The sequence below is a fragment of the Acipenser ruthenus genome, chromosome 5 (assembly GCF_902713425.1).
Source record: "Acipenser ruthenus chromosome 5, fAciRut3.2 maternal haplotype, whole genome shotgun sequence".
Taxonomy (NCBI): Eukaryota; Metazoa; Chordata; class Actinopteri; order Acipenseriformes; family Acipenseridae; genus Acipenser; species Acipenser ruthenus.
In genome coordinates this window covers 60,983,562-61,271,919 of record NC_081193.1, presented here as the reverse complement: position 1 = coordinate 61,271,919, position 288,358 = coordinate 60,983,562, and the positions used below count along the sequence as shown (strand labels likewise).

The 288,358-nt window shown below is 39.4% G+C and overlaps 1 protein-coding gene and 1 long non-coding RNA gene across 5 annotated transcripts in view; both read left to right on the top strand.

The window, feature by feature from the left end:
* The first annotated feature begins 152,769 nt into the window (after positions 1-152,769).
* Positions 152,770-268,492, top strand: rgs17 (regulator of G protein signaling 17). Of its 3 annotated transcripts, XM_059024353.1 has the most exons (7): positions 152,770-152,832; positions 153,002-153,170; positions 159,829-159,916; positions 201,043-201,170; positions 237,421-237,492; positions 264,763-264,997; positions 265,738-268,492. In XM_059024353.1, the coding sequence occupies exons 3-7, from the start codon at positions 159,899-159,901 to the stop codon at positions 265,924-265,926; spliced, it is 642 nt and encodes a 213-aa protein (XP_058880336.1). In that variant the 5' UTR covers positions 152,770-152,832; positions 153,002-153,170; positions 159,829-159,898; the 3' UTR covers positions 265,927-268,492. The 3 variants fall into 3 exon arrangements, with proteins under 3 accessions (XP_058880336.1, XP_058880335.1, XP_058880337.1); XM_059024352.1 differs by lacking the exon at positions 159,829-159,916; XM_059024354.1 differs by lacking the exons at positions 159,829-159,916; positions 237,421-237,492.
* Positions 268,493-285,073: 16,581 nt separating this feature from the next.
* LOC131737151 (uncharacterized) overlaps positions 285,074-288,358 on the top strand; it is a 4,430-nt gene continuing 1,145 nt past the window's right edge. The window contains exons 1-2 of one of the 2 annotated variants that reach the window (XR_009328722.1): positions 285,074-286,047; positions 286,955-288,358. The exon at positions 286,955-288,358 is cut by the window's right edge and continues 199 nt beyond it. This is a non-coding gene — a long non-coding RNA (uncharacterized LOC131737151). Of the gene's footprint in view, positions 286,048-286,786 lie in introns of both variants that reach the window. The other variant, XR_009328723.1, reaches the window with a different exon arrangement.

Here is a 288,358-nt window from a genome sequence, read left to right as displayed (position 1 = left end):
TTTTTACAGTACTTATCTACTAACATGCCATCTGGTGCTTTGAAATTATTAAACACAGTGGACTGTGTCAAAATGTAATAGTCATGACAGGAGCCAGGGAAATTTGCACATATGTTCCAAATCATCTGCACATTTAGTGAATAGATTAACTTGATTAAGTGGCATACAGATATGGTCATCAACCCTCTATCAATACAGCCGTGACCTGATTGATGGCTGTAGAGATGGTAGATTGACAGGGTCCCATCAAGTCATCTGTGACCCTTTGAAATGAACCAGAGGCATAGAAAGACAATGCTGCCAACACCTTCATATGCAGTGTCACAGCAAGGCCCCTATTAGTAGGCGATTCAAGGTCATCCCACAGGGCCTGCCAGAGGTCAACAATAGCTGCCCTATGTAGTCGCAATCAAGTTTTTATATTGTCTGATAAATCCAGGAAACTTACTCTGTTCCTGTACACCCTCTCTCCATAACATTGGTGTCGCAGCCGGGATCTGTCAATCTCAGGCTCAAACTCAAGCTCTAATATTGCATTTGCTGGTGCAGCTGCTACTCCTAACAAAGTCTTGTTTGTTAAAAACCTGCAGTACTGTTTCAAGGTGAGCTATATTCATATTATGTAAATTAAAACCCTCCTTTTCCACGTGCAAATTAACTCCTGATAAATTATGCCAATTATCACTGATTTGCTTTTAAATTCCCATGCAACCAAAATAAATAAATCGCAGGAAGTGCTTCTCATTAATATATTAAAAGTATTTCTTAAATCAACAATGCAGAATGGTACAAAGGATGCAGTTTTCCTAAAAACATGATTTATGTCTATTAAATAGTTCAATGCAGGAACTAGTTACTAGTTCATGCAGGAACCTTTCAGAGTCTTCAATTTAAAGTTTGACATATCAAGACATTTATTTTTGTGAAAACCACTGCTTTTGTTTTTTGGGAGTTTTAGTAAGGATCAAGACCACCTGGACCTGCAGATTAATTTATCTCCAGACCTGCAGACTCAAAAGCTGTAAAATAAAATGTTTGAGTGTTAACACAAAATAAATCTAATGAGATAGAATTATTGTAACCTTCGGTGTGATTTGGGGGGGAGCTCCTCCTCTGTTCTATCCTGCCAATAATATCTGCCTATCAAGTCATGCCCTTGTTTTCTGTCTTGCGTTTTTCGTTTGTGTATCGCTATGTTTGTGTTTCGCTACACACCTGACAAACAGCACTAACCAATCACCCTAGACACCACTGGACCTGCCGCCTTAATCCTTGCTGGTCCCGCTGTGTCCGCAGCCCTGTAGACTCATTTAAATCTCAAATTATCAATTGAGATATAAAATATACTCGCTCGCCACACTTTTCTTTCTCTTCGGAATCCAAATTCTCGAATGCTGAATCTGAATTCTCGAAGAATTTCTCCTTCTGGACATCCTTTAACCCAAAGAATCCATTTGAGCTGTTCAGCAAACCAGGCTTTCAGCAGCAATCTCTGTGCGCTGCCGTGCATGCTCCCGGTCCTGCTCTTTCTACTTAGATCTTCAACCTGCCGTGTTACCTGATCCTTGTTTCTTCTCATTTGCTTTTCCGACCTACCATGATATCAAGCATCTTATTCAGCTTCCTGTTGTCACGAATTAATCTAAAACCTGTCTTCCCTTGTAAAAGGTGCGATCACCTTTTTTGAGTGAAAGGTGTATGCAACAGAGATAGATGTCTCTTTGATAGAAACTGTTTACTTTATTTGAAGTCTTCCCACTGATGATGGGAATGGGAATGTAGAGACGGAAGCCCTGCTAACAAGATTTAAGTTTTTGCAGGTATCAGGCTTTTAAAGACACACCTGTGGTGGCTTTGATAGACTCATTGAGAGCAGAAACTGATCATACTGTAAGATGGGCACATTTGGGTAAACTGGAATATGAAGAAGGTATTCCTGCTAGACGTGTCCAGATATTTTGCAGGTATCAAGTGAAGGCTGATGTCCTTCATACCTGTGATATGAAAAGATGGCTACCTTATCCTGTCATGGCCTTCACAGAACCACTCAGAGCTGAACCAGAGAGAGAAGTTGAATCCTGCTGGAGCAGGGCTGACTTGCTTGACATCAATGGGAGAATCTAAGATGTTGAGGTACCCTACTTATAAATGTATTATGCTATATTCCTGGTGTTAGTTTGCAATAATATACTATAATGTACCTTGTTATTAATCCACTGTATTATTGTTTAAGAATATTTCTTTGTAACCAATAACAATGTTATTAGTGGAATTGGATGGAGTCTGTGTAAAGTGGTTCTTTGATAGAAACTCCTGCTAGCATGTTGAAGTTTGGTGCCTCTCTCTTATCGAAAGGTAGGATCTCTAAAATATACATGGAGACTTCTTAGCATTCCAATCCAGTAAAGTAAAGGCAAGTAAAATGAAAATAACCCAAATAGTGTAAGGACAGTTAGAACTGAATTAAAAGAAATAATGGTTTGTGATTTTACTGTAAGGTAGAACAATATGAAGTGTATTAGCAGAAAGTTTATAAGAATTTGGAACTAAGAGAATATAGTGCAGAAATTAACTTAAAGTAAGAATTGTAGTCAAAATAGAGTGCTACCAGTCTGTGTCAGGCATACCGCAAGCTTGCAAAAGAGAAGGTAATTAATCTTGGTAACCCTTACTTGTTTATAGTACCAGGCGGAAAATGAAGTTTGGGGGTTTGGAATCCAAGGTTTATATAATGAGTGATCTATTACATATAAGAAATATCTCTGTAAGATATATCGGGCGGCTGATGTTTGGGAGCAGAAAGGCTTCAGGAGACAAGGTTAAAGTGCAAACGTGAGAAGTTTATTAAAGTGCTGAGTGCCACACGAACGTTGCTTTTTGTCCACAACAGTTTTCAAGTATAATAAATAAATACAGCACTGCATTGAAAAAAACAAAACATTTAACCAAACCAGGATACTCAGCTATTCTATAGTTTCATTTTAAAAGCATTGGTTACTACACAGCATCCTGCTGTTACCTTCTGGAGAGCCTCCCTGTAAATGAGCCCACCTCTCCTATATGTAGAGGCTGGCTATATAACCACACCCCTGGACTGGTCCATTATAAAATACAAGCAAAACATTATCATCATGTGCCAATTACTTTCATTATGCTTAAACTACCTACAGTTCTCTAGTATCATTAACATTACAATAGTTAACATTTTTCCCAATTGCATAACCCACTCTACACCATTAGTTACTCATTTTAAGCTATAATCAGCTCGCCCCATTCACTAACATTGGGCGCGTGCCCGTGTATTTGAGCGCGGCCGTCAGTGGATATGTTGCCGTCACTGGATATGTTGCAAGCCCAGTGCACCAACAATCCACTTACAGGAGTCCGAAACATCTTAATGTCCTCCCGAACGTCTTCCCTGAGTTTAAGAGTGTGCTTAGAGTACATATATATATATATATATATATATATATATATATATATATATATATATATACTGTATATATATATATATATATATATATATATATATATATAAAATAAAAAGAGTATGTGCAAACCTGACACTGTGACATGATCCAGTAGCCTGAAATTGCAAGCAAGAATAATAAAACAGCTCCTTCAAAAGCTGCTTGCTGAGCTGTAAACAAAAATAATACTTTTGGATAAACTGTTTCCATTGTTGCAGGACACAGATAAACATAGTCATAGATACTGGACATGTCTTAATGTTATTAAGGCTTGACATACCGTTATGGCTGTATTTTTTCCATGGTAAATATTACTTATTCACAGTATTTCCTGGTCCAAAAAATAGGTATTTCAACATTTTTCACGATTATACCTAAAGAAAAAGATTCTACAAGCATCAGTCAGTTTCGTCCTATTTCCCTATTAAACGGAGAAGGCAAGATTTTCTTCAGCATTATTGCTCAGAGATTGTCAACTTACCTATTAAAGAACTGCTTCATTGACACTTCAATACAAAAAGCGGGCATTCCAGGTTTCCCAGGATGCTTAGAACACATCAATGTGATCTGGCAACAAATTCAATCAGCTAAAAAGGAAAGGAAGGAGCTCCATATGACATTCCTGGATTTGGCTAATGCATATGGTTCAGTGCCACATGAACTTCTTTGGGCAGCATTTGATTTTTTCAGTGTACCAATGACAATAACAAATTTAGTGAAAGCCTACTTTGGAGAATTCAGCACTACATGGCAATGCCTAGAGGTTGGAATAATGGCAGGATGCACCATTTCTCCACTGGCTTTTACCATGGCAATGGAAGTAATCATTAGGGCATCAAAATGGGTAGTAGGAGGAGAGCGCTTGGCTTCTGGAATGCGACTACCACCAATTCGAGCATACATGGATGACATGACAACCATGACTACAACAGTAGCCTGCACTAATCGGTTATTGGGCAAATTAACCAATAACATTGAATGGGCACGAATGCAATTCAAGCCCACTAAATCAAGGAGCATCTCTATAATTAAAGGTAAAGTAGTAGATAAAACGTTCATCATTAATGGTGAGGCAATACCAGTGTCTGAGAAGCCAGTGAAAAGTCTTGGGAGATGGTACGACGGGGATCTAAAGGACACAGTTCGTGTGGGAGAAGTTAGACAACAAGCAGTGGAAGGGTTGAAGAGCATAGACAGCTGCGCTCTACCAGGCAAACTAAAACTCTGGTGCTTTCAGTTTGGTCTACTGCCGATGTTGCTGTGGTCACTGACTGTGTACGAGGTTTCTTTGACAACAGTAGAGAAGTTGGAAGCTTTAATCAGTTCATACATCAGGAAATGGTTGGGAGTTCCACTCTGCCTCAGCAGAGTGGGACTGTATGGTAAAGGAATACTGCAGCTACCAGTCTCCGCTCTAACCGAGGAGTTTAAGTGCGCCAAGGTCAGACTGGAAATGACATTAGTAGAGTCACGCGACAAATGCGTAAGGGAGGCAGCACCTGTGTTGAAAACTGGAAGAAAGTGGGCGGCAAAGAAAGCTGTGGAAGATGCAAAGGCTGCCCTTCGAATTAGTGATATCATGGGGCAAGTTCAGCATGGAAGAGGGGGTCTTGGTCTCAGTTCAGCTCCTACACGACACAAGGCAGCCCCAGCTCAAAGGAGGAAGCTGGTAGTCAACGAGGTGCAAAAGCAGGAGGAGGGGATGAGGTGTATAAAGGCCGTTTCCCAGGCCAAGCAGGGAGAATGGATGAGATGGGATAGTGTGGAACAACACAAGATTGGCTGGCAAGACCTATGGTCAATGGAACAGAGTAGGATCAGTTTCCTCATCAGGTCAACATATGATGTTCTCCCATCACCACAGAACCTAAACCTCTGGGTAGGAGAGGATCCCTCATGTCCTTTGTGTTCATCACCTGCAACATTAAGGCACATTTTGACAGGATGTAAGGTGGCTCTTAGCCAAGGACGGTTTACTTGGCGCCATGACCAGGTGCTGCAATGTTTGGCCTTAGCATTGGAAGACAAGCGTAACATGACCAATAAGTTGCCAACTGTTCCATCAAAACATTACACACAAAAGACAACATTCCTCCGCCCAGGAGAGCAACCACCAAGAAAAGGTGTTAAAACCAATCCTCGCCCAGGACAACTGGAAGCTGCTAGAGACTGGAAAATGCTGGCAGATGTTGGTCAACGGCTTATTTTTCCACCTGAGATTGCCACCACTAACCTTCGACCAGATATTGTCTTGTGGTCTGGATCAGCACGCCTTGTTCACCTGGTAGAGTTAACAGTGCCATGGGAGGATGCTGTAGATGAGGCATATGAGAGGAAGAAACTGCGGCATGCTCAACTAGCCACTGAAGCGAAACAGCGAGGATGGAGAGTCCGGGTTTACCCAGTGGAAGTGGGTTGTCGAGGATTTGTGGCACACTCTACAACCCGGTTTCTCAGAGACGTCGGATTCAGTGACCAAGAGTTGCGTCGCACAGTGAAGAACTTATCTGAAGCAGCAGAGAGGAGCAGCAACTGGCTGTGGTTGAGACGGAAAGATTCTGGCTGGGGATCTCAAGCACAATAGAAAGAAAGAAACGCTGATGTACAGGTATGTAAGCTGGGCTGAGTTGAGTGGGGGACGGAGGGGGGTGATGCTGGGACGCCAAAATCACCGTCGAGCCCTCTTGAGGTGTCGTGGGCTAGTCGACGAAACACTGAGGATGGAAGGTGCCCACTTGAAGACCCCAGAGATGTACCCTACTTAGCTCAATCCAGACGGTTGTCATGCTGATGCACTGGGGAGGCCGCACTGTGGTTGATCCCCGGAGCCAACATCGCAGCCGTTGTGTGTGCTGATGCGCCAGGGAGGCAAAATAAGCTGATCCCTGGAGCCAGCATTACACTTCAGCCATTAACACCAGACAGAAGGATATCTACATCATCATATGGATGGAGACACATATGGATCACATTAGTTTACTGTAAAGCTACGTCTTAGTTGGTGCTTATCTTGGCGAGAGCAGAGTTCAAATCAGTGAAGGAATAAATATATTAAGTTGTATGCAAACTATAACTTCATGCAGTTGGCTAAGTTTTGAGTGCCTCATATAGATAATGGTTGGGGTAAAGTGGTGTAAGGATGGGTGGGGAATGGAATGTAGGCTAGCGGGACCAGTTTTAACTGCTTCAGTAGACACCATTTGGTGGTATGACCATATATGGTTGTTTTTCTCGATATAGGGTTGAAAAGAGAAGATAAGAGTTACAGACGTGGGCTGCAAGGTGATTGGTACAAGACTGAATTAACTGCTGTGTGTTAGAATATTACTGGTGCAAAGTTTAGAATAGAGAATGCTATATACTGATGTAAAAGTGAATTCAGGCAGATCACATTTTTCTGTGTACTGATAAAGTGCCGGTTGAGTGGGTCTCCGGAGCGCTCTGTAACATCTGTGTGTTAACCGTCAAATAAATAGACGTGATCTAACTCAACGCGCCTCGGATTGAATTGTTTGGGGTTAGGTGAACCTCCAGAATTCGTCCCTACATCAGCATGAAGTCTTAACATCTACTCTCGTGTAATGGAAATCATTTATTCCTTCCGTATAGGTGCAGCAGCCAATGTCAAAAGGTATTCCACTGCAGTGGAGCCTCGTGTCCATTCCTATTCATGATATATCTTTGGGGCCATCTCTCCCACTGCAAGGGGGGGGGGGGGGTTTGTTCCTCTCCACTGAGCGGTGAGATTAGTCTTTAATCCTCCCATCATAGTTAAAAAAAACCATACATATAATATTTAACCTCTATTTCTTTGCATTGGGGGCAAGTGATACTCACTTCTCAACCTTAGAGGCCCAGCCGCGCTGGCCTCATCCTCCGCCAGGAAGGTTCTCCGCCAGCCAGAAGGAACCTCTGGCCAAATCTATCCTCTCTCTTCCATTTTCCCATTCTCTACCCTCTATGTTCCCCTAGGGGGAAGTAACAGTTGATTCCCAGCCTTGGAGGCTGATCGGTTTGGTCTCACCTCCATGAGGGCGTCTCTCCACGAGCCAAGGGGAAACCCTGTACTCTTTACTAAGTATTTGCTTTTATCTGTCCCAGTCTCCCTCTCTGGAGACCCACTTTTTGCATGTTTATTTCTTTCTCTTATTTCAGGTTCCCCAATGGATTGAGCCCTGGAGGGCCTCAATCCATCAGGGAACCTGTCCCTCTCACTCCTTGTAGGAGCCACTGCAGTGATCCATCTGGATAATGAAGTGGTGGCCATACAAGTATCATCATCATCATCATCATTTATTTCTTAGCAGACGCCCTTATCCAGGGCGACTTACAATTGTTACAAGACATCACATTATTTTTACAAACAATTACCCATTTATACAGTTGGGTTTTTACTGGAGCAATCTAGGTAAAGTATCTTGCTCAAGGGTACAGCAGCAGTGTGCCCCATTGGGGATTGAACCCACGACCCTCCGGTCAAGAGTCCAGAGCCCTAGATGGCCAGGACGGCAGTCAGCAGCTCCCTCTGAGTGACACAGTAATTCTGCTCTGCCTTGCTGACAGCCTTGCTGAAATATGCGACCACTCGCTCCCCGTCAGCTCCTACCTGCGACAGGACTCCCCCCAGTCCTACATCGCTGGTGTTGGTGTCGAGGAGGAAAGGCAGGGCTGGATCAGGGTAAGCCAGTACAGGAGCCTGGGCCAGCCCGGGGGTGGCTGTGCTGGCTGGTGAGTGCTGGCACCTGAGTGTGGTGGCTGTGCTGGCTGGCGAGCATTTTGGCCTGGGGCTGGTGGTGCTGGCTGGTGAGCATTGCAGCCCGGTGGTGGTTGTGTTGCAGCCCAGTGATGGCTGTGGTGGCTGGTGAGCACTGGCACCTGAGGGTGGCTGTGCTGGCTGGTGAGCGCTGGCACCTGAGGGCAGTGGCTGCGCTGGCTGGCGAGCGTTGCAGCCCGGGGGTGGTTGTGCTGGCTGGCGAGCGTTGCAGCCCGGGGGTGGCTGTACTGGCTGACGAGCGTTGCAGCCTGGGGCTGTCTGGCGAGCGTTGGTGGCCGGGGGCGTTGGTGCTGGCTGGGGAGCGTTGCAGCCCGGGGGTGGCCATGCTTGCGTTAGAATGCAGTTACTGGCCTCCCCCTCGAGTGCTGCTATCAGCTGCCCCCCTTCTCCAGCTCTGCCCAGTTGTTTACTTGCGCAACGGCTGCAAAATGAAAAGCCTCCCAGCTGCCCCGCCCATCGAACCTCCCCAGCTTGACACGTGACCACAGGACCTCCTTTTTGTACTCCGTGGGGGTGGGGCCTCAGGTTGTACACCCCGTGTTGACATCCCCAAAGTCGGCTCCCCTCGCTGCCAGCGCCCGCTGGGTGGCTTCACTGTCAGGCTTCATGGAGACAGTGCGTGTGTTTTCCCCATGTTCCGTCCCACATCCCGCGCTGGATTTTCGCCCGCATTGGTAACCCTCAAGCCGGCTTCTGTTACTGCCAGCTCCTGCAGTGGCCCCTCAATGCATTTCTGGGTTTCAGCCCATTTGTTGCGCACAATGCGCTGTAGGCTGTGTGGTCCAGTGGTTAAAGTAAAGGGCTTATAACCAGGAGGTTCCCGGTTCAAATCCCACCTCAACCACGGACTCATTGTGTGACCCTGAGCAAGTCACTTAACCTCCTTGTGCTCCGTCTTTCGGGTGAGACGTAATTGTAAGTGACTCTGCAGCTGATGCATAGTTCACACACCCTAGTCTCTGTAAGTCGCCTTGGATAAAGGCATCTGCTAAATAAACTAATAGCTGTAGCTCACCCATCTCTCTCTTCTTGTTGCGTGTGCACCACAGGGCTATAGTCTCCCTGTGAGGCGTGTGAGTAATAATGGAATGTCCAGACAGTACTTTACGTGTAACCAAATATTTTGTTTTATTAATATTATTAGTTACACGATAAAATAAAAAATGAAAAAAGAATGGCGTGAGGGAGGGGGTGCTGGAATAGATAATAACAAAAAGAAGGGTTCGTAATCTCCTCTGTCCTCTTCACAATATCCCCGAACATAAAAGGGATAAAAACAGAACAGAAGACGTTAGTGCATATTCCAACACCGTGCCAACAAATAAAAACAAACCAAGCCAATGCTTAGTGCCTCCCTCAGGCCCAGTAACCCCGCCTATCTTTTCTAGGACCAACCCCGAACACAGTAGCACGTTCCCTTTAGTATGCAAAGCCCCGCCCATGTAGTCATTGGAACACCAATCCCCAACTGACAAGTGTCCTTACAACTCACTTGACTCCAGTGGCTGGAATTTACATACTCGTACTTCCGCCCCTCACCAAGGTGCCGCACCTCATAAAAATGACTTTCGTCATGGTCACGAGACCTTGGTAAGGAAAGTCCCGAGTTGGTTTGATGCCTTCTACTGTCGGGAGGCTGAATTACAGACCGAAACCCCTTTGACTCATCACACTCCCTCTAACGTGATTGGTTCACATCACTGTCAATCCCGCCCCTTTTCAAAGGAATGTACCACCCTTCACCTGCATTCCTCACAACAAGAGAAAATGGCTGAAAGTGAAAGAACTGCTGAACAGCGATTCTGTGAGTTGACAGAAAATTAATTACAAAACATACTACAAAAGAAAGATGCTCCAAACACTAAAAGGGTGATTAAAACACCACTGTCACTGTTTTCTGACTTGAAATTCAAATAAATTCAACTGAACGACGTAAACAAATATGAAGGCCAGGATCTAAGAGCACTACTAAGAGAGTATTATGCAGTGGTCAGGAAGCCAGACGGAGAGCTGTACGCCAAAAAAGACTTTGATAACTATGCGATATGAACTGCAAAGACATTTTCTGTTATTTATTTCTGTTATTTATACATTAACTTATGCTGTATCAGCTATATTTAAACAAAATATATAAAGTCATATTTACTATCCAACCTTGCCTCACTTATTTTCTTAACTGATTAATATATTAAATATCAGCTCATAGTGGAAAATTAAATTCCCCTCGGGAAGACTATTGTTACCTGCGGCTTCAGGCATTATGGACCTGTGGCGGAGTGTCCCGTCCCTATTTATTATTATTTGTATTTGTTTGCGGTGCGGATAAAAGCGCCGCGTCTTTTGTTATTGTTTTTTATATTTATATTTAAAAACCCTGTGAGGATGCATGACTGATCAGCTACTGATTATTTAACTAGCTGACAGTCATGCATCCTTACCAAACACGTGCAGACTGTGGCCAAGGGGTAATAAGATAATTAACAGCTAGTTAACCCCTCGGCCAGAGTATAAGAACCTGCAGCTGTCCGTGCTGCGGGGTTGGGTGTACAGAGAGGAGGTACGGGGAGATAGAGAGGACATAATTTAACAATTGCTAAAATGTGCTGGATTAGCCAGCACGACACTTACTTGTTTGTCTGTCTGATTCGTTTGGCCCTCGTGCCCTTTGGTTTTGTTGTTTTGTTTAAATCTTTTGTTTTGTTTATTTATTTATTAAACACGCTGAGTGCCGTAGCATTCAGCTTCACCCGCCCATCCATTGTTGTGATTCAATTACTTCCTGGTCCGTGACGTCACCACACCTCACCACTGCGAGCCATCCTGCCACATATGGTGTCAGCAGTGGGATTTGAACCCACGCCTCCACTCGGAGACCAGAAGCATCGATTTGCCAACTGTCCCTTCCGCTATTATGAAGAGGAGGAACTAGCGCTCAGAGGGGGGGAGCTCAAGCATCCAGCGCCCAGAAGGGGGGAGCCCGTGCATCCAGCGCCCAGAGGGGGGGAGCCCGTGCATCCAGCGCCCAGAGGGGGGGAGCCTGTGCATCCAGCGCCCAGAGGGGGGGAGCCCGTGCATCCAGCGCCCAGGCCTCCAGCAGCAGAGGAAGAATACCTGCTGCCTCTGCCTCCGCCACCTCCACCACCAGGAGCAGAGCAGCAGGAGCTGCCTCTGCCTCCACCACCTCCACCGCCAGGAGCAGAGCAGCAGGAGCTGCCACTGCCTCCGCCACCTCCACCAGCAGAGGGTGAATGCCTGCTGGTTCCGTCTCAAGCGCCGTGGGAGGACTGCTTGCCGCTCCCAGCTCCACCAGCAGAGGGTGAATACCTGCTGGTTCTGCCTCAACCGCCATGGGAGGACTGCTTGCCGCTCCCAGCTCCACCAGCAGAGGGTGAATGCCTGCTGGTTCCACCTCAGCCGCTGTGGGAGGACTGCTTGCCCCTCCCACCTCCACCTGCAGAGCATGAATACCTGCTGGTTCCACATCCACCATCATGGGAAGGACTGCTCCTGCCCTGCTTCGCACCGCCCAAGGATGCCTGCTACGCACTGCCCAAGGATGCCTGCTTTGCATCGCCTGGGGCTGCCTGTTGCTCCGCATCGCCTGGAGAGCCACCAGTTACAGGGTACGAGGGAGAAGTGGCACTCCCGCTGCCGCCTCCATGGCCAGGTGCTCCCCCCCCGACTTCGCCTCCCAAGGGTCCGCTGCTGCTGCCGTCGGCTCCCGAGGGTCCGCTGCTGCTGCCGTCGGCTGCTGAGGGTCTGCAGCTGCTGCTGTCGCCTCTCGAGGGTCCTGTTTTGCCTGGGGTCGCTACCAGTCCTGCCATGCGGCAGGAAATACTATGGCTGGAACCCCATGAAGGGGAGCTGCCGGCCACGAAGAAGGGGGGGGGAGGTCAGGAGACCAGCTCCCCCCGCAGCAATTTCGCTGCAGGAGAACGGGTGGCCGGAGCCCCACGGAGGGGAGCTGCCGGCCATGAAGAAGGGTGGGCAGGTCTGGAGACCACCCCCAAACTTTTTCTGGCCAGAGTGCAGACGCGTGCAGACTGTGGCCGAGGGGTAATAAGATAATTAACAGCTAGTTAACCCCTCGGCCAGAGTATAAGAACCTGCAGCTGTCCGTGCTGCGGGGTTGGGTGTACAGAGAGGAGGTACGGGGAGATAGAGAGGACATAATTTAACAATTGCTAAAACGTGCTGGATTAGCCAGCACGACACTTACTTGTTTGTCTGTCTGATTCGTTTGGCCCTTGTGCCCTTTGGTTTTGTTGTTTTGTTTAAATCTTTTGTTTTGTTTATTTATTTATTAAACACGCTGAGTGCCGTAGCATTCAGCTTCACCCGCCCATCCATTGTTGTGATTCAGTTACTTGATGGTCCGTGACGTCACCACACCTCACCACTGCGAGCCATCCTGCCACAGGACCCTGTCGGAAACAACTGTGTTCCCTCGGGGCAATCATTTTCCACTATGACCCTCCTCTCCAGTCTAAAGTTTAAAATTGAGAAAGCCAGTCTGTTCTGCACTGCTGAGTAGAAAGAATCAGGAAGGTGCTGCCGAGCAATCAAACAGAAGGGACTGTGTGTTGTCGTGCTACAGTGTGTAAAACAGTGTGTTTGTTTGTTAACGGGTAAACAGCTTAGCTGTCCTGTTTATAGATAGATAGTGTGTTCCTGTATGTTTAGTTAGTGCTTGAGTAGAGCTAGGTGTTTATTTTGTTTTTGTTTATTTTTGTATTTTGTATTTAAAAGTGTGCGTAAAAAGCATTAAAACCTCAAGTTTGTGTCGGGTCCACGTTTTTATTGGGGCAAACGAACGTGAGTGAGAGTGGCTGTGTTACTATATATATATATATATAGTAGCCCCACGGCTACTATATAGGGCAGCAGTGTGGAGTAGTGGTTAGGGCTCTGGACTCTTGACCGGAGGGTCGTGGGTTCAATCCCCAGTGAGGGACACTGCTGTTGTACCCTTGAGCAAGGTACTTTACCTAGATTGCTCCAGTAAAAACCCAACTGTATAAATGGGTAATTGTATGTAAAAAATAATGTGATATGTGAAATAATGTATAATGTGATATCTTGTAACAGTTGTAAGTCGCCCTGGATAAGGGCGTCTGCTAAGAAATAAATAATAATAATAATAATAATATATATATATATATATATATATATATATATAGTAACAGAACTGGTAGTGTGACGCGACTCGTCAGTGATTTTTCGCTCCCACCGATTGGCACGGGCTCAATGAGTTTTCAGGTAAGTGTAGTTTATTTACAATATTTACACAATAAAATAGTTTCTTCCATAGACTATTGCCCTGTACGGGCCACTGACTGACTCACTTCTTCAACCCTCTCTAAGCTACTTCAAGACTACCACAATACTACAGGCTTTGGCCTGTGCAGAAGCAGGGTACCCGCACTTCCCGTGTAAACTATATGCAATATGACTCATGTCCATCCCACAATAAACAGTGTCTTGAAATAAGGTCTGGTGATTCAGTTATTTCTGAGTACAGTTAGCTGTCCCTGCAGCGCGTGAATAATCAATACACATCCAGGTCCCGTGTCATAAAACACAACACTGAAAAAGAACTGCTGCTGTGACAGCGCACAACCAAACACCGCGGCACACCGGGGGACCCTTTTAAATTAAATACTGTGTAACTAATACGAACTCCAGCTAGAAACACTTCAGAAAATAAATAAACTTAACAAAACAAAAGACTACCTCACCAAGAGGAAAAACGCACTAGGTTTTAAACTGAATACTGAACTATTATCGAAATGCAAGCGTTCACTTTACCTTACGATATTTTCTGATACCAAACAGAGTTTGCAGGCTTCTCTGAGCAGGACAATCAGGCGGTGTTCCCCACGACCACACATCGCCCCGATTGTTCTGCCCTGCTTCCTTATAAACCCAGTAACCCCTCCCTACCAATTGGTGCTCAGGTTTCTGGGTTGTGTAGTTTCACCAATGGCGCTGCCATTTCTTAAAGGTGACGCCGCCCTTTCCTCACAATATATATATATATATATATATATATATATATATATATATATATTAGCGTTCTTTATTGCTGGTCCAGTTTAAAGTTTACACCACCTTCTCTCTTTTAATCAAATAATAAATAGTGCTTCAGAAATATAAAAAGGCAACATAAACGTCATTATTTAACAGTGGTCAAATCTTTACACTGGGTCAGATGTTTTGTACACCTAACATACTGTATCCAGGTGATTACACAATTATAGAAATGATTGGTTTAAAACGCCTATTTGGCAGTATACATCAGCATGCCCCTCAAATTACTTTGAGGACTACTAATTTTGTGCTATTTTATAGAAAATTATGGTAATGAACACTTCATTACATGTATTTGTTAGCTAGTTAAGAAAAGACAAGTATCTGGCAAAAATACAAAAAAGTGTTATAATTTGGCTACACATACTTCCAGTTACCTACTGAGAGGAATACCAATTTGAGATTATACAACCACATTTTCCATTAGACCTTCTGAGAATCTTGCCCCATTTTTCCTTGAGGTATGTTATGTAAACTGGCACAAGCTTAGTTTCTTTCAATTGAGAGGCTTCTGTACGAATAGTGTGGCTATATTAAAAATTATAAGAAAGTTGCATGAAAAGGGAATATAAAGGTCGGGTAAAGGGTGGGTTTTGAAGATTAATGGACACTCTGGTTATTAAAATGCTCCCTGAAGCTCATATAAATTGAATTCAGTTGAATAAATATCAAATGAGTATGTTATTAAAAAAAGGACTGAGTGACCCCTTCTTAAATTACTTCTGTGAATACCTACAGGATTCATATCTGATCCCACATGATATTTCAGATAATACATTTAAAGCAACAATGTCACACAATCATGTTCAATCTTACAACTTTAAAGTTGGGGTTGGGGGTTGGGGTTGGAGTTGGGGGTTGGGGGTTGGGGGTTGGGGTGGTACAGCTAATCTGCCAGTGGTGGAGGAGTGGAGGGAGCAAGATAGGGTGTAGGGAGAAATGATAGTCTGCAGATAGGAGGGAGCAGAAAGGTGAAAAGAATACAAGTACAAAACCACAAGGGAAATAATGTTTTATTGCCTGGGAAAGGGACTATAAAATGAACAAAATTGACCTCACCTGACCTGGTACAAGTAAGAGTTTTCTGGACAAAATATTGTTGACACACAGAGGTAAGCCAGCAACAAAGTGGTGTAGAGATTGTATAAAATAGAAGGCACTTGGAGAGGCATCCAAGAAGTATACTTTGAGTCCTCTCCTGATGACTGACCATCCCGTGCTTCTTCCAGAGGATTAGGTAATTGATCACTGCTTCTTTTTTGTTGATAAATATGGCTACATTATTATGCCTAAATGATCATTTTAAGCAATGTGTGTAACTTTTGATTATTGGAATCAATAAAAGGAAACATGTTAAATTTTGCTTAAATCCTTGTCGTATGCACTCCTTAACACAGAGAAATACCAATACATAAATACATAAAAAAAAATACATATAGAATTTAGTTACCTTACAGGCATGTTAGTTTGCACTTTATACAGTATATGTATACTTAATAGTCATGGATCAACTTACTTAACACTAGAACCACCGGATTTTCGAACTACCTACAACCGCCACGTGGGTCATTTTGACCCATACATTTTTAAACTGCTTCGTTATGAAAATGAAAGACATACTGTCAGATACAACTCAAAAGTTTTATTCATGAACATCCTATCTAACATTTGCATTACAGAAACACTGTATTTAAATGGAAAATTAAACATAAAAGGCTTGATAAAGTATACATTTCAAAAGAAACGGGTATGTATATTTACCTGTTTACAGGTGATAATATATTTTGGAAAAGTTAAAAATGGACATACACATACGATTTACAACGGAAGAGTAATTAACATTTTAAATCCAAAATGGGTCAAATTGACCCACGGTGGTTCTAGTGTTAAAAGTTGATTTTAATTTTTTTTATATACATTAAATGTCCTTTGTAGTGTTATATTTTTATATATTTTTTTATAAATCTACAGCTGAACTATGTTTTTGTTTGTTAGTTTTTCCATATACAGACCCATTGTTGTTAAGATTCAACACAAGCTTTCAGACACATTAGGTAGCAAAATATATTTAAAAAAAAAACATCCAAGTAAATGTATTTCCAGGTTCATTTTAGTTTCCATTAGTGTTTGAATAATAAATAATACGTTAACTATCACAGTGGTCTGAAAAATGGCAAGCAAAAGCTATGTTAGAGTACAGAACTGTGCAGGAGTCTTTCATTAATATAAAATACATGAAAAAAGGCTACACCCTTGTTGTAACAGTGGAGATGACATTCAGAACTGGAACATACATGCCTGTAAAGTTTACACAGCTGAAACTACTTTTAGTGGATGGAAATATTCAGGTAAACAGTCACCAAGGAATAGAATTTTAGAATACATTTAACAATGTGTGTTAGGTTTTGTCAAGGTGAGGTGTCTCCTGTGGCATTGTTTTTTTTGGCAGGATATGGTTTAAATGTCCTTACCCTACATGAAATTTGTTCTATAGCTCACTCTATTCTTGCTATGTGAGATTGTGGCTAGAATGGGAAAACTGGGGTCTTGATTGGTTGGCCAATTTGCCAATCACTTATTCAGTTTAATGAATTGAGGTCACCTGCATTGACAGGTGGATATAAAGAAAGCTGCACCCATCATTATCAGAGTTGTAGGTTGTTGCTGTAGAAGGTTGTGGCATGAGCTGTTTCAGCATAGATATAAAGTGATCCATTAAAGTGCCGTGTGTCGAAAATAATAGGCATGTTCTGCAACTAGAGCTTGTCTGTATCAGGGGATGCTGTATCTTCCCTTTAATTTATTTTGTGTCAACCAACAATAAAAGTGAGCAAAAGCACATCTCTTCTTGTTTGTGTGATACTTGTTTTATTGCCTGAGCATTAACTGCCCTGTCACAGGGGTATTTTACACTACTTAGATCAAACTTTAGAAAATAAAGAGATGCTTGACAGGGCTATTTACACTTAGATGTGGCATACATTTAATCTTTAGTCTGTGAAAAAAATAATAAAAAAACACTGAAAAAATCATGAGAATATGACGTTTGTAATGATGTAAAACCTAAATGTACACATGAATAATTTGAAGTAATGTAAATAATAGATACATCAAATTGTTACTGTAAAATACCTTTTGGAGTGGGTGGTCTTTTAGATATTGGAGAGTGAATATCTTTTCTTTGAGGACATGTATACATGTGTATATATATGTATTGGCTGCATAAATAAAAAGCATGTAGGCCTATGATCATTTTAAATATATATTTCTTTTCTTGTCTCAATACAGTATTTTCAGTATTTATTTTCTAGTTAAACATGCAATAAAGTTATATGTAAGGGTGAAATTCTCAACAAAAAAAAGTGCAGGCACTCATGTGCAGCTGGGTGTAAACAGAAAAAAATTGAGCCAATTTGAGTGCCAATGAGTAAATAATTTTAAAAGGTGCAGATATCGGTAGATAATTTTTTAATACAAAATAAGCCTTAAATAACTGATACAACATAGCCAATTAAACAAAGAAGCAGAAAATACTAAAAGTTTTGTACCCTCTGCATGTATCACTCAGTCATGTACTGTAATATAACACTCAAGTTAAACCGTAAATGGTAAGTATTAATAATTATTAAATAGGTAGAAACAATTCTGATTGGCTGAGACCTTCTCCCTAGCCATTAGATATCTGGTGATAACGCAACAGTGCAGAACTTCGTTCTCCAAAGAGGCCTTATCACAGTAAACAAAATCAATACACCAACTGTAACTGTAAGCCTGGGTAAACAAAACCACTCGCTGCTGAAAACATTGAAAAAGAAAAGAAAATGTCAGCATCTCACCATACTGAGATAAATGAAGCAGATTAAGACAACCTAGAAATTAATACAACTGAGGAAAACACCAAGCGCCAAACAAAATGGGCTATGAAAGTTTTCCATGACTGGCTAACTAAAAAGAACATTGACACTGATTTAAAAACAATATCGCCAGATAATTTAAACACAGCCCTAAGAGAATTTTACGGAATTGTTCGTAATAGCATTGGGCAAGAACACAGCATAACAAGTTACATTTGCCTCAGCGCTGGTATAAACCGTTACTTAAACCAACCACCACTCAGCCACTGTATAAATATAATGGCCGATACAACATTCAACAATGTATTAATTGGAAACAAAAAAACTATGGAGAGCTGGGAAAGAAAACAAAAAACACAATGCTATTCCTCCTGAGCATATGGAAATGTTACGAAAGTCCACCACTCTTTCACCTGACACTGCTTCTGGAACAGAAAGTCTGGTTGTATATCCAGTTGCACTTTGCACATCGAGGCAACAAAGGTCTTTGTAGTTTAAAACCTGACTCCCTGGTTATTAACACAACTCCAGACGGCATGCGCTATATCTTTCAGTGAGGCATCTAAAAACCACTCAGACCACCAGGAAAGGTTTTATGTTTGAAAACTGGCCCACTCTGCCTAATAAAGTCGCTTACAAAGTACTTGACTAAACTGCTGTCTGATACCCCAGCCCTGTACATTCACTCACGCCATGTGCCACAACAACACCTTGACAAGAAAGACATCTGGTATACCAAAGAGCCACTTGCTGTTAACTATCTGGCTTCAATGCTCTCACTCATTTCCAAAGAGGCTAATTTACCCAAAATTTACACCAATCACTGCCTCAGAAGCACTTCGGTTCAAATGCTGTTGGAAGCTTTTCTCGAAGCTAAAGAAATCATGGCCGTGACTGGGCATAAGTTGGAGTCTTCTATCAAAAGCTACTGGCACCCAACTCTCAAGCAGCGAAAAGTCTGGAGCAGCCTACTCACTGCAACAGATGATAAAGAAAATTCACTTCAACCTCCTCCTGTCAAACGAGCAACCACAAATGAAAATGTCACAACAGCTGCAGCAGCAGCAGCTCCGTCTACTGGACAGAACCCATATATACATGTTGAAACAAAGCCTAAACAAGAAACTATCGAAGCCCCAAAAAAGAAAATATTATACACAACTGTTTAAAATCAAATGTTTTATTGTTAAGCTAACAATTTTAATTACTGTGGAACTACGTTTTCTTTCCATGGAAAGTTACACAAATAAAAACAACAACACACTCTAGACCCATTCAATAATAGCAATAATACTGTCGCAAGTGATGCTGAACTGTTCAGTAAAACATTGAATCCCTTTGCATGGAAGATGCAAATGTGGGGATATGCTGGATATGGACTAGGCAATTTCAAGTATGGAATGTACTTTCATATAAAAATGATGTATTAGAGGCTTTTTGGAAGGGGGGATAAAGAGAGAGTATCCTTGTACCACCAGTAGATGGCTCTCTTGCTCCATGAAATAGGTCAGTCTACACATGTTTTTAATTAAGTACTTAGTAATCTGGGAATTTCTACGAAGATATATAATGAACGATTTACTGCTTGTATATCTTATCTTCTGAAAGCATGACGCTTCATAAAAAGCACCATTCCGGCTAAAAAGTGAACATTAATCATACCTACTAATTTATGTTCCAAACAAAAACAGGATAAGAACGAGATTCTTTACCACATATAAATTAACATTAATCCTTAAACAGCCAAGGTCTTAAGAAAAAACCTGTCTCGGCTGGATTTTGTATGAACAAAGAACAGGGTCAAGCCTAGTTCAGTCATTATAAAAAATATAAGAGTCGAATGCAGTTATACTGGCTTGTATTTGGATTTAAATCTTAGAGGGAATCACCAAAGAAATAAAGTGATATTATAAATTCTAGGAGTAACTGGTAATTCATAGTTAGAAAGGTTCAGTGATAATTGACACTGTTTATAGTTCATAATAGTTAAAGAATAGAAATTAGACACAAAGGTATTATAAATTAATAAAATAAATGATCAACCCCTTTTTTAGACAGCATGATATTTGAAACTAAAAATAATTATTTGATTTCATAAGATTAATAATATGTTTTAAGTATTTGCTATAATAAGAAAACATATTATTTAAAAAACTGACAAGTATTATTGCTTGTTCATGACTTTACTGTATTCATAAGAAGATTAAAAGCTGGAGGCAGTATTCGATTTAATTAAATGGGAAAGTGGTACAGTTTATTTCTCTTTCTATTGAACAACAAGACCTCTAGACATTATGATATCCATTGAAGTATAGAAGTTAAAAGGTGTTGTGTTATGTTTTTGTGTTAAGTTTGTAATAATATACTATAATGTACCTTGTTGTTAATCCACTATACTATTGTCTAATGATGGTAGATAGTCCTTATAATGTGGTTCTTTGAAACTGCTGCATTGAAAAAGGGGGCCTCTTATCAAATGTACGGGCTATAGAGAAAGGAGGGGGTCTTATTGCATTCCACGCTAGCAAAGCTGCAAGTCTTATAGATTTGGAACTTAAGGTTTATGGAGTTAGTGGTATAGCACAAATAAGAATTTATCTTGAAAAAATATGCAAAAATTATAGCTTAACAGACATTGATAGGTCATATATCTAAAAAAAGTGTTTGCACAGACTTTGGCCTTGAAAAAACAAGAGACTGTGGAAAAAGCTTGCAATAAGCATATTCAGAAATCAGATACAGGTAATAATTCTAATGAAAACTATTACCACTTAAACAGTGAAACTAATTGACTTAAATACTGCATGAGACAATCTTTTGTCAAATACTCTGTTAGACAATGGTATATGGAATTAAAACTGACTCATTAACAAAATGATGAAACAATATGAGGTTAAAAGAAACACATATCTTTAATTTAGCAAAATATAATCAATTAGAAGATGATGTCACATATTAAGGACATCTCCCATATATAACATATATAAAAATAGTGTTTTGCATGCACATATAACAATAGTGTTTTTATATTATATTATAAACCAAGATCCTGTGAACTTTGGTTCACTAAACTTTTCAGATAAAGGAGGGGCTCAGAGGAAAACAAGGAGTGAGATCATAAAGTTAGAGTTGGACAAATATGAAGTCTTGAATTTATTTGGTACATGACACCAATTAATTCTGAAAAGTTGGTCCGGATCTTTTGAAAACTATTATTTGTAAAAGGGATAAGAGCTGTCTCACTAGATTAATGATTGGAGTTAATTAAGGCGTCCCATGTATTCCAATAAGACGAAAAAACGATATAACTCCTAAGTAATTACAAACGAGTACCACACTCATCCCAGACAGGGTAAGGTGGTCCATCTTCTGCCAACCAACACAATTGAGCTGATTGAACTCAGTTTCATTTGCCTGGTGAAGACAGTCATATTCCTTTACGATTTATATTAAAGGGTAAGCATTAATCAATTATTATTTTATCTCACATGTATTGCATGTATTGCTATAAGGGACTCACACTATGTTTAGAAAATAAGAGAGTATTTTGTTGAATATGCTGAAATAGACCATTGGGTACTTTAAGTGACGTGCTCTTGGCCTGCTTGTCGGCCTTGAATACATATATATACATGTATTAAAGTGTTAACGTTGATATCTGTTAAGACACTGGACTGCCCAGTGTGTGTCAGCTGGGGATATGAAGTAGCCTGTAGCTACTCTATCCAATATTTAACCATTAATAAACCGAACGAGTACTAGTACTGTCAATTTCTTGGGTGCTATATTAGTCATCTGGATATATTGCGGGTCAAGAAGCGTAAAAAAATACCCCACAAGGAGTAGTACCATCTCTGTCCTCCTAACGTCTCCTCTGAAATAAGAGTGTATACTGAGCTAAATGGAAAGAGTACGTAAAGAAAACTGAACCTTCGGATTTCGTGACAATACACTACAGGGTTTGTGTTATCATGAGATATCATCACTTCTTGCACCCAAGGCAATTTAAACAAATATTTCACACTCATAAAGAAAATGTTCCAGCTATACTTGTATCGTATAATTAATTACTATAAGTGTCATTTTTCTCTAGCGGAATGGTCAATCAACTTCTGAATCATTAACCAACTGGATTTATGAAGAGTTTAATTTAACATGACAAACCTTTATGTAGCTAGCAAGAACATATATTGACCTTTATTTGTATCCTCATGAGAGAAATAACATTAAAAAACTCAGTCACTTAGTTTCATCATGTACATTAAGAAAATAATGCTATATTTGTTTTCTTTGTAGAGTGGTTCCCACAGTGCATTGATACACATATTTTACTTTTAAATGGATTTTATTTCACAAGCCACAGAAAATGGCCATATTTTACAAATTCCATCATTGCTAGGAGGCTGTGTGGTCCAGTGGAGAAAAGGGATTGTAACCAGGAGGTCCCCGGTTCAAATCCCACCTCAGCCATTGACTCATTGTGTGACCCTGAGCAAGTCACTTAACCTCCTTGTGCTCCGTCTTTCGGGTGAGACGTAGTTGTAAGTGATTCTGCAGCTGATGCATAGTTCACACACCCTAGTCTCTGTAAGTCGCCTTGGATAAAGGCGTCTGCTAAATAAACAAATAATAATAATCATTGTTTTGCAGGTTTAAAAGAAAAAAACTTAAATATTAATCAGGAGACTAAATTAAACATTTCATAATACTAAACTTCAGATGTCATTCATTCTATGAACAACCGTCTTTTACTTTTCATTTCTTAAAGAATTACTCGTCGATATCAGAGGAGTACCAACATATTATTTTGACAACGTTATTGACCAATCATATAAATCCAGAGGCAGATGAGATTGACCGATTGGTTTAATAATGATTGTCACCAAAGCTGCCAAATAACTTCTCATGTTGCTGCCAAGAATAAAGGTAAATAGATCATCGATTGCTATTAGTTGATTTCGAGAATATGTTGTTGATTGTTTAGTTTCTGTGACAAGATTGCTTTCTGACAGAATGCTAGTGGACTGAGTGGATGGAATGTATATGCACGTTGCATGAAAATTAGATAAAATAAGTCCTGGTACTGTAGTGATGGCTTTCTGCATGAGGTATTTATGATGTTATTCATTATAAGTTTTACTAATTCAGTTGCTTTAATATGCTTTTATATTAAGTTTCTATACAGTATTGTGTAAGTTTCGAGTTCTTTCATTTCCCATCAGCAAAACCAGCTACGTGCAGTTTTGCATAGCCTAACACGACTGGAAGTCACAGATAGGTGTCTGAACTAAATGCCAAAAGGCAGGATATTACCAGAGATAGGGTGAGATGGAGGGAGGGGAACTGAAAGACAAGATGGATGCGCCTTGTTAGGTACCATGTGGTATGCAACTCCCCCTTTCCCCTCGCAGTGGGAATGTGCAGTGATAGAGTGGAAACCCCTATCATTGGACAGAAGTAAGACAAATGGGAGTGGAGTCAACAATTGCTTACAAAGGTATAAATGCCAAACATTGTAAAGTTTTGTCAGTTTTTTCATCTCTTTCGAATTGACTCCATGGCTATCCGTGCTTTCTAATACAAACAAATGCACTGAGCTGTACTGAGACCTTGTCCAAAGTCAGTTTAAATCTTGTGCTTATATGATTGTATTAGAGGTATATCTTTCTTGTAAAGTGTTTTTGAATCAAAAACCATTTGTCAGCTTAATTTCTTCACTTAAGATTGGTGCCGAAAACCCAGGATTCCTGAAAAGCAACCCTTAACGATGGTGTGCGGTTTCAGATTCGTCAGCGGTATTATATCATCCGGTGAGTCCGTTTTTGAATAAATCACACATAGTGAAGGGAAAGAGAAAGGCAAAGAATTAGTGAGTCGAGATACTCAGGATAGAATCTCTCAGCGGAGAGATCCCATGGTAGAGAGAGAATCAAATAGTGATTTTCGAAGTGTAAGGTACTTACAGGAATTCACTGACAAAATAAAAATAAGTGAAGAAAAATAGTAGCAAATTGCAAATCCTGGTGAAGAGCCAGGTGACATCAAAATCTAGACCGTAAGACCCACTGAGGCAAACTGAGTTACGTAATTAAATATCTTGGTGAAGAGCCAGAGTGGCGTCAAAATCTCGACTGTAAGTCCCGCTGAGGCAGCAGAGTCACGTGAATTAAAATCCTTGGTGAAGAGCCAAGGTAACGTTAAAAATCTCTTATAATAAGTCTCGCTGTGGCAAACAAGTTACATAAATTTAAAATCCTGGTGAGTGAGACCTACGGGCAGGTAGGCCTTGCAATCACCTCCACAGCCTATATTTACCAGATTGATATATAAGATTCAGTCGCTGAGAGAGGCCCTATTGTGGCACTTCCAAGTATTATATAAGACTGGGAAAATTATCAAATTAAAATGGCCAAGGATATATCATATGTAGAACAAGCGCTAATCAAAGTGAATCAAATACTAGAAGAAAAAAAGATTGTATCCATTCAAGTGTAAAAAGGAATCTGGCAGTAAAAAGAATGACAAAACATAGAATAGATAAGAGCTACAATATGTAGTTTCCAAAGTAGAGTAATGGTAATTAAGTTGTTTATTAATGATTGTTTGGGTTAGACTGGTTTTGCTTAAGTGAGGAGATAAAGCAACATCTTAGGAAGAAAAAAAATTGAGAATTTGTTTATTAATGATTGTTTAGTTCATGCCTGAGCTGAGCAGGGAGAGATAATATTTTCTTTGAATGGAAAACAAATAATAAAAAAAATAATAATGAAACAGAAACTCAGTAATATAAAGTACCGAGTTATGTTACTAGCATCGAACTGCCTTTATGTTGAAGTACGTCGTTTTGTTTGTTTGTCTTTGTGTGTTTAACTGTGTGTGAATCTTGAGTAGGCCTATGTGTGTGCGTGAATGCGTAAACTGTGTTTACGAATTAGCAGAGCGTTTGGCAGCAATTAGACTGAGATAGAGACAGACTACAGTTTGAGAATGGAAGCCAGTTTCTGTTTAGGAATAAAAAAAAAAAAACATTTAACAATACTGAGCTTATCAGCCAATTTATTATTGATGTCGCAAAGATGGCACTAAAATATATTGCAAATAACAGAGTTAAATTTGAGTACTGTCTGGTTTCACAAACGGTAATTTAAAAGGCTTTGAAAAACATGTTTAATATATGTTATAAGCTTCCACAAAATACGAAGAAAAAAAAAACAGCTATTGTCTGTGTACATGCAATTCTTAGCTGAATACTGTTTTACAGATAGAGGTGGGTGGAGCCAGCAGCAAACGCGGGCTACATGAAAAATAAAAAATGAGTGAGAGCGCGTGGTTTTAAAACTGCTTGTGGATAACTTAGAGGGGGGAAAACAGCTCTTGGAGATTGTTAAATCTGTCACAAACTAAGTTACTGGGAGTATTTTTATTTAAAAAAATACTCTCGTGATTACACGTAGTTGTTAAACTCTACGTACAAGTATTATTTTGTTGTGGCAATATTGTAAACCAGACGTGGTTTAATGTATTGCAAATAGCATAAATAAGACTTTATATTCAAGTGTTATTGTGTTGTTGCTATGGTGCAAACCAGACGTGGTTTGGATTATGGCAAGTAACATTAATAAGACTTTGGAGTACTGTTCATAAATTTAATTGAATTTGATTATTTTGACGGTTAAATTCCACCGTGGTTAAAGTAAAATTTAAATTTAAACCCAAAACTATCTTCCTTTTATTTGTATGAAATAAACGGAGCAGTCAAGTTTTAGAAACTGTCTATTTTTCACCAATTAACAAATTAATTTGTTAACTTTTCAAAATGCAGTAGTATTTAATCATACCAACATGTTTTTAAAAAGGTTTTAGAACTTGATTTAAAAACAGACAACATATTTGCTATAGGCGGATAAACTGTAACATAGAGAGAGAGAGAGAGAGAGAGAGAAAGAGAGAGAGAGAGAGAAAGCAAGCTGCGGAATGATATTTTATATCAGTTTCACAATTAAAGGGGCATATACATATCGAATGTAAAATAAAATGAAATTGATTCAAATGGGCAGTGATAGGGTAATTACTGTAACAATGACTAAGTACATAAATTAACCACTATCCTGTGAAACAAAACTAAATTGTGAGTGGTCTGTTTTGCAGACTGCCTCTGGGTTAATGTAGATTAATTATGCAAGGTTCTTGCCAGTATGCTCAAGGAAAGTGATGGGTGTGTGTTGATGATGCTGGATGTTGTGTTTTTGCTGATTTAGAACTGAGGATTTTGAAAATCCTTTTTCAACAGACTATAGGTGGAAAGCATCACACCCCAATACGAGGACGTGGGGGAAGGAACCCCTCCCCCCAGCTAAGAACAAGCGACGAGATCCAGAGAGACTCGCTGCCAATAAAATGTCGGCGGAAATCCGATTGCAAAAAGCATGTAGTGAAGCGCAACCCAATGGAGCAGTAGCCCACTTTCAAGGAAAGGATTAATGGAGCTCAGATTGCATAGCAAGTGAGAATCCTGATCCTGATTTTCAAGGGTGACCAATGGTGAGAGGCTGCAACAGGGGAACAAAATCCTGCAAGAATTATGTTATTAAGAATGCCATAGCGACCTCATTAATTCTACAACAGTTTCTGACTCATTACAAAGCATAATTTTGCTCAATAGCTTTATTAAGCTAAGGAATAACTAAAAAAATACATAATAATTTGGTTGTACTTGATTGTAGTTGTACAATTCAGTACAAAAAGGGTGGACTGTAGTGATGGCTTTCTGAGATATTAATTATGTTATTAAATTATAAGTTTTACTAATTCAGTTGCTTTAATATGCTTTTATATTAAGTTTCTATACAGTATTGTGTAAGTTTCGAGTTCTTTCATTTCCCATCGGCAAAACCAGCAGTGCAGTTTTGCATAGCCTAACACGACTGGAAGTCACAGATAGGTGTTGGAGCTAAACGCCAAAAGGCAGGATATTAGCAGAGATAGGGTGAGACAAGATGGACGTGCCCTGCTAGGTACCACGTGGTATGCAACCCCCATTTTCCCCCGCAGCGGGAATGTGCAATGATAGAGTGGAAACCCCTATCATTGGACAGAAGTAAGACAAATGAGAGTGGAGTCAACAATTGCTTACAAAGGTATAAATGCCAAAATTGTAAAGTCTTTTCATCTCTTTCGATTTGACTCCATGGATATCCGTGCTTTCTAATACAAACATATGCAGCAGTGTGGAGTAGTGGTTATGGCTCTCGATTCTTGACCGGAAGGTTGTGGGTTCAGTCCCAGGTGGGGGACACTGCTGCTGTACCCTTGAGCAAGGTACTTTACCTAGATTGCTCCAGTAAAAACCCAACTGTATAAATGGGTAATTGTATGTAAAAATAACGTTCAATATAAGTCCCGGTGTAGTATTATAAAGTGGTACATTGTCACAATGTGGGGTTGGTGGAAAGGTTGCCACACCCATTATTCTGGGCCAAGACTAGCCAAAATTCAAAGAATTAATGCAAATAATGGCAGTCTCAGCTGAACACATAAAACATAGCAGAAGAAAAAGTTAACAAATTGGTGATGTGTTTCCTTTTCAAGCTGAAATGTTTTCTATTTTCCATCCTAGAAAAATGAATAAAGAGAGAATGACCGCAAATGGGAGGGAGCATCATTGAGACAAGGCTGGGGTCTGGTGGGAGAGTGCTCGGGTGGTAACAAACGCCAGTCAAAGGGAGTTGGAACGCAGTGTGACCGAGAGGGCAAGGTTTCTGGGCCATCTAGGACAGATGCTACTCCAGCCCCTCTCAATATACCGGACATTTGGCACTCAAGCGCGGACATAGTGTGGGGCCACCATAAAGACCCGTCACTAGTGCACGCTTGGGGGCAGGTCCGGTCTATTAAAGGTAAGGATGTTGATGGCGCTGGGGCGCTAGTATATCCACACTTCAGTATCAAGGGGCAATTACTGTATAGGGTAAATCTAGCAGTGGGCACAGGACAGCCTGTAACACAATTATTGATTCTCCCGTCTTGTTGGACCGAGGTCATGAGGCTGGCGCATGATATCCCTTTTGCGGGGCACCTCAGAGCTGACAAGACAAGATAGCGGATATTGGCTCGATTCTATTGGGTAGGTCTTCATACTGATGTGTCTAAATATGTAGCCACATGCCCAGACTGCCAGCGAGTAGCGCCGGGTCGAGTGCGCTCCGCCCCTTTGGTTCCACTGCCGATTATTTCCACTCCTTTTGAACGCATTGCAATGCACATAGTTGGCCCTTTGCTACCTTCTGACTCATATATTAGTAGTCGTAGATTGTGCAACGCGATACCCGGAGGCAGTTCCATTGAGGTCCACTAGTGCCAATAGCCACAGAGTTAGTACAGATTATGGCTAGAGTAGGGATCCCCAAGGAGATTTTGACTGATCATGGAACCAACTTTTATGTTATGGAACGATTTAATCAGACCTTGAAGCAGATGCTGAGACGTTTTGTAACACAAGAGCAAAAACACTGGGCATTGCTTCTTCCCTAACTCCTTTTCCAGTGAGAGAGGTGTCGCAGTGCTCCCAATGAGTGGGCTCCCGAGTGGTGCATCCGGTAAAGGCACTCCACGTGGAGTGCAGGATGCGCCCTAAACGTTGGACGTCGCCGGTTTGAGTCCAGGCTATTCCACTGCCGACCGTGGACGGGAACTCCCAGGGGGCGGCGCACAATTGGCCGAGCGCTGCCCGGGTGGGGAGGGCTTACGTCGGCCAGGGTGTCCTCGGCTCGCTGCGCACCAGCGACCCCTGTAGACTGGTCGGGTGCCTACGGGCTTGTCTGTAAGCTGCCTGGCTGCATGGTGGGCCTGCAGAGTGAAAAGAAGTGGTCGGCTGACGGCACACGTTTCGGAGGTCAGCGTGTTCATCTTCGCCCCTCCCGAGTCAGCGCAGGGGTGGTAGTGGTCAGCTGAACCTAAATACAATTGGACATTCCAAATTGGGAGAAAAACAGTAAAATTAATTGGCGACTACTAAATTTAAAAAAAAGAGCAATGACTTAAAATTCAGTATAAATAGTACATTCAATATTCACAACAGTAAGATCAGTAAAATCAACTGAAACAAATAATTAAATAATATTAAGACAATAGACACAGGTTATCTTCAATTGCACTGGAGATAGCAAGTAAAAGCATCAAGGACCAGGTCTTAAGTCTCCACTTCCAGGGGCCGGTTGTACTAAAGGGATCCGATCCTGGATCCAGGCTCCAATCCTGCCCCTGTGACGTATTGTGTTGTATTAAAGGGGTCAGCGTGGATCCTGAGCTCAGATTTGGCTCAAAATCTGATCCTATTTCGATCTTGCTTCAGAGCAGGATAAGAGTCGGATCAGAGCTTGATCTAATGTTTTAAAATGAAGGAATTATTTGTAGACTGTAACACAAAAGTGTGTTTTTCGTGATCGTCAAAATTAGGTTTACTGCTTATGTTTGCATCATGTCTGTTGAAGATTAGGCCTATTGTAATATAAATTTTCATTAAAAATAAAAAAGGAAAAAAAATCTGTTTGGTACAATTTAAACACACATTGCTAAATGAGCCAAATAGCTAAGTGTCAAAATACATAACCAATTCTAAATAAATAATTGAGTCCATATTTTCTATTTTCTGATTTGTTTTTTTGGTCTGTGAAAATATATACTGGAATTACTTAATTCAGTTGCCTGTAATACACAAATAAATCCCACACATGTGCATAACAATTACTAACTGCTAATTAGTACAGTGCCTATAGAAAGTCTACACCCCCTTGAATGTTTTACACATTTTGTTGTGTCAGTGCCTCAGAGTTTCATGCATTTAAATGCAGATTTTTTCCACTTATCTACACACTATACTCCACTGTTAAGGGGAAAAAAGTTTTTATTGAGGAAAAAAATTATATATTAAAAATACAAAACTGAAAGATCATAATTGGATTAATCTCCACCCCCCAACATTAATGGAACATAAATAAACTTTCAATAATGAAATACGACTAGAGATGCGAGAATCTGTGCGATGTATTAAAACACCCAACATAATTTTAAATATACAATATTCGTGATTCATTGTTGTCATGTTATTTTTCCCATCCAATAATTTATTTTATTAGTACCGAGTCAAAACAAAGAAAACGTGCCTATTCGGGTCTAAAATTCTAATTGCGTTTAAAAAGTAAGCAGCAGGTTGTTTGAAGCAAGGTGGCTGTGTTAGATCGTACCTGTAGTACTAATTTAACTTGGCTACAACCGACAGGAATACTTTTTGTCTGCACTGATTTTCCATTTTGTTTTCTGAAAGCTGTTTATTTTACGTTCTGTTCAGCAGCCTCTGTAGTAGCCTTTCGTTTAATGTGTGATTCTGAAGCTAAATAGCAATCGATCGTATTTTCTCCAAAGACACATTACAAGATGTGCAAAACAATTACCTCCATCTGCATGTACAGTTTCTCTGGGAAATATCTTGACATGATCATCAGCAATATCTTGACACGATCATCAGCCAAAATATACTTTGCTTTTTTTGCTTTGTCGTCCATTTCTGGTATTTTCCCTCCAATGCTGAAAACTAGATTTTAGCAACCTAAATCAAAACAATGCAGCACTGACTTTGTCCCACCCCCTACTGTACAGGTCACAGAAAAGCCAGTACCAATGCCCTGATAGGCATTGTTGTCATTTGAACAGTAATCAAGAATGTTAACCGCTTTGGTGTATTTTTTGGTAAATGTTATTTGTCTAAGGACGTTTTTTTTTGCCTAAGTGCAATGTACACAGGATGGCGATAGAATAATAAAGAATAAAAAAGCCTATCTACAGAAGGAAGATACATAGTTTGCTTCACTTGTGTTGTGCAGTAGTTCATTTAAACAAGGTTTCTTTTTTTTCTCTCTGTACTTGTCCGGTATGCATTGGCCCCTAAAAGAGGTGAATTTCGCGGAGGCGCCTCAATTTCCAGATTTCCACGAAATCGTGATTTAAGTAGACCCCTAATCATTTGTAAATGTTCAAATCGCGAAGTGGTTATTTTTGTCTGTGACTGACTGAATCCTGACTCAGGAGCTCCACATTATGGCAAAGTGGTTTGCAGTGTGCAGGTGTAGAGGCAATGCAGTGATAAGACAATGACAAACAACAAATTACTGGTGAAATGGTGGTTTATTTGTAAAACCGACGTCACTTGACAACAGTAAAATAAGGGAGGACTGGCAATGCACAACGATGTGTATTGCACAGTTAAATAAACACAGGGTTCAGTCCTGAAATAATAGACACGGTATTTAAACACACACAGAACACAAACACGATCACAAGTCCAGATTGAGTGCTGAAGTGCAAGTGGTGAAATACAATTTATTTAGTGAGTACTAGTGCAGTGAAGTCCGGATTGGGTGCTGGCCTTAAGCGACAGCTCCGGATGTGTTAGCCGTCTATAAAAGACACAATTAACACGGCAAACATGAAACAATCACTGTACATACACGTCCTTCAGCAGTTCGTCCGTAACCATAACAAAGGAACTGTTCACATCATCACATCCCCTTTTATACTGTCAGCCATGTCCCCTTGGTTAGCGATTGCAATCGTTTTCCTCCAATGCGCGATAACTAAATCGCTTCCAGACTTCCAGGTAATTGAAAAAAAATCACAAAATAAAAGCTGCAATGTGACCTGTCTCTCTTTCTCATACTCCTTACTCTTAACTCCAAATGCTGGCATCATAGCGCCCATTTTTCACTTGCTGACGGGGGAGGTGTGTGAGGAGCGGCGTGTGTGGAGCAAGCTGCTGCATTGGGACCGTGCTAAGAAGTGACTGGAATAAAATATGGAGTGCTATTTGTGCCAAAACAAGTCATCAATTAATTTATTAATTACTCAGTTAATTCCTCAATTCATCAATTCATCAATTAAAAAAAAAAAAATGTAATTGTATGTAAAAATAACACTATGTAACACAATTTTTGTTCCTGGGTAGTAAGTGTTATTTCCTATTTGCTTATGCCTCAAAAGTATAGAAAATGGCTATTATTCCCCACAAACTTTGCTTTTGTGACCAGGACAGTGATATTTTGAAATTTACCTATTTCCAATGAGAAAACAGGCGAATTTGTGTCTTTTCGTTCACATAAAGCCAGAAAAAAACAACATATGAATCCAAATTAACATGTATTTATACTAAAGTAATACAAAAATGACTACAAAAGATTTAGAAGTGAGTAGTTTTTCGAGATTTACGATTATACTGTAAATCACTTTCACGAATCAGCCCCCAAATGTAGTCTCCCATCATGTTCTCGTTATACTGTCCTTGGTAGCGGCGTTCAAAGTCCAGTATATCCTGGTGGAAGCGCTTGCTCCCCCGAGTACGCTCCCATGTTCTCCTTGAATTTATCAAGATGAGCATCAAGGATATGGACTTTGAGGGACATCCTACAGCCCATTGTGCCGTCGTTCTTCACCAGAGTCTCAACCAGCTCCACATAGTTTTCGGCCTTGTGATTGCCCGGGAAGCCCCGAACCACTGCGACAAAGCTGTTCCAAGCCGCTTTCTCCTTACTAGTGAGCTTCTTGGGGAATTCATTGCACTCCAGGATCTTCTTTATCTGTGGTTCGACGAAGACATCGGCTTTGACCTTGACAGCTTAGGGAAAAAGTCTTGAAGGTACTTGAAGGCTGCCGACTCCTTATCTAGAGCTCTGACAAATTGTTTCATAAGGCCCAATTTGATGTGCAGTGGTGGCATCAGCACCTTCTGGGGGTCCACCAGTGGCTCCCACTTGACGTTGTTCCTCCCCACAGAGAACTCGGTCCGCTGTGGCCAGTCCCGCCTGTGGTAGTGCGCCTTGGTGTCCCTGCTGTCCCAAAGGCAAAGATAGCAGGGAAACTTGGTAACACCGCCTTGGAGACCCATCAGGAATGCCACCATTTTGAAGTCTCCTATGACCTCCCAGCCCTACTCATCATACTTCAAGACTTCCAGCAAGGTCTTGATGCTGTTGTAATCCTCTTTGAGGTGCACCGAGTGAGCCAGGGGAAGAGACGGGTACTTGTTACCATTATGGAGCAGCACGGCTTTGAGGCTCCTGGATGAGCTGTCAATGAAGTGGCGCCACTCATTCTGGTTACAGGCGATTCCGATTGCCTAGATAGGACTGGTCACATTGTGGCAGAAGCAGAGCCCATCTTGACGGGTGAAGAAGCTGGAAAAAGCAGCTGGAACTAAACTGAACTGGTGGGCTTAAGGCCCCTGTATTTATACTACTATTTATATTACTGGAAAGTTCTAGAAGTTACTCCAAGTTTACTCAGCACTGAATCTATCTGGAATGTTCTGGAAAATAGGTAAATTTCAAAATATCACTGTCCTGGTCACAAAAGCAAAGTTTGTGGGGAATAATAGCCATTTTCTATACTTTTGAGGCATAAGCAATTAGGAAATAACACTTACTACCCAGGAACAAAAAAAACAAAAAAAATTGTTACACAGTGTTTTATTTATTTTTATTATTATTATTTATTCCTTAGCACTCACCCTTATCCAGGGCGACTTACAATTGTTACAAGATATCACATTACTTTTACATACAATTACATTTTTTATACATTATTTTTTACATACAATTACCCATTTATACAGTTGGGTTTTTACTGGAGCAATCTAGGTCAAGTACCTTGCTCAAGGGTACAACAGCAGTGTCACCCACCAGGGATTGAACCCACAACCCTCCGGTCAAGAGTCCAAAGCCCTAACCACTACTCCACACTTTTTATAAGCGGATTGCCTGATTCTTACAAGCAGATTATTTTACATTAGTTAGTATAGGAATGATTTTGTCCCAGTGGTTTTGATCACAATATGCGGTTGATTCTTATATCAGTGATTCTTCTAAGCGGAGTGCACTGTACCATGGTCATCTAGACACCCCTATAACAAGGACTGGAAATTAACAAAAACAAATATTTACATTTGAATTAACCATGGGAAACCTTCTTCTGTCTGCTACCTGCCGGACTTGCAGCATCAAAACTTGGATGTTTTTGTGGTGTTGGAAATATTTCTTCTGCTCATTGCTATTGTCACATAGCAAAGTGTTGGTGAACAATGGTGGTAACTACTGGATTAAAATCGGAACATAAAATACATCTCTCTAAGGCTTCCTATGTAAGGCATTTGTGAAATCAGAAAACAGAAAGCACAGTTAATTAATCTGCTGTTATGTGGCAGATTTGAAATGAAAACACAAAATATACATGAGGGTAATAGAGGCATGTGACATTCTAGTGCCACTGGGTTGCCTAGCAACAGACAGAGGCTCCCTGCTTTCACCACTCTAATCAGGCGTAATCTTTCATGATTTGGAACAGGGGGCTAAAGCTGGATGTAAGCCTTGGCAGGCATTCAAGCTGCGGTAAATAAACGTTGTACTAGCCTTTATTTTCTGAATATTACTTTAGGCATGCCAATTTGTATTATATAATGTCTTTTACTGTGCATTTTTTGTCAAGATTTGCTTATGTTTTTGTTAAATGATATGTTGGTAAAAAAAATATTGATATCCATATTTTTATTCATACAAAATTAAATGAAAATATGGCTAATATTAAACCTTCTTAACCCCTGTACAGCTATACAAGTGTTTTTTGTAATAGATGTCACCTCACATCCAAACATTTTATGATCATTTTTACCACACTGTCTTTAAAGTGCTATAAGAGTGCTTTTTTGAGACAGTAGAATAAAAAATAATAAAAAGCCACATATAGGGGAGGAAAGCATGGTTTGGAATAGAACATAGATGATGGCAGCTACCCAGAGATCACTATGTATAGATTTGAAAGCAGGTATAACTACAGTGTACAAAAATAAAAAAAAATAAAAAGAATGAAAAGGTTATTTTGCATGTACACAAAAGTTTTAAATGATTTTCCAGGACGTTTCGTGGAACTCCTGACTCGGACTCAACTTGACTCGTGGAGCTCCTGACTCGGACTAGACTTGACTCGTTGACCCTGTGACTTGGACTCGACTCGAGACTTTTAAGAAAATATTAAATGGCAAAAAATATCATATCAGCTGGCGTTCCCAACAATGGCTGTTCCTCTTGCTAATCCAGGTCCGTAGCAAGACTGTGTCCACCAATCCTGAGCATGCTTGCAGTAGCTAGGGTACCCAGAATGGAGAGGGTGTAGAGTGTGCATGCTCAGCATTGGTGGGTGGTGTGCAGAATGCCGTCTCTGGCACAAATCAGAACCAATACTAGTATGAGTATGTGACAGAGATCGAATGATTCTTTTTGTTAGATCTCCCTCCCGACCTGTGAGGGCGCTGTGTAAAGGGAACAGAGTACCCTGGACTAAATGGAATGACAATTTATTCCATGGGTTAGGTGGAAGTCGGCCATCTAGAAAAGGGGTGGAGCTACTGTACCAGAACTCAATGACCCGGAAGGGAAACAGAATGGCATCCACGGATTGGAGGAGCGGATGCGCTTGTTAACCTAGGGGTCATGGGGGAGGGTATAAAAGGAGTTGTAGTGAAAGTAATCTGTTCCATTGTAAATGGTTAGATCGACCTAAAAGGAGACCCAGTGATTCCAGAAACCATGAGTGTTGTGTTTTGTTTGTCCGTGTTAGTAAAACTGTTTGTCTGTTGTAGACAACTAACGCGATCCGGAGCTGTAGCAACAGCCAGCACCAACCCGGACACCAGCACTTTCACCTTTTGTTTCATGGAGGACTGTCTTTCACCACAAGTACTAATTTTACTCACTAAAAACTGTGTTTGAGTTTTGTTTTTCTTGTGGGTGTGATAAAGACTGGACTTTTAGTTACGGGTCAAACCCGGGGATTTACAAACGAAGTGATACACACCACTGTATCACCTTTTCATTTATTATTTACAGGTGTTCGCTCTGGACATTGTAGTATTATTTATTTATTTATTTATTTATTTATTTATTTATTTATTTATTTCTTAGCAGACACCCTTATCCAGGGCGACTTACAGTCGTAAACAAACAATAAACACCCTTTTATCTTTGTTTTGAAATTTTTTTTTATTTATTGATTGCTTTTATTTAAAAAATCTGACAGTTGACTGTATTTGAAAGTAACTCAACAAAACACCTTTGTGAATGCACAAATGTAGGACAATTTTGAATGAAAATACAAACAAACTTTTCATAAGGTAAAATATATAACTAGAACATAAGAACATAAGAAAGTTTACAAACGATAGGAGGCCATTCAGCCCATCTTGCTCGTTTGGTTGTTAGTAGCTTATTGATCCCAGAATCTCATCAAGCAGCTTCTTGAAGGATCCCAGGGTGTCAGCTTCAACAACATTACTAGGGAGTTGGTTCCAGACCCTCACAATTCTCTGTGTAAATAAGTGCCTCCTATTTTCTGTTCTGAATGCCCCTTTATCTAATCTCCATTTATGACCCCTGGTCCTTGTTTCTTTTTTCAGGTCAAAAAAGTCACCTGGGTCGACATTGTCAATACCTTTTAGGATTTTGAATGCTTGAATCAGATCACCGTGTAGTCTTCTTTGTTCAAGACTGAATAAATTCAATTCTTTTAGCCTGTCTGCATACGACATGCCTTTTAAACCCGGGATAATTCTTTGCACTCTTTCTAGAGCAGCAATATCCTTTTTGTAACGAGGTGACCAGAACCGAACACAATATTCTAGATGAGGTCTTACTAATGCATTGTAAAGTTTTAACATTAGTTCCCTTGATTTAAATACAACACGTCTCACAATATATCCGAGCATCTTGTTGGCCTTTTTTATAGCTTCCCCACATTGTCTAGAAGAAGACATTTCTGAGTCAACATAAACTCCTAGGTCTTTTTCATAGATTCCTTCTTCAATTTCAGTATCTCCCATATGATATTTATAATGCACATTTTTATTGCCTGCGTGCAATACTTTAAACTTTTCTCTATTAAATGTCATTTGCCATGTGACTGCCCAGTTCTGAATGCTGTCTAGATCATTTTGAATGACCTTTGCTGCTGCAACAGTGTGTGCCACTCCTCCTATTTTTGTGTCATCTGCAAATTTAACAAGTTTGCTTACTATACCAGAATCTAAATCATTAATGTAGATTAGGAATAGCAGAGGACCTAATACTGATCCCTGTGGTACACCACTGGTTACCTCGCTCCATTTTGAGGTTTCTTCTCTCATCAGTACTTTCTGTTTTCTACATGTTAACCACTCCCTAATCCATGTGCATGCATTTCCTTGAATCCCTAGTGCGTTCAGTTTGAGAATTAATCTTTTATTCGGGACTTTGTCAAAAGCGTTCTGGAAATCTAAATAAACCATGTTGTATGCTTTGCAATTATCCATTGTCAATGTTGCATCCTCAGAAAAATCAAGCAGGTTAGTTAGACACAATCTCCCTTTCCTAAAACAGTGCTGACTGTCTCCCAGGATATTGTTACCATATAGGTAATTTTCCATTTTGGATCTTATTAGAGTTTCCATAAGTTTGCATATAATAGAAGTCAGGCTTATTGGTCTGTAGTTACCTGGTTCAGTTTCCCTTTTTGTGGCTCGGTATTACATTTGCAATTTTCCAGTCTGTCGGTACAACCCATGTGTCAAGAGACTGCTGCATGATCTTGGTTAGCAGTTTGTAAATAACTTCTTTCATTTCTTTGAGTACTATTGGGAGGATCTCATCCAGCCCAGGGGATTTGTTTATTTTAAGAGCTCCTAGTCCCTTTAGGAACAGGTTGACATGTGGGGCATACAGTCTGTGTCCTCCTTTGTAAAAACCTATGAAAAGTAATCATTTAATATATTTGCTATTTTTTTTTTCTTCGTCTATGATTTTGCCATTTGTGTCTGTGGCAATGTGGTCCGCCCCTGTGTGCATTTCTGTGTTGTATGTTGCGTGTGGTGTGTTAATGTTGGTGTATAGTCATTGGTACACAGGATATAAACGGGTCTGTGTTTCACGTGTATTTAAAAATGTATAATTGTATTTAGGCACGGGATTGCACATCACTGCACGTGCATTTAAAGTAAGTAATATGCGTGCACGAGGTTGCACATAATTAATTCACGTGCTGGGATTCAAGTGAATAATTAATTAGTAATTGAATCCCAGCACAACAGTATAAATAGATGCACATTTCATTCACTCGGGGTTGTGTGTTCAGGGCGAAAGAATGGGAGAGAGTGAGGAGAAAGAGAACGAGAACGAGAAAGAGAAAGTGAGCAATTGCTACGTGGTGCTGGAGGACCAGCACAGTACGTGTTTGTTTAGTGTTCGTCCCTGTTTTTTGTGTTCTCTTGTTTTGTTTATTAAATGCTGAGCACAACCAAGTCCTCAGCTTCACCAACCTCGCTGTCTCTGTCTGTCTGTTTCTTCCGGGTCTGACGGCACCACTCAGCCAGCCGTGTGACAGTGTCTCTTAGACATTTAACCTCCTCTTTGAATGTTCTCTTGCTGTTATAATATTGGAAAAACATTTTGGAATTGGTTTTAGCCCCCTTAGCAATATTGATTTCTATCTCTCTCTTGGTCTTTCTAACTTCTTTTTTGACTTGTGTTTGCAGTTCCAAGTACTCTTTCTGTGTACTTTGTTTTTGGTCCCTTTTAAACGCTCTGTAAAGTGCCTTTTTTCGCGGAATATTTTTTAAAATTGATCTATTAACCCTCTGCAGTTCTTTTATTAAGTGCGTGTCATGCGCGTCAGGTCCAATTTATTTTCACACGGGCAGTTAATTTTAGACGCGCTGTTTTAAAAGTATTTTTTTTCCACAGTCAGATGGGTTTCAAAGGCCCTGCATATTAACAAAGCACTCACTAGGCATCTCCAGCCCTGTCCCACCCTTTCGTTCGCTATAGCTTTCACAGGGGCAAGTATGACTATTCATGAGATAGGCCCTTTTTTTTCGGCTTGTCTCGGCTCCTGTTGCTCCCACTCGGCCATTGAATGGTTTTCTCTGCTTTTTCCGGAGAAAAAACAACTAGAAACCCGTTTTTTGCGTCTTTTTGATGATGTCGGACAGGGTCCGACATTGGACTGGATAGGAATAATTGCAGTGTCGGACCAGGTCCGACATTGGACCGCAAAGGGTTAAACCATTTTGGCCATTTTGTTTTAGATTTAGATTTGTCTACTTTTGGGATGTAATTGTTTTGCGCCTCTAGTACTACATTTTTAAAAAACAGCCATTCTTTTTCTGTGGATGTTTTCTCTATTTTACTCCAATCTACTTCTGTTAGTCTCTGTTTCATACCTTCATAGTTTGCTTTTCTAAAATTGTAAACCTTAGCTTTAGTCATTACTTTTGGGGTTTTAAAAAACACTTCAAATGAGACCATGTTGTGGTCTGAGTTTGCCAATGGCTCTCTGACCTCTGTTTGAGTTATTCTGTATTCGTTATTTGAAAAGACTAAATCAAGGCATGCCTCCCCTCTAGACGGTGCCTTGAGAAATTGCGTTAGGAAGCAGTCATTTGTCATTTCTACCATTTCAATTTCATCCGTCGTGCTCCCCACCGGGTTTTCCTAGAAAAACTAGAAAAAATAACTTCCACAATTTTCTTTAACATATGAATTATAACATGTATTTTTCACAATTAATAACACAATTATTCAAAAATTTTAAACAGGTGAAAGAAACCTTAGACTAATTAAACAATTACCTGAAAAAATAAACAATTACAGTTACATTCAGATCTAACCTGCTGTCTTTATTTCAACAGCACCAAAGATGTCCCTCAACATTTTTGCTCTGAGAACATAGATAGACATCTTTCTGCACACCCCTATGAGCCATATTCTTCACTAGTTGTAATACTGTACTGGCAAGACACATTAATCCTTTGTGTAGAGCACACCGTGAGGTCATACCTGGACTTCTGAGTTTAATGATATGACTGCCTTTGACAAGTCATCATACTTCTCCTGTGAAATCATGCCTTTTGCAATACGCAATGTAGTGACCAAGTAAGTATTTGCTAGCAGGTTGGCAAAAGCACAGACACCTCTGAATGTGAATTTCTCCCCATTTAATTCTGAAAGTCGACTTTCAAAGACATTTTTAATAGGGTCAGAGTCTTTCTTTTCATTACTCGAGCAATATCCCACGACAGTATCAGTACAAAGATGCTGTCCAGTTGTCAAGGTGTGGGTTACAGTCTCATTACACAGCATGTTCTCTGAAACAGAGTGGTCAAATAATTGCATTTCCACAGGGGTATTCTCAACATGCTGAACTTTTGCAAGACATCTGGATTGGCCTGGTTTAATTCCTCTGCTAGCCCTGTCACTTCTTTTGCCTTCAGTGTATCTACATTTATGGACACTAACATGACATTACGTGAAGCTCCATCATGCCGAGGGCAATGTGTTGACGAGCATTGACTCTTTGCTACCACACTAGGTACTGTTATGAATTAATTATGAAATGAGAGTTACTTAAACAACAAAGGGTAACACTTTAATACACATGAAATAATCATGAAGAGACATTTATGTTAAAGTGTTACCAACAAAAGTGCTATTCATCTGCCACTAAATAACAACTTTTCATGTAGCCTTTTTTTCTCTGTGTTGCTTAAAGCAGTGATGCAAGTAGGACTGTTACCTTGACAGTCCTGCTTGCATTACTGCTTCAAGCAACAGAGTATGTTGTGTTTTTCTTTAAAGAAAATACTAAATATTAAACAGACCTTTTCCATTATTGTTATGTTCATGTCTTTTTTATTTTTTTTTATTTGAAGTAGGTGGTGGTAGCGGAGCATTTGTTGTGTAAAACAGTTGTTTATCGGAACACAGGAGTTATGCATAATAACTACATATATAATATATTCATCTCTCTTTGTTACCTTGATAGTCCTACAGTACTTGCATCATTTATGCTTTCATCTGAGAGTGCCTGGCAGCAGAGCACAAATGTTAGTGTTATCCAGCGCCTACCCTCTTAACAATGCTTGTAGATCACTGGGCACTGAATGAAAGAAAATTATGTGGAGTGAGGGTACATAACTTATCAAAGAAATATTTAAAGAAAGCTACACTAATGATGATTTTGCAGCTGTTACCTTTCTGTCCTATACCTTGAAAGATTTAGGGACCTAATCCACTCATTCCCTGTTCCAGGGAGGCATAAATAAATATACTGCTCTGTGACACACATCATGTGAAATAACCACAACACACAAATATTGAGTAAATATTAAGTAAAACACATGAGGTTTCAAGACAACATCAAATGGGGTTTATTGTGTTTCTTTAAGTGAACAGAAAGAAAAAGGTGAATGCAGTGCACCAGCTGTATATTAAATCTGGCTTCATCCTAACTGAAAGAATATATTCAGATCAAGTTTACCCCTAAAAAATTAAAATAAATCACAGCTCCCCAAAGTGGTGCTTATAATTCTTCAACACTTTTACTAACCATTGCAACACTAAAATAGTGTTAGAAGGTACTAACTTACTGTGAGTAAACAGATGTAGGTCTTAGCAACCTGACCTATTGTTGTTTACAACCCCTGTCCCAACATGCACTGCCGTAAAGGCATACCCTGGTAACACAGCACCAGCTAACCTACAGTCGCACTAACATATGGTTAAATTACATATACAGGGAATTTTCAAATAACTATGTCATTTTGTATTTATACAAAAGAAAAGTAAACACAGTGCAGTAAACTTTATTTTATTTCTTATTAACAGTATACAAAACAATAAATTATCTTATAGCAGTAGTATTACAGTGTATTCAAGGGTCTAGGAATGTGTGTGTGTGTGTGTGTGTGTATATATATATATATATATATATATATATATATATATATATATATATATATATATATATATATATATATATATTGTGTATATATATATATAACAAATCAGTTGAAATAACATTGTAGAAATGAAAAAGTATTGAGGTGTCGTGGGCTAGTTGACGAAACACTGAGGATGGAAGGTGCCCACTTGAAAACCCAGAGATGTACCCTACTTAGCTCAATCCAGACAGTTGTCATGCTGATGCGCTGGGGAGGCCGCACTATGGTTGATCCCCGGAGCCAGCATCGCAGCCGTTGTGTGTGCTGATGCGCCAGGGAGGCAAAATAAGCTGATCCCTGGAGCCAGCATTACACTTCAGCCATTAACACCAGACAGAAGGATATCTACATCATCATATGGAAGGAAATGTAAATGGATGGAGACACATATGGATCACATTAGTTTACTGTAAAGCTACGTCTTAGTTGGAGCTTATCTTGGCGAGAGCCGAGTTCAAATCAGCATGAAGTTTTAACTTCTACTCTCGTGTAATGGAAATCATAAGTTTTTCAGCACAAATTGATTTACATATTTTCAATGAGCTGATATATAGAGATGGTAAACATTCCGTTTATTTGCAAGGGGCTAATAAAAGGAATTGTTAATATCTTAAAAACCATAACGGTACAAATGTTAGTTTCAAACCGCCATAAATTAGCCTAAACGAATGAGACAAGTTTGGTTCAATTTTGTTATTGTAGGGGGGCTGAGTGACATCACTCCCGTAAAAAATGAATCGTTAATATCTGTAGCAAAGTGGTTAACAGTGTGCAGGTGCAAGTGATCAATGAACAGACAGACAATTATAATCCAGGTGCAAAGTTGTTTAATGGGTTTATCTCCAGTGCCTGACGGCAAAACAAACAGTAAACAATAATGATGGTAAGTAACACAGCAGCGTGTATTACTTAGTTTGTAATCCCCGGGTTTGTCCCGAAATAATAGTCCTGTTTATTGTACACACACATGAAACACAAAACACATACACAAGTCTGTTAGTGCGTGAATTAGTGCTCGTGTTGCAAATACAGGTATTTGTGATACAAGTGCAGTGCTGTTCCGGGTTTGTGCTGGCCTCTGGCAACAGCTCCGGAATGTGTTAGCTGTCTAATAATAACAAGTAACAATTATACAAAACAAACAAACACTCACGATAAAGATACACAAAACACAGGTCCTTCTGGGTTCTTTTTCATTAACCAAAACAAAGGAGGAGATTACATCGCTTTGACCCCTACTTATACTGTCACTCATGACCCCTTGTTAAACGATTGCAGTCACTCCTCCAATCCGCGACTGCCACATCATTTCCTTTCTGGGTTAATGTACCGAAGCTCCACCCCTTTTCTAAATGACCGACTTCTTTTTAACCCTATGAACGAAGTGTCAGGCCAAACAGTCCAGGGTACTCTGTTCCTGTTACTTAGTGCCCTCACAGGTCGGGAGGGATTTTTACCACGAAGAATCATTGTCTTTCTGTCACATATCTTAAAAACCATAGCGGTACAAACGTTTGTTTCAATGGCATAAACTGGCACAAATGTAGCACAAACGAATGATATATGACTTAGCGTTTGTGCTGTTTGTAGGGGGGCCAACTTCACGGAGCTTTCAAATCAGCATCATTGAGGATGAACATTTTCATAATGTTGACAGTAAGTATCTTCCAATGGCAAGATCTACATGTGCTGGGTTTAGGCTTCACAAAGTTGGAAGTTTTAGTTCTGTAGTTTCTTTGATTACATGATGCTAGATAAAACATCTAAATTATGTTAATCTAGGTGTGTTTTTTTTTTAATTGTCTCAATCCAAAAAAAATATATAGGTGATGCAAATGTTGTTGCCATAGCTTTACGTACCATCTCAAAACGTAACAGTTGATAGTTTTCAAGCGAGGACGTTTAATTGTACCATAACCATTAAAATATTTAATATGTAAAATGTAATATACTGTTAGCATTTTGGATGTTCGTACTCATGAACAAAAACTAATAAGTGATCTTAGTATAAAAGTAAAAATAATATATATAAAAAAAGTTTTCACCAGTTTTCGGTGTGCTAGGCAAATGTGCTAACCATGACAGTATAGTGACGTAATCCCCTCACACACAGAACTGACAGGCAGGCAGGGAGAATGAGCCGGTGTAGGTGAGATACAGATCAAGCAGTAACAGACAAGCACAACCACACACATTCAACAAAAAACTAAATAATGGGTTCCTAGGTTCTCCCACCTCCCCTTCCATATTCTTTCTAACTTGAACATAGGCTGAGATATCAGCAATTAAAATGTAAGGGAGGTACCTCACACTGCTGCCTGGCGAAGTGCTGTCTGTCTTGGGCAAACCTCTCCCGAGGACTCGGCGATGACTGTCCACATTCTTTTTTCACCAGAATACTTATTTTTTTGCGAGAACAAAAGAACCTCATGAAAGAAGATCCCCCTCATGACAAAAGAAATGACATTCAAAATTTATTTTTCACCAGACTACTTCTATTTTTGCCAGAACAGCTGCTTTTTTGTGGGAATGTGGCAAAGTGGTTGCTGATTATGTACAGGTGCAGAGGTGATGCAGTGCAGGAATAAACAGACAGAGATTTGTAATCCAGTCCTGGGTGCGTGCTGTAGTGCTCGTGGTGTAACAATTGCAGACAAGAAAAACAAAACAAAACAAAAACAAAACAAAACAAACACTCACAATACTCTTAATACACAGTGCACGGGTCCTTTCGGGTCTATTTCGAAACCAAAACCAAAGGAAAAGATTTACAATTCTCCGGCCCCTTTTATGCGATTATGCATGACCCCTTGGTAAATGATTGCAGCTGACTCTATTGCCTGCAGCTGCTACCTCGTTTACCTTCCAGGTCAATACGTTCCTGCACCGGAGTCTTCCTTTTTTCCAGGCTGACTGACCTCCCGACCCAGGGAATGAACTGTCAGGCCAACCTGTTCAAAGCCTTTCCCTTTCGCTACTTAGTGCCCTCACAGGTCGAGAGGGAGATTTACAACCAGAACTCATTATATTTCTGTCACAGGGAAGAATTCCTTTTTCATGAGATGTGGCAAAAAAATATTTTAAAGATTAAAAAAACACATTTCCCACTCACAAAATAAAAAGACAATGTTACAGTCAATCTTATGGAGACCCAATTATATACAGACATGTCATGGTTTACTAAAGGTATTTCAGCAAGTTTCAGTTTTTTTTTTTTTTAAACTGAAAACAAAATATCCGCCTCATGAACAAAGATTTTTTTCTGACGACAGAAGATCAGACCCTCATGAAGAAGCTATTTTGCTGTGAGGCCAATTCCTTTTTCGGATCAAACATCCAACTGCAAGAGCTGTACTGAGAATGCACAGAACCAAAATTTCAAATCCCTATAACTCAGGAACAGATTCATATTTTTTTCACCAAAACAGAAAAAGACACTATTCTGGGCCAGTCCCCTTGTACCCTGAAACTGTCAAACAAAAAATTCCAAACCGTTTGGAGCTGGAGACTGAAAATAAAACAAATTTTTTATTTTTTATTTTTTTCCCAGTCTGGATCTCCGAGAACGAAATGGCCCACATCAAGAGATCTGACCAAAGGGACCACACATCCACATTTCTATGCAAATCCATGGAAGGGGGTCAAAGTTATTAAAGTACAGAAACGGGTTTAACATTAAACTACCTACTCAACCCTAACTGGTTACAACTGCTACAATTATGACATTTGAGTGACTTGTGACTGGGGTGGGTAGAAAAAAAAAACATCTGTTACTTCTCACAATTCTCAGATTCAAAATGCCTGAATCCTAAATGTGTCACCCTCACTTCAACACAGTAAGTTAACCTTACCAGGCTGAAGTTGCTTTGATATTGGACATTCGCAGTGATTCTTAACTGCCAGACACTAGGGAATAATACAAATATAGTACCAGCTTTAACCCCTCCTACTAAAGAAACTATAATTTGTCTATAATTTAAAAGGTATGCTCTTTGTACCTTGCTCAACAAAAGAAAAGAAAAAATGGTAGGGTACAATTATCAGTAGCAGCCTTGATCTTTGTCCATGTAGCTAAATGCAGAAAGGAACACAGGATTACTGTGCATAGATCAGGTGTAACTGTACTTCTGTTAAATTTCAAACTTTAAAATAAAAAGTTAAATGTAACAAATATACAAATAGAACCCACTGATATAAATAGTCTTGATTGATAAAGACACTGTTTGATGTTCCACAGAGATCCCTTTATAGTGATGAAGGTGTAATTGTGTACATAATATAATTAACAAAAAATGTTTGTGGTGTCACAGAGATATCTGCATTTTCCCACATGTGGTTTGGCTTTTCTTTCCCATCATACCAGTCCTATTTAAGGCCTAATGGCTGGACTACACCGACTGCCCAATGGCAGCCGGTGCACCGGACGGCCAAAGGCGGCCGGAGAAAAAATTCAATTTAGCACCCCTAAAATAGGAGTGCCAACAAGGACTAGGCCTTAACTAATAAACAGAAAAACCGGTTCAAAAAGGACTGCAAATTAAATGTGTAGAACCAAAGGGGAGGTGGTACAGAGCACGCCCCTTAGAGCCCACTGGTCGACAAATGATGGCATGTCGCCAGCGGACTCCGCGTGGGCGTGCTCTAAATTAACCCTGGATCGGACCAGGGCCCTGAATATGGCCCCACAGTCAAAGAAACCCTCCCCGATCATCTTACGCTTCCTGGTTTTGTAAATGGAGAGTTCAGCAAGAGCCAGGAGCAGATTCACGAGGAGGTCCCTCTTCCTGGTGGAGCCACGAACAGGGTGCCCGAAAATGAGGAGGGTGGGTGAAAAGTGCAGCCAGAAATGCAGCAGCATGTTCTTCAACAACAAAAAGAACGGCTGTAGCCTGGCACACAAAAAATAAATGTGACTTACCGACTCGGACTGACCGCAGAAAGGGCATGCGGCGTCCGAGTCGGTAAAGTGACGCAGGATCTCTCCTGACGCGAGCGCTCCGTGCAGGACCCTCCATCCCAAGTCCCCAGCTCCTCTGGAGACCAACGGGGAGTACAGGGCCTCCCACTGGGGACCAACGCCCTCTGGGGGTCGGAGGGTCTCCCGCCAAGCGGTGTCTCGGCGGGAGACGAGGGCCGGGAAGTGGAGGGTGTGGAGCGTCATCGCGTACAGGGTCCTCCTCGACGCCGATCTGAGGGGGGTCGAGGAGAACCGCGAGATCCTGCTCAGGTTGTTCTTGAGGGGAGGCCGAGGGGGGGCTCGGGCCTTGGGTTCGATCAGCAGGACCGGAGAACCAGGGGTAGGGGGGGGGGATGGAAGATGGCTCCCCGGTCCTGAGAACTCCCTCGAGATACCTGACAGAGTCTGGGTGCAACGCTGCTTTGCACTCCCGGATCGCGCGGCTGGTCGTCCTGACGGTCGCCCGAGCCGCCCTGGCGACCAACGACTCGGGAGTCAGCCACTCCGACCGCTCGCGATCCAGGAGATCCTAGACTCTGGTCACCTTGGCCGAGATCAGCGCGCGTCGCACCGAGGGGGACTCCAATGCCTGCGCACCCAGGTGGGGGTTGTGCAGCAGGGGCTCCAGCAGGAGTCCTTCGCCCTCGGTCGGAACGGTGTCAGGAGGTTGAATGCAGTCCCTTGCATTGGGATCTTCTGTATACCTTCATGAGGTTGAACGCAGTCCCTTGCATTGGGATCTTCTTTAAACCTTCATGAGGTTGAACGCAGTCCCTTGAGTTGGGATCTTCTGTAAACCTGCATGAGGTTGAACACAGTCCCTTGCGTTGGGATCTTAACTGGCATGAGTACAGTTTAAGCAAGTCATAACAGAGATCCAGACAGATATATAAACAGCTTATTTTTCAGTAACCTAAGCTCTTTTTGATGCGATACAACAAATACACTATTTAGATTTATAAACAAAACATTTAAAATAGTTTGACAATGTACGCTCTGAAGAACTCAAATTGCATGCATATGAAAAATTCTACAGTATAATTGATGCATAGTATGTATCTACAAAATGTATGCATATGTATCTATTACGTGAAGTAACACAATGTTTTATATCAATCAATCAACAAATCTTTATTTTATATAGCGCCTTTCATAGTGGACCACCATCACAAAGTGCTTTACAAGATACAGTAAAAAACAATGCATAACACATTAAGTACAAAAAGAAAAAGAAACGCATAATGCATTAAATACAGTGAAAAACAATGCATAATACATTAAATATAAGACTAGTATGTGAAAATTCTAAAACATTGTGGATGCGTATGTCATATAGAATCATGAGTATTAAAAAAAGTTAGAAGTAGCAAAGACACAACAGCTAATAACAGATATCAGGCTTAAAGAGCATGGAAAGCACAATTTTAAAGAACAAGTGGGTCTTGAGAGTTGATTTAAAGCGAGCGACATTGCCTTTATGTAACTTAAAGGGCAAATAAGGACATTTTTTATTTTAATTATGTTACATGTTCCCATGTGTTGCTACAACTGTTTACGTAAGGTGTGTGTATTCTTTTAATTTTTTTTTTTTTTTACATTTTGACCACTTTTTAAAACTTTTAAATTGCATTTCCTGCCTCAAGATGGACCTCTCAGAACTACATTTCCCATCATCCTCCTGCTCACTGGTAAATCCATCTCAGTTACTTATGTGAGTAATAGGTAAGGCCATTATATTTGTTTTTTCTGAGGAAACGAGTAACAAGTAATATGTTACTTTTTTCAGTAACATGGCCAACACTGACAGCGATACTTTAGTTATACTTTATAACTCTCAATCTTTCTGCAGTTATACATTTATTACATTATGTGATCAGGATGTGAGTGGTGCAATAACAAGGGAATGTCCAGGCAGAAGTACTCTCCCAAAAATGTCAGTGTTTTATTTAACAAAACAATAATAAGCCACCCCTTTACCAGCAATGGTATCAGGGGAAACAGGGCAGGTTTCCAGTCCTGATTAAACAAAAGAAACATACTCCTAAACCACGATCCTGTGCTCCTTTCCTCCGGGATCGTGGTGAGTGTTGGTGCTGTGCTGTGCTGTGAGGGACGTGCTCCGGGTTTGGTGCTGGCTCCGTGGCTGCAGCTCCCGACTCTTACTCCTCCTCTTTAAAACAACACAAAACAATAACAAACACAGGCTCCAGCTGTAGTATGTTGTCAGCGCAAGGGGGCTGTACTGATATAGCTGCTTCCCCTTTGTACCTAAAACTCCTCCCTGCAATCAACCCGTCGCCATAGTTTCTCCAATAGAGGGTCGTTCCGCAGCTGATTGCAATGGAGTCCTTCCAGGTACGTGCAACTACGCGCTCCCCCTAATATGGTCACCTTCCGGTTTCTGCCTACCGTCAAGGCTGCCCATCTAGGACGAAGCAAACCACCAACCTTACACAGCGGTCGGGAGGGAGATTTACAGTTCAAATTCTTCCTCTCTGTCACACATTACCACATAGAGCTTCTGTCAAAATCTCTTTTGGTTGAACTGGGAATACTCCATTTTTGTCTTGCAGGGTATGATTAAGTTGTCGTCTGTGGTTCCAGTTCCGTCAGAGGGCTGACTTGCAGTAGAATCAGTTTGTCTGTATTCCTGGTTAGTCAAACCCAGTCTTGCTCAGTGTCTGGTGGGAATCTCTTGCTGTAAATCAGTTCATTAATGTATTAGTTCAACATTCGTTGACCTTTCCTCTTTCTTCAATGTTGATCCAGTTGGTCAAGTTTTTCTTTACATCCTTTTCTATTATTTAAGTTTCTCACAATTTTAACCAGATTCTGGGGTGTTACGGCTGAATGTTGCAACGGTTTTCATGAATAGATGAAAATATAATTTTCAGAATGCACCTTTATTTGGAACACGAAGTAAACGTATACGCAGAGTACAACCGCAACTAAACATTGTGTGCTACACATGCGCCTTTTTTCCTCAGTGCACATGTTTCTTTTGTGATAAAGCGAGACAGCATGCCTCCCCCACTCGCGATATCATTTTGTAGTTTATTTGAATACATGATGTTAAAATTATTTTTATGCAAAAAATGTGGCCATATTAGTGAAATGTACATGCAATTTATTATAGAAACGGAAATGGATGAGTTTGAGTGGTGTTTATTTTTAATAACCGAAAATAACCGATTTTGTCAAATAATAATAACCCTCCCCCTGAACTAAAGTAAAATTCAAGCCCTAAGAATAGTTAACAAGTTTTTTGTGCTGTATTTTCTGGTATCTTTATCAAATGAGTGCGTTTGCTGAACCAAATTATTTTCTGTTTCTTTGATTACTTACGTAATCTGGTATATTTATGTTGGCCTAATTTAATAAAACAAATGTAAACTCATTTTGAGGTAAACTTGTGCTTATATGCATTATTTCTAGTAGTAGGTTACACACTTTTACGCCATTCGGCTACAGCAACTACGTTGTATTTCTTGTTTGCAATTTTAGATTAAAGTGTCATATTAAAACTGAAATACAGGTAGTTAATCAGATTTTAAGTTTGAAAAGCTATACATTGTATGTGTTTACAGTGGTAGTCAAAACAAGCTATTTACCTGTCCCAATACTGCCGCAGTGCGATAATGTAAAGATGTTGCAGCTTTGCAATCCTGTTTTTTCTGACTACCATTGAATCAACTGCACTTCATTAGTCCTGCCACCTGGTGGTAAAAGAGGGCAGATAATGCATCAAACAAACCAGCAAGAAGTGCTGGTAACACTTTAGTTTAGGTAGCCGTTATAAGTGGTTATAAACAATCTATAAACACGTTATTAGCTATGTCACTAACCATTATAATGTATGATTAGAAATAACAAGACTGTTACAATACACGTTTCATGTTATGAAAAGGTTATAATATAGATTATAACAGTATTTATAATGTAATATATAACATGTCATTTGCCCACTAATAACAATATCTTGTGAAAATGTCAAGTTCAATTTATAAAGCTATTATAAAGAATCTTATAAGACGTGTTAATTACATACATTATAAGTATCCTATTATGAAGCTTATTGTATGTTTTATAAGATTACTTTATTATTTAAGGGATAAACTTTGAAGTAAAGTTCTAGTACTTAAGACTCCCGAAAGCTCTACAATAGTTAGAAAAGATAGCTTCTGATTGCACTTTGTTGTTAAACCGCTAGACAGCTGCAATGACTAAGGAGTGTCATGGTTTGATCTAAGGCTATTTGCAAGTTTGACATAAGGTATAACGTTTCATTTTTATTGATTTAGAATTGTTGTTAAATCACAAGGGACACAAGAGACAGTGAATTACAGTATTTCGGTGCCTTCTTGTGGTGAATTTTAGTGCTGCAAGAGATGCATCAGTGTTGTCTTTTTAGAAACTAACATTTGATTCTGAGGAAATGTTGTAAACTGGCTTTTATGTTTTACAGACAACCAATCCGTAAAGAAATTCCAGAAGGTTATTAAACTAACTTCGTGCTTTAGATTTAACAACTTAAAATGATTTAAAAAAAGGTTTTCCATGTTACCAATTCATAAGGGACAGGGACAAACCTGCATTAAATTTGATTAAATTTGGCAGTGCTAAAAATGGGTTTATTAATCTTTGAATATAGTTTGCAGTACAGTACATTGATTTACAAGCATTATACTATGCATTGTTTCAAACATACGGTACAATTAATAGTAAGTGATCTTTATAAGTAAAACAAAAACATAATTGAAAAAATTAAATCACAATTTTTAAAAAATTGAATGTAATTCTTGAGTTTTAATTTGGTTTGCTCTCATTTTCGACTTATTTTTCAGGGGCTCGCCACAAACCATATGAAATCACTCCTCATTTAGGTACACATTTAACTGGGGTTCTTCATAGGAACACCAAGATGCGTTTCTGACCTGCTGAGCTGACAATACGCCATGATTGAGTGAGGCGGAGTCTTTGGTATCCAAAGTCAAGAATGGGAAAGCATGTGGTATGACTGACACCTGTTTAATTTGCTATGATTTTCCTTAGTTTGAATATCTCCGCCTCAGTCACATTTGGTAAGATGCTGGTGAAGAAGCAAAGAATACATTTAAAGTTATCGCATTATGTAGCAAAGACCCTGCAACCCTTTTCCCTATAAAAAAGGGGAGTGATTTATTACACTCTTCTTTGAGCTTTTGAAACATAAATGTCAAAAAGGAGCAAGCCTAGCTATAGCAGAGTATGATATATAGGGCCCAATTCAAATACCAGTGGTAAAATTGGAGTTAGGACTGGAGGTGTGCTATTATCAGTCTTCCAAACTCCTTGCTTGTGTATGTATTTCATGAATGCCCAAATACATTTGTTCATGGCGTTTGATCAGATCTCATTAATAATTAATTTGAGTTAATACCACTCTTTTTACTATGATAGTGGAACTCTTATCGTATTATTATCTTCTTCAAATAAATTGCCATGCATAATACCTCCAGTACAGCTGGCTGTAGGCACATTTAATTAATGGTTCAACAAGGGAGCACATTTTGACATGTATGTTCTAATATAGGTTTGCTTCATGAGTTACTTATATATTTTTTTCCTTTGCCTTGTATTTCTGTTACTTTCAAGCAATAATAATGTGATATGTATTATTTAGGGCTGTCAATTAATCGCAGTTAACTTTGATTAACATGTGAATTTTATGGGAGATTCTTTTTTTTAACGCACATTAATCGCAGTCCTCGGTCTTGTCCCTCTTAGCATACCATAATTAATTATTTTCTGCGGGACCATTGTAATACACGTGAGTGCATGCCAGGATTGAATGAGTGTAGTCATCGTTTGCATATAAAATTAATCACGGAACCGTATTCTGTAGCAAAACACTCAAACTGAAGGACTTGTGAATGTAAAGTTTATTTTAAAAAAAACTTTCTGACGGTTCATTGATAGAAAGAGGATTATTTGTATCTACTGTCAAAGTGAGTTCCAGTATCACAAACGCCCTTATGAAAAGAATTCTATAGTATTACTATATGAATCTTATGGTAAAATTCTATAGTTAATAGGGACATACTATAGAAAAATACTATAGAATTCTTATAGGATTACTACAATATTGTTATAGTTTTTGAACAACAATACTATAACTATGAATTATTATAATAACCATAGCTTATACATATGTAACTTATATAAATTAACTTATACAGCACACTAACAAAATATTACTCTATTTTAACAAATGATTGTATTTTAATGAAATATTTTTTTGCTTGCAAACAGTAGAGCTGCTCGGTAGAACAATACACTTGACGGTGTACTCATTTCCGCTCTCTGTGAGCAGCTCTGAGCACTGCAGAGCAGATTTCATCAGTGATCAGAGTGAGAGGAATAATTTGGTGACCTTAGAAAGGTAACACCAAATGTTCCCATCAGGACACTGCACTCTGATTGGTTATCATATTATTGTTAATAAAACAATGAATAATCCTCTCCCAACACCGAAACCCTAAACCTAAGGTCAGTATCCTATACTGCAGCCATTACACATCTAAAGTAGTTCATGTTTGACAGTGAATAAGCGTCTTTGTTACTTTAAAAAATAAAAAGTAACCGGAGGTGCTGACTTCCTCAGTTCTATCTGCTTTCAAAGTATAAAACATTATTGTCTGGGTTGTTAATACAATATTTATTTTCATAACTCACAAATCATTTTTTTTTTGTATGATTGTGTCAAGCGGAGGAGGCAATTTACTGTAGCCTAATTGTAATTTACTGTAATTGTATTGACTAACAATATTATTGTTGTTTTTTATTAGTATTATTATAGAAATTAATACATCCCTTAGAGGAAAGTTTGAGTTTTATTAGTTTAAACAAACTTACCATCTATTGCAAGAATCCGAGCCGGACAGCGGACATTTCTTTCCCCTTCTTCCAGTTAACCAAGACTTCTGTATCAGGATCAAATTGATCAATGTCCAGATCTTCCACCCATTCAGCTAGACAAATTTCAATGGTGTTTTCATTGAAAAAATCATACAGCGCAAACATGACATATTTTTATGGCAACTGAAAAAAGTCTAACAGTCAGAGAAGAGAACGCGAAAGACCACCAAAGTTTTTCGTGCATGGTGGTCTTGTGCGGTATCTAGGTAACTGTTGTTTTGAGAAATATTTTATACACCTCCCCTGGCAATAATTTGATTACATTTTCTAAATGATGCAACCTGTTCAATAGCTTTGCGGACCTTATAAGAAATGGCTTCATGAAGGTCACACAGTGCCAAGGCAAACACTGTCAAACAGAAGGCAGGACAGAAATATTATTATTATTATTATTATTATTATTATTTTTATTATTATTATTATTATTATTATTATTATTATTATTATTATTATTATTTATTTCTTAGCAGACGCCCTTATCCAGGGCGACTTACAATTGTTACAAGGTATCACATTATTTCACATTATACATTTTTTTTTTACATACAATTACCCATTTATACAGTTGGGTTTTTACTGGAGCAATCTAGGTAAAGTACCTTGCTCAAGGGTACAGCGGCAGTGTCCCACACCTGGGATTGAACCCACGACCCTCCGGTCAAGATTCCAGAGCCCTAACCACTACTCCACACTGCTGCCCTATGTAGTGACAACAACAATGTTGTACAAATGGGGTTGGAAGGAAATGCTAACTACGATCTGGTACTTATCATTAATGTTTTTATGCGCTTTATATTTCTGATTACTGATTACATGTGATTTGTACTTATTTACTCAGTTGTAACTATATTCTTATTTTAATTTTACTTTAGGAGACAGAAAACTACAATTCTGATGAAGATATGTGGTGACAACCATTTATGTGATGCAGAGCATAGCTGTGAATATATTTTCCATTATGCAGTTGAATTTCAACCTCCTAATGAAGTAAGTTTTTGTGTGTCTGGGTGTATGTGTGTTTATTCAGGATAAGTTGTAAAAGTCCACTTTTAGTCAGAAACTCCAAACCTTTCATAAAAACTGAACACAACCGTGTAGCTTGCATAACAACAATAATAATTATAGTACTTTTTATATTATTTATTTAATAAAAATGCTATCTTGCCAGACAGGATACAAATATAGCCCACATTTTCATCGGCATGTGGTTCTGAAAGAACTGCTTTCCCCAATATCCAGCAAGTCTGTTAATTCAGAACGGTTCCAAAGGATATAGGAAGTAAATTGCACTTTGCACTTTCTAACTCGCACTGTAAGTATTGGAGTTAAATGCTGGGAAAACTTGAAACAATTCACTTTGTTTCTGTAATTCAGATGAGTTATGGGCAGACCTGAAACAATGTATCATGTAGATTGCCTGAGCACTTAGTTAAAGTGTTTGAAACATTGTAACTATTTGAAGTATTAAACTGAATAGCTTGTGAAACTAGCTAAAGGACAACAGTCTTGTTCTGGATGATTTTTATTAATTAATAATAATAAAAAAAGATTAAAGAATATGCAAGGTGCTATAATGATGCTGATATGCTGTGGGAGGGAGTAATAATTGATATAAGATTTGAAACAAGTTGAAAGTTTTATCCATACCTTATATGCAGGACCAGATATGTAAAAATGCAAATGCTCAATGCCAGCTGGGCACTCATTTCAGCAAAAAACAAACAAAAAAAAAAAAACTATTAGTACGCAACTTTACGCTTCTCTGTAATTTCTACTGGACTATATGTAATGTTTCAGGTTTATTATGTCCCTAACGGTGACTTATAGAGAACAGTTTACTTGTCAGTGCAAAGACCATTTTGGAGTTACCATCATAATGAAGCAGTTCTGTTTCATCTTAGTGAGAAGGCACTCTAATATGTTGTTTCACCTTTACATTATTTTGCTTATTTAGTTTGATTTAGTTGAATGTGTAATGATATTTGTGTCCTTGTTTTTAACAGAATGATGAACCAATTTACCCTGGGGTATCCATCACAAAAGGCCAGAGTCTGCTGGCAGTAATGCTGTATGTGCTACATCATCATTTAACAGGGGCTGGTTTAGAAGACTTATTGTCTCTACTAAATTTACATGTTCCTCATCTAGCTCCAACATCTAAATACCTCTTCCGAAAGTTCTTTGGAAATCCAGCTTTGTCATGTGTTGCACATTACTACTGTCCAGAGTGTTTGCATTACAAGGGACAAGAACCTGCAGATGTTGCTTGTGAACACTGTGGAAACCCTTTCAATAAAGAAGCAAGTGTTATATTTGGAAACTTCTTTTTAATAATTGGGGTCAAAGATCTACTGTTAGATACATTAGAAAATCATGGTGTCACCTAGTCAGTTAAAAGTGCAAGACGGCCAGTTGGTTATATTCACGATATTGTAGATGGTAAAATATATAAAAAATGAGTGAAAGAACAAAATTTGGGTAAAGAAGACTTAACTTTAATGTGGAACTGTGATGGTGTTTCTATTTTTATGGCCTCTTCAGTTTACAGTGAACACACTGCCACCAAAACAAAACAAAGAAAAGAAAATGTAATGATTGCAGCTTTGTGGTTTGGTTTACAAAAGCTATGTATGGACACGTTTTTGAAGCAGTTTGTTGAGGAGTGCTGTGATCTTCCCCATACAATGGCAAGATAATTTTGTAACTTCCATCAATCCAAGGTTTTTTTGTCTTGTGTGTTCCTCTGATGCTGTTGCCAGGCCACTACTGCATAACACAAAACCATGTAATGGAGAACGTGGATGTGATTGGTGCTTGCATCCAGGTGAAGTAGTAGAAAAGGGAAGGGGTTATGGATGCATATACCCTTATAAAGAGGTATTACAAGTTCCAAGAACAGCAGAACAGTTCAAGAACAATGCTGTTGAGGCTCTCCAATCAGATTCCCCAGTAAAAGGTGTGAAAGGAGTAAGCATACTTCTTTTAATGCCAAATGTTGAATATAATATCTGGATTTGTCCCAGATTATATGCATTCAGTTCTGTTAGGTGTCACCAGGGTGTTTGTCAGTTTGTGTTTAGACCCACAAAATTGCATGCAGACATGGTACATCAGAGAACAGATCAGGAAATCAGATTCCAAATTATTGCAAATAAAGCCCCCACACAAATTACTAGAACACCACGTTCACGTTCACCACGCGGAAATATTGGAAAGCTTCGGAATGGAGATAATTTCTTTTATTTTATGCATTAGTTATTCTTCCTGGCATTCTTCCACCACTTTTTCTTGACCACTTCTTCATGTTGGTATATAGCCTGTATATTCTTCTTCAAGAACGAATTTCACAGCAAGAGATCAAGTCAGCACACATATCACTGTGTACCTTTGTACAAAAAATGGATGTGTTGTATGGCAAAGAAAATATCACCTTTAATGTACATCAGCTGGTGCACATTAATGAGAGTGTTGAGAATTGGGGACCTCTGTGGGCAACATCTTCCCTTAATTTCGAAAATAACAATGACACAATTTCTTATCTAAACTCACCGACAAGAGACTGATGAGAGAAAAAAGTTAAGACGGCCTTTTGACGTTAGGCAAAGCAACATCGCTCTATATGACTGCTTCTGTTCAAGTGGCCATAGAAGAACTTCTGCAACGAACAGTTGCTAACAAGAATGCAGAATCATTTGACAGATTTATTTACAACAATGCTGTATACAACACCACACAATACAAAAACCAGAGAAAAGATGCAATTCTAATGTGCTATTAATTAGTGGAGAATTTTGTGAAATACATTTGCTTTTGCTGTGCAAACCAAATTGTGTGCGTGATAGTGACTGTGAATGCAAGCTCATGCCTTTTGTCATTGTAAAGCCCTACAAAGTACTTTCTGATGTACCTTATGTTAATAGAAGGCTAGGATTGACATCAAAAAAATTCTTAAACAAAGTTGAAAAAACAGGAAGAACATCAGCACACTTCTTGTCTTAAATAAAAATTAAATGTGTACAGGCAGATGTTTGGTTGCAGCCACTTCCAAATATATGTGAACGGGATTCATTTTGGGTATTCAGGCCTTTTTGGACCTTTACAAATACACATTTTTTAAAAATAATTTTTGGCATTATTATATTATTTGGCAGAGGTAGACGTCTCCATGTTATAGAAAAACCCTCTCCACATGTGGTAAAATCTGGATCAGACTGACTGATGTCGATTTTGATGCCTTCATTGGTTCAAGCATGATGTCAAACGACATGTTATTAAATATTAATATTGTAAATATAGTATATTTGGTTATAATTGTATAACAGACTGTTAAAGTAAAGGTTAATCAAAATCCGAGGTTCATTTTATTGATCATTGCTCTGTGTATACTTTATAATAACAGTTTCAAGCCCGAAATGCTTACAATTTGACTGGTAATTCATTATGTTTACAAGAAACTATGATTCCATATATTCGGAATGTCACGTATTCTGAATACGTGATACTGAATACCTTCCTCCTATACTGAATACTATGTGAATACTCTACCTTACGAATGCGAATACTCTACCTTACCGCTACTCTTACAAAAAAAAAAAAACAATAGTAATCCTATAAGATCCTATAAGACTTCTACAGTGCCCTATAGTATTACTATAATATCATATAGCAGTGGTTCTCTATCCTGGTCCTGGGGTACCACTGCCCTGCTGATTTTTGTTCCAGTCGAGCTCTCAATTACTTAATTTAACCCTCAATTGAACTAATAATTTGCTTATTTTGACTTTTTAAATTGTGTAGCTTATAAAAAGTTGGAGAATTTAAGTTCCTTTATGCAATTTTATACCTGAGTAGTGCACTGAATAACATTACAGGAGGAAACATTTAGCCTATTGTTTAGAAGCTGAAAAAAACATGACATGTCCTTGCGTGAGTTACAGAGTGACAGACTGAATCTTATTTCTGATTGGTCCATTGTGACGCGAACAGCACGTACAGTGTAGGCTACACTGAAAAACATGGATTTGTAAATTCACTTGCTCTGAAGTTGCACATTTTAGTTCTTCACAACAGATTGTTTTTGTAGGCTATATTTTTTATTGCGGTGGGCGCATGTTAAGTTTTCCACTGTGAAAGAAACATCGTGTAAACGCGGGATACATTATGAATAGCTATTCTTACACCCATGTGAACATTTTGTTTTTATGAATACCGTATTGTCAGACTTGCACGTACTCTTTTCATTTATATATATGCTCTGAACACACTCTTAAACCCAGGGGAGACGTTTAAGGGGGACAGAGATGTTCAAAACTCCTATAAGTGCTATATGTCCAGACAACTTTTTAATCATCAAGAAAATCACGTAGACTCATTTAATTTGAAGTCTTAACGAATTAAAGCAGTCGTAGTGCTCCTCTTGGTTTATTAAATGCTTTAAAAATTGGATTGGTTGGTTGCGCAGACCACCGTAAATCCCAAGTAAAAACCAGTCTGGGCGATCCAGTGCTTTACAGGTTTAACAGCATTAGTACTTCAATACAGTAATACAGATATGGTTATTATATATTTAGCCCTTAGGGAAGCCATTCAAAAAGCTAAAACACCCAGAGTTACATTCTAAAATGAATACATAATTTCTATAGCAATGCATCCAATATAAAAGAGATTGAATTCAAATATATGCTTACCTTCCAGTTTATGGAAGAATAATGTAGGATATATTGAAAAATAAGAACTGTCTTCAAAAGGCAGAGACTTCTGAATTTGATCAAAACAGCAATCCGTTTTTCAGAGACCCTCAGAGCATGGAACACGTCAGCTTGCAAGATCAAGTTCAATGGTATCAAATGGGGTCTTGCTCTGGCTTATATAGGATTTTCCCTCCATTGAATACATCAGAAGTCCGAAGTAAATCTAATCATCACTCAGCCTTGACATTTCTTAACTTTAAGTTAATTTTACTTTACATTCTAGAAGGATCTGGTCAACTCCTTTTTCAAAACTGATTGGATATAACCTCTTGCCAAAAAATATTGGAACATGATTTCATCGCTCTCTTTTTCCAGCTCCTCCTTTTTCTAAAAAGTCAGGTTGACCAAAGTTCACAGAATCCTTGCTATAATATAATACAAGTATATGTGTATATGTGAGAGATATTTTTAATATGTAACACCAGCTCTATTTGATTATATTAAGCTGGGTCAAAAATATATGTCCTTCTTAGCCGCATATTATGTTATCTTTTCAGTGTGTTGTCAACGGGCCAGTTTAACTTCATATACAAATGTGTGTTAACAAAGTATTTGACAAAGACTGCCTTTGAATAAGCATACAGTGGTCAGTTCAGTTAGTTTAATTTAAATTTAAGTTATAATAAACATGTTAAGTATAACAGCGTTATTTGTTTACAGTTTACACTTTATTTGTCTAATATTCCAACCTAACAGTTCCTGTTTTTTATTGCAGTAAAACCTTTATATAAACTAAACATTTATATTCTTTAATTTAATGGATATTGTAATGTCTAAAATATTTTTTGTTTATTTGGAGAAAGAAAATGAACTAATTCTTAAATTGATTAAATTAAATGCTCGCTCCTGCTTTTACAGTCTATTTTTATTACAGTAGAGCCTTAACTAAACAAAAACGCTTGTTAGTTTAAATATTCTGTTTCTTATTAGATCAAAATGCTTAAAACATATTATTTCTCTTCAGAGAGTTTTCTCACTCTATTATTAGATCAGCATACTTTTTTATTTAAAACCTCTATGCTTAGTAACAACACTATCAAATAAAATCAAATAAAGTGTATGTGCACGAATAACAAAGGCATACAGACAAGTTTTTTTTCTTACATTAACACTTATTCAGTTTTCTTAGTTCAAATCATTGTAACCTGTTCATAATTTGCTGCAATATTATTTATGCTGGTTTTATATTCTTTAAAACACTGTACAATTATTACAATATTCTGACAATGCAATTTTAGTGTCAGTTAGTACTGAACTTTTCGTTTTTAACTGTAATAATGTTATTTGTATAACAGTTTAACTTTAAATGATTTTATAACATGTATTTCTAATTCAGTTACTTCAGTATAACAGTTAATATTATTTTACTGAATTAAGACTGACCCCTTTCTCTGTTCATACCTGCTTCAACTGGATTTTGTGTTTAGACATCCTAGCCTTTTGCCAATTTTTTGTGTTGATTAGTATGAGACACTACCGTAAGCATTTTCTAAGACTCCTACCTTTTGTTATCCGAATGTAATGAAAGTAAAGTAACGAAAGAAATTGGCTACTTTTTCTCATAAAAGTGGAATATGCTAACAAGCCCTTATGATAAGAGCCTGCCAAGTTTGATTCCTTCCAGCAGGTGCTTTCAAGACGGCACACAACAGCTATCCATTGTTTTCTACTGAGTATACAGATATTTTTTAAAGGAACATACAGTATTACTATAATTATTGACAAAGCGTATATAATATTACTTCGATCAATACAGGCCAGTTTAAATCATCCAATCCATGTCTAATAACTCAGCACGTTCCCAACAGGATTCGAACTCTGCGCCAGGCTCAGCTCGGACTGGTTCTACGAACACCACAACATGCCTGTGCATCCAGCGTTTTACATCGCAGGTGTGGGCAACCAGGGTCTTCACTTGATACCTGCAAGACACTTGTACACGTTTGGCAGTAACATCCTCCTCACATTCTGCCTTACCTAAATGAGCCATTGTCACTGGATGACCACTGTCACAACCCACGCATTCAATTCTCTTTACATCCCGTGGGTCGACATTCAAGTGTAAAAATGACATCCCTTCAGGACTATTACATTCAAGCAGAATTCGGCAGTGTCTGACTAAGTGACTACAGGCTGGGCAGGGTTTGGACCTGGTCAGTGGTGATTCACCTTTGCACTTATCACACCCACACATTAGAAAAGGATTGTTTTGAACTGCTCTGTTCAGAGTCAGTTCTGTACCATGAACAATAGTCCTGGCTCTATAACTATTTCCTTGATACATTTCATGTTGCTCACAAAGGGTAATTCTAGGGGGAACGCCCTCCATCCAGAATACAGGGGTCCTGTCAGGATGTGGAGAGTGATGTGGTGCAGGTGCAGTCCAAACAAAACAAAAGTCTCAAATTACGTTTTTAACCCGCAAGGCTTTTAACCCGCAAGGCTTTTAACCCTTTGCGGTCCTATGTCGGACCTGGTCCGACATTGCAATTTTCCATTTCCGGTCCAATGTCGGACCCTGTCTGACATCATCAAAAAGACGTAAAAAACAGATCTCTAGTCATTTTTTTCTCTGGAAAAAGCTGAGAAAACCATTCAATGGCTGAGTGAGACCGATAGGAGCCGAGAGAAGCCGGAAAAAAAAGGGGGCGTATCTGAGGAATACAGATAGCCCCGGCACCACAGAGATAACACGGACATAAACAAACAAGATAGCTGCTTCTGCATCCAGCGCTCAAAGGATACCACAGACATTTGCAGAGCTTTTTTTAGATGTTATAGTAATAAAATAATGACTTGGATCGCATTATTGAGGAGTTTGGTGATAAAACAAGTGATCAGGAGATGATTTATCGGTATGCATGACTATGAAGAGGTATGTGAAAAATACAGTGAACAAGGGGTGGGGTGGTACTGGAGATGCAGTCTCCTGTTGATATTCAGTGCCTTTTAAACCTGTTTTACTGTGAAAAAAAAAATACTTTTAAACAGCACGTCTAAAATAAACTGCGCGTGTGAAAATAAGTTGGACCTGATGCGCCTGAGATGTGCTGAATAAATGGACTGCTAAGGGTTATTATTTGAGGCAAGTTATTTTACAGTGCTATAAAACAAAGTGTCCATACCAACAGGTACACAAAACAAATAATAAGTGCGGGTCAGATGTGCGTGATGGGGTGGTGAGGTAGGGTTGGGTGACGTGCCTCTTTGTTCCAGCTGCAGTGGTTGTCCGTGAGTTTCAGCTCCAGCTCCAAGGGCTCCCGCTGCTGTTTGTGTATAAGAGATAAGCAAAACTGTTTCAGGCTCATTACGCACCAACCTCCAAAGACAAGGGAAGTATTCAGCAAAACTGTGTTCCCTAAATACTACTAGACTCCTCCCTGTGATCATCGTGTCACAGCCGCCAGTCCAATCGCTGCAAACAACACTGCCGATCACAGTAAAGAAATCTGGGTTCTCCACAGATTTGCCCCACAGAAAAATGGCCGACTTCTGGTCTAACTTCCGCCCCTACAATGACCTTTGGACCGGTGCATCTCCTGTTGGGGATACTTCTAGCCTTGCATAGCGTCCCTCTCAGGTCGGGAAGGAGATTTGCAGCTTATATTCATTTTCTCCCTGTCACAGTCCCCAACATTTTCTCTCTTGCACATCATAAGTGGGCAGACTCATTGTAACTGAATCTGGGTCCACTAAAGAACCGCTCACCCTATCAACTGAGATCTGCCATGCAAAGGGTTCCAGTGATTTATAGCACACAAGGTCTATGCCAAGGCTACCTGTGACAGTATTCCGAATACTAGTCTGTCTGCATGTAAAAGTAGTGATTATTTTGCTGCATTTAATTTAACTATTTTCATTGGGTGACTATTCTATTTGAGCCTTCCAGTCTCCTCATGGTTTAAATCGTCTGCCTCCCATTTACAAATGTAACTATATGAAGGTAACAATGTTTCATTAAAGAAATGTGGGCTGAAATTATTGCTTTTTTAACGTAAAGCATTTGGTAAGAATCTATCGTATAGAAAAACAGTGTCTAGTGCTTGAAGTATGAGAGAATGTATAGATTACCAAAGCACTTATTAATTATCTATTGTAGCTTCTCATGCATTGTGTGTTTTGTTTGTGCTTTGTCTTGTACTTTTTTACTACTGATGGATGAAATTTAAAGAAACTTCTATAACCTGTAAAAATCAATATTGTAACAGTAACAGAACAGTTTTTCTTAGTATTGAGACAGTAGACATTGTGATTAGAGAGACATTTCTATCAGTTTGCAGTTTTTAGAACAGAACATGGAACAACAAAAGAGACCATACGCACATCCTGAAGTTGTTATTGTATAACACATAATACAGTCAAACCCATTTACAACATATCTGGGATATAACATACACACTGATATAAGTAACCAGTATCATGGAACTGAATAAAATCGTATTAAATCCTGTTTAAATCCTCCTTTTATATGCTACACAGAGAAAATGTACAGCTAAGATATCAGCATTTAAACACTTCCTCATTTAGTTGAAATGATTACAATTTTACATTGCAATTAATAATTTTTTAGTAATACCACCTGTATATTAACACAGAGAGAGCGTGAAAACCAGACTCAGACAAAATTGCCTGGAAGTGGCATGAATCATCTTGAAAACTGTACCATATTGTCGTGTCGGGCGATTCGAGTGATTTGAGCTAAAGAAGAATGCTGTGTATGTATGTGTGCTTACTGTCACTTCCCTATCTGTTGCAGATGCTATCTTTCTGCTATACAGTGCCTGCTCTTTCCACCCTCTCCCCCCTCCCATCTGTGAGTGTGTGTGATGTCAGTGTCCAGTTCTGATTGACTCCCGAATATGCTAATGACAGCTCTGGACATTGATCAATCAGGGACCAAAGGGCACACTATAAAAGAGTGCACATTCCCCATAGAGTGTGGTGCATTGCAGAAGTAATAGAAGAGCCGAGCATGTGAAAGAAAAGGGAAGCCGGGTGGCATGTGATCAGACGCTGGAGAGAAGCAGCGTGAAGACGGCGAGGGAGATGCTAAAGCAGGGTGAGCAGACCATGGAGCGAAGCAGTGTGAAGCTGGGAGAGAGCGTGCCAGAGTAGCATGCAAGCTGAGTGGCATGTAAGCAAACCAGGACCAAGCAAACAGCCAAGCTGACAGCGGGCCGTCCAGATCGGGCATGTGAGCAGATCGTGAGTGGCGTGTAAGCAGACCAGGAGCAGGCAAGCAGCCAAGCCAATAGCATGCAGTCCAGATCGGGAACGTGAGGACAGCACAGAAGATGGCAGAGCAGACACTGGAGAGAAGCAGCGTGAAGCCGGACAGAGCGAGCCAGAGTAGTGTGAAAGCAGAGGACGTGTACGAGACCAGGACCGAGTGAGCAGCCAAGCCGACAGTAGACAGTCCAGGACATGCGCGTATCCAGATCGAGAGCAGGCTTGCAGGTGAGGGCGGAATGGAACCAAGCAGACTACAGAGCTATCCATTGTGGGGAGCCTATCCATTGACCAAACGGTGCTTGTAAGCGTCAGAAGACCAAACGGCGCTCGTCAGTGCCAAAGCAATTGAGCAAAGAAAAGAAAAATAAATGGTACCCCCTGGTGCCATTAGAAAGACACATTGCCTCGTCTCCTTCCTTACCGCACACATAAGCCTTTCGCAGTGAGAAAAGATAACTGGTGTTCAATATTGGGCTCATGGACCAACTACCGGCAAGCGGGAAGCGAGAGCCGAGTTACTGATGCTACCGGGGCCAGGACGTGAAGTTGGAGACAGCAGCCTAGAAGCATGGATACGAGAGCAATTTGGGTCACATGATTAGTCAGCCTCTGTATATTAAAATGCATTTTTATTATATTAGTTTATACTACTTTAATTGTGTAGTATAATTAGATATTTCTCATTGATTTAGTGCCCCATCTGGACAGATTTGCCTTGGTAGCATTTTAATGTATTAGAAAATATGAAAACCCATATAATGATAATTATTTTTAATATGTAGACTATAGTGACAGAGTAATCACGTGGTATAGTTTTTGAAATGTACGCAAATAGAGTTGCAATTAATTTCCTGTTTAGATTCATTTAAATGTATTCGTTTCTGCAGCCTTGTGATTTGATTTTGAATTTCACAGACTTGTGGATATATGCAAGATATTTGGGCACCTATCCTGCTATTGAAACTTTGGCAGTGGTGTGCCCTGAGACATCAATCCTGATTGGGACAAACACTAACATGTTTACAGTTCTTGGGATGTAGGATGTGCAAAAGGAGTGGCACATAATATTCGCATAAGCGACACAGGCCCTTTTTGCGAGAGGTCACACCGTCTTCTCCTGCAGATGTGGAGGATGTGAGACGCCACCTACAGAAGTTGCTGGCAGCTGGGATTATAGCTGAATCCCGAAGTCCTTATGCCTCCCCAATTGTGGTTGTAAGGAAGGGGAATGGCAAGTCCATTTGTGCATCGATTACCATACTCTGAACAAACGTACAATTCCCGAGCAGTACACTGTTCCCCGAGTAGATGATGCCCTGGACTGTTTGAATGGTAGCAAATGGTTCTCAGTTTTTGATCTTCAGAGTGGTTATTATCAGATCCTGATGGGGGAGACTGATAAAGAGAAGACAGCTTTTATATGTCCATTAGGTTTCTACCAGTTTGAGAGGATGTCCCAAGGAGTAACTGGCGCTCCTGCCACATTCCAGAGGCTCATGGAGAAGGCAGTAGGAGACATGAACCTGATGGAAGTGTTAGTCTACCTCGATGACCTCATTGTTTTTGGAAAGACCTTGGAGGATCACAAGGAGCATTTGTTGAAGGTTTTAGATCATCTTGAGGCCTGCGGTCTGAAGCTTTGGATAAGTGCCAGTTCTGTCAGACATCAGTCAAGTACATTGGACACATCGTCTCAGAACAGGGCATTGCAACAGATCCAGACAAAGTCAGGGCCCTCGTCACCTGGCCAAGACCTACCAACCTGAAGACCCTTCAGTCTTTCCTCTGGTTTTGTGGCTACTACCGGAGGTTTGTGGAAGGTTACTCTGCAGTGGTGCGACATCTCCACAAGCTGACTCGGGGGTATGCCCCAAAGAAGAAACGAGGAAAACGTCCTTCAAAAGAAGTGTCCTATTATCGTGACAATGAGTCTTTTGGAGATTGAGCAACTGACCAGTGCACCAGTCCTTGCTTTCACTGATCCCCAGAAACCATACGTCCTTCATGTGGATGCCAGCTTGGATGGGTTAAGTGCGGTGATGTACCAGGAGTTTTCTGAGGGCTGGAGACCAGTGGCCTATTCCTTATTTCTGCCTGTTTTTCATTGTTTTAATTTATGTATGTGTAACTACTGGATAGTTTGAGCTGTATGCATGTAATTTCCTGTCATATTATATAAGTTGCAACAGGATCAGGCATACTATATGTGGTATGACAGCAAAACAAACAGTAAATAATAATGCTGGTAAGTAATACAGTGGTATGTATTACTTACGTTATAATGCCCTGGTTTGTCCCGAAATAATAGTCCCGTTATTGTATCCCCACATAAAATACAAAACACATACACAAATCTGTTTAGTGCATGAATTAGTGATTGTGGTACAAATACAGTTTATTGTGATACAAGTGAAGTGCTGTTCTGGGTTTGTGCTGGCCTCTTGCTCCGGAATGTGTTAGCTGTCTAGTGATTACAAACAACAAACAGACAAAACAAAACAAACACTCACAATACTGATTCACAAAAACACAGGTCCTTCCAGGTCACTCTTCATTAACCAAAATGATGGAACAGATTACGTCGCTTTGACCCCTATTTATACCGCCACTCATGACCCCTTGGTAAACGATTGCAGCCGCTCCTCCAATCCACGGCTGCCACATCATTTCCCTTCCGGGTCGATGAGTTAGTGTACCGAAGCACCGCCTGTTTTGACTGACTTCCTTTTAACCCTCGGAACAAAGTGTCAGGCCAAGTAGTCCAGGGTACTCTGTTCCCGTTACTTAGCGCCCTCACAGGTCGGGAGGGAGATTTACTACCAAGAATCATTGTCTTTCTGTCACATACGTTAATAAGAAAAATGTTTCCAGAAACAAACGCAGTAGTCAATATGTGGTACATGTACTTAGTAATTAGTGCTGTGTGGGTGTTTCAAAGTATCACGCAGAGGTATTTTATTTATTTATTTATTTGGTTGGTTGGTTTGTTTGTGCTCATAGTGAAGTTTAACTTGTAATAGTGCTGAATGGTTGGTTTGCGTGACCTTTTCCATAACGTGCCACCCCAAAATAACTTGGTGCCCCTCCCCCCCAAAGAAAATGATACAGATTTGTATTTAGTATATATTCAGACAACGTGTAAAGAAAATATAAACACTTTCTCCTAAAAAAAGAGTTTTTCTATGCCAGATGTAGCAATAGTTTGCTCTGCTTCGGACACCAATCTTGTTGGAACAGAAACCTTCTTACATTTAAATTCCTAGCTGACATCTTCAGATTTCCCTGTAGAATATCCCTGCAAATTTCTATATTCATGTTGCCTTCTATTAGTACAAGTACACTTCACACTTTAATGTTGCCTGCTCCATGTTTCATGGTGGGTTGCAGATACTCCTGTAAATTCTATCTTTCTCCACACCATCACTCTCATCTGAGCCAAACAAATTACATTTGGATTCATCTGACAAATTACTTTTCTGAAAAAAGCTACTGGCTTCTGAAAGTACTTTTGGCAAAAGCTAATCTTTTCTTCTTGTTGATTGCACTGCTGAAGGGTTTCTTTCTAGCAACCCAATACATCCCTTCTCTTTTACTCTAGTCTTACTGTTTGTGCTGACACCTTAACACTAGCTCCTGCACAATATTTTATTATTATTATTTTTATTATTTAGTTATTTGACAGATACCTTTATCCAAGGCGACTTACAGTGTTTTTCAAACATTAAAATACAATATACTAATACACAATATTACACAGTGTAACAGCAAATGCAGTCACATTATTGAAGTTACAATGGATTAGACAAAAAAAGTGCAGTAAATGGAAAATTAAAAATATGCACAATATTTCAAAACTAATTTTAATTGAAAATTGCAAAATATAAGGTGATCAGACGAATCCAAAATATAACTTTTTTCACCAAGAAAGCAGCAATATGTTTGGAGGAAGAGTTCATCAAAAGTTAATCTAGCCCAGTATTAAACATGGTTGAGGTAGTTTGATGGCATGGGCTTGGTTGAGGTAGTTTGATGGCATGGGCTTGCTTTTCTTCCTCAGGCACTGGCGACCTTTGTATTGTAGAAGGATCAATGAATGCTGCAAAATATCAATCGTCCAGAGGTACAGCCTCTGAATGGTTTTACAGTATGTGGCCAGAGCTAATCCACAATCAAACAATTAACTCTGGTCACATTACACACGTTTGGCAGGGACAGATTTTAACCCTATTTTTGCCAAACAAAGTCAAAACCAACACCATTCACATACATTATTAAATTAATATACAAATATTATTTACAAAAACCTTATATTACATTTTATATTATTTACAGTGGCAGGGCGTCATCCCTGCCACAGCATATTATTTTGGTTTTATTATAAATCTGAATCTTTGCTTTAATTTATATATTTCAATAGAACAATTACTTTCTTTGTGGCTTTTCTTTTACACTCGGTGAGTCAACATTTAGCTGACATGTTAAATCTAGGAATCTAATAAATAAATGTGAAAAAATACATTAAACTTAAATCTGATTTATATTAAACTTAAATGTGGCCAGTCAACATTTAGCTGACAGATAAATCCGAAATAAGTCTGAGGTTAGCAATTAAATCTGAAAAAATGAATCTGGGAAAATAAAACTGTTTCAAAAATGTCCTTCTTGTTGCTGACACTTCTAGCTGCACCATACATCAAAATGGAATTTATGAGTTTCAAGAGCAAAAATGGTACTGCAGAAAGTGAGCTGCAGTGCACAGATACCAACAGACTGACTGAGATAGTGACAACGCTAGTTGCTAGAGTATTTAAGGGACACTGACTGAAGAGTATAAGAATATCTCAAACACCTCATGTGTGACTGTGTTTTTTCTGGCATCTCACTGATTTGTCAAAAATGTCATGCAAAATATTCTGCTTAAGAAAAAATCCAGAAATTCTTATCTTTTAGTCCAATAGTTTGAAATGTGTGCATTAAACCTGTGAATGAAATATTAGGAATTATTTTTACCTCTGTTTTATTGTTTTACAGTCAAAAAATACTTCAGAGATAGTTGTTCAACTGCAAAAAAAGGAAGACTTATGGGTAATTTACAAAACAATAAACCAAATACATGACTATAGTCATTGTGATTTGTCTTAATGCTTTAATGTATTCATTTAGAGGTACTTGCCCGCTCCAGGGGATAGACTGGCTTTTGTCTTCTGACAGGTCTTTGGGTTCTGGTTTTCAAATTCCCCCTCTTTTTATTTACAAAAGAGCACCTAACCTATGTTGGTGAAAGCAGATGTACATAAATCAAAAAGTGAAAGGGCATTTATAATGGGATGCTTTCCATGTTGCAACTGTGTCTTGTAATTATCTTATGAAGTCTTTTAATTTTTTTTTTAAATTGTCCTACAAGTGTTAAAAAATGAAAGATTAAATCTTGTATAACATGTAATACCACACATGTAGTGTATCTACTGACTTGTCCATGTGGAAAGGGGTATGTGGGTAAAACCACTCGTCAGTTAAAAACTAGACGAAGTGAACATAGAACATTCGGTGACAAGATATAACTTCACCAGTTGCAAAACATTTTTTGGAAGAAAACAATGACATTGATACTTTAAGGTGTATTGGAATAGAAAACGTAAGTCAAAATAGTAGGGGTGGTAATCTTAATAATAAATTGTTACAGAGAGAATCGCTTTGGATTTTTAATTTAAATACTGTGGTACCCAATGAATTAAATAAAGAATTAGACTTGGTACCTTTTTTATGAACTATACCTTTTTTTGTTTTAAGAATGACAGCTTTTATTTTAGTACAGCTGACAAGAAAAGTATTGTGCATTTTATGATAAAGGCATGACATTTTCTGCAGTGTTTCTACATACCCTAAGGTTCAGATGTGGAGCCATCTCAGATTTGACCTCTGATGACCTTGAGAGGTCAATGACCTCGGACAACAATTATTTACTATTTTAGCACCGTGTGTCATAAAACATGATCATCTCCCTAAATTACACACATTTTATGTGAGTTTCTGTGTGCTGCAGGCATCTACAGATTGTTTTCAAAGGTGATGTTTCACCTGTATTTAACTTGAGAGGTAGGGTTGCCACAATTAACAAGCGTGAATGTCCGGTTTTAAGTGAAATGCATGCATAAGCAACACCAACAGCCTTTCTGCTTAAACGATTTCCAATATCATTAAAAAATATATTGTTTAGTCTGATCTGTACATTGTACTTTTGTGTTATTTTATGTTAAGTATGTGAAAATATGTGCTGTCCAATAATTGAACTTCAAATGTCACGTAGCTAAGCGTTGCACTTCTGTGTCGCGTTTTGAATAACGTACATATCCACCTGATGTAAGAATCCAATAGCACTAAGCTGGTATGTGATTCCACTCGTGGGACTAAGGAGTGAGCATGAGCCGAGGACACAGTGGATTCATAATGGTGGTGGCAAACAAAAAATCACCTTCAACCAAGTTAAAAGATTCTGTTCTTTTCGGGACGACTGGCTTGAAATGGATGACTTTAAAGCCTGGATTCCAAAAGACCACAGTGATGCAACTTCATCAAGATGCAGTGTGTGCCACACTTCATTTACAGTTAAACATGATGGCGTACCGGCTGTAAAAACTCACCAAACGTCTGTCCGCCATAAACTGGCCTTTAAGGCTCAGAAATCCAGTGACACACTATCAAATTTTTTCGTGAAGAAAAACACAGAGGAAGAGGACAGCGTCATCGCATCAAAAATTTCTTTGGTTTTCCACGGTGTTACACATCATCATAGCTATTTGTCTCAGGTAAGATTAATTTATCATATAGGTACTATAACAGCATCATAGGCCTACCAGAGTTTAGTAAATAATAATAAAATCCTAAAACCTACTAGCCATGGAAATTAATGCATTTATTGGACATTTATTTAGCATTTGTTTAAGAAAGTGTTAAACCTGGAATAAATTAAATATCCAATTGATATTAGTGTAAGGGTATAGTTACTTAAAAAGTTAAACAGGTCTGGACTCCTGAAGACTGTTTTACATAAAGAAGCCATCTCTTGGTAAGAATCAAAGTGAATTTATCATTTATATTGTTGTTTTTCCCCTGCGCAATGTGATGTTTAGCTGCAATACGTTTTGATAAATCCTTTTTTTTTTTTCCCATGTAGAATGTTTAACGCCAGCACAGCAAAAATCAAATTCCCTTTTTTTATGATGACATTAAATGTGTAGCTAAACCGGGATAGCTGTCTGTATGGTGTTTTTTTTTGTTTGTTTTTTCTCGTCACTTTAACTGGACAGTCAGCTCATCCAAGTATCACCATAGCATAGTGTTTTAAAGCATAGTGGCTGTGTATTTGCATCTATAATGACCTGGCCTGTACACTAGGCAGCACCTGGACCTCTGCGACTGGTTTCCCCCGCCTGAAGTACTGTACTACTTCCTATCGTCGATTTATATTGACAAAAGAATATTGGAATTGAGTGAGAAACTGTGTTAACGTTCAAAGGAGATCTAGCGTTCAGAGGTGGGAACATTATTATTATTATTATTATCATTATTATTATTATTATTATTATTATTATTTTGGCGAATACCTTGTCAAAGTAATATAGTCATACAAATATTGTACACGAACAGCACCAGTCCCAGCAGTGTCAGTACTAGTCCCAGCAGTGTCGGCACCAGTCCCAGCAGTGTCAGCACCAGTCCCAGCAGTGCAAGCACCAGTCCCAGTGTCAGCACCAGTCCCAGCAGTGTAAGCACCAGTCCCAGTGTCAGCACCAGTCCCAGCAGTGTCAGCACCAGTCCCAGTGTCAGCACCAGTCCCAGTGTCAGCACCAGTCCCAGCAGTGTCGGCACCAGTCCCAGTGTCAGCACCAGTCCCAGTGTCAGCACCAGTCCCAGCAGTGTCAGCACCAGTCCCAGTGTCAGCACCAGTCCCAGTGTCAGCACCAGTCCCAGCAGTGTCGGCACCAGTCCCAGTGTCAGCACCAGTCCCAGCAGTGTCAGCACCAGTAGCAGTGTCAGCACCAGTCCCAGTGTCAGCACCAGTCCCAGCAGTGCAAGCACCAGTCCCAGTGTCAGCACCAGTCCCAGCAGTGTAAGCACCAGTCCCAGTGTCAGCACCAGTCCCAGCAGTGTAAGCACCAGTCCCAGTGTCACCAGCAGTGTCAGCACCAGTCCCAGCAGTGTCAGCACCAGTCCCAGCAGTGTCAGCACCAGTCCCAGTGTCAGCACCAGTGCCAGTGTCACCAGCAGTGTCAGCACCAGTCACAGTGTCAGCACCAGTCACAGCAGTATCAGCACCAGTCTTACCAGTCAGCAGCAGTTACCAGTCCCAGCGGTGTAAGGCAACTTAAGTAGCAGTGAACCAAATGCAAGTCAATACAGGTATGAACCCATCTACTTATTAATATTGATGTTATATTCTTGTCCTTTTAAAATCACATATCTCTGACAGTGTGAATATGGTCATTTTAGGTTGCTGTGGTTTTGCTGGGAGACAATTCGTTTTAATCTTTGAAATAATATGGGTCATCAAATTTTAACATTAACATCATCATCCAAGGGACTTAATATTGCTTTGCAGTTTGCAAAAAGTCTCCAGGCTTTATAAGATGATAACTTTTACCGTTGTAACATGAACAGGATCTGCAAGAGGTTTGTTCATCTTTTTTATTTATTTTTTTATTTTATTTATTTATTTATTTGCCTCTAATCTAATCCTAGCTACGCCCCTGGGTTAAGAAAGGTGTGATCGACTTTTATGAAGACTCAAATGAAACGTCGGATGCTATTGCTGCTCACATATGCGAGATGTTTACCACGTGTGGTCTAATCTCAAGAATGTAGTTTCATACGGTGCAGACAATGCTGCTGTAAACTACGGTGCTCATCAATTGGTATATATACCAACTTGAAGAATGAAAATGGGAATCTCCTCGCTGCTGGTTGCAATTGTCATCTGCTGCACAATTCCGCAAAACACGGCTGTAAAAGGTTGGCACATGATGTGGAATCGTTTGTCATCAAAGTGTACAACGAATTTTCCTGCAGTGCAAAGCATGTGAGTGAGCTGAAATCGTGCTTTGAATTGCTGCATATGGGATATCATAAGCTTCTGCGCCACATACCTACTAGATGGTTATCGTTGTTCACAGCTGTAGATAGGCTTCTAAAGAATTGGCCTGCAGTGAAGTTGTACTTCATTCAACAGGGGGAAGAAAGCTGTCCAGCACTGATCTGGGATTAAATCCCAACAGAGATCTCTCTGTCCATGAGTGCTATCTTTTTTTTGTGCATAGCTACATGAATGCATTTCAACCAGCAATCCTGAAACTGGAGAGTGACAATACACAGTCCACCGAGGTCTTCGGCGTACTAAACGAAATGCTGCACAACCTGAAGTCTCTCATTTCAGAACGTCTTTTTGGCTTCAAAGTTAACCAAGCGCTGAAGTATCTACCACCAAGCAAACAAGAGGCCTTCACAAAAAATGCTTTAGATGTCTAGCAAAGAAGCGCAGAGTACCTGGAGAAGCGGTTTAATTTCGGGCTAGATTCATACCTACAGAAAATTGCCATTCTCAGTTTGAAGCCTGAAGCTACATTCACCTTTGAAGATCTATGTGAGATTCCAAGCATTTTTGACGTACATATAGATGGTGAGCAACTCTTCAACGAATACTGCATCTTGAAAGCAGCACTACCAAAACTGGATCCTGATAACGAACTCTCAGTGGAACAGAAATGGGGGAAGTTTTTTGACAAATGTGATGCACCAAACCTCTTGAAAATTATAGAATGTGTTTTTGCAATCCCAGTCAGCAATGCGTTTGTGGAACGAGTGTTCAGTGTTATGCAAAATCTTTGGAGCGACGAAAGAAATCGAATGTCTTCAAATTTGGTCAAATCGGAAATTGCATCAGGTTTAACTTCAATGTGTCTTGTGGGGACTTTTATGACTTTGTACTGAAAAACTAAAAACTCCTGAAAGCTGCAAAATCAAATGCAAAGTACACATGGAAGTAGTGGATAAGTTTAATCTTTTTCCTTGTCTATGTTTTAAGTAAGAAACTATAGTAGGCTAATTATTTTATTTTTCAAAAAATACAAAACACAATTATTTATATCTGTATGAGAGGTGTTCTGTCTATTAAAAGTAATGTACTGTATAATACACTGTAGATAGACAGTATGAGTGTGGTGGTGTACCTGCCCCTTGTTTGTGTGTGTATATATATGTTTATTATTATCGTTATTATTATTATGACAGCGAAAAGCCATCTCGTTATTTTATTATTATTTGCAGCGCTGACGAGCAAGATGCCGTCCGCCATTATGTGTTATTGTTTTGTTTTGTTTATTTTAATTTAAAACCTTGTGCAGAAGGTGACCAGGCGGAGGGGTAGCGCTATACATAAGAAATAGCCTTGAAGCCCAGGTGTTAAATCAGGACAAAGAAAACAATGCAGAATCAATATGGGTCAGAATAATGGACACAAATTCAAAGGGCATAATAATAGAAGCATGCTATAGACCGCCAAATTCAGACGCTGAGCAAAATAATCTGTTGTACAATGGCATTCGAAATGCGTGTAGAAAAGGAGAAGCCATACTAATGGGGGATTTCAACTTCCCCTGTATAAAATGGGAAAACCCGATGGGGGGCACGACGGACGAAATTGAAATGGTGAAAATGACAAATGACTGCTTCCTAACGCAATTTGTCAAGGCACCGACTAGAGGGGAGGCATGCCTTGATTTAGTCTTTTCAAATAATGAAGACAGAATAACTAAAACAGAGGTCAGAGAGCCATTGGCAAACTTAGACCACAACATGGTCTCATTTGAAATATTTTTTAAAACCCCAAAAGTAATGACTAAAGCTAAGGTTTACAATTTTAAAAAAGCAAACTACGAAGGTATGAAACAGAGACTAATAGAAGTAGATTGGAGTAAAATAGAGAAAACATCCACAGAAAAAGGGTGGCTGTTTTTTAAAAATGTAGTACTAGAGGCACAAAACAATTACATCCCAAAGGTAGACAAATCTAAATCTAAAACAAAATGGCCAAAATGGTTTAATAGATCAATTAAAAAAAATATTCAGCGAAAAAAGGCACTTTACAGAGCGTTTAAAAGGGACCAAAAACAAAGCACACAGAAAGAGTACTTGGAACTGCAAACACAAGTCAAAAAGGAAGTTAGAAAGGCCAAGAGAGAGATAGAAATCAATATTGCTAAGGGGGCTAAAACCAATTCCAAAATGTTTTTCCAATATTATAACAGCAAGAGAACATTCAAAGAGGAGGTTAAATGTCTAAGAGACACAAATGGCAAAATCATAGATGAAGAAAAAAAAATAGCAAATATATTAAATGATTACTTTTCACAGGTTTTTACAAAGGAGGACACGGACAACATGCCCCACATGTCGACCTGTTCCTATCCAATTTTAAATAACTTTAGCATAACAGAGGCAGAAGTGTTAAAGGGACTAGGAGCTCTTAAAATAAACAAATCCCCTGGGCCAGATGAGATCCTCCCAATAGTACTCAAAGAAATGAAAGAAGTTATTTACAAACCGCTAACCAAGATCATGCAACAGTCTCTTGACACAGGGGTTGTACAAACAGACTGGAAAATAGCAAACGTAATACCAATCCACAAAAAGGGAGACAAAACCGAACCAGGTAACTACAGCCCAATAAGCCTGACTTCTATTATATGTAAACTTATGGAAACTATAATAAGATCCAAAATGGAAAATTACCTATATGGTAACAATATCCTGGGAGACAGCCAGCATGGTTTTAGGAAAGGGAGATCATGTCTAACTAACCTACTTGACTTTTTTGAGGATGCAACATTGAAAATGGATAACTGCAAAGCATACGATATGGTTTATTTAGATTTCCAGAAAGCTTTTGACAAAGTCCCGCATAAAAGATTAATTCTCAAACTGAACGAGTAGGGATTCAAGGAAATGCACATGGATTAGGGAGTGGTTAACAGGTAGAAAACAGAAAGTACTGATTAGAGGAGAAACCTCGAAATGGAGTGAGGTAACCAGTGGTGTACCACAGTATTAGGTCCTCTGCTATTCCTAATCTACATTAATGATTTAGACTCTGATATAGTAAGCAAACTCGTTAAATTTGCAGACGACACAAAAATAGGAGGAGTGGCAGACACTGTTGAAGCAGCAAAGGTCATTCAAAATGATCTAGACAGCATTCAAAATTGGGCAGACACATGGCAAATGAAAATTAATAGAGAAAAGTGTAAAGTATTGCATGCGGGCAATAAAAATGTGCATTATAAATATCATATGGGAGATAGTGAAATTGAAGAAGGAATCTATGAAAAAGACCTAGGAGTTTATGTTGACTCAGAAATGTCTTCATCTAGACAATGTGGGGAAGCTATAAAAAAGGCTAACAAGATGCTTGGATATATTGTGAGAAGTGTTGAATTTAAATCAAGGGAAGTAATGTTAAAACTCTACAATGCATTAGTAAGACCTCACCTAGAATATTGTGTTCAGTTCTGGTCACCTTGTTACAAAAAGGATATTGCTGCTCTAGAAAGAGTGCAAAGAAGAGCAACCAGAATTATCCCGGGTTTAAAAGGCATGTTGTATGCAGACAGGCTAAAAGAATTGAATCTATTCAGTCTTGAACAAAGAAGACTACGCGGCGATCTGATTCAAACATTCAAAATCCTAAAAGGTATAGACAATGTCAACCCGGGGGACTTCTTTGACTTGAAAAAAGAAAAAAGGACCAGGGGTCATAAATGGAGATTAGATAAAGGGGCATTCAGAACTGAAAATAGGAGGCACTTTTTTACACAGAGAATTGTGAGGGTCTGGAACCAACTAACCAGTAATGTTGTTGAAGCTGACACCCTGGGATCCTTCAAGAAGCTGCTTGATGAGATTCTGGGATCAATAAGCTACTAACAACCAAACGAGCAAGATGGGCTGAATGGCCTCCTCTCGTTTGTAAACTTTCTTATGTTCTTATGTTCTTATCTCCCGAGTTAATTCATTGATTAATTGGTGCTAATCGGGAGATGGTCACCTGTATATAAACCCTGCCGTTTCCTTGCTCGGGGAGATAGAGAGCATGGAGCGAGAGCGAGGAGTGGTAATAAAAACGAAACCAAAACTTAGTCTAAGAACAGTGAAGGCATAGCCTGTCAGTCTGACCTGTATTATTATAATTTGTGTTCGTTATTGTTTTGTTTAAACCCTTTTTCTTTTGGTGTCAGTAGTTAGTGTTGTTAAACCCTTTGATTTATCTTTGTATTTAATAAACGGTGCAGCCGCACCATTTTTCACTAAACCTGCGGTATTTGTTTGTGTTTCTGCTTCTGGCCTGATGTCACCCCACTCCAGCAGTCCTTGTGACAATGAGTGATTGAGTTTTCAGTGGTGTGACACAATAGTGAAATGTGCAGCCAGGCAGGAATTACTTTACTGTATCCACTAACAGTATGGCTGCAAGTTCGATTGGCAAAAATACCAACAGTATGATTTTATTGATTTTTTTAAATTTATTTATTTATTTTTATACCAAGATCTGGTATTATGGTGCTTGACCGAGGCTAATTGAGAAATTTGTCCGGTTTTGTTCTGTGGAAAAGGTGGCAACCCTATTGATAGGTCAATGACTTTGGACAATGCTGATTTTCAGTTGTCTGAATTCTGCATCATAATACATTGTGACGGAAATTTAATGAGTTCTGGTTGTAAATCTCCCTCTTGACCTGTGAGGATACTAAGTAGCGAAAGGGAAAGGCTTTGGACAGGTTGGTCTGACAGTTTATTCCCTGGGTCGGGAGGTCAGTGAGCCTGGAAAAAGACGAGACTCCGATGCAGGTACGTATTGACCTGGAAGGTAAATGAGGTAGCAGCTGCAAGCACTAGAGTCAGCTGTAATCGTTTACCAAGGGGTTATGCATAAACGCATAAAAGGGGCCGGAGAATTGTAAATCTTTTCCTTCGCTTGGGTTTCAGTGTTACGAGGAGACTGGAAGGACCAGGAGATATCCCCAAACTGAAATAAAGAGTTTGTGAGTGTTTTGTTGGTGTTTTCTGTTTAGTAACTGTCTGTGTTTGTTTTGTTAAATAGTACTAGACGGCTAAACAAATCCGGAGCTGTCGCCAGGGGCCAGCACAAAGCCGGACCACCACAGCACTTGTTTTCACCAATAGCACGTAATATATTGTACTTCACCACAAGCACTGAGAGCACTCACTTTGGACCCGTGTGTCTAATTGTGTGTGTTTTGTACCATGTTTATTGTTTGCAGGACTGCAACCTTTTTTCATTACTGTGCAATACAAATTGCTGTGTATTGCCAGCTCATTACTGTTTTCTGGCTGGTCATCAGACAATTGGATTTCTAATCATTAAAATCCTCATTTCACCTGTACTTTGTTGTCTGTTTTATTATTTGGAATTACTGCATCCGCACTGCACCTGCTATACACCTGCTACTGATTACCACTTTGCCACATACATGTGTTTAAATAAAAAGATAAACTACTTTTATGAGAGTTATGGTTTTGTTCTGTCCCACAGAGTTTATATTTACATAATAACGTAGAAGCCGCCATACATTTATTATAATAATGGCCATTGAGAGGTCAATCAGTATTGACGTCTTGTGGCCATTATTGACCACACGTGCAGTAAGGTGCCCTAGACGTGCAGGATATAAAAAAAATACACCAAAAATATTTTTTTAAAATTCCAAAAATATTTTGAAGCACACAAAAAGTATTTTTTGAGTCCTCAAAATATTTTTGGAATATTTTTAAAAAAACAAAAAATATTTTAATGATACAAAAAATATTTTGAGAAAACACAAAATATTTTAAGAACATAAAAAATCTTTGTGTTCTCAAAGTATTTATTTTATATTTTTTTTATAATTGTGTTTTTATAATTGTGCAGTACAATACTACACCATTATGATATGCTTGTATGCTGCAGGTGAATTTCTTTTGCATGATCAGCACCTCAGTCTTTAGTGCTGGCAGCCTGTGTAGTAAATATCAGCACTCTAACTTATTTTTCTTTGGTTCTTATTCACAAGTGGATTCAGTAAAATCAAGCTTCATTGAAGTAAGTAAAAAGTCCATATTATATACAATGCACATACATTTTTGTCTTTATCAGGGAGAAAAAACGGAAAATTCAGATCTGCACAACAGGTGTCCCTAAGACAAAAATCATCCTCAATAAAAAGTTTCAATCAAGTTCACCTGGGTAATTAATTATATCTAATCCAAGTTCAAAACAACAGGTTGTTGTAAAATACTCTGAATATAATAATAATAATAATAATAATAATAATAATAATAATAATAATAATAATAATTAAGCTACCTTCTTTTAAGTACATCTTTGCTTACAAATTATTTTCTTTGTTTATATAGACCACGTTTCAGTTAATTATAAGGTATACTTTTTTTAATTCTGGGTCAAGGATTCAGTAGGTTGTTTGTACAACACACATATTTTGTGTTTTAAGGATGACATTTGTGATTTAAGTCATCTAGATTTGTGTTGTCATTCTGGGTCCTGTTCACATGGATTAAAAGAACAGTAGGCAGTAAAACATTTATTTGTCAAACATTTCACTATATTTTCCTTTTTTTAAGGAATGTAGAATTAAACCAACATCTTGAAAATTGTCAATGTTTAATGAATCACATTAATAGGGTACAGCTGTGGCAATGCCTTATTGTGTCCCTTAGGATGCTTTTATTTGTATTTATTTTTTAATAAATGTTTAAATTATTATAGGAACTTTATAAAAACGTTTTTAGAATATTCAAAGGTAATAACATAATTATCATTCATGTTCTCTGCCATAAGCATTTAGTAGCTTGACAGCTAGTTGGTTGTAATTTTTATTTTGAAACCCCCTTGGAATCTACATGTTTTGCAGTCCTTGCTAGGATACTGGTTTATGTCAGAGAGTCCCTCAGGCCAGTGTAAACTACTTAAAATAAGAATATAAATATAAATATAAATATATACATTTTTACATTATATATATAATTCAGTATTTTTGTAAATAAATAAATAAAAAATCACAAGCAACTGACAAGCCCCCCACCCCCACTTCTCTAGATTTGCTTATTTCGAGCTCTACGTCCTCCCTCTCAGTCTGCTGCCAGTTGGAACCATCTTTTAATAATAGCTTCAATTTCGCCTTCTGATGCTTTTGAGTTAAAGAGTTTTGTCTGACAGCACCTGCAAAATTGTTGAAAAAACAGAATTTAAAAATGAAATTCATGTGTATAATACATAGCTAGTGATATGTTCCTCTAGAGCAGGTTCTCAAGCCTGGTCCTGGATGGCTGCATTCCAGCAGATTTTGCAGCTCTCTTTAAATTACTAGTTCCTCAGAACTGGGAAGAGTATTTAAAATGGTCAAATTAACACAATTAGCTGTCCAGACTATGCATTTAAACCACATTAGTTGCCTTTAAGATGGTTTAAAGTGCTAAATACAGTTCGCATCCACACTACAGAATGTTTAATACCGTACTCGAGAACCAGACTCGAGACTACCTTAGGGGGTAGTCCACAGTCCGGTTCTAATTAGGTCGCATCAAGTAGTGCGGTTTGTCAGAAGTGTGGACGCTGTAATACCAATCCCATTGTCCATTGCCCTGCTAGAAACTGTAACCTAACTATTTTGGACACATTAGTCCTGACTAAAGAAGAAAAGGTATTATAGTGTGGACGCACTGTGCTGGACTAATTAGAACGTTTTTGAGTATGTTTCTCAAGATCGGTTATGTAGTCTGGGCAATTACACATAGTTTAGTGATCAGATTGAATGAAAATCTGAAAGCCCTGTGGCCAGGAGTGGGGACCCCTGGTCTGCAGGACTGCATTTGATCATTGAACCCTAAATAAAAACTAAAAACACATGCAAAAATGTTCTTACTGTTCATTACATTAAGTTAGTCACTCGATTTAAATATTAACTCACATTTACTGTCTTTATTTTCCAAATGCTAATATCCATGTATTAAAAATCATAGTAATTCAATTATAAGAAAATATTCCCATCTCAGGATTCTGTGACGTTTTATGAACAACTAACCCTATCTACTGTGTACTAGCTGTTATTCTCACTTTCAGCATTCAGTACAACTGAGACAATACTTAAAAATTGGCCAAAGGTTAAGTCATGTCACATCAGCATTAGTTCAATGTTTCCTCTAACTTGGGAGCGATAACTGTGTCTCCGTATTTCGTAAATAAATTAAAATATATATAAATTAAAACTGACTTACCAAAAACCACTTCTTTTAAAATACTGTCTAAAGGGCCTTTTGCCATTGGCACCTGTCCAGTTAATTTTTTTTTGCTAGGTTGTTTTTTAATACCTTAGCTAGCACTCTCCACACCGTTTCGTTTATTTGTACACCGCCCAACATGCCCAGAGAAATCTAAACAGAATGGTTTAATTATCACAGATGTACTGGAAAACAGACACCAGTCCCAAATCTGCAAAGTCTGATTTGTTTTGTAAGTCATTATTATCATTTTTTAAACAATAATAACATTCATAACAAAGTCACACAGAAACAGTATTTTATTGTGTTTTGAAATTAAAAAAGGGTGAATTACCAAGCTGTTTTTCAGGACACTATCTGCCCTGAGCTGCTCTTCCCGCTCTAAAAGGGAAGCAATGTCTGCAATTGGGAGCTCAAATTCAGGTGACTCAATTGTATTTGATTTTGAAAATAAGTGGTTTACAATCTGATTCAGAATTAAAGAATGCTGCCGTTGCTGTTCCCTAATTGTCCCCAGCATCACCAGAATCTCTTTTTCTACCTCTGAAAATTTAATTTAAAAAATGTATTTTACTGTAATTGATATGCGGCTGCTAAAAATGTGGTGTATGTCGAGAATGGTGTTAACCTGGCATTCTGCAGCCGCAATCAAATTTGCACTCTGCTAACTATTTAAATCATATTTATCTATATACACCGTCAGTCTTAGCTGTCATTCACCTCAGTATGTCACTTCCTGATGCGGCAACACTTGGCTCATGTTGGGACAGACGGGATAACGTTCGGAGGGTCACTTTGTTGGGGATGCCAGAAGATGCAGTGGTAAAGTGTTATCATCTCACTTCTCAGATTATTATTATTATTATTATTATTTATTTCTTAGCAGACGCCCTTATCCAGGGCGACTTACAATTGTTACAAGAATCACATTATACATTATTTCACATTATACAGATATCACATTATTTTTACATACAATTACCTATTTATACAGCTGGGTTTTTACTGGAGCAATCTAGGTAAAGTACCTTGCTCAAGTGTACAACAGCAGTGTCCGCCACTGGGGATTGAACCCACAACCCTCTGGTCAAGAGTCCAGAGCCCTAACCACTACTCCACACTGCAGATCCCCCTAGACCCAATAGCTGAATTGACCCAATAGCTAGACCCATGTATCTCTCCATCAATCTATAGGGACAGCTATCCCTTCACTTTGTATCAGACCACAGAATGTCTCCTCCTGTTCCTGATGATGCTTGTGCTGCTTTAGTTTACCTTTAGTTGGATGCCGAAGATCCTGCCAACTTTTCATCACCTATTTGACCTATTGGTAATAGCCTCTTTGGTAGCTAAATTTATTCTTATTATTATTATTATTCTTATTATTATTATTATTATTATTATTATTATTATTATATTTAGATGACACCTTTATCCAAAGCGTAAGTAATACCAGTTTACAGTGAAAGAATTAATTACCAAAAGTGCAATTTATGTTGGCAGATTTACTTTACTTTTTTTCCCGTGTTCAAAGGACTTTGCTGCTTCTCCTCTGTCATATGTTTTATTTGTTTTGATCTCCATGCTCCACATGTTTTCATACCTCGCCTACTGGTTTCTGCTCTTCTAACTCACCTCTGGACTGTAAATGCGGCCGCTAAAGAACCTGATGCACAGGCAGCATTAATCCTCATTATAATTGCTTTTTATAAAATGTGCACATTGATTAATTTGCATTGATTTCAAGCTGGCATAGGGTGCAGTGCAACATAATTGCATTTGGAGTTTGCAGCCGCATTGTTTTGCACTGCACCTATCCTGCAACACCCACGATGTCTCATGTCAAAGCACTATACAGAATATGCTACAGGTGGAGATGACGATATTTTTTTCTATCTTGTTTGAAAATCAAGGATATTTACATACTAGTTTCTCAAGAGGACTTATCAAGTACAAATACATACTTACAGGAACATGGCAATGTTTTATTTGTTCTGGCATCAACATTAGTTCTTTGATTTGTTTGCCATCCAGACAAACTGCTCCCAGGAAGTGGCTCCATTCTGACAGGTGGAGGTGGTGGTTTGGGATCTGATGGAAGTTGTGCCCATGTGAGCTCATCTCCTCAGTAGTTTAAATCAAGTAGATGCTCGAGTCAATTCGCAGATGTTGGCGACAGTTTGAGAGAGGCGGATAGATAGATAGATAGATAGATAGATAGATAGATAGATACTTTTACTTTTATAAAAAAAACATTTATTGCGTAGAAAAAACAGTCAAAAACAAACTGTGAACATTTACATTATTTTGTGAGAAAATACATAAAACAAACAGTCATTTAAATATTTATACAGAGTTCCTCTGAATCATCCTGTACCTCACAGAGCGCCCCATTCACACACCACAACATTTCAAAACTGAGCAAGTCATGCATCATCTTATAAAACTTGAATTCAAAAGTTATGCGAGTAACCACCAATATCCTACACAATTTTACCAGGTCCTGATGAACATTTTTGATTTGGCTTTTTCTACTTTTTAGGATGGCTAATTTTGCCTGCCCTAAAATGAAATTTGCCAGTTGAATCAAATGCTTTCGGTTTCTTGTAAATTTGACACCAAAAATAAAAACAGTCTTTGTAAAAGTTAAGTTCAAATTTGAAAAAATGGTGTTTAAAAAGTTGAACAAAGGGTCCAGTCTTTTACAGTCCATGTAGCAGTGGAAGACAGTCTCTCTCTCCTTGCAGAAGGGACAATGATCAGTCACCTCGGGATTTATAATGCTTACAAATGCATTAACAGCCAAGATTGTATGCAGGAGTCGCCATTGCAAATCCCCTGATCTTTTATTAAGAGGGGGTTTATATAAAGTCCTCCAGGCTGGCTTATCCTCCTCTCCTGCTCCCAGCCGTTCCCTCCAATGGGTATCTGGAAGTACTTCAAGTAGTTTCTGCTGTTTAACTTTTACACAAATTTCATAGACTTTTTTCCCCTCTAATAAATTAAACTGAAGTTTACACAAATCCTTCACTTTTAACATCTTGCCATTCTCTTCACCAAAATGACTTATCGCAGGGGAGATTAGCAAAGAAGGAAATGGAGTTTGCTGAGGCATTCGACATTCATCAAAAACACTCCCCAGTGCCTCTCCACCAGAGACAGAGCTTCACGCAGCTGTGCCAGATACAGACCTGCCACACGCACAGACCGCATGGCCAGAGCACCGGCTACACATTCAGGGCTTTTCCAGACACACTGCTCTGTGTTTGTCAGATCACAAATCTTTACTATTTTAGCCCTTATGAGAGAATCGTTAAAAGATTCTGAACTATTAAAAGAAGTATTAAGGCGTGGATTAAACACCAAAGGCTGCTCCAGAACCCAAAAAGGATCCAGTGGGTCAACATATTCAGCCTTTAGTAACATCCAAGCCCTCAGCACACTCCTATAAAAGAGGGGAAGACATGAAAACTGCATTTTGTCAAAATCTAAAAACAACAAATTAAAACCAAACCCTCCAACCTGATGAAGAAAAGAAAATGCCAGTTCCCTCCATGGGAGCTTTACTGAAGAGAAAAACTATTTCCTCAAAGCCTGAATCCTAAAGGCAGCCAGCCTACACTCAATATTCATAAGACCTTGTCCACCCTCTTCTAGTGGTAGATACAACACACACTGCTTTAACTAATAACACCCATTCCAAAAAAACTCTAAGAGCAGAGACTGAATCTGTTTAATCAAAAATTGCGGGGGCTCCACACAGATCAATTTATGCCAGAGACTGGAGGCAACCAAATTATTTAAAACCAAAACTCTTCCTCTGAAAGACATTTGTGGAAGAAGCCACCGCCACCTCTGTAAGCGACCTTTTCCTTTTTCTAGAACCCCATCCCAGTTTAACTGTTCTACTTTCTCATTGCCTAAAAAGACCCCCAGGTATTTAAACCCATTCTGGCTCCATTCTAGTCCGTCTGGTAAAACCAGGGATCTACACCCTTGTCCCTCCCCAATGAGCACAGCACTACTTTTACTCCAGTTAACACGCGCTGATGAGACTTTTTCAAATACTTTTTGCTTCTCAATTAAGGCCTTTACATCTTCTTGATTGCAAACGAACACAACTATATCATCTGCATAGGCTGAGAGCTTTATTGACTGGGCATTACAACCTGGAATAGACAAACCTGTTAAAACATTTCTTAGTTTACATAGTAGTGGTTCAATTGATAAAGCATATAACATTCCAGACAAAGGGCAGCCCTGCCTGATTCCTCTCTGTACAGCAAAAGGTGCACTCAAGCGCCCATTTATTTTCAATAAACTGAACACGTTACAATAGAGCGCTTTTATTTTACTAATAAAATCAGAACCAAGACCAAATGCGTCTAGGACTTCCCATAAATAACGGTGGTCTACTCGATCAAAGGCCTTTTCCTGATCTAAAGAAACAAGACCAGTACTAAAGCCAAACAATTTAGAGGCCGCTAAAATGTCTCAAACTAAAATTTTTTTATCAAAAATGGATCTATTTGGGATGCAGTAAGTTTGATCAGGGTGTACAACATTATCAATCACTGTGCTCAGTCTATTGGACAAAGCCCTGGAAAGGACCTTATATTCAGAGCACAACAACGACACAGGTCTCCAATTTTTGACGTTTTTGAGATCACCTTTCTTTGGGAGGAGCGTAATGACAGCTCTTCTGCAGCTCAGAGGTAACTCCCCTTTCTTAAAGCTCTCCTCAAACACTGTGAAAAGGTCATGTTGAAACAGGTCCCAGAAACTTTAAAAAAAACTATTGGTAACCCATCGATTCCGGGAGCTTTACCTTGTTTTAACCCCTGTAGGGCCTCAGTAAGCTCTTCCATCGATAGAGCTTTTCCCAGCTCCTTTTTTGCCTCTTCAGGCAAACATGTCAAGTCCTGCAGGAAACTGCACCTCTTCAGGCTCAGCCTCAACCTCTGCTGCGAACAGACCAGAGTAGAACTCCACCACATACCTTTGGATCTCCTCCGGCTCCCTCAGCTCTACACCATCTGGTCTTGTCAGACAGTGAATGGTCTTTCTCTGGCCACTTTTTTTCTCCAACCCCCAAAAAAACTGTGGGTGCATCCATTTTGGTCAATCCTTGTATTCTGGACCTCACCAGAGCTCACTGTACTTTTGCATCCAAAAGATCTGCTATTAACTGTTTCTTAAGCCTTAATTTTTCAATTAAACTATCGTTTGGATTGGAGTCCAGAGTTTCTTGAAGCTCTAAGACCTCCCGCTCCAGTTCTTGCAGAGACTCATTAGCCCTCTTTGTAACATTTTCAGTATATTGTTGACAAAAAGTTTTTATTTGGGCCTTTCCTACATCCCACCATTGTCTAAGGTTGGAAAATAAATTTTTACCAGCTCTCCATTTTTTCCCAAAAAAACTAAAACATTTCCTGAAATTTAAATCATTCAACAAACTTACATTAAATTTCCAATAAGAGCGACTGTGCTTAAAGGAGGGCAATAAAACAGAAAGAGAGACTATGTTATGATCTGAGAAAATAGTAGGGGAAATTTGACATTGCTTTATCAGATTTAAATGCTCTTTAAAAACATAAATTCGATCAAGTCTAGCCATTGAGACATTATTATTACTGTGCTTAACCCAAGTGTATTGTCTTTTATCACAGTGTTTATTTTTCCATACATCAACTAAACCATGCTTTTTAATCAAGACAGCTAGTTCCTTGGCAGATTGAGGGTGTGGCTCAGGGTGATTCCTGTCCTCTTTAAAATTCACAGTACAGTTAAAATCCCCTGCTAAAAACAATCTCTCGTCAGAGGCACAGTTTACTAAAACCTGATCTAAGATCTTAAAAAACTCCAACCTCTCTTTTCCTTCATTAGGAGCATAAACATTGATAAAACAGAAAGACTGACCTTCTATTACAGTTTTTACCTTAATCAAACGACCTTTGACTTCTTCTGTAATAGTTATTGATTCAGGTTTAAAATTCTCTTTAAATAAAACTGCCACCCCAGCACTGACATTAGAGCCATGGCTAAAAGCTATTTCCCCTTTCCATTCTCTTTCCCAATCGGACTGAGTTTTCAGATCGCAATGTGTTTCCTGCAGGAATGTTACATCAATCTTTTTTTGCAACGAGTATTCTAAAACCGAGGCTCTCTTAAGATCATCTCTACACCCATTTACATTTAGATTCCCTAGTAAAAGATTTTTCATTGGGATAAATAGAGAAAACAAAAACCAAACAACAAACAATATAAGAAAGTAATATAAAGAGTTTGCTCTCATTTTATTTACTTTTGGTTAAGACTACTACGAGTTTTAACAACAAAGTTCTTTAGACGCCAGCGTTCCTGCTCCGTCAAATTAGACCCTGACACCTTCTTTACTAAGAGAGCCGCAGAATTTAGAAACATTTTTATATCAGGAAAAAAATCCTCTACATCAATTTTTCTTCTTCCTTTTGTGACTTCTAAAAACTCTTTTATATTTTGTTCACTATACCCACTTTTTATGATAGCGAACTCTGAAGTCTGAGATGAGTCAGTGAGATCTCCAGCACTTCGCCCCATCAGCTACTTCACTCTTACAGGCTTTCTTTGCTACACCTACAGCTGCAGCAACTCCTTTCTTTTGCACTCGTTTTTTTTTCTTTTTTGGGGGGGGTTTAAAACCATCATTTTCATTTACAGGCTCACTCATCTCTACTTCTCCCACTACATTAGTATCAGAAACTTGCACCAACGCAGTCTCTTTCCTCAAATTCTCGTCTTTATTAGAGGTACACTGAGAAGGACTCTCGCCCTCTGTTTTACCAGCCTCGGTCTCCTTTACTTTACTCGTGCCAGCAACAACGTTTTTTATACTTTCTACTTCAAGCTGCACAGCTTTAGTACTCTTTTGGTTCTCCCCTGCAGCAGCACCATCACTCGACCCCGCTGCTTTCCTCTCTTTAAGTTCACCCCTCGCATTCTCCCTATCAGCATTCTGATGTCCCCCTCCACCAACAACACTACTCGGCTCCTTACTTTTGGTTTCGGGCACCACAGAAGTAACATTATTTTGGATCACTCCTGCACCAACAGCCTCACTCGGCTCCGCCACCCCTCTGTCATTAATCTCAACATTCTTCTTTTCTGTTTCACCGCCAGCACTACTCGGCACTGTAGCTTCCAGAGTCACGGACACATCTCTCTCTGCTCTTTCACCATCTCCCTCCTGCTCTTTAGTTTTAGGACAGTTTTTAACTAAATGCCCATCAACACCACAATTAAAACAGTAAAACATCATCTCATGATCCGGCTCCAGTGATCCCGGATCCAGATCCGGATCCTATACCATTTTATTTCCCATTGACTTATATACTGACTAGTGAATAAATTATCGTGAAATAAGTTTTAGTACTCCTGCAATGTGAGGGGGACATTTCCTTATCATTGAAAAAGTGAGGGGGGCATGCCCCCCCTGTAAATTACATCTTTGCATGTAATACAGTGTAACAGGGGGAGACCTGTACTGACTCTTCTGATGTGTTCGAAGTGCTGTAGGAAGAGGGCAGCAGCCCATCAATATTCGCCTGTCAGTCATGGCAGTGACACGGAGAGGTGGGAGAGTGGGTGTGCGGGCTTTCCTTCTCTCTGAATGACTGAGAGGCGGGTCTTGGGGGAGTTGCTGGCCCTATAAGTTAACATTCTGCTGTTCCCTCAGGTCTGCCCTCTGAGACGTACTGGCGTACGGAAGCACTGGAGCGAGAACTGCGGGGACGGAAATCCCAACGAGAAGAAAAGAAAAAGAAAAAGAAAAAGAATTAACGGTAGCGGGGAAAACCTTGGGCAGCCCCGATAAACATTTGTATAGCAGGCTGAGGGAGCCGTGAGTGTAGGACGTAGACCCGGGCCATACGGGTAGCGATGGTTGGGGAAAGCTGCCAAGCACAGCACCTTTCATTTTGTAGTTTGGTTTATTGTGCTTTATTTTCCCTGTTCCTTTTGCCTTTTGATTATTCTTGTGTTAGAGCACCTGTACTGTGTACCGCTCCCGGTATAGTTGTGGTTCTGTCTGTACCATCGCTGGTAAGGCAGACCACAGACAACAGCGCCCTCTGCGGGCTGAAAAAGAAATTACCCTCCCATAATAAAACTGGGCACCTGTGCGGTGTTCCCAATTACCTTTGTATCTCCTGTGTGTCAGTGAACTACCCACCACCCTTCCACATACAGTATTAGGTCTGATTTTAAAATTGATTAACAACAATTTATCACAAAATCTAATTTTATTTGTGATTTAAAATCTTAACTGCAGTTTCCTATTTTAGGCCTGATCCATGAAACCTTTGTAAAGTGATTTCTTTTCTTTCATTGCTTCACAATAATTTTTTTCTCAACAAAGATTGTGAAAGCTGGTTTTACAAATATATATATACATATATATATATATATATATATTGTAACGACCCTGGCGATGGCAGCATCCTGGACATTGTGTTTGTCTTGTTTGTTATGTCCTGTTTAAGGTTCTGTGTATTGTGAGGGTACGGGGCACGCCGTTGGTGTGTGTCTGCGTGAGTGCATGTGTGTGTGTGCAGTGGGCGGTTCCCCCGGAGTAAAGTGATTTCTTTTTCTTTCATTGCTTCACAATAATTTTTTTCTCAACAAAGATTGTGAAAGCTGGTTTTACAAAAAAAAAAATATATATATATATATATATATATATATATATATATATATATATATATATATATATATATATATATATTACTGTATGTGGATTATAGTAGTTTCACTTTAAAGGGGTATACAATTTGATTGTAGCTGGTGCCAGATGTAGAGAATCCTTTGTGTGTACTGTGAAAGCCATGATCCAGTCCTGGTTGAATGGAGTTGGATGGATCCTGCTTTGGGAACAGAAAGTTAGATAAGTAACCCAGCCTGTAGAGTACGAAGATCTGGTAGAGGGAGCGAGTGCTGAAGCCATGTAAGCTTGCACTGAATTAAGTAGTTTGCTGATAGCTGGTTTAGTTGAAGATCAGCTGATTGAACTGGGGTGTCGCTGCTGGAGTTGGCTGTAGGAACCAGACAGTGGAATTTGGAAACCTGTAAATGAGAAAAAGCATCAGCTGTATTATTATAAATGCCTGGTAGATGGCGAGCTTGTATTAGAAAATTATTAGATACGGAAATCCATATTAGTCGCCGTAATACTTGCATGATAAGAGGGGAACTGGAACAGCCTTTATTGATAATATGCACTATAGATATGTTATCACAGTAGAATAATATTGATTTCTTAGACCAAAGATGACCCCATATCTGAGCTGCTGCGACTATTGGGTAAATTTCAAGAAGAGCTGTGGATTTTGATGTAGTAATAGGTTTTCGATTTCCGTAGGCCATACACTGGAAAACCACTGATTGTTTAACCCTTTGCGGTCCAAAGCAGAGAAAACCATTCAATGGCCGAGTGAGACCGATAGGAGTCAAGAGAAGCCGAAAATAAAGGGGCGTATCTCATGAATACAGATAGCCTCGGCACCACATAAATAACACGGACATAAACAAACAAGATAGCTGCTTCTGCATCCAGCACTCAAAGAATATCACAGACATTTGCAGAGCTTTTTTTAGATGTTATAGTAATAAAATAATGACTTGGATCGCATTATTGAGGAGTTTGGTGATAAAACGAGTGATCAGGAGATGATTTATCGGTATGCACTACTATGAAGAGGTATGTGAAAAATACAGCGAACAAGGGGTGGGGCAGGGCTGGAGATGCAGTACTGAGTGTCCTGTTGATATGCAGTGCCTTTTAAACCTGTTTTACTGTGAAAAAAGATACTTTTAAACAGCACGTCTAAAATAAAGTGCGCGTGTGAAAATAAGTTGGACCTGACGTGCCTGAGAAGCGCTGAATCCCAAAAAGGAGGCGTCCGTAATAGCATTCTATAGCATTTACGATAAAGTAGAAAAAAAGTTTTGGAGAACGGCATCGGTAGTAATACAAGATTAGTGGTGACTTGCACATAATAATAATAATAATAATAATAATAATAATAATAATAATAATAATAATAATAATAAATTATTTCCATTACATGAGAGTAGATAAAACTTCATGCTGATATGAAATCGGCTCTCGCCAAGATAAGCACCAACTAAGACGTAGCTTTACAGTAAACTAATGTGATCCATCTGCATCTCCATCCATTTGTGTTTCATTCCATCTGATGATGTAGATATCCTTCTGCCTGGTGTTGATGGCTGAAGTGTAATGCTGGCTCCGGGGATCAACCACAGTGCGGTCTCCACAGCGCATCAGCATGACAACCGTCTGGATTGAGCTAATTAGGCTACATCTCTGGGGTCTTCAAGTGGGCACCTTCCATCCTCTGTGTTTCGTCGACTAGCCTACGACACCTCAAGAGGGCTTGATGGTGATTCTGGCGTCCCAACATCACCCCCCCTCCGACCCCCACTCAACTCATCCCAGCTTACTTACCCGTAAATCAGCGTTTCTTTCTATTGTGCTTGAGATCCCCAACCAGAATCTTTCCGTCTCAACCACAGCCAGTTGCTGCTCCTCTCTGCTGCTTCAGATAAGTTCTTCACTGTGTGACGCAACTCTTGGCCACTGAATCCGATGTCTCTGAGAAACCAGGTTGTAGAGTGTGCCACAAATCCTCGACAACCCCACCTCCACTGGGTAAACCCGGACTCTCCATCCTCGAAGACAATATCTGGTCGAAGGTTAGTGGTGGCAATCTCAGGTGGAAAAATAAGCCGTTGACCAACATCTGCCGGCATTTTCCAGTCTCTAGTAGCTTCCAGTTGTCCTGGGCGAGGCTTGGTTTTAACACCTTTTCTTTGTGGTTGCTCTCCTGGGCAGAGGAATGTTGTCTTTTGTGTGTAATGTTTTGATGGAACTGGTGGCAACTTATTGGTCATGTTACGCTTGTCTTCCATGCTAAGGCCAAACATCGTCCTTGGCTAAGACCCACCTTACATTCTGTCAAAATGTGCCTTAAAGTTGCAGGTGATGAACACAAAGGACATGAGGGATCCTCTCCTACCCAGAGGTTTAGGTTCTGTGGTGATGGGAGAACATCATATGTTGACCTGATGAGGAAACTGATCCTGCTCTGTTCAATTGTCCATAGGTCTTGCCAGCTGATCTTGCATTGTTCCACACTCTCCCATCGTATCCATTCTCCCTGCTTGGCCTGGGAAACAGCCTTTACACACCTCATCCTCTCCTCCTGCTTTTGCACCTTTTTACGTGTACAGCTGGGACAAGCAGAGTAAGCGCTATACACAGCAGGTAGGTGAACAGGGGAATAAAAACAGTCCCAATAATACCGTGGCTTTCTTTGTAAAAACAGGTGCACACAGAAGGTTGTTTTAAAAACCAAGCACATCTCGAGTGGCGCATCCAGTAAAGGCGCTCCACGCGGAGTGCAGGATGTGCCCTATAGCCTGGAGATCGCAAGTTCGAATCCAGACTATGTCACAGCCGACCGTGACCGGGAGTTCCTAGGGGGCGGCGCACAATTGGCTGAGCGCTGCCTGGGTAGGGAGGGCTTAGGTCGGCAGGGGAATCCACAGCTCACCACGCATCAGCGACCCCTGTGGCCGATAGGGCGTCTGTGGTTCTGCAGTGGAGCTGCCAGATCTGTGTTGTCCTCCGGCACTATATGTCTGGTGGCATCGCTGTGGATCTGCAATGCGAAAAATGACGGCTTGGCAGGAGTACTTTTCGAAGGATGCGTGTTCCAGCCGCTGTTTCCCGAGTCAGCGGGGGGGTTGCGAGTGGTGAGCCGAGGATACAGATAATGATTGGGCATACTAAATTGGGGAGAAAACCGGGGTAAAAAAATTGGCGACGACTAAATTAAAAAAAAAACAAAAAAAAACCAAGCACAATTGAATACTGCCAGCTCGCGGTTTGTTTTACTCACTTTAGAGATCTCTGTTTTGCAAGTGTTCCAGTTTAGCTTCAGACTGCAGACATGTTGCAGCTTTGTAGTTTTGTAGTCCATCCACACAGGTACCTTTGGCTCTGGAGTTCTGAAGTCTTTTCTGGTCACAATCACTGTCCTTTTGATCTCTTTGCCTCTGTCATTGTTTTATGTTGAACCCGACAACACCGCTCGGTAGCTCAATACTCGCTGTTATAACAAAGAGTACTTCTACCATTATTCTCTCTTCTCTTCTCTCTCGTGCAGGCTGAGCAAACGCCTTCACTGCACTCTACGTATGATGCTAGCAACACCACCCAGCACCTTCCGTCCCCTCGCTCTCCTCTCTATTGCTGTGCCTGCTTTTAAAAAACCCTGAATTCCCATGGGCAGGTCACCTGACTTTTGACCATTGGTATCATGGGAAATGAAGTTTCTTTAACACACAGTATTCATACAGAGCACACAGCCCTATAACAGGAACAAACATCTTTCTTGTTTTGAGCACAGGGGCAAGACATCAGAATCCCCACATTTCCAATACCTTCCTTGTGTGCTCATCACTGACAGTTTGTTACTATATATATATATATATATATATATATATATATATATATATATATATATATATATATATATATATTGTAACGACCCTGGCGATGGCAGCATCCTGGACATTGTGTTTGTCTTGTTTGTTATGTCCTGTTTAAGGTTCAGAGTATTGTGAGGGTACGGGGCACGCCGTTGGTGTGTGTCTGCGTGAGTGCATGTGTGTGTGTGCAGTGGGCGGTTCCCCCGGAGGCTATAAGTAGGAGGGGGTGGGGAGCCACGAGCGGGAGAACGCGTGTGAATGTCTGACTGGAGAGAGACTGCGAGAGACAGAGTACCGGCTGAGAGAGTGCTTGTCGGTGAAGCAGTGTGTGAACCCCCAGTGAGTCTGCGGTGTAAAAGAGAGAGAGACAGTTATTTGTTATTTTGGCATGAACCCCGGCCCAAACAGTGTTTTGTTGTGTTATTATAAAAATTTAAAAAATAAAGGTACGTGGAACCTCATCTGGTCTCCCCGAGTCTGTCTCACCCCCATAGCACAGAACACTACAATATATATATATATATATATATATATATATATATATATATAGAGAGAGAGAGAGAGAGAGAGAGAGAGAGAGAGAATACATATAGAGAGATGTTTTCCAATATACCACACCCACTCTGTTTAATCATTCCAACCTGGGTTTAAAATATATTTCCTTCATTTATAGATGAGTCTGCAATTCTAGATCCAATTATTTTCATTTAAATTCAGGCTATATAATGTTAAATATAATATATAAGTCTCATATTAACTGTACCATTCTTGGACTAAGCCTGACCTCTCTCTGTTTCTAAAAAAAACCCCTGTGCAAGCAGATTTCAGACACCCTGTTTACCTGCCAAGGCTAGTTTTTTTTAATTAATATGAAACTCTGCTGTAATCGCTTTTCCAAATTCACTGCATGAAGTCATTTTTTGGCCGAATTCAAGAGACGCCTCGGATTGGTATCTTTTCGGATAAGAAAAAAGCTTACATCCTAATTTTTATAACTAAGCTCTCATTATTTTCTTAATGTAATGAGGTACATACTCATGTTTTTCTTAAAGCACCTTCCGTTGGTTATCATTCAAGGTTGATACACAGCAATCCGCTTTTAAGAGGCAACAACGAATCCTGTTTTGAGGTGCCAAAAACAAATCCTTATCTCTTGAAAGTCTAATGCCCTTCCAGAATTCTACTGTTTGTCTGAGATTGACTTCTAATTCTTTTAAAAAGATTGCTCATTTGTAGAAAGACCTTGAATTCAAAAATGCTGATGACCAGTGAGTCTCGCTTCGACTGCCAAAAAGCACTTTCTATGCCCATCACCACTCAGCTACAAGCAGGTAAAGGCAAGGCCACCAATTTAATTACATTTCTTTAGTAGGTCCACGGTATACTAGTTATTAAATACAGTTTACACTTTATTGTCCTATATTCAAACTTAACAGTTCCTCTGTTATAATAAAACATTTACAATTTTACTAGATTAAATACCTCTGTTTATCTTAGAGGCTACTTTCAGATCAAGCTTACTTCTTTTCTAAATAAGAAACTAGACTATGAATACACTCTCAAGCAAAGTACATACTCGGTTCATTTCTTTACAGTTTTTACTGGTTACAATACAATTCAAATAGATACAATACTGTTATTTTTTAGTTTCAAATATAATACTGTCAAAATGGTTGCTTTTTTTGTTTTACTATACTAAAAGGGTCTGTGTTTAGTTCTTTAAAAACTATGATTTAATCTTCAAGTTAATTAAATGAGATACCTGCTTTGACCAAGGTTACAGGCTTCCACTCGCAATAGTCTTCATTAATTTAGGGTTCATATGCACTCTAATAACAAAGGCACACATTCAAGCTTTTTTTTCTAACATTAACATTTGTTCAGTTTTCTTAATTAAAATGGTTGTATATTCCTTAAATTCCTTAAAACATAGTACAGTTATTACAATATGTTCACATTGTCAGTTAGTACTGAACTCTCTTATTTTTAACTGTAATATATTCTTTCAACAATAATAATTTTATTTGTATAACAGTTTAACTTTAAATGATTGTATAACATGTATTTCTAATTCAGATGCTTCAATATAGCCGTCTCTTTTATAATTTGTAATTTTATTTTACTCCATTGATATACACAGAAGACAAGAGGTTAATTTTTAATTAGGCAGCTTCCTGGCAGCAAATGCAACCTTGAATATTACAACTTAGGACTGCTATACTTTGATACAGACTAACATCCTTATGCATTTACTTAAGGTTATTATATTAGGTTTCTTATTTTTTAAATCTCACAGTTTTCTTATTTATTCTTTTTTTTCTTACTATAGTAGAACCACAAACCTATTTTAGTTCAATTGCTTCTGCCATATTAACTGTGCTCCATAGAGTTTGCCATTCTGTTCTCACTGGATTAAAATGTTTGAGGCTCTTTGTCAAATTAAAATAGATGTTTTTGCCTGATAAGGGAGATTTGGAACTTTCAGCAGGTTGGCCTGACCTTCTGATACAAGGAGCTCTCTTTTCAGACCTTACACATTCACTAATAATATTTTTCTATTGTTATACTAGAATAAACAGGAATATAGAATCCTACAATATTCTCATAGACTAATACAAAGTACATTATACATTTTTTTCTGAATAGTGTGTTTTAAATATTTGTTTAATATTTCTGCTAACTTTATATTATTTAAAATGCATTACAGTCATTACAATATTTGTTGCAGTTTCACAAGTGTTCAGTTTGTATCCCAAAGATCAGCCTTCTTCCAGTAGCTGTGACAATCTTGGGTCAGTTTCTGCTCTCAGTGAGTCTGCCAAAGCCACCACAGGTGTGGGTGACAGTCTTTAAAAGCCTGGTACCTGCAAAAAATCTTGTTAGCTGGGTTCCCATCTCTACACTCTCATTTCCATCATCAGTGGAAAGACTTCAGATAAATTAAGCTGTTTCTATCAAAGAGACATCCATCTCTGCTGCATACACCTTTCACTCAAAAAAGGTGCTCACACTTTGTATAAGGGAAGATGGGTTTTCTGGTACTTGACCCCCACGGTGCTGATAAATCGATGATGAATCGCTTTTTTCCTGACATTTTCCGAGTGGCAATGCCAATACAATTAATCTTGTAGATTGGAAACGGGGAAGCTGAAAATGGGATGACTATAAATCCTTTTTTGATTTCTTTTTCAATGAGAGATTGAACTGACTCTGGTTCTTGATTAACACAATGGAGGTTTTTGCTTTGAAAGGAAGAAGGAATTTTAACGAGTCCGGCTGAAAAACCGTTTTCCAGTCCTTTGACTGAAAATCTTGTCAGGATGATGCAGAAGTTTTTGTGATAGTACTGAAATGTTTATGGGAGTGGAGACTGTGAGCATTGAAGAAAGTCACTTGGGAGCTACTGGGCAGATTGCTTTCGAGTGAGCATCCCCGCAAGTACTGCACTTGTGAATGAAATTGCATTGCCTGTTTGAACAGAAACTGGTATTGAAACTATTGCAGATTTGTCTTGTCCTCCTGCAAATCTGATTCTGTGCCCATATTTGTCTTGCCTTGTGGATTACTCAGGAGGGGCTGAAGAATGTATGGAGTTGGGGGTGGAGATTCTGTTTGAATAGTGAGGAGGAGTGATGCCAACTGCTGATCTGGAGGAGGTTGATGCTGTGGCCGCCTTTGGGCAGAGATATGTTGAGTGACCATTGGAACCACAGACCCTGCATGCATTAGCTCTGAGATCGCCGAAAATCCTGTTGAACAGCTCCGAATCAGGTTGTGCCCAGTCAGTGATGTGGTTATCTGATGCCAATATAGCTGCTGCTTTTGCTGAAAATGCTTTGTGATAATCAAAAAACATGGTCCCTCCATGTCTGACAGACAGCTCCAGAATGTTCAGCTCTGCGGTTTGGGTATACTGAACATAGCACATCTCTGAATATGGCGAAGGCATGGACGAATTCCCCCAAAGTTTTTTGAGTAAACTGGGGTCCTATCCTTCCAGTACAGTCGCTCCGGAGATGCATCCTGAGCATGGAGTCTCATTGGATTGGCGGAGATTAGCGCCTTGGGTGGCAGGTAGAAATAAGTATCCTGATCTTACAGAGATGCCAGATGGAGAGAAGTATGGTGGGTTGATCGGACCCTGGTTTGAAGCTGCTCTGCTACAGACAAGAAATCCTGAAAATTCTCTGAATCCAAAGAAAGGTGCTATGAGTATCCCATATTAATGCTTCTTTTGCTGAATGAGAGTAATCAGATGTGAGTCTTGCAATCATTAAATTCTTCAAGATACACAAATGGTTCCCTGTGACCCCACCTCACCTCAACAAATGTATAACATACTTTAAGGAAATTGTTCCTTTCAGTGCAGTTTGGAACACATTTGCTAGTAAATTTAAGTAACATACTAAGAGTACAACTATAATATGCAATACTTGGTAGTTATTCAAATATAAAAATAGCTTCTGCCTGTTTTTTTTCCACTCTTTCTCTATAAACTGAATCCAACTCCTGATGTACAGTTGTTTTAGTTTGTTGCATCACAGATACAAAATCATTGCCAAGTATCAATTTTAATTTTTTGTTAATTATATGTATTTATTTACTTTTGCCATGGGGAGGTGAGATTTTTTGGGGTAGGGGGTGGGGGGGGGGGGGTCAGGATAGCAGTGATCCCACTGGCTGGATATCCCTGTCTCAGCCAGGGAAACCGTACACTCTAAAATACAGTTCCTTAAAAATAGTTCCACCCTCTTGCCTATTATAGTGACTGCTTATCTGATTGGCTGGATATATTATTATTATTATTTATTTCTTAGCAGACACCCTTATCCAGGGCGACTTACAATATACGTGGGATATACATTCACTGCAGACTCCACACAGTTTTTCAAATACACAAAGTACGGTATGGATGAGGTTAAATGTGCATGTTTAGAATTTTTTGATCCAGTGCCAAAAAAATCGCCTCATTTGAGAGCGTTATAAACATGGACCCATTGAGAGAGTTGACCAGAAAAGCAATACTGGTGAGCATGGCTTTCAGAGTTCCTATAACTTATTTTACGATAACTCAGAACTACTGTACATCACAAGGAAAGACGCACAGGTTTCAACTCATGAAACTTTGTTCTTGTAAATTGTAAGGTGTTGTCACGGAGTGACCCTAAAACCCGTCTTCCCTTACGTACAAGTGTGAGCACCTTCTTTGAGTGAAAGGTGTATGCGGCAGAGATGGATGGCTCTTTGATAGAAACAGTTTACATTTATTTGAAGTTTGCCCACTGATGATGGGAATGATAATGTAGAAATGGGAGCCCAGCTAACAAGATTTAAGTTTTTGCAGGTATCAAGTAAAGACCCTGGTCGCCCACACCTGTGATGTAAAACGCTGGATGCACAGGCCTGCTGTGGTGTTCGCAGAGCCACTTCGATCTGAGCGAGGAGGAAAATTCTAATCTTGCTGGGAACAAGCTTACTTATTAGATGCTATACTATAGCATGGATTGGATGCTATAGAATGAAGTACATTGCTAATAGTAATGTTGTAGGATTCTGTATGTTGTATCCTTTTGAATAAGTCTGTGTAAGGCCTGTGTGAAGAAGTTCATTGCACTGAAGGTCAGGCCGGCCTGCTGAAAGTTCCAAACCTCCCTGTGAACAGGCTGGCTGTAGGGGTGACGTCAGGCCAGAAAGAAACACACAGACAGGCAGTACTGGCAGGTGAAACTGAGACGCTGCGGCACTCAGTGCGTTTAGTAAACAAACAAAAGAGTTAAACAAAAATAGCACACGGCACTTGAGGCCAAAATAAATAGACAAATAAAACAGACAGTAGACGAACACTAAACAAGTATTGTGCGAATAGCATTTGTTATTTGATCTTACTTTTTATTTTCTCCTTCTCTCTCCACACCCGTTCTCCACTTATCGAACACACAACTGAGTAAAACGTGCATCTATATATACTGTTGTGCTGGGATTCAATTACCAATTAATTATTCGCTTGAATCCCAGCACGTGATCTAATTTGTGCAATCCCGTGCTCACATACCTGCATGTGAAGTGATTATGCATCCCTGTGTCTAAATACAACTATATATTTTAAATCACTCGTGCTACACAGACCCATTTATATCCCATGCACCAATACCTATACACACTACACGCAACACATAACACATAATCCACACGTGGACGGAGCACACTACCACACTACCTTATCAGGCAAAAGCATCTTTTTTAATTCGACTCAGAGCCTTAGAAAATTTTGATTTAGCGAGAGCATAATGGCAAACTCTATGGAACAGAGTTAATATGCCAGAAGCAATCGAACTAGGATAGGTATGTGGTTCGATTATAGTAAGAAAAAACGAAAGTATTTAAATAAATAAGAAACCTAATATAATAACTTTAAGTAAATGTATGAGCAGTCCTAAGTTTTAATATTCAAGGTTGCATTTGCTGCCAAGCAGGTACCTAATTAAAATTAACCTCTTGCCTTCTGACTGCTATATTGAAGTATCTGAATTAGAAATACATGTTATAAAATCATTTAAAGTTAAACTGTTGGAAGAACATATTAAAAGTTTATTATAACAGAAGAGTTGATCTGCTCGACATTGACAATGTTGTAAACAAATCATTAAGACACATTTAAGATAATGTTAAATATACTTTGTATTGGTTTTATAGAGTATTATAGAGTCTGTGTAATTCTGTGTAAAGAGAGCACACTGGCTTGAGATCATGCTGACCAAAAAATACATGTGAAATGAGCTTTCCCTTATTTAAGAGCAGCAGAAGTAGGCATCTAATTTAGTTAGCTTGAAAATGAAGCCATCATTTTTAAAGAAATAAACAAAGAGGCTAGGTATTGAAACAAATGTTTAAAACTAAAAAAGCTATGCTATACCTATATGATTGTATTTGATTGTGTTGTTACTAAGCATAGAGGTTTTAAATAAAAAAAGTACTCTGATCTAATAATAGAGTGACAAAACTCTCTGAAGAGAAAAAATATGTTTTAAGTATTTTGATCTAATAAGAAACATAATATTTAAACTAACAAGTGTTTTTGTTTGGTTAAGGCTCTACTGTAATACAAATAGACTGTGAAAGCAGGAGCAAGCATTTAATTTAATCAATTTAAGAATTAGTTCAGTTTCTTTCTCCAACTAAACAAAAAATCTTTTAGACATTACAATATCAATTAAACTAAAGAATATAAATGTTTAGTTTATATAAAGGTTTTGCTGCAATAAAAACAGAGGAACTGTTAAGTTTGAATATAAGACAATAAAGTGTAAACTGTATTTAACTGTATTTACTATAGGAAAATAATTAATTTGGTGACCTCCCCTTTACCTGCTTGTAGCAGAGCAATGCTGGGCATGAAAAAATAAGTTTTGGCAGATGAAGCTGGATTTTTTTGGTGATCAGCGATTTAAAAGCCAAGGTCCTTTCTATAATGAGCGATCTCGTTAATATTAACGAACGAAATACCTTTCAGATAACAGAAGGTAGGAGTTTATATTAAAATAAACATTTTTCTATATATCACAGAAATTAATTAGAACCTGGCAAGAAGAGATGAGAGCATAAAGCGTAGGACGGTTTACTGAGTTAAGCTAAAATGTGGTTCAAAATAATTAGAAAATGCTTACGGTAGTGTTTCATATTTATCAACACTAAAATTGACAAGAGGGTAGGATGTCTTAAAACCTGCTTCAACTGGATTTGTATGAACAGAGAAAGAGGTCAGACTTAGTTCAGTCACTGTAAGACTATTACATTCCAATATGTTAACAGTAGCCTGAATTTAATTGGACATAACTGGACTGGCCACTGTATGCTTAGTGGTTTTATTCAAAGGCTTAAGATAAACCCTTACAGTCCTTGTCCAATATTTTGTTAACACACATTTGTATATGAAGTTAAACTGGCCCATTGATAACATAATATAATCAAACAAAAAGTTGATCTTTTATTTATATATATATATATATATATATATATATATATATATATATATATATATATATATATATATATATATATATATAAACAGCATCTCTTTTAATACACGTAAACTTGTATTGTACTTGATAGCAAGGATCCTGTGAACTTTAGTTCATCTGACTTTTTAGAGAAAGGAGCGGTTGAAAATGAGAACCATGAGATTATGTTCCAAGTTCCATGTTGACCGGATTCTTCTGGAATATATAATTTACTCAAAAGATAAGAACTGTCAAGGTAGATTGATGATCAGATTTAATTGGAACTTCTGATGTATTCAATGGAGGGAAAATCCTATATAAGCCCAGAGCAAGACCCCATTCGATACCATTGAACTTGATCTTGCAAGCTGACGTGGTCCATGCTCTGAGGATCTTTGAAAAACTGATTGCTGTTCAGTCAAACTCAGAAGTCTCTGCCTTTTGAAGACAGTTCTTATTTTTTCATATATTGTGGCTCTCAAAAGTATTCACCCCCCTTGGACTTTTCCACATTTTATTGTGGAATCAAAATTGATTTAATTTGGAGTTTTTGCCACTGATCAACACAAAAAAAGTCCATAATGTCAAAGTGAAAAATAAAATCTACAAATTGTTCTAAATCAATTACAAATACAAAACAGAAAATAATTGATTGCATAGTATTCACCCTTGAGTCAATATTTGGTAGAGGCACCTTTGGCAGCAATTACAGCCATGACTCTATTTGGATAAGTCTCTACCAGCTTTGCACATCTGGACACTGCAATTTTTGCCCATTCTTCTTTGCAAAATTGCTCAAGCTCCGTCAAGTTGGATGGGACCCTTTGGTGAACAAAAATTTTCAACTCTTTCCACATATTCTCAATTGGATTGAGGTCCGGGCTTTGGCTGGGCCACTCCAGGACATTTACCTTTTTGTTTTTAAGCCACTCCAGTGTGGCTTTGGCTGTATGTTTGGTGTCATTGTCCTGCTGAAAGATGAATCTTCTCCCAAGTCTCAGGTCTCTTGCAGACTTCAGCAGGTTTTCCTCCAGGATTTCTCTGTACTTTGCTGCATCCATTTTGCCCTCTATCTTCACAAGCTTTCCAGGCCCTGATGCAGAGAAGCATCCTCATAGCATGATGCTGCCACCACCATGCTTCACGGTAGGGATGGTGTTCTCAGGATGATGTGCAATGTTAGGCTTGCGCCAAACATAGCGCTTAGCGTTGAGGCCAAAAAGCTCTATTTTGGTCTCATCAGACCATAGAATCTTCTTCCACTTAGTCTCAGAGTCTCCCACATGCCTTCTGGCAAACTCTAGCCAAGATTTGATGTGAGTTTTTTTCAACAATGGCTTTCTTTTTGCCACTCTCCCATAAAGGCCAGTTTTGTGAAGCACCCGGGCTATTGTTGCCGTATGCACAGTGTCTCCCAGCTGAGCTGTGGAAGACTGTAACTCCTTTAGAGTTGCCATAGACCTCTTGGTGGCCTCCCTGACTAGTGCCCTTCTCACCCGGATTCTCAGTTTTTGAGGACGGCCTGTTCTAGACAGATTCACAGTTGTGCCATATTCTCTCAATTTCTTAATAATGGACTTTACTGTGTTCCGGGGGATATTCAATGCCTTGGAATGTTCTTATATCCTAACCCTGATTGGTGCTTTTGAAGAACCTTATTCCGGATTTGCTTTGAATGTTCCTTTGTTTTCATGATGTAGTTTTTGTTAGGAAATGTACTAACCAACTGTGGGACCTCCCAGAGACAGGTGTATTTAACCTGAAATCATGTGAAACACCTTAATTGCACACAGGTGGACTCCATTCAACTAATTATGTGACTTCTAAAGACAATTGGTTGCACCAGAGCTTATTTAGGTGTGTCATAGCAAAGGGGGTGAATACTTATGCAATCAATTATTTTCTGTTTTATATTTGTAATTAATTTTGAACAATTTGTAGATTTTATTTTTCACTTTGACATTATGGACTTTTTTGTGTTGATCAGTGGCAAAAACTCCTGATTAAATCAATTTTGATTCCATGTTGTAACACAATAAAATGTGGAAAAGTCCAAGGGGGGTGAATACTTTTGAGAGCCACTGTATCCTACACTAAACTTCCATATACTGGAAGGTAAGCATATATTTGAATTTATATCTTGTTTATATTGATACATTGCTATAAGGTATAGAAATTATGTTTTAGTCTTAAGAGAGTGATATATTAAATGTTTTAGAACTTAGCTGAGGGTGCTCTAGCTGTTTGCATGGCTAGCCTAAAGGCTAAGCATATAATAACCATATTTATAATACTGTATTGAAGTACTAAGGCCCAGATTGCTTATTACTTGGGATTTACGGTGGTCTGCGCAACCAACCAATCCACTTTTTAAAGCATTTAATAAACCGAAAGAGCACTACTACTGCTCTGATTCGTTCAAACTTCAAATTCAATGAGTCTGTGTTATTTTCTTGATTAGTAAAAAGTTGTCTGGACATATAGCATGCCCAGGGCACAAACAAAACCACTTACAGGAGTTTAAAACATCTGTGACCCCCTTAAATGTCTCCTGTGAGTTTAAGAGTGTCCTCAGACACTATATAAATAAAAAGAAGAACGTGCCATTCTGACAGTATGAATAGTTGACAGGTAGTGTTATTCGACATTGCCACCCTCTAATAAATAAAACTGTTAAGCTTTATTTAAACCAATGATTATAGTTTTCAATCTGGATGTTTTCAGGAAAAAAAGAAAGAAAGAATACAACTTGGTTAATGAATATGAATCTATATTCATGTAAGATATGAAAACATATTTTAATATTAGCTATTTAATAAGCTAATATGGGAACATGCATTTTGGTTACGTTTTATGAACGTTTAAACCTTAGGCATTGACATACAGCTATGGCCAAAAGTTTTGTATCACCCTATAGAATTAACACATTGTGCTTCTGTGGCGGAGTGTCCCGGCCCTATTTATTATTATTTGTATTTTTGTTTGCGGCGCGGGTAAAAGCGCCGCGTCTTTTATTATTATTTAAAAACCCCGTGAGGATGCATGGCTGATCAGCTACTGATTATTTAAATAGCTGACAGTCATGCATCCTTACCAAACGCGTGCAGACTCTGGCCGGGGGATAATAAGATAATTAACAACTAGTTAATCCCTCGGCCAGAGTATATAAACCAGCAGCTCTCTGCACTCAGGGTTGGGGTGTTGGAGTAGAGAGTACGGGGAGCGGAGAGAAGGAATAACATTTAAAAAAACAATTGCTAATACGTGCTGGATTATCCAGCACGGCACTTACTTGTTTGTTTATTTATTCGTTTGGCCCTCGTGCCCTTTTGTTTGTATTTTGTATAAATCTTTTGTTTGTTTATTATTAAATACGCTGAGTGCTTTTGCACTCGGTTTCACCCGCCCATCCACTGTTTTGGAGTCAGTTACTTCCTGGTCCGTGACGTCATCCACCACACCACTGCGAGCCAGACTGCCACAGCTTCATAAAGTCGAATGAAACCTTTTTGTGCACCATCTTCCAGCAGTGCTTCACCATGCACTTCATCTGCTCAGCCCCCCAAGAAGAGACAGAGAAAAGGCAAACACACCCCTGTAGCAGTCTCCATGGAGGCTCCCGAAGATAGCCATGGACTCAATCTGGACTGTCCACCCTGATTCTAGCTCCAAGAAGTCACAGTCTAGGCACAGAATGTGGAAGAAAGCTGACATCCCCATGTTCCAGGTTCCTGACCCAGTTTTTGATGTCCCAGACTCTGTCAAGTCTCCATAACAGTATTTCAAGATGTTCTTTACTGATCAGGTGACTGAGTATATCATCGAGCAGACCAACCTGTACTCTGCTTGAGAGCGGGCATCCTCAATGAACACAAACCCTGGTGAGAGTCAAGATTTTTTGTCATTGTTGCTTTATATGGGTGTCTTTCAGATTCCATCCTTGGAAGACTACTGGCAAGTTGACTCATGTTTCTCATTAGTAGCTGGTGTTATGCCAGTAAAAAGGTTCAGTTTGTTACGTAGGCACATTCATTTCAATGACAATATACAGTTTAACAACAGTCCTGACCGTTTCTTCATGATCCGACCCATTTTTGACTAGGGATGTAATAGGTTAAACGGTTAAATGGTTAACCGATAAATAAATGCATACCGTTTTTATATAACAGTTAACGTGTAATACAAATTTATAAAATGTGTCCGGCGTTTTGTGCTTTAAAAGTAAATATCCAACAAAACATGTGCTCTTTACACAAGTCCTCTGCCTGTAACTTTTTTTATTTGTCAACACATGACGTCGGGTTAGGTATGATTAGTCGACTGAAAACTCATCTATCAATTTCGATTTCCAGTGTTCGTACTCGGAGCACAGCAGCTGGCATCAAAATAGGAAAGGGAGGTCAAAACAAAGTTATGTGTTGAATACCTGTGAAATAAAAAACATTTTAGTTTAAGAAGCAGGTACGTTAATGTATTATTATTATTGCCACTTTTTACTTTGTAAAGTGAGTTAAAAAAGTTGCTTTATAAATATCAAAAAATGTAGAGTTTTCTGAAGAAAAGTGTTGAAATAGGGAGTAATTAAAGGGAATCGAGTCCCACAACAAGGAAAAAAAAAAAAGAACCCGAAAAGCTTGTGCTAAATGGCTTGCTTTGTTTACCTGGCAGATATTTTTGATCGCATCAATATTCTTAACACACTCCAGGGACGAGATATATTTATCTTTTCTCTCACTGACAAAATTGAAAGCTGGATCAAGAAGCTGTCCTTGTGGTTTGATCGCGTAAACCATGGCAGCCTAGAAGTATTTGTGTTATTTTTTTTTACTGTTGTCTGTAAAATATTGCTACAACTAGGGGGTCACAGTGCAGCGAAGTCTGAGAACCGCTGCTGGGTGATAACAGATGACATTTTCGTTCATCTTTGGTGAGTACAGTGGTTCAATTTTTTATTTTTTTTAAAACTAAGATGTTTTAGTTCAGTAGTTGTGGACACAGTTTGTTAAAGTTTAACTGTGGTCATTTCAAGCAACAAAAAAAAATCTTGTCTTTTACGTACTTGCTTTTAAAAATGGATTCATAGCAATCTTGAAAAATGAATTGTTGGTTGCTATGCAAAGTTTATGGGATGGTGTGGGATGGTGTGGGAATTCACTGGACACAAGACATAACTGTAGTTGAAGACGCCGCTTGGCACACAGATTTATTTTCGCCACAAGGTGGCACTGTAGCACTGTCTCCAGAGCATTTATCTCCTTACTACCTGCATTCCACATGTGAAGGCAGGGAGAGGAAGTTAACCCTCTCCTGGCTGAATCAACACAATAGAGTATTAAATAGCAGATGGTTTTTGTCCGCCCGCATACATTTAAACAAAAGGGCTTTTCGCCGTTCTATGTACATAAATCATAATCATACTAATAAATCATAACAAAATATACAAAGGGGCAGGACACTCTGGGTACACGCTGTTCTGCCAGACCAGTTCATCTGGTATAATTTATGACTTTTTGCTGTATCAAGGAAGCTCCACCTTTTTCAACACTGCATTGACTGAGACTGAGCAGGACCTACCGATTGGAGCCAAAGCAATGACCATCCTTTGCAAGACAATTGCACAGACAGAATCCACTGTCGTCTACTGTGACAATTATTTTACCAGCTTTATCCTGATCCAGACACTGCAAATAACCGGCCCTGTGAGATAAAACCGTACTGGTGGAGCCATCTTGTTGGACGACAAAGGTTTGACACGGCAAAAACGTGGAGCATACGACTACCGCTCTCCTGAAGGGGGGATTGCAGTGAAGTGGCTTGACAACAAGTATGTCAGTTTGCTCAGCAATGTCTGTGGTATTGAGCCTCTTGAGCCTCATTCTGGCTGGGAAGCCTAATAGTCAATTTCCTAGATAAAGAGTTCAATCTTTGCATGTCATTGTAATTACGCAGTTAAATTACCTAATTAAGTGCATGGATTCATGTGATATCAAGTGAGATGGTATCATCCTTGAAGCACATGATATGAATACATTTTTATGTTACAGGAGAAGAAAGGTAACATCTGTTATTTTTGCTATTTGATTAGTGTAATTCATGCAGTAATTTAGCAACATGTGAACAATGTATTATTTTTAACAGAATCACCTGCTTAGTTTATCTTTTGATGTTAAATAAAAATATGATTGCACTTCCTGCATTTAAAAAAAAAAAATGTTGTTCTCTTTTCTAGGAAGAATTAAATGAGATTAGGAATATGTGGAATGCCCACCAAATCCTTCCTTCAGGAAATGTGAATGTACCCAATGGAATACCAGATGTTATGTACTCGGTCCCACAGCTTTGGCGTTCAGAAGACTACATTGACCCATTCAATTTGTGGGAGATGATCACATGTAAGGAACAGTGCGAGTTTCGCAGCCCCATTCCTTGTGATGAGGTTGTTTTTTGATCTTTGCATGATCATCATGGATGAATTCGGTCTTAGTTTTCCTCATCACGAGCCATTGGATTTGTATATGCACCTGAGAAATATTCTTCATAATCATCTGTAAGAGATCTACAACAAAAAAGGCTAAGGACAGAACTAATTGTTTTTAAAAAATAATAATAATAATAATAATAATAATAATAATAAAATAATAACAGTATAAGGAGGACATCTTTGCTGAACTTCAAACTTTTAAAGTGTATAGCAACATGTGGGGACTGAAAACTCATTTTTAAACACAGCAATAGTTGCTCTTTAAAACTATTTCAATAGCACCCTAGGTATGTTCAAATATACATCATCTTTAGAGCGTAAAGCATGTCCAGGTGTATAGAGGTTAAAAGCTTCAAAAAGTTTGAAAAGTTTAAAACTTTATATGTGCAGATGAACCTTTATAATTCAAACTTAATAAAATGTTGGGAAGTAGAATCGTAAACTTATTTTACCTTACAATTAAAAAAGTTCCCATGTCTTGAATATGTAACATGGCATGCAGACTCTTGTAGTACCTTCCAATAACTGTCAATTCTGACAAGAGCTGTGTTTGGATGGTATTTCTGGGAGGTTATAGAACAACACTGACTACAGTGATGAAATGGGGGAAACTGATTCTCCTGGCGAGAGAGAAGGAATTCTTAACATGACCATGATTTCAGGGTCTATCTCTCTAGCCTCTTGAGTCAATTTCCCTAACTTCTTCCCACTTTGTTGATTTAATCAACACAAACTCTTGCAGCTGTTCTAGACAATTGCAAGTGTCAATCACTGTAGTCAATTTCATTCTATACCCCTTCCAGAAACACCATCTAAATACTTTATTAATAGTGTGGCACTGCTCTATCCATCCATCCATTATCTGTAACTGCTTAATCCTGTAGAGGGTTGCGGCAAGCCGGAGCCTAACCTGGCAGACGTAGGTCGCAAGGCGGGACGACACCCTGGATGGGACGCCAGTCCATCGCAAGGCAACTAAAGGGCAATTTAGAGAGACCAATCTACCTAGTCAGCATGTCTTTGGACTATGGAAGGAAACTGGAATACCCAGAGAAAACCCACAAGAACACGGGGAGAACATGCAAACTCCACACAGACAGATCCCTGAGGCCGGAATCAAACCCAGGACCCTGGAGCTGTGAGGCAGCAGTGCTAACCACTATGCCACCATGCTGCCCTGGCACTGCTCTAGTTTTGACCAAATTCTTAGTTATAACCTTAGTATTCAAAAGTTAGAAATTCCAAGTGTTTTCCCCCCAAGCACTATGTAAATTTAATTCAAATAGAACATGATTGATACAGATACAGCATTAAAATAGAAGTTAAATTTTTTAAGAATGTAAATTACTTTTTGAAAAGAACAATTCCAAATTCTAAAATGAAGTGCACTGATGAACACAAACAAAAATACCTGCAATATTTAACATAATATAGAGTGAAAGGTTTTACCTCTTGTAGTGTGCTAGTGTCACCTAGCGGAGGTTTATACAAAGGACTAATATTAGTAGGAAGCAGATGTGGGGGTGGAGGAAGTTAGCATGGGGCGAATAGCTAGGAAAAAACTGTGTAAAGTAAGTGCGTTAAATAAAACCCGTCTGAAAAGTTTTCCCCCAGTTTGAAATACATTACATTGCCAACAAGGATTTGCGGATTTCATTCCTTTCATGTGAAGGGTGAGTGTGACAAACAATACCTTTGGAGATTTAAAAAAAAAAAAGACAAAGACAGGAGAAACAGAGTCGAATGCAGTGTTAACATGGCGAAAGCACTGAGCCTACCTCCTCTCGCTCCGTTCGATGTTTCAGTAGAGCCCACTAGCGTCGGTTTGAGATGGGATAAGTGGTTGAACAGTTTTAAACTATTTCTAATTGCAATTATGGAATTATGGACGCGTCTCAGAAACACGCATTGCTGTTGTATATGGGAGGGGCGGACCTCCAGGATGTTTTCGCAACGTTAGATGCCATGGGGGAAGACGAAGATTATGATTTAGCAGTGCAAAAGCTAACAGAGTATTTTACGCCGCGGAAGAATATTCCCTATGAGAGATGTGTTTAGGCAAGTAGAGCAAAGTCCAAGGTGGAGGCCGTGAGGAACACATGCAGACCAGAAACAGCAGCAGAGGTCCGGAGGTTTCTGGGTCTTGTGAACTACTGTGGCTGTTTCATTCCCAAGTTGGCAACAATATCAGAACCTTTGAGATGGCTCACGAAAACTTTGAGCAGCTGGATCTGGGGTGAACAGCAGGAGACAGCATTTGAGGCACTGAAGAACGCATTGGCAAGCGCTAGTACAATGGCGTATTTCAGGCAGGATGCGGGAACACATGTGATCGTGGATGCCAGTCCTGTGGGACTCGGGGCCATCATGAGCCAACAACAGGCGGATAGTTCATTCAAGCCAGTGTACTATGCCAGTCGGCCATTAACAGACGTTGAGCGGCGTTATTCTCAGACCGAGAGAGAGGTGCTGGCCATAGTCTGGGCATGCGAAAAGTTCCATGTGTTCCTGTATGGGAAGGATTTTGTGATGATAATGGATCACAAGCCGTTAGAGACCATTTACTCTCTGAAGTCAAAACCCCCTGCTAGACTAATATTAGTAGGAAGCGGATGTGGGGGTGGAGGAAGTTAGCGTGGGGCGAATAGCTAGGAAAAAACTGTGTAAAGCAAGTAAGTTAAATAAAACCTGTTTGAACAGTTTTCCCTGAGTTTGAAATACATTACACCTCTTTGATCTTTTGACACAAAATTGGTGATTATTCATTTTGATCCAGAGGGAAGCATTTCAGAAAAGGTATTCAAAGACAACAGAAAAATCAAAAATAACTATTTTTTTTTTTCAATTATGATTTATATTTAAACAGACTTTTGAAAGAGTATACAATGGATGCTACAAACTGTGACACATAAATTGTATTTAAACACGTACAATATGGAGGTGTTGTCTAGTACACTCCCATTTGATGCTAGCTGAGTATAAGCTAGATTAACACTTGCTAAATAGCCTAACAATAATAAAGGAGAGATATATTTGGTTCTAAGACTAAGGCCTGGACAAAATCAAAACTTTGACCCACCCGCTAATCGCAAATTACAAACCTGGTTCTAATGGCATCTTTTTTGTTTGTCTGAAAGTTATTATTTCTACCCCAGAAGGAACCCACCATTAACACTGGGTTTGTAATTTGCGATTAGCGGGTCTGTCAAAGTTTTGATTTGGCCCAGGCCTAAATAATTTGGGCACAACTTTATCAAAATATCTAGCTCATTTTATGAAATACGATTGGGTCATTCCGTGTCAATTCAACCAGTCAATGTCACCATACGTCTCAGATTTGGATAAAAATCGGCACAAAGTTAGTAAAAGCGTAGCTATGCCACGTCTTTTTTTTTTTTTTTAACTGATTTGTGGACCTTGCGACCGGTTAAACAAGATTTCCATTACACGAGAGCTGATTTGAACTCGGCTCTCGCCAAGATAAGCACCAACTAAGACGTAGCTTTACAGTAAACTAATGTGATCCATATGTGTCTCCATCCATTTACATTTCCTTCCATATGATGATGTAGATATCCTTCTGTCTGGTGTTAATGGCTGAAGTGTAATGCTGGCTCCAGGGATCAGCTTATTTTGCCTCCCTGGCACATCAGCACACACAACGGCTATGATGCTGGCTCTGGGGATCAACCACAGTGCGGCCTCCCCAGCGCATCAGCATGACAACCGTCTGGATTGAGCTAAGTAGGGTACATCTCTGGGGTCTTCAAGTGGGCACCTTCCATCCTCAGTGTTTCGTCAACTAGCCCACGACACCTCAAGAGGGCTCGACGGTGATTCTGGCGTCCCAGCATCACCCCCCCTCCGTCCCCCACTCAACTCAGCCCAGCTTACTTACCTGTACATCAGCGTTTCTTTCTTTCTATTATGCTTGAGATCCCCAGCCAGAATCTTTCAAAAATCCTTTGATGACCCATTGAGCCTCCATTTAGCCATGAAAGGTATATTTTTGATGTGATATTTGGATTATATGACTAACAATCTACCTGGGTGTGAATTTTGGCATCTCTAGCATACTTATTTCAAAAGTTATTAGCTTTTAAAAAGCAGTGTGTGTGTTTTTTCATTTCATTGGCTGACCGATAAAGGTACTGGTACTCCCCTAGGTGTAAACAGACATATCTCAGGAACTATTAGGAGTTGACCACTCAGATTTCAGATTTTTTCATGAAATCGCTTTTACTAACTCCAAATCTGACATTTTCACAAAATTTGACACGGAATGACCCGATTAGAAAATGTGTCAGTACTCTGAACTATATATAAGATCTGCACAGTCTAGTTTTACTAGAATGTTTTTTTTCCAGTCCAATCACAATCCTTTACCCTGCTTTACCGTGCCAAGAATTACAAAAATAAAGAAATGGTTGTTAAAAAAAAGACTGATGACAACTGTATAGCCTATATAAAAATGTTTAATGAAAGAACTGAATACTAATTCAGTTTCTAAACTATTGCTTTTTGTGTATCAAAAATAAAGCAGGTTCACTGTAAGTGGTTTTGTGCACGTACTGTCCACACTATATCCATCACCCACACAGAGCTGTTGAGAACAGCAGTGAAGTCACTGCGGAAGTCTGGGTAATTTAGATAAATCAAGGGAATCTTCAGATAGCACCCACATGTGTGTGCTTGTGGCCTACGCTCAAATTCTCTAATTTCCACAAACTGCACAGTGATAGGGCTTCCAAGCAAAAGATCTGCTCCAGTGCAAAAATGCAAGAAATGCCTTAGAGTGTGTGGCAAAGTGGTAAGTGGTACGTGCAGGTGCAGTGCAGTAATCCAACAAGAAACGACAGACAAACAAAGTATGGGTGAAAAGGTTTCTGTTTATTTTAATCCAGGGGTCCGATGACCAAACAGAGACAAACAATGATGGCTGGCAATACACAACGTATTGTGTATTGTGATGTGTATTGCACAGTAAATGATGATGGGTTGCAGTCCCGTTTACAATAAACAATTATCCCCCAAGAACAATAATCCCAATGCAAATACCCAAACACAAACACGGTCAACTCTCCCAGTGAATGCTGTAGTGCTGATCGTGAATTTACAGTGTTATTTTAGTGAACAGTCAGTGAGTTGTTGTCCGGGTTTTGTGCTGGCCATGGGCGACAGTGTCGGATCGTGTTTAGCCGTCTAGTCTAATACTACACAAAACAAAACAAGACAATATAGACAGACTGACAAAAACAAACGAAACACTCACGTTCTCTTTAAACACAGAAATACCGGTCCTTTCGGTTCAGTTTCAAAACCACAACAAAGGAAAAGATTACGATTCTCCGTCCCTCTTATATGCTGTCACACAACACCTTGGTAAACGCAGCTGCCTTTACAATCTGCGGCTGCAACACTGTTTCCCTTCCGGGTCACTACGTTCTTGCAACAGAGTCTCGCCTTTTTCCAGACTGACCGACTTCCCGAACCGAGGAAAGAACTGTCAGGCCAGCCCGTCCAAAGAACTCTGTCCTCGCTGCTTAGCGCCCTCACAGGTTGATAGGGAGATTTACAACCAAGATTCAGTATATTTCTTTCACAAGTGACATCATCTATTTTCCCCTTCTTCAGATAACGAGCTACAGAATTTTCTGCCACATTCATTTCATAGGGAAACTGCAGCTGATTTTTCTCACGCTCTTTGCAGTAGGCATTCGTTCATTAATTTCTGCAACATCTCAGGTGTTAAACTGTCCACAAGACAGGTCTCCAGCACTTGATAACAAACACTGGTGCCTGAATTAGTTCTTTATGTCCTAATTGGGATATCAGTGGCAGGATGTTGTCCTGTGTTGGTGCCTGATGACATTCATGGGAGTCAAGCAAATCCCACAGTGCATCCTTGTCCACAGACTCAAAGTCATTCAAAGCCTGCTGTAAAATGTCTCTTTCTGACTTTGAAACATACAAAAGAAATGCATCTCTGAGGCTGCTCACACTATTACCACACAAAACCTCTTCCAAGAAAGGTACAGCCAACTGGATGGGAAAATAACCAACTGTCAATCAGCCATTCAAAAGGATTCGACCAACTGCTTGCCACTCCTGCTCTTGATAGTCATGCCTGATAAACCTTAACCTAAGGTGCATCTACTATAGAATTAATTCCAAAATTCTGTTAAGCAATCCCGAAAAACACTTCAACCCTCTCCTTCTTCCATGTTACCATTAGGCAGTCTCATTTCTATGAACACCAGCACTTATGATCTCTGGATCAATAAATGCTTTCATCAGATCATTTTGGCATTGACCCATGTGTCCTGTGACAGTTACAGGACTTACAGGAGGCGCACTATCCACAGGAGGAATCCAAGTAGCAGTGTCATCTAGATCTTCCCCAATGTCACTCAATGCAGGTCCGAATGTAACCTCATTATCAGTACCGTCTTCCAGGAATGCTTCTTTCACAGTGGAAGTTTTCACAGCCTCTTCCTGATTGTCCCTCAAATCTACAGTTGCTACACTCTTGTCCACATTCACCTGTGTCTCTACCCTTGTCTAAAACAACAGTAAAGCATAAAACAGCATTGTATGAGTATGAAAACTCAAAGCTGACATATGTGTCATTCCATACAAAAATTACCCTAAAACAGCTGGACTGATCAGTCTTAAAACCTATTTTTTTTTCTGGTACAAGCCTCAGAACTGAGCTTTGTCTAAATAATATTATTATTTATTTCTTAGCAGACACCCTTATCCAGGATGACTTACAATTGTTACAATTTGAAATTACTTTATTTTTACATACATTTACCCATTTATGCAGTTGGGTTTTTACTGGAGTAATCTAGGTAAAGTACCTTGCTCAAGGGTAAAGCAGCAGTATCCCCCACCTGGGATTGAACCCACGACACACTGTTCAAGAGTCCAGGGTTGGGTTGCACCAGCTGTGCATAAGTTCTTACTTAGCTTAGTTATAGCGTAACTCTTTACTAACTTTGATTTAATACATTACTAAATGTACACGGGTTGCACCAGGTAAGATAGTTATAATGTAAGACTTAGTTGTTACTTAAGATTTACGCATAGCTTTAGGTGTTCGTAGAATAACAGTCTAAGATGGTGCAGCAACTTTTTCTCCATTAACTTCTTTTTGAAGATGATGTCAATCAAAGTTTTCGGCGTCAGCGTGTCCTGCGTGACCACATACATCCTTTCGACAATTACGATGATGTTGACCTTTATTCACGGTTCAGATTTAGAAGAGGGGATATTCTAAAAATCACAGATGAACTTGAAGGTGACCTGCAACATGCATCTTTAAGGAATGGAGCACTTAGTCCCTCTCTACAAGTGTGCCTTGCTTTAAGGTATTTCGCACCTGGGTCGTTTCAGAACCTAGTAGGCGATTCCATTCAAGTGCATAAATCCACAGTGTGCAGAACAATACGATCCGTTGCACTGACTCTGTGTAAATTAATGTATGTGTACTTTCCCAAGGAAGGCAAAAGAGTTGACGTTGTGGGTTGTATAGATGGGACTCATATCAAAATAAAGACGCCTACAAAACTTGAACCAGAATATGTCAACTGAAAGGGGTTTTGCTCGCTCAAAACACAAATTGTTTGTGATTCCGATCTTTTGATCACAAACTGTGTAATTAAGTGGCTTTTTTCTCAAGCACTGCAGTCTGTGGGAAGATTTTGAAGTCAGTCGCATCACTGGAAAGTTGCTTGGAGATTCAGGTTACCCGTTAAGAACATGGTTGATGGTCCCCTTTCTTAACCCCAGAAACAAAAACAAAGAGCGGTATAATGAAGCCCACACAAAAACACGTAATGCCGTGGAGAGTTCTAAAGAAAAGATGGGCATATCTCCAAATTGGTGTGTCTTTTACTTGCCCCACCTAATGTTTAATACAATTAATATAATTATGTTACTTTTTAAAACTTCAAATAAATACAATATTTACTTTGCTAATTGCCTTAGGCAATCAATAAATAAAACACAATATATTTAACTTTGGTGACTGTTATTCCAATGATTCATGTACCCTATTAAACGCAGGGCCTACAATGTTCAGAAACATACATACGGTATTTACGATGTAATGCAACATCAATTAATACTTAAGCATTACATCATACTTTTGGGAGGCGCAAAACAATTACATCCCAAAAGTAGGCAAATCTAAATCTAAAACAAAATGGCCAAAATGGTTTAATAGATCAGTTAAAAAAAATATTCAGCGAAAAAAGGCACTTTACAAAGCGTTTAAAAAGGATCAAAAACAAAGTACACAGAAAGAGTACTTGGAACTGCAAACACAAGTCAAAAAGGAAGTTAGAAAGGCAAAGAGAGAGATCAAAATCAATATTGCCAAGGGGGCTAAAACCAATTCCAAAATGTTTTTCCAATATTATAACAGCAAGAGAACATTCAAAGAGGAGGTTAAATGTCTAAGAGACACAAATGGCAAAATCATAGATGAAGAAAAAAAAATAGCAAATATATTAAATGATTACTTTTCACAGGTTTTTACAAAGGAGGACACGGACAGCATGCCCCACATGTCGACCTGTTCCTAAAGGGACTAGGAGCTCTTAAAATAAACAAATCCCCTGGGCCGGATGAGATCCTCCCAATAGTACTCAAAGAAATGAGAGAAGTTATTTACAAACCACTAACTAAGATCATGCAACAGTCTCTTGAGACAGGGGTTGTACCGACAGACTGGAGAACTGCAAACATAATACCGATCCACAAAAAGGGAGACAAAACCGAACCAGGTAACTACAGACCAATAAACCTGACTTCTATTATATGTAAACTATGGAAACTATAATAAGACCTATATGGTAACAGTATCTAGGAGACAGTCAGCATGGTTTTAGGAAAGGGAGATCTTGTCTAACTAACCTGCTTGATTTTTTTGAGGATGCAACATCGACAATGGATAATTGCAAAGCATATGACATGGTATGACAGAGACAGAATGATTCTTGGTGATAAATCTCTCTCCTGACCTGTGAGGTTGTTGTATAAAGGAACAGAGTGCCCTGGACTGGATGGCCTGACAATTCATTCCCCTGGTTAGGTGGAAGTCAGCCATCTAGAAAGGGGGCACAGCTGCGGTACACTAAGTCATCACCCCAGAGGGAAAGCAATGTGGCAACCACGGATTGGAGGAGAAACGGCTGCACTCGCTAACCAAGGGGGCATGGCTAGGTGATCTGTACCATTGTTTATGGTTAAGAGAACGCTAAAGGACGAGCGAAATACAACAGTGAGTATTTAGTGTTTGTTTGTTTGTTTTGTTGAGTCTAATTGTACTGTTTGTTATTTATGAGACGGATGATCCGGAGCTGTCGCTTAAGGCCAGCACAAACCCGGACAACACTGCACCATTGTTCACGGATTCATTGTATATTCACCACTTGCACGTTAGTACTCACTGTGGACTTGTGATCGTGTGTGTGTCTTGTGTGTGTTTAATAACTGTGTTTATTATTTCGGGACTGTAACCCATAATTAAACAGTACAATACACAGTGCTGTGTATTGTCTGGGATTATTATTTGCGGAAACAAAAGACCTGGAATTACAAAATCTCCATTACAAATAAAACATTGTTGGACATTGAAATCACTTGTTTGTTGTTACTTGAGCACCACATCACCTCTACACCTGCGCACTGCAAACCACTTTGCCACAAATGGTTTATTTAGATTTCCAGAAAGCTTTTGACAGTCTTGCATAAAAGATTAATTCTCAAACTGAACACAATAGGGATTCAAAGAAATGCATGCACATGGATTAGGGAGTAGTTAACATGTAGAAAACATAAAGTACTGATTAGAGAAACCTAAAAATCAGAGAACAGTAATACAGCAATACGTTTTTTGGCTTTAAAAATAATTCCTGAAAGTAAAGAGCTACTCCATGGATAAATGTGTAAACAGTTTGTCAATGTGGGACATTAAAAGACATTATAAAGGCAGTGGGTTCATCCCCTATTAGGAGGGCAGTGTGTGAGTATCATCAATGCAGCAGTTTTAAAATCGATGTAAGATTAATCCCCCGGAAATCATCAATCGCAAAACATACATATATTTTAAAATAACTTTTTGTCTGCTAAACGTCTGTCCTAAAATATTTAAGTACGTAAAAAATAAATGTATTTAAGTCTAACTCATATTTTTGGGGAATTTGACGTTTAACAAGCTTTACCGATTAATATCGAAAAAGTAGCAAGCCTAATTATAACTAGAGTTGCGAGCAACTTTACGGCTTCCAAGCAGTTATCGTGAAATTTAAGCACATTGGTTATAAATGAACTGTGGTCGGTAAATAGCACAGCTGTGAAAAATTGTGTACATAGTGCGCTCATGTCCACGATTGATTCAGTTTTAAAAAAAAAATTTTTTTAGTTTACAGTATGTATCTTTGTATAATGTACTGTGTGTATGTCTAAATTAACATAATCCTTTCCACTGTAATTACTGTAATCTGTTAGACACCAGGAAAAAATGGCTGCTTTAAAAAAAATAACCGTATTGACCATAATTTATATATTGATATGTGAAGACTGTCAGCCTACCTCCGAGTAGATCCTGTAGCTGCCACAGCGCTTTAAAAAAAAAAATACATGTCCGCTTTTTATTCTCCATGAATAACTATGCGATCTTTACAGTTACAATGCTATTTCATAGAGCAAGCGATTCTGAACAGTTCTGTGTATACATTTCATTACCAAAAATAAACTATTTCAATGAAAGATACGGCCCCAAAATTGCCCCCCCACCGTCCCTTCTCACATACCTCTTTGGATTACACACGCAGTTTCATTTCAACAGATTCAGTATTTGTGACTGTGTTTGACCACAGTTCAGTTGGAAAAATACTGATATAACGATTTTGAAGCAAACTATATTCGTGTGAATTGTAAAGCTGATGTATTATGCATTTGATTGTTTCGATAGTGTTAGTAAAAAGATTAGTGCAGTTTTTTATTTGCGTGGATGCAACTGCAACAGATAAAAAAAAATGTTTTCTTAGTTTACAGTATGTATCTGTATAATGTACTGTGTGTACGTCTAAATTAATATAATCATTTCCACTGTAATTACTGTGTTTTAAGTTACACCAGTGAGTGAAACTGATCGGCTAGACACCAGGGAAAAATGGCTGCTTTGAAAAATATTTTTTCCAAGACTGTACTCACGTTTCCATGTTAACATCTGCCCCTAGTGGTGGGAATGTGTCATTTTAGGGTAAAAAATTGGTGAAACTGGCATGTCACCCATATTGATTGGCTCATGGCGGTCATGTTTGTTGATGTAGGAACTTTTCCTGAATAATTTTTTTAGAGGACAGTACAAAGATAACGTATAACCAAGATTCACATCAGTCGGCCAAAGGGCTCACGAGTTGTTGTTTAAGTGTTTTACGCAAAGTCCAACATAGCTGCCACACCATGTGACCGATCCATTTTTCCTTAATTAGAATCAATCGTGGACATGAGCACACAAATGTACAAAATTTACTCTTCATCTAATTTACATTGTGTTTGGGCTACATCGATGACCTCCTGGTCAATGACAAGAACTGTTTCCTGAGAAGGGCGGTTGCCTTCCTAGGTCATCACTTCGCGGTGAAGGGATCAGTAGGATGGCAACCAAAATCGGTGCAGTACGGGACTGGCCTGTCCCCACCAACCAACACCAGCTCAGGGGGTTCCTGGGGCTGGTATCTTACTACCGCTGCTTTGTGGCATACTTTGGGGAAAGGGGAGCTCTTCCTCTGGACTGAAGACTGCCAATCCACCTTCGACAGCCTGTGGAGTGCCCTGATCCAGTCTCCAGTACTCTAACCTCCTGATCCCAGCCTCCTGTTCCTGCTCGACACCAACGTCAGCAATGAAGGGGTTGGGGCTGTCCTCTCCCAGATGGATCCCGACAGGGAGAATGTGGTCACCTACTTTAGGAGGTCCCTAAACAAGGCAGAACAGCGCTACTATGTTACCTGTCAGGAGCTACTCGCAGTGGCCACTACCTCTGCGGGCTACCCTTCATTGTCCAGAATGGCCACACCACTCTGCAGTGGTTATTGACGTTCCGGGAACCAAAGGGACAGATCGGCATGTGGATGGAGCTGCTGAAGTCCTTCAACTTCACCGTCGAACACTGCGCCGGAGCACGCCATGCCAACGCAGGTGCCCCGACATGTCGCCCTGCGCCAAAGATGACTGCAGCCACTGTCTGAAGCGCGAGATCAAGTAACAGGAGCTGACGGCGAGCAGGAAGGAGACCAAGACCAGGAGGAGGAGTTTGAGCTCGTGAGTGAGCCCACCACTCTCAGTTCCAGGCGGCTGACCACTATCGATGCGGCTGAGTGACGGCAGCATCAGGACCAATACCCGGACCAGCAACCCGTCCTGCAGTGGCTGGAGCAGCAGAAGCAGCAGGCATGGGAGGACATCGCTCTCCAGTCTGCAGCTACCAATAGGCTCTTGTCCCAGTTGGCCAGCATCGCGATCCAGGATGGCATACCCAAGCGGCAGTGGCAGGAGGTCTGTTGGCAGGTGGTCGTCCCCAGTGCGTTGCAACTAACAGTCCTCCAGACCCACCACGGCGCCCATGGTATGGGGCACTTCAGGGTCGCCAAAACACTCCGCCAGCTCCAGCAGGGCTTCTACTGGGGGTGCTGCCGCCGTGATATGGAGGACTACTGTCGGGGGTCCCATGGAAAGGGTGGGGGTCGATGTCCTAAGCCCCTTCCCTCGTTCTGACAAGGGGAACCGCTTTGTCTTAGTTACCATGGACTGTTTTACCAAGTGGCCTGAAGCTTATGCCTTGCCTGACTAGAAGGTGGAAACAGTTGCTGAAGCACTGCTGTTCTTCTGCCGGTTCGGGTACCCCAGGAGCTCCACTCTGACCTAGGTTGCAATTTTGAGTCCTGGGTCGTTGCCGGTGTCTGGGGATCCATAAGACCTGGACCACCCCACTCCACCTCCAGAGTGATGGTTTGGTGGAGTGGTTCAATTGGACCCTGGATGTGCAGCTGGCCATCACCACCGTTGCCCAGCAGCGCGACTGGAACTCACAACTGCCCCTGGTCGTCCTTGCCTGCCACTCTGCCGTCAAGAGCTCCGCACCCCAGTCGCTATCATGTTCTGCGGCCCCCCGGATGCAGAGGGTAAACCACCAGTGCCAGAGTACACCAGGCAGCTACAGGACTGGCTTGACTTAGCATACAGTTTTGGTTGGGACCACCAGAAGTGGCACTATGACACTCGGGTGAGGGGGAGGCACTTCAGTACTGGGGAGTTAGTTTGGGTTTACAATCCACGGTGGAAACGTGCTCGCTGCCCCAAACTGGACAGTGCTTGGCTGGGGCCCTGTTGGGTTTTGCAACGGCTCAGGGAGGTGATTTCAAGTGTGCAGCTGCCTTCCCAAGGACCGCAAGGTGGTACTCCATTGCGACCGTCTTGCCCCTTACAACGGCAGGGGCAGTGGCCGCCAGTGCACTGGAGCCCCTAACCCCTCCTCACCTGGGGAGACACCATCAGCCCGGACCCTGGGGCCTGCAGCAGGCAGGACTATCCCCAACCACTGGTTCGCCCAAGATACTTTCCCCAGCTGGGCCTCACAGCCTCCATTCAGATGGGACAGACAATGCCACACCCCAGTCACAGTATCGCTGTAGACAACCCCGCCGTTTTCGGGACTTTGTTACCCCCTCGGGGACGAGGCGGACTAAGGGGTGGGGGGGGGCTGTGTAATGAAACAAGAAATATAACAGGACAGTAATTAAGATTTAATTAGGGGGGCCAAGCAACAACAAAAATATTTTTTGATTTGTTTTGAATTTTTTTTTTTTTTCTTGGATTTTAACATGGGCAACATCCAGTCAACAATCACATTGAACAAAAACAAAAATATGATAGTCACCCATCATATTACCCACCCACCTGCCAGAATGCTATTAAATCAGACAAAAATAAATAAAAATGTAAATAGAGAGATATGTTATTATATAATACTAACAATAAATACAATTAACTAATTGAAAACAATAAAATGTAGAAAAGAGAGAAAAGAAAAAAGGAAAATAAATAAAAATAAAAGATATTACAACAAAGCTAAGGCAGAAGTTGCAATTGCAGACTATTGAAGTAGGAAAGAAAAGGGTCTCAGGCCGCATGAAATAAAAAAAAGATATCTATTCTTTGAAACCGAGAGATGTGAACCTTGGGGCACAGACTACCGTTATGGCTTATAACTAGGGGTTCTGCTTTTCAGGTGTATTTTTTATTTATTTATTTTTTAAATTGGGTAGAATTATTTAATGCCACGTTTCCCGTTACCCACATATCCTGTGGCAAAATTCTTGTAGCGGTACCCACGGTTTAAATTCTGAAAACTGTACGATATTCTGCCTTGTACTCCGCTGTCCAATTTATGACGGCTGTTCAGAATAGAAAAATATATATAAGGAGATCTGTAATGTAGTTCCATGATACATTGTGGCAGTGTGCCCCGCCCATGTGTGTATTATGTGTTATCTGTTGCGCGTGATGTTAATGTTGGTGTATATATATATTGGTATTGATATAATGTGGAATATTTAGCACAAGTGTTGTTGAAATATATAGTTGCACAATCACTTCACATGCATGCAGATAAAATGTGTATTAATAAGTGAGCACTTGGAATGCACAAATTAGTTCACATGCTAGGGTTCAAGTGAATAATTAAATTAGTAACTGAATCCTAGCACAGCTGTATAGTTGCACAATTCACTCACTCGGGGTTGTGTGTTTGGGAGTGGAGAACAGTAGAGAGAAGGAGAAATAATTTAAAAAAAAACAACAAACAACAACTAAAAGCAAAACAAATGCTACTTGTGCGAGAGAACTCACACGATACTTGTTTTGGGGTTCATCCACCGTTTGTTAGTCTGTCTGTTTGTTTTGGCCACCGCACCCGTTTGTTTTGTTCAGTGTTTGTGTTTTGTTAAACCTTTTTATTTTACAATAAACTGGCGCATCAGCGCAATTTCATCACTCACCAGTCCTGTCTGTGTCTATTACTTCCTGGTTGGACGTCACCACTCCAGCCTGCTTGTCACATAGATACAGTATTAAACAATATTACACAAAACAGTCATTTCACAACCCTTCTTTGTCACAAGTAGCCTAGCTACTGATGACCAAACCCTGTTAAATACTGATCACACCAAAAGCCACAGCTGTAAGAAATATCTAATTTCTATAGTGTTCAGAGCTGTGGTAGATTGAAGTGAATTTCAGCCGTTCTAAGCGCCAGCCAGTCTAAGGGCCACACATCCAAGGGCAGTCTAAGGGCCACACATCCAAGGGTAGTCTGAGCTGTGGCAGTCTAAGGGCCACACATCCAAGGGCAGTCTGAGCTGTGGCAGTCTAAGGGCCACACATCCAAGGGCAGTCTGAGCTGTGGTAGTCACAGCGAGTACAGGTGGAGTGAGGACCTTATCCAAATCTCTCCTAATAGCTACTAGTGGCCTCATTCCCACTCTGACACCTAGAAGTAAATTTTCAAAGGCGACTAAGGGCTTTAGACGGTTGTAACTCTGCTTTTCAGACGTTTGGACTAGCGTCTAGTGCATCTAATATTCCCACCTAAAGCATCTAATATTCCCACCTGATGTCCTTAGATGTCTGTTACCGTCTATTGCCGTTTATTCTTTTTTTACCTCATTAACATTTTTACGTGTGATTGTCAGACTATGTAGACGTCTAGAAACAGTAGATTAGACATCGAAAGTTTCACCTGCTGCAACGCAGTGTAAAGCACGTCTATAAAAGGGGAAAGTTGCATGTGAGTTTAAAGGTGCAATGGCAGATCTATTATTAGAACTGGTTTCTGTACGAGCTGCTCAGAGAAGAACAAGAAGACGAATTAGGGCATATAGTGAACGGGTCTACCGCCCCCGACTTACTTATTTAGAATTACCAGAGGATGAAGTTATCGGACGTTTCCGCCTCAATACACATAGATTTTAAGTCTGTTTGAAGAATTAGCATTAGCAGGAATTGAAGGACTTGTTGCAGTAGTACCGTCTGAAAATGTTAATTGTCCCATAACAACACGTTAACAATTGTATTTAATATGCAATATATTACTCAAGATTTATATACTATAATATGAACCATTATAGCAATATTAAAATCAGTGGGCATTGGAAGTATTTCTAAACTATCACACAGATATATTTGTGCAAACAGTAATTCCTTACATATATATGTGACAGGGTGGCTTAGTGGTGATGTCAGGCCAAAAGCAGGAAAAAGACCAAGGCAGTACTACAGGTGCAAAGGCGCTTGCGCTGTTTTATTTTAACACAAAAATAAAATAAAAGATTCAACAAAAACACTTTGCTCACAGAGCGAAATAAAAGGTTCAAACAAAAACAAGTCACAAACACAAAATACAATATGATACGATCCTAGAATGGTTGATTTTTCTTTTGATTTCCTTTCTCCTCTCGCTCTCCCGTACTCTCCTCTGTACTCCCACCCCGAGTGCAGAGAGCTGCAAGCTTTTATGCAGGTGACCATCTCTCGATTAGCAACAAATGAATCACTTAATTAATTCGGGAGATGGCCACCAACTACACAAGGTTTTTAAATTGTATATATATATCTTACATACAGTAGAATTAATCTTACAAACATCCATCCACTCGGTCCAACCCGGCAGGCACAGGGCGCAAGGTGGGACTACATCCTGGACAGGACGCCAGTCCATCGCAGGGCAGCACACACACACACACACACACACACACACACACCCACACACACACACACCCTGACACACACACACACCCTCACACCCACACACACCCACACCCCCCCCCCACACACACACACCCTGACACACACCCTGACACACACACACACCCTCACACCCACACACACCCACACACACACACACACACACACACACACACACACACACACACACACACACACACACACCCTCACACCCACACACACACACACCCACACACACCCACACACGGCAATTTAGTAAGTACACATGCATTTAATTACTTACAGAGGAAAGAGTGAAACAGAGTCAAAATTTCAGATTGCGGGGTCTGCTTCTGAAGAAAGGACTCTCCTTTGGAACTCCCAGACAAAAAGGCCTCATTGCCCCTCAACCCAAAGCAGGCAAACTCAACCCCACACTTGGACAGCTCTGCAAACTAAACAAAAAAGCAACAAAGTGAATAAAATAATGAACAAAATACACCAATACATAGATACCATTTAAATAAACAAAACCAACCAATAATAATAATTGCATGCGCTGATGCACTGGGGAGTTTTAAATTACAATGTTCAGTTATTTCACCAAAACCTTGCACAGTACATATACCTCCACTGTGATTCAAAAAGGCTCCCTTGAGAAAGATGAGTAAAACCATATTGAAATGCTGGTAAATATATAGTATAAAATAAATCAAATTAGCACATGAAATCATGGCCCATATTTCAGTAAGTTAATATTACAACTTTCAATTCATATTTGCAATATCCTGATTCAAAGTAATAAAACAGAAAACAAAAGAAAACTCACAGAAGTACGAAGTGAAGCCATATGACGCTTAAACAATTTCTTCTTTTTGTCCTCGGGTACTGACTCCAGCGATATTTGTTTTTTGGCTTCATGCACCAAATGGTCTTTTTCTAGCTGAGGCAGTCTCCATTTTTCTTCCCAGGTTTAAAATTTTTCATTTAAACATAGTACCTAAATCAGAATGTTATGCATCACATTTTCTTTCATTTTATTTATTGTTTAAAAATGTGGAATTCCCAATTCTTTTTTAACCGCGTTTTCTCCCATTTTGGAATTTCCAATTGTTTTTAAGACCTTGTCAGCACTGCAACTCCTGTATGACTCGGGAGAGGCGAAGACAAGCAAACTCAAACGTGCTCCGAAACGCGCTTCAAGCTGTCAAGCCGACCTCTTTTTTCACCCACAGCTAAGCCACCAGACCTATCGTGATGGAGGACAACACAGATCAGATGACATTTCTGCGGGCCTGCAGGCACCCAGCCAACCACAGGAGTCACTCGGCCAATTGTGCACCGCCCCCTGGGAGCTCCTAGCCAGGCCCACCGAGAGGGCGGGGAGGACGGGGAAATTTCCCTGGGGAGACTTGAAGGGGGCCCAACGCCCCGAAGGGAGGCCCTGATGAAGGGGAAACTTTTTTTTTTTTTTTAATATATATATATATATAAAATATTTTAAAACAACTAGCCCTGCACAAGACCCTTTGCGTTCCCACCACCACTTTAAAAAGAAAAACTCCAGCACTGCACACCGAGCCGATGTGCTTCTGTTGTGTAATGATTGTGTATCCAGGCGCTGTCAAACACTTCCTTTCACACAATGATTTGAACTTTCGCATTTCATATTTTACTACACCAAAAAGATGAAAAAAAGGCATAGCAATTTTATGTATTTTTTAAAGACTTTTAAAAACTTTAAAAGAACACTAAAGTTGCACAATATATACCACAGTATGAATTATTCTATTATTAAAATCTATAATTTGCTCAAAACAACATGGTGCAGCAGTTTGTTAGAAAAATTGTATCGTGTAAACTTTCTTCAGCTGGTGGTAAACACAATTAGAGAATGATCGGTTATATTGCTTAAAATACAAATATATTTACAAATACAGGCTATTAGTTAAGAGCAGAGATGAGTGGTTTATTTTTGGCATGGGATAAATAAAATAGTGTATAGCAACACCATTAAAATGTAGTTTATGCTGAAAACGTATGTTATTTGATGTTAAGCTTCCGATTAATGACTACACGTGGAGTTTGTACAAAAAAAATATTTATTCACTTACCTAAAAAAAAAGTTTGAATACTGTAAATAACTTAAACATAACAGTACTTCATTTCACCTTTATGATTCTGTCCTCCAGGCCAGTGCTGACTGCACATTGGCTGACCAGCTCAACGCAGTCAGCTGACATTGACGTCATACCTTTCCCCCAATACTCCTACATTGTCTGCATCTGACCAGATGTGAAGGAGGTTTTCTTTCTTGACTATAAAGCATGTGGATAAAGTTATTTGTTTACATTAAATAACAATATGACGCTGAAAGTTCCAAAAGAAAAATAATATACAATTGAAAGTATATAAAAATAACGTACCTCTTCCATGATAAAACCTTCTACTGTGTTCACAGTAATAAATAGAACTAGAAGAAAATAATAGTGTTGGAATGTTTGTGAAAAGTTATTCATAAGAAACAACTGTTTAGTTGTCATTCTTTCTGATGGTAATGTTTGGATAACTTATTGTATATCAAATAACATTATGATAAAAAGAGGAGTTCATCACAGGTGCATAACATAACTACACAGAAGAGCCAGCTCGTAATAAAGATGCACACATAACTCATTAGGCCTGCTCTTTCACTTTAATTTCTAAATTTAAAATATGTAGCTACTGTATTATTAATGGTATGATAAAACGTATACAGTAGTGTTGGAAGACGTGGTAGTGAGACACTCAGCAGTTTTCGTCCCTGTTTTTGTTAGCAAAGTGCAATGAAACTAAATTTCAAAATGTCTTTATTTTTTGCTCTATGAGTTACCGCCTTTCTAGGCCGAGGTCTTATGCAACAACATTTTACAACATTTTTACAATGTCCAATGTGTACGGGGAATGACCATATTTGGGTGTGAGTATATGACAACTTTGTGTTAGCGCTTGTAGTTTGGTAACCGTAAATCAGAAATTAAAACCCAATATATCAACAGAAAGGCATTACATAGACCTTTCCAATGATATAATATGTTTGGTTGTGGGATGTGTTATATTTTTTCACATATAAGCCACGCCTCCCAAAAATTATCAAACATTGTATAATAATAAATAATATTTGTAAAACATACAAATGTACTATTTTTTCTAAACGATATAGAAAAAAAATTAGAGTATATAGGAGCAGTGCAATTTTACAAATCATGTCCTTTCTTTTGTTTTCATTTTCGTAGCAGAACCTGCACCTTTTTTGCGGTCTCTGCTTCCTTTGTGTTAGTCACAAATAGGGATAGTCACAAATACGTGTACAGGGTTACTTTGCGCAGGCATTGTGATGGATCTGGCTGCTGCAGACGCCAGCTTCATTGCCTTGTTCCCAGTCCTGTGTTTTGATAGTATTTCGTAACAGCACTCTAAAATGTAATCCAGGAACAGAATCTTACCCTCCCCCACTGAAAGCTGATACAGCACTTTACTGTTCAGCATCATCCGGGACATGAAGTGGATGCCTAGTTTTTTTAACCAGGCAAGACTTTTTTCTGCAAGGATCATATGGCTCTAAGTCCTGATCGCAGGCATCCACGGCTTCCATCAGTTCGTTGTACTTTTCAACACAGGTCTTTTCTACAAAGTCAGCTGTGTACTTTGTAGTCAGTACATTCACGTGCCTTTTGTCGTGCCACCTCACCAACAATAAATCAAGTGTTTCTAAGAAAACATGCCTGTCCAGTTTTTTCTTGAGTTACTTCCTTTGGTATTCCTCTGTTGGTTCGAATAGTCCCAGTGATGTGCGTATTTTGTGTAAGCAAAAATGATGCTACTTTTGTAGATGAACCAGATCAACAATAATATGACACCCTTGGTTCAGTACGTGATCAGCCAAATAAACCACAATCCTTTCAGATAAACTGAGTTCACTTGCTTCTAGATAATGTGAGGCATCATATTTATACTTGCCGATAAAAATTCCAGGTGTAACCCCTCAGCCTTTTCTCACTGGGACACAGGCAGAAAAGTTTGATTCCAAATCAAGCTCTTTTTGTTTTTATGTACTGCCGAAAGTGAAGTCTTCCTTTCCACAAAACAAGTGCCTCATCAATGGCTATATTCTGTCCTGGGTCAACTAAATCCATTGAGGTCTCTCTGAGCATGGAAAGAAATGGCTCCAGTCTTGTAAGAGGGTGGTCTGTGCATACATTGCCTATATTAGAAAATCGTAAAAAACTTCATGATGATGAGAAAGCGGTTTCTGCTCATCACCTCTTTGCAAAAGACAGGGGTGCCCTGTTGTGACCAGTATGCAGACATCCGTGGCAGCTTGTTTATGCCCATCAGAAACACAAGCACAAAAAAGATGTACATCACCATGGGTTCCACGTCCTGCCATTTCAAACCAAACACCTTCCCGTTTGCAGCTGGCTTACCTGTAAAGTAGCTGCGTGCTCTTTTGTTTGTACAGTCACAAAGGTAAGCGATTAGCTTTTTGGGAACAAAAGCCAAAAAGCACTCCAATGGAGAACGCAAACTCTTAAGTTCCACGGCGTGGTGCACATCTGTGTAAACAGGTGCAAAATCAAATGATGGAGGACTGGCATCATGGTAGGGATCAGTAATAAACACCCAGTCCCCTGCTGTTCTTGGCTCCACATCCTCTTCATCATCATCGCTGAGTGATAAGTCAGCATCACTGTCGCTGGTATAGAAATCCTCCGAACCAACTTCGAAATCTTCATTACTCCCGCTGTCGCTCTCTACGTACGTTGCCATGTTTAACTTTCGCTAAAAACTATATAAACTACAACTAAACAAGTAAAACTAATAACAAAAAATAATAATTTAAAACACTATATATATATATATATATATATATATATACAGACGTGCTCAAATTTGTTGGTACCCCTCCACAAAAAACGAAGAATGCACAATTTTCTCTGAAATAACTTGAAACTGACAAAAGTAATTGGCATCCACCATTGTTTATTCCATATTTAATAGAAATCAGACTTTGCTTTTGATTTTTTATTCAGCATAATATTGTAAATAATAAAACAAATGAAAATGGCATGGACAAAAATGATGGGACCGCTAACCTAATATTTTGTTGCACAACCTTTAGAGGCAATCACTGCAATCAAACATTTTCTGTAGCTCTCAATGAGACTTCTGCACCTGTTAACAGGTAGTTTGGCCCACTCTTCCTGAGCAAACTGCTCCAGCTGTCTCAGGTTTGATGGGTGCCTTCTCCAGACTGCAAGTTTCAGCTCTTTCCATAGATGTTCGGTAGGATTCAGATCAGGACTCATAGAAGGCCACTTCAGAATAGTCCAATGTTTTGTTCTTATCCATTCTTGGGTGCTTTTAGCTGTGTGTTTTGGGTCATTATCCTGTTGGAGGACCCATGTCCTGCGACTGAGACAGAGCTTTCTGACACTGGGCAGTACGTTTCGCTCCAGAATGCCTTGATAGTCTTGAGATTTCATTGTGCCCTGCACAGATTCAAGGCACCCTATGCCAGGCGCAGCAAAGCAGCCCCAAAACATAACCGAGCCTCCTCCATGATTCAATGTATGTATGGTGTTCTTTTCTTTGAAAGCTTCATTTTTTCATCTGTGAACATCGAGCTGATGTGACTTGCCGAAAAGCTCCAGTTTTGACTCATCTGTCCAAAGGACATTCTCCCAGAAGGATTGTGGCTTGTCAATATGCATTTTAGTAAATTCCAGTCTGGCTTTTTTATGTTTATCTTTCAAAAGTGGAGTCCTCCGGGGTCTCTTCCATGGAGCCCACTTTCGCTCAAAAAGCGACGGATGGTGCGATCAGAAACTGACGTACCTTCACCTTGGAGTTCAGCTTGTATCTCTTTGGCAGTTATCCTTGGTTCTTTTTCTACCATTCGCACTATCCTTCTGTTCACTCTGGGATCGATTTTCCTCTTGCGGCCGCGCCCAGGGAGGTTGGCTACAGTTCCATGGACCTTAAACTTCTTAATGATATTTGCAACTGTTGTCACAGGAACATCAAGCTGCTTGGAGATGGTCTTGTAGCCTTTACCTTTACCATGCTTGTCTATTATTTTCGTTCTGATCTCCTCAGACAACTCTCTCCTTTGCTTTCTCTGGTCCATGTTCAGTGTGGTGCACACAATGATACCAAACAGCACAGTGACTACTTTTCTCCATTTAAATAGGCTGAATGACTGATTAGAGACATGTGTGATACTAATCAAAGAAACTAATTAGTTTGAAATATCATTATAATCCAATTATTTATTACCTTTTCTAAGGGGTACCAACAAATGTGTCCAGGCCATTTTAGAATATCTTTTATTTCAATGAGCTGTAAGGGCACCAACAAATTTGAGCACGTCTGTATATATATATATATATATATATATATATATATATATATATATATAGTACTGTGCAAAAGTTTTAGGCAGGTGTGAAAAAATGCTGTAAAGTAAGAATGCTTTCAAAAATAGACATGTTAATAGATTATATTTATCAATTAACTAAATACAAAGTGAGTGAACAGAAGAAAAATCTACATCAAATCCATATTTGGTGTGACCACCCTTTGCCTTCAAAACAGCATCAATTCTTCTAGGTACACTTGCACACAGTTTTTGAAGGAACTCGGCAGGTAGGTTGGCCCAAACATCTTGGAGAACTAACCACAGTTCTTCTGTGGATTTAGGCAGCCTCAGTTGCTTCTCTCTCTTCATGTAATCCCAGACAGACTTGATGATGTTGAGATCAGGACGGACAAACAAGGTTGAACACGGTTTATTATATGTTTGAATGCCTTATTGAATTAAAATGGCCAGATATTGCTGTTTTGTCAAACCCAGATTTGACCAAAAAGTCTGACGCAGCTAGTTTAGATCTCACGACTGAGCAGTGGAAGCTAATGGCTGAGATACTACCTCTACTACTACTGTCATTTCTTGACCCCACAATTTCGCCATCTGGGTTTCCTATCTGAACAGGCTAAAGCCCACGTGTCTGAAGCACTGTCTTCCAAACTAGTGAGGCTGGTGGAGGACAACCTGGAAAATGACGGAAATCGTGCCTGTACAAGTGAGTGCAGCAGAGTACTTACCTGTTAAAAAGAAAACGAAGACCAAACAAGCAATGGAATTGTTACTTTGTGGACGGCAACAAACACACACTACTTCCAAGGAAACCATAATCTGATTAATGCTTCTGAAACTCCATAAAACATCAGCGAAGATCCCGATTTGGTGGAATAATAACAAGACACGCTTTCCCAACCTAGCAACCTTAGCAAAGAGCATGTTAGGTATCCCTGCAACATCGGTCCCGAGCGACCGTGTGTTCAGCAAAGCAGGGATGCTTGTGAACAAACTGTGTTCTTTGAAACTCACACCTGTGGACACACCCCGGATCTGCTCATCATCAGGGGTCTTGATATCTCCAGTCTCTCAGTCTCAGATATCTCTCTCTCTGACCATTTCTTAATCACTGCCAATATTAATCTTCCAGTACCTTCAGCTACTACTGATACTGTTATTTCCTTGCGTCCCAAAAATCAGCTAAATCCTATAATACTCTCGGAATGCGTCTCTTCTTCCCCTCTAACTGGCACTCTTCCGTCTTTGGTCGATGATGTGGTGACCCTCTACAACGCCACCCTTACTCAGATCATCGACACAGCTGCCCCGCTTAAAACCAGAATAGTGAAGAAACATTGCAACTGTCCATAGTATACCCTCGAACTTCGACTGCTTAAGTCTGCCTGTCACAAGTCTGAGCGCAAATGGAGGTCGTCTGGACTAACAGTTCAGAGAGATTTGGACCGATCACCTCAGTAGCTACAGGCGCAAGTGCGCGCGCTACTGCCAGGGTGAAGTACTTCTCTGAAATCATATTCATGGGACACGGTAAACCAAATATTCTCTTCAAAACCACTGATCAAATCCTGCATCCAGCCATCGATAACTCCATCTCCCATTCATCCTCCTCTCTTACCTGCCATGATTTCTCCACTTTCTTTCGGAACAAAATCAGCACCATTTATTCTACGCTCTCCTGTCATAATCCCAGTATAGTACTTGACCACCTTGACTCCCCTCCGATTGCCCCTCCTGCTCTCTCTTCCTTCTCCCTATTCTCTATTACTGATGTCTCCAGCCTATTGTTGAAATCAACTACTGCCATGTGCCCCTGGATGTCCCTCTGCTATGGTCTGGCTCTCAGCTTGCATCCAAGACATCGAGGCCTGGATGTCTGCCAATTTTCTTCAGCTCAACACTAACAAATCTGAACTTCTTCTAGTAGGATCAAAAACTCAACTCAAGAATCTCAATATTGCTTCTTTGAACCTTGGAAACTGTCGCTGTTGCCTTCCCGCACTGTACGAAGCCTTGGTGTACTTCTCGATAGTAACCTCTCCTTTGATGCCCAAATCTCCTCTGTAGTCAAATCTTCCTTCTACCACCTTTGAAACATCTCCAAAGTCCGTCCCTAACTTTCCCTCCCGGATGCAGAGATACTCTGTCATGCATTCATCTCCTCTCAACTCTACTACTGCAACTCTCTATGGTGGTCTTCCGTCACGCGCCATAAACCGATTGTAGCTGGTTCAAAATACCGCTGGTAGGATCCTTACCAGATGTAAAAAACATGATCACATTACCCCGTCTTCCACAATGTTTAGAATTCACATCCTAGCCCTGTATTTAATGTAATATGACTGTAGTTAATGTATTTGCATTGTAATATGCCTGTATTTAATGTATTTGCATTGTTTTTTACTGTTTGTATTTAATGTACTATGCCCTGTATTTCACTCTATTTTTAATCTATTATGCATTGTTCCTCACTATCTTATAAAAGTGCTTTGTGATGATGGTCCACTATGAAAGGTGCTATATAAAATAATCTGCATTGCTACAAATATAAGGTGGAAATTAATTTTATTAAAAAATCATTTAGAATCAACTTTATGAGTAGGGTATTTTAAAGTAGATCTTTTACTTATTTTTCAATTGTTGATTTGCTACCATCCCCCATCCCTCATCTAAGCATGTTAGCTTTAACTTTCTACTCCCCTCCCGAAACCTCTCCCCTTGCAACTTGATTGAATCTAAGGCCCTGTCCACACTATGCCTTTAAACCGCATTAGTTGCATTTAAGCCGGCTTAAAAGTGCTAAATACGGTTTGCATCCACACTACGCAGCATTTAATACCGTACTCGAGAACCGGACTCGAGACCACCTCAGGAGGTAGTCTCGAGTCCGGTTCTAATTAGATCGCATCAGGTAGTGCGGTTTATCAGAAGTGTGGACGCTGTAATACCAAACTACATTTTTTGTGTATCCTCCAATATCCCCAAATGCTTTGTGGTATGTTTGAAGAAATACGCAGAGTATGAAGGACTTGCTATCAGTGTACACTCCGCACTAGGTATTCATGTTTATGCTTCAAACAAATCTGTCAGGACATCTGTTAAACTAGTGGGGAAAATAACAAAAACACAACGTTAAATTAGGCGACTGCAAAAATGAAATGCGAGTTAAAAGTAGGATCGGGGATGAGCAAACTACGTAATTTGTCAGCTCTGTTTGAAATAAAATTAAGAGGACCAGAATTAGGCTCAGGCAAGATATGAAGGTAAAAACAAAGATTGTTTTATAATTAACAGGTTTTTCTGAGTTTAATTATAAAACAGAATCAGCTCAATTTGTTTAAAGGAACTTCACCTGATTAAAAATAAAACCTGAAAACTTCAAGCCCTACGTGTGTGTGTGTGTGTGTGTGTGTTCGGATTTACTTTTTCCGCAATACTTGTTATATTTCATTTATGCAATATGGACCTCTGTTAATATGGGGTACAACACATTATTTTAAAATATAATACAGTGCATGGTGGGATACTATCGTATTAATTTCCACGGTTCGTTGCGCTGCTGGGAATTGTAACTGCACTATTTTAATGGTGTGTGGACGCAATAAGCCTGACTAAACATGAAACGGTACTTCAGTGTGGACTCTTTGAGCTATATTAATTAGAGCGGTTTCGAGTACGGTTCTCGAGATCGGTTATGTAGTGTGGACAGGGCCTAAATGTAAATCACAGCAGATACCTGCTGCTCAAAAGGGAGAGACAGTATGACACCAAAGTTAGAATAGGCTGTTAGAGTTACAATAGACAGCTCATATTACAAGACAACATTCACTGGGCTCACTGATCTCTGATTTCCATTACACGAGAGTAGATGTTAAAACTTCATGCTGATTTGAACTCGGCTCTCGCCAAGATAAGCACCAACTAAGACGTAGCTTTACAGTAAACTAATGTGATCCATATGTGTCTCCCTCCATTTACATTTCCTTCCATATGATGATGTAGATATCCTTCTGTCTGGTGTTAATGGCTGAAGTGTAATGCTGGCTCCAGGGATCAGCTTATTTTGCCTCCCTGGCGCATCAGCACACACAACGGCTGCGATGCTGGCTCCGGAGATCAACCAAAGTGCGGCCTCCCCAGCGCATCAGCATGACAACCGTCTGGATTGAGCTAAGTAGGGTACATCTCTGGGGTTTTCAAGTGGGCACCTTCCATCCTCAGTGTTTCGTCGACTAGCCCACGACACCTCAAGAGGGCTCGACGGTGATTCTGGCGTCCCAGCATCACCCCCCTCCGTCCCCCACTCAACTCAGCCCAGTTTACTTACCTGTCCCCAGCCAGAATCTTTCCGTCTCAACCACAGCCAGTTGCTGCTCCTCTCTGCTGCTTCAGATAAGTTCTTCACTGTGCGACGCAACTCTTGGCCACTGAATCTGACGTCTCTGAGAAACCGGGTTGTAGAGTGTGCCACAAATCCTCGACAACCCACTTCCACTGGGTAAACCCGAACTCTCCATCCTCGCTGTTCCGCTTCAGTGGCTAGTTGAGCATACCGCAGTTTCTTCCTCTCATACGCCTCATCTACAGCATCCTCCCATGGCACTGTTAACTCTACCAGGTGAACAAGGCGTGCTGATCCAGACCACAAGACAATATCTGGTCGAAGGTTAGTGGTGGCAATCTCAGGTGGAAAAATAAGCCGTTGACCAACATCTGCCAGCATATTCCAGTCTCTAGCAGCTTCCAGTTGTCCTGGGCGAGGATTGGTTTTAACACCTTTTCTTGGTGGTTGCTCTCCTGGGCGGAGGAATGTTGTCTTTTGTGTGTAATGTTTTGATGGAACAGGTGGCAACTTATTGGTCATGTTACGCTTGTCTTCCAATGCTAAGGCCAAACATCGCAGCACCTGGTCATGGCGCCAAGTAAACCGTCCTTGGCTAAGAGCCACCTTACATCCTGTCAAAATGTGCCTTAATGTTGCAGGTGATGAACACAAAGGACATGAGGGATCCTCTCCTACCCAGAGGTTTAGGTTCTGTGGTGATGGGAGAACATCATATGTTGACCTGATGAGGAAACTGATCCTGCTCTGTTCCATTGACCATAGGTCTTGCCAGCCAATCTTGCGTTGTTCCACACTCTCCCATCTCATCCATTCTCCCTGTTTGGCCTGGGAAATGGCCTTTATACACCTCATCCTCTCCTCCTGCTTTTGCACCTCGTTGACTACCAGCTTCCTCCTTTGAGCTGGGGCCGCCTTGTGCCATGTAGGAGGAGTTGAACTGAAACCAAGACCCCCTCTTCCATGCTGAACTTGCCCCATGATATCACCAATTCGAAGGGCAGCCTTTGCATCTTCCACAGCTTTCTTTGCCGCCCACTTTCTTCCAGTTTTCAACACAGGTGCTGCCTCCCTTACGCATTTATCGCGTGACTCTACTAATGTCATTTCCAGTCTGACCTTGGCGCACTTAAACTCCTCAGTTAGAGCAGAGACTGGTAGCTGCAGTATTCCTTTACCATAAAGTCCCACTCTGCTGAGGCAGCGTGGAACTCCCAACCATTTCCTGATGTATGAACTGATTAAAGCTTCCAGCTTCTCTACTGTTGTCAAAGAAACCTCGTACACAGTCAGTGGCCACAGCAACCTCGGCAGTAGACCAAACTGAAAGCACCAGAGTTTTAGTTTACCTGGTAGAGCGCAGCTGTCTATGCTCTTCAACCCTTCCACTGCTTGTTGTCTAACTTCTCCCACACGAACTGTGTCCTTTAGATCCCCGTCGTACCATCTCCCAAGACTCTTCACTGGCTTCTCAGACACTGTTGGTATTGCCTCACCATTAATGAAGAATGTTTTATCTACTACTTTGCCTTTAATTATAGAGATGCTCCTTGATTTAGTGGGCTTGAATTGCATTCGTGCCCATTCAATGTTATTGGTTATTTTGCCCAATAATCGATTAGTGCAGGCTACTGTTGTAGTCATGGTTGTCATGTCATCCATGTATGCTCGAATTGGTGGTAGTCGCATCCCAGAAGCCAAGCGCTCTCCTCCTACTACCCATTTTGATGCCCTAATGATTACTTCCATTGCCATGGTAAAAGCCAGTGGAGAAATGGTGCATCCTGCCATTATTCCGACCTCTAGGCATTGCCATGTAGTGCTGAATTCTGAAGTTGAAAAACTGAATTGCAAATCTCCAAAATAGGCTTTCACTAAATTTGTTATTGTCATCGGTACACTGAAAAAATCAAATGCTGCCCAAAGTAGTTCATGTGGCACTGAACCATATGCATTAGCCAAATCCAGGAATGTCACATGGAGCTCCTTCCTCTCCTTTTTAGCTGATTGAATTTGTTGCCAGATCACATTGATGTGTTCTAAGCAACCTGGGAAACCTGGAATGCCCGCTTTTTGAATTGAAGTGTCAATGAAGCAGTTCTTTAATAGGTAAGCTGACAATCTCTGAGCAATAATGCTGAAGAAAATCTTGCCTTCTACGTTTAATAGGGAAATGGGACGAAACTGACTGATGCTTGTAGAATCTTTTTCTTCAGGTATAAAGACTCCACCTGCTCGGCGCCATGCTCTTGGTACAACCTGTTTTTCCCATGCCACTTTCATCAATTTCCACAGAATTCGTAGGACTCCTGAAGCACTCTTGTACACTCTGTACGGAACTCCATTAGGCCCTGGAGATGATGAAGCCCTTGCTTTTTTCACAGCTTGCTCTATTTCTTTCCACTTAGGTGCACAGTCCTCCATTTGGTATTCTGGTGGATTGATAGGTGGGATGTCTGACGGAACTGACATAGGCTCCTGCCTTTTTGAATCTGTATGTGTTTCCTCCAAATATCTCTCCAGCTCAACCTTAGATGCTTTTAGTGTGCCATTCTTCTCACTGGTGAATAACTTCTTTACAAATTTGAATGGGTCTTTATAAAAGTTCGCTCTCGCACGCTCCTTCTTTTTGTAGTGTTTCCGTAGGCGATCAGCTCTGCGCAATGTTGCAAGCTTATCTTTTATGACCCTTTGTAAGAGATTGAGTCCCTCCTTCTGACTTTGTTCTGCTCTTCTCCATTGGTTCCTCAGCTGTCTCCTTTCTCTAACTAAGCATTCAATCTCCTGCTGCCGTCTAGACTTTCCAGGAATAGTTTGTACTTTTTCCTTCCTTTTTTCAACTCCAAACCTCTCACTTCCATATGCGTAGATGATGTCCCCAAATTTATCCAGCTTCTTTTCAACTGTTCCACTTAATCTTTCCAATGCAAAGCAGAGATCTGTGTTTACTGTGTCCCATGCAGTTTTCTCACAAGCTCTTGGCCATTTAACTCCAGGCTTGTGCCCGTTGAGGTTCTTTTCTCTCTTATGCTGGTTTGTCTGACCGGGTTCACAAGGATCATTAGGTTCATCACTAACTGTGTCCATGCAAGTCCTCCTCACATCTATGACAGGGGTGCTGATATCCTGCGAACTGTGGTTTGCTTCCTGTCGCTGGATTTCATTCGACTGACTTGACTGACTTCGTAAGAAGTACTGATCAATGCGAGGCCCTTGTCCCTTCTCCCTCAAGCATTTCATTCTCCCTTGATGAATCTTCAAACCCCTGACCGTTGTCGCCTTGCTCCAGCCGCAGACACAAACCTGGAGTTCCATGTCTTTGTTAACTGCAGATCTTGAACTAGTCTTTTGTGAAGTACTCTCCATACTCATATCCGTTTCCGTTCCTAAGTCGTTAACCGTGTAGTTATTACAGTTCAATACAATGCCTGCACATTCATGATTGATAAATAAAAATAAATTAAATGGAATACTGCACATTAAAGGGTTATTACTACAGATAACTAGAAAAAGTCCTACTACATATGTGGTGTAAAGTAATCGTGCTTGTGAGCGATATATTTGTCGTCAAAGGTTTACATACCGCAATGTATGGAAATGTGCATATATTTATTGTAGTCTTAAGCATTTACACCCTCTATTTGTAGCAATGTAATTTACAAATGTATTAAGCGTTATAAATATTGTTTAACTTTACACATCAAATACCTCTTGTAAGGGTAATGAACACTCATGCATTTAGCAAATGGTAGTTAAGAATCTGGTGAATTAATTTAAGCAGACACAGAGAATATATACTACAGCATATATATATATATATATATATATATATATATATATATATATATATATATATATATATGATCAAAAGTATTGGCACACGCATACATAGCTATGACCAGGGCCGCAAAAAAACTGTACACCCCCGCAAAAGATGTACCAATGGCAAATTTTCTTATTTTTTTTTTTATTACTTCAATATAAGTTGTACAAATATATCCCTACCTTGCTAAATAGATCAAAAAGCATGGTAACCCTAGAAACGGTCACTGCCTAGCAACAGTTTTTTGTCCAGCAATATTACGACAACACGTGTGAAGAATTCACTGTAAGTACCTGTGGTATTTTTTTTTTTACATTATATAAATTAATTTCAAGTACTATATGCTACTACATGTAGTTTTATTCTGAATTGTTTTACTTTTTAGGTAGTTCCAGTAAAATGTCTTTATCAAAACGTCTTCGTTTGTCCCGTGATGAAGCCAAGAGTCGCGTCAACTCTCCTTTTCTGTCTGTGCGCGTCTGTTTGAGTCAAACTTTACCTGAAGACATTTATGAAGATGGGGCGCAGCTGTTCTGTCGCTGTTATTGCCATTCAATTGATTATGTTCGAAAGTACACCGTGATGAGCACATTAAATCTCAGAAGCACTTTCAAAGGAAGGCAGCGCAGAAAAAAAAAATGCAAGTAAGAGAATTTATATATCTTTCAAATTATGCTTTCAGAATTAAGGGTTTGTTCACACTACAGCATTTATTCTTGTTTTAATCAGAAAAATCGAACCTACTGAATTGAATCTAACCTTTCATACATGAGCGTTTTTATTACATAGTTAACTTCAAATCATTTTCTTGCAGCAATTCAAACAAATTGACTCTGCTTTTTTGAACTTCTAATAAAATTAAATAATTGATCGAATTCAATTAATTTAAAATAATAATAATAATAATAATAATAATAATAATAATAATAATAATAATAATAATCTGTATATTTTTGTTTTATTTTAACAAATATCTGATGCATAGCCTAAAAACTCTTGGACCAGTCAGTGTATGTGCATTATTGTAGTAGCTGTAAGAAGACGTATCTGTGCACTCTGGTTGATAGAGACGGGGGAAAACGTGGACAGAATCGAATAAGTCAAAGGTGGAAAATGCAGCATTTATCCTGCACCGTGACCCACTAGAAATGGCGACCCATAGTTTAAGAACCCATGATTTAGATCACTACCCATGATTTAGAGCATGTGTTTATAAAAAAAAAAGAACCTTTTTATTTTCTTTATAATTTGTAAATCTAAAACTGGAAATGTAATGCCTGTCTTTTTATAGCAATGCAGTTTACTTAATGTGTTAGGAATCAGAGACCTTCTCTGTGGAAGTCCACTGTTGCATTTATAAATTTAAGCCCTGCATATATAAACACACATGTATACACATATAAATACATATCTTTCTCAAGAGGGCACATATTTGAATCCAAACAGTGGAGGTACAGTACTGTGCAAAAGTTTTAGGCAGGTGTGAAAAAATGCTGTAAAGTAAGAATGCTTTCAAAAATAGACATGTTAATAGTTTATATTTATCAATTAACAAAATGCAAAGTGAGTGAACAGAAGAAAAATCTACATCAAATCAATATTTGGTGTGACCACCCTTTGCCTTCAAAACAGCATCAATTCTTCTAGGTACACTTGCACACAGTTTTTGAAGGAACTCGACAGGTAGGTTGGCCCAAACATCTTGGAGAACTAACCACAGTTCTTCTGTGGATTTAGGCAGCCTCAGTTGCTTCTCTCTCTTCATGTAATCCCAGATAGACTCGATGATGTTGAGATCAGGGCTCTGTGGGGGCCATACCATCACTTCCAGGACTCCTTGTTCTTCTTTACGCTGAAGATAGTTCTTAATGACTTTCGCTGTATGTTTGGGGTCGTTGTCATGCTGCAGAATAAATTTGGGGCCAATCAGATGCCTCCCTGATGGTATTGCATGATGGATAAGTATCTGCCTGTACTTCTCAGCATTGAGGAGACCATTAATTCTGACCAAATCCCCAACTCCATTTGCAGAAATGCAGCCAAACTTGCAAGGAACCTCCACCATGCTTCACTGTTGCCTGCAGACACTCATTCGTGTACCGCTCTCCAGCCCTTCGGCGAACAAACTGCCTTCTGCTACAGCCAAATATTTCAAATTTTGACTCATCAGTCCAGAGCACCTGCTACTATTTTTTTGCACCCCAGTTCCTGTGTTTTCGTGCATAGTTGAGTCGCTTGGCCTTGTTTCCACGTCGGAGGTATGGCTTTTTGGCCGCAACTCTTCCATGAAGGCCACTTCTGACCAGACTTCTCCGGACAGTAGATGGGTGTACCAGGGTCCCACTGTTTTCTGCCAATTCTGAGTTGATGACACTGCTGGACATCTTCCGATTGCGAAGGGAACTAAGCATGATGTGTCTTTCATCTGCTGCAGTAAGTTTCCTTGGCCGACCACTGCGTCTACGGTCCTCAACGTTGCCAGTTTCTTTGTGCTTCTTCAAAAAAGCTTGGACAGCACATCTGGAAACCCCTGTCTGCCTTGAAATTTCTGCCTGGGAGAGACCTTGCTGATGCAGTATAACTACCTTGTGTCTTGTTGCTGTGCTCAGTCTTGCCATGGTGTATGACTTTTGACAGTAAACTGTCTTCAGCAACCTCACCTTGTTAGCTGAGTTTGGCTGTTCCTCACCCAGTTTTATTCCTCCTACACAGCTGTTTCTGTTTCAGTTAATGATTGTGTTTCAACCTACATATTGAATTGATGATCATTAGCACCTGTTTGGTATAATTGTTTAATCATACACCTGACTATATGCCTACAAAATCCCTGACTTTGTGCAAGTGTACCTAGAAGAATTGATGCTGTTTTGAAGGCAAAGGGTGGTCACACCAAATATGGATTTGATTTAGATTTTTCTTCTGTTCACTCACTTTGCATTTAGTTAATTGATAAATATAATCTATTAACATGTCTATTTTTGAAAGCATTCTTACTTTACAGCATTTTTTAACACCTGCCTAAAACTTTTGCACAGTACTGTATATTTATAGTTTTTTTGATAGTAAAACAACTATTTGTTATTGTTTTTATTCAAATCAATATATATTTTATTTTATTATATATTTTTTTCTAGATGGAACTGGGTTAAAAGGACAGCTTACATTGACCTCCTGCTTCTCAAGAGCGACTGATTCTTCTAAAGAGAGAAAAGATTTCATACTGGACTTCGTGCGATGTTTGACTAGTGCAGACATACCACTTGAAAAAGCTGCCTTTCAAGCATTCCTATGCTAGTATACCAAACAGGGTGGGGCTATTCCTACACCATCACAACTCCGCAATATGTACCTAAAGGAACTTCTTCCTGAACATGAAGCATTTTTGAAGAAACATGTTGAGGACACAGATGTGTATGTGTTCCTGGATTAGACCACTGATTCCAGTGGGCACAGCACTCTAGCAGTGTTGGCACTTCCACTTAACAAAGTTGGGGGGCAAACTCTTCTGATAGGAGTGGACTTCTTGAAGCGAGTGAATCACACCACTGTGTCTCAAGCTCTTATGCGAATCTTGAATAACAACAAGGTTAACTTTGATAAAGTCCTTGCAGTTGTCACAGACAGTGCAAGCTGAAAGGGCTGTTTCCACACGCAGTTCATGTTACATGCTTTGCCCATCGTCTGATCTTGGTGTTGGAAATCTGGGTTATTAAACTAGAGGAATTAAACACAGTGGTGGCTATGGTAAAGAAAGTCTTCTGCCAAAGCCCAATGCGTCGGCATCAGTACTTAGAATTTATGGAGGCGAAGGATGGAAGTAAACCACGTATGCCAGTCTTGCAGTTCAGACCCGATGGTGCTCCTGGGTGAAAGTTGTCTCATATTTGTCAGACTATTTGACTGTTTTGACAGAATTTATTCAGGTGACTGAAGCAAATGAGGAATCCTTCAAAAAGCTGTCGGCACTGCTGAACAACAAACCTGCAGAATTGTTGGGGAAACTCAGGATGAGCCACTGATGGAACTTGCAACAATTGCAAAAATATACATTTGGCTACCAGTGAGCACTGCTGATGTTGAAAGGACATTTTCTGTTTATTCGGACCTCCTGAAAGACAACAGACGAAGTCTTACTGAAGACAACATGAAGCTCCTTCTTATGTTAAAATATAACAAGTGCTAAATTTTTGTGTTATAATTTTTATTTTATTTGGTTTTATTTGGTTTTATTTTATTCAATTTTCAAAAATTACTTTTCATTTCCTGCAAACTGTGTTGCCATATTTAAATGTGGCAGTTTGCTGGAAACCTTTTTTTTTTAAATCAAAATATCCCCCCTTTTTTGCAGTCACAGATGCACATACTCATATTATTTCTTTTAAAATAGATAAGCTTTTACATAAGTCAATGGGTTATGTATAGTATTGCCTTTCTAGTTGAATTTCAGTAAAATGTATAGTTGATCCCTTAATTTTAATTGTCAATGTATAAACATGCATAAAAAACAACAATATAAGTTGTTTTTTTTTGCAATTTTCTATTGGCCCTGGCTATGACGCACGGTTTTGCTGTTGTGCATTTTTATAAACACATTTAGGTTAATTTTTTTATTACTAAATTATATTTTCAGTTGTGCATGAATAAAAATACAATTGGTTGTCCTTACATTAAACGTTTCTCAAATTAGGCCTTTAAGGTCATTCACAACTATTTTCTTAATTAATAATGTGCATTATTCAACACATGGGACAAATTTAAACTTACCACATTCATCACTCTTCTCTTCTCCAGTTGGTCTGAAAAACATTGCGTGCTGCTGTTGATTTTATTTCTGTCTCAAATGTCACGCCTATCGAGCCACAACCCCATGACGTATTTTGAAGCTGCGCACGCATAGGCCACCACAGCTAAACCACCATAGGCCACCAGTGTTGCCAGATTATGCGGGTTCACTCCCAACTGGGCTTGTATTTTTTGTATTGTGCGTGAAAAAATGGCTTTGGGCGGGAGCCTATTTTCTGGGCTAGTTTTGGGCATTTGTGCAGGTATTACATTTGGATATATTTTTAATATATTTACAATATTTTTAAGCAAAATACTAAGCTATATGAAACACAATCCTTAGTGTTTACATCACTGTTGCTAAACATTGTAACAATAACACGCATCAATATCTGTCATATGACGTACATTTCATTATTACTTTGGGCTACAAACGTAGCACTTTCTATATGGCACAGTCTGGTAGAAGGCGTTATTGCAAATGATAATTTGTTCTCAAGGGTTTTACTTGATTAAAGAAAAGGAATGATTGATTCGTATGATTCCTATCAGCGTTATTCTGCAATTAAAATAAAAGGCTAAAATTGAGTTCCCCCCCGCGTCACATTATAAGATACGCAAACCATAGGCGCCGAGTTTTTAAAGCCTAACCCCCCCTCCCCTCTAAGCGACCGCTGTCAGATAAAATTACACACATAAAAAACACTATAGGCTATGGGATATGTAAAATAAATAAATAAATAAATAAATAAAGTAACATACAGTACTTACCATGATGTAGGATCTTAATTTTCAATGCTGAAAGTCGCTCGCCTGGATGCTGATCGCTGGATGAATTAATTTGCCACTGCGTTGAGATGAGCTGTTTGTGACCATGCAGTAAGGTCACATGGTTCAGTCTGGCTTGTCCCATGGTAGATCGAAGGTAGGTCTTAATCCTTCGAAGGGTTGAGAATGACCTTTCCGATGTGCAAGAGGAGACTGGGATCGTAAATGCAATCTTAATCAGTTTGACCAGCTCTGGCAGTAGTGCTCGCAAATGTCCGCCTTGCTCACAGCTCAGCAGTTTTACTGCATCCTCAAATGTTGACAGGTGAACGCCACGTTCTTTTGCAAAGTCAATAAGCATATCACGATGTAGTTGCAGTCGAGCAGCGTCAAAGTCAGCCTTATAGAACTCTGCAATGCGATTGCTGTCACATGCCCCAGTGACAAACTTTTCAATGCTTGTCATGTGTTCCCACACATCAGACTTGAACCTGTTGCACAATGCAGTTGTAACACAGTCTATAACACTGTGGTACCTTCGTTGGTAGAGTTCTTCAGGAGACTGAAATGAATGCGATACAGATCCATCATCAAACCGCCGAGGTACCTTTCTAGGTCTTGGAAGAGTGGGGCTATCCAAATCCAATAATTCTGCCCCCCGAATGGCTTTCTCCCAGAACTGATTGAATCCGTTGCGGAGTTGACTTATACTACATTTAAGCGAATTAACAGTTATCTCTGCTTGATAGAACTGCATGTGACACGTGAAAAAATGAGTAAAAGCAACTGGAGAGTGAAGTACAGACGTGCTCAAATTTGTTGGTACCCTTACAGCTCATTGAAATAATGCTTTATTCCTCCTGAAAAGTGATGAAATTAAAAGCTATTTTATCATGTATACTTGCATGCCTTTGGTATGTCATAGAATAAAGCAAAGAAGCTGTGAAAAGAGATGAATTATTGCTTATTCTACAAAGATATTCTAAAATGGCCTGGACACATTTGTTGGTACCCCTTAGAAAAGATAATAAATAATTGGATTATAGTGATATTCCAAACTAATTAGTTTCTTTAATTAGTATCACATGTCTCCAATCTTGTAATCAGTCATCCAGCCTATTTAAATGGAGAAAAGTAGTCACTGTGCTGTTTGGTATCATTGTGTGCACCACACTGAACATGGACCAGAGAAAACAAAGGAGAGAGTTGTCTGAGGAGATCAGAAAGAAAATAATAGACAAGCATGGTAAAGGTAAAGGCTACAAGACCATCTCCAAGCAGCTTGATGTTCCTGTGACAACAGTTGCAAATATTATTAAGAAGTTTAAGGTCCATGGAACTGTAGCCAACTTCCCTGGGCGCGGCCGCAAGAGGAAAATTGACCCCAGAGTGAACCGAAGGATAGTGCGAATGGTAGAAAAAGAACCAAGGATAACTGCCAAAGAGATACAAGCTGAACTCCAAGGTGAAGGTACGTCAGTTTCTGATCGCACCATCCGTCACTTTTTGAGCGAAAGTGGGCTCCATGGAAGAAGACCCAGGAGGACTCCACTTTTGAAAGAAAAACATAAAAAAGCCAGACTAGAATTTGCTAAAATGCATATTGACAAGCCACAGTCCTTTGGACAGATGAGTCAAAACTGGAGCTTTTTGGCAAGTCACATCAGCTCTATGTTCACAGACGAAGAAATGAAGCTTTCAAAGAAAAGAACACCATACCTACAGTGAAACATGGAGGAGGCTCGGTTATGTTTTGGGGCTGCTTTGCTGCGCCTGGCACAGGGTGCCTTGAATCTGTGCAGGGCACAATGAAATCTCAAGACTATCAAGGCATTCTGGAGCGAAACGTACTGCCCAGTGTCAGAAAGCTCTGTCTCAGTTGCAGGTCATGGGTCGTCCAACAGGATAATGACCCAAAACACACAGCTAAAAGCACCCAAGAATGGATAAGAACAAAACATTGGACTATTCTGAAGTGGCCTTCTATGAGTCCTGATCTGAATCCTATCGAACATTTATGGAAAGAGCTGAAACTTGCAGTCTGGAGAAGGCACCCATCAAATCTGAGACAGCTGGAGTAGTTTGCTCAGGAAGAGTGGGCCAAACTACCTGTTAACAGGTGCAGAAGTCTCATTGAGAGCTACAGAAAATGTTTGATTGCAGTGATTGCCTCTAAAGATTGTGCAACAAAATATTAGGTTAGGGGTCCCATCATTTTTGTCCATGCCATTTTTATTTGTTTTATTATTTACAATATTATGTTGAATAAAAAATCAAAAGCAAAGTCTGATTTCTATTAAATATGGAATAAACAATGGTGGATGCCAATTACTTTTGTCAGTTTCAAGTTATTTCAGAGAAAATTGTGCATTCTTCGTTTTTTGCGGAGGGGTACCAACAAATTTGAGCACATCTGTATCTCTGTTATAATTACTACATCCCCCAGACTTGAAAAAGAAAACTCAAGTTAATATATTTTATTCTTTGTACAATTTGCATTGATTTGCCTTAAAGTTTTCCCCTTAAATCGATTTTTTTTTAAATTGCCTTCTCCAAGTTTGTCCATGATGTCATTTTTATTTATTTATTTATTTTAATTTTAAGCATCACTCGATCCCCAATTTGAAAATGAACTGTTTGGGTGGGGCATAGGCCTGTGCTAATTGTGTGCTGCTCCCATCTGTGCTTATGATTGGCAGAGAAACCCCTGCAGGATGATAGTATACCAACACAGAGCGCTTATTTTCAACTAAAGATTTTACACTTAGTTGTTGGTCCATTTAGTTATTTCAGAGAAAATTGTGCATTCTTCGTTTTTTGTGGAGGGGTACCAACAAATTTGAGCACGTCTGTATGTGTCAAACTTTCGGAGATGTGCAGAGAATCCACTTGCTTTCCCTCCAGCTTCACTTTTATCGTTAATTGATAGATCTTCAAGAAACTCATTTAATTCACTGTAGTTGGAGACCACTGACTGCATTGAAGATGCTCGGAGTGTCCATCTTGTTGGACAAAATGGGCGCAGACCCACATTGTCTTGCTCCCCTGTCTGAAACCTTTCAAAGCAAGCAAGTCGTTTTGGGAGAATTCTTCACAAAGTTAATCAGGTCACGAATTACTGTCATCAAATTTCGACAAATGTCAACACTTTGTAGTACGTCTTGCACCACTAAGTTCAGACAGTGTGCTAAACAGTGCACATATAAAGCACGAGGCTCCTCTTGCTGTACTAGTGCCTGTAACCCCCGGTGCTTTCCGACAACATTAGCAGCTCCATCATAACACTATCCCCGACATTTTTCGATTGGAAAATTGTATCGGAGAAGTACGTCTTTAAGCATGGCAAAAAAAGCTTCAGCTGTAGTTGTAGATGTTGTGTAAAAGCCAAAGAAAAGCTCGTCCACTTCAAGATTCTCCTTAACTATTCGAAAGCAAAATGACACCTGCTCTCTGACAGAGATGTCTGCAGTCATTATTGAAATAATTTCAGTTGTAACGTCATGAGAAAGCCATTTGTATCCAGAGCGATTCAGCCAGGATTTTAAAGCCGGGATGTCTTCTGCGCGTAGATCTAAAAGTTGTGTAAAATTTGACTGTGCGTCTACTTTTCCTCGTATTGCGAGACCCTGACAAACCAGATACCTTAATGATGACAGAATTTTCATTAGGGCGTCTCTTGCGTCTTTCATTTGTTTTAGTTTGCCTTGAGAACAGGCTGCAGCTACATTTACACCTCCTTTAATTGCTGCTACTGCATCAGGAGAGGCTCGATGCAAACTTGATTTCTCGTGACTGCTAAACCTTTCTAAAGCCTTTTTCCAATTTCCAAACCCTTCCTGAACGAAAGTCGTGTATGAATCTATTTCTCGAGATGTGGCTGGGATTGGGACTTTCATTTTAGCAGCAGAACAGCAAACGCCACAGAAAACTTTGTCCATTTTCTGGTTGTAAGCCAACCAAAAGTACTCTTCCAACTGGACTGATACGATCTTCCTGTTTGTTTTTTAGCCGAGTCAGCACTAACCTTACTGGAATTTGGTGTAGAACTTGAGTCTGATTCTGTGACATTTTTTCCGCTCTGTTCCATTTCGCTCTCGCTCTGGGTAGATGTCTCTGGTTCAGTCGTGCTGGGCCCGGCAGCAACTGACAAAGCTGATTCAGTCCTGACCGCAGTTCTTCCTTCAGCAACTGCAGAACGTATGTTTGTCTTCTTAATTAGAAATGTATCCATGATTTCATTATCCACTTTTACTAACTACTAACCTTTGTGACTTCTGTCTAAAAAGAGTTTTCCCTTCCCGCTTGCATTTACCAAAAGTCACTGTACATGCAGCGGTGACGTAACAACAGGCCGCCCACTGCGCGCCCTTTACCGTTAGGTTTTACGTTACTCGACCAATGGCCCTTTGTCACATGATGTAATGAAGCAGGAACCCGGTGAAATTTACTCGGACCAACGCACCAGACGTGTGGGGTGGGGGGTGGGTGGGGGAGTTACAACTATTGTAAATAGTGCGGTACAAAAGACAACCTAATCGGAATCATGTTTTTTTTTGTCTACATGATTAAAGTTCCAGGGGGGGGCTGAGCCTCCTTTTTTTTATTCGGCAGGGGCTGAAGCCCTGGAGCCCCCGCGTAGTCAGCGCCTATGACGCAAACAGTACTATTGAATAACAGTTAGTTTTTACAGGAAGCAGTAATTGGTACACTTTCAAATTAAATGAAGTTCCACAAACTCGTGTGCCATCAATCAATAATCAACAAATGTAGGCCTACCATTTTACACATTACAAATACATCTGTGTACTAATAATAAAAACCAAAAAATAGTATTTCTATTAGTTTATCTCGAGTTAGTCTTTGTCACCTGGATGGATATTGCCAAACTCATTGACCCAATATTTAGGTGTGATTTCTATAGTTTTTGTTATCTTTAAACAGCATGTTGAGGAGTAAAAACGCACTGGATACTGAAGTAAACTGCAGCTACGTTTCAGCATGAATGTGACACTGACAGTGTGCCTCGTTCACCAGATGCAGTTTTATTGAACAAGTATGTTTACTAAATTTAAAGCAAAATTGCCTGTGTCGAATATTATATATGATAAGTGTATTGATTTGGTTACCAAACAACCAAAAAGAGAAAATCTGTGTTTTTGTGCGTTATTCCACAGCAAACGGATTCCTGGTAATTAAGCACATAAAACACAAAAAAGTTGCAATTCCAAATAGTATAGTTGCTATTTGTTACAATGGGGAACATCAGAGGTGATTGTGATGTCACAACTTACGCTCCTGATTGGACGGGTTTTTGTAAAATAGTTGGTAACCCTGCAGGCCACCTTGAGCAAAGTCTCTGAGCCTGCAGTTATACACTCTTAACGGGTGTGGTTTCAGAGTTATAGGGGTGGGAATAAACTTAAGTGCTTTCAGTGTAATGTGTCTCAGCAGCAGGCTTGCTGCTCTGCAACTCAATAAATATTAGTAAAAATAATATATCATGTATAATGTCCCACTTGTTAAGAGACCAATTAATTTACTTTAACACACACATTTAATGGTCACATTTTGATATATAAACAAAATATTACCCTTTTAAAATGACTCCTACACTTTACTGCAATATGGACTGCAGCTGCTCAGTGGTTGCCTCCCACTTTTGACTAGTGGTTTACAGTGAGAGGTGGTGTTTTTAGAGGCGCTTATGTGCAACCAAGTCAGCAATTTGCTATTTTTATAAAAAAAAAAAAAAAAAAAAAAAAATGCAGCACATGTAATTTTTGTATTTGAATTGTGATGTTATTTTAATATAATCTCTTTAATTTTTTTAACTATTAAAATTTAAAGTTAGTTTAGCTTGCACAGTAAATCCAAGATGGACTTCCGGTTAAATAATATGCAGATTTTTGCACATTAAAAAAAGGTTTTCTTTCAGATAGCTTTGTTAGGTTAAAACTAATTAATAAAATCAATTTAGATTTGTTTCTGTTTAAATCAAAAAATAAGTTTGACCACTCTACAGGAGGATTGCTCTAAAATTGATGCCAATGCAATGCAGTTTTTGTTTATGATTTAACAAACTGCATACTTTAGGTTAAACAATGCTACCAAGATAAAGCACACACCCCTTGTGAATCTCTCTAAAATTAAGTAGACTTGTGTGATCATGTATACTGGTTAAGAATCCAGTTTCATGAAAATCTAAGCTCCCAAGAAACTTTAAATAATATTTTGCTGCTTAGCAAAATTAGGAGTTGAAAAGATTAATCTATTTAAATATTTTGTCTTAAAATAAAGTAGAGAGCGTTTGTAAAACAGAATTATATTTCAGTGTACAATTTAACATTATGGTTGTACTATGCTTTAGAGCAGGACAATGGTGTATAAAAAAAAAACAACAACAAAAAAAAAACATTGAACGCACCATTTTATTAAATAAAAAAAAAAAATGTAAGGGTCCATTCCCAATTCCCATAAGACATTAATTGCAAGTCAGGCGAGTTTCCAGTGTTCTCGGTTACCATTTGAGGTCGTTATTAGATCGTGGAAGCGTGGTACTGTGTTGTAGATTATTACCGTAACGGGCTCAGTAGTGTGTAGGTCTGTAAGAGCAATTTGTTAAATCGACATATTTAATCTGTTTTATGTTTTGCTTATTAATTTAAAAATATATAGATAACATTTAGATTACAATTCTTTATTTCAGAATATTGCAAATACCAACTGCCATTCACATACTAAAACCTCAGCCTCTGCACTCCTCTTGCAGGTTTGCCAAGAAAGAACTGACAGTCACCGTGCACATGCTCAGTACGTCTCCGCTGGCTCGGTGCTGAAGTTGGGCGGACGGAAGAAAAACATCTCTTCGAGAAATTAAACATCAGCATACTGTACTGTACTGTATGGCACAAAAACAACAAGACATCAAAAATAAAGCGGTAAGAAAATAATTGTCCTCAATTGGTTGACCTATTGTCTGTAGTTATTTATATACAATAGCATTTTGTATGAATTATAACAGAATATAGTTGTATTGGTAGTTTCATCGTTTTACATCCTGAATGCATTGCTTAAAGGCAAAATGCTTGTCTGCATTTCGTGAAAACTAGAAATGCATATAAACGCTTATTGTGCTAACAGCTATACAGTGTTACGTATGTAGTTTGTGATACCCTACCATAAGTGACAGCGGTTTTATGGATGCACAAACCTGTAAAATCATATAGAGCTGCAACGATAACGAGAAGGGAATGCCGCTGAACAACAAACATGATAAAATATTATGAGTTTGTTGTATCCGTCTTATTGATCAAATTCCCTTCATTGCTGTTTAATTTGTTTGTCCTGTAGACACGGGTTTGTTTTTATTGCATTATTTGTTTCTTTTAAACGGGTTTGGTGTTGAGAGTACTGTAGCCAAATACATTTTTGTCACCTTGTTATGCACGCTGTATTTATTGCTGCGGGTTAGGAAACACGACATAAAAACGCCCACGGTATATGTCGCACTGATATGTACAGGGCATTACAATAAATCCTGTGCATTCAATAAAAAAAACAGTTTCTTGTATGTGTTAATCCTGGAAATCATACTGAATGTTTTTAATTATATTCGGGTGGTTTGGCTCAGTGTTGATCAAAGCACACCAGTATTTACGTTTTTTTTTTTTTTTTTTTTTTTTTTTTTTAAGTAGAAATAAATCATATTTCTAGTGAACATGTGACAATCATATGCTAACTAAATATGAAGCGCGACATTTTTGGTAGATATTTTAGATACCCCCGTTTATTAACGACATATCTACCATCTCTCAGTCACATCCAGCATTCTCAGCATAGTTTATATGTTTTTTCAGCATGTTTTATGTGTGTCCACTGTTGATAAAATAGTCAAACATTTATATGAAAAATGTATCATCTTTCAGTAGCTATTTGGCTTTTTCTTGACTCTATTTGCACCTGACCAAAGCACTTTACATGTACTAAAAAGGTTGGAATAAATGGTCAGTTCAGTTGTAACATATGTGACATCACGAAAAAGTTAAATATATATATATATATCATCAAGATAAAGATGTAACACTACAAAATGACAGAGTTTAAGGAATCAGCCATATACAGATATGAAACATAATAAAGTCTTATTTATCATCTATTTTAATAACAGTACAAGTTATTGAAAAGGTGGTTCAGGTAGCCCGTAATGTGTCTTGATTAACTAGGCCATTTTACATTACATCTTTCATGAGGTTTAAAAAAAAAAAAAAAAAAAAATTGGCCATTTCTGTGCTATATATAATATATTTTTGCACATGGTCAGATTTCACTTTTTGTTTTTACTTACAAAATCAATCATTTTCTGTTGAGCTATGGAATTCCAGGAATTAACTAAGCTGCAATTACACCTTGCCCCCATAGACCATAAATGTAATATACAATTTAAAATTAGAAGAAAAACTAATATAAGTGTTGATTTTTCTACTGTAGTTCATGTCTCACTAGTATTAATGAAAATCCACCTTCATTTTCAAGAAGACTGCATGTGATGTTAAGTGTACTACTCTGCACTGTGGCAACTAAAATGCATATTGCCTTGACATGAACAATGTATGCCAATAAAAACTGCTGTTTTTTTTTTTCATATGACGTTTTGGGAGTATCTATAATACCTTTGGAACCAGTTTAAAAACATGCAATCAAAATCTCTAAAATTTCAGCAAGCCCTTATGTTGTTTTTTGTTGCACTCACAGTGATGAACTGCATATGAACCATATGCTACACATTTTAAAAGACACTGCTCAGTATTAATTCAAGTTGAAAGAAGATCAAGTTAATATTATAATTGTAGCAAGAATACTAGCAAGAAACAACTTATTTCTAGGAAGGAGCAGATAGTTTTGAGTTTGTTCTTGTTAGTTTCATAACATTAAAATGTTTTTATTTCTTTTATATACAATATTTGGGTAAACTTTGTTAAGCGCTTCAGAGCCAAGCGTTTTTGTCATGGATGTTACCCCACAGCAGTAGAGTAAATTATTTTTTTTACACAATTTAACATGAATTATTGAACCTATAGTTAATATACTCAACATAAAACAGTAAACAGCTGCAATGAAAATGTCACTAGGTTGCATAACAATACAAACATGAGGAAAAAAAAGTTGCAAGAAATAAATGTCTACAATTATTTATTTCAGCAATTGTTTTTCAAAACTCAAAAAATGCTATATATATATATATATATATATATATATAGGAACGCGTGACTGCATCAGAGGAGTAATTGGTTAAAATGACTGCCTTACAGTACACAGTGAGTTTATACTACTTCGAGTTACTTGTTTTCTTTTGATAAAGAGTTTGGTTCATCGAATTACTTGCTGCTGTCTTTTATGGGAATACACCACAGTGTGGTGTTTGCTTACGAGAATGACAATGATTGGTATGTATAGGGTTTGTTTAAATATAAAATAAACTTGATTATACTGCGTTTGTATTTTTAGCAGTATTAGCATAAAAAAATATTTCTGTACTAAACAAACCAGTTCCATAGAGGGAGAGCAGTGGAACACAATGAGGAGTCTCTTGTCTTTCTGAATTGAACAGAGACTGAGATATCAGCAATTAAAATGTAAGGGAGGTACCTCACACTGTTGACCGGGGAAGTGCTGTCTGTCTCGGGCAAAGCTCTCCTGAGGACTCACTGGTGGCTGTCCACATTCATTTTTCGCCACAGTACATCTTTTTTTCCAGAGAACGAAGAACCTCACGAAAGAAGATCCCCTCACGACAAAAGAAATGAAATTATAAATTCTTTTTTCACCAGATTACTTCTATTTGCGCCAGAATAGATGCGTTTTTCGTGAGAAGGCTTCCTTTTTCGTAAGACGTGTGGTGTAATTTGTTTTTAAAAGGTAAACACATTTTCCACTCACAAAATGAAAAGGCAATGTTACAGTCAATCTTATGGAGTCCCAATTATATACAGATGTCATGGTTTACTAAAGATATATGATTTTAGGGCAGTTTCAGTTTTTTTTTTAAAATTGAAAACAAAATGTCCACCTCACGAACAAAGATTTTTTTCTGACGAAAGAAGATTAGACCCTCATGAAAAAAAGTATTTTGTCGTGAGGCCAATTCCTTTTTCAAGATCAGACATCTAACTGCAAGAGCTGTACTGAGCATGCGCAACCAACATTTTAAATCCCTATAACTCAGGAACAGATTAATATTTTTTCACCAAAACAGAAAAAGGCACTATTCTGGGCTAGTCTCTTGTACCCTAAGATTGTCAAACAAAAATTCCAAACCGTTTTGGAGTATGGATGTCACGGTATCAATTTTTGACGGTATGGTAACTGTCAAAACATATACCACGGTTATAGTCGTACCGCGGTATAATATAATTTTTTTGTAATCCGTTTTTAAATGGCTATTTAAAGAAATACACTCAAGTCAAGTAATTTTTTAACAAAAAAAATAACTTTGAAGTTTTACTCACAGGCTCAGCAAAATAATGCTGCTTTTTTATTCAAATTACTGTGGAGAAATTTAACATTTTCTGGGCTCAGTCTGATATGATAAGGGGTAAGGATGTGATCACTACAACTGAATACCCTCTTCATCTTTATCAGTTTGGACGGCATCCTATTAGTTAAGAGAAGCAAAGTGTTATCTAGCAATAGCCAATCAAGTGCATTTTAAGACATACAGTGCCCGCCCACTGATCTCTCAGCCGAGTGCAAAACTTAATGATGAGAAGATGGCGCCTGCAATTTTTTTATTTATTTTTTTTGGACTGCATGTTAACAGCAACAAACACAAAGGAAAGAAGAAAAGTTAAGGTGGGTATGACACCGTTGCAAAGTTAAGCGGCATATAGGGGACTTTTTTTTTTAAATGAGAATAAAATTGTATTAATTTTTGAATACATAAAACCAAAATCCCAACAAAACTATCAACTCGAGGAGACGGCAACAATACCGTTTAAAATAAAAATAATACAAATGCCTGTAGCACCTTAGACTTAATTATATAGTAGTAAATAGACTTTGATTCTCTGCATTGGTGTTCTTTGCATTTTCTCTTGACCGATACGATAGATAATAGCTAAAATTACTTCTTTGGTTTGGTAAATTAATTGGAAGGCAGTAATGCAAAGTTACAGTGCTTGTTCTTGCTGATATTTTCGAGTATCTGTGTTTGATTTACTGACAGTCACATTTGCTAGCGATCATTGTTTAGTAGGGTGGTTTACATTAAATATGACGTCCCTTATTTAATAGCCTACTCGAATAATCTCATGCATAGCAGTTTTCAGAACGTGAGATGTCTGTTAATGAGTTAGTTCCAATGAACACAGTGGCTCACCGATGGACAAACGGTGAATAAAAAAACGCGCCCCTTTCACCTTAAACCATGTGAACTCGGTAATCATGGTTTAGTCAAATCGTTGCGGTTTCAAAACTGTGGCAGTTTATACTGTGGTTTACCGTAAAACCGGTATACTGTGACATACCTATTTTGGAGCTGGAGACCAGCAAAAAAAACCCAGCAAAAAACACAGATTTTTTATTTGTTTTTACTATCTGGATCTCGGAATCTGTATATCTTCACAGATCGAAATGACCCACATCAAGAGATCTAACCAAAGGGACCACACATCCACATTTTTGTGCAAATCCATTGAACGGGGTCAGAGTTATTAAAGTACAGAAACTAGGGTTTAACATTAAACTGCCTACTCAACCCTAACTATAGTGAGCTTATGTATATATAAACAAGCGTATATACAAGAAGTTCCATAATTATTTCACCCCCATACTGCCTAATCATTCAGCAAATGCATTTACATAGTTATTATAATACAGGTCTAGAAAGTAATACACTACGAATATGCATATATAAAAAAACACTTTATACATTTGATTATTACATTATATATCCATCCACAATACCGGTTTAGAAGTATAAAGAAAAATACTAATCATTTATAGCATCTCCTTCTACTTACATTACATTCTACATGTATATGCCTGTATAATAAACTTTGTCACGGTTTAGAACAAACCCACGGTTTAGAACAAATGCAGTTACTGTTATTTTAACAGATTTTATAAAATAAACAGAAAGAATAAATATATACTGTAAAATACAGCTTCTGGGATGTTACATTTCATACATGCATATATTTCTAAATAAACGTATTTCGAAAGTTAAGAATATCACAAAATTAATTACATTTGTTAGATGTTTCCATTGTGCTTTGAAACAGAAAATTCAAATAGGAAGTTTTTTTAGAGCAGAAAAAAAAACTCCATGCAGGTGATCTGGGAATGTGGGTCTATGAAAGTGACAGCTGCAACACCAATCAAAGCCACTATCTTCAAAGCAAACAGCATATCAATCAAGCTGTGTGAGAACATGAGAACATAAGAAAGTTTACAAACGAGAGGAAGCCATTTGGCCCATCTTGCTCGTTTGGTTGTTAGTAGCTTATTGATCCCATAATTTCATCAAGCAGCTTCTTGAAGGATCCCAGGGTGTCAGCTTCAACAACATTACTGGGGAGTTGGTTCCAGACCCTCACAATTCTGTGTGTAAAAAAGTGCCTCCTATTTTCTGTTCTGAATGCCCCTTTATCTAATCTCCATTTGTGACCCCTGGTCTTTGTTTTTTTTCAGTTCGAAAAATTCCCCTGGGTCGACATTGTCAATACCTTTTAGAATTTTGAATGCTTGAATCAGATCACCTCGTAGTCTTCTTTGTTCAAGACTGAATAGATTCAATTCTTTTAGCCTGTCTGCATACGACATGCCTTTTAAACCCGGGATAATTCTGGTCGCTCTTCTTTGCACTCTTTCTAGAGCAGCAATATCCTTTTTATAAGAGGTGACCAGAACTGGAAGTATACAGAGACCCGTCTGGCAGGTTCGGTAAGGGCTTGACTGTTTCTATACGAAGTTTGGTGCAGTTTAGTGATGGAATGATGTAGTTACAATGCTAAGAAGGGACACAAAATCGAAAATGGCCAATGGTGGCTACCCAAAGACCACTAGGGGAATTAAACATGGCTGATGGAGGCTGCAAAAGGGGTTAAAATTAGAACTGTGGTTTATTCTAAAATAAGAAGTAACATTCAAAGGGTTGGCTTCGCTTTTTATTTACTTTAAAAATAGTTTAGCAAACAAAACCAATCACATAAAGTACAGTACGCATCTGATGAAAAACAGACCTTAATAAATGTTAAAGTGACTAAAATGCCTAAGTACGCATGGGGTTGGGGTGTGGAGAAGTGGTCTTAATACCCCCACCTTTATTTTTTAACATTAATCTAGTTGGTGTTTTCAAAACTTATTGATCCCCTTATCAAGATCAGTAAATACAAAACAGTGCACAAGGTCTGAAATAGAGCAAGGTTGTAAGTTTTTAAGGACCCTGATCACTATTGTCATTTAAAAAGACTCCATGATGTTTTTGCACTGTGGTCTTACACGTTTGTTTTTTGTGCAGAGGACTGTGTCACTAGTTCAGTTTTGTAACCAAACCAAAAAGGTTTTGGTTAATTCAGTTTTTTTATTTATATTTTTCAGATTGTACTGCCTCTGCGACTCCTCTGCGACCCAGAGCCTGCCAATGCTTGCTTCTGATCAGGGATGAGACATGCAGTTGGTGGTTTCGGTTGGTGGCTACAGTTTTATTGTCCTTTTAGAGTGCAACTGTTTACCTCATCACCATGACTTTCCTGTTTAACATTATCCAGAAACTCATTATATTTCTCTGTAAATTCAACTCTCAAAACAAACTGGTGATGTTGGAATGCAGACCCATAAATCCCAGTTACAGAGGGTAACACTCTAGTTGTCTAGTGTGTAGAGCCAATGCATTGTTCATTGTCAAATTTAATAAATTATAAACAAGACAACTGTTCAATAAAACATACTTTATTTAAGAATGTTAAATGAGAAACCGAAAGGGGGATAAGCATATGGCTAAATGGTATATTCAAATTATAAAGGAATTTAACAATTAGTATTCATTACAGTACATAGATAATTCGTGATGTCATCCTCTGAAAATCCGATTTATATACTGTAACCTGGTACGTAGGTAGGCATGCAAACCAATAAAGAACAATGCGGACTTCCATATTGGTTAGACGCAAAGGCGTACCGTCAGTACATTTTTAACAGGAAAGCATTTTTCATAAAGGCAGCGAGGGTGCTCACTCTTGCAAGGTGAGCCGTACTTTCCTAACCTCAGGATTTTTCCCGGAGGCTCAGGGTCTCCGGGCTCTGTCAAGCGATTTCTGGGAGGGTTCCAATTTAACCACAGTCCTTCCCTGTTAGCACTATCATTGGCTGTTTTTTTAATAAAAAATGAAGAGTGTTAGGTGGAACCACTCCAGTTCATAAGATCAATCATTTTCTTTTAATGGGCACTTGAAACAACCAATGATAGCAGTGGTCTATTAAACCATCCATTCAGAGAAGAGGGATGCAGTTACAGGGCGTGGCATTAAACTGAGCCGGGGTAAGAGGAGGTGTTGATATTTGAAAGCTGTTACATTTAAATGTGAGTTTAAAAAAATGCATTTACTTAACCTTTTTACTTAATATATTTTTCGCCCTCAGTTACATCCTTAAATAAATACCGTTGTGCCGTCAAGCTAACGTGTTCAACAACAATAATAAAGGGATGAAGTGTTTGGGTTTTTGCTTTTGAATCCCCAGGGAGGCAATATGGTGGTAGGGTATCAAAATAAATAGAGAATTCATGATGATTTGTTAAAAATTGTAATAACCAGCAATACGGACTCCTACTTAAATATTCAGAACCTATTGTTGTGGTCTCTGACACTGCCATCCCAATTGTTTGACCTGTTGGAGGAGGGGGTGGAGCTAGACAGCAACTTGGATGATAACCCCTAATTTTGGTGAGTACCAAACCATTTCTGCTGGTACTCGCGTGAGACCCTAATGATATAAGTTATGTGAACTGCTGATTATAACAAATAGTAGGCTATACCCTTGATTCAAGTTCTGTCCTGAGATTATATATATATATATATATATATATATATATATATATATATATATATATATATATATATATCAAAGCAAGCTTTCAATTGAGACTATTCAGTTTGTTTAAACAATAACGATTTATTTGTACAATTTGAGAAAACAGACAATAATAGCATATGAGTAATTAGCAACTTCTATAGAATTAAGTATAAGATATTCTCTCAAAATCACTTAGCTTAAAACTAATGTAAGTTACATGCAGTTATAATGAGGACTTCCCTAGTTCCCCATAAACAAACAAACATTAAGTTGTGATTCTTAAAAAGCAATGCTTTGTTCCTGAAATATCTGATTCTGTATATAATATACTGTATATCAGTACTTTAGCATGTGACAAAGTAATTCCTATAGTATTACATATAAGACCTTCTTTAAAATTACTTTGCAATGAATATCCTGAGGTACCAAAATTACAATAGGCACTCTCAGTTTCCTAAGGACAAATCACACTACTGGATGCAATCAGATTAATAAAAAAGTACCTTAATTATTTCTAGAACAGCTTTTAAACTAACATTTTTATGGTAAGATATTTGTTACCTAATCACATGCACGCATAGATTTCAACTGTATGTCATGGCTCACCTCTCTTTAGGTGGCCTTAATAAGCATTCATTTTATGTAATACTTGCATGAAGTGTCTGTGTATAGTAACTCCTTTTAGGTAAAACAGTAAGGACTTAAGGTTCCTCCGAGGACCAGTTTGAAGGCTGTGATGCAACAATAACAGCTTGCAAGCCATTTTGAACATGATGTTTAGTGGCTACAGCTCTTGGTTTTATGCAGTCTGGAACTAAGGGGGCTAGAGGAAGTTTCTGATTGGCTAGTTCATATCACAGTTGACACTTTCTAGACTAAAGGTGTTAAGCAATTTCTCCTTTGTGACTATGAATTTTAGAACGGTTTAAAGTAATTGCTTAGATTGCTTATTGGTCTGTGTTGTTAAAATAAGGCAATATGTCCTACCAAACAACACATGAACTTAATATTATTGTTTTGGTGTAATAAATTATACAATTATACACAGTTACATGGAAACTGTTTGAGTATAAGATGATTAATAAATAGTTGCAAAGTGTAATAACCAAGATTTAAAATTGCATTAAACATAAAAGTGCCTAGTTTTCTCTCCCCATAAACTTCCTGTGATACAGGTAACAAGGCCACACTTTACATCATATAGTCTCAAGTGAGGAGTAAATGTAATGTATATGGTTGTGGCAAAAAACAATCAGCTTCATTTAAGTCAAAGTAAAAATACATGCTGGGAAACAGATTAACAGCAAAACAATAAGGGAATGTTTTTATGCTTATGAGAGAAATACACATTTTTAAGCCTTAGTTATTACACCTTTACATCTTTAAATCTATGCATGATATTATAACAATTTATCTATGGTATTATCATCTAGTGCACAAATGCCTAAATATGAGGTCAAACCAAAAGGCATGCTTGTGAATTTTGCAGATCAAACGTATTTGTATTTTTATAGTGTTGTATTGAGCCGATAACATGGTAAGATAGCAAACAATCTTTTTAAATATGTATAAACTGTTTTTCAAACTGTAGGGGTACTAGACCTTTAAGTCATAACTGAAACTAGGGCTGGGACAATGCATCGATACATCGATGCATCGAATCGTTGGAATAACCATTGATGGATAAAATAACCATCGATGGTTGAAAAAAAACAAAAACACATCTATCAGTTCATTAATAGGACCGTTTTTTATTAGGACCGGCAAAATTTAAATCTACACTCTTATTCCTTGCATTTCCTTTGGTTCCTTTAAATAATAATAAAAAAACCTCCCAGCCCACTACGCAGCACGTACGTTTTCAGAGTAAGTGTGACAAAAAAAAAAAAAAAAAAAAAAAAAAAAAAAAAAAAACTAGAGAAGAGACTAGAGGTAGGCCGCATTTCAGGATAAGATTTTGCTAGTTAAATTGCCAATTTAATTTAATTTTAAATAATGCAGGAAGTTTTTTTTTTTTTACAAAACAGCAAAATGGAAAGGTAATGAGCTTCTGTGGCAATACCACCAACCTGCGGGATCTTTTAGAAAGACAGCACCCGACAAAATACAACAACGGGAACACAAGTAAAGAACAAAAGGAAGCAACACCTTCGGTGACAGCTTATTTTGGAAAGAAAAACAAAAAGTGTCAGAGCAAAAGAAATAACAGGCCTGATAGTAGATGTTGTCACAGAAGGTATCAGACCTGTTAGTATAGCAGAGGGAGCTGCATTTAAAAATCTGATTTTGAATCTTGCTCCGGGCTATGAAATGCCCTGTTGAAAGACAATCTCCAAATTCATTACTCTGGATCACGAACGTGCAAAGGAAAAGCTTAGACAGGATTTAAGTCAGGAGTGTAATTCAATGTCCATCACTACCGATGTATTGGCAAGCATGGCACAAGAAACGTTTTTAACAGTCACCTGCCATTACATTAAGCAAAACTGGGAACTCGAGTCAAAAGTATTAGCGACATGAAAATTACACAAGAGACACACAGCTGTGAATTTAGCGATCAATCAGATAAACACAGAGTTTGAAGTGGCTACTAAAGTAATAGCTTGTGTTCATGACAACGCGGCCAACGTGTGCAGAGCAATGTCTTTGCTTTCTGCAAGCGAGTGTGCTGTGTTACTTTTTGGTAGTGTGAGCACAATATAAATCTCTGCATTCAGAAAAGCTTGGAGGATGTACGACAAGTACATACGTTAGTGGCAGCAGCAAGGAGACTGGTTGCACATTTTAAAAATAGTGAGATGGCAACAAGTGCTTTAAATAGGAAACAAACAGAAAAATGCTGAACACAGAAAAAGCACCACTCAAGTTAATACAGGATGGACAAACAAGGTGGAACACGGTTTATTATATGTTTGAATGCCTTATTGAATTAAAATGGCCAGATATTGCTGTTTTGTCAAACCCAGATTTGACCAAAAAGTCTGACGCAGCTAGTTTAGATCTCACGACTGAGCAGTGGAAGCTAATGGCTGAGATACTACCTCTACTACAGCCATTCGAACTGGCTACAGTACTTTTGAGTGCAGAGAAAAACATTACGGCTAGTTCTTTGTACCCACTTGCAACAAGGATAAAACACAAACTGACTGAAGTTCCTGATGAAGGGGAGACAGCGTCTTCTACAAATTCAACTGATTTGCTAATTCCAGTTACACAGAGTTTGAGAGATAAGCTAGTGCGTAATGTGTCTCAGCGATTTTGTTTACATCAGCTGAATGACCCAAGTAATGAGGTTATGCCACTGCTTTTTGTGTCATTTCTTGACCCCACAATTTCGCCATCTGGGTTTCCTATCTGAACAGGCCAAAGCCCACGTGTCTGAAGCACTGTCTTCCAAACTAGTGAGGCTGGTGGAGGACAACCTCGAAAATGACAGAAATCGTGCCTGTACAAGTGAGTGCAGCACAGAGGACTTACCAGTTAAAAAGAAAATGAAGGCCGAACAAGCAATGGAATTTACTTTGTGGATGGTAACAAACATACACTACTTCCAAGGAAACCTTAATCCAACAAGAGATGACGATTTTTTCTCCTGAAACTCCATTAAACATCAGCGAAGATCCCCTGATTTGGTGGAAAAATAACCAGACACGCTTTCCCAACCTAGCAGCCTTGGCAAAGAGCATGTTAAGTATCCCTGCAACATCGGTCCTGAGCGAGCGTGTGTTCAGCAAAGCAGGGATGCTTGTGAACAAACTCTGTTCTTCTTTGAAACCGGAGAATATGGATGCCATAATATTTCTGAATGTACAGAAAATAAGCTCTGGACAGAGCACAGACTTTGTTACGTTGGACTTGTAAATAGTTATTCTTGTGTTCCCCGTTGGAGTTTTATTTCCCTCTAATCCGGTTGCTGTCAAGACATCTTAAGGTAAGACAGTAATATTTTCAATGTTTTATTAACTTTTTGTGGGGAACCTCGCCGACATTGTGACTAGACATAAATAATTAGAAATGTGTAGTTTTAAGTTCAACAGGAGAAATGTTTACTTTTTGTGATTAGATTTGATGAAAATATATGTACTTATTATTTACACGTTTCTTTTGCGTTATGAAAAAAACGATGCATCGGGTCTTTATGAAAACGATGCATCGATAGTAAAAAATCATTATCGTCCCAGCCCTAACTGAAATGGAATATTTTCTATTAATTTCTATTACCCGTGGACACTGTCAGATTTGTACATGGATATGTTCACTGCCTGGCTAAATTAATTGCAGTATACAAATTACAAAAGAGCAGTGGAAGTTCCATTCAATCTTTAATACCAGATTAAGTTGACTAAAAAACATTCATAGTGTTCATGTTCATGCTTTTGTTCTTTTTACAAAAAAATGGGTTGACATATGTTTACTACCACTGCAATGATGACTGCCTAGACTGGTACATCATTTAGTGTAAAACCTGTCTTTGCAGTCACCAGACATCCCACACAGTTCATCAATCATCAACTCAGGGATACCAAAATATTTAAGTGAGTTGGGTTAATGGGCATTATGCTACTGCATGGTTTGATGGAACACTTTGATTGGCTATTGACATTCTAGAAGGGGTGGTACACCGGCTGTCACCTCATAACACAAACTTGCATCACTACACACTACAATTCTATGAGCATATAAAAAAAAGAATCAATCAATTTAAAATTATGCTTTCACTTTACCTCTACTGATGTCCTATGTAGTCCTGCATAGCATCGTTTCCTGGTTTTCTGAAATGTTTATAAATAAAATAATATTGAAATTAACATTCACCTTTGGTCAGGCAGAATGAAAGAACAGCGGTGCTGGGAAATTGACATACAACTTTATGTAAGAAGCTGACAGGGAAAATAATATTCTGCCAAATAAACTCACCTTAGATAAAGGCATCTCCCAAATAATAATAATATAAATTCTGTTTTCTAGCCAAAGTAAGACTAAATATTATGTTATGTTTAGATTTGATATAATTGGCACCATTTCTTTCTCCCATCAATATAGATATTTTTTTCTTTTTTCAGATTGAAGAGTTAGCTTCACTAATGTTTACAACATAATACAGTGCCACATGATTTGAAATGAGCAAATGAGTAAAAAAGGAGTTTCCGTGGCAACTGACCGGTAACCCACAGTACACTACTGTATCAGCTTCTGCACCTCAGTACTGGGGACATTTTCCATGGAACAGGGTAGACTCATACATGGAAAAACATTTATAAAATTGGTACAACTCAGTACAGTAGTTGCATTATTAAGCATAAGTAATTGGAAGTATCCGATTGAGAGTATTACAATCTGGGGACATATGAAGGTGCATGTCCATCCAGTTATAGATATGTCACACTGTCTTGGGAATCTCTTTTCAGGAAACTTGCCACTTCATAGGAGGTGTATGAAGTATTTTGTTGTCTTGGACTGTTCTTTGTCCATTTTCTTTTTTGTTTCACTGTTTTGTAAGCATTTCTTATATTCATTATTTATGTTGCGACATATGCTTCCCTTGTTTATCTATTGTTTATGTCACTGTGGTTTGCAGCGCTCAGGTGTAGTGGTGATCTGATTAGTAAACAGAAGACAGACAACAAAGTTCACGATCCAACAGGTTTTATTATTGTAATCCTGGTCTGGCGACCACAAAGAATAATCCCAGGCAATACACAGCAATGTGTATTACACTGCCTCTAAACAACGGGTTGCAGTCCCGAAATAATACACAGTTTGTAAATAATAATCACAGTAGAACACACACAAAGACACACACGTTCACAAGTCCAGAGTGAGTGCAATAGTGCTCGTGGTGAAATACAATTTATCCGTGTACAATTGTGCAGTGTTGTCCGGGTTTAGTGCTGGCCTTTAGTGACAGCTCTGGATCGTGTTAGCCGTCTAATAATAACAAACAAGTAGATTTTTAGACACAATCATGGGGTTTTCATGCAGGTCAATTTACACGTGAAATGGCGATGCGCGTGCACGTATGCGAGAATTACTCGGGTAAATCAGGTTTGTGGCCGAAAAAAAACGGCCAAAGAGAGGGATAGGGTAAATCTCATTTACTCGTGTAAATGACGAAACACACGGAAAAACCACGCCCAGTTTCGCATGGAAACCCGCATTCGTAAATGTTAATGAGAGTGTTTATTCTTAACTATAAATATTGCAAGGGAGCAGGTCAGTTGTTACTGTGGATTCCAAGATGGCAGAAAGTAGTGGCTGATGGGCGATTTTATGGTTAGCAGTGGAGTAGTTCACCTTAATGCTAATGCGGGCGGCTTTTTTTTGTTATTGTTTTTTGCTGTGTCTGGTCTGTCATGTTGTATCTTGTGGGTTTACAGTTCTGTATAAAAGCACTTACCACGAACTGCGTTATGCATTTGTTATAGTATTAAAGCAGCTGTTTGAGAATACCCTTGCTGTAAAAACTACACTAAAGTTAAACACGAAGAGCAAGTGAGCTGCTTAACTGAATTAATTCCAGTCCTTTTTTTGATCCCAGCTATGTCCGAAGACAACGAGCGTCTGCCCTCCACATTAATAAATATAGTTTGTGAACTGGATGTCATAAGCCAGCTTGATCGCCCAAAACAGCACAACAACTGACCAAATAAAATTGCAAATGAACATATTGATTGTGTTTTATTTGTTTGCATCATTAATATTTAACACAGCAGTAAATCCAACACAACTTAAAAGAAAGGAGAGCATCTCTGACAGCATGAGCCTCCCCAAATCGCTGCTGTCCAATTGAAACTGGCGACTGAGGTAACCTTCACAGTTGCCAAGTCTGGTTGTGAGTCGCAGGTTGTGATTTGCATAAACACCCATACTCTAACATGGGTTGCGCTTGTTTTGGGCTTGTTGTGAAAGGCAGTGCTGCTTTTTTTTCTCGTGAGACTGTAAATTTCCCTGTCTGTCTCACAGGTAGCCACTGATTCCTGAACACCTAATTTTGTTGTTAACAAGAGTTTGTGCAGGCAGCAAGCAGTGGCAATTTTGGGAATGAATTAATGCACTTCAGTCTGTTTCATCAGTGTCTGCCACCTCCCTTTCAAGTGCCCACTACCCGTATTTGCCCAAGCGTGATGTTGAATGCTCCCTCAGCAGCTGTCAGCCATCCAAACAGGTAGGGTTTCATACGCAGCATCACAAGCCAGGGTAGTATACGCAGCATCACCGGATCCCCTATATGGATATATATATATATATATATATATATATATTATAACCGGCGGAGACGTTATATATATATAAAAACCGTCTCTGCCGGTTTTCAGCCGTGGTATATCTGCAATACCTGTGTTGGTCAGATTCATTTTATACCTCCAAGTTAATTTTTAATTAACCCTTTGCAGTCCATTTATTAAGTGCGTGTCAGTTGCATCAGGTCCAGTTTATTTTCACACGCGCAGTTAATTTTAGACGCGCTGTTTAAAAGTATTTTTTTTCCACAGTCAAACGGGTTTTAAAGGCCCTACATATCAACAAAGCACTCACTAGGCATCTCCAGCCCCGCCCCACCCTTTCGTTCGCTATAGCTTTCACATATGTTAAGAAATATATAATAATAATAATAATAGTCGTACATACCGATCAATCATCTCCTGATCACTCGTTCTGTCACCAAAGCCTCAATAATGCGATCCAAGTCATTATTTTATTACTATAACATCTGAAAAAAGCTCTGCAAATGTCCATGATATTCTCTGAGCGCTGATGCAGTCACAGCCAGCTTGTTTCCTTATGGCCTCCATTATCAGATGCCAGGGGCAAGTATGACTATTCATGAGATACGCCTTTTTTTTCTTTTTTTTCCGCTTGTCTTGGCTCCTGTCGCTCCCACTCGGCCATTGAATGGTTTTCTCAGCTTTTTCCGGAGAAAAAACGACTAGAAACCCGTTTATTTCGTCTTTTTGATGATGTTGGACAGGGTCCGACATTGGACCGGATAGGAATAATTGCAATGTCAGACCAGGTCCGACATAGGACCGCAAAGGGTTAATGAGTCGTCAGATAAATTAGTTGAAACCGGATTCAATACTAACGACAAGCCAACCCAAATGACATTTGAAAAACAATTTGGTCAAGAGCAGTAAAATACATTATTAACAGTATTTTGCTTTATTACAGCAGCTTAGATTCACTCGTGTACCAGTTCTCTGCGCATGGAAACCACATTTTCACAAAATGTCACTAGTAATCTTCAAAAACATCACACGTACTTTACGCACAGTTAATTTACATATCAACCCCCACCTTTCCCATTCATTTGCATGACGTTGGGTGAAAAGCACAGTTTAATCGAGTAAAATAAACTGAGCGAATGGAAACCCCCAAAAACATTTTACACAAGACATTTTTCTCGTGTAAATGTCTTGAGTTAAAAAAAAAACCTAGCATGGAAACCCCATGAATGAATCAAACAAACTCACGGTAACTCACAGTACTCCTTCGGTTCAGCTTAACCATACAAAAGAACAGATCACCTCGCAGCGTCCCCTTTTGTACCGTCAGTCACGCCCCCTTGGTTAGCGAGTGCAACCGTTTCTCCTCCAATCCGTGGTTGCCACATCGCTTCCCTTCTGGGTCGATGACTTGGTGTACCATAGCTCGCCCCCTTTCTAGATGGCCGACTTCCACCTAAGCCTGGGAATTAATTGTCAGGCCATCCAGTCCAGGGCACTCTGTTCACTCTGTTCCCTTTACACAGCACCCCCACAGTTCGGGAGGGAGATTTATAACCAAGATTCATTCTTTCTCTGTCACAGTCACTTAACGTTTTGTTTTCTACAAACCAAATAATTAGGGCTGTGCATGTTCAGATTTAGCTGATTTTACCGCAGTTTTATACGTTTTGGAAATTGTAAATGAGTAAATACGCTGCTTCATTGCATTAAAAGTATTCCTGATGGACACATAAATACATAAAAAAAACATGCCCTTACCAACAGGACTACAGGGGTTTCTTCGTGTGCATAGGATCACTTATCCCAGTTTCAGCCTCAGACGTATATACTGTAGCTGGTGGGCCCCTTCAGCTTGTTCTGGTTTAGACTGTACTAGGCAGTCTTCAACAGCAAGCCTGGACTTGACATTGCCTCTACTCAGAAACAACCATTCACAATCTGAATGTCTTATTATTATTACTGAAGGGGAAAAATGTTTTAATTTTGAACATGGTAATAAAAACAGTCATTTGCCACATTGATGTATATTTTTCATAAACATATTGGTTAAATAAGTACATTTACACCGGACGCCCACAGAGAAATAGTAACACAGTATATGTAGATACTGCCCGTTTTAAGTTACATGAACACCCTGCCCTCCCACTAAAGTTTTTATAATGGAAGAAAAAAGATCTGAGGACATTATTATATGTTGGCCATGGTGGAATGTCCGGCACCCCCCAAATGTTCGTAGCTGGCAGCTCCCCCTTCCGGGGCTCCCACCACACACTATCCTGCCGCGAAAGTGCGGCTGGGGAGCTGGTCTCCTGACCTCCCCCCCTTCTTCATGGCTGGCAGTTCCCCTCCGTGGTGCTCCGGCCACCCAATTTCCACATAAACACACTGTGTGCTCGCAGAGAAAAATAAAAAGTTTAAACAAAACAAAATCACGAACACAGACAACGCGATCAGGCTGGGCTATAGCCTTCACTGATCCTTAGGTTTTCTTTTCAATCTCCATCTCTCTGCTCTCTCTCTCCTCTCTAACACCCACCCCGAGCGCAGAGAGCTGCAGGCTTATATACCGTGGCCGAGGGGTTTAACTGCCTAGTAATTATCCTATTACCCTTCGGCCACAATCTGCAAGAGTTTATTAAAAAGTGCCGTGGATGGGGCTACCCATCCACGCTAAACAAAATAATCGGCTACGCTGTCAAAATACAAAACAATAACAAGCCCTGCGGCGCTCGCCGTCATACAAATACAATAAAACAAATAAACAATACAAAATAACACAGGGGCGGAAGGGGACCCCGTTCTAAAATAAAATAAACAAATCAATGTACAGGGCACCTCGCTCTGTTACAGGATGTTACACACGTAGGTCGTCACTGAACAATACTGAGGCAGACACAGAGCATTGGGTGTTGACACACTGCACAAATAAAAGTTTGCCACACAAGGCGAGCGCTAGTCCCACTTCAGGAACCTACTACTCTATTAGCCTATTCACACTTGCATACCCGAGCCGAGCAGAGCCAAACCGGAACCAAGCTGAGCCCACCCAGTGCGGCTTGAGTGTGCACTACTGTTCAAAGTAGAAGCTGCACTGTGGAACTTGACTTCAAATTCAGTGGACACAGGCGCACAGAGGAGGTGTGTGGATTTGTTTTGAGAATGGATCACAAGGTCGTACTGTCTGAAACGATAAAGTCTAGCAAAAGATTTCACAGGAATTGAGAAATATGGGACTAAACCGCAGCGCCAGTGCTTAATTTGTAAAGAAAGTGGTGCCGGGGTGCAAAAATACCGCCCTAAGAACCGTACATTCAAAATCATAACATTGTATTGTACATACTTGTGTTAGATGTTTACAATCACATATTCTACCTCATTTACATAGTTATTGATAACAAAGTTATTGGCAACCGCAGGACAAATAATAAATAAATAAAAGAGCCTGTATACATGTTTTGTTATGGTTTTGCATTTAAATGGTTTAAAAAAAATAAATAATAATAATTAAAAGGCATTCAGAGAACACATTGATTAAAAAAAAAAATACGCACCCCAACACGAACATTGGTTTCCACAGTCTGCACTATTATCAGCGATGTGTATGTAACAGAAGCCGCTGGTAGATTACAAAAATGATTAATTAAACTTAGGCTAGGTAGTTGTTATCTTGGTATGTTGTTATTCTCTATTAATTAAATTATATTAATTAAAAAAGGCAAGAGAGAACCAGGTCATTATTATTTTGTATTGTTTTAGTTTAATATAATATTGCAGGCTAATGTTCCTATTGAAGTAGGCTACAATATTTTTTTTTTCATTAAAAAGTTGTCGTTGTTCTTTGTTGAAATTAATGTTCAGCTTTCATATTTTGTTGTATACTACTCATTTAATCAAACCAAGTAGTGTAAGAAGTTGCTTGTATCGTTCATGATGTTTTTCAAATCAAGTAAGCTTATTTATGTATAAAAAACGACAATAAAGTTGCAGCCAGTGTCATTTTACTTAAAGGCACTCAAGCTGAAGTCATAAAGTAATTTAAAGTAGGCTACAAACGTGGCAGCGGACTGCCTGTCTTTAGCGCACACGCAAGAACTTGCAGACTTGATACAACTGTGTTGAGATTTTAAAAAGAAAGCATTTTATGAGATTTTTAACTAGCGGTACCGGGAATGTGACACTCTTCATGCCCAGAGGTTCCGGGGCTGTGCCCCAGCACAAATTAAGCACTGCGCAGCGCGAAACAGTGTTGTGAAAAAAAAAAAAAAAACTTCTTGTTGTTTGTATTTGTTTTTCACATGTTTCTTAATGCAAATACAAACCGAATAATTTAATTTCATATTATTAAAGTTAGATTAACTACGACTACTAATAATAATTTAAAAACGTTACAGATAGTATTTGAAAAATGTCAGTAAACACTTTAGAAAAATAGATTTAAAGTAGGCCTATTAAAAATGTAACATATTTAAAGATATTTTTCTTTACAACTTGTTTTTATGCATGCAATGTTAATATATGGTATTTTTTAAAAATGACCATATCGGTCGTTGCAGGTCTGTGACCAAGAACTGCTTTACTGTTATGATCTTTAGTTTTTTTGTAATCCTGTTTTATTTTTTTTTATTTTTGCACTGTTTTGCGCTGTGGTTTAGTCCCGTATTTTGCAATTACTGTGAAATCTTTTGGTAGACTTTATTGTTTCGGACAGTATGTGTAAACCCCGCCTCCAGCCTTGCTCAGCACCGAGCCAGTACCAGATATCTTGCAAGGTCAGAGTTTCACGGTTCTGGCTCGGCTCGGCTCAACAAAATGACAAGTGTGAAACTAGCCGTACCGTGGGCTCGGCTCGGGTGTGCAAGTGTGAAAAGGCTATATGTAAACCCTCTCTATGCACTGTTTGCGATCAACCTCCCCTAAACTAACCTACTTCTGGGCTCCCGGAGTCCCGACCTTGTCTCACGGCGACTCCTGCCTCTTCACATAGCCTCGGCTGGGCAATACCTTCACAAGCATCGTCTTGCAGTTGACGGGTGCCGTAGTAGTTAATCCTGTGGAGTGGACGCTGTCCTGGGTTGTGGTCGCGTCCAGGGGTAGATGCTCCCGGGGTTAGTGCTGGCTCCATAGCTTCAGCTCCCGGGTTGATACGAGTCTGCAACACAACACAAAACAAAACCCAGCAATCTTTTGCTCCGCACCCATCTGTATGGCAATGGACGGGCAGTAGCCTCGATCCAGACCTCCCGGACAGCTCAGCGCTGGGTGAGCCTACCGGCTCAATTATTTCTTTAGCAACGCATCTCCTGTTGCATGTCCCAGCTGCTCCCATAAAGGCACACATGCACCCAAGAACCAGCGACATGGACTCCCTGTCATAATGCATTTGACTTCTATTAATGTGATTGGCCAGCTGTGAGGCTCCTTGCAAACTGCAGGCCTATGAACTCGACATAACCCTCAACTCAACAACCAGTGTCAATCACGCACTGTCTGAAGTAAACTTTGAATTATCCCTCCCGCTTATTTCAAATGCAAAAGTCAAATGCTTCTAAATACACCAGAAAGACTATTTAGGGTTTCTCGTTTTCAGGTTTTATTTCTGAGCGCTCCCCCTGTCTTTAATGTTGTAATTAGCATCATTAAACTATCTCAGTTTCTTAATTTAATCATGGAAAAATGATAATGACAAAATAAACTCAACTATTTTTCTACATATACATTCCTAAAACCACAGTGATGATCGCTTTACCCTCATTGCTTGGCGGTTGTAGATTACACTAACTGTTTCATAAAACAAAGGCTTCACCCTTGCTAAACTCGTTAAATAAAATTAGTAACAATTGTGGCAATTCATTTTATTCCATCGCCATTTTGCACGTTATACGCTGGAGTAGAAAGAAGTCTTAGTTAATAGGCTTATTCCACTTTTGTAATAAAAATAGTCAGCAAAAAACAGGTACATTCGTCAGAAAAAAAAGAAAACAGAAACTCAGCACACTGCTTGACTCAACACGAAACGACCATTTTACGACCGTTTTACACGACATGTAAGGCATATTTATGTATAAGTTAGTGTCTATCGGGGGCAAACCCACAACCCCCGACCTAAAATGATGTAATAATATTCATAACCTAGGTCCTCTAAACTATTGTATAGAATTGTTAAAATGTGGATAAACTCGGTCCGCTAAACTGCGGTTTAAAAGCCACTTCCACTAAGCAGTTTAGAATTTGAATATTAATAAGCTGGGTTGGTTAAACTGCTAACGACCAAGGGAATGTATTATTCCTTATTATTAGGGTTATATGTACTTAGTTCTAATCAACATTATTACTTTGCCTCATCTTGTAAAACAGTCACTAATAAGCCTTGATCGTTTCAATGCTTAAGTTTTTTTTTTTTTTTTCTGTCAAAATATGTATAGTAGTAACTCGACAGGACTTGCACACTTAAGTTGTATCTTCTTTCCTTTGCTGTCTTTCACAACTAAATCCTTATGGTCACGGGCACATTCTTCTGGGGTTTTTGTGTGTAAGCGATTTTACTTATACGATGACGTATCACATCTAGCGAATAACCCCAGTTTACTAAACAACAGTCTACTGTCCATCACTTCCCACCAGTTTATTATTCACAAAAAAATAATTATTCTGAAAGTATTCTCGGGTGAAAATCTAACCATAATATTTGACCGGTGTACTTGAATACTATACTTTTTGTATTGTAAAATTCAGTACGTTAGGCTACCTACAGCTTGATTTATTTTACCCCATAAGAATCTTAATTAACTGATATTTTGGTTACAGCCTACTATAAGGGTAGCCTACTATTTTCTCATAAATTATAGGAGCATTTTCACCTTGTAATTTATGAGAAATGTTAAGCGTTTAATAAGCACACACTTTTCATATTATATTTTTCTTTCTTCCCCCCTCTTATTTTTTTCTCTATTAATAAACGGAATATACACAAAGTTATTATTATTATTATTATTTATTTCTTAGCAGACGCCCTTATCCAGGGCGACTTACAATCGTAAGCAAATACATTTCAAGTGTTACAATACAAGTAATACAATAAGAGCAAGAAATACAATAACTTTTGTTCAAGCAAAGTATAAGTGTGACAACCACAATTCAATAATACAGCAGATAATAGTGATAGTTACATCAGGGTATGATTAAATAGTGATAGTTACATCAGGATATGATTAAATACAAAGTACTACAGGTTAAGCACTTGGTAAGTACAGGATTAAATGCAGTAAAATAGGGGCAGATAAGAGCAAAATAAAGCACATTTACATGAAGGGTGAGTGTCCCAGGATACAAACAGAGGAGTTCTACAGGTGCTCTTTGAAGAGGTGAGTCTTAAGGAGGCGCCGGAATGTGGTCAGGGACTGGGCAGTCCTGACATCTGTAGGAAGGTCATTCCACCACTGCGGAGCAAGGGTGGAGAAGGAGCGGGCTCTGGAGGCAGGGGAGCGTAGCAGAGGTAGAGCTAGTCTTCTAGTGCAGGTGGAGCGGAGAGGTCGAGTGGGGGTGTAGGGAGAGATGAGGGTCTGGAGGTAGCTGGGTGCAGTCTGGTCAAGGCATCTGTAGGCTAGTACAAGAGTCTTGAACTGGATGCGAGCGGTGATCGGGAGCCAGTGGAGCGAGCGGAGTAGTGGAGTAGCGTGGGCGAAGCGAGGCAGAGAGAACACCAGGCGGGCAGCAGAGTTCTGGATGAGCTGGAGAGGACGGGTGGCGGACGCAGGGAAGCCAGCCAGGAGGGAGTTGCAGTAGTCTAGGCGGGAGAGTACCAGGGCCTGGACCAGGAGCTGGGTAGCATAGTTGGTGAGGAAGGGTCGGATTCTTCGGATGTTGCTCAGGAAGAATCGGCAAGTGCGTGCCAGAGTGGAGATGTGCTGGGAATAAGAGAGGCAGGGGTCCAGGGTGACTCCAAGGTTCTTAGCTGAGGAAGAGGGAGAGAGTGTGGTAGATTCCAGAGGAACAGAGATAGAGAGATCAGAGGAGGGGGAGGAGGAGTGAAAGAAAAGGAGGTCAGATTTAGGGAGGTTGAGTTTGAGGTGATGCGAGTGCATCCAGGAGGAAATAGCAGACAGACAGGTAGAGATACGGGAGGAGATGGTGGAGTCAGAGGTGGGGAAGGAGAGGAAAATCTGAGCATCATCAGCATAGAAATGGTATGAGAAACCATAGGATGCGATGAGGGGGCCCAGGGAGCGGGTGTAGAGAGAGAACAGGAGAGGACCCAAGACTGACCCTTGGGGGACTCCAGTTAAGAGAGGGTGAGGTGTGGAGGTTGCTCCACGCCAGGTTACCTGGTAAGTGCGGTTGGAGAGGTAGGAGGAGAACCAGGCCAGAGCAGTGCCAGAGATCCCCAGGTCAGCAAGAGATGATAGTAGAATAGAGTGATCAACAGTGTCAAAGGCAGCAGAGAGGTCGAGGAGAATTAGGACAGAGGAGAGAGAGGCAGCTCGGGCACACTTAAGTGAGTTGGTGACAGACAGGAGGGCGGTTTCAGTGGAGTGGGCAGAGCGGAAGCCAGATTGGAGAGGGTCCAATCTCTCATCTGATTAAGTTAAGCATCTGACTGATTTTTATATACAGTCGTATATAGAGCAGTTGTTTCAGTTTGTGTAAAATCAAAAGAGAACATTACAAAGGGGGTTTCAAACTTGGTTTTATGTAGGCTAATGTTTGATGTCACTATACTTCTAAATTGCGTGGATTGCAAAAGAAAAAGGGGGAAAGAATTTTTTTTGTAAAAATATAGGCTTAAAATAGGCATTATTCTGTTCAAACTGGAGAATTAAAGCCATTGCGCACGTGTTCTCTACAGCGGTTAACTTTTCAGCAGCAAAATGGTTTTAGCAGAAAAAACTCAATTTCAGGATGTTCTTGAACAAGGCCAAATAATACTGATGCCGTTACTCCAGCTTGCTTCAGCAGGTATCAGTATTGTTATGAAACGGAGAAGATCTAGAAGGCAGCTGTATCACCTGGAGCGGTTACTACTCACAACCACAAAACGGAATCCACCTCGAAAGTGGGTGTACAAGCGTTGCAATATATTTTGGGAAAATATCGTGCAAGATCATTTTAATGATCAACGCTGGTGTACCCATTACAGGATGACCAGGAAAGCTTTTAACAAACTGTGCACTAAACTTGACCCATATATTGCTCCAGAACAGTTCAGCCCAAGATCACCTATACCAATAGAAAAGAGAATCTCTATCGCTGAATAAGCTCTAAAAGCTTATTCAGTCTCCCACTTGCACCTGTTAATGTTAGTTGCCATTTTTTTCCTCCCAGTATGGAACTTCTTTAGGAGCTGCAGTGCACTTTGGGGGATTCGCTTATTTTCTGCGAATAAAATTGTTTCCATTTAAAGTTATGCGCATTAAGGCGCCTTAATTCGCATTTTCTGAAAATATCGACTTTCCTAAAACCTTAAGGTCTAGGGTTTTTAAAAGTTCGAATAAATGTACACATTTTTGCGAATTATACCCATTTCCGTTGAGCTTGTCGTATATTTGTTTTAATCCATAAACTTTTAGCGAATAAATCCACTGCAATGGAAACATAGCCAATGATAGATACAAGGCATTAAAGTGGTACATTGCCCAGCTGTGCTGGGAAATGTTTTTTTTTTTATTTGTAGTAGGTTTAATTTTTTAATGGAAAAGGGGTGAAGTCAACATAATTGATTAGCCATTTCCACTGTTTTTCCTGTGGTTTATTGGTTATCCACCAATTTAAATTTTTTTGGATCGGGGGTGTTTTATCGTTTCTTATCGGTTAAAACCGAAAATCAGAAGCCCTAATTACAAATTAACCCTTTTACTGCTGTATTGCTTTAACTTGGCCATATCAATGATAAAGATCACATGCTTTGACATAGGGTCACTCAATGCAGTTACTTTACAGGTGGTATCCAGAGAAAATGAACCTTTTCACTGCCACATCATTTTAACCTCTGGACATATTTCTGATACAGATATCTTTTTTCACATTTACTTCATGCTTACAAACCATTCGATCTGATATGACATGCCTTTAGATTAGGGATGCTTTATTTTGTGTTCTTAGAAGCAAAATACTGTTTTCTTAAACTGCTTTAGACTGTTGATGGCTTCTTTGAAAACATGAATATCAAACTTTATTGATAAAAACAAGCTTTAAACAACATTCTTAAAATAGCTTGTGATTTAAAGACCTTTACTGGAACTTTCTTCTTTATATGTTCTACCCTTCAACGGGTTGGAACAGGTGAATAAATGCCAGTATTTCACCACCCGCTGCCCACTTGTTATCTAAATACCACGATTTTTCCTGTGTAATCCCCTCATTTTTAAATATATGAAAAGGAGAACGTGGGTCTGTGATCAGGTGGCTTGCAATGGTGACGCCAGACCAGAAACACAGACTCAGGAAGTAGCGGGGAAATGCTGAAGCCTGCTGCTCTGCTCCTGGCAGTGGAGATGGTGGAGACAGAGTCAGCTCCTGCTGCTCTGCCTCTGGCGCTGGAGATGGCAGCGATGGCTCTTCTCCCTTTGGCGCTGGAGATGGCAGCAATGGCTCCTCTCCTTCTGGCGCTGGATACAGAAGCAATGGCTCCTCTCCTTCCAATGCTGGAGACGGCAGCAATGGCTCCTCTCCCTCTGGCGCTCAGCGTTTTATTAAATAATAAACAAAACAAAAGATTTAAACAAACACAAACACACTAAACAAAAAGGCGCGTTGCCAAACAAACAGAAATAAACAAATAAGTATTGTGCTGGTGTAAAAACCAGCACGCTTAGCAGTTGTTTATGTTTTACTTTCTCTCTCCTTGCTCGCTCTCCCGTACTCTCCTCTGTACCCTCTCTCTGAGGGTAGAGAGCTGCAGGTTTTTATATTTTGGCCGAGGGGTTAACTAGCTGTTAATTACTTATCCTATTAGCCCTCGGCCATAGTCTGCACGAGTTTAATAAGGATGCGTGACTGTCAGCTAGTTAAATAATCAGTAGCTGATCAGTCATGCATCCTCACGAGGTTTTAAAAAGACAAAACAATAACAGATAATGGCGGCGGCTTTTATCCGCACCGCAAACAATAATACAAATAATAATAAAACAGTGCACATATACATAGGGGTGGGACACTCCGCCACAGGGTCACATTTGGGGTTCTGCTATGGTGACTGCCAAGACTGGTATCATATTGAATGTACAGCACACATTTCAAATGGAAGGTTAGTGTGCTGTATGAGGTGTAATAAGCAGCTATGTCAGTTTCACTGGATAACATATCTAAAAGCAAACAATGGCATTGTCAATTAATTGTTCAAACCTATGTATTACATCTATTCCTTTGTGATAACCCTTAAAAGATCTCTTGCCCTCAAAAAATCTCAGCATGGAGTTCAGCTGAAAAGCAGACTACACCGTACAAGAAGCAATAACTGACTGATACATGAACCGAGTCGGTAGGAGAGAGCTGAAAAGTCAAATTGGAAATCCATCATAGCTATGCGATGTTGTAGTCTTGTTTCGCTGAAACACAAAGATAAATGACAAGTATAAAAAGAAGGAAATTAGTTCAAAACTATCCAAGCTTAAATATGAAAAGCTTTAAAATTAGATTGAAAGATACAAATAACATAATTAGATGAGACAATTATAAATTTGATATTCCACTAAAATAGAAGTAGAGATATCCTGAACTTGAAAACCATCTTCAACTTTGTCTAATCAGGAAGTCTTTCAGGCCACAAGTTAGGGAACACCAACAGCATAACCATCATGTTCAGGGGTTTTTGGTACCATTCAGGTATCACAGTTACTGTACCCCTGTTCAGCATGTTATTAATTGTCTGTCCTTACAAAGGTAACACAAAATTCTCTTGTCAGGATACTGCACTCTGATTGGCTATCATATTATTGTTAATAAAACAATGAATAATCCTCTTCCTACACCGAAACCCTAACCTTAAGGTCAGTATCCTATACTGCAGTCATTACACATCTAAAATAGTTCATGTTTGGCAGTGAATAAACGTTTTTTATTACTTTAAAAAAAAAGTGACCGGAGGTGCTGACTTCCCCAGTTATCCTGACAGGAACATTTTGCAGTACCTTCGTCAGCACTGCTATTAATTGACTTCAGGCACTTGATGAAGCTTACCCTGGTACAAATCTTGAACAGGATCCTTTAGGATCCTACAGTAGGATCTTGTGCAAGGATCCTCCAAGATCTTAGAGGATCCTACAAGATCTTGTAGGATCTTACGCAGGGTCCTTCAAGATCTTGTAGGATCCTGCATAAGTTCCTGTATAGAATCAATCATTCCGAATATGGGTCTTCTACAATTAATGATCTTGTAGGATGTACCAATAATCCTAAACTGTATGCACTGTATGAATGGAAATGTGTGAGCCATGATAAAAGTGTCAGCTAAGTGAAATATTATTATAACCTTACACAGAAAACTGTTCAAGACTGCTCAGGATCCCCTACATTTTACAAGATGCTATTGAACATCCTGCACAAGTCATACAATATATGAAACAGTATAAAAATATCTGGAGTATGATAAAAACATGTTTAGTTACTACCACAAAGAAAACAGTTTACAAACAGTTTGACAAATCTGTTTTATTTTCCAGAAAACAAAGAAACAACAAATTAAGCATCCACAAGCACTTGCTTGTATCTAATTTTAGGTGGGTGCAGGATTTTTTTTTAAATCTACTGTAGCTTTTTCCATGCTTTCATTTCGTCTAAGCATTTCTGATTAAGACTGACTCTTATTTGCATCCATGACTTTTCCAGAACCTTTTACCCAAATTTGACCCCAATGCACCCTGAAAGCATAAAAAAATGTGAATATGTAACAAACAAAATGACAGTACAAGTGAACTAATTCATGCAATTTAACTAATGGTTTCTATTGATGTGAAAAAAGGGTTATACACACTTTTGATGACATTAATTTTCTCTTGGTCAAGTGGGGTTTTCTTTGTTGGCCCAGTTGGTTCAAGGCAACCATTTCTCATGTCTTCATCACTGAAGAGATGTGATAGGACTGCTGTGGCATATAAGGAAGGCTTCCTGTATTTGATCACAATGTCACTTATGAAAATCATTGTTATGAATTCAGATACAATAACAGTGAAGTATATTGTTTAGCTGTAGACCTAAGTGTAGAATTAGCCCTTTCTGATAATTTCCACATAAGGTTTTGTTTTATATCTAACATAACACACTGCTATAAGGGGCAATTACTTACAAATGTGTCATTGTCCATTTCAGCCGCCTTGATTTCCTCAGTTTCATTTAGAGGCACCTAAACACAAAACAACATTCAAATGCAACACTTCACTGAGTTTATTTCCCTGACCATAAATGTAATATTACGTACAGAACAATTCTTATAAGATACACACACAGACCCCCCCCCCAATTAAAGTCATGGAGGGCCAAAATGCTTCTGGTTTTCATTCCAGCTTAGCTGTTGATAACCTACTTGGCTTTATTAGACCAATCTAACTCCCGTCTAGATCCCTTTTCCACATCTACTTTGTCTCTTGAGAGAGTCATTTGCAAATATTTTATAGTTGATTTCCTAAAACATTCATGAGCAAACCTGAATTTGGAGCAAAAGTCTTGAAAATGACCCTTTTGTATCAGGGATGCCTCACCAAGTAACCTCAAACAAAAGACTAGAAATCTTTTACCTTAGGTTTCAGATTTGTAACCAAGTGGGCTACCTTTTCAGTTTCTTTAATGAGCTCCATATTTTCTGTATGAAAGGTTTTAGAGAAATGTCACCATCAGTACCTTTTTGAAATTAATGATATTGGAAAAAAGCTTTTGAAACATATATTAAGTTCATTGTATGGACTGAGAAGGGTCACTAAACAAATAACAGAACATTTACCACCAGTTTCCAACATTCCAAGGACCCAGCACATACAAACTTCTAAATATAGGGTGAATTGCATGAAAATTAGGTTAATAACTTAGACTTAACTAAAAAAAATCAGAAGACACAGGGGTACTCCAGGAACAGTCTTGAAAAACACTGATCTAAGGATGTTTGTCAACAGGGTCATATCATATGCATGACATACACTCACCATCACTGGTTCCTGCATGACAAATATTCTCTTCTCCTTTCTCCTCATTGGATTCAGGCTGATTTTTGCCTGCCTTTTTCTTGCCTGTGCACAAAAAAGGAAGGCATCATTCAACAATGCTAAATGGTTTTTCAATTAACAGATTAAATTGATTGGTAATTCGTGTTGCTAGAGTTAATATGTCTGTAATTTGTAGTGCTGGATAGTTGGCAATTAAGAAGTAAGTCGACTTCCCGTATAGTTGAGGTAGTTTAGCACATTAGTTTGTAGGATTTATATCCAGGTCCCACGACTCCTCTCCCCAACATACGGGGGATCAGGCTGTAGCATTACCAACTAAACCAGTTTCTCTCAAATACCCCCACCCACCCCATTGTATGGATTGTTGATATAATACATATAAATCATATTTAAATGCTTTAAAGACAAACATTGGCAATACCCTTTATATGTTGTATTTCCTCCTGATTTTCCTCACTTTCCTCAAGGTTAGCACTGATTATTTCCTCCAAGGATGTTTGTTTTTTTATGCATGCTTCCTTGTTCCCTGTTAAAGTGAATGAAGAGGATATTTCACTTAATATTGATGTCAGATAACTATGCATCTCCAAATTAAATGTAACTGTTTTTTCAAAGCTTTATCATTACAATAATAACTGAAATAGTACAAGCCAGTTTCAAAGAAGGGTATAGTGAGAATGAAACACCACAATATATACACACTTACCAATAAATACAAGGAGCCCAGTCCAATTTAGTTTTCCATCTTTGACAGTGACTGTCGTCTTCAGGGAAGGATTTTTTTCTACAATAGTTTTTTGATGAACTACTGAATATGTCATTTCAGCAGCAAACCATATGAGATGATATTCAGTGTCCTTTGCTCTACAGTCTGTTATTGCAAATTACAAACATAAATTATAATTACAAAAGTGATGCTGTTTGAAAAGTTTTGCCAGACATCTGGGTTACATCTGTGTGCTCAATAAAGACATGTATGTTCCATGTTGTGAAAGCAAATAGTGGAATAAAAACAATGTGTATACAGTGGAAATACAGTACTACATAAAACTTTGATTTATAGTAGTTCTAAGTAAATAAAATTAAAAATACCTTTAATCACATGTCACAAAGACGACCAGAGTGGGTGGCGTCAGACCAGACAGGAATTCAAACACACAGACAGTGGTTGTGATGAGCTGAGTGCAATGGCTGCACTCAGCGTTTATTAACAAATAAAAGGTTTTAAACGGTACACAGGACACGGCACTTGTAGCCAAAATAAAAAGACAGACAAAACGGACTAACACTAAACAAACGGTGCACGGAGAGACAAACAAACACGGTGAGAACAAACACTTATCTTTACTTCTAATGATTTTAACTTTCCTCTCTCTCTCACCCGTTCTCCTCTTCCGAACACCCAACCACGAGTGACTAAACGTGCATCTATTTATACTGTTTGTGCTGGGATTCAATTACTAATTAATTATTCACTTGAATCCCAGCACGTGAATTCATTACGTGAAACCCCGTGTTCACATATTATATTTTAAATGCACGTGCGTGATGTGCAATCCTGTGCCTAAATACAAATATACACTTTTTAAATACACGTGAAACACAGACCCGTTTATATCCCGTGTACCAATGACTATACACCAACATTAACACACGCACGCAACACACAAATGCACACAGGGACGGGGCACATTGCCACATATACCCCCCCTTGTGCGCAGCACACATGGCCTCAACGGCCACCTCCCCCCTTAAAAATCCAGCAGTCCAGGACAAAGTCTCGGGCTGGGAAGGGAGGCTTCAGTGGGCCCTTGGCTGGCAATGCTGTCAGCACCCCTGCCGGTAGTGGCACGGCTGACAGCCTGCTGGTCCATGCTTGCAGCGAACTTGCTGCAGGGGATGCTGGTCTCCTGACCTCACCCCCTTCCTTCGTAGCCGGTAGCTCCCCTTGGTGGGGCTCCGACCACAGTACTGCCGGCAGCGAAGAAGCTGCAGTGGGAGCAGGTCTCCGGACCTCCCCCACGATCTCTGGCAGCGAAACTGCTGCTGGGGTTGGTGGTCTCCAGACCTCCTCCCCCTTCTTTGTGGCCGACAGCTCCCCTTTCTGGGGCTCCGGCCACCGTACTCCCCGTGGTGGAAGTACGGGAAGCAGAGACAGCTCCTGCTGTTCTGCTTCTGGCGGTGGTGGAGGCAGAGGCAGCTCCTGCTCCTCTGCTCCTGGAAGTGGCAGAGGCAGCTCCTGCTCCTCTGCTCCTTCCGGTGGTGGTGGCGGAGGCAGAGGCAGCTCCTGCTCCTCTGCTCCTTGCGGTGGTGGTGGCGGAGGCAGAGGCAGCTCCTGCTCCTCTGCTCTTTGCGGTGGTGGTGGCGGAGGCAGAGGCAGCTCCTGCTCCTCTGCTCCTTGCGGTGGTGGTGGCGGAGGCAGAGGCAGCTCCTGCTCCTCTGCTCCTGGAGGTGGTGGAGGCAGAGGCAGCTCCAGCTCCTCTGCTCCTGGCGGTGGTGGAGGCAGAGGCAGCTCCAGCTCCTCTGCTCCTGGTGGAGGTGGAACCAGCAGGTATTCACCCTCTGCTGGTGGAGGTGGGAGGGGCAAGCAGTCCTCCCACTGCGGTGGAGGTGGAACCAGCAGGCATTCACCCTCTGCTGGTGGAGGTGGGACCAGCAGGTATTCCCCCTCTGCTGGTGGAGGTGGGAGGGGCAAGCAGTCCTCCCACTGCGGTGGAGGTGGAACCAGCAGGGATTCTCCCTCTGCTGGCAGCTTGGGTCCTAGGGCTGTGGAAGCCCCGACTTCCCTCTCTTCGGGCTGTGGACGCACCGACTCCTCCTTTTTGGGCTGTGGACGCCCCGACTCCTCCCTGTTGGGCTGTGGACGCACCGACTCCTCCCTGTTGGGCTGTGGACGCACCGACTCCTCCCTGTTGGGCTGTGGACGCACCGACTCCTCCCTTTTGGGCTGTGGACGTTCGGGCTCCCCCCACTCAGGCCTAGGACGTTCGGGCTCCTCCCACTCAGGCGTAGGACGTTCGGGCTCCTCCCACTCAGGCGTAGGACGTTCGGGCTCCTCCCACTCAGGCGTAGGACGTTCGGGCTCCTCCCGCTTGGGCTGTGGACGCTCAGGCTCCTCCCGCTTGGGCTGTGGAGGCAAAACCAGCAGGCATTCTTCCTCTGCTGGTGGAGACGGGGACAGCAGGCATTCTTCCTCTGCTGGTGGACCTGCTACCTGGGCTGCTGTTCCACTTATAACTGCCTCCAGGTAGCTGAGGACCAACCCCACACCTTCCTCCCAGGTGCTTACGGTCTGTTCCCTCGCATATGCCTCCCATCGCTCCCTATCCATAAATCGCAGGAACTGGACGACTACTGGGATAGCATTTTCCAGCATCCAGTCCCGCACTTTGATGGCGTCTTCTGCCATTTTTTTTTTTCTTTTTTTTTTCTTTTTTTAAATCCAAACTGCTGTTCCTGCTCTGGCCTGAGTCCTGGAGGCCCTGTAGATCCCACGCAGGACACCACGTGTCACAAAGACGGCCGGAGTGGGTGGCGTCAGACCAGAAACAGGAACACAAACGACAGAGACTTGGAGTTTGGTGGAGCTGAGCGAATGGTTTCGCTCAGCATTTAATAAAACAGCACAGAAAATAAAAGGGTTTAACAGACAAAAACACGGGACACGGCACTACACGCCAAAATAAAAAGACAAACAAAACGGACTATACAGTAAACGGACAGACACACAAACAAACACGGTGAGTTTTAAATAAACAAGTATCGTGCTGGTCCTACCAGCACGTAATAGCAATTGATATTTAAATGTATTTCTCCTTCTCCACACCCGTTCTCCTCTTCCGAACACCCAACCACGAGTGACTAAACGTGCATCTATTTATACTGTTTGTGCTGGGATTCAATTACTAATTAATTATTCACTTGAATCCCAGCACGTGAATTCATTACGTGAAACCCCGTGTTCACATTTTATATTTTAAATGCACGTGCGTGATGTGCAATCCTGTGCCTAAATACAAATATACACTTTTTAAATACACGTGAAACACAGACCCGTTTATATCCCGTGTACCAATGACTATACACCAACATTAACACACGCACGCAACACACAAATGCACACAGGGACGGGGCACATTGCCACATCACAATATCTATAATTGCTTTCAAGTAATTAACATGGAATTAGTTTGAAACATCTACTAATATCACCACGATATGTATGAGCTATTGTTTTTTTTTGTTTTTTTTGAAGCCTCTCACTGCAGGGTATGTTTCTTTGCATTGTGAAAAACCTTCTGATTCCAACACCAAAAACAAACAATTTCACAAAGTCAAAATAATTATATTTGTTTGAACAGGGGTACCTACTCCTCATCTTGATTAGTGCAGGTGTGTCTAATTGAATGATTGACCTGCATGACAATGTGGCTGCACATTCTTCCTTTCCTTCTCTCATTGGATGGTCAATTAGTCTTTTAACTACCAGCACCACTGCACTAATCAAGGACCAGATTAAATCAAAACTTTGACCCACCCGCTAAGCACAAACCTGTACTTAATAGTGCTTTGCTTTATGGCAGTGTTTCCCAAACCTGTCTTGGTTTTCTGCAGGTTTTCGTTCCAACCAAGCTCTTCATTGCTTTATTGAATCCTTAATTGACCTAACAATGCAACTGAAGGTTCAATTAAATAATTAAGAGCTAGATGTCTTGACAAAGCACAATGGAAATCAAAGACCATCTATGCCCCCCTTAATAAAAAAGAAAATACACAGGTGTGCTTGTTAACAGTTGGCCTATAAGGGCACACTTAAACCACAGAAAAATAAGAGGTGTTGGAAAGAGTATGCATAGCCATAAAGAAATACTATTGCAGTCAAACAATAGGAAAATCTTTGAAATTTGAAATATTCCAGTAATGAGGAAGGCTTGATGGAGGTTGAGGACAGACAAAACAGAGAGTGCGGAAGACCACCTTACAGAGAGTGAGGAAGACATTGCCGAATTTAAAAGACATCCTGTGAAAAGGCAAGACCACCTTGTGGAGAATGAGGAAGACCACCTTGCAAAGAGTGAGGAAGACATTGCAGAGTTTGAAAGACATCCTGTGAAGAGGCAAGACCACCTTGTGGAGAATGAGGAAGACCACCTTGTGGAGAGTGAGGAAGACATTGCAGAGTTTGAAAGACATCCTGTGAAGAGGCAAGGCCTCCTTGCAGAGAGTGAGGAAGACATTGCAGTTTGAAAGACATCCTGTGATGAGGCAAGACCACCTTGTGGAGAGTGAGGAAGACCACCTTGTGGAGAGTGAGGAAGACCGCCTGTGGAGAGTGAGGAAGATATTGCAGAGTTTGAAAGACATCCTATGAAGAGGCAAGACCACCTTGTGGAGAATGAGGAAGACCACCTTGTGGAGAGTGAAGACCACCTTGTGGAGAGTGGAGAAGACCTTGCGGAGAGTGAAGGGCACTTAAAAATAACAGATGGCAGGGAACTTGACAGGGTAGCTGGCTGTGTCTTGGGTGAGTTTTCAAATTACTACAGTTTTAAAATTCATGTGATGTGACAATGTGTGCAATACTTAGACCTTTTGAAAGGCAAATGCATCAGGTTATATATTTGCATTCCTTAAGTGGCATACAGGATACATGTCAATTGCACCCTAAATGTTTATCTTAAATGCTTTCTGTATTTCAAATTTGTCATGTTTGTCACAAAGATTTGGCCTCAATTGATGTTGACATTCATGGTTCATCTGGGCTGTTTTGGGCAGTGGTTCTCAACCCCCAACCTTAGGACTCATGTGTCTATTGATTTTGCCTTTCAACAGAGTTTTCAGTTTATCTGAACTTTCACCTCATGTTTACAAAATAAATAAAAACAACAGAATAGGTCAGAATAAGACAATTGTCAATGAATACTTCAATTAAGTAATTAAGACCTCTTTTGGAACAAAAACCAGCTGGGCAAGGGTGGGCTTTTGGACTGGTTAGGGATCCACTGTTTTAGGGCACTAAACCTGGTGAAGTTTGGTATTTTGTTAAATATTCTCATTGTGGACAATTGTGGCTTTTTATTGTTAAGATCATGCTTCATTGCTTAATTGTTTAAAAAACAAATGAGATAAGAATTACACCTTCCTTATTCAATTTTCCATAAAACTAGGTGAAGAGGACCACAGTTGTCCACCAAAAAGGCAAAGGATGGATAGTGGATCATCATCAATTTCAGAAGTCAGAGGAAATGGATGACACAAGTTTTTCTCGTGAAAGTTCTGAAGCTGAAGACTACCATTCAGATGAACCATATGAGGGAGAATTATTGTCAGACACAGCCAGTGTTGATGAGCAGGATGAGTCTCCTTTGTATGATGGCGCTTCACTTTCAGTCAGCGGGTTCAACAGTATGCTCATTGCACTAACACAGCGACATAATCTCTCATCCCTTACTATTGACAGCATCTTGAAGCTATTCAAGCTGGCTCTGCTGAATGGAAACAAATGTCCTACATCTAGCTACAAATTTGAAAACAGTTTACATGAGCTGGGATATTCTTATATAAAGCATACAATGTGCCACATGTGCCAGGTTCCCACACATGAGGGTTTATGCAAACATTTCATGCAGGCTATTTGGATATAACGGGATAAATGAGGAATCTAGCATACTCTATGTAATTGATCTGTTTGAAGAGATAAAGAGATTGATTGAAGGTAATTGAATTGAACTATAAAACATTAATAATTATAAGAGGAACCCTTTGCAGTTTATAAAGAAGCATAAATAATATTAAATATGAAATATTTTTTTCAGGAAACTGGAAACACATGCAAGACTTCACTGGTAACTTTGAACATCACCCAGATGTATTCAATGATATTTTAGATGGAAGTGCGTATCAAAGTCATAGTGCTGTTGCCAGGCTAGATGGCAGTTTTCCTGTTACTCTTTATTGGCATGTTAATGGTGCTTCTGCATTGAAATCAAAATATGTATCACTGTGGCCCATCCAAAGCTTTATAGTAGAGTTACTGCCTAGCATGAGATATTCTTATAGAAATATCTTGCTGTCAGCGCTATGGTATGGAAAAAAGAAGCCAAATATGCAATTATTTCATCATGCCCTTCTTGTCACTGGTGTATGGACTTTGTCTAAAGATAACATAACCGACTCTGAAATCTCTTTGGCAGAGGCAGTGCTGCAAAGCTATGTTAGACTTCTTCCAGTCCTATTTGACATTACAGAGGGAACATACAACTCCCACTCCCTGACCCACCTATCTGAGCAAGTGCGAGGACATGGACCCTTAATTCTTCATTCTGGCTTTGTTTTTGAGTCTATGCTGGCACATCTTAAACGCTTGTTCCATGGCACTCGTGGTATATCTGAGCAAATTGTGAAGAGACTGGCCATTGCACAACATGCAACTAAGCACGCTGTGAACAATGCTCAAGGCAATGAGGATGCTACAAATTTTGTAGAACACCTTTTGAAACCTGAAACGGCAACCAAAGTGATCACTTTGAATGATGGCATCAACTTTTTCCATCCATTGAAACTTGGAATTCCTCACACAGACTGAAATGGACACTGTCATGGTTGCCCAAAGAATGATGAGAAATGGTGAAGTTTACCATAGCCTCATCTATAAAAACAAACAGAGCGCTGTAAGTTATTTAGTCCGTTTCCAAGTATTTTATCAAAGATGGGAATAATGGTTTTGCAGTTATCAAAGTTTATACAAACTTACACATTAATGTGTGTCAGAGAGCTTGCCCGAACCTGAAGATCCAGTGATTAAAGTGTTTATGACATCAGGATTTCTTGGATATCAGTTCACTGCTGTGAAGAAAACCAGGGAGTACATGTTTATAAAATGTTCACAGATACAGAGTAGAATTGTCTTTGTACCTAGTGATGATGATGGTGTTGATGGATACGTTTCATCAGTATTAAAAACCTATCAGCATGACTAAAAATAGTTCCTTTGAAGAATCAATATTGTAACACAGCAGGGAGGGGGTTAATCCTCCCTGCATGAAAAACATGTGCAAATGCACATTGGTTTGATTTAATTGTTTTGTTTTTTTCTTGTTTAATTATTTCTGTAAATTGTTTTATTGCTAATTGTTTGGTGATTATCCCCTGCACCTGGTGATTATTATTAAATTAGAGCCAGGTGCAGGGTATAAAAGAAAGGCAGCCAGTCTGTGCGGGGCTGCTGCGTGTATAGCCCGCTTGCGAGTGTGTGCAGGCGTACCAAGTGAGTGAAGGTTTTTGTTACAGGTAAACGGCTTAGCCGTCCTGTTTATAGTTTAGGTTCCTGTGTTTTGTTTCAGTTATTGCTCAAAAAGAGCTAGGTGTTTGTTTTTGTTTATTAAAAAATAGTGCGTCAGCGCAGTAAAAATCCATTTCCTGTGTCTGGGTCAGTGTTTTAAAGGGACAACGAACCGCGGAGAGGTGCTATTCTGTTACATTTGGTGGCAGCGAGTGTGGGCGCCCTATGACCCAGAAGAAATGGAAAGTATTGAAGCGTTGATCGAACAGATCAAGAGGAACACCGCTGCTCAGAAGGAGCTGTACAGGCGATGGAGACAGGAGAGGGGGCTGCCGGATCCGGAGCCAACCGAGCTGGACCTGCTGCTACAGAATTTGGAGCTGGAGACAACAAGAAAAGCCCAGCAGTCTCCTGCGCCAGAGGGGGTGGAGCTGCCGTCCCGAGAGCTAGAGGGGGTGGAGCCGCCGCTTTCAGAGCCCAGAGGGGAGGAGCCGCCGCTTCCAGAGCCCAGAGGGGAGGAGCCGCTGCTTCCAGAGCCCAGAGTGGAGAAGCCGCCGCTTCCAGAGCCCAGAGGGGAGGAGCCACTGCTGCCAGAGCCACCTCTGGAAGTCAAGGGGGAGGACGTGCCGCCACCCCTGCAAACCAGTCCGGCGTTGCCGTAGGAGGTCCCTTGTCCCGGGAGTGTGGACACCAGGCCGGAATGCCCAGACCTCCATCCACTTGACTTGGCTCCCAGGTCGCAGTACAGCCAGGCACAGTCGCTTGCCTGGTCCCTTGCTCCACTCCCCCTGGAATCCCAGTCGTCGCTGCGCAAGAGGCAGATGTCGCTACGCAAAAGGCAGATGTCGCTGGCGCTCCCCCTGCTGGTTGCTCTGTTCCCCCTACCTACTGCTCCGCTCCCCCTGAGATCCAAGACGTTGCTGCGCTGATCCATAGCCACGTGCCTCTGCCTGCCTCTCCTGGCTCCCGGTCACCGGCCTGCGCTGTGGTCGCCCTGGTCAAGCCGTCTGGGTCCCTCCTCGCCGGTCCTGGGTCCCTCCTCGCCGGTCCTAGGTCCCTCCCGAAAAACGCCGGAGGGACCAACCCACCCGAAAAACGCCGGAGGGACCAACCCACCCTCAAGCCCGCCCATGGAATAGGGCGAAAATTGACATTTGTGAACTTGAGTGTGGGTGGTCTTTTAAGGGTGGAAGGAGGTGGCCGTCGAATGGCCGGTGTCTTGAAAAGACAAGGGGGGGGGGGGTAAGTGTAACACAGCAGGGAGGGGGTTAATCCTCCATGCATGAAAAACATGTGCATATATTGTCCAATACCGAATGTCTGAAAATAGTAATCTTTCCATTAATTTATGCAAAACAAGTGTACACTTGCATTTATTTTGACAAAAATACATTATAGTCTATGAAGGGTATAATTCCAGAGGGCACTGTATATACTGTTGTGTGTGTATACAGTATATATGCTTCACTTATTGTATTTCTTATACTGTATGTATTCCCAAGCCAGAGATGATGGTCTCTAGTTTGAAACTTTTATGAAGGTCACGTTTTACAATACTATGGGCCAAGCTACAGCTCAAAGAAACCATAACTGTTGTGGGAGGGTCTAAATGCTGTTTTACAAACAATGCAGTAGTACATTTCTGTTGCTCTGGATAAGGGCTAAGCACATAAATAAAAATATGTCTAATGTGACAGAATTTTGGTTATCCGGACTTTTTGTTTTTAATTCCTTTACCTTGATCCTCAATTTTTTTTTTTATTTTGTATTGCTTATTTTGTTCACAAACCTGACAAATCTATTTCTAGTTGACTCCTGATATTTCCTAACATACTCAAATTCCTGATCAAGATCTTTAGCTTTAATGGCAATGAGATCATATTCCCTACAGGATTTTGAGCAGGATCCTGTTCCTGAACAGGATTTTGAGCAGGATCCCGTTCCTGCACAGGATTCTGAGCAGGATCCCATTCCTGAACAGGATTTTGAGCAGGATCCTGTTACTAGACAGGATTTTGAACAGGATCCTGTTCCCAAACAGGATCCTATGGGGATGCTACAGGATAGTGTAGGATCTTGTAGGATCTTAAAGGATCCTGTCAAGATTTCTACCAGGGTTAGTACAGTCATATCAAACATCTGTCATAATCATGCACAGCACCCCATATATAGTTGACACCGGTGTGACGGAGTGAAAACAAATGAGACACACTCCATCACTACGGTCGTACATCATTGTATAACAGAAGGACATTATCCTAAAGACAAATTGCTATGAAAAAGTACAGTAAGCCTGTGATTTACAAGGACACAATGTGTTACTAGCTTGATAAAGTTTGTTTTAAAGCTCAGACTTTCTTTTAGATAGAGAAGTGAAAGCGCTTGTTAACCCTTTGAGTAGTACAAACATACCGGTATGTTCGCTGCTTTCTGGTCCCCAGGGAGTACGAACGTACCGGTACATTCTGCAACTTTAACCTTGAATTACTGAGCCTACAAAACCCCTGATCACCGCCATCTGCCAGATATTGACTGAATTACATATAATTATCCCAGTCACAAAAAAGTCAACAGTGTTTGTAAACTGGTGAAAATCGCTCAGTGAGAAAGAAATTTTAGTAATAATACTGAATTCTGATTCCGATTTAAATTCAAATACATACAATTCTTCCACTGAAGCGGATGTCAGTGAGTTGGGTCAGTGAAGACTTAAGTGAAGAATATTTACCATCAACATCAAGTGACAGTGAAGAGGCGGTGCCAAGCGCTGTGTGTTGCTTCATGCTTCAAGGAGTATCATACGCTGAAGCATTAGACACTCTCACTCCCTCCACCCCCACAACCTGTTTACCTGGATATGATTTATTCATGTCTCTCTCGCTCGCCCTTTTTTTGTTACGATGTGTTGTGGTTGTTCCACCCTGATGTTTACTGTTTATTGCCTACCTGTTATTTTTTTGTCAAAACCTTTCCCTATGACTAAGTTAAAAAATATATTTATTTTATTTATTTACAGTAAAAATGATGTGTCTGTATTTTGTCAGTATTCATTACATACATACAAACATATAGCTTTCAGCTTGTTTGTACGCTGAAGACAGAAAAAAAAACTCACTCCCGTAGGACCGCCAGTGCATTTTAGATTTCACTACTCAAAGGGTTAATATTTGTAAAATGCATTTTGTGTTTTGAATTAATGCAAACATACTGGCAAGCTGGTGTGGCTCTGGGCACATGGGGAGGGGCTAGTGATAAGGGAGGATATAGGTACCATAGAGCTCATTTTAGGGGGCACTAGATTTGAGACTCCAGTGAGGCTGGAGTGACTGAGTAGCTGTGTACTCGGTGTATAATATCTGTGTTAAATACAGGCTTGTGGATTTGTTTTTGTAAAATGATTAATGTTTTGGACTGCCATATTTCACCTGTGACCTCAATAAAAGCTCACTTTTGGCATTTTAATCTCAACTTCTGACTGTTTCCTGCCACCTGCAATAGCGATACTTTACAACCGGTGCCACCTGCTGTCAACCGTTATTGTACATTTGTTTTTTGTTCTGGGTTTCTTCATTCTGTATATTTACACTTTATAACTACTTTATTAAACTATAACTACACTATTAAATTAACACTTTATAATTACTTTGTATATGATTCTATTGTTCCTTTATATTTCTAACAGTGAGTATTTTGGTTTGAAAAGTTGTGGTATAGAGTGTTGCAGAGGTCCAGTGTCCCTGGGTGGAGTGTGGCTGGCCCCTCTGGTATTTACCTTCCCATTGGGACACACTCTGGCTGCCTTAGGGGGCATGGAATCAGCTCCCTGGACCGCCACAGCTGCATCCTTGTAGGCTTTGGCCAGCCTGACCATCTCCTCCAGCTCCCTACACCCCTTCTAATAAATAGTAAAATAAAATTATATATATTTAAGATGGATACACCTTATTACAATTACTATTCATAATTGTATTAACACAATACAAAAAAATAGTCACTCAAATGTTGCGCTGTCGTTTTCTCGTTCTTCATTCTACTTGAGAAAGTAAGAACATGGGGGATTTAAAAGCCTGTTTAATTGATTCACAGCAAAACCCTGTAAATGAAACCGATTTTACTACTATTATTATTACAGTATACCTGTGACCAGCCTTTAAATAATGTTAATGCAATTATGAATAGTAATTGTAATGTTTGTCCCACTTATTTTTTTTATTATAAGTTTATTAAAGATTTGTTTAATAAAATGTTGTACCCTCATTTGCTCTATATTCTGCACGCAGCAAATCACATAAACTAAAAGCTATATCTAAATCTAGATTTTTATTTTATTTTATTTGTGAACAAAATGTATCTGATATTAAAACCCGCTGCCACTATACTTTCAAATGAAGGAGGACTGGGCGATAGAGGTGTTGAGCTACAATAGGTCTGAAAAGACACAAGCTCTGTGGACGGGATGGTCAGATTAAACAGCAGGGCAGCAGTGTGGAGTAGTGGTTAGGGCTCTGGACTTCTGACCGGAGGGTCGTGGGTTCAATCCCCGGTGGGGGACACTGCTGCTGTACCCTTGAGCAAGGTACTTTACCTAAAATTGTTCCAGTAAAAACCAAACTGTATAAATGGGTAATTGTATGTAAAAATAATGTGATATCTTGTAACAATTGTAAGTCGCCCTGGATAAGGGCGTCTGCTAAGAAATAAATAATAATAATAATAATAAACAACGTGATCCCTGCCTGGATAGTTGATGGAGTCAATCATCCTGGAGACCCACTGAGTCTGCCATTTACCATGGAGCTTTTACAATCGCCAGGAAGTCAGAAAAAATGTATTTTCCAGTCAGGTCTTGGCGCCTCCCTAATAACATGAAAAACACTGTTCTGAGCTATGGCAAAATGTTAGTACTCTCTGCCATCTTTCTAGATTTCTTTCTCACACACTGCTTTTTGCTACAGCATGTGGGTAGATTCATTGATCAATGGTTTTTAAATCGATCAACACCCACAGGCATGATTAATCTTTAATTGATTAAAACCCCTAATTTTCACACTTCTCAGGGAAAAGACAAAGTCCCACTCTGACACCACGTGTCCCTGAGTGGAGTGTGGTGTGTATAAAAATACACAGTCACTGGTTTCTGTTCAACAAAGTTTTAGTTATTACACGTGACAGCACAAACCAAGAACCCACATGTTTGGTATCAACAAACAATACAGCAGGTACTTCCAGGCAGCGCTCCTCCCCATTCTGATGCCAGAAGCACAATTGCCCCACTGTTCCTTTTATGCTGCAAGCCATACCCTGTCAGTCCTTCATGACTAATCGCTAGTCGATTGTGTGCATGGAAAAACACTTGACTTTGACGGATGCACAACTTGAAACACCTGTGTGATTGTCCTTCCCAAGATGGCTGATGCAAGCTGACTCCATACTAAAGGTATAAGAACATAAGAACATAAAAAAGTTTACAAACCAGAGGAGGCTATTCAGCCCATCTTGCTCATTTGGTTGTTAGTAGCTTATTGATCCCAGAATCTCATCAAGCAACTTCTTGAAGGATCCCAGGGTGTCAGCTTCAGCAACATTACTGGGGAGTTGGTTCCAGACTCTCACAATTCTCTGTGTAAAAAAGTGCCTCCTATTTTCTGTTCTGAATGCCCCTTTATCTAAACTGCATTTGTGACCCCTGGTCCTTGTTTCTTTTTTCAGGTCGGAAAAGTCCCTTGAGTCGACATTGTCAATACCTTTTAGAATTTTGAATGCTTGAATCAGATCGCCGCGTAGTCTTCTTTGTTCAAGACTGAATAGATTGAATTCTTTTAGGCTGTCTGCATATGACATGGCTTTTAAACACAGAATAATTCTGGTCAGACTTCTTTGCACTCTTTCTAGGGCAGCAGTATCATTTTTGTAGCGAGGTGACCAGAACTGAACACAATATTCTAGGTGAGGTCTTACTAATGCATTGTAAAGTTTTAACATTACTTCCCTTGATTTAAATTCCACACTTTTCATTATATATCCAAACATTTTGTTGGCCTTTTTTATAGCTTCCCCACATTGTCTAGATGAAGACATTTCTCAACATAAACTCCTAGGTCTTTTTCATAGATTCCTTCTTCAATTTCAGTATCCCCCATATGGTATTTATAATGCACATTTGTATTGCCTGTGTGCAGTACCTTACACTTTTCTGTATTAAATGTCATTTGTCATGCATCTGCCCAGTTCTGAATGCTGTCTAGATGCCACTCCTCCTATTTTTGTGTCATCTGCAAATTTAATAAGTTTGCTTACTATACCAGAATCTAAATCATTAATGTAGATTAGGAGTAGCAGAGGACTGCTCCTAATTGGAAGGAGGTGGAAAAAGTGAAGAAAGACTTTATCATCGCCTGGGCCTAATGGTGTACCATACCAAGTTTACAAGGGTGCACCTGGGATTCTAAGAATCGTGTGGAGGTTAATGAAGGTAGTGTGGGTAAAGCAGGTAGTACCAAGAGCATGGCGCAGAGCAGGAGGGGTCTTTGTCCCCAAAGCAAAATAATCTACCAGCATCAGCCAATTCTGTCTAATTTCCCTGTTAAATGTGGAGGGTAAGATATTTTTCAGCATTGTGGCACAGAGGTTGTCAACGTATCTATTGATTCAGTCTGCAAAAAGGGAGCTCCATGTAACATTCCTGGATTTAGCTAGTACATATGGTTCAGTGCCACATTAGCCCATTTGGGCTGCATTTCAGTTATTCAGCGTACCCAGTACTATAACAGGGTTATGAAAGCCTACTTCTGGGACCTGCAGTTCTGTGTTTCAACTCCAGAGTTTACCACTACTTGGCAGTTTCTTGAAATCAGAATTATGGCAGGTTGCACCATTTCTCCACTGGCCTTCACCATGGCAATGGGTTATTAATAGGGCCTCGAAATGGGTAGTGGGATGTGAATGACTGGCTTCTGGCATACGGCTACCACCACTTAGAGCACACATAGACGACATGACGACCAGGCAACCAAAGGCAGGACACTAGTTGTTTTTTGGTCTTGTTGCTGCAGCTGTTCATGGTATGTTATACAGTCCTTTTGGTACAGTATTCTTCAGTCAGATAGTTGGGCTTTAAAAAGTTCTTGATAATTCATTTTAGTCCCCTGGAACAGTGACAATTGTACTTACTGTATAAAGCTTATTAAAAATACATGTTACAAACTTTGGGAGTACACCCAAACTGTTTTGGTATATACTGAATGGAGATAATATTGCAGGTTTGTGTTTACTTACTGTATATTTAAATTGCAAACTTGACTACAACGGAAGCCTCCAGTAATCGGTTACTTGGCAAACAAGCAGATAACAAATTGAGAAGCATCTCCATCATGAAAGGCAAAGTAGTGGATAAGGTGTTCTATATTGATGGCAAGGCCATTCCAACAATATCAGAAAAGCCTGTAAAGAGTCTTGGGAGGTGGTACGGGGATTTAAAGGACACAGTCCAAGTGGGAGAAACTATTAAAACTCTGTCTGGTTACCATTGGTAAACTAGCACTCCTGCCATGTTGGTTTGTAAGGGCCGTGTGTGTAGAATGCTGGTACACAGTGTGTATAAACAAAGGCCAAGATGATAATGTAAAATAAGCAGTTATTTCATCGCTATCCAAGAAAGTTAGCTTAAAAAGTAAGTTGTTAATAGTCACATTCAACAAATCTTGCTCAGGAAAACGACACTTCCAGTGTAGTACCGAGTGCACCAGGGAGGCAGCAAATAGGCTGATCCCTCGTGCCAGCATTACACTTTAGCCATCAACAACGGGCCAATAGGGCATCCACGTTACCTATCGGAAGACACTGTACATACTGTATCAGTATGCCTTGTGCAGGAAGTTCTCTTATACCCACCTATTTTTGTAAATAAAAAAAAGGTTTTATTTGTTTTAATTTCAGTGTTTGTACCATACATTATTAAAACCATGTGTTTTCAAAAGCATCACTGGTATCAGTCTGAGGCATGAAAAGACAGATATACAGTGCCCTCCATAAGTATTGGGACATTGAAGTCAAAATTGCTATTTTTGCTGTACACTCAAGCAATATGAAAATACGATTAACAGATGAATATGAGGCAAAAGTACAGAATGTCACCTTTTATTTCTGGCTGTTTCAACACATATGTTTTACCAACTAAGAATAACAGCACTTTCAGAGTTCCATCCCCCCATTTTATGTGAGCATAAGTATTGGGACATTTGGCTCACAGGTGTTTCTAATTGATCAGGTGTTTCCTGTTGCATTGATTGTTCACACATAAAAGCTGTGAATGTGTAGTCTCAGTTCTATCCTTTGCTTTTGCCTTTGGAGTGTGTGTTTGGTGTCAGTAGGCATAATCCAACATGAAGACTAGGGAGCTGTCTATGAAAGAAAAGCAAGCGATTTGGATGCCAAAAGAAAAGAGGAACTCAATTAGAACCATAGCACAAAAGTTGGGCATAGCCAAATCAACAGTTTGGAATGTCCTGAAAAAGAAAGAAACCACTGGTGTCTTCAGCAATCGGCAACAACCAGGTCGGCCGTTGATGACAGAAAAATGACCAGAGCTGTGAAAAACAACCCTAAAATAAGTGTCAGTGAAATCACCAACAACCTCCAGAATGCTGGGGTGAAAGTGTCACAATCTACTGTTCGCAGAAGACTTCGGCAGCAGAATTACAAAGGCTACAGTGCAAGATGCAAACCTCTGATCAGCACCAAAAACAGAAAGGCCAGATTAGAATTTGCTAAAAAGTACAGATATGAGCCAGTAGAGTTTTGGAACAGGGTTTTATGGACAGATGAGACGAAGATTAACCTTTATCAAAGTGATGGGAAGGCAAAAGTGTGGAGAAAAAAAGGAACTGCAGATGATCCAAAGCAAACCTCCTCATCTGTGAAGCATGGTGGAGGTAGTGTCATGGCATGGGCATGCATGGCTGCCTCTGGAACAGTCTCACTCATCTTTATTGATGATGTAATGAATGATGGCAGCAGTAGAATGACTTCAGAAGTGTACAGAAGCATCTTGGCTACCAATGTACAAGAAAATTCCACCAGACTCATTGGGCGGCACTTCACAATGCAACAGGACAATGACCCAAAACACACTGCCAGTGCAACCAAGGAGTTCATCAGGGGAAAAAAAGTGGAAAGTTTTCGACTGGCCAAGTCAATCTCCTGATATAAATCCGATTGAACATGCATTTCACTTGCTGAAGAGGAGACTGAAGTCAGAAACTCCCCAAAACAAGCAACAGTTGAAAATGGCTGCAGTAAAGGCTTGGCAAAGCATCTCAAAGGACGATACCAAGAGTTTGGTGATGTCAATGGGTCGCAGACTCACTGCTGTTATTGCATGCAAGGGATTTGTGACTAAATACTAGCTTTTATACTTCTTATATTTGCTTTAAGTTGAATTGTCTCAATATTTATGCTCACATAAAATGGGGGGATGGAACTCAAAGTGCTGTTATTCCTTTACTCATATTTTCATATTGCTTGAGTGTACAGCAAAAATAGCAATTTTGACTTCACTGTCCCAATACTTATGGAGGGCACTGTATAATTCAGGCAACTAAAGACTAAACTACTTCTGTTAGGGAATTCCTGCACAGAACCCCCCCCCACCCCCACCCCCTCAGCTTTTTTGACCTTTTTTTATAATCATGTCTTCTGTATTATCTATATGTTATTGTAAAAGTACTATCCATGCCATGTCAATATTGAATAAAACCCAATCAGTCTAGGTTTAATGTTTATCACCACCAGGCTAATGCTTTCACAGTGGCTAACTTGACATTGTAGGCAAATTACACCTGGGACATAATGAAGTATGTGTTGATACATTGCAAATTAGCACAGAAGCTCGTAATAACGCCTCCATAGGGAAGCAAACACCTTGATAAAACGAGCCCATTGTGTACTAGAATTTATTTTGCATTCACTGTAACTGCCTCCTTCTAGTTTAACAGGAATGGTTTGGTCGTTCTGTAAACTTATGTTACAAATAACAGATTCTGAAATTAGCTGAAAAACGCATTTAGATTTTTCTTTTTCATTTTTACAGTTTACAAGTGCTAAAGAAGCTGAAATGAGAAAAAGGCAGCAACCAATCAACGATGGAAATCCTCAAGCACCAGGCAATCAGAGGCAGGACACTTGTTTTTTGTGGTCTTGTTGCTGCAGCTGTTCATGGTATGTTATACAGTCCTTTTGGTACAGTATTCTCCAGTCAAATAGTTGGGCTTAAAAAAGTTATTGCTAATTCATTTTAGTCCCCTTTAGCTAACAAAAAAGCAGAAATAGGGCCCATGGAGCAGTGACAATTGTACTTACTGTATAAAGCTTATTAAAAATGTGTGTTACAAACTTTTGGACTACAGCCAGACTGTTTTGGTATATACTGAATGGAGATAATATTGGAGGTTTGTGTTTACTTATATATAAATTGCAAACATATTTTTGTTTTGGGTGTAATGCTATATTGCCTCATACATATTAATCAAAAGCTTCACAAAAGTGGGAAAACTTGATTTTAGTGATGCATGATAACATGATGTTATTTAATTTTACCATAATATATTTTGTCACCATTTAAATCAATTTAAATAACCTCATTGGCTTGGTTTGCATGCAAAACGAGATTATGTATTGTATTTCACATACTAAAGCTATGATACTTTTTGATATTTTTAGACTTCTAACTACACCACCCACTGACTTACAGGTGTTGCATGGTTACAATATAAGTTTAATATTTAAATACAGTGTAGTTACAGTAAGTGCAATAGTACAACTTAAATACAATGTGAACTAGGAAACAACAAGTTAGGATTACAACAAGTTACATCTACAATGGCAAAATAGTAGTGCAAGGACAGTGCATTAGGTGAGGGTCTAGAACATGGTGCTTAGGTCAGGCAAGTCCAGTGCACGTAGGAGGGGTAGGTCGAGCGATCTACAAGTGCAGTCTGAACACATGGGTCTTGAGGAGACGGCAGAAGGCAGTGGGAGACAGAGCAGTCCCAAGGTTCTGCAGTAGCTGGTTCTACCACAGGTTCCACCACAGTTAATACACTTGGACCCATTACCAACAATCCAACAAGCTGTTCATATGTAATCAAGCTTTCATAGAAACAAACATACATACATACATACATACATACATATAAGAAAATGCTTGTGCAATACCTCTGTAAACAGTTTATCCTGTTTTTTTCAATGCAGCACCAATAGCTATTTTTTTTTTTTTTTTTATAATATTAGGGAATTGGATGAACATGTATGCTGTAGTCAATATACTGTTTAAAATACATAAAAGCAAGCAAATATACAGGATGTATTAATTTACAAAACTGGTTGATTAGCATTAAGCCTCTCAGACTTAACTGAAAAAAAACGAAACATTATAAAATAGGTATCATCCCAAGATTATTAAACCCACATTGGCATGTTGTAAAAATGTTTAGTAAAGAATGCAAATCATTAATGTGCCCTTTGATGTCATTTGCATGTTACTGTAGGCGTTAGCCTAATAAAAGTTACTTCCTATTTGTATTTGGCACAGTGACAGGTATGATGCAAATTAATTGATTTGGAAATTCTGTTGTTGTGTGAAATGGTAAGTTATATATATATTCTTCAGTGTTTAATTTAAGCTTTAACATCCAAGTACTAAAACAATGTAAACTTTTAGCATAAATGTAGATTTTGCTTGTATTTTAATACTATTTTTAGTCTGTTTTTTTCATGTGCTGTACCTAAAGGCCCATCTTACAAAAAAACACCTGCTCAGGGACCTCATTGCATTTGGTACTCTGTATTTACAACAGTAAATAAATAAGGTAAAATAAAACATGGCAGATATTCAAATGGTGGATGTTATTGCCAACATAATTATATAAAAATAATGTAGTGCTGCTAAGCTGGAGCCTAATTTAGTCCCCTTTTCATAAATTCAGCCGGTGTGATTCAAAGTTATTCAATAGGATTAATTACTGTAGTGATATATGACTACAATGATGTATAGTGATGACAAATAATACTCTTGTATGATTAACCTAACCTAATTAGACTTCCCAACCTTCACGTTTAATTATCAATGGCTGTATTTACAACAAAAATAGATCTAGCATGCTATGATTGTCACGCTATTATTATTGGAAAAAAAATCCCCTGACCCTGTCCTTTTTCATTTTCATTTTTTACCACAAAAGTGCCTCGCCAGTGGGTGCCATTTTATGGTAAATAAAGAGGTGCTATGCTAATATTATATAGCACGCATCATAAGAACACACCAGTAATTAAATGCATATTGCATTAAAAAGGGTGTCACAATGATTTGTAAGATTTTAGAATGATGTCACAGAAGTGTTCTAATTTTACTTATCTAATCTTGGCCATCCGGGTTTACAGCAGATGTAACTCGAGCATTCTACTGGTCATCTCTGTCATACTAAACTGGCACTGGCCTACCTCCTCCAGGTGTTCCACGCTTGGAACACGCATTTTCAAAATATAGAAAACTAGTACGATGACAGTATGATGACAAGAAAAATGAATGTTCCATTTTGGGTGCCAAAAGTCGTTCCAAATGTAGCCATTGACAACTGAACAATGAATTGTTCTTAACTAGCCTAAAATTTAATGCATAAATATACACAGCTACTGATTTTTTAGCATAATGTACTATATTTGTTCTGGTTATATTCATACATTTGTATTGCTGTGTATTAAACATACAGTACAGTACATATTTATTGTGGATCAAATTCTAGATTGTACTTGTCAAGCTGAGTGCTATTGTTAACATCCCAGTCTGCTTTAGCCAGCCTGCAGTATATTATGTCCAAAAAAAGCACATTATGTTTTGTTATGCACCAGTTTCCTGGTGAACTTCATGTTTTCTGGGCACCTCAAAAGTCAATGAGAGACATCATAAATCAATTAAACCAAAGAACAAATATTCAACATTTTCAAAAACAGTGGTGTATTCAAAACATTCAAAAACAGTGGTTATAGTTTTGCATTGACAGGCATAGTGGCTGTAACATTGGTGTTTACAATATGCATTTTTTATCTCCTAAAGGAAATAGTGGCCGTACGTATGTAAACTTGGTATTAATATTACTAAGCATACTGTAAGTTAATGAGAATGTCAGATTCTAGGGATATATCCGTGTCACCCTTAGATTTTGGCATATACATGGAGAACTGGTTCATGGACCTCGGTATTGATATTATTTAGTTTAAGTGGTTGAGAATATCAGATACTGGAGATATAGGGGTGTCTATCTGTCTGTACATCCATCCATCTGTATTTCACACTGGTCATCCACTTTTTAATACTGATAGCTCTAACTCTGAATTTATAACTTTGGTGGTGGATGTATGTTACTGAATTAGTTGTTTTATTTTAAACATTCACTGAAACCTGCTTGCTTTGTGTTAGTTCTGCTGTGCGTCCTACAATCTGGCAGTGTTCTCATTGACTTGGTTTGATATTCTGATTTGGGCAACAAATTGTGCTAAATAAGGAAGCAGGTTTCAACACAGTTGCACAAGGTATATGTTAAATGTAAAGGACATATTCACAAAGAGTTTTATAAAATAAAAATCAAACAGTTAATGTTACAGAACTAGCAGGAAACAACTAAGGTGCTGGAGCTTTTAAATTAACCTCTTGGCAAACGTTTTCATTTTAGGAAAAAAAATGGTGTAAACAAAGCACGGTGGTAAATGCTTTGTGAATATGTTCCTAAGTGTGAAATATAAACAGCCAAATGAATAATAATGAATCCCCCTCTCTAGTTTATTCTCTTTGGTGATAATGATAGCAGTGACACACAGCCTACTGCAATGCAAACATGTTTCAATTAACACCAATACTACACCCCAGCATGTCTTCTACTACAAAACTATAACCACTGTTCATTTTGAATAGCATTGTTTTTTCATTGGTTTTAGTGGTTTCTGATGTTTCTCAAGCTAACATAATTGTCCATTTAAAGGAATTTAAAGGAATGCTAATAATTTAAACATTTTTACCTATACCTTGATAACAGTTCATCCAATTAATACATTTTATTTAGCCATAATTTATGCTGACTTTTTCACAGTACTAATACCTGATTTACTGACCAATTGAAGGATATTTCTGGAAACTGCTCATATTAATTTTAAGTTGTGACAACTTCTTGGTTGCACAATTGAAGGCTGTATCTTCGAAACTGGATCTCAGAATTTGAAACAAGAAAAAAAAAAAACACTTTTGTAAAACAAATCTTTACATTGTATACCATTTGGTACAGCTTCTATTTATTTGTATATGTAAGCACCTGCCAACTATGGGAGTAAACTGCCTTTTTCTTGTAATGCGATTTTGTCCCATCCTTTACCATCTGCTTTAGTGCCAGTAATCGTCATAACTTTCAGGGTGTAGCCTCATTTTCATGTTAGCTTTGAGCGTTTTCGATGACAGCACAGACAGGGACGACTGTGTCTCAAACTAACCAGGTAAGGGGAGGTTTATTTGAAATGCAAACGCATCCTATGTCATTATGAAAAGGGAGCAGCAAGTGGTGAAGGAGGAGGAGCGAGCAAGAGAGAGAGAACACACTTTTTCCAAACAATGTTCTGTTATGAATATTTCTTATATTTTAAAATAATAAACAATAAATAATATAGCTGTTGAACTGTAATGTGGAACATGCCTTTGTTAACTTTAGTGCTGCTCTGAAAATATAGGTTTATATGGGAAAAAAATGTATATATATATATATATATATATATATATATATATATATATATATATACAGTGCCATGAAAAAGTATTTGCCCTGTCTGATTTTCTGCATTTTTGCATATTTTTGACACTGAATGTTATCAGATCTTCAACCAAAACCTAATATTAGATAAAAGGGACCCTGAGTGAACAAATAACACAAAATGTGATACATATTTCATTTATTTATTAAAGAAAGTTTTGCAACACCCAATGCCCCTGTGTGAAAAAGTAATCGCCCCCTTAGATTCAATAACTGGTTACGCCACCTTTAGCAGCAATAACTGCAACCAAACGCTTCCTGTAGTTATTGATTAGTCTCTCACAGCGCCGTGGAGGAATTTTGGCCCATGCAGAATTGCTTCAACTCAGTGACATTTGTGGGTTTTCGAGCATGAACTGCACGTTTCAGGTCCTGCCACAACATCTCAATGGGGTTTAGGTCTGGACTTTGACTAGGCCATTAGAAAACTTTAAATCTCTTGTTCTTCAACCATTCTGATGTAGACTTGCTTGTGTTTCGGATCATTGTCTTGCTGCATGACCCAGCTGCGCTTCAGCTCACGGACGGATGGCCTGACATTCTCCTGTAGAATTCTCTGATACAGAGCAGAATTCATGGTTCCTTCAATGATGGCAAGGTGTCCAGGTCCTGATAAAGCAAAGCATCCCCAAAGCATGACACTACCACCACCATGCTTGACCGTTGGTATGAGGTTCTTACTGTGGAATGCAGTGTTTGGTTTTCACCAGACATAACAGGGCCCATGTCGGCCAAAAAGTTCCACTTATGACTCATCTGTCCATAGAACATTGTTCCAGAACTCTTGAGGATCATCCAGGTGCTTCTTGGCAAACTTGAGACGAGCATTCATGTTCTTCTTAGTGAGCAATGGTTTCCGTCTTGCTACTCTTGCAGGATGGCCACTCCTGGGAAGATTCACTACTGTCCCAAACTTTCCCCATTTGGACAATATGGCTCTGACTGTGGTTCGGTGGAGCCCCAGAGCCTTAGAAATGGCTTTGTAACCCTTTCTAGACTGATAGGCATCAACAACATTTTTCCGGAGGTCTTCAGGAATTTCTTTTGTTCGTGGCATGATGTGCCTCTAGGACACCCTCCAGGACCGGAATTGCCCACCCCTCCTATAGAACCTGTGTGCTGACAACTTCACTCTGATGGTAAGGGCCAAGTTTATATTGGGCAGGGCTGGCCCAAATCAGGCCTGGTTGTTAACCAAAGTACTCAAACAGCTGACCCTAATTATCCCTTTAATTGAGTTGAGTTAACTAGGGGAGGGCAATAACTTTTTCACACCTGAAGATTGCATGTTTGATTACCTTGCACACCAAACAAATAAAAAAAGCACCAAACTTTGGTGTAATTTTTTCTCTCAGACTCCCTCCATATACTACTACAACCCACAAAAAAATCTGACCAAAATGTGAAAAATGTGCAAAAATGCAGAAAATCAGACAGGGGGCAAATACTTTTTCACAACACTGTATATGCACACACACACATAAACAGTTGTAGTCAAAAGTTTACATACCCCAATGGAAATGTATAATTTCTAGAAATTTTTCGAAAACAAAGAATTATAGGAAAAATCTTTTGAGCAGAAGTTTTTCTTTGGTGGATGAGGAAAAAAAGTTACAAGAAATAGATGTCTACAATTATTTATTTCAGCAATTTTTTGCAAAACTCCAAAAATGCTAATTCAAAAGTATTCATACCCTGACAAGGAAAATGAAATGAATATCTAGCTACCTTTAGCAATAATAACCTCTTTTAAATTAGGATATCTGTCAATGAGCTTTTGGACAGCCTTCTGCACAGCCTTCTTCAACTCATACCAAAGATTCTCAATCGGATTTAGATCAGGACTTTGACTAAGCATTTTATTCTTCTTTAACCATTCTGAAGTATATTTTGATGTGTGCACGTGTTGGAACGTCCAGTTGCGGAGGGTTACAGATAGATGATTGGCCAATATCATTTGGTATTATATGGAATCCATTTGACCATGTATTGGAACTAAATTTCCTGTGGTATTAGAGGAAAAACAGCCCCATATAAGGATATTACCACTTCCATGCTTGACAGTAGGTATGGTGTTCTTTTCTTTGTACACCTCACCAGACTTTCTCCAAACGTAACGACTATCAGCGTGACCAAATAGCTCGATTTTTGTTTCATCACTCCACAAAACCTTTGACCAGAACTCATATCCATCATTCAAATGTCGTTTTGCAAACTTGTCCTTGTGTGTCTTTTTCCTTGGCCTGTGACCATTGAGGCCTTCACCATGGAATACTCGACCTATGGTTAAAATGGAAACCCCAGTCCCCCTTGCAGCCAATTCACTTTGAATATCTTTGATAGTCAATCTCGGATCGTTATTAACCTTCCTCACAATTCTTCTACTTGTTCTTGGTGAAAAACCTTTCTTTCTTCCAGACCGAGGGAGTGTTGTGAAGTCTTGTACTTCTTGATAATAGAAATAATAGTTGAAATTGTGATACTCAAATGCTTATAAGTCTTCTTGTATCCTCCAGCAGTATGACAATAAATAATTTTCTGCCTAAGGTCTTCAGATAGCTCTTTAATAGTATCAAAGGGTATAAATACTTTTAATTAGCATTTTTTGAGTTTTGCCAGAAAATTTTGCCAAAAGAATTGTATTCCATTGGGGTATATAAACTTTAGACTACAACTGTGTGTGTATGTGTGTGTGTGTATATATATATGTATTGTAACGCACCATCTCCGTAGTCAGCTCGTTTGCCCTTTAGACTCCAACCACCACCAAAACACAAACACCACCCAGACTTTATTTACATGCAGAGCTCTATATATGATTGGTGAAAACAGGTCTGGGGGTGTGACTATTAGAGCATATTCCCATGGGTTGAAACTTTTTTTCAAAAAGATATCCATATGCCACATTTAATAATATAATTTAAAAAAAAAAATGGTAGCCATATTTAAATTTGCAATAAAGATGACTGAAGAGGTATACAATTTTGATCTCTAGATGAGATTTTGGATGAGTCTGAATCAGACACCAACACTTATTTAAGTGGTGAAAAAAAAGTAATACTGCTAGGCATCGAACTTACTGAAGCACATCTTCTGGACATAGGAAAAGAAAAGGAAAAAAAAATACACAGAAGTCCAAAAAGACCAAAAAAGAAGCAACATCTTTGTTGCCACTGTGAAACGGTACCGCAAATCTGGCATGGATACCTCCTGTCACTATTCCCGTATCACAAAGGACAATTAAAAAAAAAAAAAAATACTAATAATAATCTTCCCCAACACTGTCACCTGACACTGCCGCAGGTCTTGTGATAAAGGTTTGTTTTCATGTGCAACTAAATATAGCCAGACGTGGCAAAGAAGGTCTGCGTGATTGTCCTGCTGCACTTCCTCAGACAACGGCAACAATGAATGAAACACAATACTGCTCGAAATCACTTGCTGCAGCACCACCTACTGTTTAAAATGAACATCTAAGAAAAGGGCCTGTAAATCTTCAAAGCTGCAATTTCAATGGCAGTGTTCAATTTAACATCTATAAATAGTGCTTCAGTGCTTCAGTTTATTAAAATAATAATAATTGAATTAATGCATTTTTGGTTTTATTTTATTTTTTAGTTTTAAGGGACTTTTTTTAGGTCAGAGGCAGAAGGATATTTAATAAAAATTACTTTTTTGTTAATAAAACGTTCTTCCGTTTTTTTATTTTATTTTATTATTTAGTTAGTTGACCCATTTTATAAGCACAATAAGGCATTTCAGGGTGTAGGATATACTCTAATATTGCTTACATGTTATATACTGTATATATATATATATATATATATATATATATATATATATATATACCATTTATTTTAAAGTGAATATGCATGTAATTATTTGCTGTGAGGGGTCTTTTGGAATTTGCAAGTGTTTCAAACCGCACACAAGAAGAAAATATTCTCTTAAAAAAATACATGACCTGGAATACATTATTTCACACAGGTATGAATTTTGGTCTTTTATAAAATGGCTTGGATGAATTAAGTGCTGCGATTGGATGAACAAGATCACATGAACGTGCAGTAATAATTGGTTTACTGCATAGCTATGACATCATAGACCTACTCACCTGATCTATTAATATTAATATTACTACGCCTTAATAATAATAAAAAATGAGTGACTTTTCACAAGTTAATTTTGACCTTTTAGGAGGATTGTCATTTGAACAATTTCTTAATGAGAGTGAAGCAGAACCACCACCCTCCGATTTAAAAAACAGATTTAAACAAAATTCAAACCTCTCATAAGAACATAAGAACATAAGAAAGTTTACAAACGAGAGGAGGCCATTCAGCCCATCTTGCTCGTTTGGTTGTTAGTAGCTTATTGATCCCATAATCTCATCAAGCAGCTTCTTGAAGGATCCCAGGGTGTCAGCTTCAGCAACATTACTGGGGAGTTGGTTGCAGACTCCCACAATTCTGTGTGTAAAAAAGTGCCTCCAATTTTCTGTTCTGAATGCCCCTTAATCTAATCTGCATTTATGACCCCTGGTCCTTTTTTCTTAAATCTAAATAAACCATGTCATATGCTTTGCAATTATCCATTGTCAATGTTGCATCCTCAAAAGAATCAAGCAGGTTAGTTAGACACAATCTCCCTTTCCTAAAACCATGTTGACTGTCTCCCAGGATATTGTTACCATATAGGTAATTTTCCATTTTGGATCTTATTATAGTTTCCATAAGTTTACATATAATAGAAGTCAGGCTTATTGGTCTGTAGTTACCTGGTTCGGTTTTGTCTCCCTTTTTGTGGATCGGTATTACGTTTGCTATTTTCCAGTCTGTCGGTACAACCCCTGTGTCAAGAGACTGTTGCATGATCTTGGTTAGCGGTTTGTAAATAACTTCTTTCATTTCTTTGAGTACTATTGGGAGGATATCTGGCCCAGGGTATTTGTTTATTTTAAGAGCTCCTAGTCCCTTTAACACTTCTGCCTCTGTTATGCTAAAGTTATTTAAAACTGGATAGGAACAGGTCGACATGTGGGGCATGTTGTCTGTGTCCTCCTTTGTAAAAACCTGTGAAAAGTAATCATTTGATTCTATTTTTTTTTCTTCATCTATGATTTAGACATTTAACCTCCTCTTTGAATGTTCTCTTGCTGTTATAATATTGGAAAAACATTTTGGAATTGGTTTCAGCCCCCTTAGCAATATTGATTTCTGTCTCTCTCTTGGCCTTTCTAACTTCCTTTTTGACTTGTGTTTGCAGTTCCAAGTACTCTTTCTGTGTGCTTTGTTTTTGGCCCCTTTTAAACGCTCTGTAAAGTGCCTTTTTTCGCTGAATATTTTTTTTAATTGATCTATTAAACAATTTTGGCCATTTTGTTTTAGATTTAGATTTGTCTACTTTTGGGATGTAATTGTTCTGTGCCTCTAGTACTACATTTTTAAAAAACAGCCATCCTTTTTCTGTGGATGTTTTCTCTATTTTACTCCAATCTACTTCTATTAGTCTCTGTTTCATACCTTCGTAGTTTGCTTTTCTAAAATTGTAAACCTTAAACCTAATACCTTGTTTAAAAGCCCAATGGCTGTGTCTCTCTGCTGACATAGCCATTGGGCTTTTAAACAAGGTATTGTCACGTGTGACCCTGAAAACCCTTCCTCCCTTGTACAAGGTGCAAGCACCTTTTTGATTGAAAGGTGTATGTGGCAGAGATGCATGGCTCTTTGACAGAACCAGCTTGGTTTCCTTGAGGTTTTCCCACTGATGATGGGAATGAGAATGTAAGGATAGGAGCCCAGCTAACAAGATTTAAGTTATTTGCAAGTATCACCAACACCTGTGATGTGCAGAAATTGATAAAGGATCCTGTAGTGGCTTTGACAGACTCACTGAGAGTAGAAGCAGGACGATCTTTGGGATAGAAATTGAACATTTGCAAAACTGCAACAATGTTAATATATTGTAATAACTGTATTGTGTTTTAAAGAATATAAAGCCAGCAGAAAAATGATTGCAGAAAAGGCAGAGCAGGCATTGACCTAATGCTAGAAAAAAGCATGTCTGAATGCCAGTGCTTATTAGTTCTTGGAAACTGACCAGTAACACCTGTGAAATTAACTAAGTTTGATCTTATCTAAGAGCTACTGGAGCGGAAGCCTGTGTTAACACTAGGGTTAGGAAATACCTAGCTTCAGGGACAAATACAGCTGGGTATCATCAGCATAGCAATGGAAGTTCAATCTGTGTCTGCGGATAATGTCACCTAAATGAAAACAATAAGGGACCTAGAATGGAGCCCTGTGGAACACCACAGAAAACTTCCGATAATGTTGATTTTACCTCCCCAATAGAGACGAACTGAAAGATAAGATTTGAACCAGGATAGGACAAGGCCAGACAGTCCTACTGTGCATTCAAGACAATTTAGTAGAATGGAATGGTCTACAGTATCAAAGGCAGCACTTAGATCAATCTTTTAGATGAGGAAACCATCAAAAAACGCCTAGAATGGCCACTAAACCCGGCATGAGCTGTCTAATGTCACAAGCATGTGTCTGAAATGTTAATAAATAAAAATGAACGTAATACTGACTACAAAAAGTAACTTGTCAGTTGAAAATCAAACTGGGTGTATCCCTACTCAAACGATGCATGCGGTTTGGTGCGAGGAAGACATAAAATATAGATGTCAACAAGTCCCACCTGCAACAACAAGCTGCTGGACGAGAGGAAACAGACAAAGGACAAATCTCAAAGATTTGTGAGTTAAATAGGCAAGATACACAAATTATCTCATGAAAGTGGCTACTCAGCAGAGTAAAAAGACTATAAATATCCAAGCAAAACTGAACATTTTGCGCTCCACATCGAATGCTAAACAAAGTGCTGTTATTCTGCTAAGCAAAGCTGCAACTCCGGGACTCTGCCTAAAAACTGATCCAAGACGGGAGTCTACCTGAAAACGGACCCAAGAAGAGGAAGCAAGCTGCAAGCGAGTCAACGACCACAAGCAACGAGACTGAGGCCTGGCTGGAGGACTGCCATAAAACTTACAGGGAATGTTATCAGACAAACCAGTCTAGGTCTGCTGTACACCTAAAACCACAGTATCCAAAAGAAACTGTGCCCTGCTACCTGCATAGCTAAAAGATTCAGCGAAGAGGACAGAGCGGACAGGCGCTGCTGTGGCTCCTATACTGAGGACTGAAGACTTTGTTGCAGCTGTTTGTTGATTCTATCGAGAATTGAAAGCTTTGTTTGCTGAGTTTGATCTAACGTGGGATTGAAGATTTCGTTGCTGAGAGTAGAGCTTTTGTACTGGACACTTCAACAGATTGAGTTTCCAAACCAGCGGACCAAGTCTAAGCTTCAAGGAACCGTTGAGTATAATTCCAGTTGCATTTTCCTTTCATGGAACTAAAATAATGAATAATAACACATTCACATAGAATTAACCTGTTAATTATTTAGTTTGCACACTTTGCGTGTGAAATAACTTTTCGTGAAACTTGTTGAAGTAACTATACAGTAAGTAATCTTCCGCATATTGTTGTATGAAGAATTTCTTTAAAAGTAAACTTGCCATATACTTAATCTAGATGCCATTAATAAGCTTAATGTTATATATTCTAGGATTGTCTGCATCGTTTCAGTCTGAGACTGTGATTGTATGTGGGCGTGTGTGTGAGCTAGCTACTCGAGTGCTGCTGGTGTGTGAGGAGACAGGCGGTGTCATATTTCAATTGCCTGCTAGTCAAGTTAAGGCAGTGAGAGTTTTGAATTGTATTTTGTGCTTAAAGACTAAGAGATTTACTTTCTAACTTTTCTGATTTCTGTTTATTATTTGTGTACTTAATAAAATACTACTACTGATTAAACATTCCTTGTGTCTGCGCGTGAATGTGTTCATAGTAAATCCTCGATCTTTGTAACACGTCAATTAAATATTGTTAGTAAGAGAACTAATCAACCCAGATAAACATTAAATTATCAATTATTGAATTGTTCCTACAATGGTCTCTGGAGCTCCAGCAAGTGACTAGAGTATGCAAATCATCTGCTGTTATTTGTGTTAAACGTCAACCTCAGGAAGTCATTAACTGCATTCATTTAAATCATATTTAATTTTATTACGAACATTCGAGAAAAAAATAGCACAATTAATGGTTTCTATAATAAAGTGACAAATGTAGTTTACAGTGGCTCTCAAAAGTATTCACCCTCCTTGGACTTTTCCACATTTTATTGTGTTACAACATGGAATCAAAATGGATTTAATTAGGAGTTTTTGCCACGATCAACACAAAAGAGTCCATAATGTCAAAGTGAAAAATAAAATCTACAAATTGTTCTAAATTAATTACAAATACAATATTTGGTAGAGGCACCTTTGGCAGCAATTACAGCCATGAGTCTATTTGGATAAGTCTCTACTAGCTTTGCACATCTGGACACTGCAATGTTTGCCCATGCTTCTTTGCAAAATTGCTCAAGCTCTGTCAAGTTGGATGGGGATCTTTGGTGAACAGCAAATTTCAACTCTTTCCACATATTCTCAATTGGATTGAGGTCCGGGCTTTGACTGGGCCACTCCAGGACATTGACCTTTTTGTTTTTAAGCCACTCCAGTATGGCTTTGGCTGTATGTTTGGGGTCATTGTCCTGCTGGAAGATGAATCTTCCCCCAAGTCTCAGGTCTCTTGCAGACTTCAGCAGGTTTTCCTCCAGGATTTCTCTGTACTTTGCTGCATCCATTTTGCCCTCTATCTTCAGGAGCTTTCCAGGCCCTGACGCAGAGAAGCATCCCCATAGCATGATGCTGCCACCGCCAAGCTTCACGGTAGGGATGGTGTTCTCAGGATAATGTGCGGTGTTAGGCTTGCGCTAAACATAGCGCTTAGCGTTGAGGCCAAAAAGCTCTATTTTGGTCTCATCAGACCATAGAATCTTCTTCCACTTGGTCTCAGAGTCTCCCACATGCCTTCTGACAAACTCTAGCCGAGATTTGATGTGAGTTTTTTTTTCAATAATGGCTTTCTTTTTGCCACTCTCCCATAAAGGCCAGTTTTGTGAAGCACCCGGGCTATTGTTGCCGTATGCACAGTGTCTCCCAGCTCAGCCGTGGAAGACTGTAACTCCTTTAGAGTTGCCATAGACCTCTTGGTGGCCTTCCTGACTAGTGCCCTTCTTGCCCAGATACTCAGTTTTTGAGGATGGCCTGTTCTAGACAGATTCACAGTTGTGCCATATTCTCTCCATTTCTTAATAATGGACTTTCTATGCTCCGGGGGATATTCAGTGCCTTGGAAATGTTCTTATATCCTACCCGATTGGTGCTTTTGAAGAACCTTATTCCGGATTTGCTTTGATTGTTCCTTCATCTTCATGATGTAGTTTGTGTTAGGAAATGTACTAACAAACTGTGGGACCTCCCAGAGACAGGTGTACTTAACCTGAAATCATGTGAAACACTTTAATTGCACACAGGTGGACTCCGTTCAACTAATTATGTGACTTCTAAAGACAATTGGTTGCACCAGAGCTTATTTAGGTGTGTCATAGCGAAGGGGGTGAATAATTCTGCAATCGATTATTTTCTGTTTTATATTTGTAATTAATTTTGAACAATATGTAGATTTTATATTTCACTTTGACATTATGGACTTTTTTTGTGTTGATCAGTGGCAAAAACTCCTAATTAAATCCATTTTGATTCCATGTTGTAACACAATAAAACGTGGAAAAGTCCAAGGGGGGTGAATTCAGAGCCACTGTATATAAATATTTATATACGTATGCATTTTTTAATGCAAATAATTATGAAAAGCTAAGCTTCAGTGTGCATGCTCTTTGGCGAGAGGTGTATGGGGGGAAAAAACATGCAGAAGTAGATTACTACTTGATGTGTGTGTACTAAAATTATGGATCAGAAAAGATCTATATTAGATATTCAAAATGTACAACCAGAATGGAAAGAAGAACATGGTTTTGTGTACAAAAGGGATCGTGTTGTTAGTTACCTGTGCAGTGAGAGTCATTTTTTGTGCATTTCATAATCATATGCACAGACCAAACCAAGTGTGTTTTATGAGGAATAACACAGTGGCACGAAATAAAAAGAAAACCTCAGTAATCTGAGTCAAAAAATTTACTTTTTGTGTAGCCTAACATTAAAAACCAACAAGGCAATGCATTAATAACTACGTTGCAAAACAGAATATAATATAAATAAAATGCAACAACCTCCTTGGATGTCTTATTAAAATACTGATATACAAATACAATACATTCATCTGCGGCACTATAACGCTTTAATTCTGTTTGACACGTAATGTCAATTCACAAACTGAACAATTGTATACCATTGCAGTGTATTGTTTGCAATATGTAGCGGCTACATTGTAGCCTATTCAAAAACGAGAAGCACCTAAATGTTTGCAACAGCTAACAGTAAAAACAGTAAAACAGTAAAAACATGTGTCATGTCGGAAATAAAACATAAACCCATCCTTAACTGTACATAAAATAAAATGGATCTGTTTAGATTAGGCTACTCCAAAAACTGATTTGCGCTCCGGTGTCATGCTTACACAATTCCTCATAAGGGATACAACATCCAGACTGTCAAGTATGTCACGGTGGACATGCATAAAAAAGCAAGATGTGTGAGTCTTTTTTGACTCATTGTGCTGCGTAACCAATTTTTATGGCGTCTCAAACTCTGGTCTATTAACGTTTTCTTCATAGTTTTTGTTCAAAACAACTACACCCATCATTAAAAAGGCAACGAATACTGTAGGTTACAATTTTAAAAATAAAATAAACAAAACATTTAAAATGAAAGGGTCTTCCTTAACGACTGAATCTCTCTTATGAGGTCTTACCGAAAACATAAAGTGTCACTTACAGAAAGTCATTAGCTACTAAAAGAAAACCAAAAAAAATTAAAAAAGAACACAAATTCCAAATAGTGCAACTGGAAATGATTGTGCGCTTTTATATGACAGAGAGGCACATTGCCAAGGCTGTAAAAGTTACAATGCCAATTAAAAAGTACATGACAGATAAGCACTAAAAATTTGTTTTTAAGTTTCCTCTTTGGTTTAATTAAATTAAAAGTGGCATAAGGAACGTTTGATCTTACTATTATAAGAAGAAACACACAGGCAGTTTTATGGTTTGTTTATTGAGAAATATATTAAAATACATACAACCATACATACATTAAATAAAGAGAATAGTGAGCACCAAGTACTTCACAAATTATTTACTTTTCAAGCTTTCACTAGGTAACATTTTACTTATTAGAAATGTGTTAGACACATTCATTACGTTTATTTGTGTGCTAACAAAACCTGAAAAATAACTCCTAATCGTGCTTTTTCTGTCGTGTTGTTTAATTTGCCCTGCCATAATTTTTTTAAATATCGAATATCAACTACCTACTAATTTTGGAAAAATACCGCTTGCATTGTGCCTGAGTTTTTAATTAATTCAGATTCTCATTTTAGCCGTTGAAAAAAAATAAAAACCTATTGGTATAAATTAGTGGCAGTTACCGGTGCAATGTTTTCAATGCAGTTTATTCATATTGCCGCTTTACAGTGCTAGCAGGATGCAGCCTGCTTGTTTCTTTCCAGGTCGACTGTATAATTATTAAACGCGAACTCCAGCACCACAGGTATTTTTAGTGTACTCTCCATGTTGTTTTGTTTTTTTTCATGTCTGACAAAACTCAAAAATCACTATTTTCCTCAGGATTTTCTGTGATCAGTGATCAGAAATCTGTCTTTGCTTCCCGCCTAGACATTTGATACCGGCGCTCCCTGCTGCTTGTGGTGTTATGACAGTGCTATAGGCTAGATAGGTGTTTTCTATTTCCAGGCAGGAACCTGTTTATGAAATCCAAAATGACAAGATGACTGCGTGTGTTAGAGAGGGGCTGCATGTATTGAAAATGAAATGTTTGTTATTGATTTTATCATAAAGACAATGAATCGAGTCAGATGGAGACATTTTTGTGTGACTCGAGTCACGTCTTTTGAGCAGGGAGTCGAGTCGATGCTTGCAGGGACTCGAGTTAAGTCGAGTCATTTGATGGCAATGACTCGAGTCATGAAAAATTGTGACTTGGTTCCAAGTCGAGTCGAGTCATTGACTCGAGTCATTACAACTCTGCACCTTAGTACCTTAGATTGGACAGTTAGTACACCTGCTAATCCCAATTGAAGCATACCAGAAGTTAATCATCACAATGGATCATCTGCTAATCAGACTAAGCAAGATTCTGATTGTAGCATACCAAGTCAGATTTGTGATGATCCTGTTCAAGTGGATTAACTTAATTCTGTGAAGGGTAAGACTAACTTAATCTTACCCTTCACATTTACAGTTTACAATGTTTTGCAGAGACAACTGCATTTTCCCCCTGAAATTACTAGTAATCTCAAAACTTTATTTCGTACATTTCTTATGTCCGTCTGTGGTAGGGTGTGGGAAGACACAAGACAGACAACAAGTTCAAATATGAAACGCCGGCACAGGCGCCCAGATTTATTAGGGTGAGCTTAGTTGGCAGGTGTTTCCGTTATAGTTCGGGGCACTCTACCAGCAATGGTATTGTGCCCCATCTTCATACAACACACGCAGATGTGTAATCCAAAACAAAAATAAGTGAAAAGGTGAAAGAAAAAAGGAAAACAAAATACTTCCACGGCTCGTTGCTCCCTCTAGTGGTGGGAGCCCCGAGGAACAGGTATTGTTCTGTACCCTCTCGTACACTCGCTAACTAAAAATAGTAGTAAATAACCTGTGTGGCTTGCTTGCACCCCGGGTCTGTAAGCCTCACGCTGAATTGCCACTCCGTCTCTCCGAGTCGCTGCTCCAGAGCCTCCGATTTTCAGGATTCTGCCGTGAAGTCACACTCCACTATGTTTCCTGTATGAGCCAGAGAGGATACAAAACAGTGCCTTTTTATTCATTCATTCACCCTATGTAGTCCCACCCCCCAGCCAATGACAGAACATCAGCTGATTTCCTCACAGCTGAGTCCTGTCAACAAAACATTGCCTGACAGCGTGGGAATACACGGAGAATACGAACCCCCTACAGGCTCCCGCATGCATCTCAATCCAAATCCCTCCCCTCTCACACCTTTTATTATTATTATTTGTTTATTTAGCATACGCCTTTATCCAAGGCGACTTACAGAGACTAGGGTATGTGAACTATGCATCAGTTGCAGAGTCACTTACAATTACATCTCACCCGAAAGACGGAGCACAACCCCTACTAACTCACCCTCCTTCTCCACCTTCTTGCCCCTCTTAGACTCTGACCTCTCCTCCCTGCTCCAGGGTCACAAACCCACCACGTGTGCCTTGGACCCCCTCCCCACTCACCTCTTTCAAGCTGCTGCTCCTGCTCTACTCCCCTTCATCTCCTCCCTCCTCAACACCTCTCTACTTTCTGGTATCTTCCCCTCTGCCTTCAAAAAAGCCTCGATCACTCCCCTCCTCAAAAAACCTACCCTCGACCCCACCTCCCTCCAGAGCTACCGTCCTGTCTCCCTCCTACCCTTCCTCTCCAAAACCCTCGAGCGGACTGTACACCGCCAGCTCTCTGCTTTCCTGTCCAACCACTCTCTGCTTGACCCTCTCCAATCCGGCTTCCGCTCTGCTCACTCCACTGAAACCGCCCTCCTGTCTGTCACCAACTCACTTAAATGTGCCCGAGCTGCCTCTGTCTCCTCTGTCCTAATTCTCCTCGACCTCTCTGCTGCCTTTGACACTGTTGATCACTCTATTCTACTATCATCTCTTGCTGACCTGGGGATCTCTGGCACTGCTCTGGCCTGGTTCTCCTCCTACCTCTCCAACCGCACTTACCAGGTAACCTGGCGTGGAGCAACCTCCACACCTCACCCTCTCTTAACTGGAGTCCCCCAAGGGTCAGTCTTGGGTCCTCTCCTGTTCTCTCTCTACACCCGCTCCCTGGGCCCCCTCATCGCATCCTATGGTTTCTCATATCATTTCTATGCTGATGATGCTCAGATTTTCCTCTCCTTCCCCACCTCTGACTCCACCATCTCCTCCCGTATCTCTACCTGTCTGTCTGCTATTTCCTCCTGGATGCACTCGCATCACCTCAAACTCAACCTCTCTAAATCTGACCTCCTTTTCTTTCCCTCCTCCTCCCCCTCCTCTGATCTCTCTATCTCTGTTCCTCTGGAATCTACCACACTCTCTCCCTCTTCCTCCGCTAAGAACCTTGGAGTCACCCTGGACCCCTGCCTCTCTTATTCCCAGCACATCTCCACTCTGGCGCGCACTTGACGATTCTTCCTGAGCAACATCCGAAGAATCCGACCCTTCCTCACCAACTATGCAACCCAGCTCCTGGTCCAGGCCCTGGTACTCTCCCGCCTAGACTACTGCAACTCCCTCCTGGCTGGCCTCACTGCGTCCGCCACCCGTCCGCTCCAGCTCATCCAGAACTCTGCTGCCCGCCTGGTGTTCTCTCTGCCTCGCTTCGCCCACGCTACTCCACTACTCCGCTCGCTCCACTGGCTCCCGATCACCGCTCGCATCCAGTTCAAGACTCTTGTACTAGCCTACAGATGCCTTGACCAGTCTGCACCCAGCTACCTCCAGACCCTCATCTCTCCCTACACCCCCACTCGACCTCTCCGCTCCGCCTGCACTAGAAGACTAGCTCTACCACCGCTACGCTCCCCTGCCTCCAAAGCCCGCTCCTTCTCCACCCTTGCTCCGCAGTGGTGGAATGACCTTCCTACAGATGTCAGGACTGCCCAGTCCCTGACCACATTCCGGCGCCTCCTTAAGACCCACCTCTTCAAAGAGCACCTGTAGAACTCCTCTGTTTGTATCCTGGGACACAATCACCCTTCATGTAAATGTGCTTTATTTTGCTCTTATCAGCCCCCTATTTTACTGCATTTAATCCTGTACTTCAGAATACTGTAATCTACCAAGTGTTTAACCTGTAGTACTTTGTATTTAATCACATCCTGATGTAACTATCACTATTTAATCATATCCTGATGTAACTATCACTATTACCTGCTGTATTATTGAATTGTGGTTTGTCAAACTTGTACTTTACTTGAACAAAAGTTATTGTATTTCTTGCTCTTATTGTATTACTTGTATTGTAACGCTTGAAATGTTTTTGCTTACAATTGTAAATCGCCCTGGATAAGGGCGTCTGCTAAGAAATAAATAAATAATAAGTGACTTGCTCAGGGTCAGAAAATGAGTCAGTGGCTGAGGTGGGATTTGAACCGGGGACCTTCTGGTTACAAGCCGGTTTCTTTAACCACTGGACCACACAGCCTCCTATGACACTGGACCACACAGCCACCTTCACATTCGAGCAAAATAAAGTATTGCGCAATAAGGTTATATATATATATATATATACATACACACACATATATATATATATAGGCCCTCTATTTAAAATAATGTTTATGCATGTACCTTTGATACTGTTTTCAGTTAAACAGAATAACATTTCAGTTAATATGCTTTAATTATAAACAACTAATGGTCCATTATCACACAATTAAACTTGCCTGTGCCTATGCAGCAATGTCGGCAGCTTAAAATGTATGATATGTCAGTTTGAAAAGTACACAAAAAGACAAGACATTTATTTTTACTTATGTTTGTGTGAATCACACTGATGTATTTAAAATGTGTCTTTCTTTTGGTACAGGTATCCCTTTATATGACACTGAATTCCACATATTGGATTAGCAAAAGAAGGGTACAGCTATGGCCAAAAGTTTGCATCACCTAGAATTTTAGGATTGAGACATAATAGTAAAAAAAACCTATATCTATCTGTGATGGTTCACGTTCCATCCCTTATAAAAATAAAAATAAAACACTTAACAAGTAAACGTGTTTTAAAGGAATCACGGAGTAAAGCGGGACTGTTTCTTAAGAACGGAAATAATACTGAATACTATGTTTTATTTAAATGCATAGTTTTACATTTGCAATTGCATAAAGCATATAAATAAAGTACTGACTTGCCTGTGGGGTTGTAGGTGACCGCGGGTGGATTCCAGGATAGGAAAAAAAGAAAGACAAACAAAAATAAAGTTACGTTAAGTGGTGCTGAATGCTCAGTGCGTGTTTCCCTGTGAAGGTGCACATTCGCAGGGAAGTGCGTAGTTTGTTATTCACTAACCTAAATTCTCTATACCAGTACAACTAAATTTTAAATTGGAGATTAAAAGCAAATACTTACAAGTTTGTTTATTTGTAAATGGCGTTTGTTAGCATCAGTGTGGTGCATGGACGGCGCCATGTTTGTGTGAGTCGAGCAGTACAATGAGGCGCTATGTTTGTGAGGGGCAGATCATACCTCGTTTCTACCGTAAAGCCTGCTTGCATGCCAGGATTAAAGTGAGGGGTGTTGTGATTTATACAAAAATAAAATTATACATTTTATATTAAAATAATTCAAGGTGGAATTAATATAAAACCTAGTGATTTTATATAACTTGGTGATATAGTTATATAATAGTAGTTAATTATATGTAAATGGGTTTTAAAGTTAATAAAGTTAGATTTTTGGTTTCTTCTAAGGGGAGGAGTGATTTCAGCCTGAGTATAAAAGGGAGGCTGTGCTAGAGTAAGGAGAGAAGGGTTTAGAGAGAGATGGGTGCTGCATGAGTGTCCTGGCTAGATAGACCAATATATCTCTTTGCTGGTTTACTGCTAAAAACAGTTTCATCATCCTGCATTTAGGAGTTTTTTTAAAGAGTTATATATTTTTTTGTAAAAAGTTATTTATTTTTCTTTGAAAATTTCTTTTGATATGCTTTTGTTCAGTTCAGTTCAGTGCTTAGACCATTTAAAAAATAAAAAGGAAAAAAAGAAAGTTTGCAGCGAATCTTCTGTTGTCCGTGTGCTTCCCTGCAATTCCATCTTTGGCCACTTGGCACATCCTAACAATTTCTATCTATCTATGTATATATATATATATATATATATATATATATATATATATATATATATATATATATATGAACATAATTTAGATATTTTATTTAACATCATGTAATCAAAGAAACTACAAAATTATGCCTACCGGAAGTCATAATAGACAGATTTCATGTTTTGAAATGTCACAGTTTTCAATTTGTGTCAGTTTTTCATTAAGTATATGGAAGACTACAAAGCTGTATGTAATTTAATTTATTAACGTTACATTATTTAGTAGGATTCATTTGACTTTATGAAGCAAAATGTGTTAATTCTATAAGGTGATGCACAACATTTGGCCATAGCTGTAGGTTAATCCTCATTATCAGTCTAACCTGTTCCACTTGTTCCGATCAGTTAAACCAATTACCAGGACCATCGGTTTGGTATGCTGCAATCAGGATTAAGTTAGTAAAGATTTGAAGAATTTCTAATCTGCATTTTAGTCAACTTGATGGCCCGCCTGCCTTCTATAAGAAGACATACGGTAAACTAATTACACTTGCGCCCTCTATACAGGACTTACGGTAACACAGAGGCAGCAGTAATCGACATTAACAAACTTTTACAAACACAAGGTAAGTCATTTTCTTTTCTTTTAAAAATGTTGTAAATCTCTGTTTTCCTTTATATCCACTTCAGGTACCGAAATACTGTTAGCGCATCGCTCTGAAAACATGCACCTTTTCAAAGGGAACGGCTTTCAGCATTCAGTACAGTTCTTTTTAAATTACTAACCATTTTCTTTTTTCCTTTCTCTTACATATTTCAACCTGCATCACCACCCCTCCACATTTACAGGTAAGTACATAGTGTGCTTTTGTTTACATTTTTGTCTTTTGTTTATGTCAGAGATTTACATTGGCTAAAATCACAGTTTACCACCGCAATAGGTCCCGTTTTAATATCCACATAGGCGCAAGCAAGGCTGTAGTTTATATTTTGGGTTACGGTACACTTTACTCACACACTCAGAAATAGAAAATGTTGCCAAATGTTTTGTCGTTAAGCTTTAATAGGTATGTTAAGAACAATAAAGTGAGGAAAATACAAAAATGATGAATTTATTTATGAAATATAGGTGAAAACATTACTGCGTATTACCTTTCAGTTCAGGGCGGTGAGTGTCGGATGTAGTAGCCACTAGAGACCGCTAGTGGGTGCAAAACAAATGGTGTTGAAAAAATAGTAACAGAGTTAGTTTGATAGACAGTTAGTTTTATTGATTGGGTTTAGGGTTAGGTTTCGGGGTAGAGGTTAGGTTTAGGTGTAGGTGTAGAGGTTAAGATTAGGTTTAGGGTAGGGGTAGAGGTTAGGTTTAGGTGTAGAGGTTAGGTTTAGGGGTAGGGGTAGAGGTTAGGGTTAGGTTTAAGGGTAGGTGTAGAGGTTAGGTTTAGGGTTAGGTTTAGGGATAGGGGTAGATTAGGTTTAGGTGTAGGGGTAGAGGTTAGGGTTAGGTTTAAGGGTAGGTGTAGAGGGTAGGGTTAGGTTTAGGGGTAGAGTTTAAGTTTAGGGGTAAGGGTAGAGGTTAGGTTTAGGGATTAAGTTTAAGGGTTAAGTGTAAGCCGCATATGATGTGGCGTTCACTAATAAATGGTGATGTTAGTAATTTTAAATAAGGTAAGGTGAATGAAGGAGTAACATGGCGTTTAGTTCAATTAGTTCTGTTGAAGTTTTCTAGTTTTTGGATAAAGAATAAAAAAATAAGCTGCACGAGCGCAACGAGAGCCGTAGTTGTATGTATTATAACTAAGCTCACTACTATTTGATTTTTATTTTTGTGCCAAATCGACGATTAATATCAACGTTTATTTTTGAAAGAATTTACCGTTTTTTTTCTATCTTTATTTTTCAATACAAGCAGAGCATGGGTGAAATCGACCTTTATGGTTAAAAACTGCCATAAAGAAATGTCTCATTTAGAGAAACCCCTTTATCATGTTCGACATGCAACAAAAATTCTAATTGAAATACTGTTTGGTCACAGCGAAGCTATACCTTCTATAGATATAGATCCTACAAATTAAAAAAAAATGTCTCAAATAAACCGTAGAAAACGCAGCATATAAAGTGTATTACACAGACTTTTATAGCATACATTTACAAGTAAAAACAATATGCACAGAACAAAACATTAGAGATTTGAGCAGAACTAACTTGGACTTATTCTGAGCTCCGTCCCTTTCCTTAAGCACAACTGGACCACTGGAGGCAAGGCAGACTGGCCCGCTTCGTCCTGCCTTCTGCCATCAATCAGGGTATTGTGCACAATACTCATTAAGTGTTTTCCTCATGCGCCCCATTTTCAAATCAAACTAAAAACTGTCACCGTATATATCCTATAATAGCAAACGCTTACCTACACCATAACCTGCTAATTTCAAAGTAGGTGTTTTGAATGACAGGCGCTGTAGCTGGCAAATGAAAGTGCACAGTCAGTCTGATGATTGGCAGTCATTTAACGAATGAGAGCATTCTAGCACTGCTTCAGCCAACGAGATCTGTCAGGACAGGATGAAATGACTGACGGTGAAACTAACTAGCCTATTAAGGAACCATTGATTTGACTGACAGCGACCCCTAGCCATTCAGAGCGGAACGGAGACTGGACAGACAGCAAGTATAACAACTACACAGACGAGATGATTTCTTAAATTATTATATTTGGTAAGAAAATAAAAAATAGCGAGTGGTTTAACCGACGTTTATCCTATATAAATTCATTTCAGTCAAACTCATATTTTTGGGGAATTCGACGTTTAACGAGCTTTACCGATTACAATCAAAAAGTAGCAAGCCTAATTATAACGGTACAGCTGCATTGTGTTTTACTATATTTTTGTAAATAACTTTATTTTTCCTTATTTTATTATTTTAATATAATATAGGTAGAGGATGAGCAATTTAGTAGAATTTTGTGAGAGTTAAGTGATAAGTTATTTTGCACCCTCTAGCGGCCTCTAGTGGCTACTACATCGACTAATGTTTTCACCTATATTTCATAAATAAATTAATAATTTTTGCATATTCCTCACTGTATTGTTCTTAAGATGACCTATTAAAGCTTAACGACAAAAAAATTGGCAGAATTTTCTATTTTAAATGTTAAGTGTACTGCATCCTATATTTTGTTTTACATGGGATGGGACTTGCATCCAAGCCTTTCCAACAATTCCATAATTGCATGTGCAATGTGTGGCTGTGTGTACTGGTGGAACAGCTCTGATTTTATCAAAAGTCCACCACGTCATGTTGGTGCCAATAACACCAGGTTAGGTAGTGCATTATGTTTCTTTATCTAAAATCAATTTCTATGCTACGCTCTTATGTTAGGGTATAACATTGCATTACTAGCTACTAGCTCTAAAGTGTAGCATCAGTATACCACATTACATGTGCAAAGACCCTTCCCTTTTAATTGCCATAACATCCTTATAATAACTAATCACGAGGCATTTTAAGTAGCAAAACGTAAGTCAACAATTTAAATCAATCCAACTAAAACCCTGTGGCAAAGTGGTTTGCAGTGCGCAGGTGTAGAGGTGATGCAGTGCTCAGGAATGATTTGAAAAAACACAGTTCACGGTTAAACAGTTCTTTTTTGCTGGTAAATAAGAATAACTGGCTCTAGACACCAATGTGTATCGCTTAGTTAAACCACGGGGTTCAGTCCCGAAATAATAAGACAGTAAACAAGACACACACAAACACAACACGGTCACAAGTCCAGATTGAGTGCTCTTAGTGAAAGTGGTGATTTACAGGGTTATACGTGCACAACGGTGAAGTGTAGTCCAGGTTTAATTGCTGGCTGTTTAGCTATAGCTCCTGGAGTTTTGCCTTCTATAATGACAAATATAACAGTTAAATAGACAGGCAGAGCAACACACAAAAACTCAAGTTTTTTTTTCGTTACACAGTAATCCTTTACTGGTCCTTTCAGTAGCGAGTGCAATCACATGTCCTCCAATCCATGACTGACACATCGCCTACCACATAAAGGCAATGACTTCTGGTATTGTGACTCCGCCCGCTTTCTGGATGGCCAACTTCCAACTGACCCTGGAATTAACTGCCAAACCATCCAGTCTGGGGCACACTGTTCCTGTTATACAGCAAATGTCCAAACGACCAACCAAATCCAGGCGATCTCTGAGTAGGAGCACATGCTGCACTATATTTTTGGACGAGCCTTTGTGCTTGTCCCACCCCTCTCTCGACAGATCGAGGATGCCGCGAGGCTGTCGGACATACAAGAGCTCGAAGGGGGAGAACCCTGTCGAACTCTGCGGCACCTCTCTCACTGCAAAAAGTAGGGAAGAAGCGATGCCCAATGTTTTTGCTCTTGGTTTACAAACCGTCTCAGCATCTGCTTTAGGGTCTGATTAAAACGTTCCACCAAACCGTCCGTCTGTGGATGATAAACAGATGTCCGGATGGGACGTATTTTTAATATTTTATGTACTTGCTGTAATGTTTGAGAGAAGAAGTTAGTTCCATGATCAGTCAATATCTCTTTGGGGATATCACTCTAGACATAATCTGCACTAATTCCTTGGCTGCAGCTGCACTAGTAGACCTCAATGGAACTGTCTCCGGGTATCACGTTGCATAATCTACCACTACTAATATATGTGTATACCCGGAATCAGAAGGTAGCAAAGGACCTACAATGTCCATTGCAATGCGTTCAAAGGGAGTGGAAATTATTGGCATTGGGACCAAAAGGGTGGGGCATACTCGACCCGGCGCTACTCGCTGGCAGTCTGGGCATGTGGCTACATATCTCGACACTTATTATGAAGTCCTACCCAATAAAATCATGCCAATATGCGTTCCCTAGTTTTATCAGCTCCCAGGTGTCCCGAAAAAGGGATATCATGCGCAAGCCTCATGACCTCGGGCTGATAAAACTGGGGAACCATCAATTGTGTTACAGGCTGTCCTGTGCCCATGGCAGGGTTCACCCCATATAATAATTGCCCCTTAACCCTTAGCGGTCCATTTATTTAGTGCCTGTCAGGTGCGTCGGGTCCAATTTATTTTCACACGCACTGTTTATTTTACACATGCTGTTTAAAAGTAATTTTATTCAAAGTAAAACAGGTTTAAAAGGTACTGCATATCAACAGGACACCCAGTATCGCATCTCCAGCCCTGCCCCACCCCTTGTTCGCTCTATTTATCACATACCTCTTCATAGTCGTGCATACTGATAAATCATCTCCTAATCACTCATTTTATCACCAAATTCCTCAATGATGCGATCCAAGTCATTATTTTATTACTATAACATCTCAAAAAGCTGTGATATTCTTTGAGCGCTGGATGCAGAAGCAGCTAGCCTGTTTGTTTATGTCTGTGTTAGGTCTGTGGTGCAGGGACTGTGTGTATTGCTCAGATCCACCCCCTTTTTTTTATTTGGCTTGTCTCAGCTCCTATTGGTCTCACTCGGCCATTGAAAGGTTTTCTCAGCTTTTTCCGGAGAAAAAACGACTAGTCTTTCATCAGACCGGAAAGGGAAAATTGTAATGTCAGACCTGGTCCGACATAGGACCGCAAAGGGTAAGTAATGAAGTATGAATATACTAGCACCCCAGCGCCTTCAACATCCTTACCTTCAATAGACCGGACCTGTCCCCAAGTGTGCACCAGTGTGGGGTCATTGTGTTGGTCCCACACTAGGTCTGCGCTTTAGTTCCGCTATATTGAGAGGGGCCGGAGTAACATCTGCCCTGGATGGCCCAGTAACCTCGCCCTCTCGGTCATACTGCGTACCGACTCCCTTTGATTGCCGTTTGATACCAGCTGACCTTTCTCCCACCAGACCCCAGCCTCGTCTCATTGATGCACCTTCCCATTTTTCGATCCGTCTATCTTTCTTGGTTTTTTTAGGACGAAAAAGGGAAGAAAACAAGTCAGCTTTTCCCTCATTTCCCCTTGTTTGTCTGCCATGTTTATGTGTACAGTCGGGACTGCCTTTTTAATTAATTGTTTATACTCTGGTAGCCTTTCCACCACCCCCACTACGAGGTGACGCTGCATCGATCTTACCGATTTATATATGCTTGTAGTATGGGGTATGTCGCCGTGTCTCCATGTATACAGGAGATCGCCACCTGACCTTGTGGCTGCCACGACACACCGCCCAAGAGAGGATTCCGAATTAACGTCTGCTCACACCACTAATGCATGGGTACTCACTTTACCGACAACCACATCAGCAATACAAGGTCCCACCCGACCATTTCCCCATCTTTACCCACTTCCGATGCCAGAAAACATGTTGCCACGTTGCACTTCATTGCTGAAGAGCACAACTGGGCGATATGTCCTGATTGGTGGCACCTGGAACAGATAGGAGGGGCAGAAGGCACTGGGGTTACATATCAGTCCCGCTGCTGATAAGGCAGCGGGTCAGGGGCATTGAATCTACCCCAGCTGGGGACCAGCTGTCACCTCCATGGTAGGGAGGTTAGGCTGCCCATTGGGGTCGGTGGTCTGGGAGGTCTGGATTCCAGCGCAAGAGGGGTTATGATGGAGGTGGAGCCAGTCCCCTGCTGCTCGGTGGTGAGGGAGAGGTCAGTAGGCTGGTCTTCAAGGAGATCAGGGAGTCCTCATAGTCTTCTGCCAGTTTGATTGCGGCTTCCAGGGTGGCCGGATTGTGGCACCGTATCCGCACCTGGGTCTTGGCGCCGACCACATGGCAGAATTTTTCCAGTGCAATGGCTTTGCCCATTTGTACCCCCGTTTCCCTGAGGGGGCTAAGCCAGTGCACCATGTGGTCTCACAATTGCTGGGCAACCACCCTGGGGTGGGTCTCCTGTGTCCTCTGGTACTCCCTGAATCGTACCCGATGCGTTTGCCCTGTAATGTTGAGTCACCGGAGGATGGCCTGATTGACCAGGTCATATTGGCCGGCCTCTTCATCGGTTATGGCCTGGTAGGCTGCTTCGGCCTCCCTGATTAAACAGGGGCCTAGCTGGCTAGCCCAGTATTTTCTAGGCCATAACGCGGTGGTACTCAGTCGCTCGAAGGTGACCAGGTATCCCTCCGGGTTATCCTCCGCCGTCATTTTCTGCACCCTCACTTTAGGGGGCGCCATCACAGGTCATGCTGGTATGTGGGGTGCTTCCCTGCTGCTGACTCTGTCTCTCCGCAGCCTCCCGTTTATAATCTAACGCTTGCAACAACGTGGATAGTGCTGTGACGTCCATAATCCTGTGTTCTGACACCACGTGTGCCAAAGTGGTTTGTAGTGCGCAGATGTAGAGGTGATGCAGTGCTCAGGACTGATTTGAAACAACACAGTTCACAGTTAAACAGCTCTTTATTTGCTGGTAAATAATAATAACTGGCTCTACACACCAATGTGTATCACTCAGTTAAACCCCTAGGGTTCAGCCCCGAAACCATCCAGTCCAGGGCACACTGTTCCTGTTATACAGTGCCCTTTCAGGTCAGGAGGGAGATTGTTGACTAGGATTCATTCGCTCTCTGTCACAAACACAAATCCCAATAGGTTTTCTTCTACATCACTTTCATTGAACTTTTTTCATTTTCTGTTTTACTATTTCCCTTTTAATTTGCACCAAATGTACAGACGTGCTCAAATTTGTTGGTACCCTTACAGCTCATTGAAATAATGCTTCATTCCTCCTGAAAAGTGATGAAATTAAAAGCTATTTTATCATGTATACTTGCATGCCTTTGGTATGTCATAGAATAAAGCAAAGAAGCTGTGAAAAGAGATGAATTATTGCTTATTCTACAAAGATATTCTAAAATGGCCTGGACACATTTGTTGGTACCCCTTAGAAAAGATAATAAATAATTGGATTATAGTGATATTTCAAACTAATTAGTTTCTTTAATTAGTATCACACATGTCTCCAATCTTGTAATCAGTCATTCAGCCTATTTAAATGGAGAAAAGTAGTCACTGTGCTGTTTGGTATCATTGTGTGCACCACACTGAACATGGACCAGAGAAAGCAAAGGAGAGAGTTGTCTGAGGAGATCAGAAAGAAAATAATAGACAAGCATGGTAAAGGTAAAGGCTACAAGACCATCTCCAAGCAGCTTGATGTTCCTGTGACAACAGTTGCAAATATTATTAAGAAGTTTAAGGTCCATGGAACTGTAGCCAACCTCCCTGGGCGCAGCTGCAAGAGGGAAATCGACCCCAGAGTGAACAGAAGGATAGTGCGAATGGTAGAAAAAGAACCAAGGATAACTGCCAAAGAGATACAAGCTGAACTCCAAGGTGAAGGTACGTCAGTTTCTGATCGCACCATCCGTCACTTTTTGAGCGAAAGTGGGCTCCATGGAAGAAGACCCAGGAGGACTCCACTTTTGACAGAAAAACATAAAAAAGCCAGACTGGAATTTGCTAAAATGCATATTGACAAGCCACAATCCTTCTGGGAGAATGTCCTTTGGACAGATGAGTCAAAACTGGAGCTTTTTGGCAAGTCACATCAGCTCTATGTTCACAGACGAAAAAATGAAGCTTTCAAAGAAAAGAACACCATACCTACAGTGAAACATGGAGGAGGCTCGGTTATGTTTTGGGGCTGCTTTGCTGCGCCTGGCACAGGGTGCCTTGAATCTGTGCAGGGCACAATGAAATCTCAAGACTATCAAGGCATTCTGGAGCGAAACGTACTACCCAGTGTCAGAAAGCTCTGTCTCAGTTGCAGGTCATGGGTCGTCCAACAGGATAATGACCCAAAACACACAGCTAAAAGCACCCAAGAATGGATAAGAACAAAACATTCGACTATTCTGAAGTGGCCTTCTATGAGTCCTGATCTGAATCCTATCGAACATTTATGGAAAGAGCTGAAACTTGCAGTCTGGAGAAGGCACCCATCAAATCTGAGACAGCTGGAGCAGTTTGCTCAGGAAGAGTGGGCCGAACTACCTGTTAACAGGTGCAGAAGTCTCATTGAGAGCTACAGAAAATGTTTGATTGCAGTGATTGCCTCTAAAGGTTGTGCAACAAAATATTAGGTTAGCGGTCCCATCATTTTTGTCCATGCCATTTTCATTTGTTTTATTATTTACAATATTATGTTGAATAAAAAATCAAAAGCAAAGTCTGATTTCTATTAAATATGGAATAAACAATGGTGGATGCCAATTACTTTTGTCAGTTTCAAGTTATTTCAGAGAAAATTGTGCATTCTTCGTTTTTTGTGGAGGGGTACCAACAAATTTGAGCACGTCTGTATTTTGGTCTTAATGGTATTCCTTCAGTGAGCTTTGAGAGTGGATCTTTGAAAAGTCAAAATCAAACTTATCAGTTGTTAACATACACATGTCCTGGAACATGTGGGATTACCAAACCTATAGTTGCATCCATTTCAGGGGTGAAACCCTCGTTTTGTATTGCCCTTCATTGGTTGTTGCACAATATTCACCTTTACCTTTGTATGCATAGTCTACCATTTGACCTTTGTTTCATTTTCTTTTCCTAAGGTTAGACAGGTTGAGAACACTTTGCTCACCACATTACAGGTAACATCCAAATGGAGATTTTTCACAACAAACCAGATTAGTCTACATGCAGCTTTCCCGTTTCCATCTACTATTAACCCTTAATTACCTCTGCCAGTGTATGTATGTTGTCTATGGTAGCGAGTTGTTACCTTTCATGTTTGAATCCAAATTATTTTTCTTATTTTCTCCTACTGTTTGTTTCATCCGTGTCGTATAGTTTTTAGTTTCTTCTATATGATATGAATTATATAGTGTTACCCGACCCAAACAGTCCTGTTATAGCTCTGACAATACTCCTCTTCTTTTTTCCTTCCACTGGTGAATGGGCTATGGCCACGCAAGTGATATTCCCATCATTGTTTACTAGGATGTAAGTAAAATGTACATTTTGCACCAGAATCTGAGGGTCTGTAGTTATTACCAGTCTGGTCCTTTCTTGAGGTTGAGGCTTGGCTGTTTGTTTTTTTCCTCAGTATGGGAGTTTGTTAGCGGTGTCAGGAGGTAGACGCCCTTCAGGTACTTCTCCATTGCGTCAGCTCACCTGTAAAATATCAAGTATCTGCGATCTTACACAGTTTATTTATCTTTTCCAGTTCCCTTGTAGGGTTTAAGCTGATTAATATGGTACCATTTATCCTAACTCCCCCTGTTTGCCTATCTCTCTTATTATTGACAGAGAATTCCATCAAGTGAAACTTGTTCAGTAAGAATTTCTAAATGTTTTCATTCTTCATTGGAAAGCCTTTTCCATCCTGTTTCTTTTTTTTTTTTTTTTTTTTTTTTTTTTTAAATAAAACTCAAGCACTGTATTCTTTTGCTAGTTTAAGTCCAAGGTACCTATGAAATGTATGTGTAATTCTGTCCATGACTTATTCCTTCTCTGTGACTTAAGCACATATTATTATTGTTGTTGTTGTTGAGTTATTTTTGAAACCCATACCTAGAATTGTCTTATTTTCTTTTATCTTTGATGAATGTTCTCTATTCACAAGAAAGAGCGTTATTGCCCAGACTTAAATTGCTATTTATTACAAAGCAAAATTTGCTCATAATATGTTTACTTTGTTTTCATGTGATTTTAGATGAATTTCCCCTTTTAATAGCATCACGATTGTTGTTTTTATAAATGTTTTTGTAAATGGGCAACATTAATGTTAGTCTGTTTTTATTAGATGAAACAGGTGCTCAATGTAATAAGAAGATATCTCCAAGACACCCCCCCCCTTTTGAGTCTTGTTTCTCTTAATAAAATAACTTTAGATTTTAAAACCAAAGTAAAGAGATAGAAAAGAAGATCATTTTAACTCCTTTTGGGCATCGTCATTCTTGTAGACAGGAATTATCCGTAAAATTTCAAAAACAGTTAAAAAAAAAAAAACTGCACTTCAGTTGTCAATACAGCTGAAGGTAGGAAACCAACAGGTTTAACAATAATATTCTGTATTATAAGAGAAGAAATTGTTTTGTCAAGCAATATTTTTTTCTATTGTTTGTTATTGTTGCTATTGTTTTGTAACAAAACAACAAATTAAATTAAATCAATTCAGTATAAATATACTGTAAAAGATTGTTATTGCATGTACTACGCCTGTATTGTAGTTGCTTTAAACTCTAGGTGATTTGATAGCTTCGGTATTTTTTTGAACCTTCACTCAGTCAACATAACATCTCTGTTAAATTCCTTTGACAAAAATAAAGTTTTTTTTGGTGTAATATATACTTTAACGATAGTCTAACCATTAAAATAAAAATGTTTGCAATAAAAAAAAATCCTTGCTTTCATTACTGTTCCAATCAATATTACCAATTTGAAATTTAAAGTTTTTTATCAAATTTGGAAAACAGAATTAAAATAAAACCATGTTTGACTTCACTTATAATCATTAGAGAATTACCAGTAAACTTCAACAACATATTTAAGTTTTCCTTAAATTAACACGATACACATTTTTTATATATCATATTATTCTCTAGAGATGTATTCAGAAGCCTTCAAAAACTTTTTTTAACTTTGATGGTATTACGTGCACTTTCTTTTCTATCCAAATCTTTCAAATAATTTAAGTTATTAATAAGAAGCTTCTCTGAAAACATAGATTCACACACAAACAAACACTTAATTCCAGCGTTAACATTTAGTCGCGAAAATACTTTTATAAAATATTCCCAGGTATATATCTTGTTATAGATTTATAGATCTCCAAGAACATTTAATTTTGCACTTATTAGGACTGAAGTCATTGTATTTTGTTTCTTGCTCTTAATTGTACTGTAATTCTTGATATGTATTTTTTGTGTACAGCTGTAAGTCGCCCTGGGTAAGGGCGTCTGCTAAGAAGTAAATAACAATAATAATAATAATAATAACATTGTACCAACCTTTAGTTGAGAATGTAAAATTCTCTTTTTCCCTTTGTGTAAAAGTTTTTCCTATGAGTAGTGTAGTCCGCTTTCAAACAGCAGTTCTCTCTGTCTTTGCTGCTGCCTGCTGCATGCTAGCTCCACCCTTCTCTGTCTGTAACAGTGTGTTCAGCTAACCGTTGCTCTATTAACAGAAAATAAAACATTTTTCTTGTAACATTTTGCCGTAGCTTCTAACATATTTTAAACATGTTGTTCAAATGAGCCTGTGTTTAAACAGCCTTGTTCTCCCTGCCCAAATAAGGTCATGCTTTTTTTTTCCTTTTTTTCTTGTGAATTCAAACTATTGAGACAAGAGCATTTTCTCTGTCCATGACTATGCGGCACAATAGGCTATGTATTACATTTTGTACGCATAGGCTTATTTTAATTTACACATTTGTACCCAGTACTATTTAATGTTTGTCCCCAAGTTCTTTGAGGGCAGAATTGCATGATTTTAAATCTTTGTAATTTTTCTTTATTTGTTCAGGACGTTTTAAAAATATTTTTGGCAACTCATAATGCCTGCGTTATGATCGCCCGGTTCATTTTTTATCCCTGAACTTTTTCTTTTTTCAGTACCTCGGTATGTGTAATATCCTCCATGTTTTGCATTTACTAGCAGGTCCCTATTACGGCAACCTCATTGGATCATTGTGAATTAATCAGAATAGACTCTAGATTAATAATGTTCCTACTTATCTTCTACTGTACACAAGAAATGCAACCTCTATTTGTTCCACAATTCAGTACAACGATGGGCTAACTAAACATGTATTCTTTACTTGTCAGAAAACCACATCAATCTAGCCAATAGCCTGTTTCCGCACGTAAAGTGCCTATTTATTTCACAAGGCCTCTATCTCTTTGATCAATGCATGTTATTGTCTTTCACAGTAAACTTACATTTTGTCATTGTTAATATTATAGTCAATTAAATTGTTCTGACAGTGGTTCCCAGTAAAATCCCCAGATTTCCCCCGTTTCACATCTGAGGATGACAATTTATAGAATGTTGCAGGGCTTATTAAATGCATTTGTCATAAATATGTAATAATAATAATAATAATGACAATTTCTTTAGGTAAATCAAATCAAATGACACAGTTTATTTAATAACATTCATTCCATCATTGCATTATTATTATTGCAAATATTTCTTTAGACAAAAAATATGAGTTATACGATAAGTGTTGGACTGATCTACCTGTACGTCGGGAGCGTTCTCTCAGGCAGGGCTGGAGTTGTGTTCCCTGAATTGCTCACTGTATTACTGCTATACTTCCTTCTTAGACTGACAAAACCAAATGTATGTGTTCTAAATTAATTGGCTGTCTAACCTAAACTGTGTATTCTCCCATTAGATCTAATACAGCTGTTGCTATGCTCTCACTGTTATAAGTCTATCACTGTTATGGAGGCTGTGTGGTCCAGTGGTTAAAGAAAAGGGCTTGTAACCAGGAGGTCCCCGGTTCAAATCCCACCTCAGCCACTGACTCATTGTGTGACCCTGAGCAAGTCACTTTGCCTCCTTGTGCTCCGTCCTTCGGGTGAGGTGTAGTTGTAAGTGACTCTGCAGCTGATGCATAGTTCACACACCCTAGTCTCTGTAAGTCGCCTTGGATAAAGGCGTCTGCTAAATAAACTAATAATAATAATAATTCTCCTATATGCCTGTTTTCTTATCTTAACAGATTTCCTCTAGGTTAGTAGTTTGGTATCCCAAAGTACATTACCTTTTGACCTTGTGTTCTGTTCCAAAGTACATGAAATTTTAATTCATCCATATCTTTATTCGCTACAGGGCGGTAGTAACGGCTTTCAGGGATAAATTAAAATATTATTTTCAGAATGCAGTTTTATTTCTAACAAACATGTCATGAAGCAAAACTGTAAAGTAAATAGGACCAGATTACAAAATGAAGCCACTTTCCCAGAACTTACGCTTGTTGGCATTGTAGTTCTAAACAACATTGAGTTCACCAGTGTTGCTATGCTCTTGTTCTTGTACTGTTCAGACACAAACACAGCCGGTTACAGAAAGAGGCATAAACTGCAGTATACAGACTTTGACAATGCTACTTGTTCACATAAAGCCTTTATGTATAATTTAACGTTAACACTAGATTATACGTTTTCAGATCTTTCTAAAAAAAGCTCATGGTGTGTATCACTGGCACCACAAAAGTTACGTAAAACACAGGTTTCTGGGCCAGATTTATGAACTTTCTTGCACTGCAATTTTGTTTTATAGAAACACCATTACTTTTTGCAGGCAAACATTGTTTACAGTACATAGTAAGGACACACTAACAATAATACAACTAAACATAATGCATGTGTGTTTTTCTGTTTGTCTCAAAAAACAAAACACTGCAATTAAAGGGTGTCCCTGCTTCCCATTGCAAACCAAATCAGTTTCTAAATGGTGAAATGGTTGTGGGCTATTTTCCTTCATCTTTTAAAAATGTCTAAACATTTTTTTTGTGATGATAGCATTAGGCAAAATGGGGTGAATCTAAAATTGTGGGATATCACACACACACACACCTTAATTATGAGGTGTGCAGATTGACTAAATTTCGGGTTGACTGAAATTTAATGGGATATGTTTACAGTGAACAGTTTTGAAATGTGCATGCACTTTTTTGAGAGAAAATAAAGTGTTGTACTACATTACTTTACTGTCAGGAGTGAAGAGACGGGTGGTGCTGAAAGGCAGACTTCAACTAAAATGGAAAGCATTGAAGCCTCAGAGGAGTGGTAAGGGAACATATTTTTTATATAGTTATGCTTTTAGTATTTCAATTGTGGTGTAAAAAGTCTACAATTTATAAATGTTTAAATATGCTGTATAGATTATATAAGGATTTAAGTAAATCTAACTGGAGTTTTTCAAGACAAAATCTCTGACTAAAGGGGGAACTAGCAGACTACATTTCTAGCCAGACTAGAAGTCTGTGGAAAATCTTCATTGTAAATAACACAAACCATTTGTCACCTCCCACTGAGCACCAAGCTTCAAAAGGACTTAATTGGCACCTAAGACAATAAAAACTGGTAAGATGTTGTATTTTTCAAATGCTGAATTGGTATATATCAAATAGTTAAAAACATCGCCCTCTTGTGGACAATGGAGATAGTGTTGATGGAGACTTTCAATGCAAGTCAATGGGGTTACTGCAAAAGCTTTTTAAGCTTATATTTCTGAGAACTTAATTTTATGAACACTGCGAATTTAATACATAAAAAATACTTCAAGAATCTTTGAAAATTAATAAAATCTGATTATAAAAAATGGTTAGAACTCAAACATTAATAACAGGGTCAGAATGGAATAAGCAGATACATTTTTTATTTGAAAATAGCTTCAGGAAAATGTAATTTTTAATTATCAATGCAATATGAGTAAATCTGCAAGATTCAAAACTTTCCCTCTTGGAAGTTTAACCCTTTAAGGATCGGGGTAGTGTTAACATTATTGACTCATTGTGTGAGCCAGTCACTTAACCTCCTTGTGCTCCGTCTTTCGGGTGAGACGTAAAAAAACACTTTGTTTTGATGACTTACAGGCCACCATACTTTTCAGTACAGGCTTGAAACACATGTCATTGGATAGGGGAGGGACTGATGTTCACTTCTTGATAGATTTTTTTGTGTGTAACTGAGAGGAGCATTTAGTGTCTAAAGGGTGGAGAAAGTTTTGGCAGCGCAGAGAGAAAAGATATCAAAACCTGCTTCAGAGAAACTTGTAAGAAAGGCATGGACAAACGCTGTAAATCTGATGTATTTGACATAGTTATATTAGAACAGTTATTCTGTCTCATGTGTTTATATATATATATATATATATATATATATATATATATATATATATATATATATATATATATGTGTTCTTATAACATTTATAAATATCAAGAAACGAGTGGATATAAGCATATTTCATGAACTAAATGTATCAGGTATGTTTTTTTTTCCTTATTACTGAGAATAATGGAATGAATAACTCATCTTTCATTTATAAATATTTATTTTGAGAAAATAATTGACAGTAATGTCCATTATTGCTTATAAAGACCCTAACAATAAACGTGTATTATGTCATTACAATCACTCAGGTGAAACAATGTCTTGTAATCTGCTCAAACATCTATATTATTCAATAAAACTTTCAGGAAGTATTGCAAGGTCCCTCGGGTCATAGAATAACATGTTTTTATTCATGTATCTCTAAGCAGAATATATAATGAAAAATACTTTTAAAAGTTTGTATGGTTTCTGAAGTACTTTATAATGTTCCCCAGGGAACATTATAAAGGACGCAATTTCCAAGATTCCAAAAATATATTTTTAGTGAATTTTTATAGCAAGTAAGTCAACAACAACCAAAAAATGCCTGGTCCTGGGGGAGCATCCCACTGAAAAATGTTGAAAGGGTTAAGAGGATACTTAGAGCCTCATCACCATACAGTGGTAACATGTTTTGCATGCAGTAAGCCCCTTTAGTTCATGCTTCGTACACCTGCTGTATTCACTAATCAGTGGCAGGCAACCTAGCACGTGGAAAAAGTACTGTGTTCAAGTCATTTAAATATAATGAATACTGTTAATGGGTGGAAATGTATGCAAATTGCATCATAAAATACAGTATTCACTTAAGGGAGCTAACTTTACTAGGTGCCTCAACGTGTGTTAAAAGTACTTCTTTTTGAAACCAGGCGGTGTAATTACTAAATCACAACATAAATAAGGCAGACCACTGGCAGTGCAGTGTGTGCAAAACTTGGAGGTGGTACTGTGTCATAGAACCAGGAGAAGAGCGCAAATGAGTGCAGAAGAGCTGCACAGGAGCGCGAGAAGGGTCAGGGAGAGAGTATTTTGGATCAGGCAGACGTTACTAGGGCTGCGTGAGGAGGTAATAACTAGATACAGATTGAGCACAGAGATCATATTAGCCTTACAGTGGTTTGCAGAAGTATTCACCCCCACATTTTGTTGGCACCTGAGCGTACTCCAAACAGATTAATCTCAGTTGCAACCCCTTTGCTAATGCAGCCCTAAATCAGCTCAGGTGCAAATGATTTGTTTGAAAGGTCACAAAAAAGTGAAATGGTTTCAGCCTGTGTGTACTCAAAGTGGTTTAACTTGTAGATCATTTCCCTCAGGTATATAAAGACTTTCAAGCTGCAACTCGCATAGTGATCCAACAAAGCAACCATGAAGACCAAGGAGCTTTCGAAACAAGTCAGGGATAAAATGGTAGAGAGGCACAGAGTCACTGCCCTATCTCAAATCGACCATGACATACAGGCAGCCATTTTCAAAGCGCCGTTAGCTTCCTGAGGAATTCAAAGAGAAGCCTTTTCAATTTCAGTGTTTCCAACACAGTACCAGCTTGTACAGATCGGAAATGCTGACCAGACGCCCGTATTTTTCAACATACCATGTAATACCACAGTTCACAAATTGGGAGAAAAACAGGTGTGAGTAATCATGACTGGAAATGAGAAGCAGCACATAAATGCTTAGTGTGACAGCAGACGGCCTCAAACTGCCTCCATATGCGTAATTGAGATTGTATCTTTGTAAGTGCATATTTATTGGATGTTTTATTTTTTCCTCAAATTTGAGGGTGGGAAATTTGGGCTGTGTCTTAAATTCGAAGGAATATGGTAGAATTAATAAAATATATGGTTAATACTTTTTTACTTTTATACTCTTAACCAATATTGTAAAACTAGATATTTAGAAATCCTTTGCTCATACAATTAACCTTTCCATAATTTTGTAACCTTTAAATAAACAAAAGTAATTTTACTTTTAAACGATTTGATTGTATTTCTTTAATGTTAATTAAACACTGTTATAGATAGCATATATTAAGCCAATGGGAAATATTGTTTAAAATATTAAATTAGCTATATACTGTAAATTAACATATTGAATTAAAAAGTTTATGAATGGTATTTTACTATATAAAATTAGTCAGAAACCTTTGATCCTGCTTTTATTAATACAAATAGATTTAATTAAAATATAAATAACTGTGCTAATTAACTCTAGACAATACATACATTTATAAATATAGCTCAAAAAATGATATTGTTTTTTTTTTTCCATATACCTTCCACTAACTGAAAATGCTGGCCCTGCTTTTACATTTACTGATACATTAATGGCAGAAACAAATTGCTGCCATGATTCAGAGTTAAAGATTCTCAACCATCTAGAAGTCATCAGTCACTGTTGTGGTGTGGAATCTGAATATTAGACTTGCTTTAAATATTGGGGGTGTTCATTGTAATCCTTCTCATATTGAGTGAAGTATATATATTTTGTTTTAAGTCAATCCTAGTACCAGTTGTTTATAATGGACTTCGAAGAACCTTAGGCTGCATTCACACTGGGTCCGTTTCAAACGGACTTGGTCTGGTTGGTTTAGTTTGAAACAATGTATCAATGTGCTTGCTGTTCACACATCTGCGTGCCAAGTTAGTTTAGATGCAAGCTAAAGTTCTTTTTTTTTTGGTCCTCTTCCATTTTTTTCAAGACCGAGTTAGTTTGTGTTCACAATGCAGTTTGCAGGTGCGCTCAGTTAATTTTATATGGTCTGTGAACCGCATGTTTACAATATCCTGCAAGGTATCTTGAAAGATGGCAACGTCTGAACTATTGCTTCAGGTTTAATAGCATGTTTTAGATTATTTTATTGCTGTGGAAGAAAGCAGAGGAACATGGGAGGGGGGGGGGGAGGGGGGGAGGGGGCACGCTAATGTAGGAGTAAATACAGAGGAAATAAAAGAAGCATATTTATGAATTAACAAGAAAAGTAATACATCTTAGTTAGAATGCTGGAGCTGTAGGATTATTATTTAAGTTTCTTAAAGGGAATGTGAGCATTACATGAAAAGTCTGTGTGACAAACATGGTCCGTCTAATTTTCCATAAGGAAGGAACTTGTACCTGCTTTTGTTTTGTGTACTAGACATCATGTTTCCTTCACATGTTATATTCTGATGTATTATTATGATTAATGTTGCATTCAATAAAAATAATCTGCTGTAATTGGTTGCGGTGAAAAGTTGTTCTCTTTCCAACTAATGAAGGGACCTACCCACAATTATAGCAGCACTGTGCTATTTCAATATACATCCCCAAATCTTAGATACAGCTCCAGCTGATTCGGAATGTTTGCAGAATGGACACGTATCAAATAAACTAGCAAATGAGATTCGGAAACAATGTATTTCCTTTAGGAATTGGGTCTTTGAGGATGATCCAACCTAAAAAAGTAAATATTGCATTTTTTCATCCTTCGTATTTGGTGTTCATTTGCATTTCCAACACAACACATGCACAATCGTCTACACACCGTTGAGTGGGAAAGTCGAATTCGGCCACAATTCCATCTCCCTATCAGTTTCTAAACAATCTGATGTTGAATTATTGCATTATTTCAGATGTTCCCTGTGTGCAGTCACACTGTGTTGTTTAGGAAAATTTGAATTTAAACTGTTAAATGTTTCATTGGGCATGCGCCAGTACATGTGAGGGTACATGCAGAAGTTTTTTGGCTCAGAAGAGATGCTTGAGAACAGTGATTTTGGACATAGCAGTGTGGCATTATGCAAATGTTTGGGCGCATAGGGATTATTATACAATGACCAAATACATTCGGAACAGCAAGGTGGGATAGTTTATGTTTTATCTTTCATGTAGTGCTGATGTACCCTTTAAATGCATTTTGTTTTGGTTGTATGAACGGTATTTTGGATAATAAGAGATGCCGTAGAATCCTAATCCAGACAGGAAATTCAGGGAGAGTGAGTGACGTTTTTTGGAGTGTCAATGGGGAGCGGAACGCAACATATATTAAAGAGTTCAGCCCTGCAACTCTTAGAAACTGATGTAATCAAAGCAAGGGAAATACAACTGTCTCCTCTGTGTTGAAATGAGGTTTCTCTCTTGTTATTATTTCCCTCTCCACTCTACATTCATTTTAATCAAAACATTTGTTGAATGACGTGCAGTAGGAGAATAGTGTAGTATTCAGTTACTGGCATACTTTTGTTAACAGTTATTTTTATTATTTTCTTTCTTTTCCCCACCCTTTGGGAAGAGGGAAATGGGGGAGACAATACAGATAAAACAATATTACAGCAATACAGAAATAGAACATAATATCAAGACAAAAACAAGAATATTACAAGAAGATACTACTAAAACTAAAATATCAAGGAAAAATATACCTTAATTAATTGAATGCCATAATATGCACTTGATCTTTCTCAAACAATTGTGCCACTTTATCGGCAGCAGTATCCCATGCTGCCATCGTGTTGGCGGTGGCTAAGTGTAGCCGAGCTGTAGATCTTTCCAAAAGAATGATGTCATGTAAATAGATTAACCAGACAGAAGAAAAGGAGATAGACGGCTCCACCCAACCCTTCAGGATAGTTTTCTTAGCTGCTGTCTTCCCTGCCAGGAAAAGCCTCCTAGATTGTAATGGCAATGCTAACTGAGAGTCGTCAGCCAGCAAAAGTACCTCAGGAGTGAGGGACACAACCACCCCCCACTAGAGAGTCCATAGTGGATACAACAAACTGCCAAACGTTAACAATTTTCAGGCACTCCCAAAACATATGCAAATATGTGCCAAAAATAGACATGTTAATAGTTTATATTTATCAATTAACAAAATGCAAAGTGAGTGAACAGAAGAAAAATCTACATCAAATCAATATTTGGTGTGACCACCCTTTGCCTTCAAAACAGCATAAATTCTTCTAGGCACACTTGCACACAGTTTTTGAAGGAACTCGGCAGGTAGGTTGGCCCAAACATCTTTGAGAACTAACCACAGTTCTTCTGTGGATTTAGGCAGCCTCAGTTGTTTCTCTCTCTTCATGTAATCCCAGACAGACTCGATGATGTTGAGATCAGGGCTCTGTGGGGGCCATACCATCACTTCCAGGACTCCTTGTTCTTCTTTACGCTGAAGATAGTTCTTAATGACTTTCGCTGTATGTTTGGGGTCGTTGTCATGCTGCAGAATAAATTTGGGGCCAATCAGATGCCTCCCTGATGGTATTGCATGATGGATAAGTATCTGCCTGTACTTCTCAGCATTGAGGAGACCATTAATACTGACCAAATCCCCAACTCCATTTACAGAAATGCAACCCCAAACTTGCAAGGAACCTCCACCATGCTTCACTGTTGCCTGCAGACACTCATTCGTGTACCGCTCTCCAGCCCTTCGGCGAACAAACTGCCTTCTGCTACAGACAAATATTTCAAATTTTGATTCATCAGTCCAGAGCACCTGCTGCCATTTTTCTGCACCCCAGTTCCTGTGTTTTCGTGCATAGTTGAGTCGCTTGGCCTTGTTTCTACGTCAGAGGTATGGCTTTTTGGCCGCAAGTCTTCCATGAAGGCCACTTCTGATCAGACTTCTCCGGACAGTAGATGGGTGTACCAGGGTCCCACTGTTTTCTGCCAATTCTGAGCTGATGGCACTGCTGGACATCTTCCGATTGCGAAGGGAACTAAGCATGATGTGTCTTTCATCTGCTGCAGTAAGTTTCCTTGGCCGACCACTGCGTCTACGGTCCTCAACGTTGCCCGTTTCTTTGTGCTTCTTCAAAAGAGCTTGGACAGCACATCTGGAAACCCCTGTCTGCCTTGAAATTTCTGCCTGGGAGAGACCCTGCTGATGCAGTATAACTACCTTGTGTCTTGTTGCTGTGCTCAGTCTTGCCATGGTGTATGACTTTTGACAGTAAACTGTCTTCAGCAACCTCACCTTGTTAGCTGAGTTTGGCTGTTCCTCACCCAGTTTTATTCCTCCTACATAGCTGTTTCTGTTTCAGTTAATGATTGTGTTTCAACCTATACATTGAATTGATGATCATTAGCACCTGTTTGGTATAATTGTTTAATCATACACCTGACTATATGCCTACAAAATCCCTGACTTTGTGCAAGTGTACCTAGAAGAATTGATGCTGTTTTGAAGGCAAAGGGTGGTCACACCAAATATGGATTTGATTTAGATTTTTCTTCTGTTCACTCACTTTGTATTTAGTTATTTGATAAATATAATCTATTAACATGTCTATTTCTGAAAGCATTCTTACTTTACAGCATTTTTTCACACCTGCCTAAAACTTTTGCACAGTACTGTAATTGGAAGGGTAAGAGTTTATCATATATGAATGAAACTATCCCTTGATTGGCAGGAGAGCTGTAAAAGAGATTTACCAGTGGATAAGGACACAAAGGGCCCCCCCTAGGGGACCCCATACGCACGAAGGGATGAGCGTAGACTGAGATATAAAAAGAAAGAGAAGCCCAGAAGAGAGTATTGTTCTTGCAAATCCTGAAAAGAACGCAGGCCGGAATTATTAAAGATGTCACTCAATGTGTGTGCTGCGTGTCGACCAAGGAGAATAAACAAAAGGGTGTGAGCCAGTTAATAGTGAGGCATTACGCCAGATAGGGGATAGTGTGTGCAGTCCAGTAGGTGCACGAAAAAATGTGTTAACTTTATTCCAATATTACCACATATAAAGCACTACTTCAAAAAATGAAAAACTACAATAAAATAAACATTTGAAAAGAAACTAGTGTGTAAACAGGTATATGTACTGTACATATAAAACTATAAAAACGAAAGTAGTTTTTAATTTAAAACAAAAGTAACATATGTTTTCTCTTGCGTGTGAGTGCAGCATAGAATCCAGGTTGAGCTGCTGCAGCCTGCAGCTTTGCAGTTTTCTGATTGAAATGTTTCTGCCGAAGCTCTGTGGCTAGCTTCAAGGTGATATCTCTGATATTGATATTTTCTCTGGTGCATTGTATTGTAAAAGGCAGTCAATATGACAGCTTTGGCGATTCTAAGTGGGTGGGATTATAATTTCCTTATTTTCGTGATCCTGCCTTTCAAATGCAGTCAGGGTATTTAATACATGCATTAGGAAACCGGTCATAAACGGTCAACTGCATAACTTTCAGACACGCAGAGTAAGTTAAATTTGAAAACCTCAAACCGTCAAAATGACTGCCGTGGTGGTTCTAGTGTTATTGCTGTTCTGAAAAATGCTGACAAACCAAAACTGTTTGTTTAAATGATATAAAGTTCATAATTCGTACCTGTGTGAAAAATTGTATTCCAGATCATGTATTTTTTCAAGAGAATAGCAGCACATTCATTTTAATCACAGATAATCTTCCATGAAGGGTAAGCTGAAGTGGTGACCCACCTGTCCAAATCTAACAGTATTTTAGACAACATACTACCAAAGTTTCCTTCCATAATTGATGGGCAGTGTCTTATAAATTTTTATGCCCAGATACGTAAAACTGTCTGCAAGTAAGAACAGGTGCCAGGGTAATAATGTAATTAGATATATCCGCAAGATATAACAATACATCATTCGCATACAGGGATATCTAATGTTTAGTGCCCTGGAAGTCAATAGCAGTAATCACCGTGCTCTCCCTAACTGCTTATGCTAAAGGTTCCAGCGCAGTGGCAAAGAGGAGAGGACTGAGAGGACAGCCCTGTCTGGTTCCTCTTGCCAGAGGAAACTGAGCAGACATCACAGATCCAGTTAAAACACAAGCAGATGGAGTACTGTACAGCGTACAAATCATATTGATAAAGGGAGCACCAAAGCCAAAACACCGCAATACAGCCCACAAATAATCCCATTCAACTCTGTCAAAGGCCTTTTCAGTATCTAATGACAGAACAGCAGAGGGTGAGGGCGATCCCTCAGCCAGATCTATAACATGAAGCAAACAACGCAAATTAGCCAAAGCAAGTCTGCCTTTCATGAACCCTGTCTAATCGTGGTGAATTAGGGAGTGAATACATAAGTCAAGTCGATGGACTAAACACTTATCATAAATTGTTAAGTCTGCATTCAAGAGAGACAGCGGATGATAGCTAGAACATTTTTCCTTCCCCTTTTTCAAAAGAAGAGAGATCAAAGCAGACTTCTGGTCTCTGTGAAAGGAGCCAATTTCTAACAAATAATTAATTGACTTTAGGAGCAGGGGGCTGTAGCAGGGTAGCGTCAAGAATGAGACTCGGAGACTAGGAACTGCCACACACCTCCCCTCATGTGCGTAGTCCACATGGCCTCCACGGCCACCTCCCCCTTTAAAATTAAGTGGAGTGGACTCTCGGGAGGCGACGACTGGAGCGGACTCTCGGGAGGTGATGGCTGGAACTGGCACTGGGCACTCCGGACGTGGCGGCAGCACTGCCGGGCACATCGGATGTGGACGTGCAACTGTTTTTCGCCATGCTCCCCTCAGCAGCAAATGTAGTGCATGTAGACCATGGAGCTTCTACCTCTTGTGCTGGAGACAGCGAGGCTTCTCCCTCTCATGCTGGAGACAACGGGGCTTCTCCCTGTCACACTGGAGGCAGCAGGACTTCTCCCTCTCACACTGGAGACAGTGGGGCTTCTCCCTCTCACACTGGAGACAGTGGGGCTTCTCCCTCTCATGCTGGAGACAGCGGGTCTTCTCCCTCTGGTACTGGAGACAGCGGGGCTTCTCCCTCTCTTGCTGGCGACCGCCGAGGCTGCTCCCCTTCCATCTCCCTCTCTGGCACTCGGGATGGCAACAGCTCCTCTCTAGCACTGCCTTCCTGGCTTGCCTCTGGGAACGGCTGCTTCTCCCCTTCTTGCTCTTCCGGGCAGGTGGTGACTCCTCATTTTCACCCTGGAGTGGACAGTAAACCAGAAAGTGCCTGACTTCTGCCCAGGCAAGGCAACACAGTAGGGCGTTCAAACTACTGCTCCAGGTGTCTTGGGAGGCAGAGTGGACCGTCTCTGGCTTTAGGGCAGGCAGCTGGTTTTGGGCCTTTAGGCGGAGCCACTCATCAGCCAAATCCACCTCATCCCGGTAGTATGCCTCCATGTAGCAAAGTGGTTTGCAGTGCACAGGTGTAGCGGTGATGCAGTGTTCAAGAGAATGACAAACAACAAAGCTACTGGTGAAATTATGGTTTTAATTGTAATCCAAAGTAATAATGAGAACTGATGATGTGTATTGCTCAGTTAAATCCACGGGGCTCAGTCCTGAAACAATAAACGCAGTTTTAAACACACACAAGACACACACACGATCACAAGTCCAGAGTGAGTGCTAAAGTGCGAGTGGTGAAATACAATTTATTGTGAACAGTGCACAGTGCAGTGTTGTCCGGGTTTGGTGCTGGCCATAAGCGACAGCTCCAGATCATGTTAGCCATCTAACAAGAACAAACGAGTATTATTAGACACGACAAGCAAACAAAACACTCACGGTTAGTTTACAGTTTTTCCTTTCGCTGTTCACTCTTAACCAAAACAAAAGGAACAGATCACCTAGCCTCGTCCCCTTTTGTACCGACAGTCACGCCCCTTTGTTTAGCGAGTGCAATCGTTTCTCCTCCAGTCTGCGGTTGCCACTTGACACTTGACTTGGTGTACCATAGCTCTGCCCCCTTTCTAGATGGCCGACTTCCACCTAACCCTTGGAATGAATTGTCCGAACATCCAGTCCGGAGCACTCTGTTCCCTTTACGCCGCACTCTCACAGGTCGGGAGGGAGATTTATAATCAAGATTCATTCTTCCTCGGTCTCACTCCATAAAGCAGGGGTCTTGGTAGGGGCACTCTTCCGTGAGGTGCCCAAACTCCCCGCAGGCTATGCACCCTGGAGCCCCTTCAGCTGGCCGCCGCCATTGCTCGTCATGCCAGTCCTTGCAAAGCCAATAATCTGCTTGGGCGTTCAGCATGTTCATGATAAAGCTGTCTAGAATCATGCAAAAGAAATTCTGCTTTATTTCTAGACAGCTTTTTATGTCTGGTTTTCAAAGCACGTGAGCGGTCCATCTTAGACCTACAAAAGCTGAGTTTCAGTTGTGATTCAATGTGTCTACCAGGCTGGAGGAGGATGGTAATCTATTGTAGTCTGGATTTGTTCAAATGCGAAGCATATGAGATCGTACAACTTCGAATATGACATTTTGCCAGGAATTGTTTTAAACTCTCCATTAAATGCTCAACAAAAGCTTTATCCTGCAGCAGAAAGGTATTAAACCTCCAGTGCTTGGCCCGTTTTATCTCAGGAATATAATTAAAAGAGTATGACACAGGGGCGTGGTCCGAGATTAATATACTTTGGATCTCTGTCGACTTCACAAACCGCAAAATATTACAGGATACTAGAATAGCATTGATTCTGCTGTATGTTTTGTGCCTGCCTGAGAAAAAATATAATCACATGTAGAGGGGTTCTGAATCCACCAGGGGTCACAAATCGATAGATCTTTAGCAAGTTTGTTTAATAATTGAGTAGTTTTAGAGAATGTGTGGCTGAAGGGTGAGAAGAGTCTAATATTGATTGAATAGTTGATTGAAATCCCCTGCATATAACAAGAATATTCACCAATGAAGCTAATGTGTGTTTCACGTGGTCGAAAAACTGCGTAAAAGATATTTGGTGCATAGAGAACGGCAATACAGACCTCTACGTTATTCAGCAACATAGTCACATAACGGAATCTCCAGACATGGCCATCGACTCGGCACTCATCATATAACAATATCCTATAGGACAGTAGCATAGTAATGACAAAAACACAGTAAAATAAACTGAGAAGGGAGCATGGTTACAAACATTTAAGTTGAAGAAGAGAGACTGAGGAAGCACACTACATATCAGAAAGCTCAGGCCACAATTAAGATCTATACTCCCTCTCGTTCGCAGATTCCGCTCCCTATCTACCCCCAAATCTGAAAATCTCAGTCTCCCCTTCCCTACTTCCACCTCCTCAGTCTCCCTCCACAACCCACCAGCCAATATAACAATTGTTACTGTGAACCAAATTACCCTGCGGGGGCTTGCTGTGAGCTAAACCACCTCTCAAACAGAAAAAAACTGAACAACTGTAAACAACATGTCGCCTCCTCAAGACTCACCTCTTCAGACAGCACCTGTAGAAACTCCTCTTTTCCCATCTGGACACTTATCACTCTTCCTTAAATGCACTTTACTTGCTCTTATCTGCTCCCTATTTTACTGCATTTAACCCTGTACTTTAGAGTACTGTAATCTGTCAAATTTCATTTAATCTGTAGTATTTTGTATTTAATTATATCCTGATGTAACTATCACTAACACTGTTATCTGCTCCGTTATTGAATTGTATTTTGTCATATACTTGTACTTGCTAGAACCGAAGTGATTGTATTTTATCTTGCTCTTAATTGTATTAATACTTGTACTGTGATTCTTGAAATGTATTTTTGTTTATGACTGTAAGTCGCCCTGGATAAGGGCGTCTGCTAATAAATAAATAAATAAATAAATAAATAAATAATAATAATAATATAAAAATAAAAAAAATAAAAAGGGGGGCAATTAATTAAGAATTAATACCACTGAAATACAGCATACAGTATTCTGTTATACATCTATTACGAGGTAGTAGAAGAGAGCAAGGTCAAAATGACCTTAGTAGCAGCAGTAGAACTAATAATGCCAGGAAAAATGATAAATATATGACTAGTCCATATATCCTATCAACACAATACCATCAGACAAGGTCATTTTGAATGAACACAGAAGTATGCCTCGAAGGGAAATAGCTTCCATATACCCATATAAAAGAAAAATAACTAAGAGCTAAATACATTAGGCTATAGCCTTAGCAACAGGCATAGAGTAGACTATAATAAAACAAAAAAAAACATAAATAAAAATAATATAGATCGATAGATAGTCTAGCAGCCTATGTAGTCAATGTTTAAGGATTTAATTAGAGTACAGAATGTCACCAACAATAACATTTATGCCACGTTGAGCAAAGAAGGAAGCGACCTCTTCAGGAGTAGTGAAAGACAGATGCTCCCCACCATGATTGATTTTTAAGACAGTTGGATATACCAGGAAATTATCGACTCCCTGGGAGCGAAGCTTCACTCTAACTTCACCAAAGGCCCTCCTTTTCGCAGTGGTGACAGCAGAGTAATCCACATAAAAAGAGCGCTTTTGTCCTTGTACAAAGACCGGAGCGGACTTTCGAGCAACCTGGAGAAGTCATTGTCGGTCAGATATCAAAGCGTGAGGTCTGCTGGAATCTCGAGGGTCACCAGTGTATACGTGATGTGCTCTTTAACTCCAAAAAAGGGTGATCATTGGAGGGCTTCAGGGCCGGGTATCATTGTGGAATTTACTGCTGAAGAAAGTGGATGGGGTCATCGCCTTCAGCCCCTTCAGGAAGCCCCACCAGTCTGACGTTACAGTGGTGATTTCTGTCCTCAAGGTCTGCCATCTTATCCTGCATAGCATCAATCCAAGCGTTTTACTGATTGATTTTGTCTTTCTGTTGTGGAAGATCAGCTCTGGTGATATCCTGCCTGGCAGTTAGCTGCTCTTCATAGAGGAAGCAATATCAGCAAGCTCCCGTTTAAAAGCGCTGAGGATAGTAGCAGTTTCGGTTATGTTCTGAATAACAGGCCGCAAAGCCGTGTCAACTGCTTATTGAACAGATCCACGAAAAGTATGTGCAACCTCTGCCAAGCGAGTGTCCCAGTCATTGGGGCCCAGTGACTTCTTCATACGCTTTCCCTCCGGTGTAGATTGATCATGGATCCCTTGCATGAAGTAGCTATATAAATAATATAGTAAGCAGACAATTATTACATACATTTTTTTATAATAATATAAGGTGCGCAAGTTGTTCAATTATAAATGAAAAAGTGGAGCTCTAACAGCAAGCAGCTAGTTCTGTGATAGGGTCACGTCCTACTGGCATTAATTTGAAAAAACACTACTATTTTTGTGAGTTTTGTCCAGTTGTTCGGCTTGGATTTTTCTTCAATTCACTGACACCGTACCATCCATAAGCCTTTAAAATAACAGTATATAATAGTTTAAAAATTAAACATTGGGTGTGTTTATTACAGATGATAACAACTCATTATTTTCTTTATATTGTCATCTCAAAACATGTTAAATGTACAAAAATCCAGATTTAAAGAATAGAATGTTAGTATTACCATTTAAGTGTGATAAACACATAATCACAATGATTAACAAAATAACCCATAAGATTGTTTAGTTTATCTTTTAACCCTTTCAGGACTGCACATTTTTAAGTGGGATGCCCCCCCAGGACTAGACATGTTTTGGCTGTATTTGACTCTCTTGCTTTAAAATTCACTAAAAAAAATTTTTTTACAGTAGCATTTGGAAATGGGGAACATTATAAAGTACTTCAGAAACCATATTAATGTTTAACTTTTTTTCAACACTATATATATATATATATATATATATATATATATATATATATATATATATATATATATACAGACGTGCTCAAATTTGTTGGTACCCTTACAGCTCATTGAAATAATGCTTCATTCCTCCTGAAAAGTGATGAAATTAAAAGCTATTTTATCATGTATACTTGCATGCCTTTGGTATGTCATAGAATAAAGCAAAGAAACTGTGAAAAGAGATGAATTATTGCTTATTCTACAAAGATATTCTAAAATGGCCTGGACACATTTGTTGGTACCCCTTAGAAAAGATAATAAATAATTGGATTATAGTGATATTTCAAACTAATTAGTTTCTTTAATTAGTATCACACATGTCTCCAATCTTGTAATCAGTCATTCAGCTTATTTAAATGGAGAAAAATAGTCACTGTGCTGTTTGGTATCATTGTGTGCACCACACTGAACATGGACCAGAGAAAGCAAAGGAGAGAGTTGACTGAGGAGATCAGAAAGAAAATAATAGACAAGCATGGTAAAGGTAAAGGCTACAAGACCATCTCCAAGCAGCTTGATGTTCCTGTGACAACAGTTGCAAATATTATTAAGAAGTTTAAGGTCCATGGAACTGTAGCCAACCTCCCTGGGCGCAGCTGCAAGAGGGAAATCGACCCCAGAGTGAACAGAAGGATAGTGCGAATGGTAGAAAAAGAACCAAGGATAACTGCCAAAGAGATACAAGCTGAACTCCAAGGTGAAGGTACGTCAGTTTCTGATCGCACCATCCGTCACTTTTTGAGCGAAAGTGGGCTCCATGGAAGAAGACCCAGGAGGACTCCACTTTTGACAGAAAAACATAAAAAAGCCAGACTGGAATTTGCTAAAATGCATATTGACAAGCCACAATCCTTCTGGGAGAATGTCCTTTGGACAGATGAGTCAAAACTGGAGCTTTTTGGCAAGTCACATCAGCTCTATGTTCACAGACGAAAAAATGAAGCTTTCAAAGAAAAGAACACCATACCTACAGTGAAACATGGAGGAGGCTCGGTTATGTTTTGGGACTGCTTTGCTACGCCTGGCACGGGGTGCCTTGAATCTGTGCAGGGCACAATGAAATCTCAAGACTATCAAGGCATTCTGGAGCGAAACATACTGCCCGGTGTCAGAAAGTTCTGTCTCAGTCGCAGGTCATGGGTCCTCCAACAGGATAATGACCCAAAACACACAGCTAAAAGCACCCAAGGATGGATAAGAACAAAACATTGGCCTATTCTGAAGTGGCCTTCTATGAGTCCTGATCTGAATCCTATCGAACATCTGTGGAAAGAGCTGAAACTTGCAGTCTGGAGAAGGCACCCATCAAACCTGAGACAGCTGGAGCAGTTTGCTCAGGAAGAGTGGGCCAAACTACCAGAAGTCTCATTGAGAGCTACAGAAAACGTTTGATTGCAGTGATTGCCTCTAAAGGTTGTGCAACAAAATATTAGGTTAGCGGTCCCATCATTTTTGTCCATGCCATTTTCATTTGTTTTATTATTTACAATATTATGTTGAATAAAAAATCAAAAGCAAAGTCTGACTTCTATTAAATATGGAATAAACAATGGTGGATGCCAATTACTTTTGTCAGTTTCAAGTTATTTCAGAGAAAATTGTGCATTCTTTGTTTTTTGTGGATGGGGTACCAACAAATTTGAGCACGTCTGTATATATATATATATATATATATATATATATATATATATATATATATATATATATATATTAAAGCTGTCAATTAATCGCAGTTAACTTCTGCGATTAACGCGTAAATGTTTTTAGAGATTAATTATTTGAACGCGCGTTAATCGCATTGCTGTGTATTGAGCCTTTCAGCACACTTCAATCCTGGCCGCGGCAACATTGTTTAAGTAGAAAGTTAGTCACTGAACCGCTTAATGGAACAAAGCACTAAAAATGAATGGGATTTTTTTTTTTTTTTTTGACGGCTCACTGGACAGAAAGACACTTTCTTCGATACTGTCAAAGTGAGTTCCAGTATCAAACACGAGTACATCTAGTCTGCTGCGTGCTGAACACTACTTCTCTCAAAATACACTAGCAGCTCTTCTGCTACAGACAATAACAACAAATTAAGTCCACCAGTTTCAACAGAAATGCAGGATCGCTGCAAGCTCATATCAAGCTAAGTATGATAATACTTTTTGTTTTTTTAAATGAGTTAGGCTGCGTTGCTCCTTTTTTTTTTTTTTTTTTTTTGCGTGTAGTATGTAAAGCCTAACAATTGTTAGTTTGCAGTTTTTGGATATGATGACAGTTTTTTTTAATATATTCTCTTCAGAATTAATTAATTTCATAGAAGTGAAATTTCAGTTCATTTCCTAGAAGTGCTTACTATAGCTGCATATTTATAATTTTATTTAAGAAAAACGAATTTATTTCAGTTCACAATCACATTTAAAAATAGATATCCTATGTATTATGTTTTCTGATCTCTGTATGCTGCTGAACTGCACATTTTATTGTGTTGGTTGTATTTGTAATTTCTAAATTATTGCCCTAGTAAATTTTGGTGGTTGTCTCAATGGGTAAATTTCCTAGTTAAATACATAAATAAATACATTTTAAACAATTTTATTTACAGTTAAGGATAATAAAAACAATAGCATCAGTAATAAAACAAATTTAAATTAGATGGATGTAGTAATTGTAACAATTTAATATGCGATTAAAACCGAGATTAACTAAGATTATTTTTTTTAATCGTGAGATTAATCACGATTAATTTTTTTAATCGCTTATATATATATATTATGTACTTCATAACGAACCCCCCTGGGACCTGGAGAAATGTTCTTTATATCAGGGTTTTCACTATAATAGGGTTTGGCATTTTTCTGTATCAGAATAATGAAAAAATAGCAAATTTGAATTAGACATCAATATATCGTACTTTTATGAAGATTCCTTCACATTGATCAACATTTAAACGGTATTGTGACAAGGTACTCGTGTCACATGTGGGTAACCACATTGAAAGACAGAGAGACCTGGGACTGGAGTTGAAACATCTGCACAGGCGTGCAGGATTTATTAAGCACAAAACAGAAAGTAAACAAACGGGTCATGTGACACTGCCAACGATGGTAACGCACAGAAGACACATACAAGACAGGCAGGCAGCAAGCCTCAATCCAGCGCCCATCTGTAAACAATCATTTGATCAAACATAACAACTCCAAAAAACACACAACAAACCTGTTTCCACATATAAATTACACCAACACTAATTCCCCCTGTGGTATGATTAAGAGATAGTAGTAAAGAACAAGAAAAAATGTACACTAACATGCTTAATACAGTAATTACATGTCCTTTCTCTTGAAAAAACTATCCAGCGTAGATTGCTCCTCACGCCCGTAGCCTGGTTGCAGTTTGCGTGAAGATGACTGACAGGCGACGGCTGCATTCGTCATGCATGATTCGTACTACTATAGGTAATCTTTGAATTAGTCATCTGTGGGCTTTGTTTTCACTGAGAGGATAACACACTTCACTGGAGAAAGTTCAGTGTCAGTCAGTACTGAGATCGTTGTATCCGGGTCCTGTTGTATCCGGGTCCCTATCTTTCTAATAGGGCTAATTTGCACTGAAAAAAATCGGTTCTTGCTGTTGGGATGGTTAAAAACGGGTGTTCTTTATAAGAAGGGTTTGCTATAGTGACATTAACCTGTATATATAGAGAGATAGAGAGAGAGAGACTTTTAAATGTTCTTTATTAAAACTGTTGGTTAAATCCATTACACCATTTTAAATGAAGTAATACAGATGAGACGAAGATTATTGCTGGCTCGGAGGATCAGCCGCAGCCTCCTCAGCATATCAGCATTATTTTCTTCCTGCACACAAAATTTAGCAATAAAAAAAACAAAACACAATAAGACAAAACGAATAACTTTTAAAAACAAACAACAACAATGCAAAGTGCAACCATAAAACAGCAGTGCCAACTCATTGTCTTTTAACATGCAAAGAGCATCATCTACACACCAGATACATTCAAACATTTCAGTATTATTCATCATACTATAAAAGCTATATTCCAGTTTAATTCTAGTGGCCAGCAAAAACTCAAATATACTGAGCATGTTCGCTCTGTCATTGCCAGCTGCCTTCCTTTTCCTGCTCGTTAAAATTGAGAGTTTGGCTTGTCCCAAAATAAAATTTGCAATCTGATGTTAAAATCTTTTATTTTGCTGATATGGCACACCCATTATAAAAACTGCCTTATTAAAATTCAGATGGAGCCTCTGAAAGAGAACAGCTAACATTGCAAACGGGCTGCTGTCTGGAACAAGCCATGTATGCATGAAAAACAGTCTCCCTCTCTCCACAGAAAGGACAGTTATCTGTCACTCCAGGAGTTATTACACTGAGAAAAGAGTTGACAGCAATAATGGTATGAAGTATCCTCCACTGCAAATCTCCAGATCTTTTTGGTAAAGGGGACTTATATATAGCTCTCCTTTCCAGCCGCACCTCCTGCCCTAAACTCAAATGCTCCCCCCAAGCAGTGTCAGGGATTCCCTGCAGGACGGCAGCAGGCCTCTCCCTCACACACACCCTGTACAGCTCTCACATATTGAGAAACAGAAACTAGTGAGTCTGACAGGATGCAGCAGCTTTCCTTCTTCAATTTGTATTAGTTTCAGTGCAGGACTTACAATCAGCGAGGGGAAAGGATCCTCTAGCACATTAAAATCCAGCTCTACACTATCCAGCCTGCACACCACTTGAGGCGGCAACGCAGAGCATAACTGACAGGAACTTTCCCACTACACGTACCAAATGCAGCCCCAGCCGTGCCGCCACAGCCTCAGGGCTACTCCAGCCAACCAGTCCTGGGCCCCGCAGGGCTCCCAGTTTGGCCACTCCTGCCCGCACCATCATAGTTATGAAACTGGGTGAATCCAACACTTCTAGCTTCAAAGCTGGATTATTAACCAAGGGCTCCTCCAGACACCAGTACACACTATTCGCTTCCACATCCTGTTCCACTGAACAACTTCCAGGAATGCAGCACACTCCTATAAAACTGTGGAAGCTGTGAAAAGTCCAGCCCTTCAGTGTCTAACAAAAAAAACTGCCTATCATAACCCAACCCCCCCACTCTCCTAAGAAAACTGAAAGCCTGAGGCCTCCAGCTCAGTGGCTTTCTGGAGAAGAGCAGCTTCTGCAGAGCCTGCAATCGGACAGTGGTAACTCTGCTCACCAGATCAATGAACCTGTCCCCCTTCCTCTTGGGACAGGTACAATTCCCCTTGCCTCAACCAATGAAACCCATCCCCAAAAAACTGCAACAAAAGACTGTAACTCTTTGAGCAGCTCTGCAGGTGGCTCCATGCAAGTCATATGGTGCCACAACATGGAAGCTACTAAGCTATTTATAATTAAAAGCAGGGGAAGCAACCAGCACCACTTTTGTAACTTGCCCCTCACCTTCTGCACCACCCCTTCCCAATTCATTTGGAGCTCTTCCCTGTCTGTCCCCAGGAACAACCCCAGACACTTCACCACCACCCCCCTTCTCCACTGCAGCCCCCCTGGTAACCCTGGGGGCATCTGTCTCTGCCAACTGCCCAACAGAGTGGTGCTACTTTTAGCCCAATTAATACGTGCAGAGGATATTCTTTCAAAAGCCTCTTGACAACGGCACAGAATCAACACATCGTGTTGTCCAGCAATAAAGACAGAGATGTCATCAGCATACAAGGTCACTCTTACTGGCTCCATTTGGAAATTTGGCACTGATATTCCTATAAAAAAGTCAAATTTGGGATATAAAAACAGGGCCAAAACCAAACACTTCTAAAATTTTAAAAAGATACCCTATCAAAGGCCTTCTCTTGATCCAGCAAGATTAAACCGGTATCAAAACCAAACAGCTTGGAGGCTTCAATTAAATCCCTAATCAGGAAGATGTTATCAGAAATAGACCTGTTTGGCACCAAGTCTGGTCATGGTGCACTACTTCCCCGATCACAGTCCTCAGCCTGTTAGCCACTACTTTAGCACAGATCTTATAAATGGTGCACAAGAAGCTGACTGGCCTCCAGTTCTTAATACAACAGAGATCCCCTTTCTTGGGTAGCAGTGTGAGGACAGCACACCTACAACATAGGGGCAGCTCCCCCTCCCTTACACTCTCCTCCAGCACCTGCAGGAGGTCTTCACCCAACTTGGGCCAAAACGCTTTAAAAAACTCCACAGGTAAGCCATCGATACTTGGAGTCTTGCCAGTTTGAAGCCCCTCCAGGGCAGTAGGCAGTTCTTTTAGTGTAAGAGGATGATCTAGGGTCCCATTGTCCCCCTCAGGAACTTGCTGGAGCTCCTGAAAAAACAACTCTGTCTCACTATCCTGTGAGACATTCTCCACGGTATACAGTTTAGAATAAAAATCCAAAGCACAGCTCTGAATGGCTGCCGGTTGCTGCAATTCCTCCCCCGAGTCTGTCCTCAGACAGGGGATCTGCTTACTCTCAGCTGTTTTTTTCTCCAAACTGAAGAAATACTGTGAGGGAGTGTCAATGTCATTTGTATGCTGGAAACGTGAGCGCGCCAGTGCACCCTGCCCCTTGGTGTCCAACAATTTGGATTCATATGTTGTTTTTTTCTGACTTTATGTGAACGAAAAGACACAAATTCGCCCGTTTTCTCATTGGAAATAGGTAAATTTCAAAATATCACTGTCCTGGTCACAAAAGCAAAGTTTGTGGGGAATAATAGCCATTTTCTATACTTTTGAGGCATAAGCAATTAGGAAATAACACTTACTACCCAGGAACAAAAATTGTGTTACATAGTGTAATAGAAAAACAAACAGAGCGATTGGATTACTGCACATAATGTGCTTTAGAGCAATTCTATGTCTTATTATGGGCATCTGTACCAGTTAACATGGTGTCTGCGGTACATTATAGACACTCGCTGACACACTTGCGTATTACAGTTTGGATAGCTCTCCCTCCATGAAAGTCTTTAATCCTCACTTTCACAATAAGTCCCTATCTGTGGTATATTAGGACAAATAAAATGTCATATCACATGTTGTGGTATAACAACTACCATATACATAAGTAACTTAAAATATTTTTATCTCCAAGAATTCCAGAGTTGACTTCGCTGTATGCTTTTGGTCATTGTCATGTTGGAAGATAAGATTTCTACCAATCAGCCTACAAACACATGGTATCATTACTTTGTGGAATGTTTTGATACATTGCTGCATTCATTCACTTTTCATTCAACTCTCTAGTGCCTGCACTGCTAAAACACCCCCATATCATGATTAGACCACCCTGTTTAACTGTTACAGATACGTACTCGCTGACACAAAAATAGAGGTTTTAAAAACGTCTTTCTTAGTATAATTTATATTTGTGTGTAGTTTAAATCACTTCTTGTCAAACGTTTACTTATTTAAAAAATGTCGTTCCTGTCTTACCCTAAGGAAGTATTTAGGCTTTTGTAGGTTCCTTTTAAACTAAGTTATATTAATATCACTGTAAATTGCACTGATCTTCACTTCTACAATAAAAGTCTCCATTAGTGGTATTTCAGGTAAAATGTGAAAATTACTATGTAAAGCTGCGTGAGAACTCATTCTTCACCTAAAGTTATTCAAGTTTTTTAAATTATTTTTATGTTGTACACCAGCTGCAGCTCAGTTTAAGAATACTTATTGTACCATAACTTAATTAATGTCCTTGCTTTATAATTTGAATGATATCACGTGTCATATATAAAGACATTATGCAGCATATATCATATATCACAAAATATCATAAATTAATACTTAAGCCCATTTACATTTATCAATTAATAACAGACATATTTAAAAAAAAAATACTTTTATTTAAACATAGAATAATGCAATAAAAGAAAAACAAAGGTGTAAGGGTGGTTATGGGAAGGAAAGGATCACCTATTTACAGGAGGTGTGGTTTAATTCCATGCTGGAGGTTTTTTAGGAATATATCGTTACCTGTGTCACTCATATGGACACCATCCCTCCTAAAAAGCCAAACCTGATCATATTTAATTTCAGGATGCCGTATTGAATCCCCCCCTAAACCCTTACAAAATCGGAAATTGAATTGTTCACCCAGTTACTTGCTTTGTTTATTTTTGGAGATGCTTTTAGATGCTAAGTTTTCGGAAAACAAATTCCGATATCAAAAGTCATGTTTTCGGAAGATGTATCGGAATATTCCGAAAGTCGGTTTTTGTAAAACAGCACTGTGACAGGCTAGCTGCAGGGGTGACGTCAGGCCAGAAAGAAACACACAGACAGACAGTACTCGGGTTGAAACTGAGACGCTGCGGCGCTCAGTATGTTCTCCACTCGTTCACCACCCGTTCTCCACTCACCGAACACACAACCCCGAGTGAGTAAAACGTGCATCTATATATACTGTTGTGCTCGGATTCAATTACTAATTAATTATTAATTTGATAAAGTAATACATTTGTTAAAGTCTGTATGTATTTGTTAATAGCCCATACTGAAGCAGCAAATGTTTTCCAGTTTTAAAATGACGTGAGAATTTAAAATAATGTCTGCAAAAGAAACTAGTAATATAGAACAGGAAGAGCTGTTGGAAAGGTTGATTGCACATTTTGGGGAATCTGAATAGAGGTATAGGATAGTAATCTTTGAATTTAAGACCTGACACTTCGATAAAGCACTTGAGGTATTGGATTGGTCTCCGTTCTATCATAAAATGTCCGGTCTGTTCAAATCGTACTTAGGCTACTACCGTACTTTGCATGTGAAAATATCCTGTGTTTTCCGAAAACTTCAATCCATGTATACAGTTGAATTTTCTGAAAACATTAGTTTCGGAAAACGCTTTGTTATGTAAACGTACTGATTGCCTCCAGCATGGATCACCAGGATATCGGGTTCAGAAACAGGGGAATTGAAAATTAAATCATAAACAAAATTTTAAAAAAAGGTGCCTTCTCAGCGGAACCAGCGGACAGAGGTGCTTGGCAGCTGCAGGTCCAGCCCGAGTGTTCTCCTGGCACGTTGCTCCCCCCAGTGCACAAAACTGCCCATCAATCCAGACAGAGGTGGCTGTGAAGAATCAACACGATATTTGATATTATTTACAGTAGGTTGATTTCATTGATGATAGCAGCAGGGGCTGCTGAAACGTTTGCATTTTAGCACTTTTGAGCACTTTATTCACCTTTTTTGCACACGTGAGTGTGAATAAGATTAAATATATTTCTGCTTTGGACTTGTTTGATTTTTGTGTCATTTTGTGATACAGTGAGTGAGTTTAAGAAAAAAAAAATTACAGACAAACAAAACACAGCACACTTATTAGGAAAAGTGTACCTGCATGAAACCAACAGAGTGTACGTTTAGTATATCAGATGTGTAAATTTTGTGTAAAATGTTGTGTATTTTATTCTTAACATTTGGTAACTTTACAGTATGTAGTCAGAATCAGATAATCTGGTTTGTCCTGGTTGCTCCTCATTATATAGACAAGATATACATTTTTAAAAATGTACTGTATTTTAAGTTACTGTATTTTGTACATAACATGTCTTGGAATAATCAAATCACCAAGATTTTTTTAATACATTTTTGGGTTATGTGTTTAATACACAGACTTGTATACTTACACATATTTTTGTTGTTGACTGTGGTCATTCTTAAATGATTGGGATGTTTTTAGTCTGTTGGGGGGGAAAATAGTCAAGACATATAAAATACACAATTTTAGTGTTTAACTTCCGTTTAACCAGAGCATAGCGGTAGTAAAAATGAAATGCACCCAGAAATAAACTTTCATAACAAGTGAGCAGTCTTTTATATCAATTAATGTTTAATTTTTACATGATATACTGTAGTTTTTTCGCAATACCCTCCCAAAAATGTAAATTTCGCATTTCGTTGTGATTTTTCATGCTCACGATAGAATCATGCCCCTGATAATAGCACGTAAAAAGAAATTGTATAATAAATGCTTACTAGTTATTGATTCATCCCGTACACAAAATAATGCATTTATGTATTTGTATGAATTTTACTTTAATATTTGTAGCATGAACAACTTCAATTCAGTACCCAGGGTTTATTATTATTATTATTATTATTATTATTATTATTATTATTATTATTATTATTAATTGGTCATTTAGCAGACGATTTTAACCAAAGCACATAGAGACTAGTAGGGGGTGAGCTATGAATCAACAACTGTTGCAGCGTCAATAGGACCTCGGTACATCTCATCCGAAGGACGGATTAAAAATGTAAAATGACAAATTGCCTTTTAACTCTGATGTGAGAGTTTATCATTTTCCTTCAATTATAATAATGAACTTAACGGTATGTCATATTACAAAATGGTATTATTAAAACTATATGATTTTTTCCACTTAAAATGTTGCTTTTAAAAATACTGTCAGAACATTTAAGATGGCGATCACACATCAAATACAGTTTGACAATTAAAGTTCAGAGACAGAAAATGCCGACCACGACACAAACCTCCCCTTTAAATTTAGAATGTTGCGCATGCAAAATTATTTTCCAGGCTACTTATTTTCCGTGACACCGGCCCTCCAAGACCGGAATTGCACACCCCTGGTCTAGGGCATGTAAAACCCCCAAACCAATGAAAAGATTTTCACATAGGCATAGGCACATCCAGCATCTTAAAAGGTTCTACAATCTTACATCAAACATTAGGATTTTAGGGACTAAATGTGGATATAATACATTTTATGAAAAAGTAGGATTTTGTTTACAATAATAGCTGTATTTTGTGATCACATGACCAAATAAACCACACAAACTTGGTACCAAAGCAAACTCCAGAGTCTGGCAAAAAACACAATATATAGTTTGCCTGGGGTATCTGAAAGGGAACATATGGTCATTTTAATACAAAATAGCTGACTCAAAATTCCTATGGCACAGACCGTCTCAGCAGAGAAGGGCTTAATTGAAGTTAAGAATTTTTATCAGACACATTTGTTGTGAAGTTCATGTTACAGTGTAGTGATTCTGAAAAAAAACAAAAACCACATATTAACTTACATAGTTTAAAAAAATAAACTTAATTTAATTAGTAGTAGCGTTAGCATGTGGGCACAACTTTAGCACAGCACATTAAAGAATCTCTTTTGTTCTTTGAGGGAATCTTAATAGAAACATTTTATAAATAATTGCATTTAAACATCCTTAGAGAAAAAAAAAAACAGAGATGACCAGTTACATCTCTCCTTAATTACCATAAAATGACACCCACTGGCATGGCACTTAGAAGTTTTTTGTATGAAATGAAAAAGGACAGGGTCAATGGATTGTATTTAATATCGGATTAAGGTTTTTTTTTTTTTTTTTTTATTTACTAGTCTAGTTTGACACATTTAGGGCTACCCCAAGAATAATTCAAACTAGTCTCACTTTTACATGAAGGGATGGTCGGGTCTTCTGGTATCGGATCTTCTTCAGATCGACTCTGGGTAAAGTGAATTGGGTCATTCGCAAGACAACCCCAAGCCGAACACGAAAAGATTTTGGGGTTGTAAAAATAAGAGTAGGATGTATAAGGGATGAATGGAAAACAGGCAGGGCTCCAGACTGTGACTAAAATGTGACTAAAGGGATTTTGGCAACTGTCTTTTTGGGGTTTAAAAACAAACACACAAAAAAAAACGTATATCACTTGTTTCAAACTGAAGTGCGAGAAGAATGGCAACAATCTGGTCGAATGTAAATGTCTGGAAGTCCAGAGGTGTGTATTAACACCATCAGAAAATGAAATACAGTAACCCAGTTTCCTGCAATAGGAGTGATGGTGACCAAACATGTGTGAGTACTGTTGTGTAAAAACATACCGTAAAAAAAGAGTTGCTTTTAAAAAAAATTACAACAGGAACAAAAAACAAAACAAAATTAAAAATGCACTAAGGGTTGTGTGTTGCTCACGTGCCTTTAACAAAATGCCACGAAAACTTAAAATTAGGAAAATAAATGCGTCTGAAACGCAGCAAAAAGGTCAATAATTAAAAAAACGTTACTGTACCAAGGTGAAAAAAGTTTTGTTTGTTAACTTAAATAAACCAACGTCGTCTTTCGCCAGTCAAATTTGTTTGTTTTTTGTCCTTTGCATTTTCTTTAGCAACCACATTTATCTCAGATACTGTATAACAGATTTGGTTAGTGTGCACCGTTAGGAGTTTGACGATGGTTTAATTGTAGAACAGCAGGCACAGCAATTCAAGACGTTACCATAATGAAAAACAGTAAATGTTTTGTACTAAAGCAGAGTTGGCTGTTGCAGGGAGAAGGGAGTTTATTTCTTAAACTGAAACTGACCATTTGTAGAGCGATGAAAGCATAGAAATACTATAATTAGGAACTGTTCTCCTTCCCTGTCACCAGTAGCCAGAGCAATGTGCTACTTAAGTAACCGCTAAGAAAAAAAAATATTTATGAAATTAAAAATGAAATTTAATGCAGCTTACTTGATTAAAGTAGAAAATCTGCCACTCACTGCTAATCAAAAATAATAGTTAGGACATATTTAAAATGGATTTGGCAACCAGTTTTTTTGGCCTAAAAAGTTTGTCTGGAGCCTTGGCTGGTGAAAACTTAATTACCTTTTGTTTTTGCTGCTTTTAAAAATAAATCTCTCTTTTTTTTTAGTCTACAACCAACACTTGAAGAGGTTCGGTCCTGGACCCATAACTTTGATAAAATGATGAGCAATCCTGATGGAAGAAATATTTTTAGAGAATTTCTACGTTCAGAGTACAGTGAAGAGAACTTGCTTTTCTGGCTTGCTTGTGAAGACTTGAAAAATGAAAAAAACATGAATGTGATAGAAGAAAAATCTAGGACCATTTATGAAGACTATATTTCTGTTCTTTCGCCGAGAGAGGTGAGCTGTAAAAAAATCCACTTATTATTTATATGTCTTTGTCTCAACATTTACCAAATCCTTATCAAACCTCAGATATGATTGTTTACAAAATCTCAATCCTCTGAATAAAAATCTGAGCTTTTCCATGGTAAATAAAACATATTATATTACTTCCCGATACTTAAAAGAAATAACACATCCTTTGGTTGACTGGACTGTGTATAACTTGTTTATACTATACACACTTTCCTCTAAGTTATGGACAGTATGGTCATTCTTTATTCAACTTCTTCAGTATCTTCCCTATCCAGGCTACTCGTGCTACTGAATTTCCTGCTTAAGCGAAGTTCAGTACACATAGCACCACATATAATTCAGTAATAATCCCATTAAACAGCTCAACATCCACTTCTAGAGCAGAAATACAGATTTACAGTATAGTATGTCTTCCAGCAGCTCAGTAATCCCAATTACATAATCTTGAAAAGCAATATTGTGGCTAAAGAATACTTTTGTCATCTTTAAAAAGAATCCGCACAATAATCTTTAATAAGGCTATAGCTTATACTTTTTAATAAGGATATAGGGGAGATACCTGTATGTACTGTACGTAGGTCACAGTTACATTTAATTGTGAAGAAACTTGGAGAATGCAAGTTTATTGACTGTTTCACTTTGGGAGGTATAGGTGTATTTCTGTCTGCACAGGGGGGTGGGGGTTGTATGTTACTTACTTACATTTCTTTCTTATTTTCCAGGTTAGCCTTGACTCTCAAGTGCGAGAAGTGGTCAACAGGAACTTGACAGAGCCCAATTCTAACATGTATGATGAAGCTCAGCTTCAGGTATATACTTTAATGCACAGAGACTCCTTCCCAAGGTTTTTGAACTCTCCTGTATACAAATCTCTTCTTCAGCGTAGGACAAGCTCTACTTCAGAAACCTAACTATTAAAAGAGATGTGGGATATTTAATATTTTAAAGTGAAGCAATTTAAAACAACCTGAAGCTGATTTCTTGGAGAACATTCAAACACTACTCAGGCTACTGTGAAAAAACACAGTCACTGTCTGTACTTTTGTAGTTTGTTCTCACTCATACATCACAATAAGCACTTAATCAGTTAAAACTATAATATTTGTAGTGGTTTTAACTTTAAGTCTAACATTGTGATATTGAAACAACAAATATATTCTGATTTCTAATTGCATATAGCAAGAAGGGAATTTTGATGGACTACTAAGTAGCTGCAGGAGTAAAATGCAACTATTCTCAAACTGATAGTAAAATGCTTAATGATCATGGTCAGTAAATGACAGGAATTACTGTATGTTTCAAGAGGTCTCAAAAATGTATATTTTATCAGGAGCCCTGAAGATTTGGGGGAATTTGCTTCCATTATGGAAGCAGGGCACAGCACTGATGTTCTTTCTAGATTAATCAGATTGGACAGAAAAAAGGTGAAACTCCTAAAATGGTTTGTCAACTTAATGGTTAACGTACCATTTTCATAAAATTTCTGTCTCACGGTCTAAGTTTAAGAATGGGGTATAAGAGCTACTTATCATTACTAATAAACAACCATTCACCTGGATTCCTGTAGTCTTTTACTGCAAATGCCATTTTTCAGAATTCAAAAGAAGCACAAATATTAAAAGGGATCCAACAATGGATGTGTGCCGTTTTATAATATAAAGACGTTTATCGTCATGTACTGATATCTTTAAGCTTTACCAGTACTAAACGGTTAACTTTCCATGTTTTTTTATTTTTTTTAATATGTGTATGCATTAAACAAAGTAATCTTGATACTTTTTTGGGCATAAGGTACCACATTAGATTACCTGTTTCTACATGTATGTGGCATTGATATATAAAAAACAAAACAAAAAAAAAACACATGTAATTTGATATCTGATAAACACTAAGGGCTGATTTAACTTACATTTACAGCACCGCAAAAAGGAGGTTAGAAGTTTGCCTTGACCACTAAACCTCCTGTTAATGATAAGCTGTATTCCTCAGATAATGCTGTGAACAAAGTAAAAATGTCAACTCCGCTGGCGTATCTTATGTACAGTTAATGTACAGTTAAAAAACGAACATTTAACAGGGAGATGATCTGAGATGTTATGAGTTCAGGAAAGGGTGCTTGCCGCGATTGTATTGCTTTTCACAGTAAGATATGTTGTGCTGTAAGCCTGCATTCTGGTGTGTCAGATAAGCAATATGTACCATATGTGTGTACCCTGTAGAAACCTCAAATTGTAAAAGAGCAGAGTGAACTACTTTATATACTGTATGTTATTACTTGGTTCACATTTCATACTGAAACACACTCAGCAATATGTAGAAGGATCAAGGTGCGCAGCTGTTTAGGATCTGTGCACATTAATATTCCAATCAATGGCGCAACACTATTGCTTTTGTTTTAAATGTGCCAGAAAAGCTTAGTAATTTGGTCTACAAAGTTTTCCTTGCATTCTGCACTGTAGCTAAATGTAAATCAGGCCCTACAGCACAATGCTTAGCTAAGTTCAACAAAGTATTAAAAGTCAAATATTTGTTCAATTGTAACATCACATTAAAAATCGTGCATTTTTTATGAACCACTTTTATCTGACCTGTTTCAGAGACATTATTTGTTCAGATATAGGGTGGTTCATGTCCGCAAGATTTAATACTGTCCGGAAAGGTTGGGGGACACCCTCCAGTTTTTATAAGAGGGCAGTTTGAGTAAAAGAGGCTCTACTGAATTTGGTCACTTTGTTTTAATGTTCATGTAAACAAGCAGTGTAAATGCTGCAGGATGTACAGCTGCACGCTGCCTGAATAACTTTCTCTTGCTAGTGAACACCTTTAATGGATGCAGAGAAGATGCCTTGATGTTGTTTCTGAATATTTCACTTCACTTTCTCTTTTGCATTTTGCACAGCACCACTGGATATTTGTTTAAATGCTGATTTAGTGCATTTAAGTGTAAAAGTAATAAAAAAAAAACTAATCATAGCTTCATAACAAAGACACAGTAACCCCAATAAATCTGTTTCTATGGTTATTTGTTTTAACATGAAAATACTGGCCTTATATGTTTAATTATTTTTTAAAAATGTCACCTTTTGCCACTACCTCTCATGCATGTTATGTTAATTGGCATTTTAATCGTTTATGTAACATTTGAAATCTACTTGAAGCCTGACACTGTAAAGCTTCTGCATGTAAAACAAACTTATTAAGAGTACAGGTGTAAAGAATTCAGGAAATAACTGTGTAAGGGCTAATCTTGTATTCCCTATGCAAATATTTGACCATTGTAATATATTTGAAAAAATAGGTTTTACATATGTTCTGCAAAGCTGAAGATAACAAGGTTTATGTCTACTATTGCTGATTATTCTATCATATTCAGCACCTTTTCTTATGTCTATTTATGAAAATATATCATATATGTTCATTATCAGAAATATTCATAAAGATTAACTTAATAAATATGTCTTGCCTAAATTGTCACTGTGTTATGGCATACATATTCTGTTAATATATATATATATATATATATATATATATATATATATATATATATACAAAACTGAAAGATCATAATTGGATAAGTCTCCACCCCCCTGAGTTAGTACTTGGTGGAAGCACCTTTGGCAGCAATTACAGTTGTCTGTTGGGATAGGTCTCTACCAACTTTGCACACCTAGATTTGGCAATATTTGACCATTCTTTACAAAGCTGTTCAAGCTCTGTCAAGTTCCTTGGGGAGTGCTGATGGACAGCAATCTTCAAGTCATGCCACACATTTTCAATTGGATTTTGGTCAGGGCTCTGACTGGGCCACTCAAGGACATTTACCTTTTTGTTCCTTAGCCACTCCAGTGTATCCTTGGCTGTGTGCTTTGGGTAGTTGTCATGCTGAAAGGTGAACTTCCGTCCCAATTTCAGCTTTCTTGCAGAGGGCAGCAGGTTTTCCTCAAGGACTTCTCTGTACTTTGCTCCATTCATTTTCCCTTCTATCCTGACAAGTTCCCCAGTCCCTGCCGATGAGAAACATCCCCATAACATGATGCTGCCACCACCATGCTTCACAGTAGGGATGGTGTTCTTTGGGTGATGTGCTGTGTTGGGTTTGCACCAAACATAACGCTTTGCATTTAGGGCAAAAAGTTCAATTTTAGTTTCATCAGATCACAAAACTTTTTGCCACATAGCTACAGAATCTCCTGAGTGGTTTTTTTTGCATAATTCAAACAGGATTCAAGGTGGGCTTTCTTGAGTAATGGCTTCCTTCTTGCCACCCTACTATACAGGCCAGATTTGTGGAGTACTTGGGATATTGTTGTCACATGCACACTTTGACCAGTCTTGCGTATAAAAGCCTGTAGCTCTTGCAAAGTTGCCATTGGCCTCTTGGTAGCCTCTCTGGTCAGTCCCCTTCTTGCTCGGTCATCCAGTTTGGAGGGCCGGCCTGATCTAGGCAGGGTCTTGGTGGTTCCATACACCTTCCACTTCTTAATAATCATCTTGACCGTGCTCCAAGGGATATTCAAGGCCTTTGATATCTTTTTATACCCATTCCCTGATATGTGCCTTTCAACAACTTTGTACCGGAGTTCTTTTGAAAGCGCCTTGGTGCTCATGGTTGTCTTTGCTTTGAAATGCACTACCCAGCAGAACCTATAGGAACTGCTGAATTTATCCTGAAATCATGTGAAACACTACAATTTAACACAGGTGGAGGCCACTTAACTTAGTGTGTGATTTTGAAGGCGATTGGTTACACCTGAGCTAATTTAGGATTGCTATTACAAGGGGGGTGGACACATATCCAACCAAGCTATTTCAGTTTTTATTTTTAATTAATTTTCTACAAATTTCTAAAATATTTTTTTCACTTGGAAGTTGAGGGGTAGGATGTGTAGATAAATGAAAAAAAAAAAACTGTTTTAATGCATTTTAATTCCAGGCTGTAAGGCAAGAAAATGTGAACATTTTAAAAGGGGGTGTAGACTTTCTATAGGCACTGTGTGTGTGTGTATGTGTATATATATATATATATATATATATATATATATATATATATATGGGTGTAAATAGACACTAACAAAACAGGTGTCCTTAAACATATACACCTGGTTTCACAGATCACGATTAGCACTAAAATTCCTGCAACTGCCCTTGTGAAACTCTTTTGAATGTCCGGCCCTTATAATATATGTACTGTACTGTACTTATTATTATCATATTGTTTCCAAAAGCCAAGTGTTTTTTGTGCAGGTGATAATAGAGGAGATCATAAATGAAGTCCTTTATGAGCCCTTATTTTTATTTATTTTGTAAAGCAAATAAAAGGGAGTTTCCTTATCACGTTGCTTACTTGGATGCTAAAAGAAACATTTGCCATGGTTTCCTGGTGTAGAAATGTTGGAATTAATTTAATTAATGACTTTACAAACCTGTTTCTCTCTGGAGAAGCCAGCAATGAATATGGAGCCAAGGTTTTGCAGCTTTATTTAGCGATATGACTAATATTGTAGTATATTGTGATTGTGAGGGGTTTAATAAACTTTATGCCACTCCTAAGTGTTTTGAATTTTAATGATTTATGTGTATTAGTCTTGAAAAGTAAATTACATAACAATAAAAAATAAACATTGCTCAGGAACCTATATTATTATTATTATTATTATTATTATTATTATTATTATTATTATTATTATTATTATTATTATTATTATTATTACTTTGGCAGGCAGTTACATGAAAAACAAATACAAAACAATAATCACACATTTTTTAAATATTTCATTTCAGCCCCATCGGCACTGTTAATAAAAAGTCACAGCTGCAGAAGGGACAGATATTACAGTTGCACACCTCAAAGTGGTCTTTTCTATAGACTGTTTTTAGGATTCTTTTCAGAAGCAGACCCAGAGTTAGTAATCACGGTAACAATCTAAGCAAGAAATGATGTTTATAATATAAAGTAGGAAGAAGGAAGACTATTTAAAACTTTTGCATGTTATTGATTGCAAAACAACTAGCACAAAATTGTTTATCAAATATAATTAATGGATTTTTTTATTATATATAGCACTGCATTGTTATGTGATGGTGACAATTAAAAAAATTATAAACCCATATATATATATATATATATATATATATATATATATATATATATATATAATATAAAAACACTGCTGTGCAAAAGTCTTAGACATGTTGCATTTTCTACTCTGATGCATTATGAGGATCAACAATTTACTGAAAGCCTCCACTAGTGTTTTCTACTATTATAACAACCTTGACTTGCATAAAGAAGCAAAAATATTGTTTCCCTTTCTTAACAGAGGTATTCTTACTGCAACACATCCTTTAAGTCCTGATTTCAAGACTGACCTTCGTACTGTTGATTTGATGGACAACAACACCTGTGCCTTCTGCCTGTTGTGTTGTCAATTCAACACTTGTCTTCCTTCTATTCTTTAAGGATATTATCTTCAAGTATTGCTCATCCTTTTTAGACAGCTTTTTGCGTCTTCCAGTCCTGGGTTTGTCAATTACAGATGACATTTCTCTGTACTTGCTGATTATGCTTATGATACCACACCTTGAAAATCAAGTGATGTGAGCTATTTGACTCACTGTTTTTTCTTCTTTATGCAAGTCAAGGTTGTTATATAGTAGAAAACACTAGTGGAGGCTTTGAGTAAATTGTTGATGCTCATAATGCATCAGAGTAGAAAATGCAATATATATACTGTATATATATATACATTTTACAACAATAATTTTTTCCACCATGATCACATTAATGATAATGTATTGTTAACAAGTCATTGGCACTACTTTGTAGGTTTTTAAGGGAAGTTATTTTAAAGGGGAAGTCAATTTATCAGTGCGATTGGGAATCCAACTTTGGAAACAGCCTCCAATCAAATATCAAGGTACAAAATAAAGTTTAGTTTTGATGCCCCTGAACTTGTAGTACAAGCCAGAATAAATATACAAATTGAATTTTTTATGTACCATTCCCAATTCCAACATATTAAAAAACTGAACCAAACAAAAATCCCTTATGTTCAAGTTAATAATCTTGCCCTATTTGTATTCATTAATTTAAATAATTGTGAAGCTGTAATCTGTATTATATCCTTGGTGCTTGTGTTTACCAGGCTAGATATACCTACTGTCAGTGAACATCATGCAAATGATGAGACATGAATTTTTTTCTTTCTACGGCTTGAAATACAATAGCAATATACAACTTGTGACACTATTCATCATTGTTAAGAATACATGTCATTTTTTCCTTTTCGTATATGCTTGGAATGTGTTTTTATTATACTTGTCTAATGTTGATAACAATGCCTAAACACAATATTGTGCTACTCTTCTGCAAATTTGTAATTTTACAACTGAAAACCATTCTTGGTTCATTGGGACTTTCTTGCCTTCAGCTTTTCATTTCAATTGATTTGAATAAGTTTTCAATTTATTCAAATACAATATGGTATATCTGTCTGTAACTTATCCAGTTATAAAAATTGTTTAATCACAACTGTCTTGCACACAAACTTGTGAATTATACTTAAATATTTTAATGTAATGCCTATGGTTATGTAGTAAGTAATGATGTAAATAGTATTTATATTTAACCAAGAATAATAAAACATTTTTAGACTTGTCATTGTCTTTAGAAATATATATTTATTACTTACATCTCTAAAAGGAACAGTCAGACCCATACTTTTCTTCAAACATCTTGCAGAATATAATAAGCTCCATGTCTGCCTCAGCAAGCATTTAATTTGTTATAATTTATGAACATAACAAATAACATGCTTTTTACAAAAGTGTTTGCAAACATCCAGGTGTTGAAATGGTAGAATGCCTTTTGAGCAAGGAATGGAAAAATAGTGTCCTGTTTTTCCACTGATCTGCAGTAAAGGTAGCGAATCCTGATTTAATTGTATTGGGCATTCTGCCTAAATCACTGGGCAATTCAAAGTCATCAATTCTCTGTTGAATACTTTTCATATCTTGATCTGTAATTCCTTCCAAATTGTAATGACATGTTTTGCAGTTCCTAGAAACAGAATATGCATTTGGTCTATAACATGCATCTGTACTATATCAAAATACCCCATATTCACGTTCAAGTTCTACACCCTGCTGGGTATTTTTATCCAGAATTTGCCCACACCACTCCATGTGTCTTTCATAAATTCTTTGTGGCCACGCATCTCTTGCAAACCCACTATAGTCTTTCTGTCCTGCCTGTCCTGGGAAAAGATGAAATGCTACATTTCTATATAGTTTCACTAACTGCAGGTTAAATTCATGTAGCCAGGCTTCTATTAATTCTTCTACTAGATAAGACAGAAATGTATTTCTTTTTGGCTCACTGCCCATGTGTGGTATAATGCCTGCTAGAATAACATTTTTCCTCTTATAAGGTCTGGGTTTTGGCAAGTTCAAGATGGTCAAGTAAACCACACTCACAAAATATTGAACATTCTTGAATAGACGAAAACCAATCCACATTTATCATTAAACCATTAAACCATAACAACGTTCCTGAGTAAAGAAATTGTATTTTTCTCCATTGAATTCCTTCTATGCCTTACCATCCATAACATCTTGTATTCCTTCTGGTATGTTTCTGACTCTCCATTGTTCACACAAGTCTTCAAATATAGGGTGGCTAACCATTTCTTTCAATGGCCGGGTAATGTGGGTTTCCATGTACTTTTCTTTTAGCCGGAGAAATTCTCCTTCCAAATGAAAATAACTAATTAAAATTAAAATACAGTCATTATATTTAAATGTTTCTGTCTGAGTTCCAATTTGGCCTTATATCGTTCAGCTTTCTTAAACTGGGTTTCCACAAAGGTAGGCCCTACTACGTTTTTAATTTTGATACAAAACAGGAATGGTGATAAAAACAAGAACAATAATAATAATAATAATAATAATAATAATAATAATAATAATATTAAATGCCAGTTTGCTTTGAAACATGATGGTTTTCATTTAACTAAACAAACAAAACACAACTCATCTATATGTATTTGTATTCATTCTATTAGTTGTAAGTTGAAAACGTGTACATTTCTGCAATCTTCAGTTTGTGGTGCTGAAACAACAGCTCCACATAAATGTATCTTTCCTAGCACATCGAAACTTGTGAGAAAATCTAAACTAAAATGCACTGATGAAAAAAGTGGCTATGAAGGAAGATCAGACAAAAGAAATGACATAGCCTACTGTACAGTGAATATCTATTTTGCATAACTAGAGATTACTACTTAGCAAATCAATGAGACATGACTTAAATTACTCATTGGCATGACATCTTTAATGGGGTGAAATAGCATTATTTTGCGAGTGTAGGTACCATAATGTGACATTACAGTGCATATCTATGCATATTGTGCGTGTGCATATTATTATTATTATTTATTCCTTAGCAGATGCCCTTATCCAGGGCGACTTACAATTGTTACAAGATATCACATTATTTTCACATACAATTACATTTTTTTTTTTTACACATTATTTTTACATACAATTACCCATGTATACAGTTGGGTTTTTACTGGAGCAATCTAGGTAAAGTACCTTGCTCAAGGGTACAGCAGCAGTGTCCCCCAGCTGGGACTGAACCCACGACCCTCCGGTCAAGAGTCCAGAGCCCTAACCATTACTCCACTGCTAGAGATTACTGACTTGCAAATCAATGAGACATGACTTAAGGCCTGGACACACCAGGTGTAAAGGTAACTCCATCTATGTATGAAATGTTGAATAAATGGTGTCACATACAAAATAAAAAATAAATACTGAATGAAAAGGTTTCTAAACCCCTCATACTGTATGCTTATTTTTTCCTATTTGGTTAAGTAAGCTTGCCAGTGCTACTTCCAGCAGATCTCAGATAATAGAGAATTGCTTGGTATGGCTTTAGTTGTAATAGAAAGTTGCATGAGGATACATCACAAATAGGATCTCCATTGATGAAGTCTCATTTTTGTGTGAGAAGGCGATTTACCCACCCTTTAGTCATACAGTGTTTTAGACTCGCACTTCCTATAGCGTGGGGCATGTGCATGGTATGTGTGTGTGCTATGTTACATAAGTCATGACAGTGGAGAGCGAATTCGGAACTGCAGTGAAACCCGGCCACTTACTTACATAGTATGATAGGAACTGATAAACGTTTGTCTCACTGGCAATAATGTTTTACTGTTTTCAACCACATAGATCTAAATAAATTATAACACACAGCTAAAAGTTTACAGCTGTACATTTTTGTTACCATGATTTTCATATGGTTAAACTTTGCATTTATCCTAGTTTACCACGGTTTGACATGTTTTTTTTAATTGATATGCTGTACCATAACTCTCTGAGCTCTGGGCTGTACCATAACTCTGGGAAGATTACAAAAAAATAGATGTTATTTTTTAATTATATATAAATATTTATTTTTTATTAACAAATTGTAATAAATATTCAAATACAGTATTTTTAATGATAAAACCGCTATTTATATATTGTGAGTTCAAGAATGAAAAAGACATTATAATATTGCAATCAATCTATGGAAGAAATAAACCGTGAAATGACTTACTTGTCTAGCTAGATGAGATGTAAAAAGATACATTATATACAAAAACACGGTCTGTACCTTTGTTTTGTTTTTTCAAAAAAATAACTAATGGCATTACGGTACTGTAATCTTCATTGACTTCCCAACGAACCCTCCCTTTTAATTCAGAAATGTGCGCATGCACAGTATAGACAATGTCAACTTATTTTCCATGACACCGGTTCTAATTAGGCAGGTTTATTAACTTTTTTATTATGGCGCACCATTTGTGCCAAATCAGTTCATGAATTGATGGAAGAATTGACTAATTAATTGATACATTTCTGCACAAATTGATTTATTATTATTATTATTATTATTATTATTATTATTATTATTATTATTATTATTTATTTCTTAGCTGACACCCTTATCCAGGGCGACTTAGAATTGTTACAAGATATCACATTATTTTTACATACAATAACATTATTTATTTTTTGAATTGATGAATTGAGGAATTAATTGAGTAATTAATAAATTAATTGATGACTTGTTTGGCACAAATAGCACCACATATTTTATTCCAGTCACTTCTTAGCACGGTCCCAATGCAGCAGCTTGCTCCACACACGCCACTCCTCACACACCTCCCCCGTCAGCAAGTGAAAAATGGGCGCTACGATGCCAGCATTTGGAGTTAAGAGTAAGGAGTATGAGAAAGAGATCCACTGAGAAAGAGAATCATTATAGAGCTAAATCCACTGTAGAACAGAGCAGAAAATAAAAACAACAGTTCCCTTTCAAGTCGAAAATAACCATCAAGTATGGGATATTGCCGTCAGGCAGTAGGGATTGGCTGAACTTTATAACAAAGCTGCAGATAGGCCTCTGCGCGAGCTGCCATGTAAGCCCGCCCCCCTGGGAGCTTACTATACGCAGTGCGCAGAGACTCTCTTCCTCTTTTGTCTTCAGCATCGGTAGCGGTAGGTCATTAGAGCTTGTCGACTGACTGTACTCATTAAGCTTAGGCTTGAGAAGCTGGTTTTTGCCCCTTCTCCGAGTTTATTTCAGTTGCACTCATTATTATTTTGTTACTCGGTTTATATAATTGTATATTATTTATATTACATTATATATTCCTTCACTCTTTGCTTCGGCATCGCATTTTTGTTTACACTCGTGGTCTTCGTCTTTCCTAATTACTATAATTATTTCATAATTATTATTGTGTGTTTTGGGGTTTTTGTAATAAATTATATATTTGTTATATATATATTGTTTAGGACGCGCGTTGCGTTGGCCTTTGGCCACGCGTGCACTGCAGCCTCGGTCTTGCCTCTGGCTAGACCGCGTGTGTGTGGAGCCTGCTCTGCAGTCTCTATATATATAATCCACTGCTGTGTGCCCCTTACAGTCACTAAGCACTATATAGTGTTGCTGCAGCGTCCCAAAAAAAAAGAAAATCCCTTTTTTCACTATTAGGAAGACGACCACCAAGCACATACTCCCTTAAGCACCTATTTGAACTCAGCATCAGACACTGTACCAGCACTAGCGTCTCCGCTCTGCGGGTCAGCTGATGCTTAGACGTCTCGTGCTAGCGTCTCAACGCTTGGTACTAGCACTCCGCGTGGTGTCAGCGCCTCGGCGCTTGGTGCAGCGCTTCCGCGCTTGGGACTCGGTGCTCGACGCTCGACGCTTCGGCGCTCGACGCTTCGGCGCTCGACGCTTCGGCGCTCGGTGCTCGACGCTCGGTGCTCGACGCTTCGGTGCTCGACGCTTCGGTGCTCGACGCTTCGATGCTCGACGCTTCAGCACTCGGTGCGCGACGCTTCGGCGCTTGACGCACGCACCTCGGTGCTCAACGCTCGACGCTTCGCTGCTCGACGCTTCGCTGCTCGACGCTTCGCTGTTCGACGCTTCGGCGCTCGACGCACGCACCTCCGACACTCGACGCTTCAGTGCTCGGTGCTCGACGCACGCACCTTAGGTGCTTAGCGTTCGACGCTTAGGCGCTCGACGCTTCGGCGCTCGACGCTCGGTGCTCGATGCTTCGGCACTCGACGCACCTTCGGCGTTCGTTGAGCCACACTCGACGGAGATGTCGGGCTTTCATCGCTGCGTGACCTGTCAGGCAAAGCTGCCTGCCAGCGATCCGCACGATGATTGTGTAACGTGTCTGGGGCCAGAGCACGCCAAATCCGCGTTGGTGGATAGGGATAGGGCTTTTTGCCATCTCTGTGCTGGCTTCCAGACACGCACCCTCCGCCAAAGGGCTGAAGAAAACAGTGGGTGGGCACTCTCCTTCTTCGGGATCATCCCACACCATTTCTGCCCCACCGTCGTCTACGGCAATGCCGCCAGAGCGGCTACAGCTCTCCAGGAACCCGTCCTCCCAGCTAACAGCTGGTCAGAGGTCCCCCACCAGACGCGCTCGGGAACGCAGCCCCTCCGCTTGTAGGGTACGCCCCCATCGGGAGTCTAGGTCGCACTCCAGATCGCCTCGACGGACAGGCGATACAGAGACAGGTTGGGGGTGGCGGAGCTAACCTCCAAAATGTCTCAATTCATGGAGGTTATGATGGGGCAGCAGACCATCCTCATGTCCCTAGCAAATGTGGTGCCCAGAGTCCCAGAACAACCGGCTGGGCCCATTGCTAGCCAGCCAGTGGCCCCTCCACAACCTACACCGCTCGTCGCCCCTCCAGTACAACCTCAAGGGGCGTGGGATGTCGATGCGGTTTCCAGAAATGCATCTGACGTCCTGGAAGGGGAGAGTATAAAGGCTGAGGTTGCCCCCCAGCACTCTGAGCAGGACATCGAGCTCGAGGTGCTGGATACCGATGACCCGACGTGGTCTGTGGTGGAGAGAGCAACCCGCCACTTGGGCATCGAGTGGCCTATGGCGGAACTACCACGGCGATCCTTGTTTGAGTCGCCTTCAGCCCAGCCCCATCAGTCCAGGATGATTCCGGCATTCCCAGACTTTGTTAAGGAGGTGCAGTCCACCTGGGGGGCTCCGGCCTCTGCCCCTGCGACTTCTCGCAAGGCCTCGGCCTTTAGCATGCAAGGGGCAAGTGAAGCTGGGTTGGCGTCCTTCCCACCGGTGGACGCTGCGTTCGCCGCGTTGGTGAAGACGCCAACATTATTGGGGCTGACAAAGGATCCTGCATGCCCCAATAAGTAGTGCAGGACCACAGAGGTACACTTAAAAAAGGAGTACGCTGCGGCCACAGAGGCGGTCAGACTGTCAAATGTGGCCAGCTTGCTGACAGTCTATCAAGCGGCACTCATTAGAGACCTGCCTGAGTGCCCTTCTGCAGCCCTCAGAAGCGAGTTGGGGACGGTCAGTCAGCTGCTGGTAAAGCTGGTCCAGCTCAACGCGCGGGCTCAGGGCAGGAGCATCGCATCTCTGTTGGTGGCCAGAAGGCAGCTCTGGCTCTCGCAGGCGAGAGTGCAGGAACCTGACAAGGCCCCGTTGCTGGATGCCCCAATCACACCGGGGCACACATTTGGTCCGGCGGTGGAGGAGATGCTGCAACGCTCCACCAAGGCGCGGGAGGCGTCGCAGCAAATGGCGAAAATGTGGCCAAATAAGCCGTTCCAGCCGAAGCGGCCTCAGGAACACCAGTGGCGCAGGACACCGCCATAGCAGCAGGCGCAACCACGGGGTAGTAAGACCTCCCCTTCAGGTCCATCAGAGCGCGGCCAACCCGCATTTGTAAGACTGCAGTGCGGAGGGTGGCTCCCTAGAGGAGGTGGCAGGCCATGCCCTCGTGGCTCTGGCCAGGCCCCTCGCGAACGAGCGCAGCCGAAACAGGCCTGTAAACTCCAGGCAGCTGTTAACCCACCCCTACACTGTCCCACAGTTTCAGTTCTGGCAACAATGCACCAACGTCATCTAGGTGCGCAAAACTATATTCACCGGGTACACCCTTCAGTTCCGGTTAAAACCTCCCCCCTTCCGGCGAGTGGTGGTAACTGCAGTGAAGGACTCGGTTCAGTCCTCAGCTCTGAATGTATAAATACAGGCATTGCTCAGGAAGCGTGCCGTTCAACAAGTAGATCCTGCTCTGATCGACCAGGGGTTCTATTCCAAATACTTCCTGTTGCCCAAAAAGGACCTATTTTAGATCTGCGAGTACTGAACAAATATCTGCGGGTGTTATCATTCAGGATGCTTATGCACAGGTACATCATCCAGTCAGTCCGACACGACGACTGGTTCACCACCGTGGACCTGACAGATGCGTACTTTCACGTTCCCATCTGCCAGGGTCACAGGAAGTATCTGCGTTTCGCATTTCAGAGCAGGGTATACGAGTTTTGTGTCCTTCCATTCGGCCTGTCACTAGCTCCTCGAACCTTTTCGAAATGTATGGATGCCATTCTAGCTCCCTTGCGGGCTCAAGGCGTCCGACTGCTGAACTATCTGGACGACTGGCTCGTCTGTGCGCAGTCGAAGGAGCAGTTGGCACAGCACACAGTGATGGTTACAGACCATCTTCAGCGGCTAGGTCTGAAGGTCAATTCAGAAAAGAGCCGCCTCGTGCCGAGGCAACAGACCGAATTCTTGGGTCTGCATCTGGACTCAGTGTCCATGGAAGCGACCCTGTCGACACAAAGAGTTGCCTCGATGGAGCGGTGTCTCTCCCTATTCAGGCTGAGAGAAACAGTCAGCATGGAGCTGTGTCAGCGTATTCTGGGGTTGATGGCTGCCGCCTCGCAAGCCCTTCCCTTGGGCTTTTTACACCAGAGACCTCTGCAGGCCTGGTTCAATGCCTTCGCGTTGCATCCGCGGAGAGACAAACACCGCAGGTTGACGGTATCCCGAACCTGCTGGGAAGCGCTGCACTGGTGGAAAGTTCCGTCGAACATCCGCCAGGGCGTACGCTTGGGTCCCATCTTCCGAAGGGAGGTTATCACGACCGATGCTTCCAACCAAGGTTGGGGAGCAGTCTGGAACGGCTCAGGGACCCGCGGAGTGTGGTCAGGACCCTGGAGGTCAGCCCACATCAATGCTCTGGAACTCGCGGTGGACCTCGCCCTCCAGCACTTCTTGCCAGTGCTTCTAGGCAAGCACGTGTTAGTGCGGTCAGACAACACCACGGTTGTGGCGTATATCAATCGCCAGGACGGCCTACGGTCCCCTCGCCTTCACCGGATGGTAACACGGATGTTGCTATGGGGACAACCCCTGAGCGGGAGCGCCTGTCAGCCTTAGGGCTCTCGACGGCGGTGATTTCGACCATTCAGAGTGCTAGAGCGCCCTCTACTAAGTCGCAGTATACGTACAAGTGGCAGTTGTTTCAAGATTGGTGTCTGGCGGAGGGCCATGACCCAATATCCTGCCCTATGGCAGTGATATTACAGTTTCTACAGAAACTGTTAGATGAGGGGAAATCTCCCTCTACACTTAAGGTGTATTTAGCCGCCATATCGGCTTGCCATGTACGCATTGACGGTTTATCACCAGGTTGCCATTTTCTGGCATCTCAGTTCCTGAAGGGCGCAAGACGCTTGCGGCCTCCAAGGATGACCAGTTCACCGTCATGGAGCCTTGACGTGGTGTTAGAAGCCCTTACCAAGGCACCGTTCAAGCCTCTCCACAGCATGGATATGAAGCTCGTGTCTATGAAAACTGCGTTCTTGCTATCAGTGGTATCAGCAAAACGCGTGGGCGAGTTACATGCACTTTCAGTGCATTCATCATGTACTCGTTTCGCAGGAGACGGTTCTAAGGTCTCCATGCGTCCAAATCCGGCCTTTTTACCCAAGGTCATATCCCCGTTTCATATAAACCAACCAGCTGAGTTGATGGCGTTCCATCCTCCTCCTTTTTCTTTCCCTGAGGAAGAACGGTTACACATGCTCTGCCCCGTTCGGGCATTGAGGTGACCGTATATTGACCGTACAACGACTGTGAGGCAAACAGAACAGTTGTTCATATGCCATGGTTCTAGGACTTTCCCATTGGATAGTGGATGCTATTAAATTAGCATATGAATCTGCAGGCCTTCCGCCACCAGGGCAGTTGAAGGCACATTCCACTAGGGGTATGGCGACATCCTGGGCCTTCTTTAGACGGGTGCCGGTGTCTGACATTTGCGCTGCAGCCAGTTGGGCTACACCACATACTTTTATGAGGTTCTACCGTTTAAATGTACTGGAATCCTCTGCTCAGTCATTCGGAGCATCCGTGTTACACTCTATGACGCCCTAGTTGGCGGTCATATTGAGTATTGTCACGATATGGTGTTGATTATTCCACCTTAGGACAGGTGTCATTGCGAGCATAGACGCTGAGGCGCGGCTCCGCATACACGTAGATGTATTGCCTACGCAGTTGCGTTATGATGTAAGTCTGTCCTACTGCCGAGAATCCTCCCTCGCGACGGCTTGGGTACACTGTTCCCATACTTGATGGTTATTTTCGACCTGAAAGAGAAAATAACCATCAAGCCGTGAGGTCGCTCCGGAAGCCTTCACGGCCTGAAGAGCAAAAGAGGAAGAGAGTCTCTGCACTGCATATAGTAAGCTCCCAGGGGGGCGGGCTTACGTGGCAGCTCGCGCAGAGGCCTATCGGCAGCTTTGCTATAAAGCTCAGCCAATCCCTACTGCCTGACGGCAATATCCCATACTTGATGGTTATTTTCTCTTTCAGGGAACCGGGGTTGCATCCGCAACCTATCGTTCTAACTGCTTTGAACTGCACGCTGTTGTCTGCCTCTTCCTTCACTGCTGGAATCCACACGCATAGCCGGCCACTACACTGGTGTCAGTGGAAGACACAAAGCGGGACCCAAGATAGGGAGGATCCCCAGAACCTGAAGCGGTGGTCAGGAGCAGACAGTGGGCGCTGTCTTGGCTCAAAGCAATGCCATTTGTGAGGGAGCTCTGGAGAACAGAGAGAGAGGGACCTGCAGATGGTGGTTCACAGCGCCACATTCCCAACCAGCAGTCCACCCCACAACCGGCCGCCTCTATCAGAGAAGCAGCGGGCCACGAGACTGAAACTCAGAAGTCCGCCCCTGACTGCTGTGACTGACAACGCATAGTGGAAAGAGATTGAGATGCTGCCTCCTGCGACCACCCGACAGCCTGCCCCACCCCACGGAATGCCACCAAAACTGCCCCGGTTCAACGGCACCTCTTCACTGGAAGATTGCCTCATCCAGATCAAGCTATTTGCTGCTGAATACGCCTGGACAGACTGTAAAAAACCTACCTGCTTGTCCTAATACTTGGAGGGGTCAGCCTCAGAAGTGCTATTGGACCTGAGCTGGGAAGATCAGTGCAACTGCGCTGCAGTGATGACGGCTTTGAAGCGGCACTTCGGGGACGGTGAATCCTACCTAGGCCTACAAAACCAGCTTCAAAGCTAGAGGAGAGCATCGGTGGGAGAAGCTGGGTGCCCTAGCCGCTGACATTGCACACCTGGCGAGACGAGCTTATAGTGATGAGCCCAACAGCTTCAGCTGGTTGATTGCCCTGGATACCCCCCTGTGCAGCATGCAACCGGTGCAGCTTCACCATCAGGTCCGCCTCGCTGGCCCCCACACCCTGGATGAGGCAGTGAACCAGACCATAACGATCGAGGCCATGCTACATGATGAACTAACAAGGACCAACGAAAAACGGGATGGGGCCCATGGGGCGAGCTGAAGGAAGCGCTGACCCAGGGGAGGAATTTCGAGTCCCAGGTGCTTGCCACGGTATGCCGCCGCCTGGTGATTAATAAGACATGTACCACCCACCTTCACCCCCAAAGCGACAGCTTGGTAGAGCGATTCAATCGCACGCTGTCCGCCCTGTCACGGTGTGAACCTAAAACCCTTCCCTTGTACAAGTGCGAGCACCTTTTTTGAGTGAAAGGTATATGCGGCCGAGATGTTTGACTCTGATAGAAACAGCTTAATTTAGTCTTCCCACTAATAATGGGAATGGGAATGTAGAGATGGGAGCCCAGCTAACAAGATTTAAGTTTTTGCAGGTATCAGGCTTTTAAAGACTGTCACCCACATCTGTGAGCAGAAACTGACTCACTGAGAGCAGAAACTGACCCAAGACTGTCACAGCTGAAGCAGGCCGATCTTTGGGAAACAAATTGAACATTTGTGAAACTGCAACAAATACTGTAATGACTGTATTGTGTTTTAGAAAATATTTTTAGAAGATGTGTACAGGCCTGTCGTGGTGTTCACAGAACCAGTCCGAGCTGAGCCTGGCGCAGAGTTCGAATCCTGTTGGGAACGTTCTGAGTTATTAGACATGAATTGGATGATTTAAACTAACCTGTATTGATTGAAATAATATGATATAGTCTTTGTCAATAATTTTAATAATACTGTATGTGTTCCTTTCAAAAAGATCTGCATACTCAGTAGAAAACAATGGATAGTTGTGTGCAGTCTATGAAAGCACCTGCTGGAAGGAGTCAAACTCGGCAGGCTCTTATCATAAGGCCTTGTTAACATATTCCAGTTTTATGAGAAAAAGTAGCTTCTTTCATTACTTTACTTTCATGACTTCATGTCTCATATTAATAAACACCAAAAACTGGCAAAAGGCTAGGTTGTCTTAAAACCTGCTTTAACTGGATTTTGTAGAAACAGATAAAGGGGTCAGACTTAATTCAGTAAAATAATATTAGCAACTGTTATACTGAAGCAACTGAATTAGAAATACATGTTATAAAATAATTTAAAGTTAAACTGTTATACAAATAACAGTATTAGTGTTGAAAGAACATATTACAGTTAAAAGCTAAAGAAGTTCAGTACTAACTGACACGGTCAGAATATTGTAATAAGTGTACTGTGTTTTAAAGAATATAAAACCAGCATAAATAATATTGCATCAAATTATGAACAGGTTACAATAATTTGAACTAAGAAAACTGAACAAATGGTAATGTTAGAAAAAAAAAGCTTGTCTATGTGCCTTTGTTATTAGTGCACATACACTCGTGGAAGTCTGTAACCTTGAAAGGAGGTTAGGTTTTCAAATTAGTAAAAACAAAAGGATAACCCTTTTTAGACAGAACGACATTTGAAACTAAAAAGACCTATTTGATTTTATTTGATTATGTTGTTACTAAGCATAGAGGTTTTAAAAAAGGTATTCTGATCTAATAATAGAGTGACAAAACTCTCTGAGGAGAAATAATATGTTTTAAGTATTTTGATCTAATAAGAAACATAATATTTAAACTAACAAGTGTTTTTGTTTGGTTAAGGCTCTACTGTAATAAAAATAGGCTGTAGAAGCAGGAGCGAGCATTTAATTTAATCAATTTAAGAATTAGTTCATTTTCTTTCTCCAACTAAACAAAAAATATTTTAGATATTACAGTATCCATTAAAGAATATAAATGTTTAGTTTATATAAAGGTTTTACTGGAATAAAAAACAGGAACTGTTAAGTTGGAATATTAGACAAATAATGTGTAAACGCAAAAAACCTACAGAAAAAATAGCCTTGCCCTTATCTACTTGCAAGCAGAGCGGTGCTAGATATGGAAGGTTATTTTTGGCAGTCAAAGTGAGATTTACTTGTAGTCCGCAGTTTTGAATCCAAGGTATTTCTATAATAAGAAAACCTCGTAGTAGAAGGGAGCATTCCACGAATTAGGGGAGTTGTGTCCATCACAGTTCTTATCAAATAAGTAGCGACTTTCTTTGGGAGAAAACTGATTTCATGCGGTGAATTTGGAGAATTGCTTACAATGGTGTTTCATATTAATCAAAACAAGTCTTGGCAAGAAAACAGGGTGTCTGAATCCTGCTTGTGCAGGCAACTTTTAGAAACAGAGAGAGGTCAGGCATAGTCCGAGAATGGCACAGTTAAATAAGGCTGTTATACTTAACATGTTCATTATAGTTTAAAAATTAAACTAATTGAACTGACCACTGTATGCTTATTCAAAGGCAGTCTTTGTCAAATACTTTAACACATATTTGTATATGAAGTTAAACTGACGCATTGACAACACACTGAAAAGGTAACATAATATGCGGCTAGGAGGGATATATATATATTGACCCACCTTAATATAATCAAATAGAGCTGGTGTTACATATTAAAAACAACTCTCATATATACACATATACTTGTATTATATTATAGCAAGGATTCTGTGAACTTTGGTCCACCTGACTTTTTAGAAAAAGGAGGAGTTGGAAAAAGAGAGTGATAGAATGTATAATTAACTTAAAAATAAGAAATGTCAAGGCCAAGTGATGATTAGATTTACTTGGGACTTCTGATGTATTCAATGGAGGGAAAAACCTAGGTAAAACTCCAGTCAAGTATTGCACGACTTGCTAACTGCAAGTTGTGTGGTCCATGCTCTGAGGATCTCTGAAAAACTGATTGCTGTTTGGTCGTATTCACAAGTCTCTACCTTTTGAAGACAGTTCTTATTTTTCAATATATCCTACACTACACTTCCATATACTGGAAGGTAAGCATATATTTGAATTGAATATCTCTTTCATATTGATGCATTGCTATAAGGTATAGAAATTATGTTTTAGTCTAAAGAGAGTGATATATATATTGAATGTCCTAGAATTTAGCAGGGGGCATTTTTAGCTTTTTGCATTTTATAGCCTAAGAGTTAAAATATAAGATAACCATATCTGTATTACTATATTGAAGTATTAAACCTGTAAAGGCACCAGATCGCCTGGACTGCTTATTACTTGGGATTTACAGTCATCTGCGCAACCAACCAATCCAATTTTTAACATAAGCATTTAATAAACCGAAGGGGCACTACTACTGCCCCGATTCGTTAAAACTTCAAATTAAATGAGTTTGTGTGATTTTCTTGAATATTAAAAAGTTGTCTAGACATATAGCCCACCCAGTGCAAGAACGATCCACTTACAGGAGTCTGAAACATCTTTATGTCCTCCTGAACGTCTCCCCTGAGTTAAAGAGTGTGCTCAGAGCATATACATAAATAAAAAGAGTACGTGCAAAAATTCTGACAGCCCAACTGGCCATCGCCACCAGCCACCATGAGCAGGACCGGGACCTTCAGCTGCCCCTTATCCTCCTGGCATACAGGACAGATGTACAAGAGTCCACGAGCTTGATAGCCCCTCGTTGAGACCCTGTGAAATTGTCAACCGCCTAGGTGAAGTAGTATACAGGGTGAAGCTCCCCCCACATGCCGGCATCTTGTTTTTCACCAGGATCAACTTGCCCCCTACCAAGGTGGCCGTGTATGCCGTGAGTTACAGCCTGCTGCCCGGTACAAACCGGCGATCCCCACGGCCACCCCTTCGCCCTCCCCGAGCAACAGTATATGAGACAGCGCCACCATTACCTGGACCCCCCACTAACCCCTTCACACTCTCCAGCCACAACGATGCCCTCTCCCGAGCAGCAGATCAGGAGACAGTACCGCTGCCCAAGCTTAACATTGCAGCCTCCTTCGCTGGTGGAACTCCCCCGGGATTCATGACCATCCGACTCCTGCAACTGGGTTGAGACCATGTCGGCAGATCTGGTTGCCCCTTCGCTTCAGGATTCAGGTCAGTTCTTCCCGGGCCGGGAAGTGTTTAAGAGGGGGCAGTGTAGCAGCGGGGCAGCTGGACTGAGTTATGGGATTTTGCTGTTTACAATAATGTGTAATGTGTTCTCTGTTTATGCATTGCAGCATGAGTGAATGTGAATCTGTTCACCGGCTGATGCTGGTTTCTCTCTCTCCTTTTTGTGTGAGTGTCAAAATATGGCACAAGGAATCAGGTTGGCGAAGGACAGGTCATATGTCCCATTTTTCAAATACAGCGAGAGATGGGTCAGGGTTGGCGAGAGAGGGGTCATGGTAAATTACACAAAGAGTCATGTTTGGCGAGGGAGGGGTCACACTGTGTGCAAAGAATAATGGGATAAATACAGCTCAGGAGAAATGTTTCTATTAAGAGTCAATGGAGCTGTGTCATATTTTGCAGATTTTTGCTATGTTAAAAAAATGCATCAAATTTTTAAAGTAAATTTCACTTTTGCCCAAGGTCTCTTGAACAAAACAGCGACACTGACAAATTATGACAGTATGTAATTAGAAATACAGAGTAACAGCACAGCCAGCACAGCTATTCTACTATGGTACAGAATTCAGAAGCATAAAGCTGAGGAAAAGCTGTTGATATCTTTGGTTCTGTATTTTATTAAATTGTAAAATAAACAACATATTTGTTACCACTTTTTCAAGAATAAAATAAGCACACACCATACGGATGGGGATGCCTGATTTCAATGACCTGCTTTGTCCCAGTAGCTATATTGTTATGTGTATTGTTAATATTTTTTGATGTTATGTATTCCCAAAGCTATCAATGTTACCCAAATGTTACATAATTAAATGTAGACTTGTCTTTTCAAATCACATGGATTTGATTGACAGATAACTTATGAATATCCAGTTAATATAGCCTTAACTACATACATTTTGTTTTGGCAGGGAGGTATTATCCACCCATGGACTTTCAGGAAGAGCTGGTAATGCCAACCATGGCTCTATTGCCAAACTATCCCTTAATCCTGGGAAAATAAAGTTGCTTCTTGGTTAGAATATTGAAATAAACATTTGAGTTGCAATCATTGTCAATTGATGATTTGTTGATACTTTACTTTTTTACATTTTTAAATAATTACTTTTGTGATGTGACTTTTTTTTTAATGTATTTAGTAAAACAATGATAATTCTGAATATGTGAATTGATACCAGGTGACCCTACATTTGTATCGTGCACATATACTAC

What these genes read in the sequence shown, in the direction of transcription:
- rgs17 (XM_059024352.1), top strand. Translation starts at nt 153,135, where the DNA reads ATGGCACAAAAACAACAAGACATCAAAAATAAAGCG. An exon ending in AAGACATCAAAAATAAAGCG is followed by an intron (nt 153,171 to 201,042) that starts GTAAGAAAATAA and finishes TCATTTTTACAG; the next exon opens with TTTACAAGTGCTAAAGAAGC. An exon ending in TGTTGCTGCAGCTGTTCATG is followed by an intron (nt 201,171 to 237,420) that starts GTATGTTATACA and finishes CTTTACTGTCAG; the next exon opens with GAGTGAAGAGACGGGTGGTG.